Genomic DNA, 283,113 nt, shown 5'->3' with positions numbered 1-283,113 from the left:
ATTAAACTGCCGGGCTGAGACCCGCATCCGCTATTTAACTCCGCCCGCCGGCGAGGCAACGTGACTGCAGTGACGACACACACAGCGGCGAAAAGGTGCCTCCCTGTGGTAAACTATTTACGAGCAGCTCTTCCGCAGAAGCCATTCAGTTACTAATACAGGCATTTAGTGCGGTTCTATGGAAACGTGGCCGTAAAAATGTTAATGGGGTTACCTTCTACACCAGCAGTAACTAACCTATATGCTCATTTTAATGAGTCCTTTCAGCATCCCATCCGACATTAGTTACTATTTCATAAAGAGTTACATGCATTCACTTAATTTAAGATTATAACGGAAAGAGCTTTTGGACGTTTTGAAGTAGTAATTCTATAAATTGAACATTTCTCAGTTCAGTTACCGTCTGATCGGACACAGCGGTTGTTTTTAGTATGACTGTTTGTTCGTTTAACTTGTTTCTGGGATAATGGTGGTTACGGTGGGAAGTTCACTACAGTTTTATTTTGTTACAGATGTTTGGCAGATTAAAAAAAAAACTGTGAGAAAACGGTGAAAACCAGATTTTTTTTGTCTCCGTTCAGATGAAGTGTAAGCGTACGTGCAGCTGCAGCAGTCGCCCTGCTGCGCTCCGACGATGGCCTCGGTCCCATTGAGTCATAATGGATCAAAATGACTTGTCTTCAACTTTAGAAAGTCCACACTGAACAAAGAGCTTCTGATTTGAGTGTGACAAAGATTTTTAGGGTCATAATAAGCGGAAGCAGACTCATTGGATAAATAATGAATAAATGTCAATAAACAATCAGTTTTGAATTCTAAAAGTATATTCTAGTGTTTGACTGACAGATCAGGGGTCTGACTTCCTGTGAGCCTCAGTGAAAGTATATATACATTACTTTTTAAAAAAAGGATTTCAATGGTGTGGATCTTAAAAATGATAAGTACGGTCCCACCTTTGTCATTCATAGGATTGCTGCTAATCTGGAATACAGCGTCTGGACAGACACTAAATATAACTGCGCACTGTTATTCTGCTGGTTTGCAGTTTCAGTCTGAACCATATGACTGCAAGGGCTGTAAATGGAGTTTTCAGATGAGAGGAAAACCCAGACTCTCTCTCTCACACACACACACAAATCTCAACACAACCAATGGATTTGCAATATATTTCCGAAGCAATATAAAATATCAAAATCTTACAAACTGATTTATTTCATATAAATGGATTCAAAGTGCATCTATGATCCTCATTACTTACTTTACTGACACCACCCTTTCTGTGTTGATTTGATGTGACTTTTAAGGAGATGATTTTACGTGTTACACTTTGAGTGACCTGGCTTTGTTGAAAAATCCTTTTGTCAAAAACCTAAATCCTGTTTACTGGAAGAGTTTAATCAGAGTCAAGTTGGTTCCTGTGAGCCATCTGAACAATGAACGGCAGTGAGGGAGCAGGAAAATTCTTTCTGTTTTCTTCACATTTCTACTCAGAAGAAATTTGTGCTTGGACATTTCCAGAAGGAACATATCTCAGTTTGAAATGAAAGTGTGGTTATTGGGTTTGCTCTGCTAATGAAACAATAGAAAGTTTAGGGAAATGGATGCATAGACCATTACAGTAAGCAAGTTCAGACTGTTTATAACTTTTATGCTTTCTCTGACAGAAACTTGTGACTGCTTTGTTTCATTTCCATTGCATGTTATATTACATGCTATCCATGTGATATAGCTGCAGCTCCACATTCATTTTTGAATCTCACTGCCTGTCCTGTACCTAGATTTCCACGTTTGACTCAAAACCACCCGAAACACCGAAATGCTGCTTACACATTCATGTTAAAGTATATATCTGTATATAAATGAATGCCATATTTGATGTAAGACTTATAATACTTTTGCACCCTAACCACTCCAGGTATCTACCACAGATACTCTCTCTTCAGCGTGGAAATACTGAACGCAGGTTCACTATAAACCAATTAATTTGTGTTAAAATATATTAAATGAGTTCATTCTCACTTTTCATGTCTTTGGCGTTGTCATCAGAAGTCTGGAATAGCACATCCAGGTCAGTGCCTTTCCTTACAAACACACACACACACCAACACGTGCACGGTGACCCCCACCCACCCACTTTAAGCCACACGCATCCGAGAACCTTTGACCTCATCTCGTGTCACATCCACGGGTATTTAGGTCGGGGTTTAATGGGCCACCGACAGCCAATCACCTCACTCCACTCTGGACTGCACGTTCACAGCACGCTTTCATCATTCGTCTCACCATAGCACCTACATACACATGCTGTGACCAAAACAACCTGCTGCTGACCCCGAAACCCAGAATAACACTGGTTTGTTTCATTTTTTTTTATTTGTACTTTATTCAAAATTCACATCAAGGAATTCAGGAATTAAGCTTCCTGTATTGGGACTTTAATTCTGGATTCTCATTTTTTAGATTTTTTTTTATTTTTTTTATTCAAATTAGAATTTAAAAGTACATCTGCGTTTCTGAATTACTGCAGTAAATATGTTTTATTTTAATGCACTTTAAGCTGCACTGTAACACTTCGAATTCTTATGAGGAAATTATTTTGCTTTTAGATAATTCAGTAGTACTTAAGCATGAGAAACACATAAAAGACAGTTTCAAAGTGAGCATGATTGTTTTAGTTTTTGAACACCAGGTTAAATGTTTTGTTGTTTTTTTTTAAACACATCCCTTTGACTTTTGACTCTTGTGATATAGTTTATAGGAGAAAATTGTTCAAATAGGTCTGTTCTAATCTCTGTGTCTTAGCTGAACTAAACCTGGTCCACTGAGACGCCTCCTCCAGGGTCTTTTCAGCGCTGTTACATAAGTTCTGAATGAGGCTGGGGCTGCACTCACCGTCCCAGTCCCCTTCCCATAATCTATGAGGGCTATGTTAAGACAATCTGGCCCTGGGGGTTTGTTAGCACTACTGTGAAACCTGTGTTATGTCAGACAAAATTTTGAGTTATATATATAGGCTTCTTGCCTATTGCAAGCTGAGTTTGATTGATGATTTTGCTCGTTTGTTATACTGAATTCCAAGTAAAAAGCAGTCACTCTATGACTATGATTTATAATTCATAAATCATACAGATTGCAACAGTAACTTTGACCGAATTTAGATTGTTTATTTCGTCTTGACATTAGGGTATGTTTCGCCAGAGGAAAAAAACAAAAACAAGCAATAATCTACAAGATGGACTTGTCATTGCTACATCCAGACACTTCGATGATGATCAGGAAATATAAAAAAGAAAATGGTTTATGTACAAGTCAGAGAGGCTGTGTGTCCAGAGTGTCCATTTGACTTGGTGCAGCTTATCAGACATCAGACCTGTTCACCAAGATCCAAAACCCGAAACTTGTCTAGATTATAGAAACAGGCCTTGACGACACGCCCACCGAAATAACGTCCGTTCAGATCCACCACAGCTGCAGGGAAGAGAGAGAACAGTTCAGGTCAGACTGTACCAAGGACTTAGATAAACCTTTCAACAACAGGTTTAGTACAGAAAGCCACACCATCACTATTCCACAGATACTCCTCAGTATCACAGAATTTCTTAAAAAAAACAAAAAAAACAAAAAAAAAAAACTCCTGTGTAAAAGCTTTGACATGGTTGAGCTTGTAAGGTAACCAAGGATAGTGTGGTTGCCACATCCTGCAATCACCCACTTTGTATGTATATTGATTTGCTCCTTGTAGCTAATTTGTGCCAAACTATTTTGCAAAAGGAAAGCTCAACAAAGAAGCTCCTGCTAATGACCCCGCAGAAATGCTGCATCTGACGTGTCCTGTTCTGTTGATCTTTTTCACTAGTATGAGCTGAAAACCTAGAAACACTAAAAAACAGCATTGTTTTACCCGTTTGATTGTTTCATGGTGGACGTTTATCTTGAGCTTTCAAAACGTGCGCATATCGTGTCCTTCTGGGAAGTGATTTGATATGTGTTGTGATTGACAGCTGAGTGATGTTGCAACAGTACATCCAAGGTGATGGTGAGTTCACAGAGAAAGCAGCTTTGAGTCAGCCTTTCTTAGAAATAGCAAGAATATGACATCAACATGACAGCAGCATTATACAGCAGTGACAACCCTAATTCTTTCTAAGGAAAGAGTGTGATGTACAGTGCACAGTCTGTCCTGCCTGACAACGTAAATTTTATCATGTTGTTTGTGTGTGTCCAAAACCAGCGACAAAGCTATCCTCCTGGAAGGACATTAGTGACTGCGTCCTCACTTGGCCATGCAGTTCCTTCATTTGTGTGTGCACACATCAACCCCAGTGTGCTGATACTGGACACACAATACCAAGTTGGTACTGTAATTAGACAAGAGCCCCCCCCCCAGGAAGTCTTGAGGCCCACTGGACCAATGTGGACCACACATTGGGCCAAATCCTCTGTTGGTGAAAATGGGAACATGGTACATGAAAAGAGCAGGTCGACAATCAGTCTCATTTACTGCCACTGTGTGTGACAGTGAACTAACCCAAGCTAATGTTACCAAGCAACCATAGCTAGTTAGCCTTCCTTTGTGGTGTTGGGGGATAATGCACAGCTGCAGTACAAATCAGTTTACCAATCAACGAATGCCCAATTGTGTGGTCGTGTTTTGGATTTTAAAACTGTGAAAACAACAAAAAGCTGGATAAAGGCCAAAGGGCATACCAAGGAGAATCAATCGGTGCATACCTGTTCATACCTGCTCGCCAGGGAGCAACACATGTTACTTAGCAACCTATTAGCACCTCCACCTAAACAACCAGAGTCTATTGCAAGGCAAAAACTGTCTTATTTTAACAGTGAATACAGCAACCCTGTGTCAGAATTTAACTAATTTGGAAAGATCTGTCACAAAACGCAGTCCTACCTCTGACCTCCATATAGAGAAACGCCACGCCATGGCCATTATAGAACGAAACTGTATTCCTCCTCTCTGGGAGGGATAAAACGTTTCATCACCATTGTGTTCTCAAGAAACAGTGAGACACTTCAATATAAAGCCTTCTGACTGTGACCCTCAGGAATGTTCCTTGAGTGTCTGTCCCGCTTTCTTGGGGCTGTGATGTAAGCGCATTTCTGCTGGTCCCACAGGGAGGCGGCTGGGTTGCTGGGCCACTTATGATGTAACACCTCAGGGACATGAGGCTCACCTTGTTTCTGATTTGGGCCAACCCATTTAGAATGGGACACACTTTCACCCACATTATTGGAGCAGTTACACAATGATGTGAAGAAAGTGATACAGAAGTTGATCCTTAAACCATGAAACTACACATCCATATTCAGAATGACCGTCAGTTCAATGAAAACACTGGATATTTCCATCCTGAGACCGTGTGCCGATTACAAAATCTGTACAGCAGGGACAAGTTACAGTGCTGACAAAGGTCCAGCTGTGCCTCGGTGTCCTTCCTGGACCTGGTGCAGGTGCACTTCTAAAGTCAAATCTGCTGCCTACAACCGTTTACTCTGATGTTTTCAGGTTTGACAGAAGCCAGCTAACTCTGTGTTGTGCAATGAGACAATACTAACCTTTGATGGCTGACTCCACCCTCTCAAACTCCAGAAATATCCTCACAGCTTCATCATCTGGAACATCTGCAATCTGAGAAAGCATGGAGTGTGTTGGTGATTGTGCGATCTGATTATGTTGACTCATTCGCAATAAATTGCTGTGGTTAATTTCTCTCACCTCAAAAATGACACATTTCACTACTTTGCCGTATTTCTCGCACTCCTCTTTCGTCTCTCCCTCCAGGTCTTCATCCACCTCTCCTCGGCCCACCATGTTCTGTAAGACAAGCTCATATGCATAAGGCATTGGATGTTGGAAGATAATGAGATGTTGTTATTTTATGTGGTTTTGGTTAGTTTGATATTATATCAAACAAAAATTTCTGTACTCTTTTACAAGATCTTAAACAGACATCCAGAATTGCTTCTCACGAATGACTTTCAGAATTTCACTTTTTTCTTTTTCTGGTGTAAAAATGTCAATAAGCAAAATGGGCGGACGGCCAGTCAGCCACTCACTCATTTGTACTTTCATACACAGACAGACATACCCTCAGCAGTACCACTTTGGTTGGGTTTTTGAGGATCTCTGTGAGCGGGTTTGTCTCTGTCTTTTTGGAGGAGTCGGCTATTTGGATGGAAACAGACAAAAGGTTAATGTTTCTTCTTCCTCACAGACTGCTGGTTAGCCTGATGGTCAAACTGAAGCTGTGAAATGTCACAATTCCTAATCTTTTGTTCAAGTTTGGTTGAAAAATACTATTCCGTTTTTAATGTTAGTGTTTTTATTGTGTTACACACAATGCTGAGAAACTACTGTAAATGGGTCACAACTGCAAGTCTATTAGTCAATATTCCTGCAAAAAGCGATGATGCGGCGTAAGAGGAGATAGTGACATATACAGGTTTGCAGATATTTTTTGTATTTGGTCACACGCACACATTAAGAAAGAGATACTGCTTGTCCTTGTAATCAGGGGCACAAAATGTCATTGGGTGTCTGATGTGAGAACAGGAAGACCACATCTGTATTCTGTTAATAGCTGGATAACAGAGCTCGTACAACAGTGAGCAGCCTGACTTTCACTCATGGCAACAATAGAGCAAAGCCTGTATTATTAGCCATTTTATCGCAAGTTTATATGAATTTCCAAACTCTTAGGTCACTGATAAACAGCCAATAGGCGTAAAAACATGACAGTGGTCATGCATAGAAACCACTAGTTATGTGTGGATTGTCTTTAAAAAATGTTTTACACTTTTACAAAAATATATACACTTACTGTCTGAGCTAAGTGATAAGGAAACGGGGAATGCTGTTTGCCTGGATTAGTCTAAAAGTGAAAAAAATCCAGGAACCAACACATCAAAAACTTTTCAACCGGCCACTTGTTTCCAGTTAAATGGCTGTCTGTACTCTCAGGCCCTGTTCAGAGCTGGTGTTAACTTTTCTTTGGGTGGATAGCTCTAAGTAAGGGCATGAACACACCCAAGACATCTTGAGGATGAATTTTGAGTTCAGATCACATTCGGAGGTGGCCTGGACCACAAGTAGCCACACACTGGATGTCCAGGGCCCCACTGAAGGGCCACCTCCTCTGGACTGAGGTCCTCTACCGAAGTCTGATTACTTTTACAGAGTTTCAGATGTATTAGAAAATAAAATTAGGCAGATTGACACACTTTTTTTATGGGGCAAACAAAGACAGTCAAAGTATAGGAATGAAAACAAAGCTACAACATGAGTGCAGACTGCAGAGTTAGAGAGTGAGGACAGTACTAACATAAATTCAGCAGAAAAACATGGAAAATTATTCTATGGCAGCTGTTAATGCACAATGCCTCAGATAAACACCATCACTGTTATCAATCTGGATAAAACACATGCAAACACAAACAGACACACACTTCTAGTGTTAAAGTGGGACAGCACATTCTGCGTATGGGAGAGAGAAAAATGGAGTGGAGGCCAACCTGCAAAGCCTCCGCCTGAAGTCTCAGCAACACCTGACAGGCTGGACCCTGCTGCTCAGTCACACACAGACACACAAAACGCCAATGCGCGCACACCCGCACACACACACACACACACACACACACACACACATGTAAAATGAAAAATGAAAGTAAAACATAAATAATAAATAAAAATGTGCACACAGGATCACAGTAAAAATCCGCTGAGTGGTATTAAAATGACACTAATGAGTGGACAGCATAAACACAGAAGTAAAAACCAAATGCATCCGTCAGAACTGAAAGCCAGAACACATCAGATATAATGTGACAAAACACAGCACGACATCAGAGCTGACACCTGCCATTCTGTTGACAGGTGACCAAGGCTTGAAAACCAGCACGTTAAGAAGGTGTCAAAATGGAACAAGAAAAACTGAATGTGGTGATGTTGCATGAAAGATAGGGCAGGAGAACATTCATGGATATAATATTGCATTCATACGTTTTTCTGCAGCGTCGCCTATGATGATCTTTCCACCCCTCTTGCTGGTCTTCTCCACAGACAACGCTGTGCTGAGACCCTGCTCATGTTTCCCCAGGCCCTGGCCTTCTTTGAACCCATACTTCTGCATGATCTTATGGGCCACCGTACCTCTGCAGCAAAAAACAGAAAGAGAAACATTGTGTTCTTAAAAAAGCATTGAAGGTGTTTGTTTATACTGTCATTGTCAGATTTCACCACATTTTAGGATTTAGGTTAATGACAAGCAGCCTGAACACATTCAAGTGAGCAGTAAAACAACCCTGAAATTAAACTTATCCTCAACTAAATATTATTATTATTATTATAAGTTGCAGTGTTTTGTTTTTTTTTTAATAATCAATTTGCATATTTGCATACGTTCAGTTAAAAACCCAAAGATTTTCCTACTGACATAATAAAGAAGAGATTCAAATCCTAACAAATAAAAGGACACAATTTGTTTGCTTGCCATTGGTGTCAATAATTCAAATACAAGCAACATTCAAAGCCATAATCAAAATTCTTTCTGTTTGTTTTAATCATTGTTATTATTGCTTTATAGAACTGACTAATCAGTTTACTTCCACCAGCCAAATTAAAACTGGACTGGTAATAAATACACATCTTTTCCATTTCAGTTGAAGACATTCCATGAGGTGTGTTGGATGACCGAGTGTTTCACCCACCCCATGTTAGCCAAGAAGGAGCTGGTAGGTCCGGGTGGCGAACGTGGCCGGTCTGAGTCTTCATACATTGGTGGAGGGATGGCAGCTTTCGAGCCTCTGGCAGGACGACTTTCATCCTCGTAGGTGTATGAAGAGGAGCCTTAACACAGAATAACACAACCACTGGCTGTTTATTACATGTTGAAAGCTTACACAAAACTTCAAAGAGAAAATACTTTACAAACAAGTTAAAAAAGTAGCATCAGTAACTATTAGCATTATTCTTTTTATGATATTTATATATTATTTTAATTATTACAAATGACCTAATTGACATCTAATTTATGTCTCAGCTGATTCTGGCAGATTTAGCTTTTTTCTTCCGTGAGTCTGAGTTAGCTGAGTTAACTGTACTGACAGGTCTTGCTCTAATATTTAAAACTGAGAAAACAGTCTCACCTGATGGATCATCAGACCTACCATCTCTGTCCACAAGCGATGACGGAGGTGCAATGGCTGCTCCACCCATACCTGAGAGAGAGAGAGAGAGAGAGAGAGAGACACCCTGGCTCTGAGTCTGTGATATGTAAATGGGAGTTGGAAAAATCTATTTTACGTCACCATAGTTTGTTTCCTCATTCAATCAGTTGAGAAAAATAATTCATTGTAAATGGAATGAGCCTGTATTATTGTGTTGATTCAAATCTATTTTTATCTATTTGGTTTTTCCGCTTAAAAAATGTTTATTCAGTAATTAGTATTTATTACTAATAACTTTAATCCAATCATCAGGAAATACTGACTTCTTTTCCTCCGTTCTTTCTCATACTCCTCCTCTTCATCCGAATCACCCTCTGCGGCTGGGAATCGAGAGAAACCACTTGGAGCTCCGCTTTCGTGTCTGTCTTTTCTCTTTCTGCAACAAAAGTTTCCAGTTCAGTCAAAAGTTCTCTATTTCTTTAGTTCCAGGTGCATGAAGATGCACAAGAATCGTGAAGAATAGAATTCAATTACAATACATCTTGGGTTTAATCATTGCAGTTTTTTTATCTGTCTGAACAAATTCCATTAGTAAGGCAGTACTTTTCTCTCTCCTCAATTTCCTTCTGGCGCTCCTGTTCTCTCTGCCGCTGGCGTTCTTCCCGGTGTCGCTTCTGCACCTTCTCATAGTCGTTGGGAAACATTGGATCATACTCATCTGCCAACGGGATTAGTACATCTCCAGAGGAGAAACCACTAGGCACAGCCTCCTGAGGACAGCGCAAACACACAGAATGCTCTTGATTACTCATATTAAAGTTATTCCCATGTGGATGTTTACATCTGTGCAGCTACGACATTTATTTTATCACAAACGCAATGCTAGTATTTTCTTCTTCATCTTTGGATAAAATCTGATAGACTGAAAATAAAAATATAAAGCCACATGATACAATCTAGAGATTGTATAAACTTACGACAAGGAAGTGCTTTGACAACCTGGTTCACGGGTTAACACTGACCTTGAGTCCAGCTGCGGCATGTGGAGGTGTGTCTGTGATCTGCCGCTCATCACTGGAGCCTCCTCTTTTGAGATCGATGACAGGAGCCAAGACGGTTGTCTGCTTCATCCGCTGGGTCTAAGAGCGCACACAGACACAAATCAATCACGTACATGTGGCATGGTCTTCATGTTCGGCAGTGTTCCGAACAGTTTTCAGTGTCAGGGCACCGATGCACCAGCATCAGTGGAGTGGGCTCACCTTGGCCTGGGTCAGAGCCGCCTTCTTCACCTTCAGCTGGGACTGCAGCAGCTTGAAGTTCTTGGACCATCCTTCCGTCTTGGTGTCACTGGCTGCCACACCGAGGTCATCATACAGCGACATGGCTGTTCGTGAGTGCCTGCTACCTTCATATACACACACACACACACACACACACACACACACACACACACATACATACATACATACATACATACATACATATACATACACACACACACACACACACACACACACACACACACACACATACATACATACATACATACACACACACAGGTAGTACATTTAACCAATGCCGGCTTCATGAGCATCATTTCGACCATCAGGACAAAAATGGAGCCTGTGACTCAGCAGCAGCTTATGATCACTTCACTTTGTTTAACACAACGTCTTAAGGGAACTTCATATTAACTGACTAAATGCCTGCAGGCCAATGATACCTCTTCCTGACTGTTCACCCTCTTGCTAACGACAGCTAATGCTAACAGCTCCTTCGCGCTAACTACCTGCTCTACACGCGTGTTATCTAAAAAAGAAAAGATCACAGTCAAGCTTTTGCTCAACTTACCGGTGTTAGAAATCCCCAGACAGCGAAGGAACACCGATGAGAGTCATAGAAAAAAGGGTTAACTGTGCATCTGATTTCGCTCCTCGATCAATGTGGCAGCAGCACAACAAACTACTAACTACACAAAAAAACTAAGCGCGGCAGTCAACGACGATTGGCGACATATTCGGGAGCAGCGACGCCTAGCGACCGGATGACTCTGACCCCCTAACCGCTTTACGGCATTGTGTTCTCAGATGGGCCACATAAACAGGGAGGGAAGCCTTTAAATTACAGCCTGCACTGCCATACAGCATGTCATGTAAATACAGTTCAAATATTTCCCAGAGCGAGCTTGGCTCATGGCTCACACAGACATAACACGCTTTTACAAATAAAGATGAGCGGCACATGTGACAGTGAAATTGAGACCAATTTTTAATCCAGTGAGTTTGTAGCTCCAAGGTTGGTGCTTTTAGAGAGTAGGGAGAGAGACAGCTGAGGAGGAGAAGAAACTGAAGCACGAAGGTAACAAATGTATAATCAACACTATTGACAGTGATGGATCTGTGTTTTGTTTCCTCTTCTTTCTTTTTTTTTTTTTTTCATGTATAAACTGAAACATGCAACAAAATAGCCGGGAGCTGATCATCTGCTGGGAGATTTGGCCCGAGATAAGAGGCATTGAAGGAAACTTAATCTGATAAATACACTGACACCTAAAACCTTGGCAAAGGGGAAGAGAGTTGTTGTTGCCAATAACAACAGTAGTTTACAACAAGATAATATTTTTTTTTCTCCAATACATTTTTGATGCCTTCTAGATAGTGAATGGAACTCCACATGTTTACAGCCCTATTAGTTTTAATACAGTGGTTTAAAAAAAAAAAGAAAAGAAAAAGGCGCATCTAAGCTGGTTTAAAGTTTGCTGCAGAAAATGAGACATACTGGCACATACTGGGCTTCCTCATATCACAGAACAGTTAGACTTCATATAAGATTCTTGAATCTGCTGCCATTCAACGGGATGAATGGGACAAGACGTGGGTGGACCTTCCAGCAGGACAGTGATCCAATACACATACAAAGGAAACTCCCAGAGAAAGAAAATCAAGGTGATAAAACGAATCAGAATAATCATGAACATTTGTGGAAGTTAGAGATCAAGTATCACTGGTGTCAAAGCCATGTAAATATCCTCACTGAAAAAAAGTATCTACTGAAGGTGTTCAGTAGTGTTTACGGGAGAGTCAGGGTGCTGACTTTGTGGGTGCCAGATGGGGCATCGGGACGTTAACGCCGCCAGAGAGAGGCAGCATTTCATCCAACCGCAGTCTCTCCGCCGGAAAGAAGAAGAAGACCGAAAGTGAAATTCGAAGAAGAGCAAAGAAGAGCAGCGACGTCGGGACCGCCAGAGAGGATGGTCCACACCAGACCAGGTCTACCCTGTGAACATGTAGGATGTTTCCACAGGCTCGTCAGATGGATCCGGCTTCGCTCCTAATCTCCGTTTGCGCCATGATGCTGTGCCTGCGCTGCGCCAACAGCGGTGAGCTCAAGTGCCTCTAACAAACGCTGTCCTCACTGCAGGAGCGCGATCTGCTGATTTCATCTCACTCAGGACACAGCAAATGAAATGCAGACGAGGAAATGTAGTTTTATCGTTTTAAACCTTTACTTTTTTACATTTCCATATTTTCGCTACTTAAAAAAAAAAAGTTTGTATGATTGTTTCTTGATGTTATTGGACATTTGCTTTACTTTTAAATTAGTCCCAACTCTAGTAAACAAACTATATTAAAATATGATCACAAAACAAATGCCTGAACATGGACAAATTGTAAATGAGAAAGAATGAAGGCAGCGTAGCTTGGGGGAAGAATAGTTGAAACGAGTCAGGACATACATTTGCGGTGGATGCTACATTTTGACAGGAAACAACATAATGTATACAGTTTTTCTTTCAGATTCTATTTTGCTTCATAATTGTTCAATATGAATTGAGTTCATATTGGCTCAAATGTTTTTTTACGACGTGAAGCACTAAGACATTGCTGCAGCATACAAAATCTTAAGGGTTATGTGTACAGGTAGTGTTTGTGGTAACAAGTTTAATCATTCAAAGAATCTCAGCCTCAGAACTACAGGTCTTGTAGCTTTTCTAACCACAAATTAGCTCACACACAAAAAAAAAAAAAAATCAACCATTTGACTTGTTTCCCATCTTGATGTTTTTTTCCGTGCAGATGAGACATGTCCCTGTCACCGCATTCCTCCCTTACCTAGAACTAACCCTCCACCAGACGGATGTTACAAGAGCACCTTCCGCTATTCGTGTGTGGATGGTTTTGTGAGAAAAGTGGGAACGTCAAACCTCATCAAATGCAAGCAAAAGGACGGATCTCCACAGTGGAGCAACCCCTCTCTCGTCTGTATTCGTAAGATTTACATGTACATTTCCTGACGTGGCAGATGCTGATATCCAAAGCACACAAGTGGTGGTCATCTCTAATGCTTCAGTGCAGCAGAGCGGTTAACTGTGCACACATGGAGGCCCACCAGAAGACGAGTGTAGTTGCTGAGACGGGAGAGATTTATTTCATGGTACGCTGTCACACAGTACTGTTTAGGGGATGTGACACAGGCCTCTGATAACCGGGCAGAGGATCAACATAACCAGCCAGTAACTTAAAACTGGACCATTTGAATGCAAAACAAAGAGGAAAGTGCTGCTGTCCAACAGTGTGAGCTAACACAACACATTGTCCCTCATGAACCAGTTAAACCAGTGTTAATTTCCAAAATAACACAAATATGTAGGTCAGTTCATGGATCACTTGTTATGTATGATAAGCAATCTAGGTTGTTTTAAATCAGTTACATATTTTTTTTTTATCACCGAATCCCGTCTCAAATCCATGTAGGCAGCTGTTGTAATCCAGAGAAATTTCATGCTGGTCTCAGTAGCATCAGCACAGAGGATGTCAGAGGGTTAGGGTCTGGATAGACTCAGGGATAATCAGAAAAACTCCCTGATAAACGCCCAAATATCAGTCTGCTTATGACCACTGTAGGGGAATGATTAACTGTCCACTGCTGTGGTTTCCCTGCTCCATTAGGGTGTTATGAAGTGGAGTGGTTGAGTAGTAGAAGAAGTGGTGCAGCTGCAGTGTCAAACCTGTTGAAGAACTGGTTGACTTCATTAGCCCATCCGTATCACCCATCACTGGGTGATGGGTGATACGTCCATGAGGTGACTCCTCGCCTCACCTCATGGATGTCGCTCTGTTGTAAATTCCTCCTTAAATGATAATATAAAGCGTCTGGAAGCTCAAGGGCAGTTTTTATGTCGGGGTAATGGGCAAAGATCTGACTGTGTTCTATAAATGAAATTATAATAAATTACAATAACTTGATGTAAGTTAGTAAGGGATCTCAGTCAGGTCGTTGCACGTTGTCCCAGCAGAGTTAATTATGAAGAGATGCAGCGCTCGGCCTTGTGTACAGTCAGATGGTCATGGGATGTGTTTGTTGAACAGCCTGTGGTACAAACTGGTGCGGTGAGTGTTCACCACGAAGGACAGGATGCAGAACTTACATGTATATTTTAGTTCCGAATTCCTGGTCGCAGTTGATAAAGAAATCTGCCTAATGCCTCTTTTTATTTTGTCCCAGCTGATCCATTGAGGCCCACAACAAAACCACCACCAACTACAACAACAAGTAAGTCTGTCTGGAGTCATGAGTCAAATTGTGTTAGTCTTAATACATACTGTGTCAAATGAGGGCAGTCATCTCGTAGAATTGAAATAAGAGCTGCTTATCACAATAGGTTTCAGTGAACCCTGCAGAGCATGTCTGTATTTGTTTGTGTGTGTTTGTGTGTAATGAGCAGCTGATAGACAGACTTTTAGATTTCTCAAACAAAAAGCTAAATAATAATATATATGTAATATATAAATAAAAAATAATTCATTTGTGCACATTACAAATGATTAATGCTGGTCTAATCTTGCAGCGGGTGACATTTTCCAGGAATTCAACGCGACCTCCACCTTCAGTGAGTTGTGTTTACTTGACTTTTGGAAAAAAATATCAAACAGAACTAAAAATGGAAGTACAAAGTGCCACAGCTTTAGATTATTTTAGTGGTGCTACAATAACTAGAACCAGCATTGCTACTGGTGCTACTCCTTCCAGGGCTTGTCGTGAAAAGAGAGAGAGAGAAAAAAAAAAAAGGCTATCTAAAAACAAAATGAAATTTGGCTGCATATCTGCCTGGAAAAGCACAAGTTCAACTAACAACACCAGCGATTTTAACATTTAAAAATGTAAATAGCAGGGCCACGGGTACAACATTGATCATCACTAACCTGACTTTATCAGAATTGATTGGTATAGCCTGTGACCGAGGGTAAATAATAATAGACATTCAGACTCTGAGCTCTTTCATGATGGCATGCGACTCATGTTCATAACCCCAAAAATAGAGGGCTTAACCAAACAGAAACATCAAGTTGACCACGCAGGATACGAAGAAAAAAAAATTGCCACTCCAGGACTGCGCTGTGCTCACTGAAGACATAAAAGGACATAGAGTCTCCAAGCACACACTGCAATACAAACCGGGTGATCAGAAATGTCCACGACCAGGCAGACCCTCCAAGCCAGAGGGACAAGGAAGGGAACACACACACATAAAGAGGATTAAAAACATGGATATCCAAACTGAGCCTTCATCAAGTCAGTCGAGAGAGAGAGAAAAGGACCACAGTAAACTTGTGTGGAACAGGCTGAACAGGCAGGATTGTTGAAGAAAGAGAAAATCTTCTCCAAACACAATATCCCAACGTGCTTTAGACCCAAACACAACATGCTATGCAATGTGTTATGTAAAGCGCCCTGATGTATGATTTGGCACTAAATCCAAATAAATCCCACCAACACATTTTGGAGAGAGGAGCACAGGAGCCTTACGACACTAAGCAAACACTTAGAACTCAGTCTTGAGATTCTTGAGATGCAGCCAGGCTCCCAGCCGTTTCAGTAAACAAGTGCTTTTTTGCTCTTTTGGCAGCAGCATCAGCTTCCACTGGCCGGCATCAAACGCAGAGCGGCGGCACCTCAGCTCCAGTGACTCCAGGAGCAACTAGCACAGAGCTCAGTTCGCTCGATGAGCGGTCACATTACTCACAGGGTAAACAGCTTAACGTCTCGCAGAGTTTTCTGATTTTCCTCGATTGTTCCCATAGTTCTCCCTGCTATGACCAAGCTGAGGTCAGATGTTTATATTGGCTACTAAAACATAGAAAGGATGCTGAATATCTTAAGAGAACAGAAAAAGACACTGGGGATATACTTGTTACTTTCTTTTTATTTAATTTTTTTTCTCTAAAGCTGTTTTGTTTCACCTCTTCTAAAGCAGATCTTGTGACAGAGACTGAAACAATGGCCTGGAGAACACAAAGGCTGACCACAGCGAAGCACTCTAAGAACACCACAGATAATTCAACAAATGTCCGCCACATTAATAACAGTAAGTTTGCTGTTGCTGGACACAAATCTCCCACCAAAGGAAATCTCAGTGGACTTCGCTTTGGCGCACGTACCAAAAACATAAACACAACTTTTTACATCTCAAGTACATTCAGAGCCTTCACCATTGATCTTTCCCCTCATAATCTGGAAAACACAACACCCACAACTTCCAGGGAACACACTAACTCACAGTTAACAAGTCAATCCAAATATTAATTAATAACCAGAATGCTTTGAGACAAAGGGGCCTTTATGTCTCCAAACCTGCTGCACCACTCCCTGCTTCTGGGGCCACCTATTCCTCACTTCACTCTGCTGACTGCACACCATTAGCGAAGCACAACTGTTGCATCATTCAGAGACGTAGAGTTTGAGTTATTACCCTTCAACGTAAGTAATATAAAGTAGAATATTAAGCCCGTTGATACCTTGAAAATGAAAGTACACAGGATGTAGACAAACCCCTGTGAGTTTCCTTTCCCTCCCATACTTATGGTATCTAGCCAAGGAATATAAAGAGAAATAGATTTGGCTTTGTGGATCGGGTGATGGGAAGTTTGATGATGAGTTTCTCTTGCAGTCCTTGACAAGCCAACAACAGCTGGAGTGACCGTCTTTGGTTTGTTGCTCATCTGTGCGGCAGCTGGACTCATCTTCATGTTTTACCGAAGGTGCGCTAGTGAAACACGATGGTTCAAAACATCAAAATAATTGATTGTGAATTTTCCTTTTTTTTTTTTTTTTTTTTTAATTATTATTATTTTTATTTTCTTTTTACCATAGAAAAATTGGAAACAACCACCGTCAGGGAACAGAGGAAGAAAAGATGTCCATGAATGAGTTGCCATCTGCAGTGGTGTTGCAGAATCTGTGCCACCACGGAGAGCAAATTTGAAAAGCTCATATGAGCCACACAGGACTGAAGTGATGTGTCTGTGTATCATTCATTATCTACTCTTTGGTGAACATTTGCCCAGGTGACTGTAAAAAAAAAATAATTGTGGTGTCAAAGATCAGGACCCAACTCGACGCCAAGACTTCGACACGTGCTGGTTTGTGTCCAGCGTCGCTCACCGATCTGCAACTATAAGGAGCAGGGGTTAAATAATCAACATGTCAGGCAAATGTTTGGAAATAAGGTTTTATCTCATCTCAGTCACACATGTGGCATCCTTCAAAAAAAAAAAAAAAAAAAAAAAGCTCTGGTACTTAAATACTAGATTCACAGTTTCACAGAGACACAACTTCCTTTAAGTTTCCACATCCTGATTACGACAGATAGAAAAGGGAAGTCTGTCTGTCAGTGTCAGCCTTTTGGTGCATGGGCTTTACCCCCCTTTCCACTGCAGAGCAGTAACTGAAGCAGCAGACTTAAAACAGCCTGATTTTTATTTATTATTTTTTATTTTTATTTTTAGGAGCGTGCCACAGATACAAGCAGTCTCAGAAGCCTATTAAAAAAAATGTCATCAGTAAGATCCATGTAGTTTAGCAGTTACTCCTTGTCACCATAGCATCTTGGGCCCAGTTCCAACGTTAACACCTTTGATTTTAGCATTTTGGCATTTTGAGTTTTGTGTTTAGATTTTACCTCAGGGAATAACCCAAGTTTCCTTGTATTATCATGTTAACAAAGAGAGGACACTGGCATGAAGAGACTGAATCCAAATGTTAACATCGGGAGAAACAAAGTAAGTTGACGTGAATGGAAACGAATCTCGGGTGGCCTACAATCACAGCTGTCTAGTTATTTGCATCACGATGGTAACACAATGTCTTCGAAATCTGCGTTGATCGGATCCAATTCAGCCTCTCACGATTCAACACGTGAACCACGTGACGTTAACAAGTCTGCAGGGTGTGCAACTTGGGGGTTTAGGTGGTGGTGTCTGTGTTATAGGAAAATAAAAGGCTGGCCAGTATTAATGGCAACTAAGCTAATTAGCAAACAAGCCTCCTGTGAGTGTAATGCACTTTCAACTAAAGGAAATTAAGTCATCCCACTGTTCTCAGAGGTAGCTTCTGATTGTAGTCAGAAGATCCAAAGTCAGACAACAGCCAGAGGTCTGCTATCCATCCACCAAGTGTTTGTAAAGTATGTTAATCACAGTATTGAATGTTATTTAATTTTTTTATGATTTCACCTGACATGGTATAAATGGAAAACTTAATGTATAAAGACATTGCAAATTGTACATAATTATTTTATATTTCCTGCTCTTACTAAGAACTTTTTTTATAGGTTTCTCCCCAGATTATTGTCCGAGGCGTTTTACTGACCTCATCGTTTATTAAAAAGTAGACTTGCCCCACTTGTTGACATGAAGCTTGTTGTTCTCATCTCATTTCCTGTTACTTTCAGCTCTTTATTTGTGTAAATAAAAAAGCAGTTACGCAAAAGTTTTTTTTTCCCTCAACACTAAAGCTCAAAGTGGCAAATGAAAAAAAAAAAAAAATTAAAATCTATAGCTGCACGCAGTCTTTTAAATATTTGGGTAAGAGATATTTTCTGTGTATTATCATCCCATTTGGGGCAACTTCTTCAGTTTCTAAAGTCAACTTGATAAAAGCCCAGCATTCAGACAAAGGGTTTTCCATCAGTCATGTCCAGCGATCAGACACAATCAACTCCTGAATAACACCAGAATTACAATGTGTTGGGAGGTGTTGGGTGCCCGAGTCCTGTACTTAGACCTACTGTTTTATTTTAACGATTTGCATCAACAATAGATTTTTGAAGTGCTGAAGAGATTTGCGCTGACTTACCCTGAGTGGGAGAGCTGAGCTAGGTCTGATTGATAGCGGCTGTTTGGCAGTGAGAACATGGAAGAAAATGTTTATCATGCGCAAAGCTGTAGAGACTACAGTCTGTGATGTCTATTAAATTCACACAGCACACTGTTTTATTTACTCAGTGAAAACTAAGTTTTATATTCTTAACACATACACATAAATACGGGTAAAAGTCACAGTTTCAAAGAAAGTGAGCAGTGACAACTCTTAAAAGGCAAAAATTCTTGTTGGCAGTTTTAATGTGGGTTCAGGAAAATACATTTCAGAAAGCATGGTGGTCCGGTGGGGCAAATCCTTCTCGTATTTCAGCCATTGAGAGAACGTCCTCAGTCATGAGGAAGGCAGTTGGTCCAATGCGTGTCCACACACACCTCTCACACAGGGGGCCACCACTTGATACACCATCGGTCTGGACAAAAACATAAAGGAGGCTTAAACAGAGTTAGCAAACAAATACATTATGGGAATGTAGGGCTTTTTTTTTTTTTTGGTACAACCTTCACAGGGCCAACAATGAATGTTGTATTTTTCTATACACCACTGAAAGGCAGAGTATTTCGAAAAAAGGAAATTATGCATTTCCTTACGTATTCCATCTTCTGCCTGCACATGATGAATGCCGAGCCTGGCGTGATGCAGTTTGGACAGTTTGTGATGGAGCATGGGAGCAGCTCGCCTGCTTTCATCAAGGAGTCGGGCATCGCTGACTTCAGGTGGTATTCCTGAGTATGACAGGAAGTTGATGGTGTGCAGATAAGACAGATAGCATTATTGTGCAAAACGTTTAACAGATGTGAACGGTGGTTCTCATTATAAGCAACCTCATCCCACCTGCACATTTTTAACACAATGTTACTCTGTAAATCAGTTTTAGTTCATGTCGATACTCAGTAGACAAAAGATTCATAATGTGAATCTTTTTCCATAGCTATTAGACTAAACTAAAAGAAAAACCAACTTCCAATGACTGAAATGTTCTTATTGTATTTATTAATAAATTATAAAGGAAAATGGAAATCACCTCCCTGGCCTCTGTTCAAACAAGGGATTTGAAATACTAATGGATTTTTCTTTAGCACAGCAGCTTCAGAGGGAGATAGGTCAACAATGTGGGTGAAGAAAGTGAACTAACTGCCAAGTCTTTGTTCCCCCCAACAAGAGGAAGGTGGGTGTGAGAAAATATTCAAATCCTCTGACTCTACCATGATTTACCAATTAATCTGGAACTATTTTGACAATCGCTCTGGTTTAAGCTTTTCAGATGTCTGTAGTTGATGGTGTTCTTGTCTGTCTTATGAATAAACTGCATATATGTTTTGACCATCCAACAGTTCAAAAGCTATTTGAAAACAGTGTCTGCTCCATTTAACAATAAGAAAAATAGCGATTGATCAGTTCCATGAAATCCAGCTTTCCTTCATTTGGTTATCAAACTGTTTTCCTCTTACAGTGACACATCGCTCTGGTTTTTATTCCACCCAACATGTAAAAATGTCAGTGACCTAGATGAGAGATTTTTTCTATTAGGAAAGTGAAGTGCTCATTTAACTAAAATGTCTTTAATGGCTGGTGGTGAACTACTTCCACACAACATCAGCAACAGCCAGCTATTCATATGTATGTTCATCAGAAGCAGGAACAAGAAAAGAAAAAGCAACAGAAGTCCTGCTAGTATTTGTGACAACCAGCAGGCAGATGTTCCTCGTCAGCCTACACAAGCAGATAAGTGACATAAGTTGGAGGCTGCAGAGTTTATTTTCTGTGCAAATCCCACTATCCACCAAGTACTGAATCAACACTGGTCTTAAAAGTGTCCGAAATAGAAAAGCCGCTACAGTCTGAAGGAGGTTCCGATTTTGTTCTAGCTGTAAATATGTGCACGCCTGCTTTTCAATGCTTTCTAGCAACATCAGATGTGAATGTGTATGTCCATGTAGAGACATGAAGAAAAGTGCAGGAGCATTTTGGGCAAGAAGTGAGAAGGTTCTTACTCCAGCCATTGTGAGGATGCGGTGAATGCTCTTTGGGATGATCAGTGAGGTTCTGGCACGAGTCACCGCAACATACAGCAGGTTCCACTCATCGTCAGGAATATTGTCTGAACAGCCAGGAGAAGGAAGCATATATAACAGGAAGTATAAAGAGTATGTATAGGATTTTGAATTCTTTAGACTGAGTACAACCATTATTGTCTCAGCTACTGTCTGACTGAAACACAATATTTTATTTATTTGATATTTTTTTTATTTTACATTTATTTTATTTATTTTGGTTGATAGTGAAATACATACAAGCTATAAATACAGGGGACTTTATTTATTTCTTATTTCATTGGAATCAAGATAAAACAAGAGCAGCACATGCGTCATGCTAACACCTTCTTTATTTTGTCTCTCAGAAATATCTTTGTGGCCAGATATGTGGCAATGAGCCTGGAAAGTGTGTAGTTGAGGGCTTGCATTGCTCATCCTGTGTCTACTGAGAAACTTTGATATAAAGCCTGCGTAGAAGAGAAAACACTCACCAAAGCTGAAGGTGGGGTGGTGGTGCACATTGTGCCGGGAACAGGGAACCTCAGTAAAGTCATCAGAGACCATCACTGCGTCGAACTCCAGGCCTTTGGACTTGTGGACTGTTCCGACTATGAAATCTAAAACATGGGGGGGTGGATTAAATAAATAAATCACCAAACAAACAAACAACAACAACAAAACAAAACATTAATGCCAAGTACAGTCATTAATTCTTCTGACCAATAAAATTGAATTTAACTACATGTTAATCCACAACATCCACAACCAATGCAAAATTTACTCTTTATTATAGTCCCAGCTGTTTGAGTGAATTCTTGAATCCTCTTAGAAAAACATTTATATTTCAGACTTATTTTAGTGACTTGGATTTTCAGTAGAAACAAAAAGAACTATGGCTAAGAAGCCGGTGTAGAGAGAAAAGCTGGACCTGTACCAACCTGCTTTGCGTAAGTCATTTTCAGCTGAGTCTTTCAACCGTGTTACCAGTTCAGGGATCCGATTTCCATATTTTTCAACAATGCTGAGCTTGGCCAACAGCTCGAGGTCCTCAGTCTGTGTGACATATGTCTTCAGAGCCAAGAAACCATTCAGTTCTGAGTTCCAAGATCTTCTTGCAAAACAGCGAATCAGGGGATCGCTGATGTCTGATATCGTTTCCTGCCCTGTGTTCTGCTTCAGCAGCCAGATGTCCTGGATCCTATTGAGACCGATGTTTTGGACACTCTGGAGGAAAATTGAAAATTCTAAGAACTTCAACATCATGGAATTGGGATCCGAGTTGTATTAATTATAAACTACTCTAAAAATCAGGAACCATTCAGCTATTTAAAGGAAGTAATCTTGTTAAAAAGTACTTAATTTATGAATAATAATTTAGGAAACCAAGTGAAAACATTGATGAAAAGACAGACACCACTGTTATTTATCTATTAAATACGAAGCGAGGGACAGTAGTTTAACATTAACCACTGGAAATAGAGAGAACATAAGTGATGAAGTGACTGTTAAATGTTAAATGTGAATGTTAAACCTGTCACTATCTGTCACTCTGCCTGTCATTACATCAAGTATCATTTTTCAGGTGTCCACCAGGAGAGACCTGAGGCTGCATCCACCAATTCACACACCTGCCCCTGATTTTTTCAATAGTTTTTGTTATGGAATCTATTCCACTAACAAATCACTGAAGTACTACAATGTGGCGATCATTGTTGGTTTATGTTTTTTTTCTTGTCTAATCAGATTTAGCATCCAAGTCTGAATTGATTCTGTCCAACCTTGCCTGTATTTGACTCGTCCCTCCGGTTACATTAATACTGGTGACAATTATCGTGGCTTCAGCCTGTGAATCAGTCGCCAAACTTGCTAAGATTCTCAGACTTCATTACATCAGAGCATTTTTCTGTCTCACTTCACACAACGGTAGCACAATGAATGAGTTTCTCATGAGATAAAATATTATTGAAACTATTTCTTTGTGAGTGTCTTAGCATATTGACGCACTCCTATGAAGTGGATGTGGCATTGCGGGTTGGCATCTATCAGCTTGACAGCAGTGCTGAAGACATTGATATTGCATCTCGACAGTATGGCCATCTTCCCCTGACAAGGACTAACACCCGTCCTGACAGCCTCTAAAATCTTGGCTGCCTCCTGGTCACACACACTGCCTGGAGGATCGACATGGAGCAGACACAGATGTGCTAATGTGAATTTTCATATAACTTATATGAAATATAACTCAACTTTTTGAAGAATCCAACATTCTAAGCAGATGAAACATAAACAAGACCCATGTGCAGTATTTACCCTTCTGTTTTCCTCCAACAAGAATCTTCTGGACTCTCTTGCAAACACTAAGGATGCTGGCGGCCACATAGGCGATCTCAGCACCAAACCGAAAGCTCTGGACAAACACATTCGTGGACAAAGGTTAGTTTTACATGAGGGCCTACAGGAAACAGGGAAAGAGAAAGGGGAATGACCTGCAAGTTCTGGGCTGGAGTCGAACGTGGGACACAGCAATATCATGGCATACCCATTACACACTCAACCACCCATGCTGCTGTGCCACTGATTCTTAGTGTCTAAATGATGCTCCTGTTGGATGCAACTTAATCCCCACTGTTCCTGTAAAAAACATATTGATGTTTCTAAGTAAATCACATTCTCACAACATCCAGGTGAAACTGAGACGGCAGCACAATATTTGCTGTGACCATCTCTTCTGCATTTCGAAGCTGTATTCGATTTTCACTGCCTTTACCTTTGAGCATGAAAGACTACTGAGAAATGTCATTCTTTTTTTTTTCCTTTACTCTATCCACTTAATATAAAAATCACATTTTTGTTTGTTTTGTGTAAATGTCTCCAGGATGCACACTTATGGGACCCATAAGTGTGTATTGCTGGTGTTATTCTCACCAAAACTTTCACAACGGGCCAGAAGAAGTACACAGGAAGCTGTGGGCTACACCTGACACCTACCTGCCTGCCTGTTTCTTCTGAGCCTGCTATTTAAAGTTGAGCTGCTTTACTTATCGGCACGATGCAGTTCTTATTTATTCAACTTAACACGGCAGAAGTCTGATCTGGTAATTAAATGAGACTGAGTTCTCGAAACTCTGTGTTCTTCGGCCTTTTTAATTTTTTATTTTAAGTCAAGGAACACAGAGAGGGAGAGAGGAGTGCAAAAAGCTGAAACTCAACTAGTACAGCGGATGTATGTGATCTGCATTTTGACCATTAACCCACCAGGATACCACACGAGCAGAGTTTAATATGGATTCCTAATTGATTCATGAGGCATTATGAATTCATGGGTACGAGGGATAACGCTTTCACTGGACACACCCACCCTGTATCCGACACACTAATTCCAGCCATGTATGTAAGTTAACTGTCGGTGTTTTGTAAGTTAACAATTAAGAATCTCCATAAGGGTTTGGCTCTTTTTTTATTGCCTAAATTAATTCTGTTTGGCATCTACACACATAAAAAGAAAAATGGATGATGATGATGTCATGCAACAGTTCAACAATAAGAAATTCATTGACCATAGCCGTATTTTCTGTGTATTTTTGAGTACCTGAGTCAGGTAGTAGATGTGTGTGTGGTCCACAACTTGCAGGGCATTGACAGCTCCTTTGAAGGTGTAGATCTGCTGATGAGGATCTCCCACCAGGATTTTCCCACATTGCTGAGACAGCAGCACGTCCATGATGGCTGGGATGGAGCAGATGAAGAAGATGTCTTTGTCAAGACTTTTTGTCACAGCCACGCAGGATTGTGGGACAGTTAGCAAGTCATTACCTGGAGTGCAGTCCTGAGCCTCATCGATGAAAATGACATCGTATTGGTCAGACAAGCGGGGTTTGGGATTTTGGAGTTGCCATAACTTCAGGTAACCTGGGAATGAAGATCTCCACTTAGCTCCTGTGCTGCATTCCTGATAATAACAGGAATAACAGCTAATTTTCTGACTTACCATCATGAGTCATGAAGTAGCCATTTGTTTTTCGCCCATTAAGGCTCTTCATCTTTTCCCAGATCGTCTTGGCATCATTGACAAACAACTAGGATTTCACAATGACAGAAAGTTTCAAGACATCTTTGCTTATTTTTCATTATGTCTTCAAACTAAAAGCACACTGCCAGTCTTGTGTTCATACCAGTTTTTCACTCGCATCTATTTCCTTCTTATGGCCAGTTTTAGTAACATGGGTGCTGGGGACGTGTCTGGTGGTGATGGTCTCATCTACTGAAGCCAAGAAGGCGTTAAGAGTTCTGCTCACAATTTTGGCCCTGACAAAGCCACCTCGGCCTTCAGGCAAAACTGAGTTGATTGTGAATGGGTTCAGGTTTGGAGTAATCTTCCTATGTAAACAATACCTAAAGGAGAACAGAGGCAAACAAGACAAAGAGGAACAGTTTGCATTTAATTTCTGAAAATTCCACTGCAATATCAGTTAAACAGACTGTGTGTATTCCGTCTGACAAGCCTGATCTAGAGACAACAAATGAAAATCAAAACATGTCTCAACTTCTTAACACAGACTCACTGCCAATCACAGTGTTCCAGATGCAAAGTGAGTGAATGTGTGTGATGGCCATCCTACTTTTAACATAGAAGGCCCACAAACTCTTCTGGTGCACAGTTTACACTTTACCTGCATGTGTGTGAGGATGCAGTGCATAGATATGAATGCGGGTGTGTTGCCACTGGTCAGACTATCAATGTCAAAACATATAATAGATCAAGAAAAAAATGGCGGAGTTGCCTCTTTTTACCGCACTTCAATATTTTACTTTTAAATGAGATATTCCTGTGTAGTGAAATCATTTGTATTTTGTGGCTGTAGGAAATGAAAATCACATTATTTCTCCTCCAGCTGCCGTGTTTGTGACTTAGAACTTAATGTTTCAGTTTCATAAAGCATGTAAATTCTCTATCCAGGTGCAGACGGGCCCTTCCTCAGCCACCATTTTTATGTGTTGATAATGCCCATTGCCTTGTGAGCTGTTTGTTTTGTAATTTTGCAGTCACCAGAAGACGTCTTATTTAGACGCTAATGTCCTTTAAATGAGACCATCATTAAAAAAGGGGGTGGGAGGGGCTACTACTAACTTTTACTTTTACTACTGGTGGAGTCGCCACCTGATGGTCATTAGATGGAAGTAGGTTTAAGGCTCTTCAGCACTTTTATATACAGTCCGTGGTTCTCACCTCTTCCCAATGTCTTTAAAGGCCAATGAGTGGGCAGTCTTGCAGTCCACGTTCCTGGGGAAGCAGCGTGCTGCCTCAGAGGCCACTGATTTATTAAAGGCCACATAGAGAAAGCGGAGGTCAGGGCGCTGCTCAGCATACTTCACCAATGTGGTGGTCTTTCCTGTACCTGGGAAGGACAGCATGAATTCTATGAGATTGGCTAACATTGGTTAAAAAGTGGTTAACATTTTATGTTAACCACAAAAAGTGGTTAACATTTTATGTTAAATGAGACCATCATTAAAAAAGGGGGTGGGAGGGGCTACTACTAACTAACTAACCACTAAAAAGTGGTTAACATTTTATGTTAACCACTTTTTAATCTAATTGCAGTTTACAACTGCCAAAAAAACCACCTCCTTTGGTCAGTGATGTCCTATTTAAGTCAAGTCAGTGTGGTAATAATTAGATAATGCCAGAAGCAGTGGACATCATTCATCTAGTTTACAATACCTGCAAATGCTATGATCTTAACCACATGGTCTCTTCGGATGTTGTGACTAAGGATTTGTTGCTGTTCACCGGTGAGCTGAATCTGTGGCCCCCTAGCAGAACACAAATAAAACCATCACTTCAGTTATGTATACTAAATGCATACCCAGCTGGCAAAGCCAAATTCATCTTGGGGTCACACTTTACTTTTGATATCGTCAGAAACCCCAAACAAGGCAGAAACACAACTGCATTTGGTAAGTTCAGCTTTTTAAGGACTGTTCTCCAACTAGTTGTCCAAAATATTTGACTATTACAGAGAAAGTATATTGTTTTTAATTATAGGAAGGAAATTATGTGCTTTTCAGGATTTTAAAAAGACTTGCAAATCCCCTGAATAAACAGACTTGCTTTTTTCATCTATCTGAACCTTTGGTGAATCAATCATTATGATGAAATTGGGAAACTCAACATATACCAATAAATAATTTTTGGACCTCACCTGCCCTGGTAGGAGCTGAGAGAAAATGGGCCATTCTCCATCAGATGAAGAACGTAATAGATGTTATAATGTAACCTGAGGGGGAGGAAAAGAAAAGAAAACATGCAGAGAGTGGCAAGAAGTGGTGCACCGTGTAGGAATAGAAATGCTAAAATTTGGGGGCTTTACTTGCTGCTGATCTGGATGTTACTCCTCTTTAAGGCAACCAACAACATGGCAATGTGGCAGAGGTACTCTGTGATGGCAGTGTGCGACATACACTTAGTCAGCAGGGACACCAAGGCCTGCACATCACCAACACTCTCACTAAGGATCAGTATAACAGCCATGACTGCATATGGGTTGGTACCCTGTAGATCAGACAAGAATGCAGTGAACACCTCAAATATTTCAATTCTACTGTAGCCAGTCTCACATTTTCAATTCAGTGTTTTGTCTTTGTAAACTATACCTCAGTGCCAGGGTTAAGGTGCTTTGGAATATCAGGAATACGCAATCTGATGGAGGCCTCAGCCTGAGGGAAGAGACGGTGCTTCTCTACACACTTGAGTACATTTTCCGGCCACACCCTCTCTGCAACCTTGTGCTGAGCCATTAAACTGGCAGAATACACATAAATACACATTAACACTTGTGCCATCCATTGCGTGGCACTCATCACATAATGAAACCAAAATAAAAAAATAAAATTAAATAAAAAATAGATTTTTTTAAGAAAAATAAATGTAAGGCCATCACAACTTTACACATATTTCTACAATGATAACTTTTCTAGGAGTTGGATGTAAATCTTGCCAGAGCTATTATGTCTTCATTAATATAAAAACATTAGCTATATGTTCTGACTTCTCTTTGCGTTTTGGAAATGTTAATCCCATTCACGAGGAAACACAGACTTACACAACAAGCTGACGAATGCTATACTGTGACAACAGCGTAGCATTCGGATGTAGGATGATGCTGCTCATAAGGACAGAGAAGATCTCCTGAACTGCATCCTTCTCTCTCATCATGTAACGGTAATATTGTTTCTTGAAGGGCAAAAACTGCAAAAGGAAACAACCAAAAAGTTATTGTGGAGTGTTGTACTCCGTCTCTGAGTTTGAGGTGGACTGGCTGTAACAAAAACTTACAATATTACTAGTTACTAGATTAAACAAGTGGATAATCTCTTAAAAGTGTTCCTTTTCAAGTGACAATCCCCTAAAGCTTATTTTTGCTCTACATATATACAGTGCCATGTTTCTTTCAGCTCACTTTTACCAGAATGGTATTACTGAACTTGTGCTGCTAAAATTCACTTCAGTGTAACTCTGTTGTGTCTGTAACCTTGCTGTCTTCGACAATGTTCCTCCAGCGGTGACAGACGCGACTGACGCTGCGGTAGAGATCCTGAGCAGGAAGGAGGCTCAGTATCTGTAGTAGCACCTCATCTGGAAGGTCCTCCATGCATCCCTGGGGCTGCAGCAGGGTTTTGCTGCTCCCTAGGAGCCCGTAATGGGCATCTGGGAGAGCCTCCACCAACTCGTCTTCCTTGTCAAAACTGTCCTCAAAACACTCAAATTCCTGACCAAACATTTCTGCAGTCATGCCCTCTAAGTGATCCACTTCACCTGCCACAGGCCATGACAATGTTTCAGCCGCCAAGAGGGTGGCATCATCTATCTCATCCTCCTCCTCCCCAGGATGAGGAAACTGAAGCTCTGGTTCCACAACGTCCTCCTCCTCCGGCTGACTCCCTGAGGCCCTTGGGGCAGCTAAGGAAAAGGGAAATGGGAAAGGGGAAATTAATGTCTTCTGTATGTGTTAACTCTCTATACAATCACATTTTTTAAAAAACACAAAATGCACCAGTCCAAAGAAGACTACCTCGCTTCTGTCGCTTCGTTGGGTAGAGCCATCTGTTAGGATCCATGCTTCCCCGGCCCTGGTGAAGGGTGTGAGGCTGTGTCAGGGCACTAATACCCCCTGTTCCCAGCTCACCACACTCCTCAGAGTTTAAATGCCTCCTCTTGGCCTTCCCTTTAAAAATACACAAGATTTAGTCATGTCAGCACATTACACATTAAGTGCATTAAGTTCTGTCAGCTTTCCACTCTACCACCCTGAACAATTCACTGCTACGCCCTCCTCAGCAGGAAGAAGGATGCCTTCAGGCAAAGGGACAAGGAAAAGATGAGGAGAGCACAGTGCTACCTAAAGGAGAGGCTGAGGCAGTGTAAAGACACCTACAGGAGGAAGCTTGAGCCCAAGCTTCGGCAGAACAATGTGAGGGAAGTGTGGAATGGTATGAAGGTGATCACTGGTCTGAATGTGAGGGAGAACCAGAACAGTGGAGAGGGTGAACAAGCTGAACAAGTTCTTCAGTTCAGGTTAGTTTACAGGCTGCATTACTTCCCCCACCTAATTCCACTATGTGCAACACATCCCCCCATGATAGCACCTTACCCCCTCTTGGCACCTATATGGAGAGACTGACATCACCTAAGTGCGTTGCTCTGACTTCCCATGTGATGAATGTGTTGGAGCGAGCAGTCACACCTGGATGATGCTGGTAGCACTGTGAGAATCACTTTTTTTTTTTTATTTCTCCAGTGCTTTGTTGTTGCAGATGATGTGAGTGGACGTGCCTACAATCTTGTGGGTCGTCGACTACCTGACAGGCAGGCCTTAGTTCGTTTGATTTGGCAGTGGCTGCCACCCTTCAACATCTGCAGCAAGATGTTGGAGATCTTTTGATCAGTCTGCTGTGGGCAGTGCGCTATTCTTTGCTGGGGGAACAGCATTGGAGCCAACGATAGAAACAGACTCAATAAACCAGGCCGGCTTCATCATTGGCTGTGAGCGGGATACATTTGACACTGTGGTGGAGAGGAGGACATAGACAAAACTCTTATCCATCATGGATTACCCCAACCACCCGCTCCACCATCTCCTGCAAAGACAGTGGAGCAGCTCCAGCGTCATAAGGACAGATCAAGACTTTCCCTCTATCCGCCATCAACAAGACAACAACTCTCTGGTAAACCACATTTGATGTTCACTGCATTGCAAGAACTGTATATAGCGCATGTATAACATCTGTATATATTTAGTGCTCTTAGGATATTGTTTATTTGTTAAAGCGGCTTTAAAACTGATCTATCTAAAGACAGACACAGCTCTTGATCGTGTATTTACTCACCTTTAACAGACACTTCCATTGTCCCAGATCAGTCGACCTGAAAGCGGTTGCATTCAAGAACAGTACGAACTTTTGTCCAAATCGACCTACAAACGTGAATCGGGGATGAAGCACGCCGTGTTATTATTTAGTAGCAGTTTCTACCGATGATAACAACAAGCCAGCGAGCTGCGTAGCTTGGCTACACAGATAAAGTCGATAACTAGCATAAACCCGATAGACGTTACCATTTCCTCTCTCCACCAAAGTGTGGAATAAAAGTGAAACTCCTACTTCAGGTAACTTGCTCCGTCCGGGAGGAAGTTTGTTTGTGTTGGTGAAGGAGTTACGTCGTCGACCCCGCGGTTCCTCTCTTCAATTTGATTGGTCCAGATAACACGACACAACGCAATCGTGACCATAGATAATTAAGTAATTTGATTGGCCAACGAGTTTAAGGGCGCATTACCGCCACCTGCCGGAGCGGAGTGGGAACAGCCAGACCACTTTATGTGGAAGATATTCAATCAAAATATTTTATTTGTGCATTCAAGAAGCAAAAAGGTAGGATTAAATATATACTAGCCTAGCCACTAGCCACTGGCCTAGTTGGATATTATCTGTAGGGAAAATAGAGCAGGGTGAAAGTTTGTTGCTAGGAAGGTGATCACTGAGTCTGGTCCATTTTTTGTCGCACAAGTTTCTTGTGTTTTCTCTAAATAAATAAATATAACGGTAGAAGCCAGCCACAACAACTAATTTTGTGTATTTGTATGCTGACCATTGTAACTTTAATATAACCATAATAAAATTAATGCCCCTTTACATATGCATTCAAGTTTTGTGCTTCAGAACATATAATTATTTCCTTTTTTCTCCTGCATTATTACAAAATAGATTTGGCATTTAAAAGCAACTTTATCTCCAGGAGCTTGGGTCTTCTTAATGTACAGGCTTACATACTATGAAAATTATTGTGTGTCAACAGCAGCTCAGGCACAAACACAACTTAAAGATAGAAGCCCGGATTTTGGTAAGAGCAAAGGTAACATTGCATTTATTCAATGGTCATTAATGTCTAGTAGCTAAGTTCAGTACAACATCAGTATCAATTAGTATATTAATTGCACCATCATGAGGCAGGAGGAACAACATTTAATATTTCCTGTTCATCAGTTACTACTTCTATCAACACAGTACCTCTGTTGTACATTACAGAGGAATAAGAGGAAAAACACAGTTAATAGACCAAAACATTACTGATATCACATGGAAGAAGTAATTTTGGGAGTAATGGATCATCCAATTTCCCTAATTGGTGAATTCGTTCAGCTCCAACGCTGCTTTGACACAAAGTTTTTTGAGGGATTAATCTGTCTGGTTTTTTTCATATTTTCCTTTGGTTAATTTACTTCCTATACGACAGCATTGATGTTTTGATGCGTTTTCTTAATTTAATTCAGAAACAAACATTTTGTTAGCACATGGCAGGAATGTTTAACAAATCATTCAATAAAATTCACATTAAATTTCATTCCATTATACTATTCCTATCTCATAAAACCTGGAAATGAGAGTTAGTCACTTAAGGCATTCAAGACTAAAGCCTGGAACATATTCCACTTTAAGTGTGCAACTGACAATTGGCCACGATGTTCCCATCTGTGAGATGGATTGCTGCACCTCCTTACTGAGAGCAAAATGTGGCTCAGTACACGCAGTGTGGGGCTCTTTAATAGGTTCAAGGCTTTCAAGATTTTGATTTCCTAATTCAACTTAAGATTTTTGTTTAGTACAATCTAGATACTCAGTTGCAATTTGCTTTCTCATAGTTATATTGCTCTATTGATGGTCATTACACTTCACAGATTTTAAATGAGTACACTGGGTACCACAGTACAAGAGTCGAGTAAATCTTCATTGTCTAATTGGAATTTGGAAATCGTCTGTTTCAATACATTTCCAGATGTTTCAGTTCTTTGTAAGAGCCCTTTGTAACAGAAAAGATAATTTCTTCCTCTCAGTGTCACCCTCAACATCTTTGCTTCACTGCTTCAGGATGGGAAGTTCCCTCGGTTTGAAGAAGGCCTGAACCATCCCCATGGCAAAGATGTAAACTTTAGTATCCACCACGATTTTTTCTTTCTTCAGTAGATCTGTAGAGTCAAACAAGTCAAGTATTGTGTTAGCATGTTAGGAGCTGGTCTTATGGTCTCCTACTGAATTCATTGTGGGGGGAAAAAAAAAAAAAGCTGATCTCTCACCATCAATTTTAATTTGGAATTCATCCAGAGGTAAAAGAATGACTTCAACAAACTCTGCAGAGAAAGTAAATGGCTCCTGTGAAGATCTGCTTCAAGATTAAGATTATTTCTGAAGAAACATAAGTAAGAAACATAGCTCACCTCCATCACCTGTGGAAAAACACAACAGATGAATGATTATCTGACCATTTTTTTCCATACATAACATTGATAATGATCAACTTTCACAACAGTGAAAGTTGATCATTATCTTAAAAAACACCCCAAAATTATATCCTGCGTGTTTCCTTACCAAGCTGTTGTGTTGGGTTAATATTCTCCATGTCATCTCCATTGATGTTGACCAGGACAATTTGGGTGGTGCAGTTGGACAGACCAGGGTCCAGACAGGTCACTACAACCAGAGGAATAACATTACATAAGACTACACACTCATACACCTCCCACAGTCTCAAAATCTATTGCTTTGTCGTTTCCTAAAATAAAAAAAAGAAAAAACAAACAAAACCAGCAGAGGACTCCTGAACCTATCTGACACATACAAGAGATAAGATACAGGGTGGAGAAGCAGCTAATGCAATCAAGTGTCCAGTGTGTGATACCTGGAGTGACTCCTACTACTTCTCCTTTGTAGCCGGTCTCTTCCTTTAGCTCCCTCAGTGCAGCAGCTTCTGCAGTTTCCCCTTCATCAATCAATCCTGGGCACAACCAAGACAAAAAACAAAAATAAAATGGCATCAGTAAGTAACACAGTGCCAGTTCTGTTTTGATTCAATTTACATTCACATTTTTGTACTTTGAAGAGTTTCTGACCTGCAGGAAACTCCAGAGTGCAGCATCCCATAGGAGGACGAAACTGTTTCACCATCACTACACAGTCTTTGTGCAGCGTCCGTTTCAGGAGAGCAATGATTCCTACACCTGCAAGAAAATTGTGTTACACTTAGCGCCTCTATTGCGCATGAAAAAAACCAGAGACAAAAATGATGGATAGGCTTACCATCTGCTTCTGTGTTGGTTTGCCTTGTTGTCCTCTTCACAGTCTCCCAGGTTCTTTTGGATGGAAATTATGTAATGAAATGAGCACAAATGGAAAATGTTTGGTTTCTAAACCAAGTTAGTAAGTAACAGTAACAGAACTGTACCTGGTGTTTCCAGCTGGGTCCACGTATGTCGTCTTCTCCAGTTTCACCCATTTCCCTGCTGCCAGCAGCTGGAACACAGAGAGCAACAGAGGCACAATTAGCCAACAAGCTTGTTACATCAGGAACTGTGTGGCAATTAAAGTCTTTGCTGCCTTTTATTGAAAATTTTTTGATTTAATCTTTTTATTCACTGAGAGATCAAAGTGACTGTTGGATTTGGTTAAGAATATATTGCTTGTAATGCTGTACACACGGTTTACCATTGATGATGGTATGACTTTCATTTCTGTAAATTATCTGTTGATGATTTTAATGCATTTAATTGGGACCTTTGTGTAAATAATGTTCTTATTAAGGGACTATATGTCGTCGTTCTTTTTGTAAACATTCTGATAACGGAGTCATTAAAAATATAATAGGAGATATTAAATATAACTTGTGTCTATGGTGATGTGTTCAACTGAAATCATTCAGCAGCATCTGATTTTATACGATTGAGGACAAACAACACCAAGTCTGACTTTTATGGTAATGCTGTGCTGAATCTATGAATAGAAGTAAAAGGTGACTTGATTTGGACAAACTGAAGTAATCCCACTGAAAGCCATGGGACATATGTGTAGAAGCCTCTGGATGACATCCGGAGAGCTGCTGATGAAGCCCTGCGGTGATGTTGCGTCCACCATCAATGGAGGTATAATGAAGAAATGTGGCTGTACCAAATTAGCATTGCTAGCCTCGTGTTACAGGTGACACGGCAGGTTTCTAACAGACCTACCTCCTCTTTCTCTATGTGTGGAGCTGTGGTCACTTTGGGGTCCTCGGTGTTGCTCATTGTCAATATTTGAACAACTGGAAGCGGACGAGAAGGAGAGTTAGAAAGATCAAAACGGAAAACAAGCCGACTCACTGCCAGATCGGCTGGACAAAACGCAGAGACAGAGCAGCTGTGGTGAGGCGGAGAAGAGGCATTTTCTGGTCATGAGCTGCTCTGTTAGCTGCTACAACAGGAGACCAGGTTCAACGCCGACCGTTACACTCCTCCGGCTGCTTCACCTTTAATTCACCGTTTGCTCACTGCGTCACACTTTACTGCTCTTCGGCTGTCCAGCCCTGGTTTATTTCAAACTTTTAACAAACAAGTAAAATGGGAACAACTAAACTTCACTCACGTGAAATCTCGATCGTGTGTTAGAAGTCGAGATGGTGATAAATCAACGAGGTGTCACTCTGCTACTACATCCGGATACCGCGAGCGTCGCCACAGGCCAAGTTGCATGAAGGCAATCCTTAAAAATGCATACGAAGTAATTAACGTAACAAATGAATTCAGCAGATCCAAAAACTATTCTTATAAATATAGTTTTATTTTAATCCAAAATTAAAAATGTATAATACAAATTATTCAAAACGAACGTACTTAACCAAGTCTATGCTTCAATAAAATTGATACTGGTTAATAAAATGTTACCTGTGTTAACTTTTAATGTGTACTTCATTGTCTACTTTGAATATAGACAAAAGAAATTGAAGTAATGTCTGTCATGTTTAAAGCGCGAAGTGATATCTTTCTATAATAAACGATCTTTTTTCACAAGGCAGCGGGTTTTACTTCAACGACGCCCACGTGTGCAGCCCAAAAAGGCTTCCCCCTCCGAAAACAGAAAGTGCTCATATTATTCCCGTAATAAAATTAAAATATTCTTGGCATCATTAGAGTATATATTTAGAGGGATTCTTGGTGATATAATTATTTTGTCAGAAATTGAAGAGCATTTAACGAAACTACTGCTGAGAACCTAAAAAAAAATTAAAATAAAATAAAATAAAAAAATCAGGGGTACGGAGGATATTTACTGATGGACACGTTTCCATTGCAGGATATTGCAGCATGAAGAAGGAGCAAGTTGTCAACTGTCAGTTTTCGGTTTGGTATCCGATATTCAAGAAACATACGATTAAAAGGTAAATAGCTGCCGTTTGCTCAGAAACCCAGGAGGAGATGCTCATGCTGCGGTGACACGCAGGCTAATTAGCCGACAGCAAACGTTAGCTAGCAGTCAGAAAAAGATAGCTACCATCTACCTCTGTCTGTCTGCCTGTTCCTTATCATGTAAATCGTTCTGTTTAAACCCTGTTTAGGGCAGTTTCCCACAGCTTTCTTCCTTCCACCTTTCTCTCTCCCTGTTGTCCGTGATTTATTTGCGATTTTACATGTATTTATATTTTCTTGCTTTGCAGCCTAATTCTGCCACTGCCTCAGAATGTAATAGACTATTTACTGGACGATGGGACACTGGTAGTCTCTGGAAGGTATGAGTCCACACACAAACACCTATTCTGTTCTTATGACAAAGCCAAATATAAGGATTTGTGTTAATGGAAACATAGTGTAGTTTACACATGGTTAACAGTTCTGCATTGGGTGGGGAAATCCTACTGGTTAGTAGATTTGTTGTATGGAAGTAGCATCAAACTAAAGGGTAGTTTTGGGTTATTTGTAAACGGCCTGTGATTTTTACAGGTTGACCTTTTGTAGGATCGCTGCAGTTTCTGTCAGTTCAACCAGATTTTGTGATCCGGTGCCTGTACACTACGTTTCCTAGAGCTAATTTGTGCCTAGTTTTTAAATGCAGCTGCTAAATTGATCTGTCTTTCTCTGTCTCTCCAGTGACCATAACACACAGCAGACACACAGCAATAACAGTGACTTGGATGCAGAGGAGGACATTCAGGTACAGGAACAGAAACAAAGGTTGTGCGTCAATCTAGAACTTCTTTCAGTGTTTATCCTGTGTCACCCATCTCCCATTTCTGGAAGTATATCAGACATTTTATCTCCAGTTGGCAATTAAAAATAACATATTTTAGTCTTTAAAGAAACAGCATGGCTTCTCCAACATCATTTAAGATGTTCCATGGGCTATTTGTCTTTTCTCAATAATAATAATAATAACAATAACAACAATAATAGTAAATTTATAATCAAGCATCAATCAAGTCTATCTCATTTTTTTTCTTTTTTCTATATGCTTATTTCCATTTATTGAAACTGATTTTCAAGATGTTTTTGTCAAGAATGATATATACTAATTTGGGTGATGGACATGCTGTTAAGACAAAACTACATTAATGTCCTATGTCTGCCTCTCTACGTCCCTCTAGTGGTCAGATGATGAGACAACCGCCACAGTCACAGTAAGAATGGTTATAATTTCTTGATAAAATTCTCCTATTCTTTCAGACATGTTTCCACCAGTACTCTGTCATTTAGATCAAATCTGTATCATGCAACTTTCATGCTCGTGGCATGAATGCATTATTTAATACTACTATAATGATTGTATCTTCTAGGCTCCTGAGTTCCCAGAATTCTCTTCTAAAGTGCTGGAGGCCATAAATGCCCTGGGTGGGCGTGTCTTTCCCAAACTTAACTGGAGTGCTCCTCGGGTGAGTTGTTTGTCGGTTTTTATAATCATGTGTGCTTTCACCTCTGCCAAAACCAAGGATGGAGGCAGGTCTTAATATGTGTGTGTGTGTGTGTGTCCTCCAGGATGCTAACTGGATTGCACTGAACAGTTCCCTGCAGTGTCACAGCCTCAGTGATATATTCCTGCTTTTCAAAAGTTCAGACTTCATCACCCACGACCTCACACAGCCGTAAGCTTTACTTTCCAACATCAACACACACATAAACACCTGAGGTTATTTTTCCTTTCCAGCTGAGTTAGACTCAAGTATTCAGATCAATTCACTTTTGAAATGTTGTCAATTTTCAGCAACTCAGCAAAAGTCCAAAATGTCGAAATGAGCTGAAGTGCTTTCTGTTTGCTTGAAGTATACTTTAAAAGGTTCACACCAGAGGATATAAGGTCCTGTAACTCACACAGCATGTCAGGACAAAAAATGAAGTCATGAAGGCTGAGGAATTCTCTGTAGACCTCTGCAATGAAATTGTGGCAAGGCATAGATCAGGTCAAGGGTATAAAACAATTTCTAAAGCTTTGAGTGTTCTCAGGAGAACAGTGGCCTAAATAGCTGAAATGAAAGAGGTTTAGAACCACCAGGACTCTTCATGGAGTTGGGTGAGTAAGTCAGCAATAAAGGTTTTGGTCAGGGTGATGAGCAAGAACCCAACAGCCACAAAAACATTATCAAAGGTCCTCTGTTCAGAAGGAGAACCTCTTGGACGCTCAGGGAGAAACTACACAGAAGACACTGTGCGTAAAATTTGAATTCATGTTACACATGAGTTTGGCTAACAACGTTAAATTACCCTTTTGAGTCATTGATATGATGAGGAAGATTATATTATTTTGTGAATCACTCTGTTAGCCAAAAACATAGAGGTCCTTGAATAAAATGTAATACACATAATGGACCCAGACCCCACAGAACATCTGTGAATAGACCTGAAGGTGTTAGATTGCATCCAAGAAGAATCAGACAAGTTTCCCAAATCCTGGTGCGTAATCTTAAACAAGAACCTCCATATTGGCTTCTACAGTAGCATGTGCAGTTTTATCCATTTAAAAGTTATGTTTGCAAAATCCAAAGGGTGTGAATACTTAAGGAAGAGTCTGTAAATGAACACCCCAAAACAATTTTTCACCTTGTGAGCAGGATGAATAGCACCTGCAGAGATGCTGCAGGGATGTATATTTATGTCTCACACTTCTCTGCTCTGCATTACAAAGATTTAATGCAGCCAGTGATTTACTTTGCACTCGCTTTAACTCTGTACTTTGTTTGCATGCAGAGAAAAACCATGTGATGTATGTTTTATAGGATTTTTTTTTAAAAACGTCTTTCTCAAACAACATAGCAGCCAGGCTGCCTGTAGTGTGAATATCCAGACTGTGCTTTTGTAATCGAACAAAGCACACACTTAATTATTTATTTATCCCTGTGTGCATTTGTTATCTAAATTAATTTCTGTTTGCAGATTCCTTCAATGTAGTGACCAGGACTCCCCAGATCCAGTCATCAACTATGAGGTATTTTTATTCTTCATGGTTAAAGCAAAGCATAACTATACATGTCATATTACATCAGCAGACATTGTCTAAAAAAACAAAAACATTGTTTTCCTATTTACTTTTTTAATGTGTTAATGTCATCAAAGAGGCTATATGTTAGTTTTCTATTGCTTCATAGCTAACATTTACATTATCAGCTTTTTAACCTTCAACGTAAAAGAAACTTTACTCAGAAACCTCATTCCCTCATTAGCATGCTAACCTACTTGCCCCAGCCCGATAACACCTCACCTTAGAGGAGAGGGCAGACAACTGTGTGGTTGTCTACACCTTAATGTATGCCCTGCAGTATGGTTTGATTTCTTTAAATATTAGCATCATGTAAAAATTATTATCTTGTATTGAAGAAGCACAGGTTATTCTTATATGGACTTTAATGCAATCTGACTTCTGTTTACAACCAGGGGAGGCGCCCCCTGATGGCACCATGTTCAGCAGCATAGGAAACTCACAAATCATCCTTTGTCTCACTTGTTTTATGGTCTGTCCTCAGCTGGTCCTGAGAAAGTGGAGTGAGCTGATTCCTGGTGGAGAGTTTCGCTGCTTCGTCAAAGAAAACAAACTGATCGGTAAAAACCCCCCTCTGACCTTCCAACCATCAGTCTGCACTTGACCGCCAGTACATTCATTTGAAGAGATTAGTAATTGCTGTTCAAGAATAACGCTATTACAGCTTGAGTATGAGCCGCCAAGTTGAATCAGGAGAGAGCTACAGAGCAAACAGAGCTGAATTTGTCTGTACTAAAACAGTCACTTAAAACAGTGATAATAACACACTCACCGGCCACTTTACTAGGTACACCTGTCCAACTGCTCGTTAACACTTAATTTCTAATCAGCCAATCACATGGCAGCAACTCAGTGCATTTAGGCATGTAGACATGGTCAAGACAATCTCCTGCAGTTCAAACCGAGCATCAGTATGGGGAAGAAAGGTGATTTGAGTGACTTTGAACGTGGCATGGTTGTTGGTGCCAGAAGGGCTGGTCTGAGTATTTCAGAAACTGCTGATCTACTGGGATTTTCACGCACAACCATCTCAAGGGTTTACAGAGAATGGTCCGAAAAAGAAAAAATATCCAGTGAGCGGCAGCCATTTAATTTAGAAACAATTCTAAAATTCAATCTGAGCCGGTCTGATGGTCTATCTGTGTGACCTCCCAGCTATCTCCCAGAGAGACTACACTCAGTATTACCAGCACATCCTGAAGCAGGAGGAGCAGATTAGTCAGGTCATACAAGACTTCTTCAACGAACACATCCAATACAACTTCCTGGACGAAGACTGTAAGTGCCGCCATCCTTTTTTTCTGTAAACTCCACTTTGCTTATAAAAGTCATGAAATATTTACTGGTACTGAGGCATGGAAATGCTGATCAAATGTGTCATGTTTTTTTCCCCCCACTTAATTGGAATTTAAAATTTTAATCTCAGGTCCTACCAACAGTTTTACTTTGCCTGTGGAATGAGCTGAGTTGTCAAAGTGTTAAATTACTACAGACTGCGATCAATTGACCTCTTTCTGTTTTGCAGTTGTGTTTGACGTCTACAGAGACAGTCAGGTGAGCATTGTAATGATTCCTGATGCAGCACTTTTTCAAACATGCCTCTTGCTGTTGTGCTTATTCTTTTGTGTGCTTTTGTATGTTGCAGGGCAGAGTGTGGCTGATTGACCTGAACCCGTTTGGAGAGGTGACAGATTCACTGCTGTTCAGCTGGGAGGAACTGACATCTGGGGGGGGGACTGCCCAGCAGCAGGTCAGCCATGTTTTACTACAGCTGTTTCATTTATTTGATGATCTATGTGGACACAGATGAGCAGGAATATATCTGTGCTTAATGTACATGTAAACGCCAAACATCCGGACTTGGATTCTGCATGTGTGCAGGAGGGGCCGGCTTTCCGCTACACCACCAGCGAGGTGACTGTGCAGCCCAGTCCCTGTCTGAGCTACAGGATTCCACGAGACTTTGTGGACCTTTCAACTGGAGAAGACGCTTACAAACTCATCGACTTCCTCAAACTGGTAGGACATACAAACTGCTTCACAAACTGACTCTCAGGCTTTGGAGTGATGCAATAGTCACGTTATCCTTTTGACTTAACATTTTTTTCAGATGCTGCTCACCAATATTTTGAGGAAGAAATGTGTGACCATGCAAACATAACCACATGATTTATGAAGAACAAAACGTGTTTTTGTTGTTGCATTTGTTGTTTCAGCCTTTTTGGGGACTTTAACATACCCCAAAACTCATTCAGACAGCATGTCAGGACTGTGAAATTTCGAAACTAGCTCTTTTTCAACAAACAGCTTGAACCTTAAGTATGTTGCCTTCCCACAGTGACTGATAAATATGTTGTTCGATTCCAGCATCAGTCTAGTTCATGCCCAAACATGGGTGGAATTACTTCGGTGAAAAACTGACACACAGTTTTCTCTCCTGTCTTCTTTGAACAGAAGAAGAGCCAGCAGGAAGAGTCTGAGGAAGAGGAGGAAGAGGAGCAGAACGTTCCACAGTGACACACTTACCCTCATACCTGAAGAATAGCTGCTGATCCCTGCTAACAGTCCTCCATATAATGTTTTCTGCATGAAGTGGCTCTTCACCCGTCGTTCTGTCTAAAATTTTTATTTTATTTTTTTTGTCTCTCTCTCTCTCTCTCTCTCTCTCTCTCTCTCTCTCTCTCTCTCTCTCTCTCTCTCTCTCTCTCTCTCTCTCTCTCTCTTCTTCTCTGAGCTTGGTTTCTGTCTGGCTCACCTGGTAACGATACGTTGTGTTCCTAGGGCTTCTGAAACGGCCCCCTCACGCTATTTTAATGGAACACGTTAAATTATCGGATGGCATTAACGGCTCTTTGAGGATTCATTTTTCATTTGACTTCTTGTCTGCCACGCTGCCAGCTGTAATGGCTCTATGAGAGGTGGGGGAGGCAGGCCTTTGCAGTGTCGGAAGAGCTGTCAATTCAGATTCTGTTAATTTTTTCTTTTTCCTTGAAGGGGGATCATTGTCACTTAGGGAGAGGGTGTATTAACCATGATAGTAAAGAAACCCCGCCTGCTTTTATAATTTAATATCAGTGTGTATATTAGTTTATGTAACTAAATTGTGTCTTGATTTAAAATGAAATAGTCCACACTCCTATTTCATTGCCCTATGTTTGTTTGGTATGAGGTTGTGACAGACATCTTAATTTAACACTAAAGTCATTCATCACTGAGTCAACTTTAATTTTTCTTCCCAGCCATGCCTGCCCCTCCATCCCCCCCCTGCCAATTTCCTCTGAGCAGTTTTGACTCATTCATTGCTCTGAGACACGCCAGGCACTCTTTCAAGTCCTGTTTTTTCCATCAAGTATCGCTGTAGACTGTCGTTCCAAAAAAAACACCATTAAATTTGTTGTCGTGTATCGACTCGGCTGTCAGTCTTGTGGGTGTTGTAAAGTAGCACATTAGAAATTGATTGTGTTTTTACGTAAGCTCTCATTATGCTGGGAGCTAAATGAGCTGTACATGCACAGTGCAGAGCAGTTCATTTGGTTTTGTTCTCGGGAGGGGGGGGTTGTGGTTTCCTTCTGAGGACTGAGAGCAATTACAGAGAGATGGAAAGAGCTGGTGATAAGAGTTACAGTTCCCTGGGTAAAACACTTTGGATGGGAAACTGTGTACAAGGCACGAATTGTGGTGAATGCATCACAATCATCAACCTTGTGAAAGCCTTCGACTGTTTAGTAGGAAGCAACTGGACTTCTTTATCTTGATTGAAGATGTTTTGCCTCTCATCAAAAAGGCTTCTTCAGTTCTGAGGGTCAGAGTGGGAAACCCAGGTATTTAGCCAAAAGCGGTGGGGGCAATCACCAAAAATGAAGAAATGATTGCACGATTGTCACATGAGCCCAGGTGTGAATCACCTGAGAGTGTTTGCCCCGCCCCAGGTCTGTGTGAGGCTTAAACCGCCTGAGGAGGGTTCCCAAGACAGCACTGTAGGTTGCAGACAAATGGTATCTTAGTCCACCCCCTCTGTTTAGAGGTTTCTATAAGTGGACACAGATGGCCTCATTTACTCCTCTTTTAAACCATCTGTCTTCACTGTCCAGAACACGAACATTGGAGTCCTCAAAAGAGTGACCTTTCTCCCAAAGATGCAGATGTGCTGTGCCATGCGTTGGTGGGGGGAGGAAGGGGGGGGCTGTTTGGTTTCCCTTATATTCCCTTAGGATCCCCATAGATCCTAACCCTAACCCTGTGCTGCTCAATAACGCTCAATAACGTTGGGTCCTGCATACCCAACATTATTGACTTTCTGTCTTGGAGTTATGTCCTTGGGGTGGACCAGTCTCTGTCTTAAGGTCTGGTCCGGTTTGAAGTAAACTCGAAGATGACCCGGATGACTTAGAACCTTCAGGACACATTGTGAAGATGAAGTTTTGCTGTAAACACACCATCCAGACTTGGAAATGGTGTCCTGAATCTGCAGTACCACTGGTGGAGAACTGCCTTTGCTCTCTATGGGGGTGAATACATAGCAGAGCCGATGGTGAACTCCAGCCTAAAACCAACAAAATAATAATGAAAACTATTATTAGTAGTAGCTCATTTAGTCTGCTTAAAAATATAGAATATATGAAACATCTCATGTTAAATCACTGGAAATTGGATTATTAAGGTAATAAAGTTCAGTTTTTGTGAAATTTGACAACTAAACTTTCAACCAAATGTATTTCAGTTTAACTTAAAGCTGCTATAATCAATATTTTTATGTGAACTTTAGATCAAATAACTTCCATTTTTGAATAAATGGTGTTTGTAAAGGGGCATCAGTAACAAGGGAAGGGGAATGATGATTCTCACTCTTCTCTCTGTTTCCTCACAACTCCGCTAAGAGTTTTAGCACCTCATTCCTTTGGCTTTCTGATACTCAGCTGTTCTGTCTTGGTTGAGTCTTACAGCTCCCATCAGCTCCCACATCTTCACTCGGTGCCTGCAAATGGTGGACACCATGTAACGTATACTGCCGAGGAGCAGCCGAGGCTTAGTGGCTGATAGAGACACAACTTGGAAGAAAAGAGCAAATATTGGACTTAAAGTAAGTGGAAACCATATTGGAGGAGAGGGTGGAACTTGGGGGGGGGGGGGTGCTAACTGCACCTCTCATCCATCTCCTGCTTGATGATCTGTTTTCCTCTAAATGGGACCAAAAGACTGAGGAAAGTATTGAAAGTATTATGAGTTAATAAATCAAGGGAGAAGTAGGAGCATAGCTTCAATACCATCTGACTTTGCCCCCCTTACGGTCATCAGATAGAAGCAGGTTGAAGCTCCAGCATTGCCTTGAGTCTGTAGAGTCTCTGTCCACTTGATTCACAGTCTATAACTTAAAGATGACATCAAATGAATGGCCACGTTGCTCTGTCTCTGCTGTAAAGAGAGTCTGCAAATATGTTTGCCACAGAAGAAATAGTTTTAGATTTGACTTAAAGCCTTAAAGCTCTGATGAAAACTCACATTAGTTCATAGTGTCTTCATTAGCGAAAGGAAACTGTTGAGCTTCTTCTCCAGCTTCCAGTGAGGTTTCCCCCCCAAACACAAACACACACACACACACACAAACACACAGGTATAGCTAATAACATTCACGGTGATCCTCAGCTGTTCAGGTATCACAGTCAAACAAATCGGCTTTCAGGGGGGAAAAAAAGCAGTGAAAAGGTTGCAACTTAATGTGAGAGGAAAATGTGTATCACTCTCTCAGCCTGACTGGAAGGTCCTTTATTGAATCTTTGGCTCCAGCCAGTGAAATAATTTTGTGTGTGCACATCTTTGATTGATGGCAGTGGGCAAACTGCAAGCAAGAAGCCTTCTTTCCCTCATCTTCCTCCTGCCTCATCCTCTTTTTCTCCATCTCTATAAAGCCCTACTCTCTTTTCAAATGGGATAACCATTGGGGGCCAGATTTGCTGACTCAGAGTAAAGGATGATGAGGAGGGGGAGGAAGGGAGAGGACGGGAGGTAGGAGAGGAGTTTTCCTCAGTTTGCTGCTGAGGAAGAGCTGCAGTAGTTTGCAACCGGAATACTAAATGAGCAGCCGAAGCTGCAACACAGTGTCTCACTCCCCTCCCTCCCCCGGCCTGTGTCTCCGTACAGTATCACACCAGGGTGATACTGGGAAAGCCAGGGTGTGTGTGTGTGTGTGTGTGTTGTGGCAAGTCATTGGCCTGATCTGACCTCAGGCCCTGCAGCTGTCAGTCCCCGGGATCAGCTCTGTAATCCAGGTGTAATGCCCCATTCAGAGGTGCAGCTGCAGCTGAGGTGGAGGGGTCACTGTTGATTCCCCCTGGGCCGCGCTAATCCACGCAACCTATGATCCCCCAAATCGTGGTGGATGCATGACGGCGGTTGGCAGCATGTTGGCGCATTGCGAATTTACTGGTGCCAGACCTGACTACGCTCACAAACACACACCTCAGTCTGCCGGACAGGAAGGAGGAGCAGCTGCCCATCGCTGCAACAACAGGCACTACCACATTAAGGCTCGAGTTGGGGGTAATTATACAACACATCGAAAAGAAGCGGGGGGGGGTTAACAGGTGATGCTGTCAGGGGGAGCCACTGAGACCTCCCTACACCATCGGACTGAAGCAGGTGGCAGCGGCTCTGTGGTCAAGCTGCACGGACGTAACCAGCGTAACACAGGAAGTAGTGGGACGCTGGCTTCAAAATGAGAACACAAGACAAACTAACTTTTTTTTTTTTCTAATTAATAACATTCGCAGAGATGAGTTTGATTAAGCAATAAAAGAGGTCCGGGAACCGAACCCATGACCTTCTTCTTGTGAGGGCACCAACGCTAACGACTATGCCTGAGCAGCACAATCACTGAGAACAAGACTACTATTACAAGTAAATATTCTGTAAATCTATTTCTTTGAAACCACTGCCTAATCAAACATACTATGTTCTTTTATTTATTTAATTTTCCTTAAGTGTATTGCTTTATTGTGTGCGTGTATTATATGTACTTTTTTAACGGGTCTGTAGTGTGTGATTTTTCTGTTTAAGTTTCTGATAAGTTGCAAAGACGTGTGTGCATTTTTCACACACAGCCCGAAGTTTGCTAACAATGACTGAAATGCCTATTGGTCATCACTGCAGCATGTCAACGACAAAGAGAACAGCGCACTGCTTCCATCTCCGCAGGAGGCTTTTATTTTGAAAGCGGCGACCGGAAATGCGGTTGCGTCGTAGGCATGGTGACGGCTGCTGTCCAGACGGCCGGAGAGGAGGAGGGAGGCAGCAGGGACTCGGGAACCGACAGGAGGACTCACATGGTCCTGCAGCAGCACAGCGAAGACCACCGGGATTCTCCAGACCTTTTATCCACAACTCGGCTCCGGTCTTCCTTCCACTTCCTTTTTTTGTATTCATTAAAAAAAACACTCTCCCGTTTCTGCTGTGCGTGATTTTCCCCCGCTTTCCTCCGCATCCTCCTCCCGCAGCCCAGCGTCGGTCGGACTCGGGCCGGTGAAGCAGCGCCATGGCTCGGGAGAACGGAGACACCGGCAGGGGGGAGACGTGGAAGAAACAAGTCGACGACATCAAGAAGATTTTCGACTTGAAGGAAATCCTCGGAACGTGAGTACACCCAACTTCACTCGCCAAGCACCCATAGTTGCCATACTTCCAGCACTTCGGAGTCACAGTCCAGCTGGCAGCGACGTTAGCTCAGGTATGACCTCACACCTGTCTCTGCTCCTGGCCGAGCGGCTCCATCACACCACCGGCCTTTGGTAGGATTTCTGCCCGTACACTCATGTTTCTCCGTGGCTGGCTTTAGGATGGGTGGAAACCGGCAGATTCTTAATCAGCTCTCAAAGACTTCGTTACAGCATCACTGTTTGCCATTAGTTTGTCAGAATAACATTTTGAGCCGTCTTTTTCTTTATTTATTTTTTTTATCTCACAACTTTAATTGTCCATTATTTTATCCCATCCGCCTTTACCATCACTCTTAGTCAGTTTCCGCATTTATTGTTTATCTTGGCTGTGAACTCGTTAGACGCTACTTTTACGATTAGCTCACCATAATCTTTCTATTTTTTCCATTTTTGCATTCAAATTTACAACCATTTTTTATTTTCTGTTGATAGTAGTTTGCATATTTTTTGCTTAATCCCTCTGAGTTACCTGTTTCCACATAATATTTTCTATTATCTATAACTTTTAGCTAACAATGCGTGTATGCTCCTTGAGTTTAAACATGTATCCATCACTTTTAGAAAATCATATCAACTTTCTCCATAGTGAACTATTTCAGCTATTTATCCAGGAATTAGAATTATTTCAAATGTATTCGTTTGACTTTTTCCAAATTTTTCAAGAGGTTGCCTTCAGATAACAAATTGAATTGCAGCTCACCTTAACTGTATTCTTTGTATCACATTTCAACTTCAATCATCTTTGCAAACTAATTTTTCATACATTCTCAAACTAGGTGTTTTCCGATGATACAGATGACTCAATGTGTGGGTATATTTTTTTTAAATCAAATTTTTTATTCAGATTAGTTTAGCTGCTCCACCCATGACTACAGGAGTTCCTCGTGTGATAGAGGTGCCCCTGGTTTATGGAACCATATCATAAGATGTAGCTACAATTGAACCCCTTCTGCAGAGAGTGTACAAAAGGACTCCACTGTGCATGCAAACTGTGAGCAGCAGTAATACTGATGGGTGTTAACATGTCCAGTGTGTCTGAAGGAATACAGCCATTTCGTAGCAACCCATAATTTGTTTCTTCTGATTATGCCATGATTCATTTTTGACATGCCATAAACCTCTGACAGTCTTCCATGTCAGCGTCTATCAGTTTTCCTTGCTTTGAGGAATGAGCTGCATCTGGTTGGACGGCAGCCTGGAGGGGGACACGCGTGGCGGATGTAGATTTGGATTAACTGTGCAGGGATTAGGAAAACTTCCCCAAATAGCAGGAAGTTCAGTGACGTTGTGTAATGATGAAGGATTGGACATCAGCTTGGCTCAGATGGATAGATACAAACTTCAGACAAACACTGCAACAGGACTCAATGATCCGAGTCGGCCATGTTGCAGCCACACATTAACCAGGGCTGCTGACAGATCATTGAACTTGATGTATCAGCAGAAACAGGGATGGTGGGGTGGGGACGATTAGCATGAAAAGGCGAGATGAGGGGGAGGAGCAAGAGGAGAGATGTTTGTAGGGCTTGAATTAGACACAGATGAGAGTTTTAAAGCTGCAAACAGAAATAAAAGCAGCAACTGTGACCAATAAAAAAATGTGATGTCTGACATTTTCTGCCTGACTGGATGATCAGCAAATGAGAAGCTGTCAGTTACATGGACTGAGATGTAGAGTTCAGTGTCTGCAGGGTGGAAGTCACCTTCACTTTCAGCAGCATTCTGCTTGGGTGCAGCAGTACATGTGGGAAAACCAAAGCTTAATTTAGTATGATGATGCGATTCTGACCAAAAAAAAAAAAAAAAAAATTATAATGCCTCCTGAAATCAGACCACAGCTGGGAAAGCCTGAAATATGAATTGTTGATGCAAATTAGCAAATTACCTACTAAAAATGAATCACAACAAATGATGCTTTGCAAATACATTTTTTGCGACTTGGTAATAGGTTATAACTGTCTGTCCATGTACCGTTATCTAGGTTAGTTAGAAAGTTATTAATTAGCAGAACTTAGCAGAAAAGAATAAGTAACATGAATACAGGAAACAGCATCCATATCAAGAAACATACAGTACATCTTCTTGGTTGAGTCTATATTGTTTCTGATTTAAAAGCACATGAAGACACCAAAGTCAGAAGACAGAACGACCTCCTGACTCAGGAAATGGGACTTGAACGCAGCATCACTGCAGTTTGGATATTTCTGCATCAGCGTTTTTGTGCTGATGCAGAAACATGCTGTGCAGTCTGTGCTGACAGGATGTGATGCCGCAGAGATGACACTGGCCCGTCAGCTTTTGTCTCCTCACATTGGGTCACTCATGCCTTGACTGGCCAGCGTGGGCCTTTGTGGGCACTTTAATACTCCTCCTGTCAGGTTTTTAATCCCAACCAGTGTATGTCGGGCCATTTCCTGTCCCCAAACACTGGATTAATCTCACTAGTCTGAGCACATGCTGTCAGGTCTGTTCATGTGTATGCGTGCATGCACGTGTGTGTGTGTGTGTTTGCAGACATATGCATGAGGCTGTAGTCGGTGTCTTATTACCCTCTCCTGGTGTGTATTCAGTGTGTGTCCCTGTTGCGCACTCTTAAATAATTCAGTACCAACAGGAATGTGTATGTGTGTGTGGTTGTGAGTCTCAGTTAGACAGTTCTCAACAGGAGAGATCACAGTGAGAACAAGAGCAAAACACAGAACTTGTCCTAGTGTGCGACTGTTCTTAGACATGTTAAGCTTTGGATCACTTTCAGGTCTTGGACTCTCGGTTCAGGTTTGATGTCTGGATGTGGTGAGATGGTAGTCTTTGTGGGGATGCCAACAGAAAGTCAAAGTGTCTGTTTGGAGACAGAGACAAAGAGTAAAGTGGTGGCGATGATGGTGATGCATTGTGGGAATGTCACTGTGCCATCTAGGGCACGCTGCCCTTAATTGATGTTCTACTTCCCTGCTGCGAGCACTGTTCTCTCCACGGTTTCTGGGACTGCAGCTTCCCAACTCTGTCTTCATCCCTGTCCATATCTCCCTCTTTATGTCTTTTATCTCGCTGTGTGACCCCCTGTTCAACTCCAGCAAACTTTCTATTCTGACTATGGATGATTGTCAACATCCCTGTCTTTGATCCCTGTTATAAATAACATCTTATAAATAGAACAAAAGACTATTGTGTGCTATGTGACAAAACCAACTTCATGCACTGGAACCCACTGTGTGTGTGCTAGTGTATGTATTTGTGCGTTTATCATGTCCTCTGTTTTATGTTGTTATGAAATTCTGATCTATTACAGTTGGGCATTTGTCTACGAAACAGTCCTGACTTTCTAGAGCAGGGTTAAAAATTTCTATTTTGGTTGGTAGGTGAAAATATCAACTGGACGAGCATATTTTCATTCATCATTTCACATATCCATTAGGGTCCGATGAGGTGCTGCAGCCAATCCAAGCTGGCATCTCAGGCACTGGACAGGTCACCATGCTACCGCAGGGCCAACACATAGAGAGACAAACAACAATTCACAATCAGACCTAAAGGCAATTTAGAGTCATCAGTTCACCTAAACCGGAGGGTGAGGAAACCAGAGAACCCAGTGAAAGCCCACGCAGTCATGGGGAGCCACACAGGAAAGTCCCAGGCCTGGGAACAGAGCCTGTGACCTTATTGTGGGGCAACAGCTCTAACCACAATGCCAAATTTGAAGCAAAGTTTGTTTTAATGATTAATTAATGGCCAAAATTTACAGAATGCTTATTAATTTTTTATCAATGTGAACCTCCTGATTAGACCTCTCACTCACTACTCGTGCTCCATGAAGTCTGGCCTCCTGCTCTTGACCAATATCAGAAACTTTAGCTAATCTCTGGGTGTGCTAATGGTGCTAATCCTACCAAGTGGTAGATGCGTCGTAGCCAATGTCCTGTCTGGTAGTAAACAGTGGCACGTGGTGACCTGATTATGTGTGTGTGTGTGCGTGTGCGTGCGCACATCGGTATGTTTGTATCACTTAACCCCCACGAAGCTGCATAGGATCAGGAGAAATAAACTGCAACTAAACCAAATTAAACATGTAATTTTTAACATATAATTATTTCGGCATAAACGTTTACTTGCCAACCCCCTCTGAGATTTACTCCACAAATGGAAGTAACTACCCACCTTTGGCATGTGGTGAGTGTTAATTTTGAACCCTGCTCTTGAGCTTGCATCCGCCTCATTGTCTGATGACGTTTTCCCAAGTTGTCATGGAGACCACTTACATATGGAAAGATGACCCATGTCCATGACAAGTGAGCAAACTCCATCCATGGATGAAAACCACAGGATAATTTGAAAGCTTTGGAGTAAAAGGACCTGAGTTTAGAGTTTGTCAATCCACTGTTTCCATGGTCAAGGATGAACTTCCATACTCCACATGGGCAGGTTTCATAGTTTGACAAACTCAGAAAAATTGCTATATTGTCATCTTATGCTGAAGGAAATGTGACCAGATAGGGTCTTTCTACAGAGGTCAAACTGAAAGTCAACAGCAAGGATTCGTGTGATCCCTATCCACATGCATAAATCATTCACTCCTCTCCCACCGACATTATCTATTTTCCAAACATTACCATTATTTCTCTGTGGGATATTACAAGTGATGCGGTGGTTTCATGTTGTACTGGACTGAAGCAGACTCTTTTTAAATTAGTAAACATTTATTGCTTTTTTTTTTTTGGTCCAATGCAAATAGGTGAATCTTCTGCATGGACATGGACTGTTTTGAATACCACAATGAGATCAACGCCTCATGAGGCTTTCATGATAAAAACCTGATTTTAAACATGGCAAAAACACAGCATATTGTTCTTGACCCAAGGCAAGTGACCACACATGAGCCAGTGGTAATTTAAGACCAGACTATCAATCAAATACCATAGTGATAACCTTCTCTGCTGACAACTCTACAGCGGTGACTGTATTTTTTGAGACAACTGGTGCTGGATGGTGTTAGCAACCAGATCATGCAAATTTTCTATAAATCTATTTTAGGGAGCTTCATCAGATGCTCACACCACAGCCTGGTTAGGTAACCTAACAGTACGACTGAAAAACAGATTGGCTAACATGCACAAAACAGCAATAAAGATAATTGGTATGAAACAATATGTGTCCTTTGAGAATTTGTACAACCAGTCAGTCATGCAACAAGCAGCAAAAATCTTTTAAGACTCCACTCATGCACTGTTGTCTTAATATGAACTTCTACCATCAGAGAGAAGATTCCGAATGCCAAAGTGCAACACTATCCACTTCAAATTATCATTTGTTCTCCACTCTAAAACATAAAACAGCAGCTGATGCGGTCTCAATCAAACATGGTGAAATGAATATGTTCACATTTTATAAATGGATATTAATATCGTCTTCATTCCATCCACCCAACCTCATCTGCTTATCTGGGGTCGGGATGCAGGTTGTCTTCATTCATTATATATTATTTTACCCTCTGGACGCCATCCCCCATGAATCAGAATATTAAGTTTTATGACTCACCCTGCCTGTCTTTTGCATATCACTGGAAACCATGCATTGCTAGGGCACATAAAAAATTGCTCTTTGGACAGGAAATACCATGCACCCAACAGCAGTAAACATTGCAGGTCAAAACTAAACTAAGGAACAGTGGCTGATATTTACAGCGGACATTTTAGGCATGAATGATGAGGCTCATGTTGTTTCTGGCCGCTTTCCTGTAGTCTAAGTTTGCGAGGGTAATGTTATCACCACCAGTGGGAATATCAGTCCACCACAATGTTACGTGAGTTTGCGAGCTGCTGCTTTGAAGCCTCAAGTTTTTAACTTGCCCATGGCTTAGCTTGGTTTTCTGAAACCAGAAGAAAACCTATTTGGGAGAGAAAGTAGAGCTCTGGAGGAGTGAGGGGATCTGACTTGCTTTGTACTCGATCCTGATTGTCTGGTACAGTCCATTTAAATCAGTGAAGCCGCACCGCTTCATGTACTTTTTTTTCCTCTAGATAGGAGCAACATTTAAAAAATGAACATCATGTTGTATTGAAGACTTGAAACGGAAGACTCAGGCAATAATTTATGAGGAAATTTTTTAATGAGTTAATAAATGAAGTGAGAAGGAGAGCCATTTTCACATGGACTTCGATACAATCTGACTTGTTGTTACAACCAGTGGAGCCGCCCACCTTTATAAGGGTCTTCAGGACTGACTTTACTCTACAGATCCAGAGCGCACAACTACTTTTCTAGACAGAATATGATTATAGCCAAAACTAAAAATAATGAGGTGACGTTGCGTTTAAGTAAGCCCTCAGTAGAGCTGGTGTTTTATTTTTGCTTGGACCATGACACTGTTGGTGATGCTGTTGTTATTGATATCATTGTTGACCTCGGATTGTCTGGTTACAGATGAGCTGGGGATTCGACACAGATTAACACTGAATATGCTGATCTCAGTTTGCCATTTTCGAATGACACTCATGTCACACACGCACACCTGCACATTCTCTTAAACACACACATACTGTACAGGACATTTAAAAGCAGCAGAAGGGAAAAACCCCTTTCTCTTCTTTCTACACTGAACAAATAAAACACTTGCATTAACCAGTTGAGGATTTTCCTCATCACTAAAAGCATTTATTTGGAAATAGCGTGTGTGTGTGTGTGTGTGGAGGGGGAGGGGTACCTTCCATGTCTGGATTGACACGTGTGTCCAGACCTCTGAGTATTAATGATCATAAACTTTAGTCCATTATCGGATCAACGCTCTATTTTAAGCCTCTCAGCGACCACATCCAGCTTATAATGGCCCAGGGCTGAAAGCCTGTTGTCTCTGTTGTTGCACACATGTCGACAGCTGTGCGCACAAGGATGTCTCGCCACATGTTCAAAAAAGGGTTTACAGAAACATTTTAGTCATTGATACAAATGTATATTAAAAAACTGCAAATTTGATTAAATTCATGTTCTAACACTTGGATTTAGGATTAACTAAGTTTGACATTTAAATTTAGTTTTTCTTCTACCCTTTCACTTGTTCAGATTATTACAGTCACATTTACTTCAAGCTGTGCCATTTGATGAACATAATAAAGTCAAGCAGTGGGGAAGTTCAATATTGTGCATCAAAGACATGATCGCCTGCTGTGACTCCATATTTGTCAGGTATAAAGACAAGACAAAATGCTACCTCCCTCTGACCTGTTGAGAAATCTTTCAAAGAATAGCTCAGGATGGAGATGTTACTCAGCGCACATGGACCCCCATGTGCAGACAGAGGGATGAACGTGAATTTTTGGAGGAGGACAAAGACGAACTCAGTGATAATGGTTCACTTTGTTTCTGATGGGAGATTTGGTTTGAGTCCTGTTGCGCAATCCTGAAGGGTCTTGAAAACAACATCTGCCGCTCGAGAGGGGATTCAGGGAAACAGCCTGCTGGGACAGAAACGCTTGTTATGATGAATTTTAGCAGGTGGTTGGGTGAGCATGTTTTTGCGATCAAGGACAGCAGGGCGTTGTGGGTCAGTAGCGTTGTTGTGATATGAGCAGAGCTGGTACCAGTTCTCCTGCAGGTGGCTGACCTCTCAGAACATCATTAGACGTCAACAGAGGACACAGTGTGATAATGTGAGCATAAATAGATGTATTACAGCTCTGCCCTCAGCAGAGAAGAGCAATTAGACGAAAATATATCTGACAAATTTGGACTTTCATTTGTCAGGTGGTTTCAAAAAGCTGCTAATGTTGTGTTTGCATATTAACATAATGGCCCCAGGTACCTTCAACAATCAGTGAAAATGTTTCTCACAGACATTAATATTTAAAGCTAAGTCGTGAAACATGTGGGTTAAGGCTCAGAGGGAAACTTCCTTAACTAATTATTTAAAGACAGTTTGTAAGATTCTGCTTTAAAGGTTGCTTAATCCTGATTGGAGAAAGGGTTAGGAATTAGGAATTCATTGCTGTCCAACTTAGCTCTGCCCCTTCAGAACAGTTATTTTTAACCATTACTGTAACTATTGTGTCTTAAAATGTCTCAAAACAACTACACTATGATATTTGTGTTATTATTTCAAACCAGAGGAATTTCTTTTATTTATTTACATCAATGACATTGACATCCTCTATATGCATGCATCTGTGTGTGTTGGTGCTCAACCAAGTATTTAAAATGCATATAAGATGTCTGAGCCTAGCATTGTCGGAGGAATAAGCCAAACAAATTATGTGCAGACCAGCAAAAAGTCTGCTTTTTGTCTAGTGTTTTGCTGGTTAGAGTTAACAGGTTTGTTTGTTGACCTCTGTGGTATTCAGCTGCTGGTAAACACTTAAGGAAGCTGATGGCAGTAGTGACAAACTCCCATGATTACACTGATAAGATCATGAGAGACCATTAGTGACAGATGTTAATTATTATGCATGTGACTGTAGAGGTTTGTTTTTGTAAGAGCCAGTCAGGGAGAGTCGTAAGAAGACGGAGAAAATATGCTGTAAAGCCTGTTATTTTGGTTAAGTATGTTTCTTCTCAGTAATAATATTATCAAAGAATGTGAGGACTCACACTGAGGTCATCTTGTCGGGATTGTGTCTGGGTGCTGGGTGGATAGAGTGACCTGGGACCTGTGTGATGAAGGAGTGAAATTGACTGGAAATATAATGGGCAAAGTGAAAGAAAATTGGATGCGTTTAACTAAAATAGAATTTGCCAGTATTCTCGGTTGTTAAGTGAAAATGTCTATGGTGTATTTGAGGGAAACAAAACCAAACAAGCAAACAGCAAGATATGAGCATGTTGGTCCAAGTCGGGACATTTGAAAGTGAAAGCAAAGCAGTGAAATGATCACTGCTCAGCTTGTGGTCAGATGTGAATGTGAGGTATAGTATTGCTGAGACAAAGCAGACCTGTTTCCTGGGTAGGTGAAGGCTGTGTCAGCTGGCGTTGCAGTTGCACTCTGGGAAATGCTCTTGCTGTGTGTGTACTGTATGTGTTTTGGAATTACTGTTTTCTGTTTCCATATGACTATACATAAAACAATATATCTATAAAAACTAAAACATGGAAACCTTAACAATGATTAGAATAAGTGTCATGCTTCATAGCACATTGGCTCTTGAGGACAATTCTGAAAGGTCCCATAAAGTCAAAAGGTAGACGTTATATTTTATCATAAATTAGGTCTAGTTTCTATTTTGATCAAAAGATTTCTAAGGTCTTAGGCCACAGAGAGATGTTCACAGACGGCATTCAGAAACTGAGCCTTAAAACAAGCTGTAAGGACTTTGTGATGTCACAACATCACAGGGGTCGCTGCCCACAGCCACGCCCCCCTGGACCCAACATCATAATTTACAGGATTAGATATCTCCCAGTCTTTACCTGAAATCTGGTCCTTTTTTCCCAAACACTCAGAAAACAGTCACAGCCAGTCGGAAGTGAGACTCAGATCCTTTCTACTGATTGGCTGACTGAGCTGAGCTCTGGTTTGAAGCCTGAGAGAGCAGTGCTGCTTGGAGCAGTAGACAGAAAAGCTATTGTGAAATAGATCACGTTAAGGGAAGACATTTATTTCTATGAAAAAGTCATGGCCAACGAATTGTTTATTTTGAATAGAACCTCCACAGTAAACCCTGATGGGTGTGATGACACCTGACTGCTGAGTAATTTTCTACTGACTGCCAGAAAGCAGCTTAGCATATTTTCCTTTGAGGCTTTGCTGCTTCTGACAGAGGCACTGCAAAATATAACAAAATACCAGACCAGAGGAGAAGGAAGAAGAGATAATGGAGAGTTGAGAAATGAGAAATTGTAATGAAAGGCAATCAGGGTGGGGAATGGAAGTAGATTTACGCTCAGTGGGGATAGGCCACAGGAAACCCTAGCAATGTCCAAGTTTTTTTTTTTTTTTTTTAATGGCAGCCTTTCAGTCCCTCCACAATCTGTCACTTCCACACTTTTGACAGTTTTTGCTCTTCCTGTTTTTGTACCGTAAAGCATTTCAGGTCTGCCTCCCCACGAACTAGAGAGTAGAAACTGATCGATTAGTGTTCCACACCAGGGTTAAAGGCTGCCTTTTGAGGGGATGTGGGACACGAATCGACAATGAATCATCTCTGAGGCCGTCTGACTGTCCATCTCACCACCGCAGGAACACAGATCTGAGCTCTCCTTTCTTTCCTCTCATCCCCTGTTGCAACAACAGAGAGCGACGCTAAGATTGCTCTTCAGACGTGAAACAAACATTCACACGGCGCAATCCAGCGATGCAGCGGTGAATCAAAATGTGGGTTACATTTCGCCTCGCGTGACTATTGTTGAAACATTTTTTGTCAGTAGAGCTCAGCCACCCTCCCAGGAACCAGTTTGACTTAATTTATTGGGATGTACGTGAGACATTCCAGGTAGATGAGCATGTCAGGTAACAAGCATGTATGTACGTGTTTGGTTGTATTTGTGTGACTGTGCCATAAGATTAAAAAGCAGTAGTGTAAATATGTGTAAGAACTTATCTCCTGAACTAGTCCTTTGTGTGGTTTTATCTTTTTTGGGATTACCCAGAAGTCTTGCTGTCCAGAGTAGTTTCTCCAGCGAATTGAAAAGAGTCTTCAGTGGCCATCAAACATCTTACATCAATTTTCCTCAAACTTCCGTATTCTGTACAGGTATCTGAAGCCACCGTCACACCTTTTGTCCAGTTATAACCAGCTGGGGCTGTTTACTTTCTCATTTCTTGATTTTAAAATCCCGTGTACAGAGGCATTTAAAACCTGAATTCCTTCCCTTCACACACACACACACACACACACACACACATGCACATTACGCAGATTTACAGGCGAGATTCTATTGCAGTCAAATATTTGTTTGCTTCCACCTACAACCTGCATTTCTTTGTGGCTGAGGCTACAAAAGCAGGATTGATTTACAGTAAATGGGCATACTTTGAATTTCTCTGCTTTTGAGCCCCACAGTTAAATTTTCTCCCCCTTCATTATCTTTTATTGCTTCTTATTTGGCATTTACTTCACCATGACAACCTTTTTCTGTCTTTATCTTATGGCAAACGAGCAGCTGTGATTAATTGTCGTATAACAGCAAATATCAAAATAATATTTAGCAGGCATGCAGCAGGTTTCCGTGGTAACAGCTAGTTCTTGCCCATCAGATTGTGAATGATTGCTGCTGTTAATGGAAACAGTCCCGCAGCATCTCCACTGCCAGCCTGCACACAGTCTGTCTTCTGGACAGGTAATTTAGGGCAGAATGCGCACACACACACACACACACACACACGATGAAACTGTAAAATGACACAAACGCACATGTCCACGTGCACACTTTCTGCTCTGGTAAGCATTACATTTCACAAGAGTGACACATACACAGACACACACTCATCTGCACCTTGGAGGCATTTCTGTATAATAGCAGACCTACTTTCACAGAGTTCCACTACAGTACTTGATAAGTGTGTGTTTGGGGGCAGGGGGCTGTTTATTCAGGCTTAGGTTGGCCCAGTTACACTCAAGGCGTGCTTGAGCGTAACACAAAATAACACATGCACATCAGACACACACAAATCTTTTAAGTGCCCAAGTTTTAGAATATCCTTCAGTGTGCTGCTGTGTGTTGTTGTGCAGTCTGTCAGTCAGAGGATGGGGCTGGCCCCGCTGTTGTGGTGAAGACAAAAACCAAAGTGTTTCATCATTTTATGTCTGTTCTGTTATGGCCGTTTCTTGGCTTGACACCTTCACAGTAACCACAACAATACACTTCTTGATTGTGAACAGGCAAAGCCCCCTGTCATGAAGTTTAGGGCATGTGAACCTGCTGAATCCTCTGAGTAGAATCCGACAAAATTTTCAACATGTTTTAGCATTTTGACTGAATGAAGCTGATGCTTCTATCACAGTTGCTCTTCTACTGGATGGTCCCATTCATGTTCTGTAACCAGCCGCACCTTGAGCAACTCTCTGCTCCTGTTGTCACGATTCCTTTTTTATGTGTGTGCATATATTAACTGGTGTTTCTTTGACAAAGCAGTGATTAAATTAATTTGTAATCTGCCAGACAGTACTAATATAAAGCTGACTGAATAACTGTTATGCAGTTGTGCAGTGTGAACGTGATGCTGATGTATTTGACTAGGCTTATGTCAGTTAGAGATACAGAAGAGCTCCTGGGAAAACCTCTGCACAGTTTCATCAGAAGGATGAATACATAAAAGCTTGTATGAGTGTTATTAAGGGAAGTTGTAGAGAGTTTCCAACACCTCAGGAAGAAATCAATTTTAAATATTTGTTTTGACTTGATTACATTAGTCAGACAAACACAAGAGAAGGAGTTTTCTCAGGAATCCCTCTAATTCCATTTAAATACTCATTTACACATCTAACAACCAGACTGGAAACAAAGTACATGATAGAGCTTGTTGTGGTAGAGCCATTCAGTAACACTTTCTTTTTTGTTCTCACAGAACGGTCTGTGAAGGCCTTTTTCCCCCTAAGTAAAGCTGATTGTTACGCTTAATTATTACATGACGTCAAGACAACAACATTGTTTTTTTTGTTGTTTTTTTTTTCCAAAGACATGCTGTGCCAGCATGGCTGTGTCAGCTGTTTTTATGTAGTTAATTGCATTCAGTCAGATACACATCAAGGAATTGATCTGTAACCAATGGTTACGTGGTTCATCTAAAAAATGGTGCAAGAGTGATTTCAGTTTCACCTAGGAGGGCCAGCATCTAGATTCTTCTGCACTGTGGATTTTCAGGTCTAGATGGCTGACTGTTTGTGCTGGCGCACTGTGAGGAGTTGGTATGTTGGCTTACTGCCCCTGAAAAAGACTCACAAGTAAGATTAGAAGAGTGGAAACATAATGAAAGGGCTTTATCATAGGCAAATACAGTCATGTTTACTGACACTGTGTGACCCAAAGTCCTCTGCCAGCCAAAAGGTGACATAGAGCAGGATAGGAAGACACGGTTTTTCTGTAGGTTTTCTTTCAAATATAAGATCAAAATGTAAAGGTGTTGAAGTGGGATAGGACACACACCAAATATCAGTGGTTTACTGTTCAAAGTTCCAAAATGTTGGAATGAATATATTTAATTTGTTTGCTGAAATTTGACTGTCAAACCCTTCATTTCTCATTAAACTAGCTCTGTACATGTGAGTACTCCTCACTACTACATCCAAACCAGACCAGGCTCCAGAGCTGAGCTTCATCACGTCTTTTTACCTCTGTCTAAAAAAGAGTAGAGTGAGAAAATGTTGTATGTCTCTTCGTCTGCCTGTCTCTCTCTGCTGCTCCCCCCACCGTCATGTCTCTCGGTATGTCTCTCTCTCAGCACGAGTCTTGGAACCGCCTGGAAGTCTCTGCTGCTGTGCTGCCAGTGTTTGTGTTACTGTCACTGCAGTCAGGCTTGCACCCTTTTACCACATTCAATGCAATACAGGCGTTTGTGTGTGTGTCTGTGTGTGTGGGGAATCTCCAAGGTCAGTGGAGACAAGCTGCTGAGTCACCTACGGCTATCTGTGAAAGAGAAGCTCCACTGTTCACATTGTGAATTTAAGTTAGCTTTGCTTCCTAGTGCTTATATCCAATATTCACTTTGATATGAACTCGTTTTTGGTCTTGACCTCCTCCAGCTCTGAAGCTGCTGATTACGGGACTTTTTTTACTCATGAATTGCCTGCGCAGGCTGGGAACATCTTGGTTTTCTGTTTGATGACCATGTTCAGAGACATCCTGTCTAAGTCTCTGAACTCACATGATCAAGAGACTTGGCATCTTGCTCATTGTTCTAGTATGACTGTCCCAGCAAAGGCAGAGAAAACACCCGTTGATAGTTATATGTCACATAACACTGACATCTTTCACTATAGATTGTCTAGACTAGATCCTAGATTAAAAATATATATTAAACTGTCATTACCTGTGCCGTGTACTGATGCAAGGTTTTGGGGGGCTTTAGCCAATCCCAGCTAACATCGGGTGATGACTCTATGTCAATGGGCAGCTGGCAGCAGTCATTCAGCATTTCAGCCATGTAGCTGTGCAGCATTTTTCAGTGGCTCGTTCTGGAAAGACAGTTGCATGTTGATGGAAAGCAGGTTGGTGGGACATGCTGAAATGCGTTGTGGACCTGAGAGGAACTAAGAATTACTTTTTGATTACACCTACAAGTAATTCCTTTAACATTAAAGTATAATCCAAAACGTTGATCGTGTCAAGACTGGACATCACAAAGTGAGTCAAAGTACTTAACGCCACAAAGATGAATTAAATAATTTATTTGATACATACATCTGATGGGAGACTGAATTAAAGAGCAGAATCCTCCATGGATTCATCTTGATTCATTCATTCAGTCTACATTACATCAGTGTTTTGTGCTGCTGCTCATTCGCTATCAGGATGCTTGTCATCATTTATCAGTTTTCTTCTCTTTTGTTTTTCTCATTTTAGTCTTTAAACATTTACTGTGCTCTCCCAAGCTGCTCTACATTTACCAGTGTCATACAGAGGCACAAAAGCATTCCCTAATGCAGAAATGACTGCGATCACACACAGTGGATTACCCAGTGCAGAGTCCGTGAGCTTCCACACGCAGACTGAGGCTGTTTCCATGGTAATTAAAGTAAACAAAAGACATCCCAGATGTGGTCAGGGCTGTTGCCATGGCAAAGACATACCTCAGCGGCTGCATTTGTGTGCTCATATGTGTCTATATCTGTGTGACATGATGTGAGCACAGAACAGACAGGAATCATCATCTTCATTTATTGCCTATGCAGCCACCCCCTTGAAAACGGAGTTACAAACACACATACGCACACACACCAAATGCTAACTCAGCTTAACCAGAAACATTCCAATAGCTAATACTGAATATTGATGAAATGGAAAAATACTGCCAAAGAACGGTAAAAAACGTGATGGAACATTAACACGCATCATTGTGTTGATGCTGGATGATCTCAATAGTCGACGAGCATCAGATCGATTGGCATTTACCAATGTGAATAAGGCTATGGCTTTGTCAATAGTTGGACGAAAGTCTTTGTCCATTAATATCATTACTTATTCTCATGAGTTGTAGTATTAAGCTAAGATAAAACTAGTTTAGTCACAGTTGTTTAGTGGCAAGAACAGGTGTAGTTCAATTTTGGTTGAGGGTCAGCTTTGTGTTTTTCAGCCATGCTTGAAGCGTGCAGCGCATTATTATCACCAGAGTATAAACTCTGATTACTTTAGGTTTACATCCAAATATCTGCAAAACCAATAGCACCCTCATCAGTCTATGTTCCCAGCAAGTGTAAAAATGGTAGCATGTTAACACAATGGTAAAGATTTCATCTGCTGGTGATAAGCATGATAGCATTGCATTGCATTGCCATTCTGCTAAATGAAACGTAGCACTGAGCTCAAGTCTCAGTCTAAGTAGAGCCTCACCAGAGCTGGGAGTCTCGTATTCTGATCCCATCATTAGCAGATTGAGTGAGTCAGAAAATTCACAGTTTGGAAAACAGAAAACAGGTTGTTAGAGCATCTGTTTTTGTTGGCTGTCTATTGTGTGTTATCTGATGTTGTGTTGGGTTTACACACCTGAGATTGACGCACATCTAGTGATAGTGACTTGGGGCAATCTGGGCCTCCATGCACTGATTCATGTTTCTGTTAATGTTTAATTGTGTCCTGCGGAGCTCTGCATGCATGTCCCATCTGTCATGGTGGTGGAGTGGAGACCCGATTCACCTCCATATGGACAACAGCTTGATCCCACTGTCATCTGGAGCTTTTAGAGCACATTCTGGTTGACGTGTCTGTTGAGTAGATTTTTGTCTTAATTGCAGAGACGCCTGCACAGTCATTCTCTCCCTCACTTTTTCTTTCTCTCTCTCGCTCCTCATCTTTCTGCTGTTGGAGTCACAGTGAGAATACAGACTATAATTGGCACTTAATTGCTGCCGTGGCAACGGTGCTATTTAAACCTACACACTCTGCAACAAAAACCTATGGCACACACACTATTACAAAAAAAGAGGAAGGAAGATACACAAGGAAAAGGGATTTTAACGTTCTTTTCCTCATTGAAGTCTCTAACTCTTTTGCATGGTGACTATTTAAGAGTGTGTATGTGTGTGCAAGCGTGTGCTAGGGCTCACTCGGCGAGAGCAACGAGTTCATGTTCCTTCTGGGGCTTCATGTTCAGATTGGTATCTGATCTTTGGACCTTTGTTTTACATCTCTCCATTACTTCCTGATTTTCGCTGGCTTAATATAGGCATAAAATGCCTAAGAGATAAGGAGATACGAGTGGCTATATTTCTACCATAGTTATTGGTGTTAAATTGCTCTTTCTGTGTCTTTTGGGAGATTCCCATTTGATACATCTTCAGACTCAGGAAGATCTTATTTTCCCAGATTAATGTTGTTTGAGCCAGAGAAACAACTTGGTTAAACAGAAAGAAGGCCACAATTAATGTTGAATTAAATATTTTATCATCATTATTATTAAACCTCTATATTTCCCTAAAAGGAAAGTAAGACTTTTTGTGTACATGGAGCTCACATTACCACACATGGAAATGCATTGGGTCTGTATTGATATGGTAACATCAGGAAAGAAAAGGGTGAATTGCAATAATTTCTTACTGCACTCAGTTTCACACCGTCATGTCACTGAGGCTCCTATAGGACTTAATTCTAGTGAATGGTTTTTAACCCCAAACAGGGTTGAAAACAGGAAGTGAGGTGAACTGCTTTGAAACAGAATGTGAGTATCAAAATAAAACAGGAAGTGGCACACAAAGACACACAGAAGACAGGGCAGGTCAAGATGTACAGCACATAACTCCAAATGCAAGGGATTATGGATGAAGGGTGGCAGCGTACTTGAACTTTTATTCTGTAGAACTTAATCATTATATAAAAAAATATTGTGTATATATGAGCAGGATGAATTGACCCAATTCTATACAGTTACTTTGGCAAAGGTGTGATCACACCAAGGGCTGCACAATGAATTGAAAAGTAGTCAAAATTATATGGCAGATTATTATATCCAAATCTCAGGAGCTGTATGTTTTTTCATAAATGTAAAATGTGTCAAAACATTGTTGTACATTGTCAGCACCATAGACATTGTGTTGCTACAGAGACGACCTGACCTATGAATCTTATTCTTCAGATATGAAGGAACATGTTGATGCAAGACCAAACAAAATGGCATCGAACTGTGAAAATTGCATGCTAAAACGTTTATTCTGACTAAAATTCTATCAGTTATCACAATAGCAAGCAAAATAATCACAATATGATTTCTTTTATGCATACTGTGCAGCCCTCATTGCATCCTCTGCTCACACCTTCCTCTTTCTCCTGACTGAGCTGAGGTCATCTATTGAATTCCCAGTGCACCAAGGCCACTTGGCATGCTGGGCAGTGGAATACGCCTCGGAAGACATTTTTCTGTCTGGGAGCCAAGTGGCACAAACTCAGAACTGAACCAGGAGCATTCCAGACCTTTTTCCACCAAAGCAGCCCTCCTATCTGCGCTTCAGACCTCCCATCTCTCTCTCTCTATCTGTTCTTTTCGTCAGTGTCATTTTCACGTTTCTTCTGTCATTTTGGGTGCTTCTGTCCTATGTTTCAACTGGCAGTGACACTCAGTTCAAGCAGATCACTTTGTATTCAAAGCACATGAAAATAATGATGCGTGTAATATGTGTGTATGCGGTCTACCCAGTGATGACGTCAGCTTGGAGCTGTATATTTTGTCCTTGTCCATGCTCTCTCATTATCAGGCATACTGCTGTGTGTGTGTGTGTGTGTGTGTGTGTGTGCGTCCATTCAGGTTTCCCTTCCTGGTTTGATTAAACTGCAAATTATTGATCAGGCAGAAACAAATCTCCAGAGCTGACATTATCTGTCTCTGCATATGTGTATGTATGTGTGTTTGAAATCAGAAAGCTTTGCACTTCCTTTCCAGATGTCTTTTTTATTATCCAGATGCTTTTTCATCCATTTAATCTGTATTTGAGGCTCCATTTCATTTTGTGCTGCTCAGGCCCAGTTGCATTTGAGAAAATTATATTATTGCAGGAAAATAACCCCTATAAAATGTAAATTCAGCAGATAAAAGCCCTTCAAGATGATAGGAGCAGGGAAGAAAACCGTTGGAAAGATTAGGACTTTGTTAAGAACCTGATGAAACTGGTGCCAACACTGAATAAGAGGAGTCAACAACAGGCTTCAGATTAGATTGTGCTCTTGATCTTGTGAGAGGTGTGTTAACATTTCTCAGTAAATGAATTCAGGCAATTACTGAGAGCCTTTAGTGGCATGTCAGAGCCTCAATTTATGTCAGTTCCACTGTTCTTGGCCATTTTCTGAGTCAACAGAAAGGCACTGATGGATGTAGAAAAAAAAAAAAACGTTTGCATCAGAGTCCTGTTTGTTTAGCTTTGTTAATACCAGAGTGAAATCATATCATTTTAAGTAATTTCCACTCCATCAATAAATAGTTTTGTTTATAAAACAGAGATTTACGTTTTTGACAGAAAATAAATTATGTTTAGCCACCGCTCCTGTCTTCAGGATACACAGTCCAGTTGGGCCTTTTCTTTTCAGATTCTGGTTTATGAAACATGCATATGTCAAGTTCTATAGAGCTTTGTAATCCAAACGTAACATGTTCTTTAGACTTTCCTAAGACCTTCTATAGATCATTGTCATCCTAACCTTTTGGTCTCTGTAGATCACTGCCAGATCTTTATCATCCTTGCACATCAACCTCCTCACACTTTCAATAGACTGTCATGCTAGCACATCAGTCTCTGTAGATCGTTGTGTAATAAAGAGGTGACTGATATGTTGAGATGACCGATAAATCAGGAGGTTGGACAAGAGTAAAGTAAGTATAAGGCTGATTCTTTGAAGAACAAAAGATAAATGGAGAAAATAAGTGGCAGGAAGAAGCATAAAAAATAAACAGGGGTGTAGTCAAATGTGTCGGTCAGCAGTTGGGAACAGGCAGACAATTAAAACTGTTTAATGAAAGAAGCAAACACAAGGAAAAAATAAAATACAAAATTAACAGAAACAGGGAAGGAAAGCTGTAAAGTACATGTCTGTCAGGGAATGAGTGGATATGCGTCAGTATATATACTGAGAACTGATTAGGCAATTGGGATCAGGGGAGTAGGAAGGTAGGGAAGCTGGGTTTACTGCAGGGCAAGAGGGTGTGGCAAGGTCTGGGAAAAAGAAAACACGGTTCACAGGGAAAGGGTAGGTAGAGGATGAATGGAAGCAACAATGAATAGTGATTGAACAATTTTCAAAAGCGCTTGAGGTTTCATGTGGACAGTGGGAGGTGTTGGACAAGCCTGCCAGTTTGGCCATCATTCATTTTTCTCCCGCCTCCTATATGGATCCCAGAGAGCAGATTCTCATTTTGTTTGTGAAGGTGTTGGAAAAAAAAAAAAAATCACCCACAACATCCACACCTTGTTTTTTAGTCATCCGAGGAAGATCGGATATTGAGTGATTGCAATTATATTTCACAAAAACATTTAAAACAGTCATGGTTCCCAGAGGAAGAGAACTTATGACAAGCATCAATGTTCAATAGTTTTTTTTTCTTTCTCTGAGTATTACAGAGTAATTCAAACACAATTGGATTAGCAGCCAGATAACCTGCTTCATACATTCATTCCCCTCAGGACAAATTGTCACTTTGGTCTTTTCCTATTATCAGGCCAAATGTTCAGATTTTCCAGGCTTGTTGAGTCTTGCCGCTGCATTGCATCTTAGTTTTCCCACTATGACCTTTTAGCCTCTCCTGCAATCATTTTAACTTAGTATGACTTTTTTCAGAAACTGTGTGGATCGTTGTTACTTAAAATTTGAAATATTTTCTGAAGTGTTTGTTCCCTTACACAGAACATTCACCAAATCCAAGTTTGGGATAGTTACCTTGCTCCTGGATATTTTTTTTGTTTAGAGTGGAATATGATCATTGAATGTTTTCAGATGGAAGTATTTTCAGCCTGACATTGAAAGGCACTGAGGGCTGCTGCCAGTCTCCATGTTAAATGTGTCACTGTCACCTTGTCAGCCTATTTCTATCTCTGTCTTAAACAGTGTGTGTGTGTGTGTGTATGTATTGCGGATTTTTTGATGTATGTTTGATATTGCACACACCATTTCAGCCAGTAAATTTCTTGCTTTGCGCACAGTGGAGGTTGACTGACACAGCTGCACAGGTTCATGCTGGAGAAAATGCAATCATTGTTGCCGTGGGTAACAGCAAGCGGGGACCGCTAGATAGTCAAACCCTGACATGTGCACACACACACTCATACACGGTACAGTGTGTGAACCCAGCTGCCAGATGTCATACAGGCTCCCTTCCTCCAATCAAATGAATCACACAGGCCCTTTAACGTGTTTCGGGGTGTGTAAATGTGTGTGTCTCAGTAATTGTGTGTGTGTTTCAAGCCAATGTGAAAAAGTGAAGCAGACTGTGCTGTGTACCTGCTGCTGTGGTAGATGTGGTGTGTATGTGTGTGTGTTTGTAGCTTATTTAGTGAATCTGTTCCTCATTCTCTCTCTTTCTCTCTCACCAGACATTTCTTTCTGTGTGCTTCAGCTTCATTTTTCCCACCATTCAGACATGGTATTTAACTTCTAACAGCTAACCCTATAATCTGTAATGCATTATTGTTGTAGTTCACATCCTAGATAAAACCCAGGTACAAAGCAACTGGATTGTGTACAGGACACATACACACAAAGGGATGTCAGGCATCTGCTGAGAAAACAGCAACACATATGCAAGTACGTTCTCTCACACGGCCTTCTGCCTGTGTGTGTGTGTGTGTGTGTGTGTGTGTGTGTGTGTGTGTGAGTGAAGCATCACAACAAACAACACAACCGACTTGTTAAGTCTGGCTTTGACGTCATCAGAACCCACAACAACTATTATCAGTGCAAACAGGTGTGTGTGCCTATGCTGTCTGTGCATCTGTCTGTCTGCGTATGCATGCATGTGTGGGTGTGATTGCGAGAGATTGGGGCAACTGAATTGATCCAATTTGTTGTTGGACTGTCCACTTTGATCTCTAAGGGAAACCAGCAGCGTGATCACTTGTCACTATGAAAGATGTGCAGCACGTGAGGTGAGAGGCAAAGAGAGAAAGATGAGGGAAGGGTGAGAGAGGAAGAGGAGAAGGAAGTGAAGGTGAGAAAATTACCTGAAAATTCTTGCACTTCGCACACATTTTGAAGTGATAGAGAGGTCACACACAACAGCTGCTTTCCTCTTAAATCAGGAGCATAAAACACACTTGAATGAAAACCTCAACAAAAAGGAGGAGGGGAACGAAGTGATAAAGGTTTGGTGTGGCAGTTGTTTGTATGAAAGGCAACGTGGTATGAAATTCATTTTCCAAACAGTCAGGCGTGTAAGATGGAGACATGGAAAGGGCCTCATCTGAAGCCCTTGAATGAGTTTAGACTGATAAAATCTATGTGGTCTTAACCGATACATTGAATCAACAGAAAAAGGTTAGTGGAGTTATTATAACACATAAATGATCCAATCCAAATGCTCTTTCTTTCTTTATATTTTTGATTACCCATGCTTAAGTGATTTTAAATATGAGCCTCGTTGCACTTGCTCACTTTATTTCTATTTTGCCAATGGTGCAACAATATTTTTCAGTAAAGCCCAAGGTTATGTCAACACACACAAGGCTAATGCTGCGCCTCACTGTGTGCACAGTCCATTCAGTGGCATAGTGTGTGAATTTCAACAGCATGAACTCAACCGCTACACTGCCTGTGCAATCTCTGGAAATTACAATTGTGCCACATGCCCGCGATTGTCGCCCTCCTGCCGGCCACTGTGCTCCTTCAACTTGGAAATTAGCGTTTTATTACCCTCCCGTTAGTCTTATCTCTGTCATGTGATATTGGAATTAGGCCACTATTGTTATCTCATTATTTTTCAGTTGCATTTTTCACAAGGTTGAAAATATGTATGCCATAGGTTCTCCATTATTTACAAGTGTTTTGAGTGCTTTCAACTAAAATGCTATCATTAGCTTGCTAACATTGGCTGATTTGCATGAGGTGTAGCCCACAGCTGAGCAGATCCCATGGTGTGCCTCTGACAACATATTGGACAAATTTGACCAAATTCTGTGACATGCTGACATAAACTTTTAGCTCAAAGCTCTGCTGTTGCAAAGTACAGTTGCTAACATCGTCAGATAATTGAGGAAGGCTAAAGGAGTGGCTCACAGCACATATTGGACTGCAAAGCAATTTATCCCTTGCCCTAAGTCCCACATATTGAGACATTTTCATTGACTCTAGTTTTCAAAAATCTACACTGCAGGAGAGACACTTCCAAAACCTAGCAAGCAAAATTGTGAATCAGTACAATGTGACGAGCTTTGTAGGCTGCAGCAGAATATGACAGAGACCACCTCAAAGAAAAAGCAGCGCTCCCTCTAACAAAGACTGGGTAACTGCTCAAAACTGGGTGAAGCCGACAGAAGGGGCTACTCTGAGAGTTTTTTAGTTTAATTTTGCACGCTCTTGAAACATGGCTGAAAACGAGATATATTCCAACTGAAACCCAAAGATGTTTTCAAGACAGAAAGGTTGGCAGCTTCTGAAATACAGTAACTATCATCTACCTCCAAGTGCACCACGATATTATTTGTTTATTTGATTGGCTACACTGAGAGAGAGGCTGGAAAGGTGAGAGAGAGAGAGAAGGGATGACATACTGCAAAGGGCTACTGGCGGGTCTTGAACGCGTGCTGCTACAGGCTTTATTGGTACACAATCCACCAGGTGAGCCATCAAGGCATCCCACAGCTCCATATTGTCCCACACAAACAGATGGTGACTACACTCTTACACACAAAACCGGCACAGAATTCTAATCTGACTCTGCTGTCTACGAAGAGCTTTAGTATCTATCAACTGGTTGTATGGATGGTACGAGGCAGAACAAGGCAGAAAATTTGGAGACCTGGTGGACATCAATTGGTGACCATTAAGGAGAATTTACAAACCAGGATATCTGTTTACACTGGACACTTTTGGACATCCAAACAGAGCCAAAAGAATAGTGAGAAATGGGTCAGTTGGCCGGAATTACAATTCAGGAAAAATCTTATACTCTTTGTAAAAAGCGGTCAGATTATCTTGAAGTCTATGTGAATATGTCCCCACTTCTCACTTAATTTATTACCTCATTAAATACTTTCCTATGAATTTCCTGCTCCTGTTTCAAGTTACCAATCGGTGAGGTAACTTTGGGTTTCCACTTGGTGTTCAAATTTCATTCTTCAGTGCTGAAGTTGAAATCTTGAAGAAAGTGAGCTCCGGGATAAAACAAAAGACCTCTGGCTAAGGATTTCACAACATAGCACAATGCATGCTCATACTGAAAGGTCAGAAATACAGAAACAAGCGGAGAGCCCTAGATTTCATAGCATTCGGCTGTTAGCGTGTATTTGAATGTAATAAATCTGGCTTTATGTGAGCTGCAGGCAGCCTGAATGTTGAACAGGAAGAGTTAAGAGGGAAAACGAGGAGACAAGAGATAAGGCCACAGAGATGTTTACTCTAATGTAACGTTGGTGAGGCTGGAGGCAGAGCGACACAGGAGTCAACGCTCGGTTCAGGCAGATTAACTAGCAATGGGCTCATCTTCATTCATCACCCTGCTCGTCGTCGTTGTCATGACGCATGCACATACACAAACATACACACTCATCCAAGAACTGAAAGACTTGACTGAATTTAAATTTCATATTATTTTGCATAATATTGGCCCAGTATTGTTATTGACGATCGTCAGGTTTTATGACGCAAGAGGGGAAAATTTTAAATTAATATGAACCTCAGCAGCCGTTCTCAGTGAATAAGTAAAAAACATGCAAATGTTCTAATGTTACACTTGGCAGATCCAATCACATTACTGTTGCTGTGCAATTTTCTGCATATTAAGATCATCAGATACAGGTTGCGCCTGTGGTTAATGGGATCTAAATGGTGGAATGACTGAGTTTACGGAGTTTTAAACCTGGGGTTAAATTGACTCTGTTTTTCTTTTTTCTTTTTTTAAATTTAATTTAGCAAATATCCAACTCTGCATTGTGTTGTAAAGGCAGATTGGATTGACCAGCTGCAGGAAATGACCAAAAATAAAAAGGTTTAAGGACCAAGTGAGGCCTATCCTGATCCTCCTTTTGGGAAGTCTGGACTAAAATTAGCTATCAAATACCAGCAGTATGTTTGTATTTGATACAGCCACCCCAACTTCAGTGTAAATTACAGTTCACACTGTGTTTTCAGAAACTTCAACTTCATCAACATCAACTTTTAACCTTGACAGAATGCACATAGTTCTCTCAGCTGAAATAACCAAAAAGTCTTTTCATGGTCATAATGACCAGAGGTAGAATCAGAGCAAGTACAGATGTTCCTGGTCAGATGTTTCTTAGATTTTGTTCAGTCAGATCAGATATTTGACTTACTGGAGCCCTTGATTTTAATAATGCTGAAGTATCCAGAACCTTTTAGCCCTTTGGTTACACTGAGAGTTTCCATAGCCTGGTGACTCTGAAACAAACAAGCTGCTCTTTTGAAGAATCATTTGCATCATCTTTATCAAATGTAACCATCATTAGGCCTCTGCCAGATTCAAACTTATCTAAACAACATAGCTGACACTGATACTGTAAGTCCTTTATATTACTTCATAGTTTTTAAGATATTGGCAATAAAACCAATATGTTGTTTAATTTTAGTGGCGTGAAAGCCCACTAAAGTTGAAGTCAAGTTTCTATAAAAATAAGACTCAAGTTAAGTATAGATACTCCAAAAAATTATAAAAATCCAGAGGAAGGACATTCCCGTGACCTCACATACAAGCTGCTGGTAGTTTACGTGACCTTTGGTTTGTGTTCACAGAGGAGCGTTTTCAGAGGTGGTCCTGGCCCAGGAGAAGCTGACCGGCCGGGTTTTTGCGGTGAAGTGCATCCCTAAAAAGGCCCTGAAGGGGAAGGAGAGCAGCATCGAGAATGAGATTGCTGTGCTGAGGAGGTGAGGGTTGTGGAACTGGCACACACACACATAAAAACACAAGCCTCATAATTCTTGGTTACCGGGGAAACTGTGCGTCTGCTCTCTCTTGCAAACATCACGACCCCCACCCCACCAACCCGCCTGCTCATCCCCCAACCTAGGTCACGATCCACAGCCCGCCTACCACACGTATGAACGCACATCACGACTGAAACTTCTGTCTGTCTGCAGAATAGAGAACATAGAGCTGTACAGTGAGAAAAGAATCAGGTCTGGATACTGAGTTCTGTGTCCGTGTTTAAAGATGCTGTGAGCAAAAAAGTAAAGGCATCTAATGGATGAAGAGACCATTTATCTTAATTTGTAAGAAAACACCATATGAGTTTGTAGGATAATCAGATGATCTACAGTCGACAGAGAGATTGCTGACAGCTCCTTCTTTTTTATGTTCCATTAACTCATTATTATCACAACTCAGTATTATTCCATTAATGAGATTATTATGAATGTTATGTCTTTCATAATTGTGGGCGTGGTCTCTTTAAGTGACAGGAGGGTAAGCTTATGCTGGTGAGTCGTAGCTCTGACCAGCCCTCACTTCTTTGCTAATTTCGGGATCATCCAGGAGTTGACCAGAGTCAAGTACTGCCAAGAAGGCAACAGCAGACCAACCCACTCTGAGCCTCACAACTGCTCCTCAGGAGTTTGTTGTCACCAGCAGAGGTTTTATCCATCATCATTTTCAGTCTATGTTCTTGATGCCGCAACAAACATCAACCACAATGTTACTCCTGATGCCACCAGTGTGGGACACATTGGGCATTTAACACATCATACACTGTCTGTGAAGTGTGTTTCTGTTAGTGTTTGTTACCACAAAAAAAATATTTTATTTTGAATACTTAAAGTATCATTTTTTTGATGGAAGTCAATGCAGAGCAGGTTTTAATTGGACTGAATGAGCCGCCAGGTTTGGATCCATGGCAATCATTGATCACCACACAAATCTAGTTAACAACTGAGATTTTCTCTGTTTCCCCAAGCCTGTTGTCCCACAGTTGCACAGAAATGATATTGTTTTGCTTTCGTGTGCTATGACCATACAAATGTATTATACAATACATTTTCTAATTTGGCTCTTCTGTGTAACATTAGAGAAAATGGGAATTGCCTCCAGTAATGAGGGAGACATGCAGACATTCATGTAGACAAATGAGTTTCATTATTGTTAACAAATGAGAGCATCACCGAGCAGACGGGCAGTGTGAGATGCTGAGGTTTGGAGGGAAATCTGCTGGATTACTTTATGGCACAAAAGAGGAAAATGGTGTTGTCACTCAATTCAACTCTCAATTACTCAGTTACATAAGAAAAATATGAATAAATACCTTGAAACATATCCTGTTACAGTGTCTAACCTCTGCCACAACACAATAATAAAAGACAGTTTGGTTATATTGTGATGTAGTGTGTGAGCCATAAACTGGCTATAAAAAAAGGGGATATAAAAACTGAGACTGAAAAGTTATGATATGTCTTAAACAGTCTCATGAACATCAGCAGCGACTCCACTGAAAATAGTCCTACCTCTCACTTCATTTAGTAGCTTAGAAAATGTTCTCCTAATGAGTTTATGCAAACTGTTTTTTCAAACTGTCAACAAATCAACACATATTGAGATTACTCAGAAACTTCACTGACTTAATGGGTTGATGATTAATTATTTACCAAAATTGTCAATTTTCAAATAATCTCTGTTCGTCAACTAATAGATTTATCACTTGTATTTAGCCTAGGCCTGAGGCAGTGTCACTTTGAAAAGAAAAAAACATACAAACATTTAACATATCACATCACATCTGTGTGATGGACACATGCAGGAAAAATCCATGAATGATAACAAACTGCAGCATGAAGCCGTTATCGTCTGAGGGCTGCCTGACAACTCTGCCATTACACTCAAACTGTTTGCTGGCAGCCCTTCATTACCCCAGGCAGGTCTTAAATGCACACACGTTATTCCTTTTCAACCTGTGTGACTATGAGCGTTTCTCAGAATGTGTGTGTCTTTCAATGGTTCATTGCCTGCGGTCACCGAGATCATGCACTCTGTAATAAGTGTTAGATGCTCACCTGTGTGCCTGTTGTGTCTTTGTGTGTGTGTGTGTGTGTGTGTATGTTTGTGGATAAGGGGGGAGGGGATTACCTCTCTATTCAATGCTGCAGCTGATTAACCCACACTCACACACAAAGTCAGCTCTGTTTCTACAATGTATAAGGTATTAGGTTGTGAATCCTCCACTACATACACACAAACACGCGCACACAGACATAGAACATGTGGCACTCAAATCACAGTGCTGTAACCGTGGAGACATCAGATGAGAGCTGACTGGGCCTTTGAGAACAAGTTGCTGGTTCAATTCCCCGAAAAAAGCTGTGTGCTGAGAGAGAAAAACACATGGGATTGAAAGTCCACAAAAACACCAGAACTCAACATACACTTACTCTTTTCCTTTAGTGGCTCTCATTGTCTATATCAGATGTCAGGGAGCCTTCATCTGCTAATGCAGGCAGTTACATCGACAGAGCAGAGCACCGCCAGGTCCAGAGCCTTTAATTTTATTACAGAACCCTCATCAAAGTATTACATTTGTTGAAAAAATAAATAAATAAATAAAATTTTAACTTTACCATTTCTACAACAGCTGGGGCCATCTCAGTTTTCTGATGAAGATCATGTGAAGCAATAGAAAGCAGAGCACATACTAAGTGATGCCTCAAAAGTAAAGAATGAACTTTGAAGCTAAATTTCTAGAGGCATCACAACCAGTGGAGTTTCACCAGATGCTTATCGAGTCACATTGGGTAGAACTCAGAACTCAGTTTAGTATTATATTATAAATCCTGTTAATTTATGTGTCAGAAAATTTAATGGGAAACTTTCTGCAGCCCAAAAGCAATCATTGGGATTAAAGTCATTAAGTTGTGGTAATGGGTTATTGCTGCTGCAGCTTTGTAATAAAAAGCTTCACTAATGTTTGTTTCTTTTCAGAATCAAGCATGAGAACATTGTGGCACTGGAGGATATCTACGAGAGCCCTGACCACCTATACCTGATCATGCAGCTGTGAGTGGAGTTTCTTCTTTTCTCTTTTTTTTTTTCATTTCTGTCTACGTGGGTCTCTGACAGATGATTATGCTGTTCAATGCAGCAGTGTAATTATGCCGTGCTGCTCAATGGCTGGGTCGTGGGAAGGTGCAGTGAGCTAATCGGTGCCACGAGCTCGAGCTTTTGACTAATTTCTTGTATCCTGTTTTATTAATTTATAAATGAAACCAGACATGCAACAGCAAATCTTAGGAGGATACATCCAAGACAGTGTGACTCATGGCCAGCAACAAAGTCAGTTATAAACTGAAGCTATGTGGTTTCCATGAAGTGGTCGTTGAGGAGGCCAGGATTGGCCTAATGCAGGTTTCAAACTTACTTACTGTGTTGTTGTGTTTTGTTTTTTTTTTTCAGTGATTTTTACTTTCCCCCAGTATTTTCATTTATTTTCAATGTAATTATCTCAAGAGCAGGAACAAAAGTACATAAAACAGATCCTTAATAGCCTGTCAACATGTTGAATGGAGGCAGATGGCTGCCCTCCCTGAGTCTGGTTCTGTCTGAGGTTTCTGCTTCATAAAGCAAGTCTTTCCTGCCACTGGCTCTAACCCAGAATCTTCTTGCTATGAGGTACTCACCACTATGAGTTTTTGTCCACAACACAACACAATTTAACTCAAATATCAATCTGAAGTGAATGAAACCTCTCTGGCCTTTATTCAACACTAGTGAGGGCAGATTGGGGAAATGACAGTCATTAGGCTGTAATTTCTAGTTTTTATGGAATTCCAACACCTCTGAAGTACAACTGTGTGGTCACTTGATCAATCTGAACATTATGATGATTAAGGGGCAGCCAGCAGCCCCTCAAGAGGTCAAAAAGGCAGTTTGGAGGTTAGGGATCACCAGGGAAAAGACAAAGTGGAAGAAAATGTAAGAAATTATGTTTCTTTTTTTTTTTGACGAACAGTTGGTCATGTATAGAGATTCATTAAAATATAATGACTGACTCCAACAACACTATAGATGCGCCAAAAATTCACAATACCTCATCTCTGTCTTTTTCACACTTTTAATCCTATCTGCTGCCTACCCATCGGCACACACACACACACACACACACACACACACTGCTCAGTTTAATGACAGCTACACTGAGATGACAACAGCATTTCACACGCTAACACAAACACATACACACACACAAAAAGCCCACCCGTCCTCCCACACGCACAACAAAACCACGCAGCTCCAAGCCCTATGTTACATCAGTGCCGTATCTGCTTTGATGGTCAGCAGTACACGGAAGCAGCATTGCCCATGGTTCACCCTTGGGTGCCCCACTAACCTCCTCTGCAAGGTTACTGCTTGTTACATAAGAGAAGTTAGTCTGAAGTCTGACGCTGGTACTAGAAGCATTTCAGTCAAGTTCGAGTGCAAGTCACTGCTGTGGATTATACAACAGTGGCTGTTCACAACCCACTGTCAGTGGATTATATGTTCACCCACAGCACGTGTACAGTTTTCTCCATTTCTGAACCAACTGTGGTCAAAATACAAAACGCTAGAAGCTTCGTCATGTGATACTGTAACGAATGAACTCTTAAGTAGAGGCTGATGTTGCTTTTAAATGGCATTAAGCTACTAATCCACAGGGCTTCACAGATACGTAAACATTGAGGACACGTAGTGGAGGTTGCAGCTTTAAATGATTCCTGTAGAATCTTTTGTTTGTTCCAAACAAACTTTGTTGTTTAAACTTTGTTTAAATAGTGACGGAAGACTCACAACAATGGGTTGTGGCCACACACTGAGAATCTCAAAGTCTTCATGAACCACAAGCTGAATCTATGTTACATGAATTCAGTTATTTAGACAGAATATGTTAAAATTAAGGTGCAGCTATTAATCATCCAATCCAAATTTTATCAACCTAATCTAACCAGGTCAATTTATTGTTCTGTGATCTATTCTGGAAGGAAGGAAGGACGAAAGTATATGCCCAGATGAATTTAAAAAAGCACACAGTACCCTTCACCTATACCCCCATCATCCATGAGGTTAAAAGACAGCTTTGTTCAGACGTTTCAACAGAAACACAGACTTCAGGGCGAGGGAACTCAGAGGGCTATTGACCAAAGGCATAGTTAATTCTTCCGTAACTGAACTTTCAACTTTCAAGAGACATTGTGATATAAATAGTTCAAAATGACATGCTGAAGTTAAGACTTCACTTTTGTGATAAATAAATTACTCAGGATACCATCATAACAAGTAGAGGACTTAATCAGCAGATTAAGAAAGATATTCCACCCCTCACAGAGCTGAAGTTCCTCGGATCAGCCTACTGAGAAGTTACGGAGAAGTCATCAGCTGGCCAGACTCCAGTCAGAGGTCTTACTCTGATTAATGCTGTGTTCCCACAGTGTTAACCTTTCCTTTGGATTTCCTGTTTTCATGACTAAAGCAGTTCACAGTATTTCTTTTTTCCTGGCTGGCTGTCAACTCCAGCTTGTTACAACAGAGTAAGATAATAATAGACCCCACCCTGTTTATGTGTATCTATGCTTTCATATTTTCTCCCAAGATTTCAGGGTCAATATTTGAATATATTGTACAAGCGGATGTTTCATTTGGTTCTTCAGCAGTATTTTTTGCTTTCAGCGAGTTTTCTTTAGAGAAAATGATCTTTCCCATAAAGGTGTCAGAGACCTCCTGCCGTGCTTCTTCCTTCCTCCATTTCTGACTCTGACTCTTTTGTCTCTCCTTTTACACTATCTGGCCTCCGCTTTGTTCACATCATTTCTCTCACCCCCCGCTTCCCTCCAGCTCACTTAGATTTGTCCTCTCTTACCACCTGCTCATTGAATATGGGTTCGTTTCCATAGTGACAGAGTTGAAGGTTATGCCTGGATTATAACATTTTATCACAACCTTGAAAATTGTTGTAGTTGACATGAGGAGCATATGAGAGACGTGATGAAATTCTGTAATGCCTCAAATGTCAGTAAAGGCATTTTTCTTTCCACATGGATGATTTTCATAATTATGTCAACAACTCACATGAAACCATGATAAAAATGGTCTTGATCGTTTTTTAATTTTGGACCTGTCCTTAGGAAAGGTAAACTATACAGATGAAATCAGTGTGAAAAATAAGTTTCGCACTTACTATGCACTAGTTATTATTGCTGTCATTACTGTGAAGGTAATTCAGCTCTGTTCATTTTTAGACCGTACAGAGCTCATGTAATTAAAATATGACATTAACATTAAACCTTTTCTTTTTAAACCAATTTTTTTCCTTCCCTAACTCACTGTAAATCATTGTGTGTTTGATTGAAATTATATTTTGATACATTTTTTACATAAATTGTCTGTTGGGCCTCACCTCTTGGAACAACCTTCCACAGACACATTTTTTGGTGTGCTCTGCAAGGCATTGCGGTTTGAATTTACTTTTGAACCACAATAATTTTTTTTTTTTTTTTTTTACTTCTTTATTCATTTCTAATATTTATTTTATTATTCATCTCAACTTGCATTTGTTTTTCTTATCCTATATATCCTTTATCCTCTATCCTCTCTATCCTTTCCTGTCTTTGTCAAATACAGACGTATAATGCCACAAAAATTACTGTCTGTTTTGAAATGAACAGACAGAATGAAATGAAAGGTATGTTTTCCTTTAGAGAAGAAACCCGAAGTACATACAACTCAGACTCAGTTCATCCTCTGTTTTATCTGGCCTCAGAGCTGCAGGCTCTTCTTCCTTAAGCTGCACAAAGCAGCTTCATCACCATACGACTCATCTGTTTTAACTTACCGTCTTGTCTTCCAAAATGGCTCCAGCAAAACTTTATTGAAGAAAGTTTAAAGAAAGTGGAGCTCTCCGCTCCACAAAGTTTTTCAAACCACCACTGTAACAAATTGTCATTAGTTATAATTATGTGCATTCATTAAAATGTCAGTCCTCTCTTTTTTTCTCCAACCAGCAGAAATCTAATTCTAGGGAAAGGATTTTGAATATTTTCTGTGTAATTGCAGTGTGCTAGATCAATGCTGTCTGACAGCGTGTCTTTCGTTCATCACAGCTTGTCTTACATAATCGCAACTGCAGGGAGGCAATCAGACCGTGCTGCTATGAAAATCAATGCAACTGAGTGCAATGTGGGCTTTATATTGATGTTTTTGCTGTGAATTGTACATTAATGAAATCTAAAACACATAAAGGAAAGACAAACTGAGTTTGAACAACGAGGAAGTAGTTGGGCAGCATGTGTCACAAACCGGGCTCTCCCGTGATTTCTTTTTTACTGGTACACAGCACCAGTTTTTATTTGTGACATCGTCCCTCAACCTGACCTGAGGTCCGATCAGATGTAGACTGTGAAAAAAAAACCTGATGCAATTCTGCTGAGCTTTTGACATCCTGTTGTTTAAATGAACTTGTGAAAAATAGTTTATTGCATTAAACATGAGCTTTATTGTTTTATATCTAAAGTCCTTAAATTCAATGAATCATTTACATATTTTGTACAGCCATATTACCCATTTTTATGCAAATTTTGTCTGTCCTGAATGAACAGCCCTTTTGCTAACAGTATTACAAAGTATATTATATTTATAATACAATGCTGCTCTTTGCTGATTGGGTGACCATTTTATGAGTGACCCAATAAAAATACAGCAGAATCCATGTAAATCCAAAGTGACATGGTGGGTCCAGGTTGTCTGAACTTTGGCATAGCTGAGGGCGTTGACTGCTTTGTTGTGACATCACGAAGGTCCAGAAATCCTGACAGCTGGTTTTAAGGCTCAGCTCAGATTATGAAATATGAAAGTCTGTGCACATCTCTCTGCAGACTAAGACCGTTCGCAATATGATTATAGAATCTAGACGAGATTTATCACTACATAACTTTGTTATAGACTACATTCAATAAGGTATTTACATGTTTTATTATATTTGTAATTTTAGAGTTTGTTTGACTTGATTGATGTCTGGGAGGTGTGCCTCTGTGCACGTACCAACAAGTTAGCTACTCTTCCAGCTATTCAAAGAAAACACTTCAACAGATGAGACAAAAATGATGTGCGGGCAAATCCTACATAATAAGAATCATATAACAGAAACAAATTATTGTTCTACATTTAATTTGGCACATACAAGATTCAAATGAAGACCTATTTGACCAAATCAAATAAATATCATTTTATTTCTAATATTATTTAATTATTATTTGATTACTGTTCAGCTACATGAATCAGATTAAGTCTACACAGATTTAGGGTTTAATACAATTAATGTAATAATAGCATTTACATGATAGTTTTCACCATAATCTGATGAAAATGGTTATGTGAAGAAAACAGACTGTATGGCAGGAAGCAAGCCAGAGCCTTAGCACAGCCTCAGAAACAGCGACGATGGAGCACTGCAGCAGCTCAGTAGCTCCAGTCAGATCTGTGATGCTCTTCTGTTAGTTAGCATGACCCAGCAAAGATTGACGTGGCTCTTCATCTCTGTCACTGTGAACAGCATCACTTACACACACACACACATAAGAAATGAATACTCAGACTTTCAGCAATGATGCACAACCTTCGCCACAAGTCAGCAACACAATTGCCTGCCTCCGATGGAGGAGAGCCAGCAGAATGGGAAGAAGGAGGAGGAATCAGTTTACTCCAGAAGAACGTTGGTACCTGAAGTAATCTATCGATAGTTTCAAGTCTTTAAAGAATTCTCTGCTGAATTAAAACATTTGTTTTATTTTGCTCTTATACTGACAAATCTAATAAGATTGGTTGAATCTCTGTGAGCAGGTTGTGAAGGTGTTTTTCAGTGTCAACACTTCAGTTCAACTTCCATGTGCTTCCAACTCAGCCCCTTTTCTTCAGTTTGTCAATGATGCTGCTGGTATGTGTGGGTTTTTGTGTGTGTGCCTCACAGGGCTGTATATTGAAATTTGCATGAACAGAATATTGTGAGTCTGCTTGAAAACACGCCTGACTAGTTGTACGGGGCGGGTTATGAAGCCCACCCACTGGGAACAGTCTGTACTCAGCGACACGTTCCTGAGATTGGCCTGAAGCAGTAGCCTGTGTAGATGGTATATGGAGTGTGTGGAAAAAGAGCAGCTTCTTGGTACATGTGCTTCTGAAGTGAAGGGATGGCAGTTCCCTGTATCCGAGTTCAGGCGTCATCACTAACAGCTTTACAGTAATGACGGGATGAGGGATCGTCAGCAGAACTCACTCATAAATCAAATGATGGAGGGTGAATATAGTGGGTCGTACAGTTACGATATCAAACACATCCAGAGACTTAATCAAAATGATGAGGCTGCCATGACCTTTTAGAAACACAGAATAGAGGTGATCTGACAACCTTCAGGGTGATTTTACTGCCTGTGTGCATCAGTGTCCGACTGTTAATTGTGGGAACAGTATGTTTATCTTTGATGTGTGTGTGTGTGTGTGTGTGTGTGTGTGTGTGTGTGTGTGTGTGTGTGTGTGTGTGTGTGCGCGCGTGTGTGTGTGTGTGTGTGTGTGCATGATCCTGGCTTTACATCTTAGTGTATATTGGCGTGGGTGCTGTCTGATGCCATGGTCTCCTTACGCAAAACACTTATGCAACCATGCAGCCTGGTGGCTGATCTCCCTTTTGCAGAGTGTGTGTGTGTGTTTGTGTGTGTCTTCAGCTTTTCTTGCCATTCCCAGACACGACTGCCTCTGAAACCAAACAAGCCGCTGGCCTCTTTGAAGAGTTAGAGAGAGGATTAGCAATTAATTCTGATCTCTTTTTTTCAGAAACTTCATTAGAGTTTAACTTCCACAGGCTCTAATCTGATCTGTCGCACAGATCAGTCGCATGCAACTGCATGTGTGCAAGTGTTTCTTTGCCCTTGTGCCTTCTTGGGTGTTGTATCTTCTCCTATTGCAATTTTGCAATTGTCTGTCAAAGCTAATATGTGTTTTTGCCTGTCCTTTAATGTTCTTGACAGCACATGATTCTGACTCTCACTACTATTATTACGACTACACTACCATTCAAAAGTTTGGAGACATCATTTGAATGAGAAAGACTGTCCAAACCTTTGACTGGTAGTGTATGTTAGTACTGATCCTGCTACTAGTGCCTCTCTGGAGATGCAGTGAGGCAACTGCACTAAGATCATGTGTTGTATGAAATGAAAGAGGAAACAGTCCTCCGGCAGGGGGCGCTGTGAGTCTGTTCAGCAGATCCTGAGCCTGCTCTCATCTGTGCACACTGTGAAGCACTAAACACTTGAACAAGTAAGTTCATGTGCAGTCGTAAAACATACATTTATCTCCTGAAAGAATCTGCCAGCGGGAGAAACCTCAGATCAACTTCAGTGTTTTCTGGCATCAAATGTGCTCTAACTTTTCTCAACGACCTTGAAAACTCCAGGTTAGGATGTCTTTATATTTCTGCCAGTATGGTTCATGATTTCTCTCACACAAAAGCTGCAAAAAGTAACTTTGATCTAAAATTTGACTCGGAGAATATCACTTCTCTCAGCTCTTATAATAACAAGCTTTATCTCCAAATCCAGTCGACATGTAGCATAACAACGTAAAGGAAGTGGATTTCGAAACTACTGAAAGTCATCCCCATCTCCTGCTTCCTATTGGTCCACTGTGATCTTTTAAGCCTTTTCTGCTGCTGTTGAAAAGAACATAGGGGGAAAAAGAATCCAGATTTCTTAATGTTCAAAGATTAATTGTGAAATATTATTGAATTTTTGAGAGCTGGATTGAAGTCAGACCATTTGTAAAAACCCAATTGGAAAACAGTGTGAAAAGGATGGATGGACAAGAGACATGGCACAAATGTGTGTATGTGTTTTTTGTGCATGTGTGTGTGTTGCTCACATGGCTCACAGCTTCCACACACCGTTTGCTGGAAAACACTACAGCTCATAAATTACCAGAAATCTCAACCCAGCAGCAACCCCCTCCCTGGTTATTGCCAATTTCTGCCGTGTGTGCCTGTGTGTGTATGATAATGTTTTTTACACACATACACTGACACACACACTTGCTTTTCTGAAGGGTGTCTGGCGGTGAGCTGTTTGACCGTATTGTAGAAAAAGGCTTCTACACAGAAAAGGACGCCAGCACGCTGATCCGACAAGTCCTGGATGCTGTTAACTACCTGCATAGGATGGGCATTGTACACCGAGACCTGAAGGTACACACAAGCACGGACACACACACACCTACATACTGCTTCACTGAGGCCTTAACGCACATACACAAACTCTCTCTCTTTTCAGATTAGAAATGCAGTGGATTGTTCCCATTTGGTAGCAAGTGATTTACTGCAGCAATAAGTGCAAATGCAATGCATTGTGGGTAATCATGGTGCACATTTGCTGTTGAATAGGAGATTGGATTGATTAGAGCAAGCGCCTTAAATCAGCTGAGACTAAAATGTGGAAGAAAAGAAGGTGTCTGTTATATTGGCGTCTAGGGAGAGTCGGGTGCTGACAAATCATTAAAAGTAGCCGTCCTGAAATTAAAACCATTGAAAGTTACGGACACAAAATCTTTCTCTCTGTCTTTCTCCTCTCTCCAGCCCGAGAACTTGTTGTATTTTAACCCTCAAGATGAGTCAAAAATCATGATCAGTGACTTTGGTCTTTCCAAGATGGAGGGCAACGGGGACGTCATGTCCACTGCATGTGGTACTCCAGGATATGTGGGTAAGTAAATGCACCTTCACTCATCTGACAGTCTGTAGACTCATTCAGCTGCTTCTTTTAAGGCTCCCTTTAAAATGCATAGTCATTAATCAGGTGGATGCAGATGCAGATGCCGAAGACCCTTAAACCTGTTTCTATCTGATGACCATCAGGGCAACTAAAGTGGTTGTAAAAATATATCAGATTGTATTGAAGTCTATGTGAAAATAGTGGCTACTTCTCACTTGATTGCTAGCTCAGGGAACCTTTTTCCAAACGAGTTTATGGACTCAGTTTCTACTGTACAGTCAAGACCTGCCTGACAATCAGGAAAGAGTCAGATCCAGCCCTCGCAAATCCTCACCTCCACCTCCTCCAAATATGATTTATGCTTCTCGGTGACATCCTGTTGAGTTCACTCTTGTCACTCAGTCTGTTTGGATGCATATATGTCTGTCCATCCAATTCCAAACAGGATATCTCAGTTGCTCACCTTCACTGAACCTCTTCAAATTTGGCAAAAGCATTTATCAGTTTTCAAAGATGAACAAATCTTGTGAATGTAATATTTAAGTCATGCTCTGAGAGAAATTCATCATCATCATTCATGTGTTCTCAAGGCCACTTTGAGAGAGTTTCATAATTTCTAGAACAAACATTTATTTGGACTCAACGATCATAACTCACCAGTTGTAATTACGTCACAAACCCTGAAACGTGTATTCAGAGGAAGTGATGACATTTTATATATCAAAGGTAAAAGGTCAATTTCACTGTGACATGATAAAGTTCTGCAAAACATGAGGAAACAGCCATTTGACAGTGATTCCAGTATAATCAGCTGAAATAACAACTGCCACTGGGAATAACTGTCAGCTTGCTACTTCACCTAACATTTCCTTAATGAGCTGGTTAAAAGCAACATCTTTTTGTCACGTTTCCAGCTGACTGCAAAGCTGAGCGTCTTAGCTACACACTTGATGTCTGTTGAAATTATATTGTGCTAAAGTACTGAGGTTATTACTGCACATCACGCAAAAATAACATCCTCATCAGACCATGATTCAAGAAAAAACTTGTATTGCCCTTCTATTATCCTGTAGCTCTAATATACCTTCCTTCAAAATATGTTATAATGTTTGTTCAAACCGCCTCCGATACAAACCTGAACCTAGCTTGTAATGTTCACATTCAAATCACGTGCCATTTGAATAGTTTCAGTGTGATTTGGACCCCAGCATTTATGTGTGTGTGTGTGTGTGTGTGTGTGTGTGTGTGTGTGTGTGTGTGGGTATGTTTGTATGTGTGTGTTGTCCAAATACTCTATGTACACTTTACAAAGACCCACAGTTATTAGGCTTATCACTACCTTACAGAAAATCCCTTCTCTACAGTAAACAAAGAGCGCTGGTGTGTTTGTGTATGTTGTGCATGGATGTGTTAAACTGTACACGTGGACACGCATATGCATGAAGTTTATATTTTGTATGAATTTGCGTGGAACTGTGTGCACGTGTGAGTGCAGGGGGCTGTTCGTGTGTATGCAAACATTTCATTGTTTGCGTGCGTTGCTGTAAGAGACAGATGTTCTGTGCTGACAGTACACAAACTTCCAGACGAAGGACAAACAGACTGGTTGCTCTGATCATGTTTCTGACAAACAATGTCCGAACTCTCATGGACATAATCATAAATAACTGCTTTCGTTTGAATGTTTTGCATTTGAACTTGATTGTGTAGCTCCCCCATCAGGCCAGCTGTACCTCATTTCAGTCTGACGTTATTATAGTTTAATTGGCTGCCTCCAAACTCCTGGCATTTTTTTTTACTTTTCTTTAGTGAAAAACCTCAGAAATTACACTTTTAGATCACTGTAAGTACTAATAACTCAAATGTAGACATCTGTGCACACACGCACACATCCAATTACATCACTCAGGGCTTGATTGCAAATGGTCATATCCTGGCATCATTCACTCTCCTCGTGTCTCTCTTTCCCGCTCTCATCCATCTATCCTCCATCATTTTGGGCGTCATACTTGACTCCCACTCCCCGACTCTCCTGCTACAGGGCATTTCCATTCCAGACAATATATGTCTGAATATTTATCAGGTATAAATAACCCTGAAATTCACTAAATCAAAACCAGATCTGGACAATTCGGCTTAGTGTGTGTGTGTAGTTTTACTGTACTGTTACGTCTTCAGAATGGAATCACAACAGCTCAGCAAACCAAATTAGTCCTAATAACACACCTACAGACAGATTCAGAGCTATGATGCACAGTCATGTCAGGTAACAATGAGTTGGATGATATGCCTTGAAGTGCCATGTTTTAAAAATCTAATGAATTGGGACTTAGGACAGTGGTGACCTCATTCTCATCTTGTTGATATTAGTAAAACGTTTAGTCAGCTCAGTCGACAACACAGTCTGTGAATAGTCAAACATTTTATCATCCTGATGAAACACAATGTCATAACATATTGATCAATTGACTTGATTACTCAGTGTCGTCTGTCCTATTCCAACAACCTCATTCGATGGGAATTATGTTAAAAATAAGGATGTCATTATAACAACATGTTTATTATTGTCACCAAGACAGAAATGAATAACAAAGTGAATGACTAACAATGATTATGATGAAAATTAAACTTCAGCAACCTTAAAGCTGCCATATGTGAATATTTTAGCTGCAGACATTCAAAATCTGAATAAGATTATCAACTGTATGTAAGAAAATGACAGTTTGGATATAAAGGCAGCATGGTTAGCAGCTGGTCCAAAGACTGTACCTCATGAGGTGATAGTAGCTGTGTCCCAGCTTCCATAGACCACAAAGGCCAAATTGAAGGGAGACAGCCTTGCCTACAGAGGATTTCTGCTTTGGCCCTTGCCAGTGCCTAATAAAGTAACACTACTCTCGACCTTGACAACACAGAAAATCTTGAATTTTAGTGATTGTACCTTTTGCTGTTGAACTGGATGTGAAATTGTAATCAGTCTGACATTAGATGAAGAAAACTACATACTTTAAAGGTAAAACTGTATGAGTAGTGTCTATGGATGATTGACAGTTGATGAGTTACTGCCTTCTACTGAGATTTATTCAAGATCAGTGGGATTGTAGGCACTGTAACGTGGGCATCATTGCCCACTCATTCCTATCCTGGACAGCCATCTTTCTACCTCCTATATGTTTGGTCTATGAATTTGCCAGACAATGCATATAGCAGTGTTTATCATTGGCATGACAAAGTCATGTACGCCTGCCAGTAGTAAGCTCATACAGGTCATATTCTGACATTTGGCTGGATGGCTCATTGTTTTCCTTCCCAAAAAGATAAGTCAAGCATATGCAAGCCTGTGATAGCAAGACACAACACAATCAAGAAGGGCAGTCTGTTTGGGCAGAGGAAGATCTGATTCATTTCATTAACCACAACAGATACTCCAACTTCATTAACCGGAAAACCTGTGTGTGTGAAGTCCCAGCTAGTATATAGGGTTCTGGATAAAAACAACAACAACAACAACAACAACAACAACAACAACAGCAACAAAAAAGACTCATCCTTTACTGGAAGTGAAAATGGAAAAAATATATCATGTTACTTACTATAGTCAGTAGTTAGCACCAGACAGAATGACCTCAGTTTGTAAAAATGTCGTAATTCTGAATCCAGTGCAGCAAGGACACACACACACTCTCGCCCTCACAATGAGTCAGGGTAGACCTATAAACTAATATCAGCACTCTGATTCAGCACACGTGCAAAGTTTATGTTTTGCCCCAGTTATACATGGTATTTCCTTATATGTTTCTGTGTGCGTTTTTGTCTGTGTGTGTCAACTCTATTTTGAGCCAACCTTATGTGTGTATGTGTGAGGTGATGTGATAGTGAGTTCATTTACTCTGTCTGGGGCCTTGGCAATGAGCTGCAGAGCAAGGTCAGACCAGTCATCCTCACCAAAACCAAGAGACTTGACTCTGATGGTCACAGGTCTCTCTGACTTTAGTTACAGAACGTGAACACGTACGTCCTGCAGAAAATTTCCCACCGTTAACTAAACTGGCATATGATTTTAATTTGGATGGAGACTGCATTAACGTTTTTATGTAAAAGGCCCCCGCTGCTTTTATTGGACTCTAAGCAGACAAGACAGGGAAATGCTACTGAAAACATAATCCAGGTTTAAAATTCATCAAACAATAACCAGGCGTCTGCAAGATTGAGGGCTTATAGTCCTAAGAGAGAAGAATAACTTCCCACGTGTTTGTCTGACTCTCAGCTCCAGAGGTGCTTGCTCAGAAGCCGTACAGTAAGGCCGTGGACTGCTGGTCCATCGGAGTGATCGCCTACATCCTGTAAGTACCCACATGTCTTCTTTGTCTCAGGTGATTCAGTTGAATCAGATTCATCACTGAGAAGGTTTCCACCCATTAGGGAATAAATGAAATCTGGGCATTCACCAAAGAATCATTATCATTATTAATGTACCATAATTACTGTGTAATTATTATCTCTAACATGACAAAAATGTGCAGATTAGACACTGGTTACGATGCTCTCTCTGATCGGTTCATTGCACATTTTCACTTGATCTATTGTTAACATAAAATTTTCATCAGAACAGCTTTAATCTGATTGAAAGTGCTTTTTTAAAATTCCACTGGACGTTGATCAGAATTCATAGCTGTCATATTTTATGTGTTCAGGCAGCTCTTTCTGGTACTGTGAAATGTTCATCGTGCAGTTATTTAACTGCATGTGTGAGTTCGTATATATACTGGATATACACAAATTGACAATATGTGTATATCCAGTAATATGTATTAACAAGTGAATGACTTACCTCCATTTAATCGAAGGCATATACACTAAACCACCTTTTGGACTCTGATCAAAGCACTTTCACGTTCCTTCCATTCAACTCTTTAGCAGCGACATTCACTGCTAACTGCACAGCTAGCAATGCTAATGAATGCTAAAGTGGCTAACACGTGCTAACAGCCTGATGCCATCAAAGGTCATCTAGCTCTACTCAACACTGTTACTGAACATGAAACCATGTTTGTTCATTTTGTTCTGCTTGTTTTTGCTGTGTGATGTGGTTGGTCATCTCTGTGTGCTGTTGTTGCTCCTGTGTGTATCTGTGTGTGTGTGTGTGTGTGTGTGTGTGTGAGAGTCTCGTTGTGTGTGGTGCTGTTGCTGATGTGTGCCATCATCAGAGCCAGATGGAGCTCTGCTGAACTTCCTTGTATGGACATGGAGCTGCAGGCTCCTTTTCTTTTTCACTTGTGTTTTTTTGTTTTCTTAGTTTTTTCTCTGCTGTGTAACTCCAACCTCCTGCACATCCCCAAAGACACACTGGTGGTGTGTGTGTGCAAAGGGTGGAAAACTACAATGTTGCTGTGATGTGTGCAAGGTGTGTGCAGAATGTGTACAAAGCTACACGCCAGTCTGCGTGTGTGTATGTGTGCGCGCGCGCAGAGCACAACCACTAAAGTGTGTATCACACTGTTGACACCTGAAGCCACAACTTGAATTATTATAACGTGTGTGTGTTTTTTCATCTGTGTCCATTTATGTGGGCGCGCGTGTGTGTGAGGTCAGTTGAGGGGTCAGAGGTCAGCAGCAGGTTAATGGGGTACAGAGTGTGGGTTTGTGTGTCTGCAATTTATATTTCATATGTCATTTGAATGTCTCTCGCCCTCTTTCACCATTTTTCCCTCCTTCCCATCATAGTAAAATATAATACAGTATATGTGTGTGTCTTTGTATATCTATAAACCATCATGTGAAATGACTTAAGCTTTTCCAATGAATATGAGAGCCGTTCTGTGTGTGTGTGAGCAGAGAGAGAGAGAAAGAGTAGCTCCCTGCTGGCAATTAGCACAATTAGCGTTGGGACTCAGACCTTGTTAGCTTTTAGCTGTTGCTCAGGTGGAAAGATCACATCAGGTAATCAGCCATGATAATCACTTGGTACTCTGTGTGTGTGTGTGTGTTTGTGTGTGTGTGCACACACGTGTACATTTGTGCATGTTCACTGGGATGGATGGTATGGGTGACATCTGAGTCTCCAACCATACGTTAGGATAGAAAGTAGAAGTATCTCTTCACACCAGGTGGGATCTTCCGTCTTCCTTCTTTCCTGGTGTGTGTGTGTGTGTGTGTGTGTGTGTGTGTGTGTGTGTATTGATGGAGAACGGCATTTTAATGAGTTTTTATGAAAATCTCTTGGTGCTCCCAGCGTTTGAGTAATGAGGGGCAGATGATGTTTTTGATGAGCAACAGCTCTGCTGTTGGTTCAGTTGGCTGTGGTGTACCACTACAGCTAGTACTCTCATGTCAATTTGATCAAGTTACTACTGCTGCTGGCAACACCAGTAAACTAGAGTTTACAAGCAAATAGTTTTCAGTCCCTTAAACTATCAATACAGAACCAAACCATCTTTCCTTTAAGCAGGAAACTATTAATTAGGAATATAAATTCTTTGTGGGGCAGTGATTAGTGATTAGCACTGTTGCCCCACAACAAGAGGGTTGCGGGTTTGGTTCCTGGCCTGGGGCCTTTCTGTGCAGAGTTTGCATGTTCTCCCTGTGCCTGTGTAGGTTACCTCCATGTACTCCAGTTTCCTCCCACCAACCAAAGACTTCATGTTTGGGTTAACTGGCGACTCTCAACTGTCTGTAGGTCTGAGTGTGAGTGTGAGTGGTTGTTGGTCTCTGTCTGTCTCTGTGTGTTTGCCCTGTGATGGACTGGTGACCTGTCCAGGGTGACCCCGCCCCCGCCCAGTGTGAGCTGGGATTGGCTCTAGCACCCCCTGCAACCTGAAAATGGATAAGCAGTAGAAGATGAATGAATGAATAAAGCTGTTCTTTCAACTGGTTTACTGGTTCCTAATTTCAGCCTAGTTTGAAAGACTGAGTGACTGACTGATAGATCAATAAAAAGAAAATTGATTTGTACAATATCAAGTGTATAAATGAGTTAATAAATGCATCAGAAACGGAATTAGTCTTAGAATCAGTGACTCAGTCAGTGGCTCCTCGTCTCCAGGCTCTGTGGTTATCCTCCATTCTACGATGAAAACGACTCCAAGCTCTTTGAGCAGATCCTGAAAGCCGACTATGAGTTTGACGCTCCATACTGGGACGACATATCAGACTCAGGTGAGTGTCCCTCTGTCTGTGCCTTCTTCTTTCACCAGTCGTCCTTCCTGTTTTCTTCATGCAGCTCTTATATATGAAACAAATGCCACCTCTCTCTGACATTGCTTGCTTGGAATTAATGTTCTTGTAAATGTGTGTCTTTGTGCATGCATATTGTGCATAACCTGCCAGTAAAAGAGACTATGTGTTTAAAGTCCAGGACCTCCAGCTCTTGTTGTCAGACTAATAAGAATGTTAGTGTGTTACTGCCACAGCTGTATGTGTCCATCTCTTTGGGCCAAACTAAAAAAGCCCACTGATTCTCAGCTCGATTTCCATGAAAGTGATTCATGGAACCAAGATGATAATGTCTCAGCTTTTCATTTGTTTAATATTTTGTTTCTAGCAATGTTTCCATCAAGGGGACTAGAGACCCCCAGGAGTCCTTGAGGGGCCTCCTGGGGCCCTTAAGTGTTTCAAGCGCTTAATGTAATAAAGCAACACATGGGAGTCAGCAGTCTCAGTTCAGGGGACTTTTATGTGAAAAAGCGTGAGAGCCATTAGTTTAGGGAAAACCTGGAAAACCAGCATAAAAGTCAGTAAAAATCAGTTTCATGGTGCTGTGTGTGTGTGTGTGTGTCTCAACTTATCGACACTTTATAACCTTTTAAATGTTTTTTTCTTCTCTCAGCCAAGGATTTCATCAGCAGTCTGATGGAAAAAGATCCAACCAAGCGTTTCACCTGCGAGCAGGCACTCAGGCACCCCTGGTGAGAAACACAGCACCCACACACATACACACACAAACACTGTTGAACAAAGAGTAACAAAAAGCCATAAAATCAATACAGGAATTGCTGCTCTTTCAGAGGTGTTAAAAAGGAATTTGCGTGTGTGTGTGTGTTTTAGGATTGCTGGCGATACAGCTCTCTGTAAGAACATCCATGAGTCAGTCAGCCGACAGATCCGAAAGAACTTCGCCAAAAGCAAATGGAGGGTAAGTTGTGTTTCCTCCTGTTTACATGGCCTGTCATATGATCAGGAGTCACCAACGTTCAACGTTCCTTCCTTCAACCTGCAGATGTAAAAAAAAAAAAAAAAAAAAGCACTTTGCTCCTCACTGTACATTCAGCCTGTGTAATATTTGAACCTCAGATGTTTCTGATGGAAGATAAAACCATACCATGGCCCTTTAGCACTAGAGTCAGTTAATTTAAAGCAGATTCTAGTCTGCAACTTCAAAGTCATGGTGAAATGAAAAATCACCAAAAATAATCCTCCATCCTACATCAGAGACAGTTTGTTGATCTGATGCCAGACAACAGGTTGAAATAAAAACTTCAGCTAATTAACCCATGACAGCCATGACTGCCTCACTTGAACTGATAGCCCCCTTAGTGATGTGTTAACACAAGGCACGTCACATCAAATTTGAAAAATCTAATTAGTGCTGTTTCAGTGGCATTGTTGTATTAATTCAGTTTTCTGTTTTTTTTCTGTCTTCCCATTTCCATCCTGTCTCCAGCAAGCATTCAATGCCACCGCCGTGGTTCGACACATGAGACGGCTGCAGCTTGGCAGCAGCATGGGGAGCAGCATGGACGCCTCCAATTCGCCGAACAGGCTGAGCCAGACGCAGAAGCCGGCCCCAAGCCAGAGTCAGACGGGCCAGAACCAGTTAGCTCAGAGCCAAAACACCGGCCAGGCGGCTCCGAGCCAGAGCAGCAACATAGCCGCCAGCAAAACCTCTTGCACTGACAACAACATAGCAGCTCCGCGCAAGGAATGTGAGTATGAGTCAGTCGTATCAGTGGCAATGGAGAGGCAAGAAGTACATATGTCCGTGACCAAAAGTTAAAGACTTATTCACTAAAGCTCTTCTCTAAATAGCATCCTTCCAATTCCAATTCAGCAACTATAACTGGGCATAGGAGGCCTGGATCTCCTCTCAAACTGAAGTGATGTGACGGGCTGAATAACACTCAATACGAGGAGTTCACAGAGTGCAGTCTGTCTTTCTTTAGGTTTTACAATAACCAAGAGCAAAATTGCAGGGTTTAAATGAAACAGGGTGTCTACTTTCATCTAAACTGCAAACTCTAGGGTGTCCAACTACATTATAGCCAAAGAAATACTCTGTCATTTTGTGGTTACAGGTATGAGAAAATCACAGTGTTTACAGCTCCAGTGTCTAGTATTTCCCCCCTGTTTAGGAACCTGGGCTAATGTTAGCAGCTATATCACATTCTGCAACTCCAGACAAACTTTCATTACAACCAATCAAGTAAAAAAGAATCCAAAAATGTAAGCTAATCAGGTTCCAATTGAATAACAGACCTACAGTTTTCCTTGCTGTACCTGTCATAACCTTCTGGGAGTACATGGCTCTTGACAGCAATAGAGGTTTGCTGCAAGTGCTGTTAAAATCCTGCTATGCTGCTAACTATGCCGTTGTGCTGCCCCTCGTGAAATTAATGTAATTACCTAGTTAGCTATAGCTAATGCTAAAGTTGTTATCTTTCTATCTTATCAAAGACCAACTGTTCAAAAGATTACAAAGAATTTAGAGTGATAATCTGTCGCAGTGATTGCAGACAATCTAAAAATAGAAAGCCTTACAGGCGAATGATCGGTAACTAAGTGCAGCAGAACTCAGCAAACAGTAGTTTGCAAAAAAATTGGAATATGTTGCTATTTTAAAAAACGAAGTGCTCCCTCTCAGGTGTCACCACGCCAGTCACACCCTGCAGCCTGGCATCTGCAGCCACTTCTCCCGCCGCAGGAGCAGAGCTGAACCGGCCACATCCCTCAGCCGTGCCCGCCCCGGTGCTCACGGAGACCAAGTGACGCCAGGTGCCGCGGGGAACTAGCTGGGAGGCCACAGCGCTGTGAGGCAGTGGGAACAACAGGAGAGGAGGAGGATCAGCCTCTTCTTCATCCCTCTCTCTCTTCACCGTACCTCCACTTGGTCGCCCCCCCCCCCCCAGCTGGTTCCCCGCCCTGCTCCCAGGAGAGCAGAGGACTTTACCTCCACCCCAGTGATTTAAGCCACACAGGGCCATACTGCACACCTACCACCTGCTCACCCCCCAGAACAACAGCAACATGATCACGACTCTCACTGAGGATGAGCCAGCTGCGATCTGTTGCTATTTAATGATACATGGGTGTTGACTGCTCCAAGCTTGAGCAGTAATTAATGGCCCAGGAGGGGCTGCTGGCATCATATTATTCACTGTCAGTCAACTTCAACTTCCCTCTTGAATCTGGTCTTTCCTGCAACACTTTATTTAGATTTTTTCCAACTTAGGTTTGACTGTTGGCAACTGAGTGTATTATTTTCTATTATTACTGACTGTTTTAAAGGTGCTATGTGTAACTTCAGAGAAACATTTCATCATCAGATGTATCATGATACTTTGGTATTGTGACTGTAAATAAATGAGATCATAGCCATGTTACTGTGCAAGGGTTTCTCCAGATTAAGACCCCTTTTCCCAGAACCCATTTGTTCAGCCCGTTTCCTCCATCACTATCTTTTCCTGAAATAAGTATCCTTCTCCACACAGTATTCAAGATTTCTCTGACCTGACCAAGTAGATATCTGATTGAAATGTAGAACAGAGGTCTGCTATGGCCGAACTCGTTTTAAAAAGATTCTACTAATCTACTAAAACTAATGGGACATTTTTTTTAAATTGCATCCAAAAATGCTACACATAGCACCTTTAAGAAAAGCTTTTTTTCAACGTCCTTATGGGACCGTTATGTCTGCTGTAAGTGCTTTAAAAGTACCATACAACTGTTGAGATGTGAAAACGTGTAAGCGCTTTATCTATTTTGCACAGAGAGGGTTAGATATGTTCTCAGACACAGATCTGCTGCCATTCATTTTTGTTTTTCAGACAGAGTTGAGATTGTAAACCTTTATTTAAAAAATCCCAGAGTAGAATTCAGAGCATGGTACAACTTGTTTATTGTCTGAAATATTCTGATTTGTGAATTATTTTCTTTCTTTATAAGACTTTTATAACAATTGCCTTTTAAGCGGCACATGTACAGGTTACTATGAAGCACGCAGCAGGTTTAGGGTAGTGTAGGAGAAGATTGAGATGTGTATTGACTGGGGAACTGCCTCCAGCTAAAGATAGCTTACCATTTGACTTCCCAAACTTAAGAGCCACAAGCAGTGCAATGCAGTTTCAAGGTAGCTAAAATATTCAAGCGTTGAGCAAGCGTCTCAGAGATATTTAACTGCCTCCAAGTCAAAATCCAAGTTGGAGAAGCTGCCGTTGTTCGTCCATTATCGAATGAAGCCATGATCTTACCCTTTTCTCGCATCGTCAGGCTGCGACCAGTGCTCAGGGAAAACTGCAGCTGCACTGTGTGCTGGCAAACGCTGGTGTATCCCGGGTTAGGTGTGTCTGTCATGGTTACGGCGCCATGGCATCACAGTTCCAGGACGATAGAAGTTAGCAGTGGGGTTGCAGTGAATATTGAATATTGAGGACCTGGTTTCAGACCGAACCACCAAGGACTGAATTTTAAACTTCATCACCTTAGATTCTGCTACCTGATCAGCTGGTTGCCACCATTGGCCAAATCATGGAAAGTTGAACACTAAAAACATCATTTTATGTGTGTTATTTGGAGACTGTAAAGTGTTTAAGTCCACATTTTAATATCTAATTTAAGTGATACACTAGATGTAATCTAAGTTTTGCTATTATATTGCTCTGAATTAACTTGAACTTGGCCTACTCTTGTCTTGACAGTAGTTTGAATTGCGGTAATGGCCTTCATAATTCAGAATGCAGAAGTGAACAGCACTGGGTGCTCAATCGTATCAGATTGTCACGTCTTTATTAGATGCAATTCTACTGATCCCTTTACTGTGAATTGTAGCCAAAGACTGGTCCAAGGTACGAAAATGATTTATTTCATTCTGCAGCATTTGATGAAATAGAACAGATCTAGTCAGAGCGGTTCAAGACAGTGAGCTAAATATAAAGGGCTGAACTCCAGCTGTAAGACTTCTGACCTTCTCTTCTTGATCTGTTGCCATTAATCTTTTTTTTTTTTTTTTTAAACTATCTCGACAGAGTGCTGCTGAAAAGTATCTGCACATTAATCATAATGCTAGATTTAATCAGTTTGGCTTGCACAGTCAGCGACAAGTCAAATTAAAACAAGAGCGACAAAACAAAAAAAGTGAATCAACACTTACACAAGCTTAGCGGAATTCACTTTTGGCTCGCTGCGTTGCCTTGTGTGGGAAGCCCAGCCTATTTGGTACAGAATTTGATTAAAACTAACCATAACAAGACATTTGTGAATGTTATCCAACTAAAGCCTGTGTCCCTCCCCCCTCTGCTCTGTAAGGATGAGTCCAGTGTGGTTAGTTTTTCTGCTCTTTCGGTGGTTGTATCATCATCTTTTTCCTACAGATGGCCACCAACATCGGCCTTGTGCAGCCTTCCTTCCCTGCCAGTGGCTCTCAGGCCTCGGGTTCCAACTGAACATAAAAGTGTTCAAAATGTGACAACATGCGCTATTTAATTATTTTAGTAGCTTTGACATTTCAGACTAACATTAATAAAGGCACTGCTTTGGAACTACAATATTTCAGCAGTGCATTAAATCAGCAAATAACCCTGATGATGTCATCAGGGTTGTCTTTGCAGCTTCTCAAGGTGGGTCTATGAAAGACGCTTTCAGTTGCATTATGGGACCCTAACCCAGCACTTTCGGGCGTTGATTTAAAGGGTAGGAGAGTGATGATCCAGGGTTCCTTCCACAAATCTGAATAACTGAGTCAACCAGCAGACGCTCAATGCAAATATCAAGTGATTATGTAATTAATATGCTAATTAACAAATTAGCAACATTTAGCCCTGCCCATTGTCCGCAGCGGATTGTTTTGGCCTGGTCTTTTTTGGTCTGCTTGGTGTGACTCTTGAATGCCACTAAATCACTCGAATCCCCCTTTAAAGGATGGAAAACTTTAAATCACACTGGAATTGTCCTCACTGCATCTGGCTCATTCACAAACTGTACGCTCAGACTGAAATGTGAGGCGGAAAACGTTGTAGTCCAGGCACCTTTAAGCTCATGAGTTATAACAAACACTGTTCAGGAGAAGACAACCATGTTACCGTTCATTCTCATTAAACATTCACTCCCAGACAAAAAAAAAAAAAAAGAGACAGGTTAAAATAGGAGGTAATTGCATGCTAAATAATGCTGTGGCTTTTAATACAGTGTTCTCGACATCTTGTTAGGAATCAGTAGGTAACTCCAGCTGCTTTGATCTGAACGCACAGCGATACACACGGCAGGTCAGCTGCGTTGATATTTAACATAGTTCATTCACTTTATGGTGACAGCTTCGTCCTGGAGCAAACATTTCTTGTTGTCACGGACAGATTCTTTATGGGTGTGATCCCAGCGGTTAGTCTGTCACAGTAGAGGTCAGTGTGCGTAAAGGCCAGTTCACCTGTTTATTATGGGGTGTTTTTTTTTTTTTTTTTTTTTTTTTTTTATGTGCACATCTCTGAGTAGTTTCAAAGTAAGTTCACTTCCAGCGCCCATGTGTCCTGTCCCTCTACATGTTGAAACAGCTCGGCTTCAGAAACCTGTATTTATTCTGACTTTTTTACAGTTTGGGTCTTGTGTTACATTTTCCTCCACTAAGCACACTTTACAGTGAACCCATGGAATTACCCACGTGTCTCTGAGGGAAACTTTCAACCACGGAAGGGCTTTTTTCCAACAATCACCTTACTCTGATTATCCACTCTGACCATGTACACTTACCCATTTACTGCTATGCATTTTTTTAGACATTTTAAAGTGTCAGTGCTATTTGATGGAAATTGAATAAGGAATCAGCAGCTATAGATAAAAAAAAAAAGAAAGTGTGAGACACCGAACTCCTGCCAGATCGTGTAGGATTTCAGTCACTTTACTACTAATCACTTAAATGTCATTATTCCAACTGAATGAGCTATATGGTTAAAATGGTACCAGGTTCTTCTCTGGCATGGATGCAAATGAAATGTCAGCCAAGTCTGCTTTCATTAGATGTGATGTCATTGGATTTATGAATGTGCTGCGAGGCGGGCAGAGGGTTCAGGTTCATGCTCCTCTGTGGTTTTATGTCTGCAGTTTTTGTTTGCTAAAGAGACAGCGATGTTTTCTGAGTGAATATTTTCATGTTGAAGATGCTCCTGTAAATAGATTGTGAATATGAATGATCATTTTCAAGACAATATATACGAATGTTTTGCTCTTCAGGCATGTGTGAGACGGAGTGAATGAGTGAGTGAGTGTCGGGTGAAGTCGATTGTATTCTCTATGGAATGTTTCATGTAAAAAAAAAAAAAAGCTTTCCCTTTACTCCCCACAGCAGTTTGCTTTGAAACTGTCCAACACTGTGTGACTGCCATCAGAGCTGCTCAGCACAGTCTAACGCCATCAGTGTTCCACCGCCACTTCAGCGTCACTCCCACTGAAAGTGAAAGCATTGTCCACTGAACTCAGGCTTACTCTTTTTTTCTTTTTTTTTTCTTTTTTTTTTGCCATTCTAACGGAAGAAATCCAAAGCTGTGACCGACTCAGAAACACACTGTTCTGGGCGCCAGGGCTCTCGTCCCCGCTCATTTAACCTCGTGAGCTCACACTCCTTGGAGACTTTTTTTTTTTTAAAGGAAGATGCTGCTGAAGTGCAGATGAAAAAGACGAAAACACAAGCATGTCAAAAAAAAAAGAAAAAAAAAAAAAGAAAAGTACTTCAAGAGTTCAATTCCATCATGAGTGTTTGCATAATCGTGTATGCCCTTGTATGATGTTTGTATTTCTGTATTATGTAAAGACGAACACAGGCTGAGCTGCCTGGGTCCATGAGAAGCTGAGGTCACTCAGTGGACACTAGTTTCACTTCTACACATAGTTTTCAGAGGCAGAAAAACTTTTTTAACAGTACAAATTGGTAGCTGTATCATAAGATACTGTGACTGAGTGGAAATTTCTGGAATGCTGCGAACCAAAATGACAGGATTGTTGTCTGCACACAGGAATAATGTCACAGTAATATTTATTGGTATTCAAGACTTTGTCAAAGCGAAAAGCACAAATTGTGGGAACCAGATGTAATTTATCATTAGTTGAATAGATATTTGGAACTGTTAGCCATCTGTGAATCCTACAGCGAAATAGCCTTACAAATCAAATTCAAAATAGAAATATCAAGGACTTTTGCTTTTTCAATCATTCGTGTTCTTCGAAGTTGCTAAATTTGGTCAGCCTGTGAGGAATATCATGTTAGGGCTTGTAAAAAAAAAAAAGTGAACTAGGCTAACTTAAATACTTCATAATTCACAATTAGCTTCATCAAGGTTTAATCAGAGCCAAAGATGACAATGTGTTTTCAGCAGAATGTGGGGCGTTCACAGCATGTTAGCATATCTTTGTATGTCCATGTCAGGTGCTGCACTGAGGTGTACACCAGCGTCTTTAGAAGAACTGCCACATGCAGGAAAATGGTCACAGAGCAACGGCCTGCTTTGCCTGTGCAGTTAGCCTGTTACCAACTTCTGCTTCCAAAGAAGTATGTAAAATAACAAGTGACCATGCATTTCACACATACTTTGAACTAAGGAAGTGTGTTTCCCTACATGCAAGTGTCTCATTAATTGTCACCAGCTGCTCTGGAGGTCAAAGCATCAGCAATCAGATGAGCGTCAGCTTCGGTGACATCCGTGTGTCTGCCTCTGAAAACTGTCTGTAGCGCTACGACTCTGCGGGACCTGGCAGCCTCCCTGTGCATGTCCTAGTCCAGAGCCTGCTGAGTTAGCCGGCTGTATTTACTCTCTGCATGTGACCACAACAAATTCCCATCTTGTGCACCGTCGTCACGTTGACGACACCCTCATGTGTCGGGGCGGCTGCTGCCTGCCACACTTGTTGTGCTGTGGTGATGATGATGATGACGACTTTCTGTTAACGGGGCTTGTATATCAGATGCCTTTGACAATCATGTGCACATATCAGCGTTTCCATGACGACACAGGCCTGAGCGACTGATTGTTTTTGTTTGTTCTTTCTCCTGGAATAAATCCTGAATGAACGTAATGTGACTTACCCTTCTCTTTTTCTTTGTCTAAGTGTGTCTGTCCAAAAATTAAACAGCTTCTTAATATTATTTATCCAGAGAATGGGGACTACGTGCCTGCTAGTATAAACTTGTACAAATATGGCTACACAGCAGACAACAGACATTCACTTTGACTGACATATAGTCTATATATGTGTGTGTGTTCACTGTAGAGCAGATGGTTAACAGACATGGGACAAATGTTGCAAATAATTGAGGCACATGTTGGGATATATCATTGGGGTTAAACCATTCAAGACACATTGTCTACAGATGTTTCTTCCAGACGTTAAAGTATGTTCAGACTTAATAGTTCCTCCTTCAAGTTACGCTCCTCTGACATTACCTGCTGATGTGCTGATGCTGCTCGACCCCGATATGAATGTTCATTTGAAGGAGTTGATTTTCTATTGGTTGATCTAAGTTATCATCGGTACTTTGATTTTAAGAATAAAGAAAAATTTGGTATTGGGGGAAATGAAAGGGTTGTTTAACTGAGCTGTGACGTGTTTTTGGAATAGGTGGGACTATGAAGTGTCCATTCAGTGGAGCCTTTATTTCCCGAAAGCCATGAGGTCTGAATATTTCCACCTTTAACTGAAAACACAATGGCAATCTCACAAAACGCATTTGGACAGTTGCAGAGTCATGCGTCACAAATGTGAGGAACTAAACAACAGCGGTGGGCGAAGTCTTGTCGAGAGTTTGTCAATGTAAACGTACACTTTAGGTTCCCTTGTTCATTTTTATTACTCATCATGGAGTCTTTTCACATTTTTAGCGTAAAACTCAAGAATAATCAATCTGAGGACTTAAGTCAACAGAAGACAGAAAAGCTGCAGGCTGCCTCCTGCTCACACGCTTTGAACACTCATGCTAATAAGATAACACTTCTCGTGTTCAAACGGTCTCAGTTTCTTTTGAATTATCGTTAGTAAAAAAAAAAAAAAAAAAAAAAAAAACTGCTCTAGATAATGTGGAGTTTTCCCCGCTGTGCAAACACCAAAGCACTGAAAATTGCAAAATGAAAGAATTTCACATCCCTTTGACACTCAGCCTCATTACACACATCCAGCATCATGCTTATACATCCAATACACACACACACACGCACACCAGGGCGGCAAAATTGAGTTTCTGTTGAAGTAAATTACCCCTCACATTCACACACATACACGTGCAGATATTAGCTGTTTGTTTCATTGGCTGTCAAGCTGTGTGTTTGTGCCTGAGTCACTGAGTCGCAGCCTCATAAACAGACTTTTCATCTTAAATTCAGACCTTCACCCCTTCCCCTGGGTCCTGTCCTCTCTCCCTCTCCAACACATACTCCACTAAGGAGCACATATATTCACCAGCCCTACTTACAAGCAGACCATCTGAAGCTGTGAGATAACGCTGTGGCTGGCAGTTGTGGAGTGCCGTGCAATCTGAAATGAGCGAAGAGAGCATCCGTGTCATTTAGACAGACAGTTCTGAACGCAAACACCAGGGGGTGATGTGATGTTTCCCTGCGCTGCCCCTGAAACCTAAACCAAACTGTCAACTGTGCTGAAAGTAATACAACGGCACTGTGGTTAATATGTGAAGACGCCTTTTCTGAAACGTCTGCGGTGAAGTGATGGCGTTTTCAGGGAAGTAGCAGATTTTGACTTAAGTCTCTTCACAACAAGGGAGAGTATATCTACGAGCCATGACGTGGAATACACAGTCAAGAGTGAGCTGTACGTATTTGACCGTGTCTTTCTCCCTTCTTGTGTTCTCTGGCTGTGGCGAGCAGCTTCTGAAGCTCAGAGTGAGCTGCTGAGCTGTCCACATCTTGGCAGCCGGGTGTGAAGCTGAGACTTTGGCACGGAAAACCCTCAATAAGGCAGAACTTTAGGCCTTAAAAACGTTTAGTAAAGTGCGTTATAAAAATGTATGTTGTTATTATTCTTATGTGATTTATGTTTCCAGGATATAAAAGAGCAGCTCAGGCTGTGCAGCCTCTGTCATGCCTTCTTTTCGCTGCACTGACTGAGGTCTAGTGATGTGACAGACGCTCGCCTCCCTCCTCAGCTTTCAACTTTTCAGACTGCAGTGGAGGAACATTTCAGCCACGTCCTGCTGTTCAGAACACTGCTGCCCACACAAACACATTCCAGTCACTTGATGGACCAGACACACACACAATTTTTTCCAAATTGTGCACATTTACATATGCAGTGTCTTCTATGACCTATGACCTCTCTTAGCACTCTCTGCGTGATGCTTTGGAGCTCAACTGAACCACAAGTGTGAGTACACATGCATGTGGCTGTTTGTTTTTTGGTGCTCCAGCGACCCAGATGTTAATTCCTTTTCGAAACACTGTCAACTTCACACTTTTGTTTGTCCAACTTAGTTTTTATAAGCAGAAAAAAATTCATACAAAAAGTGTTCACAAACAGAGTGTTGTTACAGACTTGAATTAATAATGAATGAACCGTCTCAAGCATCCCACAATTCTCACTCATGGATACATACAAGCACTTTCTGCTCAAAACTGCCATTTGAAGCGAAAGGTGATGAATCACTTAATGTTTACACATTAAAGCAATGTCTCTTATCAGTGCTCCGTTAGACCGTCACATAAACAGCAATACTAAATGGAGAGACGGCATGCATGAAAAAGCTCTAAAATAATAATAAAAAAAAAACAAAAACAAACATTGAGGCTTTCACTCATGTAAAGTTGCTAAAAGCAATATTTTTCTGAACAAGTTTTGTTGAAGTAGTGATGAATCCACAGAGAACAATCACCTGACTCTGCGGGTTCACCCAAAATGTTGAAGTGTCTTTGAATTTGTTGCTCTCCTTCCGCAGCCCTGCTCTCATCTCTCGTAAAAAACCGAACAAAAATTCCCAGTAGAGCAACAAACAGCAGATTTGCAGACAGATTCGGTAAGGATGGATGTAAGGCTGGAAGTGGGCGGGGACTGGGAGCGTGGCTCAGGGTGGTGATGGCTTCGTTGTGTCATCACAGGCTGGTTTCAAGTCAGCTCGTGTCCGTTTCTGAACGCAGACTGTGATCATTTTGGTACTTTCACTGTATTACTTCAGAACATAGACCTGATTTATACATTAAAATTTGAATCAGGAAATTCTTTTATATTTGGGAATGTGCTTAAACTATGAAAAAAAGAGCAATGCAATTTTCTAAATTTAAATGTTGGTACAGCTGATATATTTTAGCCATATTTTAAAAGGTGACACGTATCACATCACTGGGTCATTTTCACACGACTTTAACTTTATTCTTGGTGATAGTCCTTTTGATTTCGCATTAAGACATTCATACTGTATATTTTTCGCTTGTTTTGAGAGACAGACAGCTGTGTGAGTGCCACGCAGAATAATGTGTCACTGTCTGCACTTTGATAAACACCTGCTGATTATTATTGAGTACAGTTGTGCTCAGTCTTGAAGCACAATTCCCTCTGATGGAATCGGCCGTGGCCTGATAAGAGCCCTGATGAAGCTCCACCTGCAAGATGAATTATGCTGAACATGGATGTTTGAATCTCTTTCAGGACATTTTTTTGCTCTTTTGTCAGATGACCAGGAATCATTCTGACCCTCACTGTTGTGTTATTGCAATCATGGACCCAGAGGACAAAAAGACTACTTTACTTAGATTGAAACTATGTAGATTATGACTTAAGGAGTGTTTATACTCATATATGAAAATTTCTCTTGACTTGTCCTTTACTCATAGACCGCCCAGCAGTCTCGCAGTCTCCACAGCCAATTTTCAGTCGAAGCGGGGGGCAGGTTGGGGCAGCTGGTATTAGTTACAGTTGTGTTTGCTGATGCATTTCTGGCGCATTGCTGTGCTTGTGTAATGCCCAGGTGGAGGTTCCTCCTGTGTGATGGCATTCAGGTGATGCCTCTCTCTCCGCTCGGCAGTCTTCATCCTTTCTTGCAGACCCTGCAGCGCCTGCTCGGCCTTGCGTGCGGCCTTGCGGGCGTTCCTCAGGGAGCGCTTGACCTTGCGAACACGCTCCTTCAGCTGCCGGTTCCGCCTCTCCGCCACTGCCAGGCGCTCCTGCAGCTTACGGCCTCGCTCCTCCTCCTCAAACAGCACCGCCTGCACCGAGGCGCACAGCAGCTGCAGGGGAGAGCACAGGGAAAGTGTGCGGTGCGTCAACATACGGGAGGCGTTGTTTTTTTAAGACGCTAACCAAAACTGTTGTAAACAGCCAGCTGCCAGCTTGTCAGCTGGTTGCATAGTGTGGGAGCATTGTTAATGTCGTTTTCCCAGCAGCCTCTCGGACAAAATGGAGAACAACATTTTGATTTCCTCAGTGCTGTTGTTTCTTGCTATCACACTTGGAAGGAGGGAGGACAGAGAGATGAGGTGGAGGTCCTGACCCTCGTCATTAACCTACACAGGCACCCTACTCCCTGTTCAACAACACATGTGGTGTGTACACGTTGTTTATATATGCCTGTGTAACCTCCCTCACAAGCCCTCTTTAACAATTCAAGGGTCACCAACTTTGATGTTTCAGGGGCCCAAATTCTCCAACTCATTACTGGACCAGAGCTGACCTGAGCCAGCTGGGTGAACAGGGGTGAGCGCTTTCACAGCGGGGAATGTGTGTGTGTTCACGTGCGGCCGCATTTTACCAGAGGAGCGAACAAACCCGGCTAATTTAACTCACACCATGTAGCGTACAGACAGGATTACTGTCCTGAGGGAGGCTAATCTGCTCTCGTCTTCCTGCCAAACACATGATGACACACAGAATATTACCACAACAGTCCTTCCTTACTGCATCTGCCCCACGTGGCACTGAGGTCATACACACACATTATTAATGTCAAAACTTTGCCTAGGTTTGGCCTGCTCACTGAGAGTTCTTATTTCATCAATATTTCAAGAAATACACTTGTTCTCTTCTTACAGTGTTAGAGCAAAAGGCAGCCTGGTCCTGAAGTTTAGGTTATATTCCCTTTAGCGCCTTTAAATCTGTAAAGCTCCCCAGCTACAGTAACACATTGTATCGTCATTAGTTCAGCCAGCATCTAACTGATTCCTGTTTTCTCCGCTGAGCTGGTCCACCTGGAGTTCATGTGCAGGTATTAAACTGATATCAGTCTACTCTACCGGGGAGAAATGAACTTCAGGCGGTTGTTTGCTTGATTATTAAATGTCTTCAGTTTTATATATCGGTCTCCCTACTGAATTATGTAATGTGTTCAGTTAAAAGGAATTACTTTTTTGAGCGCTTCTTTGAGATCACGCAGCTGTGAGATGCTCTTTAAACATTGCTGCACTGGGTTGAACTGGGCTACTGACAATAAATGTACAGTTTTATTTTGAAAATTGACATTTCAATCTGTGACTTGTTTTACAGATTGGTGTTTTCGGATCAGGTTGTTGATCACTGAAATCATTCCGCCTTCTGCTCAGTTGTTAACCCAACACAAGGCAATGGCAGCAGATCAACGACGAACCAAGGAATCTCAGGATTTTGGCATGGCATGTGAGTGTGTGTGTGTCTCTTTGGTGTTCATAGAAAAGCCTTAACGCCGGAGAAAATGGGTATAAATCAAAGTATTGCATTTCTATAGTTTTGTTGAGTGCATTTTATTTTTGCCGTGTCAGGAGACCAGAAATAAAACTTTTTTAATTGTTGCTTGAGGCAGAGAAGAGGTCTGGCATGCAACAAAGTCCACGGCTTTAAGTTAAGGGCCATTAAATTGCATGGTGTGGCCTAATCCTTTTCCTTCCAGTCACTTAGACTGGTCAAATCCAGATTACATAATACTTTTTTTTACACTTTGAAACCTTTGTCATGCCAGCGGCATTGACACTCGCAGTAGGAAAATCCCCAACTCACACACACACACACGCATGAAAATGCACACCACCTGTCAAAATATCTGGGTGTTACCTGCCTGCTGTTTAGCATCATCTGTATAAACAGTATTTAGAGGACATGTGAGGACGCACGTGCATGTGCACAAAGGCCCCACTTTCAAGGATGATATGTTTTGAGGGCAGTGACATGGAAACAGTGTCGCTTTGTCCAAGACTCTATCAACGCTGCAGGAAGTCGAAAATGAAGAGGATGTTACTGTCCTACATTCAATATCCAATTAATTGCCTTTAAAGATGCGCTGAAAACATGTTTACATCGACAATGAAATGACAGATTGTGTAAAATGAAAGGAGTTGCTTCAGCCCACAGGTGATTATTACCTGAATTTTAGCATCATTTTGCTCATTGTTCTGGTTTGATATGCAGTTCTGGTGGAGTCTCAGCGTTCTCATCTTGGTTTCTACGCATAGCAGACAACACAACTTAGCTATAAGCTGACTTGTTTGCTTTTTCTGGATGTTTTTGCATCGACATTGCTTCTGTACTTGCAGCGCTTTCAGCCATTACAGTATGTTTGCCTCAGTGGGCCACCATAGTGACATCATTGGCAGGGCACTGAGGATTCATGTGAGCAAACTGGAGGTTGCACAATGTCCCTTACTATATTTCACCCAGGAGCAGATGGCAGCACCACCTGCATCTTATTTCATCAGAGAGCTGTGACTCAGAGTGAAAGAAGGCGGAGACTTGAAACAAAAGAGAGTAAATAGTTGATGAGATGGAGAGGAGCAAGTTTGTGTGTCTGTGTGTGGATTTTTGTGTGAGTACCCATCCTGACCTGACTCCTCATTCATTTATCCAGGCTTGTGAGTTCTTTTTCTAATTTTATTTAGACCCTCAGCATGAGTTTAACTGCTCTAACTCTCTCTCTTTCCCACAAACACACACACACAGTTAGTGTCTTTAGAACTTCACTATTGACGTCAAAGAGACAAGCCAGGGTTTTCCTCTTCTCCCGGAGCTTTCATTTTGCTGTGTGTGTGTTTGTGCGTGGGAGGTGAAAAGAGAGAAGAGAAAGTGAGAGAGCAGATTAAAAAAAAGAGAGAAAAACACAGAGAAAGGAAGAGGAAAGAGTGTTATTCATCTTGAGCTTAAAGCTTAAAGTGGCACACTGACCATTCACATAAAATGCTAATGGGAGTCAGAAAACCTGTAAAAGGTGTTTACATGACGGTTACAGCTGGAGTATTCCCTCAGCGGAAGTCTCATCAAATCATTGGGGAGCATGTAAACATGGCAAAGTGCTGATTATGAGGTATTTAGGGTGTGTGTCTCTATCTTATTGTGACCTCTCAAATGAAAGCATTCCAAGAGAACATCTGAAAAAAAGATGCACGGTATCTTTTTTTTTTTTTTCAGTGTAAGGGAAGTCTGTATTAACCAAACGAAGAGCTTACAGGATTCTCTACCTCTGGCTCAGGGTAAAAGCAGCTCAGCAGGCCGCTGATAGGAGGAGGCTTTGAACAAAAGCTAATTGAGGGTTTTGGCAGAAAAGTGGAGGAAGTCTCTTGTCTGTCCTTCTGGAGAGGAGTCTGGTTCCCACGAGACTGCGACCAGAAGCAAACCACATCCCAGCCCCAGTTTTAAGGAATGATTAGTGTTTCTGACTCGAGCTGACGGATGTCTCCGATCCTCAAAGCACTGGGAGAGCGATGTACCAGTGTGCAAGCTTTCAACATCTTCCAAGGTAGTGGAATTAGAGATAAGAGCTGACTCTTCTCGTTTCATTTACAGCACAAGCAAAACAGGCAGAAGCAAAGAGAGGAGGCTTTTTGGGTTGTTGGCAGAGACAGGGCGCTGAGGAAGAAGCTCCTTCCTTCTCATACTGCTCCATAAATTCCCAGAGTGAAACACCTGTTTGGCATGCCGCCTTCCCCGAAGGTCGCGGCTCTGCAAGCAAGTGCTTGTCCTCTACATGAGCAGTGCATTCAGCCTATGCCTGACTGACCTCTGACCTCATGGCTCAGATCCCTGCAGGTCTAACCAGTATGTAAAGGGAGAGGAGGCCTTCATACCACCACATCCCCCGCACCTCAACTGGTTACTGGTTGGACTCCATGATGATTGAGATGATCTTTACTAGATCATTTGGGAAATAGTTTGCTTTTCAAAATCCATAAATGCTGCCATTCAGGTCAGCGCAACAATCTGTAGCATCACAATTTTGGCTTCGGTTCCCAGGCTGGGAGCCTTTCTGTGTGGAGTTTGCATGTTCTCCCCGTGCTTGTGTGAGTCCCCTACAGCGCCCCCTGCTGGGAACAATCCCAGCTCACATTGGCTGAGGGCAAGGTACACCCTGGACAGGTCCACAGTCCAATAGAGACTCATATATCACTATAACAAGTATCATGGCCATCAGGTCTTCAGACTTTGAGCATTTTGGTTCTGATTAAAATCAAGTTTTTAGCTGTTTTATTGTGTTTTTATATTAAACAATTCGTATTATAATCAGCCCTCACCATGACTGAGAGTTTCCATCTTAAACTGCAGTCACCCAGTGACTATGGTAACATTGTCTTACTCTTTGGTTCTGGTTTCAACAGAAGCCTGATCTGAGTCTGGGCCTGACTGAGGCTCATACATGTGACTGACTCTCTTTGATGTTGCCTCCTCTAATCATATTCCACCTAATGTGCTGGTCCAGGGCCGGATCCAGAATTTCTCAGTGAAGTCAGATTATCTGATTTTCCAGCCCCAGATTGAAATTTCATAGGCGTGATGTGGAATAATAAATTCAAAAATCAGTCGAATTTAAAGTTGTATATCTCCTTTCCGAGTCGTCTCTCTGGAGTATTAGTCACAACAACTAACCAGTCACAATAGCGCCTCCATTTTCGGAGGGTTAGCATAAAAAGGTTGCAATCCTGGTGGGTCCAGGTGGTCTGGTCTGGATTTGGGAGCTGGGGGCAGTGACTGTTTTGTTGTGACATCACAAAGACCCAGAAGTCCTGACAGCTGATTTTAAAGTTCAGTTTGTGAATACACACTGTGAGCATTTCTCTGTGGACTGAGATCTTTGATACTTTCGCTGTATTCAAACAAAGCCTGGACCTGGTTTCTAATCAAAGGAGACATATACATTTAGCTCTACCTTCTGTGGTGATTCCTTACCACCATCACCACAGGTTTGTTCTGCTGACCTATTAAAACCTACCGAGCAGTTGCTTGTATCTTATATCTGCTCAAGATGAAGGCAAGCCCCTATGTCGATCTCTCTCCAGCCACCTTTTTGTGTCTTGCCGAAGGTGAAACCTGCTCGTATCTGTCAGAGGAGGTGATAATAAACAGCATCTAATTTGACAGGGCGCAGCTCATCTCTGGTCCCGGGTCAGCAAGTTTCTTCCTTCAGGATGACATGGATTGAAGTGGAAGACTGACACACTTTCAAAATGCTGCATGTCAAAGATTTGGATCTGTGCTATTTCACCTTTGACCTCTGGACGGCCAGCACCCTGTCTGCCTGAGGGGCCAGACCACTGGACCTCAACCACTCAGAAACTGCTTTGATCTTCAAAACACCAGGACCTAATGATATGGGCCCAAAAACCCAATCGTCATCTTCACTACATATGTGGTGTATGTGTGTGTGTGTTCGTGTGTGGCTCTGCAGTGTGCTAGAGGGTAGTCAGGCTGTGACTCTACTGATCCTCACCACATTCCTGTCAGCAAAGTCACAACTTAACTAAGGATTAGGTGTCCACACACACACACACACACTCTCAATTTTTTTCCAAAACACTCTGAACTGATTTCTGCCCCACTGAGTAGCCTGCGCCCTGCTGTTTGAGGGCTGTTAATCTTCTATCTCCATGGCAGCCCGATGGTGTTGGCTGCGTTTGCATCCTATGCAAACACAAAAAAACAAACAAAAAACAGGCAAGACCTTCCACAAGGCGTTATTCTTCTCTGAACGCAACGAGGTTGTACAAGAACATGGGAATCAGGCCAAGCTGTCAGTCATTATTTTGTTCAGGTAGCACAAAGTGTCACCATGGTAACCTGCTCTCGTCTAAATGACACTTTTGCTCAGTGGAAAGCAAGGGATGCCCTACCCTGCTGTCCTCCTGGGTGTCCCACTCGGGGCTGAAGGTGTGGAATGGCTGGCTCCCTTGGGTGCAATTGGAGAACTGGAAGAGGCTGGAGAATGTGCGCCTGTTCTCTGTCGTGTCGGGGAAGATGGCGTCCTGGAAGTTGACGCCATGGGGGAGGATGTTGTAGTTCTCATCCATCCTGCAAGTAGCAAGCAGAAGGAGAAGGTAAAATCCTCTTTTGCAGAAATAACAAGCAGTATCAAAGAAACTTACAGGAAACACCCATACAGCCTCAAGTAGCAGAGTCCTAGTTAAGTGTAAGTGTCTTTGTTTTCTGACTGCATCGTCTGGTCCCAGACAAGCAGGAGAGAGGCTGCAGTGTCAGTTTCCAGCTGCCATGAGGATGAATGCACGTTGTCAGTCGTTCTATAAGGTTCCTTTAGTATGCGTGCGTTGTGTGTTCAGGCCTTGCAGCTCACCTGAGGAAGAAGAAGTAGGAGTAGTTCTCCATCACGGTGTGGGACTGACAGGACAGGTAACCAAGTCCTGTCAGGTTCAGTCTGGATCCGGATGGCACCTCCAGCATGCTACCCCAGGCCTGGTCGCACAGCAGCTCCACCTCCGCCGAGTAAAGCAGCCCTTCCTCCGCGCCCTCGTACCCGTAGCCGAACCCGAAGGGCAGCGCGTTGTACAGGCTGCCCGCCCCTCCGCCCGGCGGCTCTCGGTGGATCGCCAGGACTCGGGCATACACGATGATCTCCGCCAGCTCCGCCCGGCAGCCATCGCTCAGCGGCCGCCACTCGGAGGGGAGCTGGCACCCGCGCGTAAAAACGCCCGGATGCGCAAAAACGCAAAGTGCAGTGAGGAAGAAAGTCGTGGAAAACATCACAAAAAGCTTTAGTCCACTGATGGCGCCTTAACTTCAACCTGTCCTGATGCTTCACTGCAGAAAAGTTTAGTCCAACTTTTGCTTGCCTGTTTGATTGTTTGTGCACTTAGGCCTATTGTTATGTGGGCGATCAGTCAGTCCCCTTTGGTCCATCAAAGATGGTCAGTAATTCACTTTCAAAGGCTGCATTTATGAATAACTTCACACTTGTGATGCTTCCCAACCTCCTCAGGATGCTCTACAGGACCAAAAGACCAGCAGGGCAAATATCCATTCACAGTCCATCTAATGATCTTCCACAGGCGAAAAGCAAAGAGAATGAAATGTGTGTGCAGAAAGTTGAAGCACTCCGGCCTGTGGCTGTGCTCCTGGTGTTTCCCTCTCCTCCGTCTGCTGGAGGAGAGACCAGCCTGTGCACGGCTCACCGGTGCTGCGTTCAGGGACTGCTGTGACCCTCGGACATTTAAGATTTCCATTTGGGCCATCCCATTGCACCCGGGAGATATTTTTGCGGAGAGTTTTTTTTTTTTTTTTTATGAACTTGTTGGTCTCAGCCGTGTCCCTTTTTAAATGTATATGCGGAAAACATATATATTATATATATATATATCACTGAATCTGGCACCTCGCCTGGGAGAGCACATTCAGGCGGAGCCCATGAGAAGTTTCAGAGCTACATGGAGCTCGTTTTTTTGTGCCCCTGAGGGTTTCATGGGTATACACCAAGATATTTGAGAGCGCTCAAATGGCCACAATGGGTTGCTGAGCTCTCTAAAATCTGGATCCAGAGGTGCTTTAGGCGGATGAGAGGTGTTTGAAAAGCATTGCAGGGATCTTTAGAGATTTGGATGTATTCTGGTGGAGGATCTATGGGGATCCTGTGTTGTCAAGCGGCATTAGGTCCTTGTGTGTGGCGGTGATGAGTGACATTTAAATAACATCTCTCATCTGGACATATGGTCCTTCCACCACGGTAATATTGTTTCATCCGAATGATTCCTTCTGACTAAAACAAGTCCGCAGCTGCCTGTGTCTAAGGTTCCGGGATGTTATTGCTCCGACAACACCGCCATCTACTGGAAATTAGCATCAACAGCTATTTAGATTTTTTTTGTTTGTTTTTACGTGACACAGTCAAACACCTGCTGTGTTGTTTCATATTCATCGAAAAGCTCGCTGTTACAGTAAAGAAATACTTCGAACCTGAAACCTTAAATATGGATTACTGTGCATTGTGTGTGTGTGTGTGTGTGTGTGTGTGTGTGTGTGTGTGTGTGTGTGTGTGTCTTTCGACAGATATGACATCAGGATTATTGTTATATTCTTATTTTTTCCCCGTACAGTCACCCAAATAGAAACGTGTGGGCGGTTTAGGAAACTCCGGTGATTCCTCTCTCGTCTCTAAACGCAAAGTGTCACCAGAAGGGAATTCCCGCTGACAGCTGTCATCTGGCCCCGCCCCCCTCCCCGGCTGTCAGGCTCCTGTTGATGTGTAAAGCATGCGGATGGATCTTCCTCCAGCAGCTGCTCCGGCGCACGCGGCTGAGCGTCACGATCAAATCTGTTCCGGCTCTGTGACGTCACTTCGAGGAAATAAAAGCCTCAGTATGGGCCACAGCAGTTCGGTAATCAGGCCGCAGGAGACAGGAAAAGAGGCGGGTGGACGTTTCAAAGTAAAACCCCAAAGCAGGCTAAAAAATAAGACTAAAAACAAACGATAGAGCCGTAAACAACAGTTTAAGGACAGTGACCTTTTTTTTTTTTTTTTTTTAACCAACTCATGTGATAGCCATATTGATTATATTGATTTTCACATGTAGTCAGGATGTCATTTTGCATTGTTTTTAGATTTTACTGTTTTTATTATGATAATAACAAATACGCCAGATGAATGTTACTAAAGCTAAGTCAATACAAGCATTAGCAACTTTGATATTAAACATTCGACCTTTTCTTTCTCTTTGCCTGATATTGTGTGGAATCAATAACTAATATATATGCTCATCTTATCACTCAAGTCAATACGACAGAATGAAGTCAAAAAGAAGTTTCACATAGTTGGCCAAACAATTATTTTTCATCTCATTATTGCTTTTATGTGCTGTTTGTAATGTCAGTAAAGCGGTTTTTTCGTTTCAGTCAGCCAATGATATCACGTCAATAGCGACAAACTAAAGCTTGGGAAAGGAACAGTAAATCCTTTATATAAAAAATCCTTTTAAATATATGTAAATATACGAAATTGTTTTATTTATTAAGTTTAACGAGGTTTTTTGTTGTTGTTTCAGGGCTTTGACGGTGTTTTATTTTTGAAAGCAGACGCCGGAAGTGCGCCGTTTCCGCACATGACTTGACGTCGCTGCACTACAGAAACAACAGCACAAGGTTGTCGGGGCCACTTTGTCGTGTGTCCGTGTGTTCCCATGTGTTAGCCAGGCGGACGTCCAGGCTGCGTGGAGCTCCGGCAGGTTACGGCAGGTGAGTCAAAGCCTTCAGACTTGTTGGGCGTCCGCTGTGACGCACTTCGGTTTGGGGCATCGAGCGGATCCGCGTTGTGTAAGTTGCTGGTAACTTTTCGTATCTGTAACTAAGAGTGAACTCAGGGGATGGGCCCATCTGAGGAAAGCGAAAGTAACGCAGAAACAGCCGAATCCCACCACGTTACTGTTGGCTTTACTACAGAAAGACTGAGCCTGCGTTGGTGAGGAAGGTTTTATTCCTTTAATCTTCACTGTTGAGCACAGTTGCAGTTTAACCGCCCTATCTCCATGAGAACAACGCTGAAACAGAAATAAACACCAGATCTCTCTGTTACCGAGCTGTAATGAATTATCATGTGACCTGGGAACATTTCCTTTCCTGCGCTGTCTGTCATGCTACGTGCTGAATCACCGAGTCAGCTGGTGATGTCAACATTGAGCCGTTTGTTTTGTGCTCTGATTGGATAATAGTTGTTTGCCGAAGTCTAGAAGAACCAAAACGGTTTGAGTCAGTCCACGTTGTCCTCAGACTACAAGAATACCCCAGTTTGTAATAATTATAATAATAAAAAAAAAAGTCAAAGGAAAACAAATTATATTATTTAAATCAAATGCTAAAAAAGCCTTTGTAGTTGGTGAAAAGTAGTTTAATGTGTATGGCCTATGTATATCAATCTATCTTATCTATCAAAATGCTCTTTCCAAATGATATGAAATAAACTGGGAGAACTTAGTTCTGCTCCTGTAGTCTTTTCCCTGGTAGTTTCTGGGTCAACAACGCCATTATGTTAATACTCAAAGCACCAACAAGCTCCAAACTCTCTGACTGTCTTCCCGTCTTGCTCCATAGCATCATGGCATCTGGAGGCCCTGTGATGAACGGTGACATCTCTCGCTCTCCTGGTCAGTATGGTACGCTGGAGGAAACCCTGCAGCAGATGAACATCCTCATCCAGGAGAACCGAGACCTGAAGGGTGAGTAGCTGTCTGGTCTGGGGACTGGCTTCAGGGTTGACAGGCTTATCAGGAATAGTCATGCTTTAATGGGTCGAAGGTCTGGGAATGTTTTGCTGACAGCGGTGATAAGGGTGATGTTTCAGCACGGGACGGCTACAGACTAATTGTATGGGGACATAAAAAGCCAAGAGAAGAAGAGGAAGCAGAGAAAACGTGACAGTTTGGCAAATGACTTGTAATGACTATTACAATTTGCATTCATTCAAATCCTCTCTTGGTCTCAGAGGCCCTGCGGCAAACCAACCTCACAATGAAGGACCGTTTGAGGGTCTGTCTGCATGGCGTGAGAACCAGCGAAAGGAGCGGGACTTCCTTGAGAACAAGTTGGAGGAGGCTCGTGTCCGCATGGATGTGCTGGCCCAGCAAAACCTGGAACTCAGTAGGAAACTGGAGGAGGAGGGAAAGGCAGGAGGAGCCAAGGTAAGCCAGTTCTATATTCCTATTTGTTGTGAATTGTCGTTACTAAACTGTGTCCCACTTTGTAATTGATTCTGTAACTCTTTCAAATTGCATTATAACCAAATGAACACAAAGACAACGTAATGTTCTGCTCTGGTGACGTGTGATGTCACATCCAGGCAACAGCATCCAGTCAGGCTGCAGAGTTGGATGCCCTGCGAGCCCAGGTTGCTCGCCTGCAGGCAGAAAAGAACGACCTGGTGGCCATGAACTCTGAGCTGCAGCTGAAGGCAGACCAGAACTCTCTAGACGATGACTTCATTGAGGTCATCAGGGTCTCGGTGAGGAGCAACACCCACAGACAAACACACGTGTTGAGAGAAATTAGAACAGCACAATCATTGTTGCCCTTAGAATTTTTCTTTTATTCATTCAACACCAAAGGATCTCTACTGAAATAATGCTGTTTCAAGCAACTAAAGTAGTATCACAAAAATCAAGATCCGATTTTTAGTGAACAGTTTCATTCTCTGAACATTAGCGTCCAACTAGGTGTTTTTTCTTCCCAGGACGGAGGCGTTGATGGGGTGAACGAAGTGTGCGGCACAGAGCGCAGCAGACGTCTGGACCTGAGCATGACAGCGTCCCGGCAGGACAGCAAGGAGGGGACGGTGAGCCAGTTGCTTCAGTCGCTGAGAAACGAGACTCAGCGGGCTGATCAGCTGCAGATGGAGCTGCAAGATGCTGCTGCCAGGTAGACGAAAGGGAATGGTTCCCCATATGTGTGTTTATTGTTTGTTTGTATTTTCAGTAATGCCACTTCATCTTTAGAACTCTTTTCTGTGTAGTTATTTTTTTACACCTTTTATACAACAGAATTAGAGAGTTGGAGCAAATAAAGAGTGATGTTGAAGAATCAACACAGACTGAGCCAGAGGCAAAGAGCAAGGAGGATGCTGAGAAAGAGGATAAGGTAGAAGTGAAATGTGGAAATTGAACTCGTTGCTGCAGTTTTTGAGGTTGAACTGAAGCTGGATATGCTCTCACTGATAGGAAGTGTCTATTATTATCCAAATATTCAGGCAGCATCTGAGGTGGAGAATCTGAAGTCTCAGATGATTACACTGTTTAAAGAGCTGCAGCAAGCCCAGAGCAAGCTGGATGAAGCAGAAGGAATGAAGAGAAACCTGCAGGACAGGTTATGTCCATACATGCACACCAGATATCTAAAGCTCAAGACTCCCTTTTAACATGTTAACTATGCAATAATGAAGACAACGAAACAATACAGGGAATGCAGAAAGGGAATTACTCAACTTTGATCCATCTTTTGTTGTATCTAGATGCCGAGATGTGGAGCAGGACGTGGCGACCCTGAAGGCTCAGCTAGTGGAGAAACAGGCTGTTCAGTCAGAGAACGACCGGCTGAAGCTCCAACTGGACAGCATGCAGGCCCAGAGCCAGATGGAGCAGAAAAAGGCCGGGGAGGAGAGGTCAGAGGGCGCACACTCTTAGTACACACAGACATTAGCAGGTTGTGTGGTGATTTGAATCACATCTCATTTGGCTCAAAACAAAAAGGGAAGCGCTGAGTCATTGTAAATATTTCAGCGACTTCCATGTATTGCACACAGGAAATATGACATCCACTCATTGGAAATCCCACTAGCCCCCAAGTCAATGTTTGTCTTTTTCCAAGTGATGCCTATATTTAGACACACACACACACACTGTGTCACTGATTATTCCCTTCCATCTTCCCCCACAGAAACACCCTGGCCCAACTCAAGGATGCCTATACCAAACTGTTTGAAGACTACAATGAGCTCAAAGAGGAGAACAAGAAGAGAGAGGTAACTCTATGTAGTAGAAGTACAACATTTTCTGATTCCATCCAAATAAAAAATAAACATCATTGGGTATTCAGGTCTGACTGAAATGTCTCTTCACTTCAAGGTGAATTTAATAAGGAAAAAAATCAACATAATTAGAAAGTGACGACAATTGAGTGAAACGTCTTTTAGGGGTGATTGTGAAGTCACTGTTCACAGGAAGCCCTCTTCGGGGGGGCTTTGGCTATTGTCTGGCTTTTGGTGGAAATAATGTCTCAAGCCCCTGGCAAAGCCTAGGTTTTAGACTATTACACATGAGCTGCAGCCTTTCTTTATGTTTGCTCCCTGGTGCTGCAGGCTGAGCTGGTGCAGAAAGACGTGGTGGACGACCTGCAGGATCGGCTGACAGCCGCTGAAGAAGCACTGGCTGTAAAACAGACCAAGATTGATGACATGAAGGTGGAGATTTTCCAGAAAGAGAAGGAGCTGGAGACCATCTCTGTGTTCCAGGCTCAGGTCTGTGTGCAAATGCTAAGATGCGATGTTGAGCACTCACAGCTTATATGGCTCCTTTCAGTTTCCTGGTGGTCATTGTGCTCCTTTGTTGTGCAGGCGGAGGTTTATTCCTCAGATTTCTATGCTGAACGGGCAGCAAGGGAGAAACTCCATGAGGAGAAGGAGCGTTTGGTTGCTCAGCTGAACTTTGTAAAGAGGCAAAACACCCAACTACAAGAGGAGATGGACTCACTGGGCCGGTATGGAAAAAGATAGAAGACTGAACGTGTGTAGGTCGGGGAAAGTCACATACCGTGACCTTACCTATCAGTGAGGCTCCACTTTAATGCAGCTCCTTCCCTTGTCTCTCTCTGCAGGCGATCACTGAACGAGATGCAGAGAAGACATATGTCACGGGAAGGGAACCAACTTGGAGCTGGAGCAACTCTGGTTGGAAGAGGTACAATAGTTTTTTTTGCCCTAAGCTTAGCCTGACAGAGAACCGTCACCTGTCCAGGCTTATTAAGCCATAACACATATCAGCATTTTCGATTGACATTTGGAACTCAGTCTAGGTGGAACAACAGATTCTTAGTTCAGTATAAATTAACTACCTAAGGAGTGAGTTCAGGTTGTGATCAGTGTCTCTTACTTGCAGGAACTGATTGGCAGCACCAGGGCAACATTCCCGAACATGCCTGTCCCAAGTGCAACGAGATACTGCCAGACCTGGACTCCCTGCAGATCCACATCATGGACTGCATCAATTAAACCTCCATCATCATAAGTCCCATATGACAACAGCAGCAGCATTAGCACCTTAATCTGAGTCTTCCTTTGCTTTGACCTGTAAACCCACTCTGATCCACAACACTTAGCAGAATTCCTCCAACATCACTAATATCCAATATACAATGGGCACACATATCTGCACAGGAAGAAGACACCACTGAAAACCACTCTGAAACATTCGGAGTACAAGTAAAATACTGCTATGTCTTCTTGTAGGTTTGAGTCTGGGCCCGCTGGCACACTTTTGCTGTGATGAATGAAAACAAAGCTGCTGATAAAATTCCTCAAACTGAAACTGAAATGCATGAACCTTTTTAAAAGATTTCAATTTCGTGCTGTCTGCCCAACACCAAGTAAATAATCAACCAAAGTTGAGCCTTTGCAAGTTGTTGTACATTTGTTTAGCAAGTTGTTTGCTGAAGGCTTTTTGTTTGATTTTTTCAAATTAAAATAAATTAAATTTTTTTCTTGGAAAAGGATATTTTAGCTCATAAATGGGGTTTTGGTGTTGATATGGAAACAACATGCACAAAGTGGACACTTTAATATGAATATATATATTATTTTCACTCTGCAGATGATGAAAATTATATTATGACCTGAAAATTATAACTCACATTATTTAACCTGATAGCCTTTATATGTAATGTTTATGTTCAGGGTTCGTCAACAAGTTTATTTGGCATTCAAGTGGTTTATGATGGCCTCCTCTGTAATTCTATCAATAAAAAGACATTTACAAATTCCTGTCTACGTTTTTTCACGTGGTATATGCCGGCATATGCCCCCCTGGGTTACTAAGTCATGAATTGATTGTTAAAGGCTATAGTTTTAATATTAAGCTGAGATCCAGCTGAGATCTGTCCAAACCTCTACTGGTAGTTAAGACCAGGGAGGCAACCTTTTTCAGTCCAAGTTCTACCTATTGAATTATTAAGTAAAAAAGTCAGCTAGCATTGTACTTCCAAATGTAGGCCTTTTATTTGCCCGTATTTGAATTACACACACTATGGTCCAACAATCAAATAGATGCAGCCAAGATATGACTGTAATTAATTGACATGAAAAATAAAAAGTTTATACATACATTGAAGATACAGAAAATAAAAACAGTAACGAGGTTTCACTGTTACAGTGCCATCTAGTGGACAGATGGTATTTATGCATATAGACATCTGCAGTGAACGAGTTTCAGAAACTGGCAATAGAACACAGCCGTTTTGAAAACATTTTTAAATAAATACTGAATGTATGTATGCCACACACACACACACACACACATACACACACGTGTCTTTCACTGAGGTAAATAAAAACTCCTCTCCTCATTCTGCATAGAAAATATCGGTTTTTGCCTTCTTACGCGAACCCTCCGCCATGCTAGCTAGCAAGCTCCTTCGCTTATCTGGATGAAGAGAGAGGCGGCTGAACATTAATTTGGCAGACCAAACGTCCTCTTTTCCCCGGACATGTCCACTTTTTATGTCCTGCCCGGGACTCTCCTGGGAGGCAAAACTCAGGGCAAAAACATTTCGCGGCCCAGAAGCCCAAGTCTCGTAAACAAACCCTTTAGACCCCTGAGTTTGCCTTGGACAAAATGTATAGCATATTAGCGCGCAAAAGATTTTTTTTATTGAATAAAATATTTTACTTCTCAAGAATATTTACTTAAGGTATTTATACTTAAGGCTTTGGATAAAAAGCGACGTTGCGACATAAGTAACTCTTAGTTTCAATTAGGCAAATCCTTGGATAGCTAACAAATCTTTGACAACAGAGCGGGTCCTCCGTTTAGCGCCAGTTCAGATTTCCCTCGCTCTGAGGTAAGACTGACAATAATGTGTCTTTCTCCTCAAATATACCTGAAAATATGATATAAAACTACCCGTAATGTTTGTTACTGGAAGTTAAGACTGCCGAGAGGACGAGCTTAGAAATTCAATTGAGGTTACATTCGAGTCAGAAAAAGGACCCAAAACTCAACAACTTATTTCTGCGGTAAGTGTGGCGTTTCATCATCTGTGAGGAATAAGGTTAGCTTCAAATAAATAAATATATATATATATACACACACACACACAAAAGAAACTATATTAATGTGACCACGTTAGCAACAATGATTTCCAATTTTAAATGTTTGCTAGTTTGAATGGAGCTGATCATGGTTGGTTACAACAACAGTTTGTAACACTGATGGCTGGCTGGTCAGTTCAATGTGCATGTCATTTCTCTAAGAAAACACACCAATCAATGTTGACTGGGCGTAAAGTAGTTTAAAGAAATTATGACTTTCATTGGTCGGTGTATTATGAGTTTGTCTTACTTCATCCAGCACAAAGTTTGTGTGAAACACTAGAAAACAGGAAGGCGCTAACTTCTTCTCCTACTAGTGCGAACTATTCACTGTTGCGCATGAAATGGCATCACTTACCACCAAACCTTTTCATTCAATTTGTCTCAGTTTAGTCCGTCCAGGGAAACGTGTTTTTTCTAAAGATGAAATAATTTCAAACAAAAGAGCTGTTGGATTAATCTTTCCTCAACTCCAACTGTCATACTGCTTCTCTCCAGATCACCAGATTATCTGAAACCTGCCTCACCTCTGACATCATAAAAGATGGATAGTAAGTATCAGAAGATTTCAAACATAATCTTTAATATTGAACAGGAACACAGCTTTAAACTAATAATCTTCACAGGTGAGGATGATCTGGAGATTTTGACAGCACTGCTAGCAGAGAGTGAAGGCGCTGGAGAAGAGCAGGTGGATGATTTAGACGGCCTGTTTGATGATGACAACAATGAGGAGGAGTATACCGAGGGCACTGATGAGGAAGGGCAAGATGTGGCAGAGGACACAGTGTCAGATCTCTTTGGAGATGTGGATGACATTGAAAAAGAAGAGAAAGACACTAGAGGAGAAGCCAGCGAGAGCCTGAACCGGTCCAAGGAGGATTTACAAGGTTTGCGTTTTTTGTGTGTTTGTGTGTTTGTGTCATCTTCTACTGCTTATCTGTTTCTGGGTCGCCAATCGCAGCTCACACTGAGCAAAGGCAGAGTACACCCTGTACAGGTTACCAGTCCATCACAGGGCCAACACACAGATACAGACAGAGACCGACAACCACTCACACTCAGACCTACGGACAATTTAGAGTCACTAATTAACCCAAACATGATGTCTTTGGACAGTGAGAGGACAGAGTCGGAGTACCCAGAGGAAACCCATGCAGCCACAGGGAAAACTTTCAAACTCTCTTCTCTTCTCTTCTTGTTGTGGGGCAACAACGCTAACCACTATGCCACTGTGCTGCTCAGTTCTGATCCATGTACAGTGTAATTTATTTCTGTTCAGTGTTGCCTGCTCCTCTGTGTTCAACAATGGTTCATCTCTTATCTCCTCAGAGGAGCTCAGGCAGATGCAGAAACAGATGCAGAGGTTGCAGCAGCAACTGCAGGCAAGTCAGAAGGTTTCCACTCCACCATCCACTCCAGTCAGGACTGCAGGAAGATCAGCTGGTCCTAAACCAGTGAACCCCAAACCAACACCTCCCAGACAGCCGACCTCGAACGTGACCCAGGCCATACCAGCAGCTGCCTCACAGAGGACCAAGACACAAGCAGGTGAACATTTTGTTGTTCAACTTTACACATGGAATACAAAATAAACATGACAGCGTAAGGGTAGCCGAAGCTGATTGTGCTGTTTTTCTCATCTTCTGGTAGCTGCGGCATCTTCATCCACTCCAGTCAGAGGAGGTGGGAAGCTCCAGGAGTCCTCAGACTTTCTTGACCAGCTGAATAACGCCGATACCTTCAAACACAAACCCAGAGTAGCTCACCAACCCAAACCCAGCACATCACTAGGTAAAACACATCTTCACACAGTATGTTCACAAACACGTGTGATGGTGTGTAAAGACTTAACTTAGAGGGCTTTCTTCACTTAGAAAACAGAGGACCACTGGTGGAGATAAAGATAGGAAGCTCATTCCAGCCAGAAGAAAGCAGCAGTTGTGTTTCCAATCCTCTGCGTTCACCTCCAGCCTCCCACACCAGACCTGCACCAGCAGGACAGCCTAAACCTTCCTCCCTTCCTCCAGCTCCTAAAGATGTAGCTGTTGAGAAGTACTCAGGCCTACGGCTCAGGTCAGGACACAGACATGATGTGATTGACCTGTGCACACACAAATCTAGTCTCTTCCAATTGAATCCATGCTTATCAGAGTCAGAATCACTTTATTCGCCAGATTTACAACATACACAGGAATTTGTCTGAATGTATGAAAGGAAATTTAAAAATGATATATACACAATGATACGTACAATACAAAATCAAGTGTCATTAGGGGGGATGGGGGACTAAGAGGATTTGTTGAGGAGGGAGATGGCCGGTTCAAATGTCAGCAGACAGGCAGCTGGTTGTGATGGGTCCCCCACTACCCTTCTAGCCCGCTGCCTGGATCTGCCCACGCGCAGAATACTCACAGGCTCTTGTTTTTCTTATGCTCAAATTTCAGAAAACCACGAGTTTCGTCCAGTGAGATGGACCGCAAGATGGCTGACCGCCGTCTCATCTGCCTGTCACAGGTGCCAGAGTGTTTGGCTCGGGAGAAACTGGAGGACAGCGACTGGGTGACGTTCGCAGTGTTGGTCAAGAAGACCACACCACAAAGCAGCAGCAGTGTATGTCTATGATCAAACCTCCCAGTATGGACTGTAACTGTCAACACGTATAAATCACATTATTCTAACGTTGAATTTTTTTACTTTTTTTTTTTTTTTTTGCATATGCTATGCTTATGCTTTTTATATCTTTAAATTAAAATTTGCAATATTCACACGTTATTTCATCACATACAAGATGAAACCAGGTCCCAGAAATAGCAGCTTTAGCTTTTAATTAAAACAATTTCTGTCACCGTCCTGACTGAGCACTTCTTCTCCACAGGGGAAAACCTTCAGCATCTGGAAGCTGAATGACCTTCATAACCTAGAAGTTTTTGTGTCTCTGTTGCTGTTTGGTGAAGTCCACAAAGAGCACTGGAAGACCGATCCAGGCACTGTTATTGGGCTCCTCAACCCCAACCCCATGAAGCAGAAGGACGGATATGACGGGGTGAGTGGACAGTCTGGACTGGAGTGTCATGGTTTCAGTCTCTCATCAGCTCAGTGTTACAGGATTTCCACTCTTTATTCAGTTTTAAAACCCATCAGGCAAATGATATTTTGATACCAAGATTATCTCTTTGTTCGTTCATTCATTCATTCATCTTCTACCGTTTCTGGGCTGTGCTGGAGCCAATCCCAACTCACATTGGGTGAGGGTGGGGTCACCCTGGACAGGTCACCAGTCCATCACAGGGACAACACACAGAGACGGACAGAGACCAACAACCACTCACACTCACAGACCTATGGACTATTTAGAGTGACCAATTAACCTAAAGACACATGCCTTTGGACGGTGGGGGGTAAGCTGCCCGGGAACCAAACCCGCAACCTTCCTGTTGTGGGGCAACAGCATTAACAGCTGTGCTGCCAATTAGCTCTTGTGTGATAAGCTTTAAAATGTACGTAGACCTGACAACCTTTACTGAGACACAACATCTGGACAGCTGTGGTGTTAGGCTGTCTGGTAACTATAAGACTTGATTCTAAAACTACACTCGAACCAAATTACAGTTTAGTTGAACTATAATCAAAGACAGCAGTTTTGAGCACCAGTAAAGTCGCTGCCTGTCTTCATTCATTATTTTCTAAGTGATGCTAAAAACAGCTAAACTTCACCACTTTGTGTATTTCCAGTCCAGATTGGTGTTTTTTGCTGTCGCTGTTGTTAGAATTAAGTTTTCGGTTGAAGCGACACTGGTGATTTATTTAAATTTTACTGAATGTGTTTTAAGGTTTTTTTTTTTTTTCTTTCTGGATACTGAAGCCACATTACTGAAAGCTGCAGACAGAGTGGTGGTTTGAGTGAAAACAGCCAGCCAAGTCACTGGTGTCAGGGTTGCATGACTGACTGTTAAAGAGGAGAAAGTGTCGAGAAAGGGTTCCTAGTTTTACACCACATACACACCCACACACTTGCCACCCACAGAGGGCGGGTACAGAAGCGGTCACAGTGTGGTCTCTGTTTATTTCAGTAGGAACTTTGTGTTTCCCACCAACAAATTAAATCCAGCTTTATTGGTATCTTCAACTCTTGTCTGGGAAGCCATTTTTTTAAAATTTGAACTATTCTGTCAACTGGCCCAGACGGGCTGGAAGTGAACCCAGACACACTTTTCTGACTGTTGTTGTTAAGCCTTGTCATCTTTTTTAAGAATTTAAATCACTGAAATTCTCTGATTTAGTTTTAATCAGGACTGCAACAAGTGATTGTAGCCTGCAATTTAGATTTTTGTTTGTCCTCAAAACCTCTGAGAACTGTGAAAAAAATGACCATGTTTCTGAAACCTACAACAAAAAATTTGAGTACACAGATAACAGACGCAAAACACAAAAACATTACATGTCTGACAATTTTATACTTGGGTAATAAATTTAATGGAGCTACTGAAGTTGTTAAAGTCAGTCTCAGAGACCTGGGAATAAAAGAACCAATAAACAGGAATTTTTTTTTTTTTTGTTGTTGTTGTTCCATCTTTACTTTCAGCTTCGGTTGATATTTGCTTGTTCTCGAGTCCCCTCTGAAAATAAAAATTTGTGTTTGTGTTGAATGTGTGAAGGTCAGCTTGACGGTGGATCACCCACAGAAAGTGCTCCTGATGGGTGAAGCTCAGGACTACAGCACCTGCAAAGCCATGAAGAAGAATGGAGACCCCTGCTCTCAAATTGTCAACTTGGTGGGCTCGCCCTCTATAAATGTGTCATCCATATTTGCAGCATCTGTTTAGTCATCCTTCTCCTGAATTAACAACACATTGGTCTTCCTTGTATGTGCTTGTTTACAGTACGAGTGCCAGTTCTGCCAGTATCATGTTAAGGCCCAGTATAAGAAGATGAGCTCAAAGAGGGCAGAGCTGCAGTCCTCATTCTCTGGAAAGGCTCCCAACAGGGTGAAAGGGAAGGGCAGCAGTGGCGGCTTGAGAGAACGTCTATGTCAGGACGGCTTCTACTACGGCGGCGTTTCCTCAGCTGCCTGTGCTGCGTCGCTGTGAGTGATGTTAATCAGCTTTTTTTAAAGGCACCTGTGTAGAAAGTGCAGCACCTCACAAATCACAGCTAGTCTGGATTCTGGCTTGAGCTCTGTTTGCATTTCCACAGTGTGCGTTGGTGTAGAGCTCTAAGTGTGACTTAGCCGATGGACATTAGCAATAACAGCTCTTTGTTTTACAGAACAGCTACCAAACCCAACAAACCTACCCAGAAAACCCTGGATAATCTGTTTGTGAAAGGCTCAGCTCAGCTGGCCAACCAGGCCAAGAGGCTCGGTAAGAAATGTATGCAAAGAGCAAAACACATACAAACATGTCCGCGGTTACTGGTCAGGTTTGCAAAGTCCCTCCTTTGTCTTTGTGTTCACCAGATGTGTGTGCATGGTTGTTTTTGTGCAAAGCATATCAGCATATCAAGAAAAATTTGACATACATATAGTATGTATGTCAAAACTTTGGACACACTTTCTTATTCATTTGAATGAGAAGGTGTGTGTGGCCTGTACTGTATATTTAACATTCTGTGTAATGTGAGTATCTGTGTGTGTTTGTGATTTTTTTTTTTTTTGTTGCACAGCCTTGCAGTCTGGTGAAGTTTCAGGTTGCTCAAATGAATTCAAGAGCCTGATGTTGATTCCAACGCCGGGAGCTCTGCAGCTGAAGAGGCATTTAGCTCAGGGCAGCCAATCAGGTACAGAACCTGGAAAGATCTCTCAACTTCTCTTAGTTCCGACTGTCTGTGGTAAATTCATTAAAAAAAAAAAAAAAAAAAAAAGGATTGGAATTACAAATGCAATCTCTGCAGCCGTGAATGGCTCCAGATTGGGAACCTTGTGTTAACTGGTAAATATTCCTCTGATGAACCTATTGTCCATCCTCAGTCTCCAAAGATGTGACTGGAGCTCCAGTTCAATCCATCTCAGCATCAGATCTGCTGAAACAGCAGAAAAAGAAGCAGCAGGAGCTCCTGGAGAACCGTCGACGGAGGATGGACGAGATCCAGAAAAGGGTGCTGCAGAACTCCACCGGGCCTAAACCCGGGCTGTCATCCTTACAGGGCCAAGAGGGTCTCACATCCCCAAGAGCAGCTTCTGAGGTACCCAAATCCACCCAAAGCCCCCCAGCGCCGACCCTTGGCCGAGGGTTCTCTGAGGGTGACGACATCATCTTCTTTGAGAACAGCCCTCGTGCAACTCCTTCACCCAGCGCCCTCGGCCTGTCCGCTGCCAAGATGGCTGCCCTGAAGAAGCTGAGAGCCAAAGGGAAAGGCCTGGAAAAAGAAGACCCCAACGCTGTGAAGAGGAAGAGGAATGACAGCAGTGAGATCAGCAACCGGGTGGAGAAGAATCTAACCTCACCCGAGGGTACATGTTTTCTTTTTTGTATTACCCTAAGTAACATTTTTAAAAATATAAAATGATAATATTTGTAGCAACTACAACATATTGTGGGTATAGTATTATTATCAGTTAGAATAGAGGTATTTTGATTGGTTGCATGTCTTTGAGAAAGTAGTTCCTGAGGAGCCTGACAGCTGGATGGTTAGGGTACATAACACATGGGCTGTAATGCACCAAGCAGTGAGTCCTGAGTTTGACTCTCAGTTAGCTGGGAGTCAAACTAAGGAACATTTCCTACTTGTCTGTCTCTACTGCTACATGGCATAAGATGGCCAAAAAATATCCTCAGTCGCTTTCAATTCTACATGTACTGAATCACTTCCTACCTTTTATCCTGTGCAGGTGAGGCATTGGGTAACGATGATGAGGAGCCAGCTCAGAAGAAGAAGCGAGATCTGCTGAACTACATTCAGTCTGAGGACTTCCAGAAGATCCTCAACGCCAAATCTCGCCATGGAGCAGTGCTACAGGCGGTACGACCAGCCACATTACGCTTCTGCTCATGTTTTTTCTGGCCCACCTTTTCTCCAGCTAATTTGTACATCCAAACTTTATGAAGTATGTGTGAATTAAAGGAAGTTGTGTGTGTGTCTGTGTGTCTGTGTGCGTGTCTGTGTGCGTGTCTGTGTGTCTGTCTCCCTCGCAGGCAGAGTACCAGCTGCAAGAACGATACTTTGAGGCTCTGGTGAAGAAGGAGCAGATGGAAGAGAAGATGAAGGGAATCAGAGAGATGAAGTGTCGCGCCGTCACCTGTAAAAAGGTACTGAGCAACTTCAGGAAACAACTGTATGTGATGATAATTAAAGAAATCATCAAATAATTTATCTTAAGCTAATGTTGATCTAAAAAGAGCATGGGAGGGATGATCAACAGCTGGGCTTTGGGCAAGAGTCTCCTTTGCTCAGGAGGGTTTGTCATGAGTCACAAGTGTCACCCATCATCAGAGCAGTTCCAATTGAAGAACTAGTTGTACCAAAAGGTTGTTGAACAAGGAACACATTGAGTTCCTAGTTAACAATATAGTTCCAGCTATTTACTATATTCATGGAGGCTTGTTGAATCCTCCACCTATTGTGTCAAGCTCTAGAAATAAAATTTCTTGACTTAACAAATGTACAAAATTGCCAATGTCTCCATATCAGGAAACTGCGTATATTTATATCTAAATATAATTTATTCTTATCTACATTGTCATTAGTCTGTTGTCTGTTGTCAAAGTCATCATTGGTAGTCTTTAAGCCTTTTAAACTCTACTTCACCATTTTCTGTCAATGTCAAGAAAAAATAGGTAAGTAAAGGAAATCTTATTTTGGCAGCAGTCACTGAAAATGTTTCTATGTCACGTTTCCCTGCCTGCAGTGTAGCTACACCTACTTTAAGCCTGCGGATCGCTGTGTGGCAGAGAATCACAATTTGCGGTGGCATGACGCTGTCAAACGCTTCTTCAAATGTCAATGTGGACAGAGAGCCATTGCTCTGGACAGGCTACCACACAAACACTGCAGGTAAGACGTCTTATCTGCTCCTCTCCAGATGTCATGGAAACTTTGACCTAATGTGTGAGGTGTATTCCAAACAGGAGGATAATAAATATTTGCTCTCTCCAATAATTACCAATGTTTTACCATTTCAGTAACTGTGGGCTGTTCAAATGGGAGCGTGACGGGATGCTAAAGGTAAAATGGAAAATGTCCTCATATTTAAAAAAGAAAATCCACATTTCATTTCTGTGGAAGACAGCTGATGTCGTACCTGATGCTTTATTGCAGGAGAAAATGGGACCAAAGATTGGTGGAGAGCTTCTTCTGCCTCGAGGAGAGGAACACGGCAAGTTCCTCAACAGCATGAAATGATGCCACCTTCATCTTCTTCACTGCTTATTTAGGTTTTATCTTGTGTGTTTCTACATGTACACAAATAATGTTTTTAAGCTCCGATGTAACGTTGATCAGGGATATTTAAATGTCTTAGAGATGAGTTGATTAAAGTAATGTTTTTTTTTTTTTTTTTTTTTTTTTTAAGATTTTATGTGAAATGGTTTATATTCAGTTTGCAGCAGAAAAACACAAGAGAAAAGAGCTGATCACTGATTCTGGATGAGGGGCCATAAGGCCAAAATGAAATAGTTCCACCGCATATTCTGTAGGAAAATTGAGCTTAATCAGCAGAAAACTTTAAGTGGTGCCACAGTATAGCTATGAACAACGTAAGGTGTAGAAACATTATATTATACAGTATGCAATTATTTCATTTTTTGTTTTTTAACAGACACACATTTGCACTTCAGCGTTCAGGGACTTTAGAGAGAAATGCATCAATTAAGGGACAAAAACACAATATGAAGCAAGTAGGAGACTGAGTCTAAAAGGAAATATTCAGAAAGACTGAAAACCCACATTTGTGTGATTACACAGTAATCCTGGCAGGTTTTACACTAGTAAAGGTACTTTGTGTAATTAGTGAGAAATTAGTGAGAGTTTGATATAAAGAGAACGTTTACGATAATGGCTGAATCAGTTTCCTGTGTTGAGTTATGAAAAGCCTCGAACATGCCACCACAACTGCTAAGGCCAGGTGGCGTTCGCTCAAATCCACCCTGCCACCACACCAGTCCACATGGCCTTGTGTCTAATATTTCCACTCTGGAATGTGGGCTTCATTTCAGCCTGACGACTTCTGCAGGTCGCCTCGTCTTCTGTTTTATTCCACTCCCCCTCCTGCCTGTTAAATACTCCAAATACCAGGCAGGGCTAGCTCAAGTTAAAACACACGAGTCAGATAAACTCATCTTTATTTGTAATTTTGAAGTAAAGAAAGGAAGTCAACCTCTTCGCAAACATAAAAGTTACAGCCCCCCTCTGACAAAATAAGTCAACTCTTTATATAAGACCTTGATTTATTTTGTAGCGTGTATGTACAAGGAACAGGAAGTGAAAACAGACATGCAAAAGATGAAGCCTCGGTTTTATATGATAACATTTAGCTTACAATATAAACTTTGACACCAATATACATCGCACAGTTGTATTAGAAGGAAGCAAGAGAAAATACTATCATGGATTAAAGTATGACATGGTGATCAATTCTTCTGGAGGTATCACCTTTCTTTAAGTTGCTGGCAGCATCACTTCTGCTCCAATGAGAGGCGTAGCCTTCTGGTGGCCCGCCACGCAACAGAGCGCGCTCAGTGGGACCAGTAGTAGCGAGGATAGAGGCCATCGTAGTGATACTCCCGCACCTGCTCATTTGTCTCCCTTGATCTCTCATGTATCTCTGGATTAAAAAGGAAAAAAAAAAAAAGCTCAGGTGAAACTTCTGAAGTGACTCACTATTGGAAAGTGGCGGGAAAGGCCAAAGACATTTGATGCCAATCATACATTTCCTCTAGATTGGTATGTAAACACCTTTTAATGCTAACATTAGCTATGTATCCTTCATGCTGAAAACAATTGAGTTTGTTGGATTAGTGCAGTAATGTAATTTGGATAAATGCAACAGTAAGAGTAATTAAGAGTAAAGGCTTTGACACTCTCCCATTATGTGAAATGACGTGTCTGGACTGGTTGTGCTTCTTTACAATAAGTCATACAACCAAATCACCCAAAACACTATCTGATATATAGAACCCGGTCGCATCTTTATGTTTAGCACTTCTCAGTTTAGAAAATGTCACTGCCACTATATCAGAGCAGACGTAGAACCGCAGGGAAGATTGTCAGCTTGGGGCCAACCACTAAAGAACACTTTGGATTGGTGTGGAGACTCAGGCATTCTGCTGCGGTTCACAGAGAAGTTCATTCAAGACACAAACGAAAACTCTCTTTCCTCCATGTGTAGCCCTCTCATGCCGAATGATTTTTAAGTACACCGTGAGGTTTTTTACAAGGAGCACCTAAGGCCAAGACTAATTTGCGTTAGAGCTTGATGCAGGATCTTGTTTGTTGTGAAAGCATCCAGGTCTTACCATTCCGATCCTCCTCGGCGTAGTTCTCGTACTCGTTCCTCTGCTCCTCGTTGTACTCCCTCCTCTGCTCATTTGCTTTGATCTTTAACCTCTGCTCAACTGTGGAGAGCGAGAGACAGATCTGTACACACCCACTCATGATACTGATGGACGAAGCAGAAGCGGCCGCTGCTGTTTCCTCCTTTAACAACCTGATATTAGTGTCATGGCTCACAACCAGCTCAAGGCAATGCTGCATCTAAGTACGTCCTCACAGAGCTTCTAACATGACTGCATGAACATGAAAGTCCTCTTAAGGACTTTGCAATTCTTCCAATTGGCTCAATGTACTCCATGCGTATTAAATTGTTATTACTATGTTATTAAGCAAATAGCTCATGAGCATTTGTTGGTTGGATCTACAACCGCTCCCAAAGATCTGACCTGCTCTTTATTCTATCCGGCATCAGGCAGGTCAACGTGTGCAGTACAGTCTGTCAATCACACCTTAGCCCCGCCCTGATACATCCCCTGCTCCACTTCCTCTTCATTTTAAAATCTAACATCCTGTTTTAAAGAAAACTTGAAACTAGAGATTGAGATCATAAACCCTTAAAGGAAATATTTACTCAGCCAATATAGAAGTCAGGGAAGAAGTAGGGCCATTTTCAGTTAGACTTCAATACAATCTGATTTCTTTTTGCCAATGGATGGTCATCAGATAGAAGGCATGTTTAAGTCTATGGCTGTGATGCAATCGCAGTGACACAGGGGAAAACAATACCAACCTCACCGTCATTGAGGGAATAATTTATAGCTGATAATAACTGTGTTGTCTGAGAATACTCAGGTTAATTACATGATTACATGAGTGTATACTGGGTCTGGTTGCTAACTCGACTACTTAGTGTAACTTGTTAGATATTTGTGTAAACAACTAACCCTCCCTGCTACAGGTGCAGGATAGAGCAGCCACTGTATGAGACATTACTACCGTGTCTGTGTTTTTCCCTCCCTTTCACCGGAGTTACACCTGGCTCGTACGGGTAGGGATTGCGTTACCCCGTTTCATGCGATCATACAGACCTGCTTCTACTCTGCAAACTTGTTTTCCCCTCTAAACAGACCAATGAGTTGTTTCCTTGCTGCGCTGTAGGAATCATGGCGCCTTCACCATCCTCATGTGGGAAATGACTTGTCAGATAGCAAGTATTCTCATTGGCCCTTTCTCTGTGTCAGTCCATTGTTGCACTACTTTCCTGTACATCACATCATCTGCTGGATGGCTTGTCATATTTTTGATAGATAGATAGATAGATACTTTATTTATCCCAGACTGGGAAATTGCAGTGTCACAGCAGCATTACACATAGGGAATAAAATATACAACATGAATGCATCTGGGTGTTCAGTCGGTAGTTTGGCAGCGGTGGAGCTGATGACTTCACAGGCTACCGCTGCATCAGCTGATGGGGGGATGTAAACAGTGATAACAATGGTGTATGTGAACTCCCTTGGTAGATAATACGGGCGCATTCCTACAGCCAGCAGTTCGATGTCTGGGTTATAGAGATGTTCCTTCATGACATTTGGAAAAGTCTCTGTCTCCCTGTACCTAACTGTAACCTGGGAATTCAGCGCTGCTGATGATCCTCTCCTCTTTACAAAGCAATAAAATATATAACCAATGTTGCAGGATTGTATATATTGGATTTGTTTGTTGTCTTAATATAATACTATAATAATGGTGGCCAATGGGATCTTTTCTCTTGGAATAATCTTAATAATGGTTTTTCTATCTTATGCTCAGACTCAATTGCTCCTTGTGTTTCTGTCTTAGCTCATCACCATCAGTTTTCCTGTAAAAAAGAAATATTCACAGTCCTTTGCACACACTCAGAGCTGCCCTTTCAGGTTTGAATGAATTGGATTAGCAAAGGACATAATCAACTTTTTTTCCAGGAATGTGAGTCTGTTTTTTCAAAGCCAAGATCCTGTTTGGTGTTCTGAGGATGGATTGTTTTACTCTGGAGGACTGATCGGGTGCTTCTGGTGGGTTTTCCAATAAAAGGAGTGAAATTTACAAAAATGTTTTTCAGTGACATTACAGAAATTGTTGGCGGTTTTTCCATTTCCATGCTTTCATCTAAGTTATATTAGTGCATGAATCTGTTTTACTTCATGAAAATAGCGCCGGAAAATATTCTGATGATAAGTTTTGTTTGTTCTTTTGGTTAAATGTGTGATGACAGTTACTGTGCTAATGGCTGGGAGTGGAAGAATGAACTTATTGTGCAGAGACTGAGAGAGGGAGAGACTGCTCCATACTGCCCTGTGACTCCTTCTGCAGCCTGTGTGTGTGTGTGTGTGTGTGTGTGTGTGTGTGTGTGGGTCCGGGTCCGTCCGTGTCCATGAGCTGCTGCTACGGTATAGAACAGCACCTGCCTGATTTTCCACTACTCTGTCCCTGTTTTTCTCTTGAGCTTTCCCAGCTTGCATGGAAATCCTCAGACTTTATCTTCTTCAGAATTTAAGCGTAAACCAATCAGCCAACATTCCCCCACAGGTTGACATACACAGTTTAGGCCGGAGGCAAAACAGGCCACATTTAAGACGCAACCACATCAGCCACTCAGGCAAACCAAGCACACGTACCTCTGATCTTAAATAAATACAGCTGTCTGCCCCCAGTCCTCTAACCACAGACCCAACATTTTACCACAGCTCCTTCTGGAGAGATGACACATGGACTCTCAGATTTAAAAAAAAAAAACCGTCTGAGTAGACATGCTGCTTGAATTAATCTTGGGAGTCAGGTGTGAATTCACCATTTTAAAGAAATCACATCCATACTCCATGTTAAATATCTGTATGAAAACGCATGCATTTAGGAGACCTTCTCTGTAGAATTTGCTCAAAGGGGAACAGTTATCTAAAGCTCAAAACAGCTAAGAGAAAGAGTCTTCCAATGGAAAAGCACTTAGTGAACCTTACCTACAAGCTCATAGTATCGGGTTGAACGGCGATTGCGGCGTTTGAAGAAGTTGGAGGCATCTGATGCAGGCATGAAGACCTGCTGGGCTGCACCTGAGGGTCAGAGGTCACAAGTTCAAGGTCACATAAGTAGGACATGTGCAGCAAAAGTTATACGAGGTAGTTAACTGTGTCGAATAGGTGTCACCTTTTGGATTAGCTGGTTTTGAATCGTCCTGTACGGCTGCGTTTTCCACCACACTGGTAACTGAGGATGAACGGACAACATTAAATCACAGATCTTACACAAAAATCCTGAATATCTAATGGGTTGATCTCAAAATCTGCACAGGCACCAGATGACAGTCTGAAGTAGAAATCAAGATATGGGTAATTATTATTATTATGTAATGCTACAAACATGACTATAGACAAAAATACATGACAATTTCACTCAAAATTGAAATAGGATTAGAATTAAAGCAGAATTTAAGTTTCCACCAGTGTATGCAACATTACCTGAGCCTCAATTGTTCCTTTATAAATTATTAATGTAGCAGAAAGGACCAGAATCAAAATAGCCTCAAACATAATTATCCATAATTATCGAAAATCACACCCTTGCAAAATTACCTTTGTAAACTTTATGCACTGTGGTAGATGTGCTCAGTACAAATCTATTAACATTGACTCTGAAGTGACACCAGGTCAAACTCAATAAATCAGTAGCTCTTCCCTTTTAGTGTCAAGTCTATCTCTCGTTACTTAAAAAGTTACTGAAAGTAAGTGGAAAGCAGAGAAACAAACATGTATTAACTGTTAACCTAATAAACAGCTTTTACAGAACTGAGCCAACAACCCCACTAAGTCCAAACTTTCAACTAAACAGAACTAAACGCTACTTTGCTTAGAAAGTAAAAAAAAAAAAAAACTTTAGGAAATGGGTGTCCAAACCAAATTTGCTTTCATTACATTCCTGTTACATTACGTTCCTTATCTTTGGAAACTTTATTTAAAACTTTGATGCTGAAAAAAATTAAATCTATCATGGCCCAATGATAATTTATTTTGAGACAAATTTACCCCCATGTGAAAATCATTTATCACAACATCTCAAGGTTAAATAATTGCAATAACAATTACAAATCTTAACAATCTTAACAAATAAACTGACAGTTGTAAGAAAAGGCCAGAGGACAAATTGAAGTCCAGCAGTAAAATCAGAATCATAATAAATATTACTTGTCATTTTAAAAAGATGACAGCTCATATGAGAGCTTCATAAAACTCTGCTGTTTATCTCCCCTGAGGTTGGAAAACCCTGACATACCCCCATCCTTTCCCCACCCACCCACACATGATACTCACAGGTGAGGATGAGGAGGGTGGTAAGCAAAGAAAGGACAAAGCCTTGAGTCCAGGACATCTCGGAAGACCAAGGTATGAACTCTACTGGAGTTAACAGCACACCTAACCCAACTGAGAAGAGAGATGAGGGGAGAGAAGGGAGGACGAGAGTGGGAGGAGAAAGAGGGGGAGGGACGCTGCTGGAATTTCAATTCCCCAAGAGTTGAGAAGAGGCAGAAAAACCATAAGGAATAATGGGGTGAAGTGAATTAAAAGAAGAGGGCGGGCGAATGGAAATCGGGCTTTTGGTAACCGATGCAAGTGAAGTCTGTGCATCAGAAAGTTGCGAGGCCCAAAGTCAAAACCTGGGAATGGCTTTCAAACAGATATACCTTCGCAGGCCCAGTAATTAAAAAAAACAATGAGCTGAAAGACAATAAGATCATTCACTAAAGGTCCCACACAGTCTAAACAGTTATGTATTAACACAGTGAAAGTATCAAAGGTCTCAGTCTGTATTCAGAAAGCAGCTGTCAGGACTGGTTACTTTGTGATGTCACAACAATGCTGTCATTACCCTCAACCACACATTAAGCCCTGCACCTGTTTCACTATTGTCTGAAAAACTTGCCTTTTGATTATGTAAAACTATGCTGAGGTAGTTTTTAGTTCCTAAAATCGCAAATACATCTTATAAATATTTTCATTTCAGATAAAAACAGGGAATGTTTGTCTTTCCCATTCTAACTATGAAAGTGTTGAATATGAAGAAATTGAAATGCATTAGTCAACCAACTGTTTTTCTAGGTCCAAGACAAATGTGAAGCGGCCTGTCTCAGGAAAGAAAAGTATCATCAGTACAACCTTCTGCTTCTGTTTCTAATTCTGAAAGAGACAAAGGGGGGAGTCAACATGGAACAAACCCTGAGGAAACAGAGGCCGTCTGCTGCTGCAAATCACTAAGCAGTCACACTAGCGGACACAGCCACAAGCTACAGTTTCCTGCAAGTTGTTTTGAAGGAGAGAGGGGCAGAGAACCGTTCTTCTGGTCTGGTGTCCGTGGAGGAAATCTGTATCTGTGGTCAGCCAATCAGTTAGCCAAAACTGTGTCAGTGCCGCCTTTGTTTCTCTCTGTTTGTTTGGTGGCCAAAGTTTATTTAAACTGGAATGAGGTGAGATCTGTTTGCAAATCCCTCAAGAGGAAACTATAATAATATGCTGTACAGGTACAATAAAATAAGAAAAGGAAGAAAACAACCCCTATTATTATACTACTTCATGACAGTCTTGACCGGTTTTTATACCTTTTGTTGGCTTTTCTGACACAACTGACACTGTGGTATATTGTTACGTGTCTACATGAATGATATGTGTATCCCCCTCAGGCAGAGCGTGTGCAGGTGATAAAATCATGTTGCTGGACTGGACCTATTCATTATTGCTCCAGATAAGACGGATCCCAGGGTTCAGCATACATACCTCGCCGCACTAACCCGTGTTTAATGCTGCATTATGCTGCAAGCTGCTGAACGTGCAGAATACCAACAATACCTTCAACTGTGTGTGATGTAGTTAAATCAGTTTCCTTTCATGGAAACTAGATAGGTATGAATTATTTTTTATGCCTGGGTGGGTTTGTTGAAGTAATGTACCGGTGCTCCTCTGTGCAATGTGTTTGTGTGTCAACATACGCTGAGTGTTTGTCCCCAATGTGTGTATTTGTGTGTGTGAGGCACTTTAGCGCTGTTCTCTTCTGTACTGCTGACTGTGACACAGCTTCCACATTTCAGCTGTTCCTGCATGGGAATTAATTTCCCTGCATTTCTGAATTACACTCAGCTCTTCACTTTGAGTTTTGAACAAAGGTGCTGTTTTATTGCAGCCAGGCATGCACGCACAGACACATGCGTACACTTAGCTGCGTGCCCATGTGTTTTTTGTGGGATACCAGGAAACAGTCCTCTGCCTGACAGAAGCTCCATTCTTTTATACCAACATTGGGTTCTACTGTTCAAATTTTGTTTTGTTTTGAGCAAATTTCCCTGATTTATATGTGAAAGGAAGAAAAATTCATGAAGTGAAAATGATGCACGTTCGTATTTTTAAATTTGGTTTATTGAGACTGTTGCAAGCAGTCACAGGAGTACACATGCATTGTTACAATCTCCCCCCTGAAGAACCGCGTCAACAGCTTCAACTGAGTGTCATTATCTCTGACTACAGATAGACCCAACATACTACCATATGAACTGCAAAAAGCACAATGCAAATCCCACTGAATTTCCCAAAAGTAAGAATCACAATGGCAGTCATTAGAGTTTAGACCTATATCAAAGCCAAATAGTTCTACTCCATCATTAACAAAGAAGTGATTTTTAGAAAATTAGTCTGACTTAAACAAGCAGTAACGTTGTAGATTTTGGGGAATCAATCACCTACGTATGTCCTACAAAAATGCCATATGTGGCTTACCAAAACAACCCATTACACCACACAAGCACATTACTTGTAAGAAGCAGCTGACAGATTTTGTCTTTTATGTTCAACTGTATTATATTATTGGCAGTTAATTGTAGATGTCCCTCTTTTTAAGAGGGAACCGATCACACTACATCACACTACCCCAAAAAATGCCAGAACATTCCTCCTAAGCTAAAGGAAATTAGTGATTGTGCCGTAAGAGGAAATAGCTAAAAGGAAGCCGTTAGCACTGTCACTGCCTGTAGCAATGTTCGTCTGTTCTCCTTTCAGCTCAGTGACTGTTCACCCTACAGTTGTATGGTGACTTCGCAGGTAAGCCTGGTGTCCTCAGAGTGTAAGCCTCTCTCCCTGAACCAGACGCCCTCGGAAAGCCCAGGTATCCTATAGGGGACAGTTAAAGGTTCAGTTCATCAGTAGGGAATAGTTAGAGTTGAAATAGTGGAGGCATACAGTGTTTCAGTCACTTCTGACAAATAAAGTGAACATCATTTACGATGGGTGGCCCCTTAAATCTTTAATATTCTTTTTCCTTCTTAGTAATGCTCACAAGTGGCAATGCTGATCTACCTTTAATATACAAGTTAATAATTAATTGTAGTGTCAATGAAACAGTTGTCTGCAAAATCCAGTTGCAGACAAACAGTATCAAATACTTTATATGTCACACTCTCTCACCTCCTGCCTTACCACCCCTCATCAGTCATAACCTCCTTCACCCAGTCTCACCAGCTGAAGCTCCTCTCCACTCATCAGCCAGCCAGTATTTTAACAGCCCAGATTGCGGTTGTGTCATGCACTACTCTCCAGCACTCTTTTCCGGCCTGCTCTGGTATTGACTGCGCCTCCTTGTCTCTGTGTCAGAAATCTGACCTGGCTTCTGCCCCTGACTGTGCGGTCTGGTCGGTAAGGCTGTCCTGAGTAAATTGCCTGCTACCTATTTTGAGAGTCCGTTCCTGCTGCCCCCTCAGCCAGCCTGCTCTGTGGTTGAGTGGTATTTTCGCTGTCTGTCACTGGGTTCACATCCCGGCAGAGACATTAATTGAACTCTGAACAGTGAGGACATTATTGTGGATTGTTGCTCAATTATTGTGAGGATTTGAATAACGACTGCTGTTGTGCCGCTCTTGGGTCCTGCCTAAACCCATGACATCAAAGCCTTTTCCCAGGTTATACCGAGTTGCTGTTATGGGGAATGTTCTGTGTGAATGTAAAAATCTGACCTTGAAAGGAATGTCCACACCATACTTTCTGGTTGCGATGTCGTTCACTTCTTTCTCTATGTTTTCCTGTGAGGTTCCCTTCACATCAATGTAATAGCAGTCAGCGGCGGCGTAGTGGCAGGAGATGGCCTTGAAACACACGTTGTCACACATTTTATTTGACACTTTTAACTGATTCAGCTTGTTTGGACTAATGAATGCTACAACCCCAGGAGCACTGTGGGTAATGTGGTACCTTTCGGAAGCCCTGTGTCTGATTCATGCCGGAGCCATGGATGAGCAGAGGATGGAAGAAGACGGTGTCACCTTTCTCCATCTCCAGGTGCACCCTGGAATGCTCTGGGTTGTAGTCTCGGATACCATGGTACATTTTGTTGACCCCACCCTGAGACAAAAACGATGCTTATATGGTAAATGTTTTTGCACCTTCTGGTGCCTGGTGCCTGGCAGAAGTTCTGGGTTTGTGTACCTCCCAGTCTGGGTAGTCGTGTTCCTGCAGTGTGCCAGTGTGTGTCCCCGGCAAGACGACCAGGCACCCGTTCTGCCTGTTCACCTTCTCCATCGCTGTCCATGCGCACACGATCCTGTCAGCTGGTCGGAATGGGAAGTAATGCAGATCTTGATGCATTGGATGACGAGATGTCTTCTTACCTGAAACACAGGGTATGCAAGACATTTCCTAACAGCTGAATCTGTTTTAAGAGGAAAATGTTTCTTTTTGTTTTTTGGTAATCTTTATTTTGGCGCTATTTCTGTTCTCCTTGCGACTTGATTAAATATTATGATATGAATGATTGGACTAGTTTTTATTCTCCCTCCAGAGTTTCTACAAATGTTTGTCACTTTCTCTCCTGCTTTTGGTTTAGGGAGAGTTGGTGGTAGTAACATGCAAAGAAACAGTATGGGCAGTGATCACGTTGTTTACAACAGAACTTCACTTTGGACTATTAAAGTGAGGATAGATGATATTTACATGAGGCTGGATAGGCTTTAATTTAAAATAGATATAATAGAGCAGTATAAGAAGCAGGGATTTCTTAGGAAGACGCTTTTAAGAGTGGCAAATCTCACAATGACTTTTTTTTTCTGTATCAATTAGCTGTAACTAATCTTGCTCTTTGCTATGTAGACAGGGTTGGCATGATTGGCTCCATCTTTGGCCTTTTTAGTCAATATTAGTGTTTTGGTTTTTTTTCTTTTTTCAAAAATGTACGTCCAGTGAAATAAATGGAAGCAACTCATGTCTGGCATTGAGGTTGCCTCACCCCATACCTGCATCAGGTGGTTTGTTGATCAGCATGGTGTGCATGGCCATGATGTTTGGACCAGTGAAACACGCCACATAATCCAGGATCTGAAAGAAATAGGCACACGTCAATCTTTAAAGTACTTCAAAAACTACTTTAACATTTATTTATTTATTTTTTAAATCGTGTTCGCGCGCACGTGTGTGAAAGAGTTGTACCTGCGGTAACTTGCAGTATCGGAAGAGTTCAGTGTCTTCCTGGAAGTCCTGGAGTTTGGTGACAGCTTTCTGATCTGGCACAAACTCTGACTTGGCGATCGCCACATCTCTCATCACCAGCAGACCAGGAATTTTAACTTGTTGTCGACAAACCCGTTCAAACTCCTGCCTGATGGAGGCACATGGATCATGTTCAACACCCAACAGGTGAATTCGGCTAAAATATTATTTCACTGACAGTATGGGTGTACTGTAGTATTTAATACAGATTTACAATTGTGCCATGTTATAATTAAACCTGTGGTTCGTAATCATAGGAAACAGCATTACAGGCGTCGCGCACTCATTGTGCTGAGATTTTTTTTTTCTCGTTTTTTTTGTTTTTTGTACTTTTATAAAAACACCGTGTGTGTGTGTGTGTGTGTGTGTGTGTGTGTGTGTGTGTGTGTGTGTGTATATTTATATATAAATAAATAATATGTGCAGTACCTGTTCAACATTTGGACCTCACTTTACTATTCATTTTAAGGAGAAAGTGTGTCCAAATGTTTGACTGGTTCTGTGTATATATAATACGTAATTTTCTTTGTAGTTGCTGAGATTGTGCTGGTCACCTGAACCTGCTGATGTCTTCCTCAGAGACCAAGTTCTTGATGAGGATGAAGCCATTTTCCTCATAGAACAGTCGCTGCTCTGGAGTCAGTAGGCCAGTATCGAAACTGTATCTACCAAAAAACAAAAAGGGTGACAATGCACTGTAGTTCAATATGGTGATTTAGTTGGAATGAAATACTGCTGCAAACTCTGTAAATGTTTGACAGACACTGGCTCATGTTGCATCACATTTTAGTAAATATCTTATCTTTTTTTTTTGCAGGGTGTGTCCTCACTTCAGAAGACAAAGTTTACCCAGCGCAAATAACTGTTTTATATCACGACACTACCACTTAATCACCTGGGAAAAAAAAGAAAGATCCTTTTTGTTGTCTCTTGAATAAACAAATTTATTTAATACATACCTGACAAAACTGGTTCCGAGGTGAATGGTGGAGTTTATAATTGTGTACACCAATACACTTACCCAAAGACAACTGACTCACAATATGGAATTACTTTGGAGATAAAGGTGGCTCCTTACCTCAGTCTCTGGGGATAACCTCTGTCGGTGACCGTTGCAGCTGAGGTTGGTGCAGCTTTCTGATGAAAACCAGTTAAGGGGGGGAGGGGGGGTTAGCCAATAGCAACAATAACTTCACTGTTAGGTTTAACCGTGGTATCTGCCCCTTCACAATGCTGGCTGCCTGACTAAATGGTTTGGTGTTCTTAGCCTTTGGTTTTTAAATTTCTACTACAACTTGCTGCTGGAGAATTGTTAGCCTGCGCAGGAGTTGCGGACCACAGAGAGAACTCGGTCTGTGCTACCGGCTGCTCGGTGTGCCGGTCCAGCGATACAGCCGATTATAGGCCAATGAAAGGATACGATCGAAGCTGGTGGTTGATCGAGATGATTGATCAGCTGTTTGAGTCTTTCTGCAGCCCGAGCCATCGTCAGTCCTCTTGTTGGAGTACCGTTGTGACTCACGGAGATCCAAGGAAAGCCTGACTAAGTGGGACAAAGTGCACTGTGTTAACTGCACAAGCAAACTCAACCAGCGTTTTTATATGCGATCACGTGTGGGAGACGAACATCTGACGTGGATCCTTTGGTGTTATGACACCTACTAATCAGCCGTGTGGAAAAACATCGCTTACATCTGACCTACATTACGGCAGGGGTTGTAGCCCGGTCTGTCCCTGGACAATGGTCTCTGGCACGGACCAGCTGTCCCTACCACTAGGAGCACTAAAGATACTGAGTGGTCAGACCCACTGACAAGCTGCTCAAAGGGCACTACAATTCCTGGTCCTGACCACCTCCTCTGGGTATCTGTTATATGGACCAGTTGAATGATCTGTTTGTTTGTATTTATTTTTAATAGAGAACCTTTACCTTTTCTCACTGCAACACTGTCAGATGAATACATGTGAGAAGCCATAATCACAGTCTATCCAATGTTATTGATCGCTATTATTAATAAATCATAATGAAACTGTTGAAATTATTATTATTAGTGTTGTTTAAACTTTACCAATGTGTTGCATTTTAAAAGCAACCTGATCGCTCAGTGGCAATTACAGGGATTTTCATAAAAAATATAGAATCTGGAAAACCCCTCAAACAAGCAAACAAAACAGTCAGGTAACTCTCCTCTGCGGGTGGGAGAGTGGGAGGGACCCCGTTCTCCGTTTATCTGCACCTTGCTTGCTTGTATAATTCTAGTTGTAGTGTAGTTAAAAAAGTAAAAAATAAAGAAAGACATACGCTAACCTCGTCTTTCGTACTTAAAACTAACCAATCTGAAGATCGAAGGGAACGACCATCGGCCAATCAGAGCCCGAGGGAGGCGGGTCATATCAGCTCCACGGTAGGATTCGTCAATTAGCACTATGCTGCTAGCAGATGCGGGAATTTTGTGGAGAATAAAATAAGATAGCTCACAAAGTAAATTTATTAGATTGATTAGATTTTTTTGTCAAATCAGCACCTTAAAAAGTCTAATTGAAATACAGTCTAGTCTACTGCTATCTCTTCCCTGTAGTTTTCTCTGCAGCCCCAGGTGTCCAGCCAGCACTGCAGGAGCTGCAATCAAAGGCTTCATCGCTGGACAGCGTTTTTTCAGGCTCGGTTTCGCATGTTTACACTGATATGTGAAGTCAATACACATCCATTGGACTTCATACTCCTGGGTGCGAGGCTGCATTTGGATTGTTGAAACTCCTGGAGCACCTTGCCTGCAGCCCAAGGTAGGAGACTCCTTATTACCTCTGCTACTGATCTGTTCAGCACTCAGTAACTTTACACATATATATTTTCTGTGTGAAAATGCACATTTGTATATTTGTGCTGCAGGCCATGGGTTTGTTTGCCACCGTTAAGTCCTAAATTTGGTGGAGCTGCTTAATAGTAAATAACCTCTGATATGACAGTGATATAACTTCAAAATTGTGCCTGTTTCAATATGTTGTGTGTTCTTGTGGCCCTCTGGATATTTTAATATTGTGGGGTTATTCTGCATCCATCTACACTGGTGCTCCTGTGTTTTACACTGGAGGTCACTGGAGGTCACTACCTCTTACTTTTTAGGTGTTGTTGTAGCACAGCTGTCAATGTTGGTGTGTCATTGTGAGTTTTTTCGGAACAAATACATTGAGAAATGCTCCTCCAATGGCAACACCTCCAACATATTCTGAAATGGATTCAGAGTCCACAGTGCCAGCCATTGCACCATACAACCAGCAGATACCTATCTCACAGTGGCGCAAGTTTGAATCCCGCTGACACCACAACTGTGCTGTCCCAGTTCTTCCATGTCAAGAGTTGTCTGAAGTGGGTTTCAAACTCGTGGCATGCTGGCAGTGTGGTTTGGTGAACCACTGGTTCCATGGTGTAATGGTTAGCACTCTGGACTCTGAATCCAGCGATCCGAGTTCAAATCTCGGTGGGACCTGATTTTATTTATTTGAGAGGTTGCTCAGTGAACTTTAGTTGGTGATTTAAAAGTTTCACCTTCTCAGATGGGGTTCATTCCGAAATGTGGCTGTACTATAGACCTACCACCAAGACTCTCTACTGAAAGGAAACAGGAACTACATCTTTACGGAGCCCGAGCATAACATGCGCACAAAATACTATTACGTTTCCTCAAAATATTCATTTGTTCCCACAAAATATAAATTTTTGGTCACAAAATAAATATAACGTTCCATGAGGAGCCTTTCTAACAATTTAGTGTGACTCTATTGCTGTCACATATTTTATGCTGACTTTATGGGCTCATCAGACAAAATTTAAACAAACAACAGGGCCATTTTCCAACAAGCAAAGCACTTTCAAACTTTACATGTAAAGCAAGCTTTAACTAACTCAGTGACTGGCTTATACTTTGTACATCAGTTATTCTGGCTTTATATATATATATATGGCTTTTTTTGGTTTCCAGGTTGTGACAAATCACTGATTTCTTACATGCATTGATATCTATCTCAGTTTCCTTCCTTTTTTTTTATGCCATGTCATGTCTGGGGCTTACATCTTAGCTGACAAATGTCTCTGAAATATCACAGTTCAGGCCAAAAGTATGATGTCAGAAGTGGGATTCGAACCCACGCCTCCAGGGGAGACTGCGACCTGAACGCAGCGCCTTAGACCGCTCGGCCATCCTGACTGCGAGGTAGCTTTTTATAATAGCTACTTTGGACTCTGAATCCAGTGATTCCCTCCTGAAATCTTGGTGGGACATGATTTTGAGAGGGTGTTCAGTCGAACTTATTTGGTGACAGAAAACCCTGGATTAAGCCTTATATCCTTTCAGAAGAGGCTCATGTCAATATGAAAGCTCTATTAATATGACGAAATGAGGCATGGGCAGTGGGATTCCAATTTGTAATAGGACTTGTCGAACTTGCAAGACAGTCAAAGAGCTTTCCACAGGTTCCATGGTGTAATGGTTAGCACTCTGGACTTTGAATCCAGCGATCCGAGTTCAAATCTCGGTGGAACCTTCTTTAGATTAGGCTTTATGGTATAGCACTCAATATGATTCTGGGCTCAAGATTCAAGATCTTTATTTGTCATATGTGGTGCGCCCACGGTGAAATTTAAATCCGTACAGCAACCCTGTGCATGTTGTGCTCGTTCAAGATAAGCAGTCATCAGCCACCCAGTTATGACCACCTACTTAGTGTTGTAAAGCTTTGTAAAATAGGGTTTGATTAAATGTTCCATCGGACCATGCCAACCTGACATTCCTCAGCCACTGACAGATACTATTATTACGAAATAATCAATGTTATTCACTTTATCTGTCAGTGTTTATCTGTACCATTTGTTTCGTAACCAAGGTTTTATGGGACTGTTGAATGAATAAGGAACACTAAGGAACACTTCATCTATTCATTCAGCAGTTCAGTGCAAAAGGGTCGTCAACTTTTACCCACTCAGGTTGCAGAGGACGTGCAGAAAGCAGTTAATAATTTTTCTTGCCTAAATAGGCACCAGCTGTTTGTGTGCTGCATGTCCAACAGGCACATGCAGCAAAAAAACTAATGGTTGGATGTCTTCACAGAGTAAAACACATACACATGGCAGCATTTGTAGTTCATATTTTAGGAGTTATAACTCCCACAGTCGCACAATTTGACATTGTGCAAAAATGTGAATTGCACATCTGTATCAAAATCAGGTCCCACCGAGATTTGAACTCGGATCGCTGGATTCAGAGTCCAGAGTGCTAACCATTACACCATGGAACCAGTGGGCTGCCTGCAAAAAGTGCAGTCGTGTGGTGAGCTCAAATTCCACTTCAGGCGATAAAACAAAGACGAATTATTAAGTTCCTGTAGTCCCGTTTGATAGCTCAGCCTTTACCTTATTAATTGTGCTTTTCAAGCGTTCACTTCTTGTCAGCAGGAAGTGGTGATTTACAGGTCTGCCATCACGTGTATCAAAATCAGGTCCCACCGAGATTTGAACTCGGATCGCTGGATTCAGAGTCCAGAGTGCTAACCATTACACCATGGAACCGCTACAAACCGTCCGAGTGACGTCATTCACATTCATTCAGGGCTTTATATTTTCAAAATAAAAGGCATAGAGGAATATATGTGTATATAATGTGATGACAGAATAATAATATCAATATGGACAGCTGCCCCTATGTCAGGATGGCCGAGCGGTCTAAGGCGCTGCGTTCAGGTCGCAGTCTCCCCTGGAGGCGTGGGTTCGAATCCCACTTCTGACAGCAGCATTTTTGCAACAGAGTACAAACATGCACACCTTACCGTTTTAATGGAGTCATGGCGCTCCCCCTTTTTGCGGTCTACATTTGTAGCGACTTGTGTGGTCTTTATAGGACACTTTGGTGTTACGTTCAGTCATGTCATTTGCGTCCAACGGTCATTTTGAATAGAGATTTACTCTGGGCATCCACAGTTTATCGTCCAGTACTGTCTGTTTTCAGCAGGAGGTAGTCAATGTATGGTAAAGGTCTTTCAACCTTAAAAACAAACTGTCCAAATTGTCATTCAACACTTGACATCTCTTCTTATTAACATTGGGCTTGTTCAGGGTATTTTGTCCTATTTACTGATCATCTGTATTTCAAATGTGCAAATGTAAAATTTCATACCGGCAATTGTAGTAGCTGTGGCTATTTTACAGCAGGGGGCGACATGCAACTACTCAATTTTGACTCAACGCCATCTGTTCCATTTAAGACGCATATCAGCCTGTTATATTGCGATTACATCTTCTAGTTTGGACTTTACTCCTTCAGCATCTAATTACGGATGTAAGAATGACACATCTTTTATTTTCAGCAATAATATAATATAAAATAAAATAAAATCTAATAAATCAAATGTAAAGATTTGTCAATGTAAAGGTAATTGTAATTTGGCTATGTTTTAATTAATTTAATTAAAGTCGTGGTGACAAACAAACCACAAGTCATATTTAACACTACATAATGTTGACTATTGTCTCCTTTAAATTAATTCAATTAATTTTCTTTTATACTCGCTCCCGTTTTAAAAGACCAAACAATGTTCCACGCTTTTAATATGTCAGAAGTAAATTAACAACGGAATATAAAATGTTGAAATAAAGATACTATTGTCTCTTTTATCTGCGTCCAGTTGAGTCAAACAGTACAGTTTCACAGCACCAGAACTAAGCTGACTTCTTCACTGAAATATACACTTATATATAAAAAAACTTTCATCTCAAATGATTGAATATGTCCAAACATAACATTAAGAATTTGTGTCCCGTGCACGTAGATGTTGGAGAAATATTTCCTTTATTGTTTTATTTGAATGCTCAGCCCGACTCGTGAAAAACGTTATTGTTGCCTTTATTTTGAAAGCTGTCAAAAGTAACAGCGTTCCCGGTGAGCGGTTTTAATTTGAAACGTGACGGGAAGTTCCGTTAGACGGTGTTGCAGCACTGATGGTGTTCAGCCCTCCGGTCTCCAGACGACAGCAGATCCTCCTCCAGCCTCTTTAAACTGCCACACCGCCATTCCGGCGACATTTCGGAGGCTCGCTCCGCACACGCCCTCGTATCCGCCGGTACGTTTTGGAGGATATTTAATTCCCCCCCAGCGGAGCGTTTGCAGCCAGAAGCGAGCCGAGCCGGAGCTGTGTTTCAGGCTCTTTCAGAGGGCGGATAAAGCGGAGGAGGGCATCCGGGCCTGGCCGCTCCGGAGAGTCGGCTCGAAAACGACGGAATTCTCCATTGTCAGGTAAAACTGCTCCGATGTCCCCGCAGGGTGAGCCACGGTCTGTCCGATAATGGGCACCCCGGCTTTAGGTTAGGTCTGGCAGCTAAGGTCGAGGTCCTGACCGGGCGGTGCGTGGAAGTGACAACACGGAGGAAACGGCAGCTGAAGAATAAATTCAGCCAGGCTCAAGCTGCTTTTCATATTTCACTGCTGCCTTCCGTTTTACCCCTCCTGTCATTGCTTCTGTCGTACCCGCAGCCCGCACACAAACCTCCATCACAAAACCTTATTTTGTCCATTCATCACAAGTATTTGGGTTTGTTTACATAACGTGGTGACAGCCAGGCGACCCCCCCAAGCGACAGAAACACTGGGGTACAGGGAGATAAATGACCAACTGTGGGAGTCAGGGGTGAGAAGAACATTGGTTTGGTTTTCTGAATAAAGCACCAACAATCACCGACAATCCATGACTGCCTTAAGGATGCCCCCTAAGTATTATTCAAAGAAGATCAGTTTTTAACATAGCAAAAAGAGCTTTAGAGCATCACATCTCTATCCTAGCAGCATTATATATTTGCAAAAACTGACTGATGCCCACACATAGGTGCCACTCTAATGTTTTTCTACAAACACACCAAGATCTTTAACAATTCACTTTTTAGTACCAATGTGTATTACCGTACAGGAACATCACTTAACACATTTTAATGTAAATCTATGAACACTCACTTTTCTGTCCATGCAATGGCCTTAAGTACTGCTTGAGCTGCATCCAAGCTACAAGGGGAAAACTGTCCCTAGAAAGTGTCTTTGGACTTGATGAAATCCCAGTGTCTGACAGCCATGAAATCACTCTGGACTTTTGCCAGTTGTTTTTTTTTTTTTTTTTTTAAGATGTTTGTGTGATTTGTGGCATGAGGCTAGAGACAGACATGACTGTGTTTCATTGCCAAATCGTGTACATAGAAACTGTGACAATATCAGTGCACCATCCTGTTGTTACCAGGGAAACTGAGGTAATAAGGGAATACGAGTTCTAAAAACATCTGACAATAACCTGTAAAATAGACCACTTTGGATCATTCTCTAATGTGAGCCATCTGTGAAGCCCAAAGGCTTGTTTCTTCTTCCACCGTTTGTCCGGGATCTACTTCCAGAGTCCTTCATCTGGGACAACTGGCCACTCAATTATGTCTGTGTGTGTTACTGCATGCGTATACGTGTGTATTGACCCACATTCAGACCCAGACTGTTGGCTGTGAGAGTGATACACCCCCAAAGGACAAAGTAATTATCCTAACATCCCCTACCACTATCTGTGGGCCATATAGCAGCGCTTGTATTGACCTGTCCCCAAGTTATATATACATTAGATATAGAGAGAAGTGGAAAGCTGAGACCACGTACTGTGAATATGTTCACTGTCTTGCATCTTCTTCTGGGACTGATGGATTAGGATGTTAAGTCCATTGAGTTTTCTCACGGCAGAGTTGCAATCTTTTTTGAGTCTGATTTTAGTTGGAGAAGTTAAAGCAATGTGATGGTTCTCCTTGCAAGAATTGATGAAACCAAGAATTTCTCTTGGTTAACATGTTTTTTTTATTTATTTATTTATTTATTGTTGTTGCACATTGACAGAATTCAGATTTTGTGAAAAATTTAATGCTGGGGCTGAAAGCCATCTACTGTTCTTCACTGAGATATTCTGGGTCCTTATGTGTCTTTAGGTTTGCAAAGTTTGAATCTGTTGTTGCTTCAGTGCAGTTCAAGGAGGAAAAAAATTACTGTGGTAATGGCTTATTTTCATCACAGGGGCTAGGGTTTAGGCTTTAACTATTCATTAATCAGCTGTCAAAGGAGCACTCATCATTAAGAGAACTACTCAGTAAAAACTTTTGAGTAATGTCTTTTATGGCTCTAGAGGAGTTTTCCAAAGTAACCCCAATGATGTCATCAAAGATTATCTTGACTTTGGCTTTGAGTCTGAAGATTTATGGCAGAAACCCTCAGCTTTGATTTTCACCATGTTAGCTGCTTCTCATGAGTCCTCTACTGTATGTAAGATCAGCACTAAATCACTGAAGTTGCCCTTTAAAAATAGATAAAGACAAAATAACCCTTAGTTGATCCCTCAAAGAGGAAAAAATGTTCAATACAGCAGCTCAATATACATAGACAATAAAAAAAGAAGATAGATAAAAGAAAAAGGGAACCAAGCAATTGATAAATGGAGGAAACAGAAAGTGAAATTATATTTGTAAGACAAAAGTTGCCTCAATGCAGTTGAGGCTGGCGCACTGGATAAGAAACAATGTAAATAATGTTATGTACACTGCTGCTCCACATTATTGATGCGGTTTGGGTTTGAAGCCCAGTCAGAATGTAGTAGACCTGTAGCACCGTTGTAGGTGCATCAGGCGGGGACGCTACCTGTGCTTACATCTAGATGACCCAGAGTTTGGCACTTACTGAAACTTCATGTTACTATCATATTTAACTGCATTTAATGTAAACACTTCATAAAACATATGTAAAGTGTGTTTAATTGTAAAGTTTACCTTATGAGATGCCATCATCTGTGGATGCCAGAATATATCCCACCGTGCTTTTAAGCAGGGCTGACTGCACTTACTGATGATCTGTCTCCAAAACACTGTTGCTATTGACAACCAGGCGAGCAGCTTGCACTTTTTCTCTGTCTTGCTCTCTCTCAATTATACAATACTAATATGTGTCCAGTACTTTATTGATCAGAGCTGGGTGGGCACACATATATGTGTGTGTGATCAGAGCCATTGATTTGGTCAATGATTTGTTGTGATTCTGTCTTGTGTGCTGCTTTGTGTGAATCTGTATGTGTGAGTTAGAGAGTACATGGATGTGTGGTTGAATGTGTGTGTTTCAGTGTGTCTGTCAGTGCACACCCAGAGGGTGGACATCAGGGAGGTGAAGTAGTAATTATTGGGCTTTTTTGGGGTCTGGCTAATTCTAGGGCTTCAGAATAAATACAATCAGTGTGGGCTGGGTACAGCCTGAACACACAGTTACGCATTTGTAGCCATAAAACCTAACACACACACACAAAGAGGAAAAAGATGAGGAAAGTTATGTGAGCAATGTAAGGAATGTGGAGTGATGTGAGTTTATTCTCTTTCGGGCACAGCATCAAACACCTTGTCAGCTGGTGTGTGTTATTTTTCACTAAAGCAAAATAACCTATATTTGTGTGTATTTCAATGTTTATATTAGTATTTGGGTGTGGTTGTCAGAGGGAGTGTTAAATCTTGTAAGATGGTGGTGTGTGTCTGTCAGAGAGAGAGTGCACGTGTATAAAGTAAATGCAACTTGTCTTTGTTCTGTTTAACTCACACAAACAGACACACATTGTGTCTGTCTGTCATTATCGCTGTATGTCTTGGCATCATGTCCTGCTTCCCATGATGCTTTGCCAGGTGTTTATTGAGGTTCGAATTGGATGAGCGAGACTGGCTCATAATCTGAAGATTAACCACTGGTATTGTTAGAGCAGCAGAAGACAGGAATTACTTACACACACACACTGTCGATTAAAACTAATTGAAGTTTGTGAAATATTTACACAGACTAGTGAGAGTCTAAATGCCTTGGAGTGAAGCTTAAACTAGTAGGGTTGAACAATTAAGATATGCAATTGAGATATTATCAATATCAGTTTGGCCGATCATAGAATCCTTTCTTTTCAAATGAAGGTAATTTGTTTTAACTTAAGCCATAAAGTTTTCTTAATGAACCCTAACCACCTTGAATTTTACATAATGCAATTTTTGCTGGTTGGGGACTCTTGATCCAAAACAATAGCAGAAGACAGTTGGTGACATTAAGTTATGTGGGATCATGGGAGTTGTCCAGGTGTATTAGTATCACATTAGAGGCATCAGTTATACTTAAAATGGCTTGTTGCATATCAGTAATAGCTACACAATGACACATTGCTGATTGTCAGGTCTAAAATCTTTCTAATATCTGACTGGATCCTGGTGCTTGCATTAGCTTTGCAGACTGAGAGAACAAGCTTGTCCAGGGCCACAAATCCCCAACCTCTAATTCAGTCCTTTCAAGGTGAGGAGCTTAAAACAAGCATGAGGCATCCTCAGAAGGTGAAGCAGGGGATTTCCTTTTGCTGCTCACTATCTGCTCACTGTCAACAACAGCTGCTAAGGCATGTAAAATTAAGCATTTCATGTAAAAACTAACTGTTCAGATCTGTCCTAAGAAATGAGTTCAAAATGGTTTAATGGCAACACAACAGAAGATAGTACATCAACAGAAACTCAAATACATGGTACAGTGTCTGTGCCAAGTTTAGTCAGCTGTAGCTGACATTCTGCTGTTCAGTACATCCCGTTCTACACAACTTTCACCATCTGCCTGATGCTCTAGATCAGTTCTATCTCACAGAATCAAAACAATGAAATTATTTCGCGTGCAACTTAATGTCACCCAGTCAAGTTTGACTGTCTAACTTTGTTAGACTTGCCTTCTCTCACCATGCTGGCTCCTCTGACTTTAAATTTCAGTCTCTCTTTAAAAGTTCCTCTTTAATCTCAAGTAGAAACTTTAATTATCCTTCTTTCTTTCCTGTGAGTTGATCATTGCCTGCACCCAGACATTAACTGTAATTAGTGCCAACAAAGTGCATCAAAAGCTCACAGAAAACATTGACGGAGATTGGACCATAGGCACTTGTTAAGCCCAGAAAGTAGTCAAGTCTTACTAATTTTCTTTATTTATATTTTATATTTCTATTGAATTCTATATGCAAAATCTTTATGTGTTTCCAGTAGCTTTCTTATTTTTCAAGCTTGTCATTGTAGTTGCATCGCTGAGCAACTCATTCATTCAGAAAGGTCAGATAAATTTCAGGTGAGTAACACACTTGCATATACACACGCGCCCACACATACACAGATTATCTGGCCCAGTCAAATTAATATGAGCATCCTACAGGAGCACTGAAAGATGCCATGAGTAAATCCCTCAGGCAGATGAGAGCCGAGCCTGATGAGCTCATGGCATTAAAGACAGAAACCAGTTAAAATCAGTAACAACCATCAGTCAGTTAATGAACAGTCATAAATGCCACAGATGTGCAGTGAGGTGGGAAAAGAACATTTGTGTCATCACATCACTGGATTCTCAGCTAGTGGCTGGTCATTGTTTCAAAATGGTTTGAGGTGAAGGCTGTTGTGCATTAAAATTCAGATGTGAGATCAGTCAAATATAAACTAACTGAAACAAATAACTCCCTGAGTTATGTTCGAGTCAGAGATTATACTCTAAAAACATTTTGGGAAACACAGTCACTCACCTCTCTGGCTAAGTGTCTGTATGTTATGTCTAAAACTAGCACCAGCAGCTGGTTAGCTCAGGCTTGTGTAAAGACGGACAGAAACATCTACTAAAGGATCTTTGCCAGACAATTTCTTGGCTAGGCACAGTAACTTCCTGTCGTTGTGTTATCTGGCCACAGGCTGACAGTGTGGCACAAAAACCCTTTGTACAATCACAATGTGTCATTTTAACACTGTGTTTTTGTACAAATTAAATAAACAAGCTATAATATGTTAAAACAGTGAGTTATAGAGCAGTTGGAGGGCAGATTTTATAACCTTTGCACACAGCCAGGAAAGCTCTCTCTAGCCTTAATGCTAAACTGATTTGTAGCTTCATATTTAGTATACAGTTATGAAAAATTGTGTTAATCTCCTCCTGGCAAGAAAGTGAATCAGTGCATTTCCCAAATATTGAAATATTCTTTTAATAAGAAGGCAGAGAATAGTGCCCATTGTTCTTTGCTTTCAGTTTTGGTGCTGATGTATTTGTAGTTCCTGGTAAAGAAAACTACCAATTCTAAAGTTCACATAGCATGTCTGATCTAATGTTTTTTTTTTCTCAGTGAATAATCAGTAAAGTAGGAAAAAAAAAAAAGCAGCAAAGTTCCTGCACTGCAAAAACATTAAAGATTATTTAGTTATATTCATACATTTGAAGAAAAGCATGTTTATATTAAGTAGGGTATAAAATAATTGTCTTTGTGTCCCTGTGGAAACTCTGGTATCAAATAGACACTAGCTTATAAAAATTTCAAACTATATTCAGCAACGGTGCAATTGTGAGGCCTGAAAGCAGAATCTGAGATCCCTGGTTCGACAGCAGATGCTTCAAAAACTTAAGAGGGGAGGCTGTTTGATGAATCTGGGCCACAGAAGTCTTTGACTGCACCTCTCTGCATTCAGATATATTTTGAAGCAGGTTTCAGTTACACGCTTGGTGTATTTCTGTCTTTTGCTCAAAAAAAACTTGTTCTATGAGAATTGTTAAAAGTAGGAAAAGTGTAAAATTAGCAGTGAAAGTATGAAAGCCTTTTTACTTGTCTTGCCTAAAAATCGTTTGATCATGTTCAGACCGTACATAATTGTGCTGCCAGGTTTTGAATCAGAACCAAGAGATACAATGTGTTCCATCAATTTTAGCCCGACTAAACGGATTCACTGTACATTTTAAAATAGATTTTAAGATTTATTGATTTCTTTTAAAGCTCTCAGATGCACCTCTCACATGTATTTTAGACCTCCTAGTTCTGTACTCACTAGTACCTTGAGGTCCTCAGGCAAGGGTCCTTTGGTTGTTCTAGAGTCTTGACGGGAGAATAAGAGACAGAGCATTTGCAGTGAAGGCTCAGAGGCTCTGGAACAATGTGCCCGAAGAAATCAGGTTTATAGAATCAGATTAGCTTTCAGTCCCTTCTTCAAACATTGGCGAGCACATTTCACTTTAAATTACTTTGTTTTTATGCCAGCTTTTTATTTTGAAAGTTATCAATTTCACTGATTCATTTATTTTATTGTTTAGCAGTTTGCAACATAGATTTTGAAAAGAACTCTTTAAATAATGAAGATTAAAACCTAACTTTTATCCTCTAGCTTTAAGATGATGTGCAAGTGTATGATGGACCAGGTGCTGGAAATGTTTGTTTAATATTTCATTGTGCATCACAGCACCTGTAAGAGCAGCAAAAATGATTTATCTCATGAATTTATGGCACACACTGCACCCTTGTCTCAGGCTGGGGTGTTCCAACTGCCTCAGCACACAGACAAGAAAAAGACGGGACCCGCTTTGTTTGATTGTGCGAGCAGACAACACCCACAGATTCACACAAAATGAGCCACCTTAGGGAGGCAACACCTGTTCCCAAAGGCCTTGGGGAGAATGGAGTTGGATTTGAAGCCTGTGCTCTGGGGAGTGTTGGGGTGTGAGAATAGAAAGCCATAAATCGACAGAAAGGGAGGAGTTGAGGTGATAACAGGAGGAGGGCATTCACAGTCTTCTTCCGTTGTGTGAGATGACCTGACATCCCTGAAAAATCTCTGTGGTGAAGTGCTGCTTTTGTCTTTATGTTCTCGGTGTGCGTGCCTGTAGCTGTGACTGCAGGGGCAAGAAATAACTGTTTGGTCTTCTCTGCCCAGGAATCTAAACAAAAACATAATTTAGTTTTGTCATTTCACAGTTTTTTGGGTTTGTTTTTTTTTTTTGTTTTTTTGTTTTTTCCAAATCAAAAGCAGTGAATGGTGCCAACACGTGGCTCAGTCTACCACATTGAGTTTCTTCAGGGAAACAATGAAAGCTGAACACATACTGTCTAAAGAGTATCATTTGTCAGACAGAATGTTGCCATGTCAGTATTTATCCAAAAATAGATTGTGAAGAACAAACTGAGTGAGTTTTTTGTGTTTTGTTGTGTGTGTGTGTGTGTTAGCTCATACATCTCTCTCAACTGGAATGTCGTTTTTCTCCAGCTGTGTTTTTCTCTATTCAATTATAACAATATAACACACATCTTTCATATATTTAATGTATATAATGCATATATAATTCTAATTCCATATCACTGTTTTTAACTCCTTAAAATCATATTCTGTTATAATTTTTTCTTCTGAAATTCTTTCCTAACAGTAAATGCAATTTCACAAATGAGAGCTGCAGCACTGTATGCAAACTTTATTTAAACAGTCAGAGGCTACAGTGAGACAAACAGGGCCCCATGAACAGCATTCATGTGCAATAACAGTGCTGTTGTTATGTAGCAGACAGATACAGAACAGCCACTTTCACAGCATAAACAACACAGTGACTATATTTAAACTGAAGCATTATTATTATTACCCCTTATCAACATGATGGCAACCTGGAAAGCTGATCTTATTACTGTTAATCAGCTAAGAGGTAAACTATTTTCATATAGAAGCTTTGTATTTTAAAACAAAACAGCCATTTAAAAAAACAAATGTAACTGAAATTAAAATAAAATCATCTTTATTACTTACCATCAGGTAATACACTAACTTGGCTCTCTCCACCGTTTCATTTTACATTTTTGGCAAACCTTTCATTTGTATTTGGATTATTTGTATATGGCAGTAGAATGACAAGCTTTTTATACATTACCTTGTAGAACTGAGCTAGAGATCATGATCACAATGTGTCATTATGTCACTGATTCAGACAACTGAATAATAGCAGTTGTACAGCTGAATGTTCCTTGGTTGAGCTGAGGTGGGCAGCAGTGCTTGGTGATAATTCCCTGTGGGTTTGTCAATGTTATCCAACTCATTCTCACACACACACACACACACACAATAATTTCATTCTTACGTTCATGTGTAAATATTGATGAGTGCGGCTTTAAATAAATCCGAGCTGCTCAGGAAATGTATGTCAGACTTCCTGCTTGTTTGCTTACAGTCAGCATTTGCACATGGACTTTAGTAGTCCACCTGCTGCAGACTTCCTTCTAGGTGTGTGTGTGTGTGTTTGCCTGTGTGTGCATGCTTGCATTCTAGTATGTGGATTGATGACAAAGGCAGTGTGAACCACTGATAAGGGGATCATCTGTAACGCAAACGGCCTCTGTTTTGTAACTGGAGGATGGGTGAAGTGTGTTACTGTTGGCTAGACCTTAAGCCAACACATTTACACACCAACACACATATACAGTGTATGCCCCTGTAAGCCTGTTTGTTTGTGTCAAACCTCACCCTATACTTGCTGTAAACAGATGACAGTAGACCATCAAACCTTGGTGTGTGTGTGTGTCAGCTGAGTTGTGAGTTGTGTGTTTTGTGGCCTGTGGGCTTTGTGTTTGTGTTTGTCATACAGCAAGATAGCGATGGGTAATGTTGTGCCATGTACAGTGTTTACATTTGTGTGTGTGTGTGTATTCAACTGTAAGACACTGGAGCCTTCATACCTAAAAATAACGTCCTCCCTCCAGCTTGCCCTTCCTCTCCTCCAATTTTGTCTTCATTCTTTCCTCCCCCACCAGTAAACCTATACTGTAGCAGTCTTCTCCTTCTCCGAATCATGACTCTCCTGGTTGATTAGGTATTTCCTTTGTATTTAATTGTGAAGGTCTTTCAATATCATATAGTCGCAGCTGTCCTTGTTCTGCTCTGCAGGCTGAGTAAGTGGCACATGACCGGCTGCCCAAGATATTGAGGTTACGGTTTGCCTATGCCACAGGTGAACTGCGTACACACTGTTGTGCAAAAAATGCTCTGATCTAAGCTAAAAACACTGAGGTAAACTAAGAATACCCTGACCTAAGATAAAAATAATTCCAAACTAAGCTAAGAACACAAATAAATTAATAAAACCCTACCAACAGAGCTAAACTAAAAACACAAAACTTATTAAAACATACTCTGAACTAAGCTAACAACAGAGCTAAACAGAGCTAAAGCTAAGCTCAAAACACTGAACTAAACTAAAAATACATCTGGAGGAAGTTAGCATGCTTAATGCTGTGCTAAGGTGGTGAATAATGTTAACACTTATAAACAATAAACCCCAGCATTTCTATCGTGGCCCTGATTTTAGCATTTTCCACAACACTGTGCATGTAGATTAGTCTGATTTTTTTTTTTTTTTTTTTTTTTTTTTTAATTAAAGGTTAGTCTTATTAAAGCAGAATCGCGTCCTTTTTCCTGCACTCTACTGGGAGACTGTTTGGATTTAGCGTTTCCAGTGACACTGGAAGGCTCTTATCAGTGGTGTATCTAAGTCACCAATGTTGATCTTAAAGATTATTCCAGTGTCAGTGATTCAATGACGATCAATTATACCCATAAGCTTTCTCACTTCAGCCTCTCTATATCTGTGCTGTGGAAGCTCATAAACTACCCTCACTTGTTCTTCCTCTCTTCCTACATCTCTTTGCCCTAAGGCATTTTTTCCACTCTTGCTCCTTGGTAATTTCTTATTAATATTAACATTGCAACCTTTTGTGTGCTCTCAAACACACACACAGGGTTATTTCAGCTCACCCCTCCTGGTCAGTCATGCTGAAGCTTCTTTTGAGTTTTTCTCACCACGGAAACAAAGGGTCTTTCAGAGGAAAGCGCCCACTGCACAGGGTAGCAGCACTGATGCTCTGTTTGTGTGTGCTCTCATATTCACACAAACACATGCTTGTGACCGTACTTAGGAGGGTTCAGCTGAGACGGGTGCTTCAAGGCTGATGACAGCAGCATTCATTTTTGCAGTGAGGCTCCAGATATCCTAACTTTTGTGTGTCAAAGAATGTATCCAAATATCTAACATGGAATATTCAGGACACGGATTTAGAGATTACACGATTGCATGTTGTGTAGAGAGTTCAGATTTCAGAGAAACTAGATTCACTGTGAAATGGTCGATAGATTGTTTGCTGAAGCGGGCTTGCCAAGTTGTGCTTTTAAGAGGTATCAGATGCAGGGGTTCATTCACCCTGTTTGCTGCAGGGAGATGACCTGGGTTAGAGGTGTTGGTCTTTGAAGCCTTTGTAGTTGTACATCATGTGGGAGAGACAGCGGTGTAATGTACACCAGCAATATGAGGGGAAACTCCCTGTATTTTGTGTGTGTGTGTGTGTGTGTGTGCTGTGATCTCTATATGAGCACGGTGATGTAAGTGGGCCTGAGGCTGTGCAAACATCATATTCACTTCTTATCCTCAAACCAGACGTGAGCACCTGTGTGTGCTCAGGTTTTACCTCCTAGCTTTTTTGACTTAGCTTGAGTTTTTCATCTATGCTGCTTTGATTAGCAGGTTACCATTATGTGGTAGGGAGGCAGGTTAAGAGGTTGTGAATGTGGGAGAAATGAACCAGTGAGAGAGACGTGTACAGATAAAGCATAATGCAAAGCATAAACATAATGCAATTAATACAGAGTTAAGAAAACATGCTGATAACATTTTGCTGCTACTTTGATGAGTCTAGAATTTTTTCCCAAGTAGATTGTCACTCTGCAGTTGGCTAAATGCAGAAAATAATACGATGAACAGTGGAGACAGCTGTAGCATCATAAGAATTTAACTGCTCAACAGCTGCAAGCAAAAACAAGGTCTGTGAGGCTGCTAATTCATTATCCATTTTGTTTTCACCATTCACAGTGGATGCTGGCAACACTGGGGCTGCACATAATTTCTTTGGCTTATAAGGTACTACATATAAGTCTTTTCATTGGTAGCCATTACAAGTATTTGACCAGGGGAAACTTTTTCCCTATGTAGGCAGATCAGCTCATTTCTGGTTTCATTCTTAAACGCACTTTAGAATTTTGTCTTTTAGGCTTCTACAGCACAGTTTTAGATATGTACACTTTGTTGGGTGCAATACCTTACAACACAACATAAAAACGCTATGCCTGAACTTAGACTCTAGTATCCCCCTCAACCTCTGTGTTTTCTCTACTGAATAATGTCAGCCACAAGATCATCTCAGTCCTGACTGCTCTGGTCTGTGATTGCCTGAACAAGCTACTGAATCCTGTCAGAGCAGGGATGTCCCGCCGTCTTCTCGACCCATCTCCTGAGAGCAGCTCCTCTCCTGACACATCTGACATGTCAAACACTTCATGTGCACTTCTCTACCTGATCTCACTGTGCCTGTTGAAGAGATGTACTTACACTAAGGTCTCTACTGCTCTGAAGCATCATTGATGTCTTTTCATCCCCTTGGTTAAAACTGCTGCCAAATGTTAAAATGTAAATATGCATTTATTTTTTACTTGTAGAGTCAATCATAGAACAGAGTAGGTGCCTCACTCTTTTCTGAATATGGCTGAATAGATGTGATGTTATTCATGACTAAAGACGCTAATGGCTTTTACAGGAGTTTACGGAGAGTTATCAAGTGTCCTACCTATTATATTTCAAGGTAGTTGATGTGAACGTAATTTATCATTGAGCAAAATGCTTGTATACACAGTATATTACAGCATTCCAGCTCACTAAGATTATTGTGTTGTTGCTAAATTGTACATTGGAATGTGTTTACCCTGTACCTGTTGTTTACCCCAGAGTCCCAGAGAGTTGCCACTTTGCACACGATCAGCAATCTGCAGTGATCTAAAATATAAGGACAGGAACTAAAAATGCCCCATGTTATCCTCTAACTGAGCAGTATTATACACCATGAAGGGCCTGAATCTGCCTGAACAAGCTTATGACTCTTTGACCCTTTGACAAGAGAGCTCATTTTTCCTGTGGGCTTTGTCCTAAACAGAAATTTATGACTTGTAAAAGTGTTTTTGACTCTCATATGAGTGGGTCAATGGTTTTAACAACAGTAACTGTTGTTTTCCATCTGAGAAGACTCTTGCTCCGATTGTGTCAGCTTTATAAACACCAGTGGATATTTTTTTAAACTAAGGTGCATGTGTTGCTTATTTATAGTGACATCAGTGTTCGATCCTGGCATTAGAGATATCTGAATGTCTGATTTACCAAAAGTAAACCAAAGCGAAATTTTTCTTCTATAAATGGAGTTGATTTAAGGAACAAATATTGCTTCATTCATGTTTGAAGTGTTTGAATGCCTCTTAAAGCATTCAAAGCTGATTATTTTTAAGTTGTTCATTATCTCCAGTCGTCTATTCCTGGTCCTTGCTGGCACTCACCTGTTAATGACACTTATAGGAATGTTAAATACTGTGAAACCTTTGATAGACTGATTTAAAAAAAAAAAAAAAAAACACTTGACAGGGAACCTTTACACTGTTAAAATGTTGTTGCCAAATGAATTGCAACTTAATTCTTTTGGTTGCATCACTGATGATGAACGTCATTTAAAGGTGCACACAGTGGATAACCATTGGACTGCCACGTCTGTGTTTTGTTGTAGACATAACACATACGTCATCAGGCTGGATTTTATCATTTGAATATGTACATGGTGACCCAAGACGGAGGTGCAGGCGTGAATCGGAGACATGGCAATTCGTGGGCATTGCCTCCAGCCTCCCAGATATAGTCTCCCTAACACACACTTACATATAAGATTCAGGAGACTTGCGGTGACTAAACTTAATTGGATGAATTAGCGGTGTACTTGCTTTACAATGTTTTTAATCTGGTGGTCAATAATTATATTGACCAGCTGCAGAATTTAATCTTCTAATCCCCAAATCTGTCATAAACACTAGATCTAGCTGCTGATATTGGAGGGAGTGTTTGGCAGGACCACCACCTCTGTCTCAGCATTACTGTATGTGCCCACAGTCACTCGGGTGATTTCATGGCTTTCAACCTAACACAAAGACTCCATTATGGCTCAGCTCACAGAAATAAACTCATTTTCTATCCCTTTTTCCCTCTCTTCCTCCTTGTTTCGTCTTCCTCTTCTTCTTCCTCCTCCCACTATTCTTCATCCTCCTCACATTCACATTCACAACCTCACCCACATCTCAGAGATTTACACAAAGCCACATTTTCCTTCTCATTACCTCACTCTGATATTGGAGTTTGGAATGAAGGGGGTAGAAGAAGAGGGCATGTGAAAGAAAGGAAGGCAAATAAAAAAGAGGTGTGTGTGTGTGTGTCTTTCTGTCTATGTGTAAAAAATCATTAGCCTTTTAATTAGGCCCTGTTGCCTGTTGTCCCCCCCCCCTTTGGTCACCCTTTGAAGTTCCCTCCTCCAAAATACCCACAATTCATTTGGGAGGCATCCAGGAGGGCACCCAGAGGAGTGATGGAGTAAGGAGGTTTGAGGAATCTGGGTCAAAATGTGTGTAATAGAAGTTGTGTATATGCTGATGATGAAGGAGAGTGAGAAAGGGAGTGTGACACTATGTGTCACTGTTATTGGTGATGCCTTTTATGTTGAATTCCCCCCTCACACGCACACGCACACACACACACACACACACACACACACACACACACACACACACACATTGGCGCACATTCATGTGTGCCAGATGCTGCATTCCCAACACATACACACACACACACACACACACACACACTCTGATTCATGCATGCACACATCACATGAGCCTCTTTGTTTTGGTTTGCTGCAGAGATAAAACCCTGCTCTGTTACACTCCTCTGTAAAGGAGACAAAGAGCATTTATCTCATACAGTGCGTGCGTGTTTGTGTGTCTATGTGTGTGAGAGAGACCGTTTCCAATGAAGTCATTTTATATTTGTTTTGAGACTTTTACAAGCAGGATTTTTAGCCTCATTAAGTACATTTTTATGTCTTATTTTTTTCCATCAGTGGACTGTCTGATAGCGCTTTGTGTGTACGCATGTATGTGTATGTGTCTGCGTGTGTGTATGTCGGGTCATCAGATCCTCATACAGACAGGGCCACCAGGGCCGGCATGACACATTTCCCCTCCAAAAGTGGGCTAACTACACAGAGGTTATCGTGCAGCTTAGCACATACACCATGCCACTTGCAGACTGAGAGAGTGGAAAATAGTTAGAAAAAAGCCAAGCCATTTTGAAATCATAAACGAAAGGAAAAGTCATCATTGAGTCTCTCACAGGTAGTCACAGTCAGAGCTTCTGTTCAGCTGGGTGGCTTTGAGATTTGCCGTGTTTTTGAGCAGATACCTGTGATTCTGTGACTTATTGTGACTTACCTGATACAACAATAGATATGGGCGAGAGATATAGTCTTTATTTTTTCACCAGGGGAGATTTAAACAGTCCAACACCTTGCGCAAATGTGTAGTTTAGATGTTTAAACACAGAAATATGTCAACCTTCCAATATTTAACGTTTATAATTGCACAGAGGTTCTTCTATTAAAAATCAACAAGGCTCATGACATATGATACTATGGTGTGAGGCAGTGTGCTGATAGTAACATAATGTTATTATATTTTACATTTCATTTTATTCTATATTTCAGGTATGAGTGATTTTCAAGCTCTAAGGCAGAATATATTCTGAATTTGCCTTGAATGTTCAATATTTTTGATGTTTCACTCATGTATTGTTGTACTCGAATGGAAGTTTATTTCTAATACCACCTTTTTTTAATATAGTCTTCAGAACCAGCTGGCCAGATTTTGTGCAGGAGTTTCACATATGCAGCAGCTCGGTTTCATAGCAGTGAGCAAAGCACGTAATTAAAGAAGCTCCACCTTTATTAAATCGATATATTATCCACAAAAAAGTTTAATATAATGTTATTAGCCAGTAGTGTATGTTCTTGTCTGAACACTTATTCTCAGTTTCTGTTGCACTGCAGCGTCAAAACAGTTAAAGGATTTATTCATCACCATAAATAACCAGAGGTCTCGCTAGCCTAAATGTTTTTTTAATAAATCTTTTCAGTAATTAGACATATCTTAGTTATAAAATCAAGCTAAGGTATAATCAGTAACATCTAATATTATTGTTATCAGTTAACTTTAAAATTAACCTGCAGTAGTTCCTTTTTATAATTGAGGCAAGGAGCCTTATTACACTTTGAAGCATTTCTTAAACTGCGGAGCATTAAAAACAAGCTCTACTGTTCCAACTTCATTTACATGCAACTCCAGCCGACCAAATACCTACAATTTATTTTTTTTTTGTCTAATTTATGTTGGTATTTTTTCTTAATTTCTCCATTGGCTGTGTGAAGTTTTGACCCTGTCTGAGAGGAGTCACCTACAGACCTATTTAAACTTGTGAAATATTTTAATAAAAAAAATTCCTCCCCTGACAGCCCATTGGGCTTTAATTAGAGCAACTGCAGTCACCCGAGTGCAAACAAAGGTCTTGTCGACACACACACACAAACTTGCAAATATTGTTTGCTTTAATGTGTGTGCTGTCTTGTACAGAATTAGCCAGGTTGTGGTTGTGTGGGTCTATGCGGGTGTAAAATTGTGGTCATACACCTCGATACTGATTGATGAAGTGCTGTAAATGATAAATTGCTAAAGGTGTGTGTATGTGCATGCAGCCAGGCAGATGGTGTCTCATTGGTATAATGGAAGCTAACAACCTTGAGAGAAAGAGAGAAAGATGAAAAGTGAGAGGGAGATATGGCGACGACACGTCATCTTATTTTGCAATGAGGGTCAGTAGAGACAGGCGGGGCCTTTCGGCTGCAGCTTCCTCACTGCATTTCCTCCACACATTCACATAGCATTTATGCACACACACTGACATGGGGCGTTAACACAGCAACACAATGAGCAGGGACTGGCCTAGGCATTCTGAACAAGGTGTTTCCTGTGACCTGGAGGACTGCTTTGTCCACACAAACGCACTCGTCTGGAACGCCTGTGGTCGTTTGTGTTTTCTGTTGATTTCTCTTCATTAGTCTCCCCCGTATAAATGTGTGAACGTGGGTGTAAGTGAAAACAGCTGTATTTAAGTCGGTAGTGTTCATCCATTATTCATGCTCCATTCATGGTTTATTCATTTACTGTTTGCAGAGTCAATGAATATTGGATTAAAAGCAGCTTTATGTTATTCATGAGTTGAGACAGTTTTGGCTGTGCAGAGGCCTCAGGAATCCCCCACCACCCTGGGTGCGCATACACACACACATACACTGTCTTACCTCTGCAATAACGACTTCCTGCTCAAACATAACTTTGAAAACATGCGTTCCCCTCAAAGTTTAATGACTGAAGTCAAAACATGATTATGTAAACAGTCTGAGCTTCACAACTCCAGTCAGGTCCGAAAAAACAAACAAACAAAAAAAAAAAAACAAAACAGGGAAACAAAACAATCCTGGGCATTTTTCGTTTTGTGGATCTTTCTTCGTGACTATAATAGTGCTGACTGTGCATGTCTCTGTGTCCCACAGGTAGTGCACCACCCTGCTATGGAGAAGATGAAGAGGATTAAGAAGCGTCTGTCATTAACTCTCCGCCCCAGTCAGACCATCGATGAATCCCTGTCTGAACTGGCCGAACAGATGACCATGGAGGATGGTGGCACCAAGGACAATGGTCAGTGTTTGTATTTGTTGAGCTGTATGAGTTTAGTTAAAAGCTGAATTGTTGGTGTTTTGTTGTGACTTGTTCAAAGAAATCTGGGAATCAGGTGGAAGTCTAACTTTAAAAAGACCATCTCTTATTCAGGGGCACTGGTTGATTATCAACTGCTTCCAATTTCTCTTTTAATTAACTGTAACTACAAGAGGTTTGTTTTGCATGAGAAATACCCGCCTTACCACAGCACTACACATTTTTTCTCCCACTGAAGCAGCAAAAAAAGTAGTAAAAAGTTTTCTAGACAATCTGAAACACAGTGGACCTGGGGAAGGAAACTTCCTCCTCAATATCTTCCTGAACATGTCTGTCACCAGGAAGCTGAATTACACACAGACACACACACACAACTCTCGGGGGTAGTTTAAATTATGAATTGCTCAGGCTGATGAAGAGAGAGACGATTCAGCTTGTGTGTCAGCAGCAGCTGTAATGGACTTCCAGTGAGTAGCTCTCTATCAAGTTGTGTAACAGAAGAAAGAGAGATACTCGATCTCGCATGCACACACACGCACACGCACTCTCTCTCTCTCAGACAGCAGAAGAGACAGGGTTGAATAGAGGGGGAAGAATTCACACTTTTCTTAACTTGTCTGTTGTGTAGTGTTGTGTCAGTTGGCACCAAATTTCAGTGTGACTCCAATGAGCAGCTGTTGTGACAGACACAAGGAAGTGATTGATCATCACATGTGATTGACAGCTGCCAGAATGAACTGCCACACGCATCCATCTTTTACAGTATGTTTCCCAATCTCAGACTCAACAAAGACCACAGTCAGGCAGCAGGTCACGAGAAAATAACCACAAAGCTACACAGTGAGGCCACACAGGCAGAGAGACCAGAAGAAGATTACTCCTTTTAAAGGAACGGTTCTGGATTTGTGTAGAATTCTTACTTACTTTGTTCCTGAGTTTGATGTAAAGATTGTTATTACAGTCATATGTGTCCACTAGATGTGTAGCTACAGGCTGCACATACTTCAACATGTTAGTGAGCTGTGGAGCTGTTGGCAAACTATTTTGCTTGAGATTGAGCCATGCTCCAGCTAGTATCCTCATCTACAACTGCACCATTGATTATTCCTTTTTATTAGTCATTATTATTTGTCAGTATTTTCACGCATACTATCAGTCAGCAGTACATACAACTATTTACAGGCACCCCCCTCCTCTCCTCTCTGAAGTTTCTTCCTATTAACAGATAGGCATAACTTTCATTGCTAGTGTTTACCGCTGTTTCCCAGAGGCTCATACCTCAGCTCAGGCTCAGCTTTGAGTCTGATTCTGCTGTAATGTAGTAAAGGCATAAATGCCCAAAATACTGATAAAAGAGGGAGTTCTGCTATTTCACTGTCTCCATGTGCTGCTGTTTATAGGAAACAGTTTGGTTTTTAATACAGTAAGGTATTTGCCTGATCCTGCACAATGGCTTGAGATACAGTATGTTATAAAATTTGAATTTGGTTGAATGGTTCAATCAGACTCCACACTGAAAGAGTTTGATAAGAGATGTTCAAATGAAGTAGTGTTTTTATAGATCTATAATTGAAATCTAAGAAACAACTTTGTAATTTTTTCACTACCCAAACCGGCTGTTGAAAAGCTCACCACAGGAAAACTACACCTAGCCATGTGTCCTCTGTGGTATGTGTGCTACCGGGTGAGCTGCCAGCATACTGCAGCCCTGACATTTTTACCTTCTTGTTAAGATCATTCAACATGCAATTCTGATATGTCTGACAAGCACCTGAAGGCAGCATAGTATCGATTGGTGCAGCTGACATGTGGAAACAGAGCACAGTCTGTCAGAGCCAAGTTTATAAGGTCAGATCAACAAAATACAGGCAGTGAGCAGAAAGATGAAGCAGCAAAGTCGAACAGACTTGGGGCATGTGTCCGTATTGAGTTTTACTCTTGTGCACTGCACATTGGCTTTTTTCTATGACAATATCTTATCACAACATTTCCCCTTTGTTGTGCGATGGACAAATATTGTCCCTTTGCTTTTTATCAACATTTGTTTTTGCCCCTCTGACAGCAGGAAGATTGGATGTGTGTTACACAATCTGTATAAGACACCACTGTCATCATCCAGTCCCTCACAAAAGCAGAGCCACTAACCACTAACCATCTGCTCTGCTCCCACCAATGTCCCTGTTGTGATAGCTTCTGTCCGATATGTCCAACAGCTCCTGGTAGACAGCCATGGCCAGAACGAGCTTCTCTATTTTTTTAATTGCCAAGGTGGTGGCATGTGACTATATACACTCTGTCCTCACTGGGAATAATTGGAAAAAAAGATGCTGGCACTCAGCATAAAACACCATATGGACACACCCTCATGGCCTGTTGAATGACAAATAGGTTAGGATTGGAATCGTGATTGTTAAGGGATGGTCTCCAATTCAGACAGTTCCTTGGATTTCAAACTTTCTGGACTTTGACTTAAATATCAGATAAAGTTCTGTGTGATAGGTGAGATGAGAGCTGATATTTGCCGCTGTGCTTGGTTTTGACCTCAATTGGTTTTTGAAAATCTTTACAAAAAAATTGAAATCACAAAAGTTTTTGTTTTGTGTTTCAGAGCCCTTCATGAGGAATGGCCGCCCCCCCACCTCCCACAGCATGCACTCCTTCCTGCACCAGTACACCGGCTCCTTCAAGAAGCCCCCCCTCCGCCGCCCACACAGCGTCATTGGAGGCACCCTGGGCTCCTTCATGGCAATGCCACGCAATGGCAGTCGCCTGGGTGAGACACGTACACATTTTCACTTGCACAACATTTACACAAGTGGCAGGAAGCGAGTGGAGGGAGAACAGATGGCATCTGGAAACAAACAGGAAACGTGTCATGGTCCTGAGATTTCTGTCCTCCTCCTTATTACATGCTCTCGGTCAGGGTGACAGGGTGTCTTTCCCGTGAGGCAGTCGGTCTCTCTCCACCCTCAGCAGGGCTGCTTTCACCCAAGAGAAATCTGGATGGGGGATGCAGTCAAACATGACACAGGTTCCTGTGTGACGTGACTCACTGCATTCTATCCATAACAGCAAGACTCCTCCTCTGGGCTGGGAGGAAGACGATGCTGATGATTCAAAGCAGCAACAGATTGAAGCTGAGGGTCAGGACAGCCCAGAGGGTGTGGGATGATACATGGGAACATCTTGTGGGTATCAAGATCTACCAGCCTACAGGCGGCCAGGTGAATATTTAGTCAAGAGATGTTCTTGAGAAGAATTGTTCTTCAACATTTTGGCCAAAGAAATAAAACATTAATATACTATTTTGCCAATAAAGTCCCAATTTTGCACATTTACATCAAGAAAGGTTCATAGAAATTAGTAATCAAGTTGTCATGTGATTCTTCCAGCACTGATTGGAGCTGAATAATTTGTGAAATAATTTGTGAAACTGTTGAACATGGTAGGCATTAGCATGTTACCGTTTCCGTTGTAGCAATGTTGGCATGTTTCGATTAAAGTGTCGCTGTAGTGTCTTTGCTGATGGGCACTGACATGAAGGGATGGATATCTATATTTATTGCTGATTCTTTAATAATTCCACTGCCAGCATGATCAGTCACACCTGACTGTAGCATACAGATGTTCTGTCATCGTTCAGCATTGTTTGACTGATATTTCTCCATGTGGCGGTCAGCAACCGGCAGCATCTGTTCAAACCATCCAGTTTTGCGGTGTAGAGTATCTGCTAACAATTGATACCATATTGATCAATCACTATATATGTGGGCCCTGATGGGTGCCCCTCTCAGCTATGGATTGTAAATGGGTGAGTCACCAGAGGACTTGTGTAGGCATGGGACCCTGACCTAGTTTTAGGGATGTGTATCTAAAAACAGGACATTTAATTGGGACATGGATGTAGCACATATTGCTGCTTCACCGTGTGTGCTGATTAGCAAAGCTGCTAAACACAGCAAAAAATGGAAGCACAAATTGATGAGTAGAGAGGGATGTGTGGAAATGATAAGAAAAGAGGGAGATTAATTTGTCTTTGTAGGAAGAAAGAGGAGGTGCATTAACAGGGTTTAAAGAAAAAGATGTAGCAAGAACAAACATCAGCTTTTGGGGATTTAAAGAGGACACAGGCTGTTAGAAAGTGAAGGAATGATATGAATAGATGTACAAATAAGAGAAAAAGAATTCTTTTGGTTGACTATAATGAAGCTATAAAACAGCAGGAGATAACAGAGGTATGAGAAAGAAAAAGGTTGTTGAAAGGAGAAGAAAGTGGGACAGATGAGATCATATATCAGCTTTGGAGAAGTTAGAAGATGCAGGTAGTGAAGGAATGTGTTGAAGAGAGGGAGTCAGACACTCCCTGCAAAAACTTCACAAGAGAGAAAAACAAGAACAGAGGAAAAGAAATGAGTTAAAAAGAGGGAAGTGGGAAGAAAGGCTGGAAGTTTTGAAATGAGTCAAAAAATGAGAGAAGTGACAGAAAAGGGGAAGAGAGTTTTCAAAGTGGAGATAAGATGGCAAGTGAGCCGTGAAGTTCATGTTTGTTGTGTTTGTACACTGGGTTAGGAGGAAGAAAGTAAGACAGTGAAATTGAGGAATTTTCTGAAAAAAGTTATATAATATCCTGAGGACTTGGGCTTACAGCATGCATGTATTATAAACTCTATTTTTATACAGGCAAACAACATGATACAGTTAATAGGCTAAATCACCTGTTTACATTTATTAGGCAGTATGTACATGTTTCACTGGACTAAAGTTGTGTTCAGTGGCAGCTTTGTGAAGATGATTTGGGGCTGTTATTTTCTGCCTCTTGGGGTACTGGTGTCATTGCTATTAAGTCAGGCAGTTAATCCATATTGTCAGGAAAGGTAAATATAAATGTTATTGTCTTATCTTTCAAGTAAATTAGCTATAATTCTCTCTCTAACATTATGTATGTATTTAATTGATATTCCTGTTGCTTGGGCAACATTCGGATATATATTGTGAAGTCTTGTGTGAAGGTTAGATGTTCGTGCATTCAAGCTACATAGTGTGAATGAGAAATTAACATGTAACATGAGTGACAAACCTTATATTATAAATTGAGCCAGTTTTCTGTATACCGCATAAACTCGCCCAACAGTAATGGAAGTTATGCCAATCAACACACCACATGTTGTGTGTTCCACAGTCAGGATCCTGCTCTTGTCTCTCACTGTCATGGCTCAGTGGGACACTTGACATTGTTGTGTGTTTCATACTGTGACAGGTCAACATGTCTGCTGTTCAGAGGACAGGGCTGGGTCACACAAGCCACTTCACTGGGGTTGATGGATTCTAATGAGGTCTGCGTCAAACTGCTGATATTGACCCAGTTCAGACCTGTTCTCAGGGCAGTGGACTGCTCCAACTACAGATACAAACCCACCCAAGATGCTTTAGAAAGCATTTGAGATCTGATCTTTGGTTACATTCAGTAGTGGTCTGGAATACATTCTTAGCATTGTGAATTCTTATGTGTCTTGGGCCGAGTTAGAAGTCCCCCTCCTCTACTGATGTCTTCTGTTGCGGTCTGATTAGTACAACACAGCATCATTAAGAACTGAAAATATCTGACTATTTAACATGGATAAGACCTGATTTCTGCAGATTGATTTGGTGAACCTTTACGTATGCACACTTACCTTTTGATTGGCTGAAAACAACACCACATGCCTGTCTAGTGATGCTTAGTGATGCTTAAAAAGACTAAACTCACTTTGTAAATGTTAGCATTTAACTCAAAACAGTGCTCCTCTTTAGCACAGCCTGAAATAGCTGCTAACATGGCATGTGTTATTAATTGTCACCTTTCGTAGCTTAACACAACTTTAACATGGTTAAAGTTACAATATACGATCTATCAGCTTGCATGATTTATTTAAAACTGAAAAATCCTGACTCTAAATCAATTATGGAATCATATATGGAAAACAGAGCACATCATGATAAATGCAAGAGGATTACATTTGACGTGTCTATTCAATTGATGTGTATTCAGTGATGTGTCTATTCAGAATACAGTTCAAAAGCCTCCTAACCTACAAAGCTCTAAGTGATCAAGCTCAGTGGTATCTCAGAGAAGTCATCATTCCTTATTGTCCCAGGAGGTCTCTTCGCTCTCTAGATGGATGTTTACTTGTGGTTCCCAGAGTCCCCAAGAGTAAATCAGGAGGCAGATCTTTCAGCTATCAAGCTCCTCTTCTATGGAACCAAAGTTTTTTTTTGTGCTGCTATAGCCTCTCACTGTGTCTTTCTCACTGCCTCTGCCTCTCTTTCTTTGTTTTATGTGTGCTGTTGAGTATGTGCATTAACAACACTTTGTTTGCACAGCCTATATATGTAGCCTCTTGGAAGAGTATTCAGGAGATGAATGACAGTAGATGATTGTCAAAGCAAAAGTAAAAAAAAAAAAAAAACAGATGAAGAAATGAGGAAGATCTTCCAGTAAGGGAGGAATGTGGACCAGTGAGAGGATAGGAAGGGGGAGATCTCATCTCCCTCCATCTCCTTCTGGAAACCTTGCCACAATCTCATGTTCCTGCCTTTGTCCTACGTCTTCTTTTCGTTAATTTTCTTTCCTTCTTAACTTAATTACCCTAAAAATTCTACTGCAGTTTGTTAAGCTCTTCCACTGACGTAAAGTCAGTCAGAGGAGGAGCAGAGAAGTTTCACACCAATCGTCTGGAGTGAAAGAGAGAGTGATATGCAATAGTGCAACAGACGGGACCGACTCCAGAGGAAAACCCTGAAAACAACATGCTTTGTTTCTAAAACTGGATCAGCAGTTCCTATAATCTTGACAGGCTCTGCTGCAGAATGTTGGCGTGTCTGCGGCCATCTGTTGCAAAAACCATAGTGTGTGTTTTGGTTGCGGCTGCACCACAGAGTAATGAGGGAGCGCCTTATGAAGGGAACGGAATAGATTGAGAGAGCAAAACTTCATACTTGTTTTCTAGTAACTAATCATCTTTGATATGAAGATCAGAGGATGATCAAGTTTGAAATTACTGCACAGATAGTCTGCATCTACACAGATTTCTCTGCTCTGTGCCTCTGCATCTGATGACAGACTGCACGGAGGCGCTGACACACTGATGACAGAGAGCTGCTGAGCCAGAGCTACTCATTAACACTGCATGTGCATGTGTGTGTGTGTGTATTTGGAGGAGAAGGTTATGTTCTCTCCTGCTGTGCTGTGGAGGAAGTGGTGTATGTTGGAGGGGTAAATTTGTGCCCAGGGGTTACAAGGCTCCAAAGGGGAGGGAGAGAGGAGGTAGGAGAGTGTAATGGGGCAATACAAATAAAAATGCAGTGGTTTCAAATCATTGTCCCATGTTGATGTGCAGTTTGAAGATATTCTATTGCTCTTCACTGTTGATGATTAAGCATTTCCCAAATTTCAACTCAAATTGATAGTTATAAAGTTCCAAATATTTTGTGATTGTGTGAAATGTCACGTTCAAAATTTAAAGGTGTTCAAGGTGACAGACCATTGTGGTTATGGTGTTGTGGTGCCAAAGAGATAATGCAAACTACCAATTAACATGTTTGTTTGGTACACAGTCAACAAAAATTACATAATCGTAATTTTGCTACTTTTTTCAGTGAAAATAAAATCAGTGTTTGTTCTTGTCTGGGTTTTCATGGGGTACAAGCTAGTGACCTCATAATCTGAAGAAAATGTTGGAAAACATGTCTAAAAAAACAAAAAAAAAACAAACTCCAACATTGTCCTAACTCCAGGGAATATTTGTTTCATTTGCTGATAACAGCTGTAAGAAAACCATTGAGAGGAACTGATTGAAATAGTTTATGCAATGCGAAATATAACCTTTATATTTTACCTACAGATGAATCCATTATTTAAGGTATAGTCAGAGCTGTTTCCTTTGTGCCATGATGTAGCTCTGTTAGGAATTAGTGCTATATAAATAAATTTGATTTGATTGGATTTCAAGGTAACATAACAGTGTAATAAATAACATTTCAGTGTAAATACAAGCAGATATAGGTCTGAAGAACAACCTAAACAGAATACAAACAACAGCATGATAAACGTCCATCCATCCTTTTCCCTTATAGGGTGGGTGGGGGGGTAATTACTACAAGCCTGTAGTAATTGCCTGATGTAAGCCACTACCCTCATGCAATAGTAATTGCCCTAAACCCTACTTGAGGGAGGAAGCTCCTGTACCTGGAGGGAACTAACACAGCCATTTTATTTTGTGTTGTACTAAGCTGAAGAAAAAGATACAATTATTGTTTGTCCTCATCTCTTCTCACAGCTGCACTGTAGTGTGTTTTCACATCTGAAGAATTGTTAATATAATAGTTTTAAATGATAAATCATAGACTTCAACGTTACAGTATGACATCCTTCCCTCAGACATCGTGCATGAAAACTTGAAGATGGGATCAGACGGGGAGAGCGATCAGGCTTCAGGGACGTCGTCAGACGAGGTTCAGTCTCCAACTGGTGTCTGCCTAAGAAACCGAGTCCACCGGCGGATCTCCATGGAGGTGAGATGCTTGCACACACATGTTGCAAAAATCACTGATGTGGCGTGTCTGCATTCCATCCTTCAACCTCCCCCAATCTTCCTCCTCCTCTTCACCTCATGGGAGATGTAAGTCAGGAGTGAGGCGGAGGAGGGGGTCATTCGTGTCCTAATGGGCTCTCAGTGTTTGGGCATCATGATACTGATAGCAGGTCCCTTAGGACCACAGCAGAGTCTGCTAAAGAGATGCAGTCTGATCGTCTGTGACCTCAGTGACTCTCTATATGTTGACTCTCTCAGCAGAGCATGTTGGGATATGAGCTTCCTTTGTCCCTCTTTTATGGGGCTGATCCAAAAGTGCTTGATTTCCTTTAAAATCTTGCTTTTCAGAAGCTTTTTAAATCCATGATTGTGAATAAGCTGTTATGGCCCACAGCATAAACTAGACACAGTCACTAATAAAAGACCAACAGGATGAAATGGAAAAATACTGCGTGATTATCATGGGACCTTCTACTTTTACTTGTTTTTAAGCTAGACATTTTTTGGTCTGAGCCTCAGTTAACGTCTTAGATATAAGAGACACTGTTCCACACTTGTGATTATATTAATAGAATGTTGTTACGCAATAAAGCGATGCTAAATAAGGATGTTACTGAATGAAGTAATGTATGATGCTAAATATGTGAGTTTACTCAATTAACCATCTTCATCCTCATGAATGTATCTGAAAGGGTTTAGCATCCCAAACTGGAGGCCTCCTGCCCTCTGCTGGCCAAGGAATGTACATCATAAAATCACCTGACAACATATGATATGACACAAGCACACACAAACACGCACACATATGTGCTCTATTACATGAGCACAGGTTCCTGTTGATGCTGCAGGTTTTATTTAATCTGTATTAAATGAGGAGGTGATGAAGCAGTCTCTCACTGTTTCAGTTGGTACCTTGACCCTGTAGCTTTATTATCATCACACTTTAAGGACCCATGCAAAAGACACTCTCAATCAACCTTAAACTCAATCAACAAAATAGGATTTAATATTAATAAAAAAAAAAACAGAACAAAACAAAACTTTAGAGTGACACATACTTTTCTTAACGTTACTTTCTAATTATAATGCAGGTATAAGCACCTGAGAGGCAAAAGGTTAGGACCACATACAATGTTTACACAAAATCCTCTAAATTTATAGACGTAACGGTCAGTTCCCCAAAATATTCATTTTACAGCTTTATGATCACAAAATATACAATATAGGACCTTTAATTATATGAAATAAAAAATGTTCAAGTACCTTGATCCAAAGAAGAAATGTAAAGGATTCTTTTATTTCTAATCAATTCGCACTCATTCAGTGTCACACATCTGCTACTGCTTATCCATTTCTGGGTCACACTAGGTGCTGGAGCCAATCTCAGCAAATGTTCCAGGCAAGGGTGGTGTGCACTCTGAACAGGTCACCAGTCTATTGTAGAGCCCACACATAGAGACAAACAGAACAAAAACAAGCACTCATACCTCCCGGCAATCTAGAGTCACCAATCAACCTAGACATGCAACTTAGACATTTGGACTGTGTGAGGAAACCGGAGTACCTGAAGGAAACCCACTCAGGCACGGGGAGACATTCAAACTCAGAATGTCACAGAAAGGCAGAAGATGTGACCAACAGCCACAGAGCCATTGTGCTGCCTTCTTAATTGACTTGAAAATTTATTTTCTGACTTTACATGAATTGATTCATGAACTGAGGAATTAATATGAATGAAACTTAGTTTAAAAAAAAAAAAAAAAAAACAACTCTGGACAGACAAAACATGTGGCGACTTAATTAGCTGGGAGGACAAGCATAAGTCACATTATTTAAGACTTTATCCAGACTGATAAATTTAACCTTATTCAGGGTTTGAAGCTGGCAGCTTCTCTGAGCAGTATCATCACTAGGAGTTGACAACAGAGGATAAGTTGATGGTATTTATATGACAACAAATGTGACATCTGTATTTTTACTCCACTGTCTTCTGTTTCACAAGTTCAACTTTATGAGATTTAGTCTTGTTTTGATCCCAGAATAGCACTGATGAGTCGTCCAAAACGATGACACGCTGAGATTAATAAAAATATTAATGGTTTGTTTTTATCTTTGCTGCCTGATTGCACATCTGTTTTTGGAATTGATTGATGTTGATCAAGGCTTCTGCTGCTGAGGTGTTTCTTAATCTTATTTTTATCCTTCAGAAGATGGTGATAGACCCGATCTGTGTCTTCTCTCTGTCAGAGCAAGTTATTTTAGACACGGTGCATGTGGGTGGGCTATGTAGGCTACTCTGTCTTATGCTGCAACACGAGGGATGTATCAGTGAATTTTCTCACGACGAAGCTTGCAGAGAATCATCTTTGTAGCTCGGATACATGAGATCATGCTGTTGGCTGTGTATGTCATCGTTATAATGAGTGGGAAGGGCATGTATTTGATCTGGCTTTAAACAATTTTTTACGCAGACACAAAACTGTCAAATTAAAAGCTAATCTAAATCCTAAACTGTGTGTGTGTGTGTGTGTGTTGTAGGACCTCAACAAGCGTCTGTCGCTACCTGCTGACATCCGAATTCCTGATGGTTACCTGGAGAAGCTGCAGCTTAGCAGCCCACCCTTCGACCAGCCGCTAAGTCGACGCTCCCGTCGAGCTTCATTGGTCAGTTTCTGTGTGTGCATGCATGTGCACCACCTTTTTATTGCTTTGCTGTGCTTGCAGTCCTGCTTCCAGGCTCTTTTCTGTGTTGGTTACCATGGCAACTGGCCCAGTGTGAGCCTTGGAAGGTTTAATAGGGAGTCAGTGTCAACACCCACCTCCCACCTTTAGTCCATGAAATGGGATGATAAGCCTCAACTGTGCTGTGAATCCGCTGCCTCTGTTGTAAACTGTCGGTGAAGAGCAGGGTTGTATACATTACTGTACTGAAAAAGCTGTACAGTGGATGTGGTTTCTATTAGTTTCTACAGAATCAGATGAAACTTAATTATTTCAAGTAGCTACTATTTCAGCAGCTGCTCTGGAGAGTGCAAGGGCCCTTCAGACAAAGCTCATAAAAACATGATGATTTGAGTATCTGAGTTTTCATTACTCAAATAGGATTTGTGTGTGTGTGTGTGTTTTTTTTTTTTGTTTTTTTTTTTTTGGATTTTATGGGTTCCTTTGAAGGAAGCTCTTTTTCTTTAGTTTTTTTTTTCTCTTTCCATTATAGCATATCAGCACCATGAAATTATAATGAATTATCTAAAAGCACCTGCTGTCTACAGTGTTAACAAGATGATGATTATCAGGCAGCTCTGGAGGGCTCTTCCCCACTATTCCTTTCATTATGATGGACATCAGAGGTAGTAATATCCTCAGGAGGTGGAAGTCACACTGAATCTGAAAGTGTGTCTATATTGTCTCCCTCTCATGTTTGACTTTACAGATCAAACCCCATACCCCTACATTATAGCTGTGTGTTATTAGTGACTGGTTGTGTAATATATGATATATTAATTAATTTTTCTGCCTTTCCCACAGTCTGAGATTGGTTTTGGGAAGTTGGAGACGTACATTAAGCTGGACAAACTGGGAGAGGTGAAGAGGGCCGGGCACACTAATTACATGATATGCATCATAACTCTGCTGTCAGTGATACTGAGCTAGTGTTATGTGTTACTCTTAGGGAACCTATGCCACAGTGTTCAAAGGACGCAGCAAGCTCACAGACAACCTGGTAGCATTGAAGGAGATCAGGTTGGAGCACGAAGAGGGGGCACCATGCACTGCTATCAGAGAAGGTAATCAGCTTTATATCATCAGGTTGTTTAATTTTCTTTGTATTGATTTTGTTTGTCTTTGTGCTATTTACTCTTTTATTCATCTGCACTTGTGGTCAGCATGCCATGGATGTAAACGCATAAGATCAGCTCCTGCTCTTTTTCGATGTCCAGTAAAAAGAAAAAGTGACTCTCCTCAGATTTATCAGGTCCATTATGGAAAATCAAATGCTGGTTGAACTTCTTTAAATGGTCACAGTTTGAAAAACCGCTAACGCTAACCAAAGCGGGTTGTACATGTCTGCCTTTGTTTTTGCAGTGTCGTTACTGAAGGACCTCAAACACGCCAACATTGTGACACTACATGACATTGTTCACACAGACAAGAGCCTCACGCTTGTCTTCGAGTACCTGGTGAGGTCCAGAGTTTGTCAGACAAGATGATTTAAGACAAAGGAGAGAGCTGGAAATACTGTTTTAAACTATTTTTACATTCATTTATCATACAGTTTTTCCCAGCCTTCTCAGATTAATATATAAAAATTAACAATAATCAGTAAGATGTTTCATGATGTAGACCGACAAGGTGAAATGTTTGTGAGAAATGGAGAAAATACCTTTTGCAGATTTTCTTTGGCTGTTTTTGCCTCCATCATCAGTGTGACAGCGTGTCCTCTTTTAGGATAAGGATCTGAAGCAGTACATGGATGACTGTGGGAACATAATGAGCATGCACAATGTGAAGGTGAGAACGAGCATAGAGTTGTTGAATGATAACACGCTGTCCGGTTTGCAAATTTATGCAAAATTCTGAGCTATAAGTATTCACACCAATGAGGGATTTTGAAAAGATGCAGATTTAATGTGTAGAGCAGGCAGGTAAAAAACATCTGGTCTTTTTCTCATGTCTCTGCAGATCTTCCTGTTCCAGATATTACGAGGTCTTTCATATTGTCATAAGAGGAAAGTTCTCCACAGGGACCTGAAGCCCCAGAACCTCCTGATCAATGAGAGAGGAGAACTCAAACTGGCTGATTTTGGTGAGATGTTTTTGAAGGAACAACTGTTAACTGAATGAAAATTTGACTACCTCCTGTTCCCTCAATGTGTATTACTTTCTATTTCTATTGTCCTGTGTAATGATCCTAATGCGTGTTTTCATCTGTGGTGGGCTGGCAGGTCTGGCAAGAGCAAAGTCTGTTCCAACTAAAACCTACTCCAATGAGGTTGTGACTCTTTGGTACCGGCCTCCTGATGTTCTCCTAGGGTCGTCAGAGTATTCAACGCAGATCGACATGTGGTAAGAGCCTAACAGCAACACTGCAACTGTTGACATACTTACATTAACAGCGCTTTGAACAGGTTGCCTTTGTGTGATTTTAATTGTGTGACCCTCTGCTCTAAAGAGGTTTAGTGTCTTTGAAAACAGTGCTTTGGTTTTACAGCCTGTACATCAGCTGAGAAACTCACCATTGTGGAACAGTTAACTGAAATGACTTATTTCCCCTCGTAGCTGTTGGCTGTTAACACAGGAAAAAAGAAAAGATTAAAAGATTCAAAGTCATCCGAGCAGCTGATTAAGTTGTAATAATATGTCACTGTTATCTTGACAGCTTGTTATGGTTCCTATTTGTGGCCAAAATATACATAATGGAGCTTTAATTGACATTATCTTTCAGTTCATGGATGACCGGCCCATTGGGGCATTGATTCATAAGTGGATAAAATAAGTAGATTTGTTACAGCCTCTAAAATGGAACAAACTGTTGTGTTTTATGGAACATTGTCTGCTAAGTACTGAATAACGAGTGCATTTGTTTTTCTTCTCTTTAAATAAGAGAAAATGGGTAGCGGAAACGTGTGAAAGAATTCCTGTTGTTTTTGGATATTTTATAGACAAAGGAATGAATGCAACAGTGATGAAATCTACTGTGTCTGTGTCTGCAGGGGTGTGGGTTGTATTTTCTATGAGATGGCTGCAGGTCGGCCTCTGTTCCCCGGCTCCACCGTGGAGGACGAGCTCCACCTCATCTTCAGATTACTGGGTAAGTGGCTCCTAGCCCAGGTGTTTCACCACATGTTATTGCCTTTTCAGCTGAACATAGAAACACATTGTGTGTCTGGTTTGTTACTTCAGGGACACCCACAGAGGAAAACTGGCTGGGCATCTCCTCCATCGAGGAGTTCAAATCCTACAACTTCCCTAAATATAAACCACAGCCACTCATCAACCACGCTCCCAGGTATGTGTGTATGTTTTTTTGTGTGGGTGTGTGTGTGTGTGGTTGGGGAGGGCTCACATTTTGGAGTACAAGTATGTTTATTTTTTACACGTCCAAGTAAGGAGTAGTGGTGTGTGTGTGCGTGTGTGCGTGTGTGTGCACATGTGCACATGCCAAAGGCAGGAAATCCTGTGGAATATTTCAAAGACGACTGTCCACTTCCTTCCTCCCATGAGCCTTTACATTCCCATGAGCCTCTGCTGCAGGCAGACAGTAAACTGTTTCTCTTCTCTTTTCTCCTATAGGCTGGATGGTGAAGGCATTGAGCTGCTGCTGGCTTTCCTCAAAGTGAGTGTTTGCTTCCTCTATATTACCCGGAATGCACTTCGCTCTAAACAGATATATCTAGCTGGTAACTATGTATCCCTTTTTTGTTTTTAATTTCGTTCTAACTAATTGAAATTAAATTCATAATAAAAATCCCTTGTGTCAAAAATCTGGAAAGTGAGATGGTGACATTGCATCATAGAGACAGCAGTTAATCATCATTTTGAGCTGAACCCAGCTCAATTCAAATAAACTTAACTCGCATGAATATTAAGTAGAGTTGTTATGTTTCAACAAGAAAAGGAGGTGACACAAAAGGATAGTCCAATATAATCCATCACATAATCCACTGTGAACTGGCAGAAACACAATACAATATAAAATAAAATGTAAAAACCAGTCCAGCAACAAACTAGCTGTTTCCAACTATAATTAGTTATCAAATACACTCAACTGCAACTACACCTCTACTGGCAGACGAGTTTCTTTTTTTGTCTGTCATAACAAATCATTGGTCAATATTTCCTCTTCCTGTCTCCACAGTACGAGTCCAAAAAGAGGATTTCAGCAGATGAGGCGATGAAACATTCCTACTTCAGACAGCTGGGAATGAGGGTCCACACACTGCACGAGAGTAAGATGAAGACGCGTCTGTCTGTCTCTCTGTCTTACTACTTTCCTGCTATTAACCGAATCTCTGTTCTGTTCCAGGTGTCTCATTATTCACATTAAAAGAAGTGCAGCTGCAGAAGGACCCTGGCTACAGGAACTCTTCATACCCAGAGTCAGGTGGGTGGGGAACGTCACCGTGTTTTCTTACTGTGTAGCAGGCAAACTGAGTGCTCATGATCATTTAGTATTGGACTTCCGTAACATTTGGAAAGTCATGAGAGGCAGAATTAATGAGTGGCCACAACCTTTCACCTCCAGATTGTAATGTGGATTCTTTTGTGAGATGTGGTGTGAGAGCTTTTAATGTTAATTGACCCATTTAGCTTCATTATCTGCTAATATGAAAGAATATATGAAAGTGTATTTATTATTTCTTTCATTCAACCCTCGCAACTTCAGAGCCTGGAGTTCGCTGTGGAGGTGTTCATATGAAACAGTGGCATTATGGGTGTTGTATTTCTTTCAGGTAACAGCAAGATCAGCAGGAGGCAGAGCATGCTCTTCTAACACAGTGAGGAAGATGGTCGTCTGCCCAACTTCATCATCCTTTCCCACCAACCTCTCGCATGAGCCCACCTCCTCTCAGAGTGACCCCCCTCCTACACACACACACACACACTTAAACATGCACACACATACATCCCTCTGAGTGAGTGACTCTGGGTTGGATCTATTTGGAGATTGTGTTTATTTATTGGGTGGGGGGACGGAATGAGGTTGAATTTTTTGCTGCTAAACTACTACTGTCTGTATTTAACACACCGTGTGTGTGCATGTGTGCGTGTGTGTACATGATGTGAACTCCAGAAGATGCCGTGCACAGTTGAGCAGTCAGTGAGGTTTACTCAGTTTTGTGTTTTGTTTTTTTGATGATAATTCCACTGATGTTGATGTCGACGCTGTGATCCAAGTTGTTGTTCTCTTTTTTTCATGCTTGGAGACCGAACGCTTCAGTTTCTTCAGGTTTTCTCTTTTTTTATATATATATATATAAATATGTATATCTATATATATATATATTGATATATATATATATATCGATATATATATTTGGAGTTTATGGTTTGTTGCTCTCTGAGCTTCCGTGACTGGACTTCACAGCATTTCCAGTTGCAGAAGGACCAGGGGGTTTGTTTGGGAAACGTTTGGGATTACCTATTGTCAACATTTCAAATGGTATCATATATGAGAGCTGCTGCTGCCCTCTGGGTGTCACAGTGAGGGTTAGCAGGCAGGACTATCCTAACAGCTTGAAGCTGAGGGTTAAAAAGCACAGAGTCACTGCAGTGGCTCTGCAACTGGACCAAAACCGAGGAGAGGAGGAATACTGGAGCTGAGCAAGAAGTCATGTGACATCCCACAGGAAGCCAGAAAGCCTTCCTTAAAACCCCTCACTAAACTGCCAGGACTTCAGTGCTTTTTTTAAAAAAGAAAATGCAAGCTACACGCTCTGATCTCACTGCAGTAACGCTTTGTTTTTAACTTGCACTGCGGTGTGTTTTTTTTTTTTTGAATCAGGGACCCGGGCCTCAACATGGCTGAGTTTACCCAACAGTATTAAGATGTGTACTCTGTATCTGTGACCTTTGACCTCTCCTTGTGAAACAACAGTGTCATTGTGGCATGTTTTTCGGAAGAGGGTGGGGTGGGACAGTGGGGATCGGGGTGGGGATGTTGAAAAGAAAATGGTTGTTTTCCACTTGGCTGTCGGACCAATGCTTTCTCCAGCATTTGTACACAAGAAAATCAAAAAAAAAAAAAAAAAAAAAAAAGGATTTCAAATTGAAATTGAAGATTTAACTGCCCGCTATGTTGTTTGCAACTGACAGTGATGCTCCAGATGCAGCCAGTTGAGAAGTCTCACTTTTCACTGCATGTTCACTGCAGTGCTGTTACAGTGCTGGGCCCTGCTTTCCTCATTTTTCACATTGTTATTGTTCGACACGTGTAGTCACATGTTGTCATGACATGTCATAAAGATACAGTCAGCAGTAAGCACTGCTCCTCTATAGCCCATACAGCACAGGCCAAAAGTTTGGACACACCTTCTCATTCAAATGAATAGGAAAGTGTGTCCAAACTTTTGGCCTGTTCTGTATATGACATTTTAAATCTCCCAGTGTAAAAGTGTTTGGTGTGGTTTCACAGAGGGTTACGCATGTCAACCTTTTGTAAAACCACATCTTTTTTGCACCTTGGTTTTTATATAAATTAACAAACAAGATGTTGCTTGGACTTGAATCTGTTGTAGGAATTCATTCTGGAAACGGTAAAGACCAGTTTCTACTCTCACTGTATCAAGAAAATCAGACCTGAGTGAAGTGCTTAAGAGATGCACTGATCATTGCAGGCTCAACAGAAGCATTTTATTGTTAGTTCAACATAATAACTTATCACCTGTTGAGATTTGAGGAGCGCCATCACAGTTCTCCGACTGGGTTGAACGGTGCTTGAGTCAGCACTAATGCTTGATAAGCCTGTTAATAACTGAACAGTTTGCAGCAGCAGTGGAATAATCCTGTGAAGGCTCTTAGTTTTTCATTTCAGTCATGCCTTTGACACATTTTTCCTTTCAATTTGGAGCAAATTATTATTTTCATAAGCTCAATAAATGAGCCGATTTAACCTGTCCCAACTGACCAAATACAGACTGCGAAAATTTGCAAGATTTGCTTTTCAAATTATGGAAAAGTGATCATATTCACAGGAAAAACTCATCTCTTGTAAACTGAGCCACAATTTCTCCCCACATAGCTTTAAAAAGAAGAACCTCAATGTCGATCACACCTACTGTCTATCTGTTTAGAGACCGAAGGAAACAGGATTTTTCCTCCATGAACTACAAACTGATTCTGCCAGCAGGACATTTTATACACAACAGCAGTAACATGCAGGAAAGGAGATTTCTACAGTGGCTGATTATTTATCATTGTAAAACTGTACTTTTTCAAAGGTGTGAATGACCAGAGTTTATGTGAACATGTCTGAACGCGCGAGTGTTTGTGTGTGTGCGCGTGCCTGATGCATGGAAGGCCTGCTGTGTTGTGAACACGACCTCTCTGAAACACTGAGCTGCAGATGAACAGTTGATGTGTGACCCTTTTTACTGGAACTATTTATTTCTCATAACCATCAGAAGTAAATTTAATCTGTTTCATAAACAGTCTGTGCAGCTGTTGTTCTTTCCGTGTATTGCTAACTAAACTGATAATAATAATTCTTGACGCGTAATTAATTCTATGCACCACAAAAAAAAAACATGTCTGTGATCAAAACAGCAAAAAACAAACAAATCACTGAGGATACACTTCTATTATGTTCTTTATAAAAATAATCAGGAGGCATCTTCCAACAACAACAAAAAAAAAAAAAGTTTGTGCAACTCTGACCTGGAATGTCTATTACAACTTTGTTTAAAGCTTAATACATTTACATAAATCTTACAATATCGAAGGCACAGCTGGTACAAGGCATGAGAGTACAGTGCATTTAAAATAAAAGCCTGAAACTGCGAGAGAAAAGTTCACAGCATCACATACAATTGTGTCAAAGCAATACAAGAGTTAAGATTAGGAGTTCCAGCGCTCCAGTGAGCAGGTGCTCTGCTGGGGGTCAGTGAGGGTTTCCTCTAGCGGTCAAATCCAGATCCAGATCCGCGAAAAATACTTGATATGACAAACCTGCAGCAATTCTTATTCTGAAAGAGACACAGTCTAAATGTGCATATTTGGTCTAGTAAAAGAAAGGCAGAGAATATCGTCTGCTCTCTGTCAGTCATGGCAAAGTCTTTATCGGCCAGTGCAGCCTATAGCGTCTAATCATCCAGTTCCATTGTAATATCAAAAATAGAGGAGATTTTGAGAATTACTTGCTCTGTTGCTGAGAAGAGCTCACTCTGTGCAGTGACTTAAAAGCAGTTGAGCGAGCTGCAAAGATCCTGGTTGTGATAAAAGGTAATATAACCAGATTTATGACATGTTATGTCGTGTCTCCTTAATTCCCACAAAAGCCACAAAAGAGTGAATATGACAGGTGATTGCTCTGAGCTGAACTACTCCTTAGCAACGGGCCAGGACTTCCTGAAGTTTCACCAAAAATCTAACAAAACAACATTCAGTCTTGGAACTTTTTTTTAAGGTGTGTTGAATAATTTTTTTGTGATTGGATCGATTGTATTATCTCTGGAGGGAGCTCTATCAGCTGTTTTCCTCTTTCTTTGTGCTAACATAAGCTAACAGTCTCCTGGCTGTAGCGTATATTAATCATACAGACATGAAGGTGCTTTCTATCTTCTCAGGTAATAATAACGTCTGTTCACGTCTCCCATAAGCATCAAGACGGGCTGAGTTTGACTTTCTGGTTTCTACCTCCACTCGTAAAGCCTTCAGTCTCTTTGGTAATTTTATCTGTTCAAACGTGGACGTCCTCAGAGATCCACGGTTTCAGTTGTGGGCACTGAGGTCAGTCGGCACATGAGTTCAAAAGAAATCACAATAACATTCATGAAAGTGCCACCAGTCCATATCACTGAAGTCACTGAGATGAGAGACTTGGATCTTGAAAAGAGGAAAGCACCAGCAGAATACAGACGAGCAGTTAAACTGAAGTAAACATACAAAGAAACGTCAAATACTCTTCTCAGAGAGCAATGCTTCAGAGTGAAGCTCCTGTTTCTTTATATCATACATGTAAAAAAACAGGTTTCACACTCAGGGGAGGCTTGACTCCACTGTGGTCCATCATCAGAGATTAAGGCTGACTGGCCGGACCAGCTCCGTCTGGTTTGGCCCAGGTCTTTCTCATGGGGCTCAGGCTGGCATCAGGACTTGTGGGAGCTTGGGGACAACAGCAAGGGCATTGGAGCGTCCACATTGGGCAAAGGCACAGGGAGGGCTCCGTTCAGCAGAGTGGGGAACTGCAGGGAGACAGTTACAATTAAAGACAGAGATGCAACGCAACAAAAATCTGCAATTTTTGCCTATCATGGTCCTGAGGCCAGCGGAGTGAAGGGATCAATCAAAAAACGTATTTCTTTCAGTCCTGGGAAATATGAGTCAAGGTTTTAATTCTTACAGAAAGAGCATGCACAGCTCAGCGATTCCTTTGAAATGTGTTTGTTTTCATGATGGCTTTAAAGCCCCTGTGGTGAATTAGATATTTGAAGCATTTACAAACAGTCATTTGTAGAAAGATTAGACGATGAAAATGAGTCAACTTTTGATCCAACCAGAAGGGGTCAACGTTTAAATCAAACACAGGCAATTATGATTTCTTTGTTTGTTTGTTTGTTTGAGACTTTATTCTGCGAGGACCTGAAACCTGCTAGCACACAAACATTGTGGGGACCTTAAATGCATTCACTGTCTGTGTCTGCAATTGCAAGTGTGCAAGAGAGTTGACACGGGAGGGGCTCCTGACCACCCCCCACCCCCCGCGCCAACAGGAAGTTACCCCCTCTTCTTGTCCACACCAGAACGGAAACATCTGCAGCTTATTTTGAAACCCTGGCACACGGTGAATCACATACACAAAAACACACAACTATGAAAACAACTGTGGAGGTAAATCTGCAGTGTGAAATGAGTGCAAAGAGCCTGCAGCTATGAGACGGGGATTCGCTATTTGTAGAAAGAGTTTGCAGGCGCACAGTGGAAACCAGAGCCGTCTCTGAGAAGCTGATCACCTTTATAATGACTGAGGCCAACAGAGCTTTTTTACTGCAAAGTTGTCTATAAAATGTTTTCCAGCGTGGAAACCAAGGTGGACTGTGTGTGTGTGCGTGTGTGTGTGTGTGTTATATAGGTTTTCTTGCATTCCTTTGCTTTAGACAACCAAGTCAGTTCACATAGGAAGGAAAGATCCACTAAAAGATCCCTGTCTTTTCTACTCTTCATGTTGGAGCCAGGTTCAAGGTTTAAAATAAAGATAAAGAGTGTTTTGAATTGTGCGAGGTGGAAAAACGTGTTGTCTAATCTCACCAACATTTCCTGAACACATTAAATTACATGAGATTAAATGCTGTGGTCTCGGCTGTGGACGTGTTCGGTTTAGGTGAGGCGAGCATTCAACAATGTTTCTTTTCTCCAAACAGTCAGTGTCTGCAGGTGACAAACGATTTATCCTTCTCCTTTAAACTCTGCAGGCCTTTTCTCCTCTTTTAAAAACCCTTCCAGTCCACTTCGGTTTCAGTAGGCAGGGGAGGGGCCAGGAGCACGAATGGTCTCGTATTTGCTTGTGTATGTGTATGGGTCGTACCTGGAAGAGGGGGGAGTGGCTCTGAAGTTGGGCGGGGCTGAGCGGTCCCACTGGACTCATGCTGGACCAGAAGTGGATATTGGAGAGCAGAGTGCTGGGAGTGAGCAGCAGACCAGACGGAGTCTACGTTGACAAAACCCCAAATTAAATATCAGAGGATAAATTCACCAAGATTCAGCGAGTGTTTACTCTGGAAATAATTCCAGAGAGCTGTACGTAGTCTGTGGCGAAGCTCAAAGCCATGTCTGCCCTCCACTGAACTCACATCTACCAGACAGGCTGACTTGGCAGGCTGACTCCACGTAGGTCAGGAAGCTCCATTCATACAGTATTCATGATGTCTATTTTCCTCGGTCTCTCTGTTCAGACTAAACATCTGATGGTATCGCTTTCTCAAACTGTTTGTGTTCTCTGATATTGTTAGATTTTATTCCTCTTTGGATTTCACTTTTAGAAATGCACAACAGCATGCAATACACCTCACTAGGCTTAAAGTTAAGGAAACCTCTACAACTGGTTTTCATGGCTCTGACCATGAACCACAATGTCGCCGGTTTGCTTTTGACTGAGGATTCAAGTGTTACAACCCCCCCCCTGTCAAATCTCTACTACTGGTTGCCTCATAAAGGAATAAAACCCACTAGAAAATACTTCAGAATGAGTTTTTCCAAGGCAGGAAGCTGCCTGAAACCTTTCCTGTGTAAGATACAAAACTGAGCTTCACCTATCTCCCCGCGAGTCATTTCCTTTGTTTGACCACTTACTCTGTCTTATCTGAAACTTGTTTATCAGCATAGATTTCCACTCAGCTACTTGCTGAGGAGCAGTTTACACCATGTCTTGATACATTCTCCTGATCAAGCCTGATCTTGGCAAGACACCAATTTTGATAAACAAAGACTGACAGCCACCATAAACTGGTTTAGACCTGGTTCTTAACCACATTGTTCCGGGGACTTTTCTTTGAGGGCCTGTAGATGCTAAAACAAGAGCACATGTCTACATGTTGAGTTTTGAGTGCACAGTTTTACATGTGTGTTTGTTGTCTGGCAGCGATGTACACATACCAGAGTGTGATTACTCAGATGTAGTCACTCTGTCCTGGTTTGGTCAGTGTGTTGTTGCCAGTGAGTCAGGAGCTTCAGGAACAGATGGCTTCACTTAAGAACCTCCTCCCTCCCTCGCCTCCTCTTTCTTTCCGCTCACCTCTGTCTATCTCCTCCCTGTCTGACTTTCTTCATCCAAACTCCTCCTCATCCATCTCTTTTTCTTGCTACTAATGTGTAACAGTGTTTCTGGCGTGTCCTGCCTTACCTGTGTGGTGAGGAAGGCAGGGGTCAGGGACCCTGAAGGCAGTGCTGGGCTGTTAAGGGCGATAGAGACTAAGTCACTTCCTGTCAGGAGGAGGGAAGGGGCGGAGATTTCCAAGCCTTCGGGTTTCCTGCTCTTTGAAGGCGCGCTGTTGGCCAATCCCCTCCTTTCTGGTGTGGTGGTGGCGTTTGACCTCTCTCTCTCTCTCTGTCCTGATGACAGGTTTAGTGGTTGAGCGAACTGTTCCAAATCATCGGTACCTGTGCTTTGGCTCCGCCCCCGCCCCCGTGGATGGGTGGGGCTTTGTGGTGGGGAGGAGGAGCAGGAGGAGGAACGTGCCTTCTGAGGAGACAGCCTGGAGGAATGTGATGGGTCAGTGGATGGTGGAGGTGGGGTCGAGGGAAGGGAGGTGTGGCCACGGTTGGTGATGAATCGGATGACAGAGGAGCTGTCATCATGGCGATCTGATCTGGGCTCCATCTTGATAGGCTGGTGTTGTTCCAATGAGTGCTGCAGAGAGCTGACGGTGAAGGAGGAGTACAGGCCAGAGTGTAGGTATTCGTTTCTCCCCCCCACATCCTCGTCCTCAGCATCAGGCTCTGATGTCGCCCCCGCACTTTCCTCACTGCTACGGCCTGATTCCACCACCGCAGGGTCCATCTTCAGAATCTCAGGGAATGACACAAACTTATAGACGAACTTCTGACCAATCACCTTCTTGATGATGTTCTGTAAAGGAAATAAGAACTGAGATTTAGATGGGTCCTTCTTCCAAAGCGTTCAAAAACGTTCATGTCAAAGAAGAAACTTATCAGGTCAGTAGGTGTATGTGTTGCATACTTTGTCATAGTAGTAGCGCAGAGCTCTGCTCAGCTTGTCGTAGTTCATGTTGGTCTTGTTCTTGCGCAGCCCCCACAGCTTGGCCACTTCCTCCGACTTGAGCAGCTTGAACTCGCCGTCGTTGGACGTCCAACAGATCAAATGTTTGTGGCTGTGGTCAAGCAGAAGCTGCAGCAGGAACTGCCAGAGTGTGATAGAGCTCTCCATGATGGGACACCGCCAGAAACACAGGCGATCTGCCAAGGTCACAGGGAATTAAGACTTGATTAGATCACTCAGGAGAAGATCAGTGAGCGGCATGCAGCAGATTGTAAGGGAAGGCTGCAGGATCACTTCAGGGGACAACGCAGGACAAAGACACCGAGTGAACAGCTCAAGTTCAGTCCTGTTACTTATGACAAAAAATAAATAAATAAATAAATCACAGGAAATCAGGAGGCGGCATGGCTGATGGGAAATGTGGTTCTCATGTGGAGGGTTGTGGGAGAGATATACAAGCTCCGAACACTGACACATTATCACCTCACCAAGTTGTTATGACCGACATGCTCACCAAAAAGTAACGTAAGCAGCAGACACAGTATGAGCAACATTAGCTTTTTTTTTTTTTTTTCCCGAGATTTCTGTTCTGATCTGTTTTCTTCGTTGTCCTTTTTGTCCCAATTTGGCCACCATCAGATTTTTTTTTTTTTTTTTAAGTTCTGCTACATTTACCAGCTGGTTGTAAACTTTATCTGATTGCTGCTTATTGTTGGCCAGGCATCACAGTGTGGCCTTATCTGCTTAAATACGTTGTAGGGAAACAATGACTGCAGTCAAACTATGGGTTGTAAAAGTCAGTCTAGGAAACAGTTCCGCATTTAAATGGACATGCAGTTAAAAGAAAAGAATTGGAATGTACACCACAATAAGTAATGATGATCATGTGATATCTTTAAAAGATCTTAAATATAAGCATTTTCAGGTTGTTTAAGACTTAATAACCACATCAGAGATTTGAAAATGGAAGGAAGGAAGGACTGGGGGTAGGTGGGTGGAGAGCAGGAGGGTTGCTAACGTCATCAGAGATGTGTACAATGATCCTTCCTCTAATGCAAAGTCCTTTTAGCACCATGAGCATAACGTTGCTGCCCATGTCCAACACCACCCCTCAGTCACACTGGGTGTTTCCTGTCCCTAACCTTAATCACACAAACAGCAACAACACAAACAGGTCAACAGCTCAAGGCTGCATGGGACAATCAGCCTCACTGTACAACCCTCATATGAAATCTATAATCTATATCTCACTGACCTAAACAGAACACGGTTAGGACTAAACACACATTAAGTGAAATTGAGACTGACACACAGGGATAAATATGTGCTGACACCTCTTTTACCGATTTAAGCCTAAGTGGACCATTTGTACAAAAAGGTGATAGTTTAAACCTTAGATTGATGAAAAGATGAAGTGTAAATATTCAATCTGCTCTGATTATTCAGAGTTCCTTTCAGCTGTTTTTGCTGTAATTCGTTCATCTTTAAATATATGACATGAAATGTTTTCATGATGCTTTGAAAATTAAACGCAGATGAACTCGTTGCTGACTCAAAAATGCGATTCCTCACAAAAGGACTAGTGTTATTATATTATAATTATAGATTATAATATTTTGACTTTTCTGATACTGCCACAGGAGATGATTGTGCCAATTTAGAACGATCACTAACCAGTGCCATGTCAGCATATAAACAACCTCTGGAGAATAAGAATAAGAACTGGAGTGAGATGCACCAAGCTATATCACTATAACCATGTCCCATTTGTTTAAAAACTATCGAAATGAAGGGGTGTGTGTGTGTGTATGAGCATGTGATGAAGATGGCCAGACGTTTGCTGGCTTCCAAATGTTTCTATGGTGATAAAGCAGGATGTGGTCATTGACCTGCTAAAACAAGCCCATGTCTAACCACAGTGTTCACCTAGAAACCTGACTGTGAGCATCCGTCCGCCAGTCTGTCTGTTTCCCTCTCTCTAATCAATTCATTTACAAGGTGCCTAATAGGCAGGAAGTGTAAAACCACTTACTGCCAAAACAAAAAAACAAATAACTCATTATAACCTTATTTAATTTGCAGCTATGACAATATGGCAGTTGAGAATTTGCAGTTGCATCAGAAATCCCCATGGCAACAGCATCAGTAGACAAACATCAGAGCCGAGGACCTCACTACCAGAAGGGATGGCCACTCTTCTGCATTCATAGCAGTGCAAAGACAACAGGACTAAAGAACTGATTCGAGTCAAAAGCCCAGGAGCTGCCTTCATCTCATTGTCTTTCTAAGAGGAACTAAACAGTACAGAGCGGAATGTACATGTGGTGCAAACAATGACCCACCACAGAAATGACACACAACCATATCCTTGCTCTCTTTTTCCTGCGTGTGTGTGTGTGTGTGTGAAATGATGGAGGAACTGCCGTCTGTCTAAATGAGGACTTCCTGTCATTCAGCATCAGGAGTGTGTTTCCCGGAGAAAGGCCTTCCCTCTCTGGGAGGTAGGACTTCCTGTCACCGGGAAGCACCAGGAACATGCATGCTCATACACACACATCTTTTTTGTGTAAAGATCTATTCTTATACTTAATAGATGAAAAAAAGTCATTTAAGGTCCATGATGCTTCACTTTCCACCATTCTGAGCTGAAAAGAAACAAAAAAACAGAAATAGTTTTGATTTTGATTTAAGAATAAGACTACTCCAGTTCACTGCTCCTCAGTCACTACAACGTAGACTTTGAATCCTCTCCAAACACAATATATGAACCACATTTAATGATTTTTATCTCCTCCATCTACCACACGCACACTGTCACGTCTTGGGGTCCAGTAGGAACAAACCAAACCAAAAAGTTGCACGTGACATGATCCATATTCACTAGACTGCTTTTTTGTTTTTTTTTTTTTGCATGCACGTGTGTTTGTGTGGATATGTGTGTGTTTGTGTGCGTGTGTGTGTGTGTGAGAGAGAGACGGGTAGGACTGGGAGGGGTTGGGGGTTGCTGGAACTCAAACGGTTCTTTGTTTTGCACCAGTGACTCATTTTCAAGATGTTGTCTGCTGCCAGCTTCAATCCGGAAGCGCATGGCAATTAGTCTGCGAGGTCCAGACAAACCAGAAAGTCTACTACTAGATTTTAAAGGAGCCACGGCAGATTTTCCCTCAGCCCTTAGTACAATAACCTTCCTTCTTTCATTTATTTATTAAATCTGACCAAAGTGGAACCACTTTACGCATCAAGTCTGTGCCAAAGCGGAGACGACTTAACCTTGAACGTGATTTACGCACGGGCTTAACGCTTTTACGCGCAGTTCCGATCCTTTACGCGCGCGTTTAATTTGCTTTTCAACTTAACAATGAATATCTGGACCTTTCAGCAAGCACAATTACAACTAATATAAATCGGCCTCTTTCTCCGTTACGCACAAGCGCGCACACATAGCTTCAGAAAGTTGTAGATAGAAGCAACATGCACCTACCCAGCAGTGGACGGCCGCTGTACCTCAGTCCGTGTACCCGTGCGCGAAGTGTGTTTTCTTGTTTTAAAGCGGGCAGTGTGTGTAGTGTGTGTTGTGTTGGGGCTCCATGCTGCTGCTGCCGCTGACTGAAAGCGGATCCGCAGCTTCTCTCTCTCTCCTCAGAGCAGGAAGTCGGGACGCGCAGACGGAGAACCGGCGCACTTCCTCTGGCGCAGTATTCCCGTCTGTCTAAACACACACACACACACACACACAGAAAGAGAGAGAGAGAGAGAGAAAGAGAGAGAGAAACACACCCCTTCGTTTCAATCACTCGCTCTCACGCACTGTAAGACTTGCACACATACTTAAAGTCATGCATTTGACCCCCCCCCACCCCCCACCCCCCCAACACACACACACACACACACACATACATAGAAAATATTGTAATGTACAGAGTGAAGCCAACTGACAACTGACGTCACCTTCCTGTTCACCGGGAGGGTTTCCTGTTCCTGCACACATAAACACACGCACACAGACACACACTACAGTATACACACACGCACAGGCTCTAGTTGGTTTTTCAGTAGTTTAAATGTTGCCCAATGTTTGTTTTCACTTCAATAAAATGCATCTTACAAAACGAGTCAGTCTGTGCAGAGAGAGGCTACATACAACTGAAAATAGATTCACTGAACAGAATAATATTGGTTATATTTTAAGCCATGGAATTTAATTAATTTAGGTACTTAATTCTTGTTATCTGGGCACTTTTTCCTCTTTTTACTTCACAATTTTCTCTTGTAGCCGTTTGCCTCCATCACACTGGATACAGCTGCTTTGTTGTCAGCATTTATAACATGTTAGATGGCTGTGATGTATAAACACGAGGCATCACATAGAAATACAGTGTGTAATTTGAGCATGTATTCATCACCGCAGTGAAAAACAATAGAAGTACTGATTTAGAGGGCAAAATTCAGTCTACTTCATGCTGCTGGTAGACGACACCTTGAGTTTCAGATGGACCATGGACATCTGCGCTGTAGATGTGTCTGTTTATGAGTGCATCAGTGTGGGCTCAAAGGTCTCATTAACAGCTGATGGACCCTTGCTATCTTGTTGCAGAATGATAAACATTGCATCCTGGACTGGGGGCATAAAAAATGTAGTATTGTAAATGCATAAAGTTGGATGACTTATTAGAGACGAGCAGCAGAGGCTGGGATCCCCAAAAGTCCCCAAAACTACTTCTGCATTTCCCATAATGCAACGCAACTTCCCTATGAGATATCTCTCTGTAAAACTTTGTTTGTTAAATGTCCTACATACATAGGTAGAATTATCAGTCAGATCAATGCCTCCCCCTCCGCTGTTTATCATTTAGGAAGCAAGTTTGAATTCGAATAAATGCTTGGTCCCCGATAAAGCCGTGAGAGTGAGACGTCGTTTTATTTCAGCCTCTCTGGTTGTATTTCCTGATGCCCCCTTGGCCCCGCCCACCTCTTTGAAACGTCAACAGCGCCAAAAGCCAGGCTCCCAGACGGGAAAATGACCGCAGATGGAGAGGAGCCGCAATGGAGGAAAGTCCACTCTGTCACCGGAGTGGTGCCGCGGTCCAGACACGGACACCGCGCTGCAGCGATCCGCGAGCTCATAGTTGTGTTTGGTGGAGGAAACGAAGGGATAGCCGAGGAGCTCCACGTTTACAACACGGGTAAGCTAACGTTAGCCGGAAGCTAACTAGCTGATTAGCGGGGGGTGTTTTTAGCATCAATGGATGAAAGACCCGCCGCTAACAAACTGTACCCTGCACGCTTTTGCAACTTTTGTATCGGGTTTTAGCTCGTTCTTGTAAGCTATCCATTAACCTGAGCTTGTTAGCGGCACTGGCTAACTTCAGGATCTGACTTTTTCCCAGGGAGCCGGCTGTAGCGCTAATTGTTATGCTAGGCTATGCTATGCTAAGCTAACAATAGCACAACCGGTGAATATACTTTCAAACATCGTCATTGTGTATTGTAGGTCAAGATTGTTCTCTGTATTCAGGTATTGACTGATCGAGCACCAAGTGAAATTGTCCCTTTTTCCTTGATAAGGGTTATAAGAGCTATAAATTTAGATAAATGTGTGTTAAACGGCATTAAAGTTTAATGTTGTTTATTGAAAGTCTCGATGAGAGATGTCCAAAGTGAGATCACTCTACTGCACAGTCATCTCTGTCTGAGTGCTCTAAAAGGCAGGATCTCATGTCTCGTTCTTCCAGTCTCCAAACAGTGGTTCCTGCCTGCGGTGCGGGGTGACATCCCGCCTGGCTGTGCTGCCCATGGCTTTGTCTGCGAAGGCACTCGGATACTGGTCTTTGGTGGCATGGTAGAATTTGGCAAATACACTAACAACCTCTATGAACTGCAGGTAACATTTAGTCCATGTTAATCCAGAACCTGTAGTGGTGTTCTATGAAACATTTCTCCATCTCCATCTTTGGTCCTTTGTGGCTCAGGCCAGTCGCTGGCTGTGGAAGAAGCTGAAGCCCAGAGTACCCAGAAACGGCTTGCCCCCATGCCCTCGGATTGGGCACAGCTTCACTCTTGTGGGTAGTAAGTGTTACCTGTTTGGAGGGCTGGCCAACGTTAGTGAAGACCCCAATGGCAACACACCAAGGTAATGACTGTGAATCGTAACTGTTGACTGTACTACAGGCCTTTAATGATTTGACTGCACTAATCTCAATGAACATACACAGTTATAATCTGATAAATCTAACAGTTTAACATGGATTTGCTGAATGTAGTAGTTTAACCTTTTCACATATCAGATACCTGGGTGACCTTTATGAGCTGGAGCTGCAGTCAGTATCGGGGGCCAGAGGCTGGAGCATCCCGGACACAAAAGGTGGTGGTCCTTCAGCACGGGAGTCTCACAGCTCAGTTGTTTACGAAGGCCTCAGCTCACCGAAGCTCTACATCTATGGAGGAATGCAAGGACGCCGGTTAGATGACATCTGGCAGCTTGACCTTGGTACAATTTTGTATTTGTTCCTTCGTGTTAATCTATAATAAGTTTATTCCAAAGCTGTGGTTGGTTTATTTGCATGTTTACACCATAAAGATATTTAAATTGCCTTATCTGTCACTCTTATCACTTATCACTTATCACTCTTCAGACACAATGGTGTGGTCAGTGCCTCAAACAACAGGTTCGGTGCCGCTCCCCAGAAGCCTTCACTCTGCCAATGTCATTGGAAACAAGTAAGAGCTTTTATTCACGATTGCTATCATATGTGTTCTAAAGATGTATAGATGTTTGTGATACCCAAGCAAATCAGCCTGAAATAAACTACAATGTGTCTGTCTTCCCTCTGACTGCAGGATGTATGTATTTGGAGGCTGGATTCCTTTTTCGGCATCGGATGAACACAATCCTATAGGAACCAAGTGGATATGCTCTAACTCCTTAAATGTTCTCAATTTAGGTCAGTGCAACCCCCCCCCCCCCTCCAAAAAAAAAAAAAAAGGAATCAATTAAAAACTTGTATATTGTGAGCGATTCTGCAGAAGCTAAAACTTAAGGTATTTTTAAAGCCAGTCAGCAATTTCACTGTTGCCTTTAATTCTTACCACAGACACTATGACCTGGAAGAACCTGGGCCCAGAGGAACAGGATGACATTGAGTCACAGCTGCAGAGCCAGGGACCCCAGAGTGATGATCCATATGCATGTAGACCCAGAGCGAGGGCTGGCCACTGTGCCACCACTGTTGGGTCCAGGCTCTACATTTGGAGTGGCCGCGATGGATTCCGTAAGAGCTGGAATTATCAGGTCTGCTGCAAGGATCTCTGGTATTTGGAGACAGGTGAGGACTTGTATTCAAACGTGTGACAGGGCCACTCAAACCGGTGGTGAAAACCATTCAATATAATATTTTGTTTCCTCTCAGATCGACCGGCCACTCCAGAGGCAGTGCTACTTATCAAATCCACAGTCAGCATGCTCCATGTGGCATGGCGCCCCCTGGCTGCAGCAGACTTCTACATCCTTCAGACTCAGCCTGTGTATCCTCCCAAAACCACATTCAGCAATACATCTGGCAAACCAGGTGACCCAACACAAACAGATGGACAAGATGGAAAGAATAAAGATGGTGAGGAGAGCTTTCCTCCACTAGGTTGATCTTTCTGCAATAACTTCCAGTCATTCCAGTAAAACTTGTCTCTCTCGCTCTCCTTTTTTTTTTTTTTTTTTTAGGTGTTCACTTTCTTCAAATTCAAAATGAAGGAACCACCAATAGACAAGAGAAAACATTCAGCCAGATAAATGTGGCTGACCCAACAAATATTACATGCACATACATCCCTGCTGTGGGATCAGGAACGGTGAGAAGATCAGTGTGTTCTATCACAGACCAAACAGTAGCCTATGGAAGTAAATTGAATGATATATTCACCCTGGACATATTTAAACCAGCTTTCTTAGACACTGTTGTGTTGTCTCTTGTTGTTATGTTCATTTGTTCTGGTTACAGTAAAACCAGAAACTATTATCCAGACACCAAAATTAGGTTTAGGGATTTAACAGATGCTTTTATCTCAAATGACTAAAGAAAGAAAAACATGTAAAAAAAAAAAATATATATATATAGATACACTAAAAAAAAAAGAATGAAAACCTGTGTGGCAGGTTTTAGTTTAGTTATAATATTGATACTGCAAAGTGAAAAAATGATGGCAGTTAGCAGAATTAAAGAAAGTGTAGTTTGCAATGGATAATGAAATGTAAAACAGGACCATATTGTGAAGAACCAATGATGTCCCATTTAGGTTGTTGCTTACACCAGCAGAGTTTGTTGTTTAGAACCAATAAGTGTGCTTCAATTTCCTGCTCTGATTTTAGGATGCTTCACTACAGCAAGAAGCTTCAGTGAGATCATCCAGTGGTGTAGCAGAGACACAGGCATCAGCGGGGAGGATTGGTGGGAGGGAATCAGAGCTCTCTGACCCCAAGAGCTGCTGTAAGTTCTACTTTGCTGCATGCACTTTAATACAGATTTAAACGTTTCTTACGCTGCCACTAGTGTGGCTGTTAGTTTGAAATGAATGCTGTTGTTGATGTGTTTGTTTGTAGCTGCCAGCCAGGAGACATTAACAACAGAGATCAGCAGCTTAGCTCAGCACCAGTCAGGTGATGATGATACTCAAACTTAGTGATATTCGCAGGTCCATAAATTTCATTTGGATTTTCTATTTTTAATTTTTTCAATCTTCCACAGACAATCTTGGCTCCAGTGACAAGACACAAAATTTCTTCACGCACACGGATCAGGTGAGGTTCATGTGTTGTCATTGACTCCAAGTGCTTTCACTTGGCTTGGTCTAAACTAAGAACTGTCACCTCCAGGTTCAGCAGGCTCCAGTTGAAGCAGTTTGGTTTGACGTTGGGGTGTTCAAAACCCTCTTCTCTGAGGTCACTCACTACTTTCTCCCTGCTGACAGTGACCAGGTGACAGCTGTCAGCAGCCGGCCCACCAACACTAAAGAGGTAAAAACCACACAAGGTGGATCAAGATGTTAGAACTTTAAATAGTACAAGACTACAAGTTCTTGTTTAGTTTTTTTTATAAATAAATTTTTTAGCTTTGATAAATCCACTCATCTCTTTTCCTATTGACCCCTCCCTCAGAGGAAGCTGCCAGGACCGCAGGACTACCAGGACAGGGAGAAGCAGGAGCTGATTCCAGGTCAGACTTACAGGTTCAGAGTAGCAGGCATCAACTGCTTCGGTCAGGGAGACTTCAGTCCAGTCAGTGAGTTCAAGACCTGCCAGCCTGGTTTCCCTGGCGCGCCCTCTGCTGTCAAGATCACCAAGGTGACATATTGAGGATACTCAGTCAGATGTACACATTTGTCTGCTGAACGTGGAACCTTTCTGTTGAATATAGAAAGAGCTGCTTCATCCCCCTAGTGCTCCCTTTTCTGTGTAGGCCACTGATTCAGTCCACATCACGTGGGAGCCTCCGTCCTCCCCATCAGGCCGGATCCTGGAATACTCCATGTACATGGCAGTAAGGAAAAGCCGCTCCACCACGTCAGAGCGTCTGGGACAGATGGCCTTCATCAGGATCTACCGTGGCACCAAGACGTCCTGCTCAGTCAGCTCCTCCCACTTGGACAATGCTCACATTGATTGCTCCGCCTCCAACCGTCCCGCTGTTGTCTTCCGCATCGCCGCCAAGAACGAGCAGGGCTACGGCCCAGCAACACAGATCCGCTGGATTCAAGGTGGGTGAGCTCTCTGCACAATCTTAACCTTTGTTTTTATGGACAGATGCCAACTTTCTCTTTTATTTTTAGATCCCATTAAGATGCGTTCATCTGCGTCTAAAGTGGACAGCAGTGTTGATGCTGATCAGGATGCTGCTGACAGGTGACCACACACAACTCTTGTTTCCTGTTAAATTTCATTTTGGAACGTGAACTTTAAAAGGATATTGATTTGTCTCTTTTCATTGTTTTTACTTTTCTTGCAGCTCCAGCTGAAAACATTTGGTACAATTAAATGTTTGAGAGAAAGACTCAGGAAGTTGGCAATGTATTCCACTCAGATGTTGTATGATATAAGCATAGAAAGTTTTGTTAATTTATTTTTGTATGTATTTAATTACACCTTTGTAAATATATATATATATATATATATATACATTTTCACAGGATGTTTAACCACTTGCCTATTTTTGTTAACAAGTCCTCCATTAAATAATGCTATATGATATGCTGTATAAAAACTACAACTAACACCACTGTTATTTAAAAGTCGTTAACGGTCAGAGGTGCCTTAGCTCATACTTGACTTACCATTAATGTTTTCTGTGTCATGTTTGAGGATGAAACAGGTGGTAATGTTTTCAGCTTCAAGAAAATTGTTTTTGTTAGTGTGGACCACTTTTACAATCCTAATCCAAACCAGTCAGTTTCTAAAACATGAATTTATATAATGAAATACGGTTTTGTCAAATTAATCCCAGTTATTAGTTTAAGAAATGTTTATCTGTTTTTCCTTTTTTCACTAATACATGTTACTGCAGATGATCTGTCCATTACATATCTGCATCACATGTCTTGATTTATGATTTCCTCACATTTTATTTTCATTATTGTCATTGGATCATTTATCTACTGATCATTATCATTGTCAGTATCATCAATCCAACTTCTGAGTTCAACAAAAGAAGAGCACAACATCACTTTAGTTTCTTGATACATGTGCATTTTTCTGAAACAAGAAAAATGCTGAATTTATACTAGTTACAGTTGAAGTGCCACTGATTTTCAGGAAGTATTTGTGTCAATGCAACTGACCATTTATCTCACTAAAAAATTGATAGCAGGGCTTCATTCCTTCATTTTGTCTTATGAAAGGATTCCTACTTGTACTCTTAAAGCATTTGTGTACATTCTGTTCATTGATATACAAATGTGGTTGCATTCAAACTAAATTTTACATGTAACTGTAGCAGTGGCTAATCTGGGGGAAAAAATGTAGTGTAAATCAGCTGTTGGAGTTTCTACAAGGTAATCTTAGAGTCTACACTTGCTCAGGCTGCAGACTCACTCTTTGGTTATATAAAAATCATTGTAAATGTAGAACAACACCAGTGGACACCTAAGTCGCTGCAGCAGTAAGCACATTCATTATTGTGATTATGTGTGATTGAGTGTAAACTATACGTCTTTATTATTCCAAAGAGGAAATTCTGTGTTTGGCCATAGAGCATCTGCATCACTCACATAAAGGCCATCTCAGATGCAGAGTGGGGGTAAGTGAAAGTTCCCTTTGGGGACATGTGGACTAGTACAGCAACATGGTTTGCATGCTGCTTTAGGTAGTAACCAACATGCTTTGAAAATGTGTTAAGCTTGTATATGACAATCATCGTTGGAAGTATTTGTGGTTGTTAGTGGATAAGTTGAAGCTGTTGATCAAGGGCAGTGTTTCTTTCTCGATGACAATCAAATACAGGTAGTTGATTTGTAAAGTTGAGGATGGGTATTTGGTTTTTGTTGCTTAATTGTGACTAATTAAAGCAGTCATGTAAGGCACTGAGGGAAATGGACCTCAGTATCCTGTGTAGCTACATACTTCTGTGCAACAGCAATAAAGGAAATAAACTGATTTGGTCGTTTCACTCTTTGGAAACCAGAGTTTAATTATGCAGAGAAAGAATAAGACTTCATGTTGAATATAATCTATGAATATGTAGGAAGCTGTAAGTGTTTGCTCATGTGTATACTTACACACACCAAATTATACATAACATACGAAAATAACACTTCATGCAGTTTGGGGAAAGATACCTTTCATCGTGAGAAATGCATGTCGGGAAAACATTCCCATGAATCCACTGTTGACAAATTAGCTAACTAGCGTTGGCTAGCAAAGCAAATGGTAAACAGCACAGCGAGGAGTCTTATTTCAACAAGAGGTAACTTTCTTTGGTTAACCAACCGCTGGGATCATCAGCCTAAGCCGTACTATTGTCTGGCAGCACTTTGACGGCTCGTCTTTGCTTGATACGGAGAGAATAAGAGTAACACATTAGCGCGTTTAACAGCTGAATTCAGTTACGCTAACGTTCGCGACTTGAGTCGCTATGGTGTTAGTTTGTTAAGTTGGCCGCATCGGGTCGCCCGGTTTTTCGCCTGAATTATGTTTGTCTGTATCTGCAGTGAAAAATCGTATCCGAGCTGACCACCAGTTTCAAACCTACTGCTCCGACACAACGTAGAAAACGTGGGAGCCAGACGATAACGGACGCACTAAAACAGCTAACGGGGAGTTAGCATACGGAGCCGCGGGATACAGGGCGCGGTATTTAAAATCAGCACGAGGATCCTGACAAAAGTGCCAATCGTTAAAGTGCGAAGAGCTCGTAAACATGCTGAGTTTATTTAACAATGATTCACAGACTGCACTTTTCCATTGAGGGTTAATGTTTGGGAGAAAAAAGCCGACAAATCACAAATCACCGTGTATCTCAGGCTTCTGACTCTGCTTTGAGTGTGATCTTACATATGAAAGTTAAGTTTGTGGTGTTGTGATCACATGGTGAAGTTCAGTGTTGGGTTCATTTATTCCGATCAGCAGGTACTGGTGTGAACACAGCTCTGGAGACGGTGTGGATGGTTGATTTGTGAAACATTGTGTTCCAGAGGCTAAGTGTGGTATGGCAGGCAGAGATAAGAGCTAACTAATCACTTGAGACTGATTTGGAGCTTAACGCTGACTGTGAAGAGGCCAGTTCATAACAAGCAGCTGGGGGACTCATCTCAAGAGCCACCATGGTTACTAACTGACAACAAAAGCAGTCCCGATGTTTGCCATGCCATAGACAGGAGGCAGTCTTTGTCTCTGTTGAAATACAAGGAGTCGTATTGGAAACCTTCACCTGCTTTCTGGATACAGTCACAGCAAGACGCTCACCTGGTAAAACCAGCTTTTAAAAAAATCTTGTCTCTGACCCTTTTCTGCAGAGGTGAAATGACATCGTCCACCCTCGGCCAATCTGGGGCTCTTGTCTCAAGCCTGGACCCCGGGACGGGGAAGTCTGCAGCCATGCTGGGCTTGTCAGCTGGGCTTGGGGGAGCAGAGATGGAGCTGCAGAAAAGGCTTATTGATGAGAGGATGAAATGTGAGAACCACAGGACTAACTATGAGACTCTAAAGGCTGAACACACCAGGTAAGGCTAATCAGTTCACCAATGATCCAGGGGGACTGCACCTAGAGATTGAGCAGTCTCAAATCAATTTTAAGATGAAATCAATTCAGTGTTTTGCCACAGGCTGGTGGCATTTCATGATCCAGCTCAGCTATGGCATCTTTTTTATAGCCTGCAGGATGAGTTCACACGGGCACAGGGCGAACTGAGGCGTCTGCTGAGCGACAGGCAGGCTCAGCAGGAGAAGCTGCAGCTGCTGTTGGCTGAGCTGCGAGGAGAGCTGCTGGACAAAACCAGGGAGCTGGAGGAGCTCCGACTGCAGGTAGAGAGGAGAGCTTAACTTCCTTTTCCTATTCCTCTGGCCCTGTTTCCTTAAAAACTGCTCGTCAGATCAAATGACCAATTCCTGATGTGGCTTTCTGGATGAATTTGAATCACCTTTTTGTGTTCTCAAACTTACTCTGATTCTGTGTGTGTCTTTTTGGATTGAACAGGTGATGACCCCACAGCGGCTAGAGTTGCTCAGAGCTCAGGTGCAGCAGGAGATGGAAGCTCCAGTCAGAGAGAGGTTCAACAAACTGGAGGAGGTCTGCTTCTATCTGTCTTTCATTTCTTTACTATAGAATATTAGAACAGGATCGTTTTGTTTTGTTTTGTTTTTTTTCCACCTTTATTTTCAGCATGTGCCATTAAGCAGCTGAAGAGGGAAATTGCTGCCATTATTCTTTCATACCAGCTCAAGGCACTAGCAGCTGGGAATGTCAAGTCCATAGCAACGGGCAGCAGATTAGCATTGATTGCCTTTTGAAATTCTGCTTTGATGGGGGCAGCAAGTCATTCCCATTTCATATTTGTCTAGCTGATTGCTCTCTCTTTCCTCTCACTGATTTATAGCTCATGTGTGACACTCTTCTTCACAGGAGACAGAGAAATACAGGTCTGAGTACAACAAGCTGCGGTATGAGTTCACCCTCCTCAAGTCCCAGTTTGACCATCAGAGAGAAGAGCATGTTCGTGTGCTGGAGGAGAGGAGGATTTGCTATGAGGCAGAGGTGGGTGTGTTTGGAGCTCTTGTGCTACACCAGTGTGATATACTCATTTGGAGTTTGAGGTCTAAAATGTTCAGTATCTTGTTGTCAGCTCTCTCGTCTGGAGAAGGACAGGGAGGACCTGGTGGCTCAGTACCAGGGTTCAGACTTGATGCGTGATGGAAAACGGGTTGAGGCTCTGCTTAGGGAGAAGGCCCAACTCCATTTGCGGCTCAAGGGGCTGGAGGCAGAGGTGGCTGAGCTCCGAGCCCAGAAAGAGAACTCTGGTCAGCAGGCTGAAAACATTCAGCGTATCCAGATAAGACAGCTGTCGGAGTGTCAGGCTGCTGTGAAGTCCCTGGAGGTGAGACAACAGCTGTTTGCATGGCGCTGTACCTGGGTTTAAAATGCCCCCATCACGTGTTTCTGGCTAATGTCGTAGCAGTTTTTAAAGTTTCCCTCAAGCTGATCACATTCAGATTTTTCTACAATTTAAATAGAGAAAGTGTTTTCCTAAGTAATGGCTGGGCCTGATTGCTTGTTACTTTGACAGGCAGAGCGTCAGTCATTGCGCCTGCAGCTGGAACGGATGGAGAGCGAGCTTCACCAGAGCCACGAGCACAACAGCCAGCTCACTGGACGACTGCACAAAGCTGAGAGAGAGGTCAACTCCCTCACCTGTGAGGTGCGCACATCTGTGGCCTCAAACACGGCCTTTAATGTCAGATTTAATGTTTAAGGTTCAAGGTCAGTTTGTTGTCGTCTGCATATTTGGACATGAAACAAAAATCAAATCATCAAGTTAATTCGAGTTTTATTATGATTGTCAGTAATGCGTGAAACTCTCTGGGTTTAGTCCTCATTGGTTTTTACCTAATTCACATCTGGTTTTTTTTGTTTATATCAGAGGCTTGTAATTAGATTTTTTTTTTTTTTACATTAGTGATTTAATTTCCTTAAGAAACTAAAAACCACAGCAAATACACTTAGATCAGTAGTAAAACATGCATCACTAAGGTTGTCACCAGTACACACTGTGTAGTGTAGAATCGCTAGCTGTTCTAATGCGCATCCAGCAGATGTCTTCCGTCTGTTTCTGTAGCCTCATGCTGACTGGTTTTTCTTCTCCTGTTTTTAGATTGAAAGTCTGAGACATTCACATAAGCTGGAGGTGGCCAGCATCAAACTAGAGTGTGCTCGCTCTAAAGGGGAGGTGGAGAGGGAGAGGGACACACTGCAGGGACAGATTGATGGTATAGCGCGCACCCACACACAAACAACACTCTGCACTGATCTGACACCAACTTCCTTTGACAAATTTTAGACGTGTTAACTCACAGCATAGGTCACATGGTCTGTGGTTTCGCTGTCATGTCTCTCATTTTTCCCAAACTTACACTTGGGGGTAGACTTGTCAAAATTAGTGTGGTCCTTATTTAAACTGACTATATTCCGTGTTCAACTCCTCCTGCAATTGGGTTTTTCAGTCATGTTCATGTTTACATCTTGATCTTGTGCCTCGTTTTCACTTCCCTCTGTCAAATTACTGCAGACTAAAAGTTTGTTTACTGCACAGATGTAACTTGCTGTGCATTATGGTCTGACTTATGATCACTCAGATTAATATGAAAATATTGTGTTCATGAGAAAATAAACATCACATCAAGGAGGAAACACAAAAGGCAAATATACACAACCAAAGTTTTTCAGTAATTCAGGATTTTGTGCCATACAAAGGATTTTAAAAATAAATCATCTTTGCATACTGATTGTATCAGAGAATACCTTGCTTGCAAACTCTCACAGTAACTTGTGCATCTCAGGCCTGCAAGCAGATGTAGAGATGTTGAAAGCTGCAGTGGACCGACACAAAGAGGTGGTGGTGGAGAAAGAGAGAGAGGTGGTTAGGAAAGTGCAGTCTGCCCGAGAAGAGGAGTTCTGCAAAACTGCAGCTTTGCATGAGGAAAAGTGAGAATCACCTTTATATCAATAACGATTGCTGATTGAAAAGCTTTGAATCCTTATAGTTTTTTATTTTTTCATGTGCATTGTCCTGTGCATGACTTTGGCAGGTTGGAGTTGGAGAACCGTCTTGCAGCTTTGGAACAGCAGAGGGCACTGCAGGATGCCACAGGACAGTCTCAGAGGGAAGAGTGGGAGGAACGTGTCCGCTGTGCCCATCAAAGTGAAGAGGCAGCCCGCAAAGAGGTGCAGAACCTGAGGTCAGTTAGGGACTCTATGCAGCTGCATGAGTCAGAGAATCTGCTGTGTGAGGGCGAGAAACCGTTAAAAGCAACAATGGCAGAGTACTACATACATGTACAAACTAGAGGCTGAGACGGTGCTCTGTGTCACATCAGGATAAAGCATTTCATCCTAGTTTCTGTTCCTGTACAAACATGCTGAGGAACAGAAACAGACGAAACAGGCCACAAAATAAGTGTCAGGGTTCAGCTTGTCCACAGCATGATGAGGATTTTTATTTCTTTTATGCCAGCATAGGAGCTTTTAAAAGGAGCTTTTCTGCATTTTGACATTATAGTAAATGTTTATTTCATGCTTTACTCAGAACCAAACTTCAGCAGCAAAACTCACAGCTTGAGGAACTGGAGAGACAAAAAGCAGAGATAGCTGAACTGCAGCAGGTAAATCAACACGATACACAAACAGAAATCAAATAGTGTTAATGTATCCCTTACATAACTGCATTAACGGTGATCATATGACCCAACAGAAGAACCACGAACTTGGCGTTCAGCTGGGGACACTGTCACATTCAGAAAGTGACTTGATGGAGACCAACCAGCGCCTCAGAGAAAACCTGGACAGAGTCAGGGAGGAGCTGAGGATGGCGCGAGGCCAGGCTGAGAAGAACCAACACGAGACAGAGAGGTGGAGCCGCTGCTCCGTCTAATGTTGCATAAACAAACTGATATCCACATGAGGCTCAACCGTCTCATCTGTCTTCTTTCACCAGGATGTTGGAAGACCGCCAGATGGAGTGGTTGGGGGAGAAACACAAGCTGCAAGACAGAGTCTCAGAGCTGCAGCAGAAATACTCTCAGGTCAAAGAAAGACTGCAGAGGGCGGCAGCTGCTCAGAAGAAGGTATAGCTTCTCCCTACAATGTTTCCCATGGATACATTTTCTTTAATTTATTCCATCTAGTATCAGCTGGTAGTTAAATGTCCAAACAGGTCTCACTTTTGGACCCTGCTGCTTGTAGACACGAGATTACAAATCAGTCATTGAGTCGCCTTCATGCACAGCCAATTTCTAACACTGTAACACTGACTAGTTTTTCTTAAAAGGGATTGTGTGTTTGTCTCTTTGTGTAGAGAAAAACCCAGACAGAGAACAAAGAGAAGAAGCTGCAGGATAAGATCCAGTTGCTGGAGGCAAAGCTAGAAGAATTGGAACTTGAAGCTGCTGCAGCCAAGAAGTAATTATCGATTCTCATTTTCTTAATGAAATTATCTTTTTGCTGTAATATCACGTTAAACAGACTAGTTTCTCATCCCGGTTGCTTTGTATGGTATTTCTTGTTCTGCTGCAATTTCCCATTTTAAGAAGTGAAACAAGTTGAAATATTTACAGCTACAGGAAATGTGACTTAAGTGCCTGTAGTGTGTTTTGCAGCAGCAGAATTCTATCCATCAGCTTTGACCACCAGAAACTGCAGGTTTGGCTAAATTAGTCAAAGTGAAATCTTTTTCCTCTGAAACCAGACGTTCTTCATTCTCAGAGGAACAAGCTCAACTCAGCAGACGTTTGAAAGAGCTGCAGCGGCGACACAATGAGTTTCGTCGCCTCCTCCTCGGAGGTCAGGGTCTGTTCAGTGGAGGCCCTGCATTTCTAACCTCCTCACCCACTCACTTCCTCCTCACGTCTGAAGGGCCACTATCAAACATCCCAGTAAGTACAACAGCAAAAAGATGTTTCTGCAGCATGAGAGATCCTCCAGAAAAGGGGCCCAGATTCTCATTTCTACACCTACAGCAGCAGGAAGTAGTGTGGAATCCAATGCAGCAAGAGCACGTTGAGTTTTGAGGAACTTAACCACTATACTTAGACCCTTAGGTCACAGAACCCACAGAAAATCCAACAAACTTGCACTTCTTTCTGTGGGTTGAAAAGAGGCAGTCCTTAAATGCCACATCAACTGGTAAATCATGATTCAAGTAGGAGATGCTGAGCTGCTTCAAAAAAACAACCACGCAGATGTACATTCACTCAAGTCTGAATAAACTTACAGGAAACAGGCGGTATATGTAAATGCCACGGCAACACAATGAGACAAAATACTGAAAATGAGAGTGGTTGTATTCATGTTTCATGTCCTGCAGGAGGAGCAGCAGCAGAAGGAGCTCTCTCTGCTACGGAGGAGGCTGGAGGATCTGGAAAGTGCCCAGCAGCAGCAGCTGGAAGAACTGGGATCTATGGTGCAGAGAGAGCAGGACCCCAAGTTCCAGCCTGACCTCTGACCCCTACACTACTTCTCATTGGAGTTGCAGTAGAGTTACAGACTGAGATGGAGCCACGTTTTAAAATCAAGGGTGCAACCAGTTTTTTGTTTTTTTTTTTAAACACAAGACAAACATTTATTGTGTTAAAAAAAAATGGAGTGGTGCATTTTGTCAGTACTGACATGTCTCGCTCTGTGATGGAGAGTGAAAAGCTGCAGCACCTTTTATAAAAAAAAAAACAAAAAAACATGATGTCCTCAGGGCTGGATTTTCTATGGAGTTGATACAGAGCTTTAAGACACCACAGACAGTTGATGTCCAACATGTTTTTACTTGAACTGTACTGAAAAAAATAATGATTTATCTGTGAATTTAGGGCATGTATGTGGATTTGACTTTGTAATTCTGTGAATCTGGGACCTTGAGTAACAAGTCTGCTACTTACTGAACACTGTGAGAGCTAAACATGCATCAGACATGAGAGCAGCCAGCAGATGTAGCCTACAGTTGAGAAAATTGGTGTCTTTGCCCTTTTCTATGCATGTTACTGATAGAATCTCTGCTATTTTAATGCCAAAACCAGTTTCAGTTCAGTTCAGACAAAAAGTCACACTCTTCCTCACTGACTGGTCTAATTGCGGACAGTTAGCTGCTCCTTTCTCCTTTCAAATAGTTTACTCAGTACCTCATCTCTGGGATGGGAAATGCCAAAGTCTCTGTTGTCTCCTGGCGGTTTCATCAGAGCTGTCCTGTCAGTGTCAGCGCTCCTCTGAGCTGATTCATGTGAGTGACAGACAGGCAGTTCAGTTCCAAGAGCAGCTCTTGAGTCCATCAAACAGTTTTTTAACGTGGTGGAGCTGCTCCACCAGCTCAGTGGGAGCTCCATTCTGGTTCAGCTTCTCTTTTATCTGTGGAAACATCAACCCAGTATCATTTTGCAAGTCCTGTGGGGGGGGGTGGCTTATCTTGATATGTGCTTATGGACACAAACCTTAACAAGTTGCGAAATGTTTATAAAAATAAAAAAATCGTTTGTTTAGGTCACTCTCTTGTTTTCATGAAATGTCTGATTTCTAATCTAGTCAGATTGATGGTTGTATTTGTATTTATATCAAGTTGTACTGTTTAGATGTGATGGGTTTTGAAGCGTGACAAGTACAGGAAGTGAGTTACTGCCTGGTAAAGGAAACTAAGACAAAAATCATAATGTTTTACACCTCATTTCCTACAGCCCACAACCACGCTTGTCACTGTTTGTGTCGCAGGTTTGTTTGGTTGTTTTGGGTCTAAAAACATTCTAGATAAAAAGAAACAACTATTATTAGAACCACTAATATAGACATATGGGGCATATTGTGATCTCATATTTCTTTGACGGCACTAATTTCTGTGCTGTGTTTGCACACGACTGATGATCCATCAGTTCGGCCCCATGTTTTCTAATTCTAGTCTGGGTTTGCTTTTTTTGGGATGACAAAATCTGAACCAGATTCATAAACCTTTTCTGTTTTTCAGATTCTGGTAGCTTTACTGAGAAAGTGACCATGTACCAGCTACCAACACCACTGACATTTACCCCAAAATACACAGCGATTGTGAATTATTATTGAGAAGTGTGGGGGAAAAAAAAAGTGAGTTGCTTATCACATGAAAAGCACTGACCTCAGTGAAGTACCGTTGAATGAATCTGTAGAGCTCCCTTAAGGCTGCAGCTTCGTTGAATTCATTTACATGTTTCTAAAATAAGAGCACAATCTTTTTCACTGCTGCTCTTCCCTGAACTAATTTCTTTAGAAATTGTGGAAGGACATGGGGTAGATGTTACCTTTGACTCCTCCTGCAGGAAGTCCTTGAATTCTGAGTCTGCGATTGGTGACTGCTCCCTGATCTGCTTGTAGTAAGCCTTCACTTCCTGTTTGAACTTGGGAATGTCTTTGGCATACAGGAGCTTGTTGGTTGGTGCATGCTGTAACACAAAAACATTGAAGAATTCAGTTTTTTGTGCACTTTGTGTCAAAATCAAAAATGAGGCACATGTTGTACTTTTGGGCAGCACAGCATCGTGGTTAGCGCTCTTGCCCCACAGTAAGAAGGTCACGGGTTTGGTTCCCGGCCTGGGGCCTTTCTGTGCGGAGTTTGCATGTTCTCCCCGTGTCTGCGTGGGTTTTCTCCTCCCACCGTACAAAGACATGCATGTCTAGGTTCACTGGTCTGAGTGTGAGGGTGAGTGGTTGTTTGTTTCTCTCTGTATCTGTGTGTTGGCCCTGTGATGGACTGCCAACCTGTCCAAGGTGTACCCCCCCCTCTCACAGAGTTAGCTGGGATTGGCACTTTACCTTCCCCATCTGGGTTTCACTGAGGGAGAAGGAGTCCATGAAGGCCTGAGCAATGACAGACAGGCAACCGTCCAAATGTGGGGTTTTCTCCATGTCGAACACAAACTGGGGGTTTTTCAGGATGTTGACCCAGAAGCGCAGAGGCAAACTGTGAAGTAAAGACTAATCACACAAATGCTCGAAAATACATGCATTGATCCTTTATTTGTCCTCTGGAAGGACCCAGCTATACCTGTTGGTCTTCCAAATGTGCAGCACTTCTGGGTCAGTAATCTTCATGTTGTCTGCTTGAGTGTCCAGGAAGTCAAAGAAATATTTGACAGCATATAGAGCTCTGCTGTGTGGCGTGCCCCAGATGGTCTTGAACAGGTTCTCCACAAACGAGTGCACTGCCACCTTAAAGACAGAATGAGGTGACGTCATTCTGCTGCTCAGAAGAAGCCTAAATCACTAACTGCAACAGCAGCTGACATTTCCTTTATGTTCATTTGAAGCAACTTAGTGTCTCCACTCTCAGTAGAAGTTGCTGTTAATTTTCTGTTTTCTTAATAAAGGGAGACTCAAAGTGACACATGCTATTTTTCTCTTCCAGATTCATCAAAGCTATGCTGAGGCTGCAAGAGGCAAGAATGACAGCTCCTCCCTGGTGGTTAAAAAAAATCCCCACTATTGTCAGTTCTGCTTGTGTGGGAATGAGTCTATTTAAGTAAAACAAGGTTCCTCTTGCCTTGGTGGAGAGCAGCTTGGTGAGGTGCACTTCCTTCAGTTTTAACTTCTTCCTCTCTGGGTTCTTTCTCTGGTCCTCAGCTACATCTGGATCAATCTGGCAGTAGAGGAAACAGTGGACACCGGTTCATTCCAGTGCAAACTCACCTTCAGTAAGTGAAGTTACACCGAACCTGATGAGTCTCTTAAACATGAAACACAAAATGTCTCTTACCAGGTGGAAATATTTTCCAGAGAAGTTTGCATCATCTGTGAATACAGAAGAGGTCATTAGTTAGCTCTGCTAATAATCATCTATACCACTTATCTATATTATCTATACAATTTATTGCCATGGCTGCTGCGGGACTGGAGCCAATTTCAGCTGACATTGATGAGGGTGGGAATCAACCTAAGACAGTTTGCCAGTGCAAACAGACAAACAACTATTCACACACACTCAGGCAAACTTCAGACTGTGGGAGGAAGCCACAGTACCCAGAGGGAAGCCACAAGTGACAATGTTTATCAGGGCAACACCGCGCCCCCCTCTCCCTTCAATCACTAACAATTATTTACAGTACAAGCAAAACGTGTGGACACACCTTCTCATTCAAATGAATACGAAAGTGTGTCCAAACCTTTTGTCTGTACTGTACATGACTCAAAAAATGATTTAGATGTCAGTGTGGGTGTTTTGATATGTGAATTACAGTGTCCAGTAATATAAGGCATGAGACCTTAGTTCCTTTTATTTTGTCTCTTGTTTCACTATCAATTAATCTACTCTTCATTAATCAAAATGAAGAGTAGATTAATTGATATTGAGGGCAGCACAGCGGCATAGTGGTTAGCACTGTTGCCTCACAGCGAGAAGAAGGGGCCTTTCTGTGCGGAGTGTGCATGTTCTCCCTGTGCCTCAAGGTACTCCAGTTTCCTCCCACCAACCAAAGACATCATGTTTGGGTTAATTAGTGACTCTAAATTGCCCGTAGGTCTGAGTCTGTGTGTTGGCCCAGTGATGGACTGGCCACCTGTCCAGGGTGACCCCGCCCTCGCCCAATGAGAGGTGGGATTGGCTCCACCAACCCCCGCAACCTGGAAATGGATAAGCAGTAGAAGATGGATGGATGTATTATGTCCGTTAACAATCTACCCATCAAACTCTAATGAAGGAAAAATTGCAGAGTTATTCTTGTGTTAAGTCCACAGTGTTTTTTCTCTCTGCTCTCACCCTTCAGACTTCCCTGTGGACTTAGAGGAGGACGGATTTTCTTCGAGAGCACTTTGATTGTGGCTCCATCAGGAACCTACCGGAGAGCGAACACCAACATCAAAGTTTATCATCATGGTTTTTTGTTCATTTTATGCCCTTTGCTCCAAAATGTTAATATGCAGTTGGATTAAACATAACAAAAACAGAAACTAACAACTGAATCTTTGAAAATTAAAGCATGACTGCTTCAGTTTCAAGTTATGATTTTCATTTCTATTATGTAGTCTTCCCTAAGTCAGATATATTTTCAGTTTAATAACGCTGAAAAACCATTTATAGTGTGTGTGTGGGCGTTTTAAAAAGAAACCAAAATCATTCACCGAAAAACACCCATACATCTGGGTTTGTACTGTTGGGGTTGTTTGTTTCTTGTTGCATTATGAGATGTTAATGTGTTAAGAGTTGTATCACTCCACAGCCCTGATGACACTCTGATAGAGTACAGTATACTGATCCCATTATAAAGCCATTAGAAACCACTCTCCTCCTGGTATGTCTTTTTTTTCTTGTATATAAAAGCTCTCTGTTCAGCTGTGATGACAAAGTGATACTGAGGCGCTGTCAACTAACTGGGTTAATTTTATTCTCTTGTTGGAGACAGGAAATGGTGAGGCTAAAATCAACAGCACGTTTTGAAGTGAAGGAAGTGAAAGACTGAACAACATGCCAACATTGAGTCCAATGAGGTCAGATTCTTTGCCTTTAGTTAATGATGTTTGTGTCTGTGTTAATTAAAAAAAAAACCTACTTCTCTCTCTGACCTGATTAGAAAAACTTTACTGAATGAATAAATCAAGTGACAAATAGTTTAATTTTCACATAGACTTCAATACAATCTGACCTCTTTTTTCAGTAGAGTTAACCATTGATGGTCATTAGATGGAAGCAGGTTTAAGGCGCTTCAGCATTTGCTTCACTTTTGATACTTAAATTCCATGACTACTTTTTCTACAGTATGGTTAGAAAGTGAACTGAAATAAAGGGTTCCAACAAGATAATTTGGTCTTGAGGTGAAACTCTATGGCTCTTTCCTGTGAGATTAAATGTGTCAGTGCTAAATCAAGTTGTCATGCGCAAACCACATCTGAACAAAACAGAACACTTAAGGTTACTGTATTTCTACCTACACAAAGGGCCCACACAATGGCAGACAAAAGCTTCTGTATGAAATACTCCCACCTCGCACCTTGTAGTGATTAAGTGTATTGAGCATCGTCACTTCACCAATAACCTCAGAGCTTCCATCGACTTCTTCAAGGGGGGAAAAACAGCCGTTCTTTTCATACTCTGGTGGGAAAAAGTGAAACGGTTAGAAAAAACTTGGAAGGTCATAGATGGCTTGATGGCCATTAAAATATCACTCATTTGTTATGTTTTAATGCAGACATAGAACATGGTATGAAGTTAAATGAGCAAATACATGCAGTAATATTCCTGTTTGTGACACTGGCCTGGACTACTACCAAATCTGATAATTCATGTCTACACTTTCATTGAACAACAGACATTTCCAGAAACAGCTGGGCTTTTTATGCTTCGGTAAAATGTTACTTTCAAGTGGTACACATTGCTTTGCTGCTATCAAATACTGCACACATTTGATGCACCACAATGATTGTTTGGTGGAACTTAGCTATAGAAAATTACAATGTTGATGCTCATACTAATTAAGGATAAATGTTTAATGATGTGTTCTCATATGTGTTGGACAGTGAAGTTCTGTGGCACAAGGAAATAAGAAATATGAGCCTTTAGTTATTTGTTGAGAATAAGACATATCTACAATCTCATACTTGGAGACAAAACCTGTGTTCTGTTACTGACCAACACAAACGTCTCTCAGGGGGATATTGTAGGGGAACCCAAACTTTGCTTTGAAGGTGGAAAGGATTTTCTCTTTGAGCTGCTCTACACTGTCACAGCTGAGGGCGCTGACCTCCAGAGGCTCACTGACCTCCCCATCACTGCCCACTGCAAACAGCACCTTCAGCTTCTGCAGGTAAACAAACATGGACAATGAATTGCATGTAATCATAGGATAATTCTCCTATTTTAAACGTTTTACTGTCACAGTTTCCAGTGTCATCACACATTTTACCACTACAGGGACAAAAGATGTCACACAATGAAATGCTGTTTGCATGCTTTGCAGCAGGGCCATGTGTATGAACCATGTACATTGTGCTGATTTAATGAGCACGGAAGTAACATCATAAGAAGGCATATGTTGAAGGTGATGTAGAACAACATGTGACTGAAGTGATGAAGACAGTCACCACCAGCTCTGCAGCTCTGTCAGTCTTAGTGCGCTTAGCTGTGTAGTTTAACCACAGTTGGCATAGACTTCAGTGTTTCACCCTGCCCACCAACAAACTGCAGACAAATAAGCCTTATGTGACACAGATGCCACAGGTTAATATCTGGTTGTTGTATTTATACACTGCGGTGACTTTTTACTCCATTTATGCAATTTTCTTTATTTGATAATGCAGTATTTAATAAAGTTAGAATTGAACTGACCAAAAAAAAAAAAAAACCCAAAAAAAAAAAAACGTGTATCTAGAATCATGAATAGTATCATGAATGAAATCTGTTTTCATTTACTTCAAAGAAGTTCAAAGAAGATCTCCAAAGAGGGTAAAAAAATGTGATTTGCTGATTTGTTGAAACAGATTTTCTGAGGGGTCCTATGTTCTTGATTTATATGCAACCCAAATGTTACTTAGAGTAGAGCCAATAGAGATCAGAATAAAACTGTGTGTGTGGAAAAATCCCACAGTTTGCTGACTAGACATTATTGCATGAATTGATGACACAACCAGACCAAAATCAGTACAAAAATGCCAGAAAGTTTTTATGATGACTTGCCGGTTAAAACAAAGCAGCTGTTTAAAATTAACATGTAAAAGCTCCACGCACATTTTAGTGGTTATTTTAGTAACTGAGTAAACCCCCACATAGGAAAAAGGCTCTTGGTTGGCTCCACTAATCTGCTCAGGGGTATGAATGGGTATGTGTGCATGTGTGTATACCAGGGAGCTGAAGTTTGGAGCCTGCCAAAGCAGCCAGTCCTCACTGAGTGTGTACAGGGCCTTCTCTGTCACACAGTCCACAGGTCCTTTGGCAATCTGCTGCGTGAGAGCACTAACCATCAGGAACAGGTTCTGGCCAACACTTTCCTGTACAGGATCAGAGACAGGAACTCACTAGATCACATCTCTAAACCACTATCACATGAACTCAGACTCACGTGGCGTAATGAAATAGAGCTGATTAAAACTGACTGTGAACTAATGACATGAATAACAGCCCTGACTTCAGGATAGCTGTACGGAAGTCATTTCCATTCCACAATACGTCTGTTGACAGTTGATGTAGTGATCAAATGACTAAAGTGATACCTTAGGTTCCTAGATTGACCTAAAATACTCTGCTGGGGCCTCATGGTGTAATAATTAATATTATTGAATCAGAACCTGTCCCCGTTTACTCCACCCATTGTATGCTGACAATGATTTAACTAATATATTAATTAATATGAGCCGAGTCCCAAGTCATGACAAGACTAAGAACACGACACTACTGCTTTAAGCATGCTGTTGACTCACAATAATTGTGACATGCAAGTATTATGTCTCCCAACATGAACACTTGAACATGTTGAACTCGCAATGGAGACAGTGCAGTGCTGATACTGTCACTTATAATTTCTGTAACTTCCTTATAATTTGGCCTTATAAACAAATGTTATGGTGATTTCCCTAAACTCTTTCAGTCTGAACAAGAATAACAGCAGCTTATAGTCTCTTGTGCATTTTAATTGAGTGGCCCATGTAGTGTTTAATAGGATGGAACAGTAATCCATTGGTGGATCTGTGAGGTCTCGTTTTATTGTGGTCTTCTATCATGACTGGATAGCCATCAAACCGACGTCTGTGCTGTGCTCATGGATCAGTATCTCAGTGACATCATTCTTGGAAAAATGCTCTTATCTGAGACAAACTGCAGTCTCATCAACTTTATTACTCAGTGATCTGACATGTGACAGAGTAAAAATTGGGAACCACATCAGAGGAAAAACAAACCACCAACACTTACATTAATTTTGTTGAATAATGTTTTTTCCCAAATGTAATACATCCTGCACACGTCATGTAAGGAATGACCCAAATACAACAAACCAGCACTTGAAAAAGGACAAAAATAAATCGCAACTCAAATTGCAATATCTGTAAGAAAAATCACAAGGTGATATTTTTTCCCCAAATTGACCAGCTGTCTCTTGGCCACCAGTCAAGTGACCAACAGACACCCATACAGCCATTGTATTAGGCCGATTCAAAGGAGTTACTCTGTGATAACAACACAGATTATAAGAAACACAAGAGCAACTTACCCGGAGGAAGCCGTAAAGGCATATGGACATCCAGTTGGTTAACAGTTTCTCTACTGTGGACTCAGTGCGCCGTAGCAAGAGCTTGGGCTGTGTGTTGCTGTGTTGGTGCATCAGAGCCTTCAGCAGGACCTCCATCACCTCTGTCAGGTACAACAGGTTGCCGTGAAGTGCTACTGTTAGCAGAGATGCCAACATACACCTGAAACAGAACAGAATTAAATAAGGACAATGTCTATGTTAACTGCATAGTCGTGCCTGCAGAGAGAATACTTGACACCATGTTTGCAGGGAAAAAACTACATCTTCATAAAGTAGATAAGGTCTAGTTGTAGCAATTCAGCCAAAAGACACAAGGATACAAAGGGTGAATTGCTGCACTGAATTGCTACAAAACAGAAATATTTTGTATAACGATGTGTAGAAATAGTCACATAAACAGGCTTTCATTAAGTAAATTATGAAAAAAAAAACTGGCTTGTCTTTGATGGTGAAGCTCTTCTGCTCCTCCAGAGTGTGAACCATAGAGGTGAGGAAGAACTGATCCTGAATCAGCCCAGACAAGCCCTGGCAGCTTTCATCAAGCTGAACCGTCACTGCATCCTGTCACCAGGTGAGATACAAGAATGTAAACATCACTGAAAACAAAACGGCATATCTACACAGCTGATGTCAAACCTTACCTGACCAATGTCTCTGATGCACAATGCCATCAAAGCCTCATTCTGAGAAACAGAAACAAAATGGTTACTCTGACTTTGTAAGATAAAGCAGCACCATATTAAGAGTTAGTCTGATGTGATTTTTTTTTTTTTAAATTCTTTAAACCTCCACTGTACCTCTGGAAAAAAGATTCTGGTGGCAAAGTGCTTGTAGTCCAGGAAAGGAATTGCTCCAACATTTTCCATCAGATCAGCTTTCTCCGTCTGCAGATCCACAAAACCTGCAGCATACATTTAAGTGAGACTGCTTTTGTGGATAATCGACATGGAAGAGGGGTGAAAGCCATTAAAAGACCTATATTTTCTCCAGGGAAACAGAACAATGGACAAAGCAGATGATAAATATTTCCCTGCTGTGTCAATAAAATTTAAATGAAAAACAATACAAAGTAAAGTGGAGAGAAACTAACAGAGATATGTGACAAGCTTGACACCCGAAAAACAAAGTGGTTCAAGTGGTTAAACATTGAGGAGGGTGTTATAGAGCCAAGTTCCTTATCAAAAATAATCTGATTCATCTAGAAAAGAAGCATGCTGCAGAGACTGTGAAACAGAGCTATAAGGCATTCTAATTTAGCAGACAGTCTTCAAGGTCGGAAACATCTGTAAACACAGAGCGAAAATGAAAAATGCAAAGACTGGCATAAAATGCTACTTGTATCAATGTGTGAAATTAAGATTGAAATAACAAAATGCTGCAGCTATGTGGTGGACTAATATAGTTACATGTTCCAACTCAACCCTCATGACTATTTAAGAATGAATGTATAATTTTTTGTAACCTAGACATATATTTATAACCTAGATAACGTAGATTTTATAAATCTAGGCTATAACATAGCCAAGATTCATAACTGTTGTAAATGCACCAGAGTTTGTTCAGAGGCTTTTTTTTCCCCATCTGTAATTCTTGAGCAGATGTTTCAAAATCTTTGCTGAGTTATAAGTGTCACTGTTGTTTGTGTTGTAAACTATATGCTGGAAAAAATGTGAGCATCTGGAAAATGCTGAAGATGTCGATGTACAACAGGGGTATGATGCTAAAGAACAGTAGTTTCTATTTAGCATTTGATACCAAAATTTGTCCTGTTAAACTGGCCAGTATTTGAGTTCATTGTAAATGTCTACAGGGGAGAAGTGCTCAATACTTTGATGTTACAGCACATATACATTGTGAGAATTTAAAAAAAAAAAAAAAAAAAAAAACCTTGTCTGATGTCATTCCTGATGTCCAGCTCCAGGTCTTCCACAAACCTGTTCATCTCCGCAGTAAGCTTCTTCTGTTTGCTACGGTAGAGAATTATGACAGCTGAAAGACAAAAAGAAACATAAAGACTTTTGCACATGAAAAATAGCCAGTCTTTATCTTTTACAGAGGCCCACAAGGCAGCAACAGCTGTAGCTCACTCCTGGGTTCTTAATGTGCTACACCTATCAGGTGCTAGTTAAGGTTTTTTCTATACATCTCCAAGTTTGGTAGTTATAAAAAATGGTTCAAATCACTCAACCAGAATTTGTATACTCACTGATAATGATGAAGGGTATCAAGAGAAGTATAAGCAGCATCCAAATGTATAGCGGTGGTGAACCGAGGTTCAGTGGTATCGTCTTGTCTCCATACCTTATCTACAGAAAAGGAATTAAGATACTATAAGATAATGCTCAGTTGTCAGTTTGCAGAAAAATTTCTTTGGACACAAACTCAGCAATTACATGCAATATTAAAAACACATTCAAAATAAAACCTATTCATTAAAGCATTAATAACCACATATGTAGTTGTGGCCTGTACAGTATAGGTCATATTCTCAAACAAATGAGAGAGTTGGAGGAACACAGTAAGTCCAAAGTAGGGCTAAGTGGCCGGTCTGTGTATGTGAGAGAAGAGAGAGAATGTATTTATTCCTCTTGCAGCGTGGCGCCCTAATTATCACATTTATTTTAAAAGAATTTCACAGCAAACACATCTACTACTATTATACATAACACAAAACTATTGTGCTTGGTCACCAATCCTGGTTTGCTTTATTGACTGAAAGTTTTACCATTATCTGCTGAAATTTAGTGATGGTTGTGCTCTTAATGTCACAGGTGAAATAATCTGTCTTGTTTTTTGTTTCTTTGAGCAGCCATGTGCAGCTATGTTCTTTTCCTTTATGAATGCCAAACACTGATAGTTCTGCTGTTGTCAACTCCAGCTTGTCTGCCTTTTTCTGAAATGAGAAACAGAAACAAGTGCTGATCATTAATGTGTTCATATCATATCGTTTGTGCATGCATGACAAAAATATTAATTACCTCTATGACAATGCGCACGTGGTCTCCTTTATGTGTGGATGTGAAGTGGGTAAACTCAGGGTCTGGATAGTAGATGATGTTGGCTGAGCAAGGCAAGGTTTCATTGGCTACTTTCAGAAACACAGTGCTGTTAAAAGTCCCCCGAGTGCTTGCAGCTCCAGATGTGTAATAGGTGAGATCCTGCAGAAAATGACCTGGATCATTTAATCTTATACAGAATGTGATGTAATCTATGTATGGCATTGTGTGAAATGATGGTATAATGTGACAGGACTCTATGTGATATGTTGAAATTCCATGAAATAACTGGTATGAAATTGACTATTATAAAAAAGCTCCAATGAAAGTGGACTCTTAGCATGTGACAACTATAATACAAAACCTTGGTGCAATATGACATGTTATTATAAGATAGCTGGGGATGATGTGACAGGACTTGTATGTATGTGTGCTTATATAAATATGCACATGCATACAATTGTGCATGATATTATTAAAAATGACATGGTATGTGACGGTGCATAGTGGTTGTTTCCAAACAGACCTCATAGCTGCTGTTTTCAGGATGTATGGTCTCCTGGAGGGCATGGCTGTGTGTGATCCCTTCCACCAAGTCCAGATTAGTGCCAATCGTTGTGACTTTCCTCTTCCCACTACAGGACACGAAGCAGCACACAATGACATGGAGAGGACATTAACATGCATGCTATGTTCTTACATTTTGTTATGACTCCTTCAATTAGCATCAGAAAAAAAAAATCCCGTCTCTTTCTTTTCTTAAACAGATAAAAAAAAAAAAACTAAACAAAAAACTACAGATAACTGTATTTTAATGGTATTGTGTTATGGGTGCATGATGTGTTATAATTTAAGTATTTTTGGATGTCTGTGCTAATTTACGAAGTGCAAACACAAAATGAGAAGTATCAGTTTCAGTTACTTAAACTAAAAGGGAAGTGGCATACGACACTGCCTTTCCCCATCAGATGACCCTCATAACTTTAACAGTTACTGACATTGTTTCCAAGAATATGTGTCAGAAAAGAGTACTCCACTAGTGAGAAGGCACTGTTGGTAAACTCAAAAATAGCTCATTTAAAATTTCAGTGACTGTTTATAAAAAGTACAAGGTTTAAGGTAAGGTCAGATCAGATTTGATTAGATCTTTATTATCATTGCACAACAAAATGGAGAAACTAAGCTGTGCAACTGCATTACAAAACATAAGATAAAAAAAAAATAAAACACCTCTCACATACAACATGTCCTTTAAATTGCACAGTCCCTCCAAAAGCACACTGCTTGTCATACTCAAACTTGGAAGAGAGCCTGTGATGTCCCAGTAGAGAAGTTAGACCACCATGTAGACATTTTTGACCTCATGTTCCTCTACATTAAAATTAATTTCAGTAACTTATCCCAGTGTTGGTTCATTTTGCAAATAATACCTCTCTCATTCATTTTCTACTTTCTGTCCGTTTCAAGTGCAAGTGTGGGGTACAACTTGGGCATGTTGCCAGTCTACTGCAGGGCTATGAACAACAATGGCACTCACACTCATAACTACAAATTTGAATCACCAATGAACATGCATGTTCATTGGTGATTGCATGGACAACCACGCAAGCACGAGGAGAACATGCAAACTCCACAGAGAAACCCCTCAGGCCCAGGAATTGAACCAACAGTCCTAACCCCTAAGCCGTCGTGCTGCCCCCTCATGAACCCTGCAACATTCAATTAGCTTTTTTCATACTTGTCTTGTTCCTCCCCTACTGGGTTAGAAGCAGCGTTAATTTTCACAGGCAATTTCATTTATTTTTGTTTTAGTTGATGAAATACCATTATCTATTAGATATGACAGCTTGAAGAGTGAGAGGAAAGCAGGGGAGGGGGGCAGGGAGAGAAAGAGTGGGGAATGACACGTGGCACCGATTGGAACCAAACTAGCATCATAGATCAGTACCTTGTAGTTTCCTGTTTATCGGGTGCACAAGTCATATCCACAAGTCATATCCACAAGTCCCATTATGTTATGGCATGAAACAAGCCTTCATTCAGGCAAATTTAAAGTCAATGAGTATATTTATACTAAAAAGCAGGCATCTGCTTCTTTCTTTCAACCAAGTTTCGGTATCAAAAGCTGCAAACATTTTGGCAGGAAATTATTGCCATTGACTTCCCCATTTGCAAAGTGTTTGAAGCCACTCCCTGCCCACCTCAGAAAAATATTTAATTTATAGTACAGGCCAAAAGTTTGGACACACTTTCCTATTCATTTGAATGAGAAGGTGTCTCCAAACTTTTGGCCTGTTCTGTATATGGATTAAATAAGTCTACATATGATTTCCATAAAATTCCAAAATATATTTTATTATTATCTGATTATATCGAAACATACCTGGCCCAGGTGCTGTTTGGCACAATTTTGATGCAGGAAGGTGATGACTTGTAGGTGATTTTCATGTTGCCATGGCAACTATCATCTGGGAGGAGAGCACATACTTTGACCACAGCTTTAATGTTTGTTTTGAGGATGTGAAATGTCAGATTCACATCTGTTTTGTTCCACACAAGAGACCTGAGCACACAGGAAGAGAAAGAGGGGCCAGGTCATCTCACAATGCTCTTTTCACAAGTGTAACTTGTTAAAAACATTTTAAATACAAATTAGCAGTCCTCTCTCATAAACAAGACACAAGCACTTGAACCCTTTCTCTTGGGGCAGTAGCTCACAGCCCACCCAGAGGGAACAGTTCTACGTGTGGAAACCATGGCCTCAGACTTGGAGGTTCATACCCTCATCCCAGTTGCTTCACGTTGAGCTACAAATTGCTCAAATGAGCATTAGAACTCACACATAGAATCAAATCATCTGTGAAGAGCAGTGATGAAATCTTGAGGTTCCTAAAGTGAACACATTCCTGAACTCAGCTGCACCTTTAAACCCTTTTCATAAATAATAAGAACAGGGTCAAAGTCAAGGGAATAGGCTATACGAGGCCATTTGCCTGCAATGGTTATGCTATGAATGACTGATCAAACTCACACGATCACCCCCAGCACTTTCACAAAGGTAAAGAGCTAGTCCATTATTGCATGGCCTGAGCGGAATCTACATGAATCCTCCCCTATCTAGAATTTAATAATTGGTTGAAGTTCCAGCACCAGAAAAGATTCTGCCAGGTAGGCTAAGCAGTGAGCCACAGATAATTTGGTGCACATTCTCCAGTCCCCATGTTAAAAATGGAGACTACCCAGGTCTGCTGCTCCACTCGTACTGTCACTGGTTTTTATGGGATGTGGTGCGTCAGTCATGCCACACCAACACTATCTGAAGCGTTCAGCATGTCAGGGTGTACATCATCCTCATCTGACACCTTGCTGGTGAGAAGCAGGGCTCTGAATGAGACCAACCCACATCCAACTCCAACACAGAGGACACAGTCAGGTTCAGGAGTTCCTAATAAATATGGTTTCCACTGACAAATTAGATGGGGTCAGCAGTTGAGCCCTACTGCTTCCTCAGTGAAACTTCTCAACTCAGTACAAAAAATTTGCACAAAATCTCACTGACGTTTGTCACAGTGTCTGTGGCAAAATCATATTTTACATTAGAAATCCAGTTTCTAGTTTCAGGAAATGTAAACACGCACTGTCTGGGTCACTGATCAGTAATGTCAGTGCCATCAAACACTAGAATATATCAACTCATAATGAGTGACAATTCTTTATAATACTAGATATGTTTTAAATATGGTAAGCACACTTTTGGTACAATGTAAACTGACTCACTCTAGTGGAGTGCAGTCCTCGGTCTGTATCCTCACTCTGGTCACATTACTGAGGTTATGACCTGATAACACTGCATGGTTTCTACCGTAGAAAGACACAACATTGGGAGTGATGGAAGAAATCTCAGGCTTCTGACAATAAAACACACACAAAATTAATAATTTTAATGTGTCGTCTTCTACTTAACGTGAAGAAGGTGAACTTAGGAGAAAGAATTTATGTGGGAGTTGAGATTCACTCACAGAGTAGTTTGTCCTTGGCTCCACGTTTTGGCAAACAGTGTCCTGCAGGACAAAGTAGGGCAAAGAAACATCAGGCATGAAATTCATTGTAAAGGTACTTTTGGAGTTATGATCTGTTTAACATAAAACTAGCAAAGCTAAAAACCTGGAGAGCCGTAGAAACAGAAAACTGAGGTATATGTCAACGTACAATGACTATCTTATTAAATGCTGTATTTATATGCAGAAATTTAGCATTTTTGTTAAACTAGCATTTCACTTGTGTTAAGCAGTAATCAGCAAAGTTTCTGAGGAACCTTGACTGTCTTCACAGTAAATGTGGTATCACCGTAAAGAGCCTAAACAGATAAGATGAGCAGACAGCTGGGTGCTGGGCCAGTTGGAATTGGCAACCAAAATAATCCATTAAAAAAAAAATTTATTTATTTTATTTATTTTTTTAAATCGAAGGCATTTGTTTTTTCTGCCAGCTGTTTTGTCTCCTTTCCAATTTTTCCATGAATACATGTTAGACAGACACATGAAAATTTGCATAATTACATTTCTGACTCCTCGGTTTGCCCAGGAACAGTGGTTTTTGCTCCAACCACATCCAGCCCTCATACACTGCCGACACCTGATGAGAAAACAAATCAAGACCAGCATCTTCAGAAAAATGTTAATAATGTGGATGATAATGATTTGGTAGATCATACCATTACAACATATGTAATGCATAGGAAAAGTTATTTTAGTTTTTTGTTGGAAAATTAAACCTGATCGGACATTGTTTCAGGTTTTTCAGCTCTACTTTATTGTGATATTAAACATTACTCTTTTTGTGTTTTGATGTTAGTTATGGACTTACAAGGCAGAAGTTGGCGGCCCCCTGATGTTAGAGCAGTTAGTTAACATCAGTCTTTCATTTAACTCCATTGTCCCTAATCTTATCCTTACAGTGACTGTTAGGCCTGTGGAACATTACAAAAAAGTTAGTGTTGTAGTTTTCAGTGATGCACATGTTAACATGCAATATACCTATTAGGCATCACACATTTGAAAGCTGAAGAACAGAAGTTCACAGATGTTCTGTAAAAGTGTCATCTGCAGCATGCACCGGTGATGAGGAAACAACAGCAAATACCAGGCTGATGATGAAGGTCTGTGTGTTTGATATTGACTGTAACTGACCTTCAGAGAGAAAACTGCTATCAGAGAGGATGCAAGTGCATTGTGGGAATTTTGGAGGTCCTGCATTCGTCAAATTACATAGCTGTCTGGATGACACAGAGAAATGACAGGCGAAGTTGGAAAATGCCTTCTGGCCAACTGTCAGGTGTGTCTGGATGTTCAGTCTGATCTGAGAAAAGTCACATTGTCAGTCTTTAAAGGACAAATAAGTGACATAAAATTGATCAGAGTTAAAAAAAAATATATATATATATATATATTCTCTCTCTCTCTACCTTGCCAGTTGAGTCCTTTTCAAAAAGGTGAGAAACCATTTTCTGTTGGTAGTCATCAGGAATGGACAACCAATCTGAATCTTTGCAGGCATTGTCAAATGTGCAACGTCTTCAAATGTGGAAGGGAAAAGTGTGTTATAACCAAGTGGACAAATGTTTAAAGATATTTATGGACAGATGCAGTTATTTCCTTGACCTTTCAGAGCCACACCAGACACAGTATGGATCCTGTGCAGACCAACACGCCTGCAGATCTGTGTAGGTTGTGCATTTTGACACAGGTACACGCTCAATCTAGAACAAAACATTGACACTGATCTAGACACTGTATATAAATGTGACATGAGGGTAAAAATAAGATTGTTTGTCAAATTCAAGGAGTATTTAAATTCCAGCAGTCCTCATCAACACCAAACACGTAATAGCTGTACATCGCACCTACCTTTGTCTGAAATGGGACATACACATGTTTATGATCCACTTGATCCAGATGTAGTTTGGGAAACACTCTGCGGTCGTCACTGGCTTTGTAGAGCACTGTGGGACAGCTGGTGTGAAAGTTCTTATCCACATTAAGCTGACAAAAACAAAGAATATTTTTGAGAGGCTGAGCATCTCCTCCTTAATGTTTAAAGGCTTAATTTAATAAAAATCGTCAAGTTAAAAAAAAAAAAGTATCCATACATAGCCAAAATGTGAATGCTAATAAATTTGGTTATGTCTTTTAAGCCTTATCATAGAGGCCGTTGTTGTAGAGGACACATTGCTGTAGAGTTCTGAACACAGCAAAAGTAGACATATCATACATTAACTCACTCTATGATACTGCTGAGTAACACTTAAAAACAAGTGAAGGAGACACTAATGCTGAAATGAACACACTATAGAATAAGGTTTAATCTGTGTGACTGACAAAGGCAAGTTTGTCAAAAACATCTGTATGCCTTTTTTTATTTTGAGCATGTCAGTTATGCATTGAATTGAAGGTTTGTTTGGAACCATTTTACAACTACGGATTAATACACATTAGATGTGTTAGCAAGCATTAATGGCAGCAGGATGGGCCAGGAGGGGTGGACCTAAATATCAACTGCATGTTTACCACACACCTCCACACCACATAATGTGAAACAGACTTTGGTTAGGGGGATTATTTCTGACTTGGTTTTATCCTACTATTGTCCCTGTCTTACCTCCTGCCCTTTCAAAGCAAGCTCTACTTTCACAAAAGCTATCAAACATCATTATTGCTGCTTCTCACAAATGATTAACTGAAGTCCAGGCCAGTTTGTCCAAAAACATCGGCACGAGGTCCAAACAACCTATATCCAGCACTGATGGTGACCCTGTCCTTTGACACCATTAGAAACTCAAACCATAGTAGAAATATGTTAACATCCTGCTGGTGCTTCTGTTGAAATGTCCACATCATGTGACTTCCACTCTGTTGCATCACTTTACCATCTACTCATACCCAGGATATAATGCAACTGTTTTCTCAGCAGCCCCGCTCTCTCTTTAACTGTGTGCTTTACAAATTTCCCTTATACTAAACTTGCCAGACTTGCGCACCAGTACAGCAGCCCGGTACCCAATTTCTTCATTCAGCTCTCATTTATAGATGCCTCCTATTAGCCAACTTACATTGCCATGCTGCCTTAGCAAAAACAACGGCAATTAGAAAGATGCAACTGTTTCAAATTGAGTTGTTTTTGATCATCTCTGTTTCCCATTGAATGAGTACAGTTGGGTATAATTATAATAACATAGAAAATATGAAAATATTTACTATAAAAAACAATATGAGATTTCAGAATTTGAAATTGGCAGTGCATCAGTTGTCTTATGTGTTACATTTACAAATCAGAACAAAATCAATTCTCTTCTGTTAGGCCTCAGCTGCATAGCTCTAAGAAACACACTTAATGAGTTTATGAATAATTGGGAAGGTAAACTCAGCATAACAGGGCAGAGGGTCATTGAACCGCTCCCAAACTTCTGTTTAATTCTTTAATCAAGTGAATGAGCATATATAAAGAATACTGGTTGAATATTATTGATGTTTTTGTTTTTTTAGAAAGATTTAAATGTGACAGATAGTGAAATATAGAAGACATAGAGGAAATGTCCATCTGCCAGAATCCTCTGCGCTAACTCAGATCAAATAAAACTGTACTTCAATAGCCTTATGGCTCTGATGTAAAGTTAGGGAGGAGGAATTGGAATAGAAGCACCTACATTAAATTTATATTTTTGTTCAGTAATTCAACTTTACAACAATTGTCACTGTCAATTAACTGGTGAAAACTACTACAACACATCTTTATGGGTTTAAGTTCATACATAGATGCTGCATAAATCCTTAGTGAATGCTATCAGTGTTGTATGATGAAATGATTCTAGGTCAATTTTTCTTTTTCCAATAGCATACATAACAACTACTTATTCACACCTTAATAAGCTGACCATCTTCTGTGCCGATGAAGAAAACCGTCCAACCCTTCTTCTTCACTGCTAGAACACTGGTCATTTTGTTCCACCTTAAGATCACTGCCTTCTGTGTCTGTGCCTGAGAAACATAGACATTGATCACCTGGATCCTACAGGTATCCAAAGCTTTAAGAGTCAACCTATTGAGAACACAAGGTCCCTTCAACAGGGATTCTAATTTACTTTGGCTTTGAATATGACACAAGATTCATGAGTCTGAAAATAAGAATTCATTACACATATAGTGAATTGACACACTGATCATAAATAATAGATGATTATACAGTTACATTCTTGACAAGAATATTACATAATTTTCCAGTTAAGCCTATAACTCACTATCCTCCTGCAGAAACAGCAGCATGTCATACCGTATAGGCATAGGCTACTAAAAGAATAAATTAATGCAACTGTATTGTTACAGTGGTCACCAACCATGGAAACTGGGAGGACTGACACGTTACCTTTTGAACATTAGGTTTTTTCTCATCACTGTAGAAGTCCTCGTCTGCATTGGGCACCGTCGTGAGATCAGGGCTGATGTCAAACACCAGCAGCTCGGTGTCGGTCTGTCCTCCATCTACACTGAACACTCCGCTCCAAAGCACAGGCGGCCCACCCGGGACCACCGAGGAGGCCAGGAGTCTGCTCCCGTGACCGGCATCCGAGTGTTTGAGAGTAACAACCCGCAGCGACTTGAGAGTCTTGGCCTTGCTGTCTTTTTTCTCAAACCAAATTAGACGGACTCTGCTGGCCTCATCGGTGCCTGAGCGCACGGTGGAGAGTAGGTAGATGGTTGAATTGATCTGAAATCCGTCTACAAAGTCCACTAGGGCTTTGCTTTTGAAGGTCGGTGTCTCATTCAAATCAGTAAGAGAAAATATTCCTCCGTACTGTTTTTCGTCCGTATTCTGGAGTTCGACTATATCGAGTGCTGTATTGGAATCGGATGTCTTATTCTGCTGTTTGGCGCTCAGAATATAAAAGGGATTCTGGGATATCTGCAAGGTCACCAGGAATGAGACGGAAGCGCTTCTTGTGCGCTGGTTTAGTCCCACGTTGATGCCCTCCTTGTGCACAAACTTAGAGATGTTCATCAAGTCCAGCACCTCGCAGTATCCATCAGCCTCCTCGATCACCCCACAGCTGATCAGAGTCTTGTTTTCTACAAAGGGCAGCAACACGTTGACACTGAAAGTTGTGTTCCATCGAGCCGTCTCAGAAACCCGGTAAAACGCGGAGCTGTCGCTCTTCGTTCCTCTCTGGGACAGACTCTGGACCAGAGTCAGGCCGTGGCTCAGATGGTACAGCTTTTGATCTGTAGCAATGTAAACCGAATTGGTGGCCACAGCAAAGTGACGGATAGCTCCATTAAAAGCAAAACCTCCTCCCCCCTCCCCCCGACACCGACCCGGTTCTCCCAACAAAATAAACAGCAAACCCGGCAGCAGGATCATGGTCCGGCAGCGGTGGCAGCTTAAAGTGAGACAACCCCGAGACACTGCCGGCCTGCACGGCATCAAACACCAATGTCCCCACAGTCATGCGTAAATGCGCAGAGCTACACAGATGAAATGGGAGTGCAAAAAGCAGAAGGGAGCGCCCATCGAAAGTGAAAAGGCACTCAGATTTGCAGCAATTTCCACGCAGCTCCATTCATCACACGTGTAATGTTTTCAACAAAGTCAACAGATTTTTACTCAGAGCACAACAAGGCTTCTAGATGACTGGAAAGTGCATTTTAAAATCAAATTTGGTTGGAAATTTCCACCTAGATAAAAGTGTGAGCATTTATGCGATGCACCAAGGAAGCTGTTATTGGCCTGTCATTGGGCCACTTCACGTTAGTTTGGTACCGGCCCCTCATGCAGAAAAATATGAAATAACAATTCAAACTGCTGATGAACCGTTAGTCCAGCACATATCGAAGTCACGAAGAGATTTCTCAACTGAATATGTTAATCTTTAGTCGATAAATCAAGGTTCAGATATTAAGGCTATGTCATCTGGTGAGGAAACACTGATCACCACCAAGCCAAACCGCAAGACCAACTACAAAACAACGATACACAAATTTTGCCACTTCCAACCAATGAAGGATGGAAACGATCGACTTGAGGTCGGGGTGCCATCTAGCGTCAGCTTTGGGTAGCTTTCATTGAGTTGCTGTCACGTACTGGGCGTCACTGAGTAAGGTCAGATATTTACTGGTTTGCATTTACGGATCATCAAGTCTTTTAATATGCTGGTGTAATCTAATTTCAGTGTACTGATGAAATGTGAATCAAAATATATCCGACCAACTTCTTGTTTTTCTACTTGCCAGTCTTGTCTCATTCGGACTATACAAAAATATCCCCGAGAATATCAAAGGACCTTTAAGATGATACATCCATACTGATGATTTGAGATATCAATTTTTCCACATGGAAGAAAGTAATTTCTTGACAAACAATTGCTCTGAAATGTTTCTGTCTGTATGAATATTTTATTCACATAATAATATCTAAATTAGTCTAAAAGTAAGTGGGAGAGCTATGACTGCTTCTGGGTGTTTGTAGGCTACTTTTAATTGTGTAGAGAAGAAAAAAGAAGAAAAACTGTTCGTATGAAAACAAAGAAGTACAGAGTGGAGAGAAAATGTATAAAAGGGGGAATAAATGAAAACAACCTGACAACATGGGGGCCCCAGGAGAATCATAGGTGGGACACCATCATGATCACTGTGTCTACAGTCCAATTCCCGGCCAAGGCTGGGTTGGCATGTCACAGGAAAACAATCTGACAGAAGCCATCATTTACTGTTAGTGAGGTCACAAGGCCCAGCTACTAACAGTGTTGGGTGTAACAAGTAGCATTATTACTTTTAGGCAGTAATAGCATAATACAGTGCATTACTGACCAGACTGGGTAACTGTAATAATATTATAAAAAAATTTAGTAACTCACCCATTCATTCATTCATCCATCTTCGACCACTTACCCATTTCCGGGTCATGGGGGGTGCTGGATCCAATCCCAGCTCTCATTGGGCGAGGGCGGGGCACACCCTGGACAGGCCGCCAGTCCACCACAGAGCCAGACAGAGACAAACAACCATGGTTAAAATCCATCCATCTTCTCTTATCCGAGGTCGGGTCGCTGCGCCATTGTTAACGTTTTTATGAAAAAGAAAACATTAGGCCGCCCTCCTGTGGTTGAACTGGGACAGTGTTTGAATCCATGATTCCCGGAGGTGATCCAACATGTAAAACCGCTGTTTGTCTTCATCAGTGTTCGGCAAGTCACTTTCAAAACGCAATATAGTGTATAATAGATGGTTGCTTGCCTTTCAAAGTAATAAGCTATGATACAATATTAATTTCTGTGTAGCGTAATTACTTCTTATACCTTCACAAAAACTTCAGTTTGCTTTTAACATGTTGTTTAGCCGTTAGCTTAATGTCACGTATATGTGCAGGTGTTTCTGGATCTTACTAAGACGTAGACGGTTCACTCGGCTTCCCAACGCTAACACATGAAAATGCAGCTTACAGTGAGTTTTTATCCTTTTCTGTGAGAAATTCCAAAAATAGTCCTCAGCTGCTGCCATGTCCATTAACAAACCTCTTTTTTAAAACGGCTGTGAAGTCCTCCAATCAGCCCATTATGGATCGTAACGCGTTACCGGACTCATTAAGTGTAAAAATAATTGAAAAATAGTGAGTAACGTGTTGTACTCCTCCGTTACTTTCAAAAAAAGTAATGTATTACTATAATGCTGTAAACTGTTCAGATTCACAGCATATTAATCCTCACTCCGTCCGTCCTCTCACAACGAGTCAAATTCGTCAGTCGCGTGAATCCTGAAATCTCCCGCGGCAACTCGTTCGGAGTCAAACTCGTGATTCATGACTCGATCGTGGGTAACCCGTTCAGAGTCGAATTCACGAAACTTTATTTATAGAGTATTTTCCAAATAAAGAATGATGATGCACAAAGTGCTTTACAGACAGATTAAAACAGGACATTGTGTTTTAACATACTGACTCAATCGGTCAGTCAGTGACTCAAATGACGATTCACTTTGGTGAGTGAGTCATACAAACTGGAGTCAGTGAACGGAACGCTCTTCTGTGATCAGCTAGTTAGAGACAGGTGTTGGCGTTCTTCTTCTTCTTGTTTAAAGGCGGTTGGCATCCGGCTTAATGGCGCATTATCGCCACCTTCTGATTCCGCACTCTAACCCAACCTACAAAAATGTAATTAATTATGTGCAAAAAAAAATAAAAAAATAAACAAAACCCTACAGTAAAATACCTACTTTTGGTAGCCACCTTTTTTTTATTATCTATGTGTAAATCCATTTCAGCCAATTCATTCATCTCCTCATTTAACCTCGCCACCACATTTTCTGCACCAATAGAATTTTTTCTTGGCCTCCCAGTTTTAAAGTTGTTGTGAGTGACCATAAGATTTCATATAGCAGTTTTTATTTGCTCACTGGCTGTTTGTTTCCAGGCTTATGTTTTAGTCCTTAGGTTTCATGAAATGTATGCATTGTTCTTATTTACATTTGACAGTGTGGAAGATCTGTATCTATTAGTTTTTTGTTTTAGTTTTTTACCTTTTCAGAGTTCACTCAGACTTCACTTTCAACAGCTATCTGTCTTTTTATGGAACCATCTCTGTTTGAAGCATATTATGTTCATATCAATTGCAGCATCTAACTCACTGCAGGAAGGAAGTGCAGGGTGAAGGTCTTTCCTCTAGTCAGGGTCCATGTAGCTCTAAAAGTATGATGTGCTGAGCAGAGCTGGAGACTTCATTCTTGACTCTAATTCTTGCCTCACAGTTTCCTCCAACAGCTGACCACAACTCAAAAATAGTCACAATCTCCCTTCAGGATTTACTGGATTGAATAATGACTGACAGTTTCTGCATTGAAGATTGTGATACACATAATATTGGCGACCTTTGATGTTTTGGATATCTTCATGTCTGACTCTGGGCTGTGGACTGTGTGTTTATTGTAGAAGCAGATGGTGCCATGTTGAAATGATCCTCCTCGCTCTCGGTGATCCCAGACCTGATGTGATCGCCTCCTGGCGCTAGAGGTCGCCGCCGGCTTTGGTTGGTCCGTGCAGCGGTATGCAGCAGCGGCAACAGTCCAGTCAGAGGCAGCAGAGCGCCGGACACTCGAGCAACTCCGCTCCGCATATTTCCACTGACCCTCCGTCTCGGGGATTCATTCATCCCAAGCAGAGCTGCGGAACGGTCTCTCCTCTCAGGACCGGATCCGTCCTCTCACCCACGCGTCTGTCCATCCAGCTGCACCCGATCGCTCCGTCCGTCCAGCCGCGCTTGTGCATCCACATCTGGGAAGCGCACGAACGTCTTGTCTCGGTCCACGGACCTGCCAACTTTTGCAAAAAAAAAAAAAAATCAGCTCATCCCGATCAGCGCTTCATCCCCGGGAGGTTGCCACTGTGCGGAGCGGTCTCTGGTGAGTCTCTCTGCCGGTGTTTTCACGCGGGGCTCTTCCCTTCAGGAGACAGCTCTGCGACACGGAGGTGTGGTGATGATCCGACCTGTGGTCAGGCCCCGGGCTGTCACGGTGTCCTCACAGGGGGGGGGGGCACCTTTCATCGAAGGTCATGACACCCTGATCGCTCTGAGCTGGAGGTCACGACCACTGTCATCGCTAATATTTAGGCTTGTCTTGGGATGTCCACTGTTTAAATTGACCTTATCTATGTTAATGCTCACTGATCTTACATAGGTCGAAGTGATATTTTCGTTTTTGTAAGATTAGCTGCACTGTCCCATTTTAAAAGTTGTATACATATTTCCCGTCAGTCATTTGGGATATATAACGGAACCAAAGTGAGGAAAGGCAAAATAACATTTCTATTCCTCTATAACACAACCACAGTCATGTTTCTATAATTCCACCTCCATTAATATGCAGCTTCCTCAGCTGCTTGATCTCCCTCCACTTTCCCCTATTGGGTTGGAGGACATAATCAGCATTCATGAGCAGCTCAGAGTGTTGCATAATAGCTCACATCTGAATGGGATTTAAGATCGGTCAGCACATCCTACACGGGTGCTTGCCAAACTTGGGACCGGGGGACACTGCGGGGTCCTGACAAAGGTTGTGGGTGGGGAGCCAACAAAAATGAAAATTGGGTTGATGCAATGTGATTGAAATCAGATGATTGAATGTACAGCAGCGCTTAGCTGATAAAGAGCCTCTAGCATAATGAATCCTGATAACAGTAATGACTCACAGTTGTGTGTGCTCTTCAGGTATTTGTTGCTGAGTATTTCTATTATATGGTAGTTAAAATAAGTTTTGGAGCCAATGCCTCTGTGCAGAGAGTACACTTGGAGTTAGTGTTTAACTCTGATACTGCTACACATACTCAAGTAAAGAGTCTTACTTTACGTCAAACGACTCATAACTCCTCTTATCTGAATTTTTTTTTTTTTTTATGTGTTTATAAGAAGTGAAGACAAAAACCTCTTCAGTGGAGAATTTGTGATAAAACCATGTGATGAAACACAGCCAAACTGGTCCAGTCTGCCAGTATGAGGGCTGTCTAAGAGAGACTTGTCACCACTGGAAGCTGTAGACACAGGAAAGTATCTGTGCAGCGAAGACTCAACTTTCTCTTAGCTTTTTCGTATGATTTGGTATCTGCAAAACATTTGTGTAGGACAATTGGGGCGTTCTTTCCCTCACTGGTTTCACTGGTTTTCCTCCAAAGGCAGGGCACCAGTTTGCTGTATGTATTTTGATGACAGGCCTGTGGTTTGCAGTCTTTCTATAGCCTGTGGTACTGCAGGTCTCCTCCCATGGTTTTGAGCCTAGAGGTCTGTAATCTCCCTCAACCACAGCACCACCACCCAGGCTCAGTTCTCATGGTAAAAATTACACAGAAGGGCATGCAGAGGGAAAAAAAACAACACGTGCCCAGTTTGACAGCTTGAATCCCTGTGCAGCAGAGGTTTATGAATAGAAAATAAAGATAAATGAAAGAAGGTTTTTTTCTTTCTGTCTGATCATGGAACATTTTTTTTGCTAAAGAATTTATTTATTTATTTATTTTATTTGGGGTTTTTTTTTTTAATATGAGAGGAATTGTGGGATTAATGTTAAGCACATCAGATAGAAACTGAGTCAGAGGACGACTAGTCCTCTCAGATTTATGGCGGCCGTCACTGAAGGCTGATAGTGAACATCTTGTCTGACAATACAAAGGTGGCAAAGAAGAGTGCAAGAGTCTTCCAAACGCTGGACTGATCCCGTTGTCTTGGACTTCTTTTTGTGTTTGGCCTGCACTGTACTGTGTTGTCTTTGTTTTAGATCCAAACCTGCACAACCCGTATATTCTTTTCTTTGTGTTGTGTGCTGTGTTTGCACTTTTCATGATAGTTAGTAAAACTGAGCTCTGTCCTCAAGCAGAGTAGCAGATGTTTGTCCTGTGACTTCACTGGATGATCATTTTTGTGTGCGTGTGTGTGTGTAAGAGAGGGTGAGAGAGTTAGGATGATGGGTGGAGTGGGCGGAGGCCATAAATGGCAAAATGCGAAGAAGTATGGCCGTGTCGTTGGGAGACACTGCTGTGTTGCTCTTCCTCTTCTCACTGGTGATTCCCTGCTGCTGCGTAGGAGACTGAGAGATCACTGCAGTGATGTGTGTGTGTGTGTGTGTATGTCTGCTTACAGTAATATGTGCAAGATGTATAACAGATAATCAGAGGAAGCTAATACGTAACAGACTGAATGAATAAGAAAAAAAATCAAAAGTCTGCTGCAGGAAAAAAGAGACATACAAGCTGTTTCTGTGGTCTATCCCTGTTATATTCCCTTTCCTACAATAATTTAGAGCTACAACCAGGGGTTTGTTATTTTTTCTTACCATAAAGACTGGACACAGGGCTTCCAAAGCTGACAGTTTAACACGTATATCTGATTTGTTGAATATAAAACATGAAGTGCTCCAACAGCTACCTGTGTCTTTTTACTTTACAGTCTTGTTAAATTTCCTCTCCGGGCAATTTTTAAACTCCAAAATGGCTTTCCCACATAAAGTCAAAGCTGGGGGTGGATGCTCATCTACTCTGACTTCCTCATTGAGGATGTTTAATTCTGGATCAGATCTTATGTCCCACCCATTACAAATGTTTTATCCAGGTTAACAGGGGAAAGTGGGATGGAGAGACCCAACATTGTGGGGGAGACTAGCACACTTCTCATAAAAGTTAGCATCTTGTATTTATTTGTGTTAGCCTGTGTCTGACACAGTCTTAATGGTTATGCTAATACAAACCTTCTCTGTGCGGACAAGGCGTTGGGTTTGTTTTGCTCCACTCACCACACCCTCATGTTGGCAGAATTGGTTCTTCAGATTTGTGATATATAAATCTCGGACTGTATAAATTCGTTTTTATGAGACTGTCATTCGTTCAGTGCAATTCAAAGTGGAAATAGTCAGTCTTAGAATTGACTTTTGTTTCATTAATGATGTGTTTTTGTATTGTATAAAGAGCATATGGACATGTTAAACACTTGATTTTATCAGGTCTGTAAGAGGTGTTAATAAGGACAATGTCGAATCAGATTAACTGTTTTAACTATAAATATAAAGACATAAGATTTATGTGGTGGAATGTAAAAAGTTAATCACTTCATAAATGAATGGGCTTCAGTAACACATTCATTCCATTGACTGTTCATACAATATTAAAAAATAGTTTCCTTTTAGCATTTAATGAATTGAGGCCATCTCAAATTAGAGAGAGAACAAAATGTAACAGCAGTTTTATAATATCCTTCAGTGTTTTGACTGTGCACTGTGGTTGTTGGAAACATGTCCACATCAATAATGAGAAAAACTAAATATGTAAAGATGCCCATGGCTGCCATCATATCCCATACTGAGTGAGAGAGATGGATGATTGACCAAGTACTCGAGCCAACACACAGACACACCATATATGGAGAAGTGTTTGTGTGTGCATGTTGGTAGAAAAGAAAGAGGGTTAACTTAGACCCTGAGTGCAACCGTGTGTGTGTGTGTGTGTGTTTCCATTGAGGTTGAAGAAGGAGAAAGCTGGAAGCTGGCCACCTCATAACTTCAACCAGTGTGAAGTTGGCGAACATGTTTCCGGCTCATACACACAACCAGACACATTTTGGACAGAGCGCCCTGAACCCAGGACTCTTTTCAGTTCCCTTGCTGTAGCTCATGTTATCCAAAGTAGACTGATACAGAGATGAGTGCAATTTACACACCAGAGACAGATAATAGATCTTTTCATAAACATGGCAGACACTCTGCAGAAGGCTATAAAATTGTTCTCCCGAATTCCAATTTTCAATCATCTATAATCACTCATTTGGAGTTTTATTATAGTTGGCAACATATTACAAACAACTGGCGAAGAATCACTGTTGTCTTTTAATAGCCATGTGTTGCTATTATTTGTGTATTTTTTGCTGCTGTTTTGAGTTTCACATGTGAAAAAAATACTTAATCATGGAATCACATATTGTGTTTCAGGATTAATAGTTCCTCTGATCAGTCCAATGGGAACTCTAAAGCCCATGTGTTTATATCACAAGTGAGTCAATAAGTTACCTCCCCTGGTGAAGAAGAACATGAGCTATGGGCTGTGATTGACTAGTTGCATCATCGCAATGCAATGCAGAGGGGAAAAATTAACTGCAGTGCAGGTGGGACCAAAAAAACAAAAAACAAAAAAACAACCCAAAACAAAACAAAAAACTGCTTCACTGAGGAAAATGTGAATTTATCGGCAGCTGCAGCTGCTCTGGCTCAAACTGGAGTGGTTGAAAATAGTGCCCACCTCAGTTAAAGAACCTGGCCTCTGCCACCACATGGATTTAATGAAATACAACACACAGCCTTGGCTTTGTGCGGTTGCTGTAGCATTAATATCTAATATCTGTCAGCATTCCTGCTAATTGGAAGCTCTCAAGTCACCGTGACCCTGGATTCCTCTGGAGTCATCAAGATATGGATTTCAATTAGATTATCATCACCACTGTTTGCTTGTGTGTTTTGGGGAGACGTTTTGAATCAATCAGCTTGTGAAATAACTTCACAGAAGGCTGTTTTCTTATCAAACACGCTTTATGCTCGGCCACAGTTCTCTTTTCTTTTTCAACAAGGGTTAGGGCCTTGGGCTCAATGTGTTTTACTGGATGCTTCTCTGCTCTGTCTGCTGAACCGTTTATCAGCCGTTTGCATCTTACACACCTGCATGAAACATCCCATTTTGGAGGTCACCAACTCTGAAACACGGCCTGACATTGTCTCTGTGCCACATACTGCTCACTTTGATGTGTGGAGCCGAAACCTTATTGATTGGTGATCTCTGTGTGTTCTGTGCTGCGGTGGGACAGTCAGAGGTGTGTGAGGACTGTCTCCTTCAGCTAATTAAATCTCTAGGGTACAGTTGCTGTTTCCTCTGCTGTGTTTTATATCAGGAATGTGCTGCTCAGCGTGCTGCACAATAGTATTTGACTGACACAGTGTGGGAGCCTTTATTAAAAAATTATAAAAGGGCCTTTTCTCTGGCTTTCTACACACCAGACCGACACTTATTTCTTTTCCATGTACAAGTGTAGTGTGGTGGCATGAAGGAGGCTGATCATACTACACATGATGGTACTTTCTGTATCAGCATCAAGTACCTGTGTACGAATACAAGATACACCATATAGTGTAGCACATTATAACAAATGTTTGCAAGTGTTCTTAATTTTTTTGGATCCATTATTCCATTTAACAGCATGTGAATATATACAGAAACACTCTTCAGTTCTTGATCACAAGAAAATCATACCTTACACAACAGTTTAGGAATGTTTCAGTTTTGTTTAATATCGAATACCTTCTCAACTTTATAGATGCCATTATTTTCCTAACTAAAATAAATCTCTTATTTTCTGAGGATCAAACTTTCATTGTGAATGTATTCTCAGATCTACATAGATAGTAGATGATGTATATTCTTATTACTGGTGCCCGCCTCAGTGCCCTGACTGATACCGTCTTCTACACTAAGAACAAAGCAACCCCTGTGCTCCATCCTCTTTAGATTGAGTCAAGTTGTGCCAGGATGTTGTGTCTCTCATTAGCAGAACTGCATAAACTCAGCTTGACTAAAATAGAACAATCCCATCACCTCTCTGCCCTGAACACAACCCTCTCGCACACCCTCTCCAACACTGTCTCCTGGAAATCACATTAGTATACTTTACAACCGCTAAGGCGCCAAGTTAGAAAACACTACATCAATTTCATGAGGAGAGTGACCCTGCCTGCAAAAAATCACTAAGAATTTATTTTATTTGTTTCCCGTCAATACAAGACACTGTTTCCTGAAGTTATAAATGCCCTCATATGGTTAGAGGAAGAAACACCAGAGAGACTCATATTTGAGCCTCAGTCAGATCCATTCTCAGATGAAGTGGTTGTTTTAATACTAACTCTTTTCCTCAGGTTTGTGATGTATGAATCTCCAACTGCCTGAATCTGTTTTTCTGAGACTGTCATTGATTAACTACAGTTATTTTGCCCATTCAGTGTCTTGTGTTATATAAAAAGCACCAGATGGATATTTTTACAAGGTTAATCACTTGAGGGTAGGGCTTAAAAAGCTTTTAGGGGAAGGTGTTGCCCTGTTCCAAAGTACCTGGCTGTGCCTTTTTTAGTCCAATCAATCTGAGCCTTCTAGAGGACATGAAGCAATGGCTGGCTCACAAATTCACACAAAAACACACTCTTTACTGTGCTAAAATTAGAAACACCTTCATAAAGTATATTTGTAATTAGTGAAATCCAAGACTCAAAATCACATGCAGACAAAACATTGATGCTGTAGAATCAAAAAATAAAATTGCATTGTCCTACATTATTCCTCAGATGCTGCTGGATGGATGGCTGACCACGGACTTTACTGATTGACTTGGCGAGCTTTGTTGGTTGCAGCTGCTGCCATGGCCAAAAGCCCGGAGGTGAAGCTGGCCGTGTTCGGCAGAGCGGGGGTGGGCAAGTCAGGTAATTCGCTGTGTCTGTGTTTATTAGTTCTTACAAAGCCCTCTGGCCTGTTTATTTATGAGTTTGGTTTGATTGTAAACACACTCAATGTAAATGCAAATGTCTCCGGAGTTTAGGCTATGTGTTTTCATTTCTTTCCGGGCCTCTGCATCTCACCATGAGCTCTGCTTTCCACAATGTTTTCCTCCATCCTCCTGTTGGTATTTTTATACTTGCAATAATTTCTCCTCGTCCTCAAATTGTTTGCATTGTCAGTGTGACAGTAGGAGGGTGTTTTTGGTCTGCTTTCACTCCTGCATATAAGTCTGCTGAGTCATTAACATTAGGTTTGATGATTCCTCGGTGGCTTGGCCTCAGCTGGTGCTGTATATGCTTTCTCCAGTAGCTGAGACAATAACAAACAGCACATGTTTCCTGTTGGCCGCAAATCAAGACGTATTGCCTCTATGTCACAATCAGCTGTTTAAAACCACGCTTCAGGGTTATTTCCATTTTGAGGGAAACCATTACAATGCCTGAAGGAGGTCAGCTCAAGTACCGAAAAGAAAAGCAGAATGATTGAAGAGTTCATAACCTTCAGCTGAGAGGACCAGTACTGTGGGAGATTTTGCGGTGAGGCTCACAGTGTGTGACATCCAGAGGTGACAAGTAATGAAGTACAAATACTTTGTTATTGTACTTAAGTTGATTCTTCAGGTATTTTTACTTGAGTATTTCTTTTTCTGACGACTTTTTATTTTTACTCCCTACATTTATACACGAAAAAATTTGTACTTTCTACTACGTACATTGTAAAAACGGGCTCGTTACTTAAAAGAAAAAACCTCCACAAACGAACTAGAGAGGGAAAGGGGGGGCGGTTGAAAGAGAACAGAGAACTTGTACTTGTACGGCGCCAGAAATTCTTAATTGGGGGAGCTAGGGGGCTTGTACTGTAGCAGAAATTATCAAAGGATGTATTGTGTTTTATTAACGGCAAAAATTCTTTTTACTTTTTACTTTTACTTTGAAAGTGCATTTCAGAGCCTGTACATTCTTACTTTTACTTGAGTAAAGGAGTTGAATCAGTACTTCTACTTTTACCAGAGTATTTTTTTTACACATGTATCTACTTCTGCTTAAGTACAGAATATGAGTACTTTTGCCACCTCTGTTGAAATCAAAATCTGAAACCTTGGTCACCTCCATTTAAGGAGTGTCATTTGGACAGCCCCCCACCACGGAAGGTCTGTTTGTGATCTGATACCACAGCAGGAGAAGCATCTCTGAAAACAACCACAGCTTTAACCAAGGATACATGCAGATAACAGTTGTGAGTGAACGAATTCACACTGCAGGGTGAAAGCTAGGGAATGATATGGCCTCACCTATAATATCAGCCTGCTTTACTTTACTTTGTGATCTTATTATATAGCCTCCCTTAAGCACATAAACTTGAAGGGGAACCGTCAATATGTAAATTTTTTACATGTTGTCTTGTCAGTGGGTGAAGTGTTTCAGGGGTTTTATGGTCTCAAATAGCTACATCTGGGAATATCTCCAATCTTTAAATCTGGCTTTGCCTATTGACTGTGCCTAAATCTTTGAGTTTGATGACAGGTTTTTCACCCTTGGGTAACATTTCATTATCAGTGGACACAAGCAGTAACCACTAGACAACCTCTCTGTCTCCTTGAGTTAATGTAAACTTGAACACAAATTTAAGCAATGTTTGGCTTGATGATGATGATGATAATGATAATGCTATAAACTGGCAGATTACCAGATTTTCACAATTCATTCCGAAAGCTCAGTGGCAAGCCTCTTGGCGGTGCCAAAGCTGCCAAAACTGCAGTTTCTCTAATGGCAACTTGTGTCTTGCCATTTTAAAATGTCAGACTTTACAGCAGAAATGACAACTGTACAGGGGAAAAGTTTATTAGGGCTTAAGAATGTGTTATTTATAATTGAGCATGTGGCTGCTTTAAAAGAGACGTAGATGAGTGCGTGCGATTGTTACAGGGATGAACCAGGTTCTGTGCCTTACAGATACCCAGAAACTAGGCCAAGATGGCAACTTCTCAGCAGCCATCTCTGAGGTAAAAAACTGCTCTTCAGTGACCCTTGCCTGACTTCATAGAGGCTACGCCCATTTTTGTATACAGTTTATACATCACCAATAACTGTCGGAATGACTTCTAGGGACCATGAATATCTGGGCAAAATTTCAAGGCAACTTCTTCATTGTTTTTAGATATTTTACTCTGGAGTAACCAATAGACTGATCGACTGTCATTTTAGTTTTAATCGGTATGAATAGAGCTTAGGCTGACAGAAAGAATTTTATTTAAACTGCCCGAGGGTTAAGTTATGTCTTCACCTCTTGATTTGATGCCTGGGCTGAAGGCAGCAGTGAAGTGAAAACTGTGAACTGGCAAGTTCAATGAGAGTTTCAACGTGCCTATTGAAATTTGCTTGCTGCAAAACATTTCAACACCAACTGCCCCTGTTTTCTCATGGACATTTGAGTTTCACGTGTACAAGTGATTCATGCAGCTCCACAGTTGCCCGATTCGCTCTCATTCAGCTGCCTGGGATTTTTTTTAAATGCGCAAAAATAGACAATGAAGAGAATAGTATTCATTGTTGTAATATCTGAAGCTACATGTAGCCTCAGTGATCACTTCAACAATGAACAGCTCTCATCTGAACATAGCTCTTTCAGCTTCTCCACAGTCAATAAACATTTGGACTGTTAGTTACATATGGCATGTAGGAAAAAATAAACACTGACGTTAAACAAATTTTAGATGTTTTGAACTGTTTAGTCTGTTAGAATGAACTCTCCCATTCACTGAATAAATCTCTATGAACGATTCTTCCATATTTATTAGTTTAAGCTGTCAAATAAGCTCCTGCAATGTACACTAGTGAAGCTGAACGCTGACCTCTGACCTCTCAGGTGTTCACAAGAGTTCAGGTATTTCCAGGTAACATTTCATCTCTGACAGGAAGTTAGATTTTGATAGCAGTTCTTTGAGTTCATTAGGAAGAAATGTCAGATTTTTTTCCGATTCCACTTGAGGATTATCTGTTGTTTTCTACTACTCTTTGAACAATTGGTTGAACAAGCGACGAACATGTTCAAAATATCTTCATCACTTATTTTGCGATTAATTTGAGAGTTATGATGCAAACATACTTTTATCTAGCATCCATAGTTTTTACCATGCTCACCATTTTAGCGTTTGTAGTTAGCGATAAATACATACAAGGTGGACTGATACAGTTTGTCTTTTAACTCATTAGTTCTTAAACTTAATCACATCAAGGTATCTGGAAACCCCCACTTTGAGAAGTATAGCTTTAAATGGTTATCAGCAGCTATCACACTCATACAGCTAATTACGGCTATTTATGTGTACAGGGTAGTTTTATCTATTTACTGTCTGATAAATGACATTTTCATCCATTATACATGATCCAGATGCTGTTTCAGTGATGAATCCAGACAGCTAGAAAAGAGAAATGCAGAGCACCTAACAAAGAGAATTGTTGCCAGATCCTTGACTGTTAGGTAGCTGCAGTATTACACGTTCCTTATAATGGAGCCCATCAGTGATGCTGACGTTTACATCTTTCCTTTGGTTGGCAGTACTAATGGCTGTTATTTTTGACGTAAATGCACTTCACACCCAGAAGCTGTTTGTTGCCCTGCCCGCTGGAGAAAAAGTGTATTTAATGAGAGACAGCAGCCTACATGGTGTCTTGGCACTGTTGAGGGTTACCCCCCTCTCTACATGATGGTCTGACCAGGACTCCTGCAGAGTGGTACAGCACTAAAAAGAGTCTCTAGGGAGAATAAGGTTGAGGGTGACTGTTCTGGCACTTGAAGACTTTTTATTTTATTGACTCAGCAGAGGAAAACTGGGATTTGGAAATAAGATGACTATGTCCAGTTACTGTACCTCCACCTTGGTCTACACACACACACACACTGAGTTAACACAAAATAAAGCACTCACAACCATAATTTCTCTGTAATTTGGTCAGTGAAGGGTTTAAGTATTAAACAGCAGAGCAAAAGCTAAATAAAAGAAAAAAATCCTGATGTAATAATTAATGAATTCTGATGAGGTCATCGATGTTGCTCTTGCAGAGTTGAGGCCAACATGGGCCAGAAAGAACCAGATATTTAGTTGAAGTTCAAATCTGCAATAATCAACATATTCTTTTCATTTAAGGATGAAAATGATTATTGGGAATGTAAGAGGTGACAGAGAAATGTATTTCCCTTCACCCTTGGGACACTTGAGCAACTTCAAGCTCACTGTTCTGCTTGCAGCCTCAGCTGCTCAACAAATCAGCAGTCAGGCAGCTGGAGGGCATAGTGCAGCATTTATCTGAGACAAAAGCAGAAGACTGGGGACAAAGTCACAAACAAATGGAGAGTGTTTACAACAAAGTTACATTTGACATGGATGACACAAATAAAGCTAAAGTCATTGTCAGCTGGGTGTGTTAAGAAGCCTAATTCCAACGTGTTTAACTTCAGACTGTTCATTTGTCAGTGTTTACTGAAATAAAAATTTGGAACCAGGTGGAACAAGGTGTTTTTCAGAAACAGAGGAAAAAGTCAGTTTATCCACCACTACAGGTGTAAATAATAACAACAACAACAACAAAAAACTCTCATGATATAATTACCACCAAATTGCAAAGAGAGACCATTTTGTCAAAAATTATATTGAAGCTATATAATTTGTTTTATGTGCAGTCATGGAGGCTATGAAATAAAGGCATAATTTAACTATAAAACAAATGTCTCATTTTGACAGTGTTATGAATGACCTAATTTTTCAAACTCTTAAATTTGGTATAATATTTTTCTTAGTTATGATTAAACTGAAATACAATAAAATGAACGAAAATGTTTTGAAATAAGAGTAAAATCTAGCTTTTTGTTGCTGGGAAAGCACTGCACACGAACATGCTCTTGTTCAATGAGAAATGTTCTTCGGGCGACAGCTTGTAAAACATCTCGTCTCGTCGATCCTCAAACATCTTGCCTCCCCTCAGCCTGTGCGAGAGCCAAGAAGCAGAACAATAACAAAGGAGCAGGCCAATGTGTCAGCCTTAGAAATACTACTGTTCTCCACTGCCAACACCAGGAAGGGACCATGAATCAGCCTCGTGCACATGGTGGTCTGAAGCATGATGTAAACAGTCATTCAGAGGGCAGGCAGGCAAGAAGAAGCCTGAAAAACAAACACAATGCTCCACAAACACACACAGCTACTGTGTTGAACTGACAAGTGAGGCTAAAAATCCTGTCGGTGGATGAAAAATGAACATCATGTTCCTCCACCATGAAAGCACTAAATGACAGTTGCACCACTTGGGTCTGTGTTTTTCCCTGTCCATCACACTAAAAGGCTCCAGTCATGTCTCCTCTGGTGTTCAGCTGTAGGGGAAACACATTACTGTCACTTATTTGCATTTTTCCTGTTGATGAATCACTCCTGTGTCATGGCAACAAGAAAGAAACAAGGCATTTATTTAAATGGAAGCAGTTTATACACTGAATACTTTCTGTCCACAACTTGTGAGGTAACAGTATTCTCTCTTTTATGTACATGCTTTATTTATAACCAGCAACACAGGTCTCTGCCCTACAACCTCCACCTACCACCAAACCACATCTACACAAACCCCTGAGGCGCTTTACCACAGTGTATAATAAGGGATAAATAAATAAAGCTACAAGTAGAAAAGAATTGTGTTTTGAAGTGATTAGGGAAGATTATCCTATTGTAAAAAAAACTGTCAGTCTCATAGACTTCCATTTATCATAGTTTATTTACTCTGCACTGTGTATATTCAATTGTATAAATATTGCTTTATGGATTCCTATTCATATACAGTGATAGATTCCATGCAGAGGAAATATCTCGCAATGATTTTAACTGTTTAACACTGAGCTCACGAAAATGGCTTTTAAATCGGTTTCCTTTTGAAAGGTGGCACAGCCAACCTTTCACACTGATCACTCTCACAGTGATCCTGCTGCTCCCAAAATCAACCCTCTGTGATGTGTGCCTGCTGGAGGAAATGAAAGTCCTGGAACGTAATCAAATAATTGATGGGCTTTAACATCCATCAGGCTTTCCTGTGGCCAGCCACTCGCTCTGTATCGTCCACTAATTAACAGGATGTAGAGGGAGATCGGCAGTTGCTCATCCTGCCGCTCGGCTTTCCAGGCACATCACTGGCCTTTGACAGCTCAGAAAAGCCCACAGCTGTGAAGCTGGCTTGCTGTTTGACTTTTGATTACTCTGTGCATGCCAAACCTGGTGAGCAGCCATGAGCTATTGACTCAGTGACTGTTGCCAAATACTGTAATCCATGTGTCAAAGGGAGATTTTACTCTTTTTAGATAAGTGATGTGAAAAGGTTCACAAGTGGCTTTCAACAGGACTGAGTGATGTAAATGTTCAGACGAGGGGTGTGTCTGCCGTGTACAACATTTGTGCTTGAGCAGTGTTACATAAGACTCCACCAAACATAAAGGCTACAGAGGTCATGACATCTCGTTGCTGTGTGGGTGAAAAGTCAAGAAAGTTTCACACAACAGCGTAATAACAGAACAGCATGAGAACAGGACTTCACTGGGGCATGAGTGATGCTGCTGCATCAGGATGTGAGGCTAAAATGAAGGAGCTTTTTATTATTTTACGTGGTGGGGAAGGGTTGCATGTGTGTTATCTTTGGGATGGATTATATGAATGTGATGTGATGAGGAAAGACGGCAATTTATGGATGCAAGAGAACGTTACCACAAGAAAAAGTCAGTCTTTGCAGAGTTTTACTAGCTGTGAGATATAAACGAAGTGAACTGGATATTTTTTTTTTTTTTTTTGTGCACAACCCGAATATCACCCTTGATTTTATATTGGGCGCACAGATTTTAGAACACTATGTATAATATATAAAATTTTCGGTCTAATAACTGATAAAAATCCAAGCAGTGAAAAAACTTTTAAGCTCCACAGATTTACTTATTGGTTTTCTTAATTATTAAGCATGAGCATCTGGTCTGTTAGATTGCTTAAGAGACAAATGAATGATTACAAAGAGCCCTTCCCTTTGATCAATTTAATGAAATTAATCACAGAGAACAGTGACTTTGTTCCACCAGGGGAGAGATAAAATTCTGACATGGTTCAAATGAATGAGAAGTGAAAACAATGCTTTGTCCAGTAACTGATGTGTGTAAGATAATTAGCTGGCTCACCTCTTTTTCTTCTGACAGTAACTGACTCAGCTCTCCCCAGAGAGTGAACCCTCATGACTCTAGGTCCAGAGTGAAATCTCTGCCTGTCTGAACTACTTTCGTAACCACGTTCATATCCTGCCAGAAAAGAAGACCTTGGACATTTCATGTTTCAGCGTATGATACCCGCACCCAAATATACCCAAAGCAGCCTTTAGCTGTTTAGCAATTGCACTGGCATGTTAACATACTTTACAGAGACCATGGCATTTTAGCTCCGTCACAGCTCAAACTCAATGTCTTAAGATTTATGCTCTTCCACTCCAGTTAATTTTATTGTCTTGAATTGTTAAATTATAATTTTTTCTCCAGTTAAAATTTTCTGTACAGTTCTTAGTGATGCTGGCTAGAAGACTATTTAAAGATTTAAAGATAAATAATGAAGTTAAAGTGTCAGTGGACAGACACTGTGTTGTTTTGACATTTAAGTCATCTCAGCGTTGTGTCAGCTCTCAAGCAACTGTCATAATGTTGCAACTGCAAAGACACAGCAATGCGCTTTTGCTTGAATTTGCATCTCCCTGGGGTAATTGTATCCATATATATTTCATTAGATTTTCTATGCTGCGTCTAAAATTCAACTTGCATTTTGCCTGAAAACACAGTCATGTTATTCTATGTATTGTTTTTGAGAGACCAAAGCAAGTACGGCCTCATCTCTGCAGTCATATTTAAATTTCACAGTTCATTTCACATTGTTTTCATTGAGGACAAACAGCTTCTTGGATCCAGTTGGCTCCTGTGTTCCTGTAACCTATCAGCTCTGCGGCTTCATTAAACTGGAGTCTCCATCCTCCTCCACTTCCTCCCACATGGAATGCATCATCTGCCGCCTAGCCCTCCCTTTATCCCCAGACAGTAACACAGTGTCCCTGCTCACCTTATCTTTCTGAAGGCCATCTTCCTACTCCACTGTCAATGTCAGACCTCCCCTGTGTCTCCATTCTCCTTTGCGCCACACACTCCCACAATTTGTAGTAAAGTCGTTTTTAGCCAGAAATGTTATTGTTATTTCTGGAGTAGGATCTCCTGTCCCTCTGGTCAGCATAAATATCAGCGAACCAATTAGACAGCCTTCTGTTGTCCTACACACAGATGAAGTGGACCCATAGAGGGAAATGACTGTGTCACACGAAGGTGGGATTCTTGCCATGCTTTGTCTGTTGTATTATTTTTAGACCATACAGCTCCACAGCCTCCACATATTGTCCGTTCTCCGTGCATGTACCCTGAGCACCGCTGCTGTCCTTGACTGGCGTGAGTCATTGGCAGTTATTTCCCTTTTTGCTTTTTTCAACCTGACTCTCTTGAGAGTAGCAGTACTTTTAAAATTTTATGATTGATCTATTACGGGTTCCCTTTTTTTTTCTTGTGAAAGCTGCTTTATCAGCTAAGGTTCAGTAAATGTTTAATTTTCAGGGCCACATTCAGTAACATTTGATTTATTCAACACGGTTCCCTCTACTTTAAATTATCTTTTAGAGGATAGGGTTAAATAACACCTTCTGTTTTCCTGTTTCCTCTTTCATTTTCAACATTTATTTAGAGCTTTTTTCTTCAAACATTGTTTGTTCTTCAACGATTGTTGAAGAAAGAAAGTAAATCAAAAAGAAAGTAAAAGAAAATTCAGCTCCTTCCAAAACACATATGCAGGATGCTGCTATTATACTGTGTAGCTTTGACGCCACCATACACAGATGTCACAGACCATACACTATAGGGGATGTTTGTGTTTGTGCCCCCAAACACCTACTATCAGTCACCTTGGAATGACTGATAGTAAAGACGCAAACAACAAATGAGAACAGCAAGTTAAAAGCAAATGAATCATGTCAAAGGAATCCTACTGAAAGAGGAATTGTTTAGCAACAGTGCAGCTGGTTTTTGCTCTGCAGTTTTAGTTTGATCAAAACAAGCAACTTTTAAGCCATTGTTAAGTTACAGACAACTTCTAAACAACCTTTAGATTAGTAAGGTTTAGAGCTGCTCTCATTCTTGGGAGCAGTGTGTGTAAGTGAAGTTAAAGCAACAGGCTTTAGTTGCAGCCCTAAATTTACCAACTGCTGATTTTCTCATCTCACTCGTAAATAAAGGAAAATGAAGCATATCCCAAAATTTCAATCCAACTCTTAAATAAAGGCTCAAGAACAAGCTGCTTTTCAGTAACATACAATTGGCCAAACCACTTCCACTTCAAACAGTCACTCAACATATAGTCAACATGGTCAATGCAGGGCAGCAGCCTCATATCACGTAATGAGACAGGAACAAATAGAGGTCTGGATTTAACTCCAGCTCTAACTGTTGTATATCACATAGCTCATCCAAGTACGTGCCTCCATCGGTGCTGTAAATGGGTAAAATCTGACGCTATGACCCAAAACTTACACTGCAGATTCACAGCAGGACTGCCACTAATGCGTCACTTAAAAAAAAAAAAAAAAAAGCATTATGCCAACACTGTTCATCTCTATTTTACCGTTACTAAAGTGGCGAAAGGTGATAAAACAGTGTGAGCTACAGTGTGAACAAGGCCACCGTATAAAAGCAGAGCATACTTTCAATCAGATGCTTTTGTATATACTGTATTTTTATCTTTCTGAAAGTAATCAATGGAATCAGTGAAGCTTGTTCTTTAAGGTGTGGTTGTCACATTATCTCAGCCCTTGTTGGCTTCACACATGGGTCTTGGTGAATAGTGTTTTGGTGCAAATGTAGACACCAGATTAAAGGGATGAATGCGGTATCACAATCCTCACGCCCTTCCTGTTCAGACCTTCAACTGCAAGCTTTTTGTCCTTTTTGAATCTTCAGAAGTTTGAAATCAAAGCCTCTATGGTGTCCCATTTTACAGAGCCCTGAGGAGAATGACTGCCTCTCTCTCCCTCTGCCCTGTGTGTACCTGGAGCTCGTCCAAAGTGGAGCGGAGGGGAGTGTGTCTGACCTTTACCGTCATTCAAGGCGAACTTGATATACGCTGTGACTTGTTGTGTTCAAACAATGGGACATCTATTTTCATAGTGCAAAGGCGAAGTACATTCGGCTATGGTGGCGTTGGAAAGTTGAAGCTTTGTACCGTATGAGGCAAAGTGGAGCCTCTGACGGGGAGGAAAAACAACCAGCAAAAACTGGTTTCATTACAATGTAAACATCTCTTCTACACATGGTGTTTATATTAACGTGCCTATTCTCCGTTGCCAAACTCTTATCTCCAAGATAATAAAAAATAACTTCATCAGTTGAGTCAATGCTCAGGAGACTGAAGTAAAACCTCCAATGTTGAAACTAACGCTGAAAATCATAATACTTTCCCCCTGACTGCATCGCCAAGTAACAATGTGTTGTACTTCTTAAAGGGATAATTGTTTTCACTTAACCTGCAATTAGTGATTCTTTAAGCAGAATACAGACGTTATCAGCTAATGGTTGTGTGAGCAGACAATTGGCCATTTACACAACCAACAGATATGCTAAAAGGTTAGAGTTCATTTGTAGGTTATTCTAGACACCCGATCATACATTCATTCATTTTCTATACCGCTTATCCATCAGGGGTTGCTATAGCCAATCACTCCGGGCCAAATGTATGTTCCAGGTAAGCGCAAGGTTCACCCTGGACAGGTCCTGACGTAGAGAGACAGAGTGAGTGGTGTATCTGGAAATACACATAATTATACATCATCCTGATTGTGTGGTAGAGTCTGTCAGTCACTGTATTTAATTTATTTTTCACGAAATGGGGCCATTATTTCAAAAATTACCATGTTGTTGCATTGAAGAAGACATTATACTGCAAAAAGCGGAGTCATGCCCTGATGGTTAGATATAATGCGGGTTTAAGGCTCTTCAGCATTGTCTGGACAGTCTTTAGTCTTTTCCTATTCATGAGGGAAATGTGGAGCTTATAAATATTTCACTAACTAAACGTTTCGTGCTAGACTGGCAGTGCACACTGGATTAATCAAATCTGTCTGCCGCATTTGGCTATAACTTTCATGACGGCAGAACAGTAAAGCTTTTTTATATATAGTTAGTTTTTCCTCTGGTGATGGAAACTAGGTTGATTTAAGTGGTGAGAATGGACCAATAAACAATTGCACAACAGCAAAAAAAAACAAAAACAGTGGCCTAAAAGAGGCCAAAATGCTCAGTGGAGCTGAGGGGGGCTCTCCTTTTCCACAGGGTGACAGCTGATGTGCTGCTAATTGTTTACCAATCTGTCAACCCACTGCAAAGATTATCTGTTACTGTCATAACAACCTCACCAGTGAGTCTAATTTCACAGCTCATGATTGGAGTAAATCCCCCGGCATTAGAGATGGAAAACAATTTAATAGCTCTTGAGGGTCCAACGCTGCAACGGCTGTTGGTTTAATTGCAGTTTGATTCATTACGATAACTCATCTTAAAGCAAAAAAGCCAATGTAGTTGCCAGATTACCATCTTTTGACGTTGAGGGAAAAATAGTTTTTAAATAATTTAAAATTTAAATAATGGTTTTTGTCAGGCTCAGACTGGAAGCGGTACAGACTGGTATTAAAATATGTATGTATTAATTTTCGCTGTGTATGTTCTCCAGGGCAACATTGTGAGTATTTGATGCTTTAAAAAGCAACATCGTCTTTATTGGTGAAGTCATACCACATTGCAAATGGTGATTCACTGTATTTTTGGTTGTTAGGGATACCAGATAGACATTTATAGAGTCAATGGAGGACATAGGCAGACATACAAACTCCTCAGTGCTCAAGGGGTTTTCATTTAAAAGCAGGCATTTACCTGTTGTTTATGAAAGTAGGTTTGATTATTAACTATCCCATTGCTCACAACTAATTACACATAGCAGGAAATGGAGTGCTGGTCCCTTATTCTCAGAGGACCACTGGTGCTAAGTATGTCCCACTTGTCATTAATTAAATGGTGTATGATAACTAGTGTCACTGATGAGTTCGCAGGCACAAAGAAGGAAAAAGACAAGTTGTATGTTAATTTAAACGCTGAAATCTGATCTGGCGAACAAAGGAGATGGCGAAGGTTTCATTTGGTACAACTGGTTTCCTATTTTGGGAGGTGATACGCCTTCATAAAGATGAATATAACTCACATCTGTTATTTTCTGATCAAGTTATATATATTTTTTTTTAATTTCAGTTCCCATTTGGATCCCATTGCTAATGAGATTTCTGAGATGTAGCTAAGCAACATGGAGAGCAATGGCTCAGAAAAAAGGAGCAAAGCGGAGAGCTCAGATGAACATTTGCTAACCCTCTTCCCCTTAATTTACCATCAGGCCTTCTATTCTCGGGCAGCTCGTTGGCACTACACTGGTCGCAGTGGCAGGCTTAACACGGATGGAGTAGACAAAGGCTTTCATTGATTTTGTAGCTGAAGTTGGCAAACTAAATGAGATGATAGTAAGCAAGTTTGCAACCTCTTACATATGAACTTAACAGCTACTTATGTGGTTTAATACTCAGGGTTAAATCTGCCAGCGGGAGAGCTCATAACTGTAATAACTGTAGAAGACATTGTTCATTTTGTTCTTGTACTTAATTACTAATTACTTTAGTGCTTATTGTAACCTGAGGCTCAGTATTTATGCATGCCTTCCATATTACAACATTTTGTAAGAACTCATAGTAAAGACTACAAGGCCAGTAACACAATCTGTTACTCATGTTGCCTACATTAATGGTGCTCGAGGCTGATAAGAACCAATCAGGGAATGATTGGGGCTCTCCTTGTCCAGAAAGGTCTGTTTTTGCTGATCCAGACCGGAATGCAACCCCAAACTTAAAGCTTCAAACAGAATCAGAAACTTTTTCAAAGTTCAATTTTCAGTTTTCTCGCCTACATAGAGGCGAAAGATGTGAAGATGTGTTTTAAAACAGAAATGCAGTGTGGACATAGCCTAAATTAATCTACATGAGCATATGCTGCAATCTCATCTCTCAATTCTTCTTTTCCTGATTAGCCCAAAAAGGTGTTAAACAGTTTGTTCCTTTCTTGTTACCTTGATTGGTAGTTAGTCCAGCAAATCCCATTCATAACCACTCTTTCGGTGAAAAATGCTGAACTGCTCTGAAACGCAGCCAACACAATGTGAAATATTTGTTCCTGATTGACCCAAACTCTAACACAATCCATTGAGGCATATGACATGTTTACTGTTGGCTTAGTGTGTTATCGTTACTTTGCTCATTTTAGACTTCCCACAACTCTTCCAACGGAGCACTGGTTAAATCCTAGAATAAATATCGATGGAGCCTGATTGGCGAGTTGCAATCTGATCTGGAAAGGAACCCAGAAGATAAGATGTCTGACTTGATCTCATTTATATTTGGCAGGAGACAGAGATTGACTATTTCCCGTGGCACAGCGTGAACTCCCAATAGTCCCTGCTTTGCAGACATACATATATTTACTTATTAGAAATCTCATTTCTGCCCATGTAGCATTTCCAAAGAGACTTCATGTTGGTAGTCTGAGATGCAGACATACCCCAGGGAGAGACCAGTGGTGAAAGGAACTATGGGAAAGTACTGAGAGTGGGAACAGAGGTCTGACCGCCAGTACAGGAAGTGGTTTGTCTTCTTTTGAAGCTAATCTGTTAACCTGTTTCCAGAATCAGCACTGGCACTTCATGTGAAGAGCATGGTCCCATACTATTGGAGATAAATGTGCACTGAAGGAAAAGTAGAAACTGTTATCTATTAACAACAACAACAAAAAAAAAAAAACACCAAAAAGAGATATTGTGCTCTATCTACTTCATCATTCAAGAAGCAATTTGTGAAAAAAATCGCCGACAAAAAAAAGTAAAAGTGCAGAAAAAAAGAGACTACTGCAGTGTTTTTTACAGTGCCATGACACTTTGTAGCTGTCATATTCATAAAAAGTTGTATATATTCGTGTGGCTCGGCCTTAACGTTATGTAAGCTACTGTGTTGACTCATCATGTTCATTATTTAGCTTTTCTTTAGTGGAAGTGTTTAAGTCTTGTGTGTGCTGAAGCTCTGTGAAGCTGCCAGTCTGAAAAGTCTCTAGATTTTCTCTATTTCCCAACAACTGCTGAGTGATTTTGCAGGCAATCATAAATCAATGGTCACTGCACAAAGTGGTGCAATCTATAATATTCTCAATAATAAGCAGTGATAAGGCGTGAAGATATTGATAAGAAATAAGAACGCTGGCGCAAAAACAGATTTTATGGTTATTTAAGATAGTATTGAGTCCTATAATCTCCACACTTAAAGGAAAACCTCATTGTCCTGCAGTCAGAACACACTTGTGGGATATATTTAATGGTGGAGGATTTTTCTCAACATTGCAGTGCTTTAATCCTTTACAAGCATTTGGGGTCACATCATTTGAGAACTGTAGTTTCTTGTCCAACAACAGAGCAGCAGGGCAGCAATCGTCTGACAGAAATGCAATAAAACCCCCCAAAACTGCTCATCTGGTCAATGATTCATCTCTCTCCTATTCACGTAAAACATGAGAAAAACAGCAGAAGAGCAAATTTACAGCAGCAGGCAGCACTACTGAGGATCATAATCAGTCACATACAAGTTTGAATTCTATGCACAACCAAGCACTGGGGGGGGGTGAGGGGTTACAGTGATGCCAGAGAGCTTATGTTGTGTTTCTGGTGAATTAATTAAACATCCGTATATTCCTGAAAACCCGTGTGATAAACAGAGATGTTATTTATGAAGTTATATGGCCTTAACTGGAGTGTTATTTTGCATCATGAGTGGATTTATCCATTGTTTTATTTGATTGGAATGATTAACTGAATTACCGAGATGGCGATTTGTCAATGTTATCAGTTTTTAGATAATAGGGGAGAATCAATATGCAAATGGAGGATTACCTAAGGCTGTCCAACAGGAGTGCTGTTAGATAGATAGATAGAAGATAGAAGATAGATTCTTGTAATACTTGTTTCCCTGTTCTCATAAACATAATAGTTTAGCACTAGTTATTTAATAAATAAAATTTGCCTGTGATCTGATTCAAGCCTTGATTTGGACCAAATATTCAGCCACTGCATTCTATTTATTTTTCCCCCCTCATGAATAAATAGGAGTACTTCTCTTTTCAGTCTAGCCATTTCTTACCAGCACAACTGGCTTGTATGACATGACCTGTTGTGGCATGAGCACAATAGGTGAAGAACCTGACCGCAGCTGCACAGCACTGGGAGAGCTCCACTTCAGTCAGTAAAGAGGTGTTATTGTAGCCAAAGTGACCACCGAGCCATGGGTGTCCGTCTGATGACCATGGGGAATCAATAGAGACTGTTCAATGAGTAACGCAGTGCGGGCTCAGAACAAGGCCATGGGCGCCGCTAATTGCTCTTGCTTTGTTTGCAATTAGTCCAACATTCTGCCGCTGATGTGATTAGGTCACTTTGGACAAAAGCAGCTTTGGCCAAACACCTCCTGTGGATGATTTGTTTGATATAAATTTGAGAACTTGGCACTGCTCTGTCCCTTCACAGAGCCGCCCTGTGAATTCTGGACCTTTGAGTACATTTGATTAGTTTTCCTATTCTTTTTCTAAGTAGTGGAAAACCGTGAGAATGGCAGAAACACAATATCCCACCTCTGAAAGGCAACAGGGTATTGATTCCCTTAGCTTTCCATGTAAAAGATATAACGTGGACAAATAAACACAACAGCGTGTGCGTTATGGTGTGTGTGTGTGTGTGTGTGTGTGTGTGTGTGGAAGAAGACACTTGCATGTTGAAAGATCCAGCCTGATCTTCTCTCGTTGTACAAAATGTATTACGTTTTACGTGCTTGTGTAGGTTGTCAGATAATGAAATAACTACCTTACACATGGTGTCATGGCTACAGGGGACCTGTCAGTACAACTTGCCCTCAGCTACTCCCTTCAGCTCTCTTGCTGATCCTGTATTTGCCCCCTGCTGCCTCAAGCTGTTGGGAACTAGATGTTCAAGACACAAAAGGGTTAAAGCACATTATTTTTTATTACAGTTGAGGATCTGAGTTCTTACGCAGCAAATACATTCTCCCTCTGTCCAATGCACTTAATGTTTTTACTGCTGCAGCCTTACATTGTCTAGTACAACACAGGACTAATACGAGCAAAAGCAGGCAAGCTCATATTGATCTGTGTAACCATGACTTTACAACTCTTCTCTGTGTGTTGCTACTTCTTTGCAGTACACCATTACCCACAACAGTCAGTAGTCAGTCAAGTGACATTAACTGACTTTAAAGCTGCATCCATTGTGTTGGTCATTTATATCTGTTGTACTAAACGTGCCAGCAAACAGTTACCTCCTGAATATGTAACCCAGGGCAGTTGTGTTCCTGTTTACCGGGACAGAGTGAGTCCAAAAACAAAGCAGTTTTTTTTTTTGTTTTTTTTTTTTTGTTTTGTTTTGTTTTTTTCCCGCGAACTCCAGTGGAAAATCTGGCTCTTGCTCCTCTACTGTCATGGACAATTTTCTAACATTGTCTGCTTTTTAGTGCTTGGCAGTTTCTCTGGGTAGTTTTGGCCCAGACGGACTCTTTTTACTTTACTTTTACTTTTACGTTTGTTTTTTTCATATGCACATGTAGCTTCTCAGTCAGGACACCAACACTGTTCTATTTTCATTTCGGCTTGTACCGTGTTAACATCTTTTATCACCTGTCTGATGACATTATTTGCCCCAACAGCAGCAGGATGCAGAGCAGTGCAACAGGTGCACAGAGGCTTCTTTTTTTGTTGTTGTTGTCAGCCTGCATCTCACTGCTCTCTGTCAGTGAATCACCTGCCTTTGTGATCTGGTCAGCTTACTGATACAGTACGCATTATTTCTTCTGCCAACTTTTAGTGAATCTGGGCCACCGTGTCCATACTGCCGCACGTCAACAAAGGCTCCTTTCTTCTATGTGTACATTTCTGTCCAGTGGCAGTGAAAAGCAGGAGATATGGTTACCTCTAATGAGGAGAGGACTTCACACCCCATTGGTTATTCTGTCTACCTGGAATTCAGGCCACTGTTGCAGAAACGACACCAAATGACCTTGGTGGGAAATTCAGCAGCGACTCAGAGAAGTAGATATGTGTGTGTCTGCCTGACCAACAGCATGACAAATGATAAGCTGCTGTTCTGCTTTGAGCACATTCAGAGGAGAATTTTGGAGAAATTTTCTTTGCCTGAAAACACACCAAGTGCGTTAACTGCTTTTGTTCTATAAATTAAGTTTATCGACGGCTAACATGCCACAACGTAGGAAGTATACCATGTTTCTTTTTACTTAAATTAGTGTAGTTGCCAAATAATAGGTAATAGTAATAAACACTTTTTTATAAGAAGTTTTGAATAAGGGTAACTTTTAAAAATAAGTTAGAAGTGTCCTAGGTTAACCAAAAACTAATCAAAAACAAGACCACAAAATTGGACTCTGCATTCATACCCCAGTCATCTTCGGTCGGAGAGATACCATTCACCGCCAACCACCTCACTGTGAACCTTTAGCTTCGTTCAATAGAGAAAAAGGAGACTTTGCTATTTAATGTACTGCCTGGGAAATAAAGGAGACTGGGTTTAAGTTGTCAACAGCTACTGCAAATGTGTGGGTGACATACTGAAATCTCAGTCATCAAACACTCTCTAAGCTCAAAAGCTGGACTGCAGTTCTTTACAAGTGCAATCAAACGTGACAGGGACATTTGGGCTGACATAATTGGTTTTCTTCCCGTTATTTGTTGTGGCTAATTATGAGCAGAAAACAGGCCTGGCCAAGATTCTACAGTTCAATGGCAAAGTTCTTTCCCCATTGTCTCCATTCGATAAGTAGAAGCCTAATAGGATGTGAGGACACAGATACCCGTCTACACTCAAGTGGACCACTCAGGCCCATTGGGAATCACTCAGGCACATGACGGCTCCTGTGGATAAGTGTATTGAAAGTGTGAACACTTGTTGCTTGTTGGTGTGGCAACATGTTTCCTACATGAGATCCAGATGAGGACTCGACTGCGTGTTTCTAGTTTGCCATTTAAAAGTAAGAAACTCAAAACAGGAAATTCTTCCTCTTAGGGTTTAAAAGTTGAATTCATGAGCAAGATTGTGTACCTGATGCATTCAGGGTTTATGCTGCCTTACTTAGTGTGGAGTATTATTAACAGGCCAGTCTGTTCTTCAAGACATCATCTGTTAAAAATCAAGTGTTCAACCTTGATAACATGCCCATATAATGTTTTCCTACAATACAAGGATGAAATGAACAGTCAACACCATGACTGAATGTTTTTTAAGGAAACGACAGACAGAAAAGGTTACATACATCACAAACTCAATGAACTTATTCAGTCAACTTGTGGGAACCGGAAGCCGAATAAAATAAACCAGAAACAGAACAGAGTCCTCATCTTTAACCATCTCATGTAGAAATGACAATAGAGTTATGGCTGCGCTATATACCAAAAATAAAATGAAAGAAAATCCTAGTGGGATTTAACATGAGTCCCAAGTGGATCTTTGGCATTTCCCATTTCTCTGGAACAAAAAAAAAAAAGAGATGTGATTTATTTATTTATTTTCTGGGTTCCTCAATCAAACAAGCATGTTCCTTAATATCCGGATGATCTGGATTGGCTGGAGCAGCTCCAACACCTGACTGATAACAATCAATGATACAGTTGTTTTTAATTCTCCTGTAAAAAAGCAGCAATTTCATGATTTCTAAAAAAAAAAAAAAACTTTATTTCACGTCACAAGATGATCCTTCTTTCTTATTGTAGTGAGCAGCAGAGACAACATGTAGGTGTGTCCCTCCTGACAAGACTGATGAGACAGCTCGGTGGATTTCTGCTCCTAGATTAGAAGACCAATTTAATTTAAGAAGATTGCTGTCACATTTTCTGCATTGAATTCTGCAGTTTTCAGTCTTCTCTTGATACTATGTGCATCGCAGTCCTTGAATCCGAGCTTCACAATGGTCTGTAAAGGTGACAAGCAGTACTCAGGCTCTGTGATGCTCTGTAAAGCCTCCTAATTCTGTCTAAATGAAGGACATCAACATTTCCGTGCCACAGATTAGTTGTTGACGGTAAACCATTAAGGCGGTGAGTCACTGCCCTTCTGGGGATGTTATCTGTTTGTTTTTTTGGGATGTGTACAGAGCTGATGCTCAGACTAACTAGCCTGTATGAGAGCAGCAACTGATGATGAGAGGCGGTGTTTTATCCTTAAGGCTCTTTGAACTCTACCTTAATGATGTGGACCTGTTCAAATAGGTATTAGCATTTAAATGAAAAGTAAATTAAAGTGTTTTGTATCTTATGGCCACTTGGTGAGCAATCCAGAGCTGATTAGCTGTTAAAGCAAACAGCCATATCAGTTTCTCAGCCTGATATAATCAGTGCTATTATTAACTGAAGGCTGAATTTATTTTCCATGATGGGAAATACACTCTAAAGCTATAATATGTAAAATAACAAAATCCTACTTTTCATATATGCTGTTCAATGGAAATGATTAAAAAAAAAATGGTTTTAAACAGTTTGTGCTGTTTTTGTTTTATGTTCTGAACATCTATTGTTGTCATCTGCAGCTTTGGTGGTGAGATTTCTGACCAGACGCTTCATCTGGGAGTACGACCCAACACTTGGTAAGATAAACACATCTCACCATTGCTGTCTTTTATTTCTATAACTACACTGAGGCGAACTAAAGTACTTCTGCTGTTACCATCATTAATATGTTCTACATGCATGGTGGGTTGCTGTTATTGTGACAGGACTGGGTTACAGTATAACCTCACTTAACCATATCATAGGCTATTAGAATTGTAGAGTTGCCGTTATGACTTCTCCTCTGTGCTATATTTTTGTCCCCAGGACTGGGTTTATAGAAAGTTAAGCGTCTTTAAGGTTGTAGGCCCAGATAAAGTGAAGAACTGAAAACTCCTTTCCATGCTTGAGCAATGCCAGCTGCTTCTTGCACATATTTAGCATCATAGCAGTATTTGTGCTCATCTAGACAAGAAAACTGACAAAGTTAGAAAAGCTGAACTATTCTTTTAAGAGCTCACATCGTAACAAAAACACAAGGAACGCTGTAATTACATAATTATATGGAACATGGACATGGACGTGTTGAATGAAGAAATTCAGTGTCAATCATTGGTGACTATGCGTACAATGAGATAGTTTTATTTTTTCCTTCTATCTGTGTCTAATATAGAATGCCATGTTATATACTGCTGCTGAAAGAGCCAATTCCCTCCACAGTAATTACAGAGCACAAAGACGCCATGCCTCCTCTTTGAGGACCTTTTCATTTCCTGGCCGTACGCAGTCTGTCAGATCCTGCAGGCCTGCTCACATGTTGCTCTCCTCAGCAGCTCTTCTGCTTCCAGCAACACATTAGGTACAACACCTGAGCACAGTGCAATTACCAGCACGAACAGGCTGCACTCAGCAACACATTCTCTTTTTTAACCTTCCAGCGCCTCACGCAGCTACGTGATGATCCCAGTCTTGTGGCCATTATGTCCTGTCAGGTCTCAGCATAAGACTGGGGGATTGTTGGGATATTTTAGATTAGAAGAAACAGAAACAAAAGGTTGGTATTTTAGGATGGAACATTTCTCACTTTCTACTAAATGAAAATACAATAAAGCAGAAGACAAACCTTGTAGGTCCCTTTTTGTAATATTTTATGTCCAACAGAACCAGGGCCATACATGTGTATTTTATAAACCCGAGTATTGTGCATGGAATGAAAGCAAGAAAAGAGTAATAACTGCTTCCTTAGTTACCACAAGAGTTGGCGTCACAATCAAGGCAGCACAGCTCACAAGGCATAATGGACATAACAGCTATGTTGGAGGTTGTCTGTGACCAATCACACTGGCTGTCTGAGATTACACATCAAGTAGTCAACACACTGCTAAACATGGAAATTAAAAATTCAAAGTGCGTGTCGAGCGTTGGTCATATAAATGCGGAATTACACAACTTCTCTATGCACTTCATGGGTCTCACTTGGCCTTCCAGAGTCTACAGCTCACACAAGCACGGCTGTTCTTCTCTAAAATGAAGAATTCTTACGCACTGCTTTCCAGATCATATTTAATACACAATTTGGAAAATCAGGTTGCCAGAGCAAACAGTAAGATTACTGCAATAGCTGGAGGGTTTGTATTAGTTTGTGTTAGAACTGCAGCCATATGGAACATATGGAAGCAAATCATTGCAACTTTCATAGTGCCAGGAAATGATTGCTTCATTTAAAAATGTAATCACAACTGAACATTAACGCAGTGTGAACTGGAATTTAAGTTTATATTGCAATTGGTCTGACAAACGTTACAATTGCAATTTTAGTTGGAATGATAATTTTTGCATCATATTTTGAATTATGTGCATCACGGGACCCATATTGTTTAGCGCTGTTGAACCTACAACAAGAATGTCATGAGTTTGGTTCCTGGCCTGGGGCCTTTCTGTGCAGCGTTTGCATGTTCTCCCTGTGCCTGTGTGGGTTTCCTCCCACCATCCAAAGACTTCATGTTTGGGTTAATTGGTGACTCTAAATTGTCCGTAGGTCTGAGTGTGAGCTGTTGTTGGTCTCTGTATGTCTATGTGTGTTGGCGCTGTGGTGGTCTGGTGAGTGTACCCTGCCCTCATCCTGTGTCAGCTGGGATTGGCTCTAGCACCCCCTGTGCCCTGGAAACGGATAAGTGGTAGAAGATAAATGAATGAATAATAATGATCATATACAGAAGGAGAAGTAAGGAAAATACACAGCTGTTGTTGTTGTTGTTGATGATGATTTATTTATTTATTTATTTATTTGCATGACAGAAATTAAATTCTTCCGATCTTCGCATTCACATGCACTCAGAGGTTGTCTTTGTTGTGTGTTTGTTGCGGGCTAAGTGCTGCAAGTGTACAAAAATTCCCCAGATATTACAAGATGACCAGTTGGATCGCATTCCCTGTAGCATTATGGGAAACAGTAGCTATGCAGATGGCTGCAATATTGCAGAAGTTATTTCTGTCCTACCACACCAGCCAAAGTGCAGAATTTCATCTCCTTTGGCCCAGAAAATTAACTCTGTGCTGCTTCTACTGTAGTTTGGCATCACAACAGCAGCTCTGATTAATATTGTCAATATTGCACCAGTTTAGAGCAGCAGACTGTCTGTCAGGCTGTCCTATTTCTAGTTTTGAGGTTTGAACTCTGGCATGAAACTTTCTTTTTCTGTCCTTTGCCAAAACAGCTTGAGGCACTGGGGGTTTTGAATTATGAGGGGTGAATTACTTGCTGCCAGGAAAATTACTGCTTTTGTTTCCCTCCAAGTCCAAAAGAAAGAGTAGTGGGGCTGGTTAAATCATGGTGGGCCTGCCCCCTGTCAGTGCATTTGGAAACAAATAGACAGAGGAGTGGATGAGGACAGATCGGGTGCTGTTTGCAACTGACAGTGATTGATCCTGAAATAGGCTGTCCCATGAGTCGCAGTGTGAGACTCTGGCTCTCGCTCCTCTGAGATGCTCCTCACGCCTCCAGCCAAGCAGCTATTAATCGCCATGCTACTTCCGCCTCTGGCGATCTGTGACATTTCATTTTAAGTCACAAGACGCAGTTTGTCCTCGGGAGAATTGGACGCACCTGGGACATAGACGGGGTGGACGTGTATGCAGCAGCGAAGCGTCAGACCTGCCATTTTAAACCCTCTTTTCACTGAGGAGCTGAACATTTGTCTGACAGGTGTTCTGTATCATCAGCTTTGTTTGTTTCAACTTAGCTCAAAACTACTGCAGCAGTGCTGATGACATATCATGAGTCCAGGGAGAGAGAAGTCTAGCATATGTATGAGTTGAACTACTTACTGCCACATTCAAACAAAAATTTGAATTGAATTCTGTCTTTATTTGTAGTTACTTTTTTACTTTTTCATTACAGCACTGTATTTCCTCCTGGAAACAGCCGTATGCTCACACTGCTAAATCTCCTCCTCCTGCTAAAAACAATGACCAAAGCTCCTGCTATCTGCTCTTGGCTTCTACATTTCACCAAACAAGCTGTCGGACATTACAGCTAACTTTCCTCTGCTGTTCGCTTGACATTGCTTTTATATTGTAGTTTCAGAGGCACCATCATGTCGCACATAGTATCGTACTTTCACAGCAGATTGATCAATCCAGTCTTTAAAAAGAATTAGATGAACGGTATTTCTGTCTTCACCTCTTGGTGGTCACTGTATACTCAGTGCTTATTAGCCTGTGAATATTAGTCATGATTCCTGCTGCCTGCAGACTTTGGCAACAGACACTGCTGCACTTTGTTTAAAAACTTCAGTAAATAAAATTTTTGGTTTCTTAGGTTATGGGATTTAAAAAATTTTTTTGCTTAATCTTTTGAGGAAATAATGGAGCATGTAGGGAACATTTAGAGAAAACTGCAGCGATGGACTACAAACAACCAGAGTTGGGCTGACAATGTCCACCGCATTTTATGGCATTAGGAAGCATAAACAAGAAATCTAAATATAAAACCCCTATGACCAAAGAGTTGTTGTAGTTACCATGTTAGTCTGACTCGCCAGATGTAGACTGTGGGCATAAACGTGCCATTGGACACCCAGTCCTGACCATTACTGCGTTCAGAATCCATTCAGTGCAGGAAAAACAGCTGCAACCTGCACGCTGAAGAAGATTTGACTTTCACAACCAAGGATCTCTACTGCTTTTTGAGGCATCTCCTTGTTGAAAATCAAGGCTTGTTTCCACGTGTGCACAAGTTCCCCCAAAACCAAGTCTCCTCCACTGCTGTCCTGAAGGCGGCACCGTCTTTGCACGCTGGGCTCAGTGCCGTCTAAGACGATTTTAGACGCAAGCGAGCAAGCCCGAGCATCTTTTCTCCTTCAGCAGAATGATCTTGGTTCAGCCGACCGTGGCGTCGTGCTAGCACATCTGGTTATGTCCTAAGACACATGATGACTGGCAGGTTGGAGCAAGCCGATAACCATCAGTACAAAATGAACAAGATTATGCAAGACTTTGTCCATGGAAAGGTATGGTGGGAAAGTATTTACAAGGTGCATGTGAGGGGAAACAGCAGAAGGTCAAGATCGCACACATTCAGTCATGCTTCTATAGAATTTTCATAGTGATTGTAAAACAGCTACCACTGAAAGAGGACAGGGAGTTTAGAGTGGGGAAACATTTTGATATGAATGTTGGACCTACAGCTTCAGTGAAGGGAAGGGAACAGGTAGAGAAATATTCTGGTGATTTTTCTTGTTATTGATTTCTTGACTCTCTTCTTGAGAATGCCGGTAAATACAGCAAAGCTTTAAAACGCTTTCCATTCAAAATAAACTGTGCATTAAGAGATGACGGGATCACTGGCAGGGCATAACTCACAGGCTGAAAGGAACTGTAAGCCCTTGAGAAAGTGCTGGCTTAAACCCTCTAGTAGTGAAGACAGTAAAATCTTGGCGAATCAATGCCTTTCTAAGAAGGATTCCTGGGGCTTTAGTGATCTCTGTGAGGTGTTTACACAGATGGGATTTTTACAAGGGGGCAATTCAGGCAGATAACGCCTGCTGATGTCCAAGGTGGAATGAAAGGTCACAGTCACAACTCACAACTGTGTTCCTGGGACGCTCTAATCCTGCTTTTCGAGGCAGCTAGAGGTGAGGCTCAGGTCATCTCAGGTCATTGCGGGAGTTGGCCATCTCCCAGCAACCAGCGAGGTCCAACAACCTGCTGAAGGGCTGAAGGGCTTGGCTGCAAAAAGCAAAAGGTACTGAAAATATTGAGGTCAGTGATGTCCACGTAAGACAGAGCCCGTGTGGATGCGATCTGGGTGTGTCGGTGTGAAACAATTGCAGGTGAAAAAGCTCAGGCAGGTTTTCGTGATCAATCAATGCAAACACTGGACGTCCACCTGGAATTTAATATAAAGGGACAGGAAGTCAAAAGAAGTATGGATGCATCATCTGGTGCAACAGCATCAAAACAGACAGCCTTTGTATTCAAGGTCTCTCAGTCAGTTAAGGCATTGTGCATTATATAGCCTCATCTGACACAAGTCACTTTCATGAAACTGTCCTTGAATGTATTTTGTCCTATTGTGTCGTATTTACTGAAGTATATTTAATATTGCATTTCGTTTCTCAATGTGTTTTCATTCTAAAAGCTTGTTACTTGTTACATAATGCATTTCCTGTCCATTGATCACCATGAAACTGGGCGCAAAATATAGACTTCAGGACAAACTGCAACAATGCTGATCAAAACCAAGCAGCAGTATACAAATAAGACAACAGCTTGAGTTTCAGTTCAGATATTAAAATCCTTTCTGGACATTTCAGATTCTTTACTTAACAAATTGGCAGCATCACAACTGAAAAATAACAACAAAACTTACCATTACAATATACTGCAAATTACTACATAGTGCTAATTCTGAAAAATGTCCATTGTCTAGTGGCAAAGCAATGTTGTTATCCAAGTGGAGGCCGACAACACAACCTGGGAGCTAACATAGCTCATGTCCATTTTTATCTGTGAAAAGTGAAAATAATTAAGGCCTTAGCTGAGCTATTAATTACAGTTTCCAAATATAAGGATTACAAATGAAAGCAATTACATCTCACTCTCTTCAAATCATAGGTCACAGATGAATCACCGAACAAAGGCGCCACACATCCATCCAGAGGCTCAGCATGTTAGAAGTGATACTTATGAATAAACTTTCCCATTGAGTGTTTGTTTTGTTTGGTCCTGTTTTACGTGTGATGAAAAGGCTGCTCCATGCAAACCCTGTGCAAAAAACACTCTGTGAATCATAGAAGAAAACAGTGGGTGGAATTCTGCTCCCCACTTTAATAACGATGTGCTGTTCGCACACTTCCAATCTCTGCCTACCTGTTGTCTATTTCATGCATCATGAGTTTTACTCCTCTGTTGGGAGTCAGGTACTATTATCAAATGATGACTCACACTGGGCTGGATCTCTAAACATTGCATAAACGCTGTCTTTTTTGTGTCTTACAGAATCCACGTATCGGCACCAAGCCAACATCGATGACGAGGTTGTTACCATGGAGATTCTGGACACTGCGGGGCAGGTGGGAGAAATCATCCCACCATTTTATCAAACATTTGCATTTAAAGAGTTGGAACTAAAGCTTGTGGACAACCTGCATTGTACCTTTCTTTTTTCTTTTTTTTTTTATATCTAATAGGACATGACAAATCTCATCTGGACGCTGATTTAATTGAGGAAGGAATATTGAGTGACAAACCTATAAGATATATACTTAACAATGAGCTATAATAATGGGAAGTATATCCTGATGATATACCTTTAACGTAGTGTTGCTTAGATGGTGACATCAGAGAGAAACAGGGAAAGAGTCAGGGTTGTTGCTCCATTCAGCCTTTAGATGTTGTACACACACTAACAGGTTAGCTACCAGCGCACCAACAACTGCATTTAACTAGCCAACGCAGTCTTTTTTTAATCTCTGCATTTACCGCCCCCCCCCAAAAAAAAAAAAAAAATCACTTATAAAACATTGAACTGTATTTGTGAAAAGGACAATGAAAATACAAAATCTACTTCCTTTTCTATTATTGGATGCCAGGTGATTTTAAAAAAAAAAAGAAAATGAATTGAAACAAATGGAATTTTCACAGGGCTCGCTGGACAAAGAAAGAGCAAACACAGACTCAGTGGTGACACATAAAGGCTGTGACGGCTGCTCTTGTTTCTAACTCAGTCCAGCTTCAGATATCAGGTATCTTATTGCCTGAAGCGAAGCTATATATGTGACGCTTCCTTTTGACAAAGTCTTACGATTAGGAGTGTAGGAGTGGATGAGAAACTGAATGGCACCCGTTTCCCTCATAAACATGGCCATGAGGAAGAGCTTTTGCAAGAGCTCCGAGGATAAATATGCTGCACTGGTGAGTAGGTGTTCTGCTGGCAGGTGATTTCCCCTGTGACACTTCAGCCAAGTCATCTCTCGCTCATTAGATTGTCTATTTTCAGGGCATTTGGATGAAGTCTGAATGTTTCCAGACATGTCTGTGGTGGATGTCAGGCCCCTCCTGATTATGATTATAAGAAAGAGTGGCGCAAACTTAATCATGATTTGTGGAGGTGGAGTCTTCTTGGTAGCTCATAAATTCTAGGTTCAAAAGTCGGTCAGGAACACAAATGTCAAAACTGTCTTCCTCTGGAGGAATGTAGCTTTTTTTTTTTTTTTAAGCTTCCTCTACCAATAACTTTGAGACAAGAGTATGAGAGTCCTGTTCCAGCTGGAGGGACAGTTTGTGCTTTGGGGTGATCAAATTAAGTGCAAATGGCTGAACGTTCATGTTGCTGAATGGCTGAAAAGTCCTTAGTTTGCTTAGTTTGCAAATCAAGTCCTCATGATTTGATATAATTTGATTAAAATTAAAAGGCATTAGTTTATATCTTGTGAAGTTCTTTTTCTTGCTGTGATTCAGAAGGGATGGGGTAAAAACACCAACTTAGAGTCCCTCTTTAATTTCATAGTTTTGCTATTGCTACATGGCTTTAGGATTGAAAGTGTTTGGTTATCCTTAGATTTACTGTGTGGTACAGACCACGACACATTCATTTCATCTTACTCTTGGCAAGGAAACCAATACAAGCATCCACAAAATATGGAGGTTTGACAGCAAGTTTTTTGTTTTTTGTTTTTTTTTTTTCACTGGCTTTCAGGAGGACATCCAGCAGAAGGAGAGCCACATGCGTTGGGGTGATGGATTCTTCATTGTATATGACATCACGGACAGAGGAAGCTTTGAGGAGGTGGCGCCGCTTCGAAGTCTCCTCGAGGAGGTGAAGAAGCCAAAGAATGTCCCACTGGTCCTGGTGGGCAACAAGTCGGACCTGGACCACGTCAGGCAGGTTGGCACCGAGGAGGGTGAGCGGCTGGCAGCTGAAATGGCATGCGCCTTCTATGAATGCTCAGCGTGTGCTGATGAAGGTGGTGCGGTAGCGGAGGCTTTTCATGAGCTCTGTCGCGAGGTGAGGCGCCGCAAGGCCGTGCAAGGCAAGGCCAGGCGCCGCAGCTCGACCACACATGTTAAACAGGCCATCAACAAGATGCTGACCAAAATCAGCAGCTAGGGACGAGCACAACTCTTTGGCATTTAATGTTTCAAACAACTATTGGCTCCGAAATGGACAAAATGAGACTGATTTGATGTGGAGTGTGTTTACTTGTTCCCTGTGCAATGTCTCCTTATTCTGGCAAAGGTAACCGATGCTGTCGCTGGAGCCTTAACAGTTTATTTCTTGTCCAAACATTTGAGGTCATTTAGCTCAAAGTAGTCCGGGATGCTGCTGAGATACAAGCTGTTTTAATGATGAATCGTTCATATGGTGAGGTTCTCAACTTCTTTTCTTTCATCCTCTCATCTAACTCTCTTTAAATCAATAAATACACCAGAGGGCAGAGAGAAAATTATGCATGCACGCTGCCTCATTTAGCATGCAGAGAATCAAAATATTTTCTTATGAGAAGATTTGTAGCCTCCTCTCTATATCTTTTTGTGTAGGGGAATATTGTAATGTGCTTCGGGCCATGTGTTCTGTGAGCAAAGAAAAATAAGATCAGGGTCTATTAGATAAAAGTAGATCCACTGCCCTTCACCCAATGACAAGTTCAGAGTTGTTGATGCGTGTTCTTCAAACAAATCTTGTAAAAACTTCAACTGTGTTGTGTTGACATTAACTGGTCTGTTGTGGACTGTGGCGCCGTTTTGTTTTTTTGCTTTTCTTTTTTGTCAATGACGGGCGAACTCAAGATCTTTTCCTCATGGAACCAAAGCCAGGGTTCAGAACACTTCTCGGCCTACAGAACAATGAAGAAATGCAATCATCAACCAATCCCAGCATGCCCCATTTCAGGGATGCTGTCATTTAAATACTGTAAACTACAGTATGCATAATATAGTACGGTGCCTTAAGCACAGCTGTGCATGAGGTGTCTACAGTAGGTGATACTGTAATTGTTGAAATGTAATATTTGTTTCTTTCTCATGTAAGTGACTCGTCTCTGATCAACACAACCTGCTGTGTACCTGCAATTAAAAGCTGAGATGGAGTAGATCTAAGACTTCACTTATGTTCGCTTGACACCAAGTGAATGTGATCCGACTGATGCGGACACCTTCAGTCGGACCATTAAATGTCATTAACACAGTGGCACAGTGTCTGCAGGGCAAATTTAAATCCAAGCTGTGGTGAACAAATTCTCCGTAGATTTATGCTGTGATCACAGAGGGGGCAGAGAAGACCAGCACGGAGTTAAAATTAGCGAGAGGCTCATTATTGTTGGACATGTCAATGTTGGGTTTTTTTTTTTTTTTTTTTTTTTCAGATTTGGTTTGGTTGTACTTTCCTTGTAATTTCCAGCCTAATTAGAACAAAAAAAAGATCCTTATTAATTCCAAGGTGACATATTAAGAATCACTGATTTGTATCTTATTAAAGTCAGTAAATGGGTGACTGGAGGGGTCAACCACACACAGAGTCAGGAGCTCCAGGGGCTTTTTTTTTCTTCTTCTGGTCTTTTAATGTTGAACCCATTGAGTAAGTCATGAGCCCAAAACTGACCATGGGTTGACAGGCCCCTTGTTTTAATGAATCCAACAACATAAAAACATGTAAGTTAAATTAGGTTAAATGATCAAGAGTTGGAATATGAAATTATATGATGAGAACTAAAAAGTCGACACTGATGCTGTTGGTGAGTTGAATCAGAATTCTCAACAAGCACCAGCACAAAACGTAACAGTCAATCATTTCTGCTCAGACTGAAGTCTCCATGTTTCAGAGAACTCCTTGATCTTTTTTTTTTCTAATGCACAGATGTCATAGGACAAGTTCTCTCATCATGAGACAGTCACTGAAAGCACCGATGGCTGCAGCTCAGTGTACTGTCACCAGTTTCAGCCGCAAACCATCTGAATTGCCTCGGTAATGCTGAAAGAAAAAGAAAAAAAAACAAAAACACCTTTGACACAGCTCTGATTGCAGTGCAACTGATCAATTTTTTCACTGCCAACTTGCCTACGACCATTAGCCTCCGAGCTCAGCGAACCTATGTGTCCGAACAGCCTTTGTGTCAGTCACCGCTCCGCCCGATTAATATTTCACCATCACCTGCAGCTTTTCACTGACTCATGATGTGATGGGATAATACTCTTGCTGGCAGATCCTCAAGCATTCGGCTCAGACAGTTCCAACGTATTTTTTATTCACACCAGCACTCCAAAATACATTTTAAATTTAGAACGTGCCTATTTTCAGTCTCAGATATGAGTGCTCATACTAAAGACCCTCGTTATAAATTAAAACTGTTTTCACTTCCTCCTGCATATAGTAGCCTAGAATATCCAAGTTAAGGCTTCACTTCTGATTACTGTATAAAAAAAATAGTAATAAAAAAAAAAAACTCCCGCTACATAAATCCCGTCATCTCACAGAGATCACAGATCACAGATCTTTCAGTTTGGGGGAAGCAGGCAGGAATGACCAATATATTTGGCAGATAATGAATGGCAGCAGAAATGCCATAATAACCCTACCCTCCACCCCACAGTCCCACAGTCAGGGCTTCTGTATGAACACTCTTGAGGGGGTGAGGGAAGTTTCTCTCCGTGGAACAGGGGGGACTTATTTTATCGTGTTACATACAAGAAAAAGGTGGAAGGATTTAGAGACTTTGCTGTGCTGACTGGCACTCAGAGAGCTGTTGTTGGTTCGATCACCTCCAACCATGCTCAAGTAATCATTAACACTGCTGGAGGTTTAACCATCTGCTGTGCCAGCTGCAGGTTCAGTCTCAAGATCTGATGCCCCAGGTGGCCAATAGTCTCTTTATCCTTTAGTGTGAAATGTGCTGCCACACAACACACACACACACCACAAACACAAACACAACATGCATGACAAACACATGGACCAGTTTGTCAGTGAAACCACACAGAGCTACTTATTCCATGCAAAAATAATGAGATATCTACAGAACTAACCATGTATATGGAAACGAAATTGGTCTAAAATGCTAAATGTATTAGGAGATAAGGGAGGGGATCTCTTTCCTGTCTTCATAATAGGACAATGGTCCTGTTGTTGTGATTGAGAGCAAAGGCAGTAATGATCTCATTGCTGTTCAGGGTCCTTGTCCTCAGTCGGGCCGGGTCACTGCTATTCCACGGGTAGTTTTTCAAACGATGCAGACAAGGAAAACTGTGCTTACAGCTCACCGATGTGACGGGGGGATCAAAGATATGGCTATTGTCTTTTACAAGTCTAGAAAGTAATTCTGTTAGGCTAACCCAAAGGGACAGAAACTCCCAAGTGCTGGTAATAGTATGTCCCTGGTCTTTTCCTTGGAGTAGCTGGCGAACCTGGTGGAGCTCTGCAGCCAAGTCCACACTGACTAATGACGGGTCATGGGGAGTCTTTGCTGTTTCTGGCAAACCTCTCAGTACATCATTTACTTCTGATGAAAAGTGCTGTTGTAGCTCCATTAACAGTCCGTCTATGAGCGAATCTAATGATTGTGTTCTCAGGTAATCCATGCTGTCTATGCCTGACCTTTCTACTGGGGCCTCCACAATTAAGTCCTGCAGATGTTTGGCTGTCTGGATCTGCCTTTCTCTCGCTATGCAGTGTGTGTTCCTGTTCCCGTCTTCATGCACAGGTCTTCTGATTGCTTTAGAATTTTTCTGATATAGCGGTGATTACAGATTGCGCCAGGTCATCTGCTGCCATAAGATCAAAATGGGGAGACCGAGCAGATGGGATATGAATTTGGTTGTTCTAAAAAAAACGTCCTCAAAAAGAATAAGATGCAGAACAAACTTCTCATCCTTAAGTGCACCGGGAGCCTTCACCTCTGTCCTCCATGTCACATTTTTCTGGTGGACAGTGTATCACAGGAGTTGGCGGTAAATGCTTTCCAGGCTTTCCAGAGAAAAGCCGTGCACTCCCTTTAGAAAATGCCGGCAGTCAAAGCAAAACACTGTGCCTGTACGGACACTGTATTCCACTGTGTACACTGCTGGATCCAGCTTTTACTAAAACTTCTCTGCTGAGCTCTTCTTGGCCATTCTTGCAGGGGAAGGCGGGGTTGATCTCCTCTATCCACGTCCATTAGCTTTTGTCGATTTCCTACTTCACATTCATCACTCTTGTTTTTTTTTTTTTTTCTGACTCTACTTGTGGACAATTTGGCAGTAAAACACTGATCCATTTTCTGTTACTAATAAGAACAATGGCTCTAGTATCATGAGTTCATCACCCCTTTGGCTGACTGATCACTGCTCTGTTTTTCTCTATATAATAATCTGTTCTGTTCACTAATGATTATTTCCTTTTGTGATTGAAGTATTATAATCACACATTAAAGAAAACAAAATTCAATGAAATTTAAATAAACAATCCATTATTTTATTTAGATATGGCTATGGTGCCCACTAGGAATGCACATCTCTCTGTGACGATTCAATACGCATCTGGATACATGGGTTATGATACGATTAAAAAATGCTATATTTTTAATACAGAATGATTCCATATAATTTGGTACAGTGTAAGAACGATAACGATTCAATGTGATTCGATTCTACTGTTAACATTTGTTGATGCAGATGTAGGCATTAATCTTACATTGTAAAATAAAGAAGTCAATTCTATAAAAGTATTTTCAAATATGTAAAAGACCACATATACCCACGTATTGTTGCTGTGTAGCACTGGCAAAAATAAAATTACAAACAAAATCACGTCAATATATTTACATGGACCAAAAAAACATTTGTTGAATGGACATCATTTTGTTGGAGGTGGGCAAAAATAATAACAGTGCAACATTTCAGCCTGGGCATAGTGTTTGGAACACTTGAGGAAGGTAACAAAGGTGCAACATTTCAATGGAAACATGTTAGAAACTGAAAACTGTCAGCAGCATTTATTAATGTTACCGCTCTTTGTTTTCCGTCACGGTAATGCCAGCTACTGAGCATGCGCGGGAGTCGTTGTGCGGGCAGCCACGGCTTTCGACGCGAACTCTAAAGCCCGATTGCTAGTCTCGCGATAGTTGATCCACGACTCTACAATCGATTCATCTCTGGACTCGTGGCTGATTATCGATTCAGGAGGCTGCTACCGACGCAGCCCTATCTCTCACTTGTCAAACCGGATATCCGGTCGTATCGGTTTATCGTGAACAACCCTATTACTGATGGGTACGTACTTTAAAGCTGCATCTACCGTACTTTGCCCACTTGGAGCCAATGGAAAAAGCTGAAAACAGTCACAATAGAGTTATTTTTATCTAAGTGAGCACGGAAAACGTGTTTGTTTATACGACATCAGACACAGAGCAGCATATGGAGTTATATAATGTGCTCAAATGCTGGCAGTCACTCTGATAAGTGCTCCATTGTGCTCATCAGCAAACCTCTGAGTGCTCAACATAAAGAGCATCCATCACAGAGGATGAATGAAGAAGTAAAAACAAGGCACTCAGCTGAAAGATGCGAAAACCGCATCAAGGAGAGACGACCAGAGGATTATAAACATTCTTTGTCACATTTGTCCAGTTGTTTGTGTAAAAAATGGATTCGTGAAAGTCCATCCCCACCGTGTATAAATGAGATATTCATATATGCACAAATGGACATGAGGTGGATTCTGCACTAGCTGAGTCAGTGCTTGGCCTGCAGTGGTCATGCTCTGCCACTACCACTACAGAGGAAAGTGTTTCAGACCCCCCACAGGGGGAGTCGAGGGTTGAGTGAGAGCGTGTCTTCTCTCCAATTTCCTGTCATGCTATGTTCCTCTCTAAATTGTTGGAAAGCAGTCTCAGGCTCTGTGGGGCCACTCGTCAATTTCAATCACACTGAAGACGGGCAGGCAGACACACACACACATTAAAGGAATTAAAGGGAGAAGCACCTTGGTCCGTTCAAGCTGCATTTAAGCCTTTGGGTGGATGTGACGCAGGCAACACAGCGGCACCAGGATGTGTCACTATAGACTATCTGGGGATTGAGCTCACATCAGTGTAAAGTGGTGGGGGCAGTCACACAATAAATAAGGATGCTAACAGGGAAGAAGAATGGAACTTCGACCAAAGAGAGAGCCTTCATTGTTGAAACTTCCATGGCATGCGGAGACAGAAATATCTCCATCTTTCTCCACAAATCAAAACATTTTAAGCAGATTTAATCACACAATCAAAATTAAAAATAAAGTTTAAATTTGCCACAGGTTTCTCTAACTCAAACAGCAGAAAACAAATGGATGTAAGTTTGAATGGCCCACATTTACTATCGCTCTCACAGTTCACTGTATCAGTGTCACATGAGTTTAAACTTCAAGTCTGGGTCTGCTCACTCAAACAGGAGAAGTGAACCTGAAAACGATAATGCACATTTTAACAGCTACAATCAGCTGTGCAGTTGCCTGATGCAGCCTTAAATAGCTGACCGACCTTGAACTGAGCACACAGTAGTTGGTGTTGTGTGTGGCATTGTGCTCCACTGGAGGAAACTATCTACCAAAGAGTTTGGAAAGCTTGAAACTATCTCTTCTGTTACTGTCACTATCTTTGAAGGGAAATAAACATCTGCAGAGTGGAAATAATTCCCATATCCTCGCAGAGACTGATATCCCCATACATCCTGTTTAGAAATGCAGTCAAGGGGAAAATTAGCTCTGCAGTGTTTTCAGGACACTCACATAAATAACCATGAGAGGACATTTTGACTGACAGATGGGATGACTGAGATGAAAAAACAGCAGGAGACGATCTACTGTCGACAAATGGCGGTAAACCAATCCTCGGGTGAATACAGGAAACTTTTGACGGTCACATGAAGAGCGCTGTCACTTCATATGAACTCTCTTGGTAGAAAACATTTATTTGCTCGAGACGCTCTATATGAAATTTTCCATTATAAGGCAGAGAGGTGCAAAGAAACTCTGGGAAGGAAAAGGAAAATATTGCAGCTTCATAGCAGAGGAAATGAAAGGCCTGCAGTGAGGGGCAATGTTCCCTCTGTAAACAGGCTGACTCTCCAGAGCACTTCTCTACTCTTCAGCCCAATATTGCACAAATAACACATACCTCTTCCCTGGGAGGGCTGGTGATATGCTGACAAGCTGTTTAAGTTGGACTTGAAGAGTTTATTTCCAAAGAGCTATACAGAACATCCACCGAGGAAGAGGAAAACATCATCGCCTCAAGTTTATCTTTCAGTGTCTTTAACGTGATGAAACATTTATTCTGAATTCATCAACTTCAGGTTGCATCTCAATGACAACCGTTTCCACATGGATGGATCTGCAACTAGTTAGAAGTGTGACAATTACTTGAAACAGCATATAAAATTCAAACATAGTTAATTATGGAGAAAAACGAAAAGCCCATATTTATCTCAAGTAATTTGGCCCCTTATTTTAATCACTTATTCATAACTGAACATGTTGCTGAACAGTTTTTCCCAAGGAAACCTAAAAATAAATGAACAAATAAAATGGTCGACTCAAGAGATAAAGTTTTGCTGGTGATTCTGACTGTGACCCTGAAGTTCTATTGTGTGTTTTTATACATTGCCTTGCATGCAAATATGAAAATGAATCTTCTGTTTACTGGGAACATTCATGCTCGTGTCTCATGCAGAGCATGTTCTGCACGAGACACAAAATCAACTGAAATGAAATATAATGAACACATTCCTGTGGATACAATCTTTTTAGCTAAGGTAACATTTGTTGATATATATTTATCAGCTCACGGTTCATCTATAAGAGTTCAGTTTAATGTGAATGATGGTGATAAAAGTGTTTCTCCGTGTGAACATAAAGCCATATGACTAACTGTGAAAGAAAGTGGATTTCCATCTCTGTGTTTCTCTCTCTTTCCCTCTATTGCAATGACAACCAAGGCCCACATTTACTGTGGTGACCAGGACGTTGTTGTACAGTAGGCAAGTCTAAAAAAAAAAAAAAAAAATCCAACACACACACACACAGTGGTAACACCGTGGATGGAGGCAGACCCACCCACCCTGGTTAAATAGGGATGTAACCTGAAGCGGTGATGCATCCTGACACTTTTGGGGGGTTTCCTCGCTGAGCTGAATAAACTGGAGGAAGGGAGAACGATGGATGTGCCACTCCGGCCTTCAGATCAAGGGTCCTGGACAGTTCCACCTGAAAGCTGCAGGAGAGAAGAGAAGCATCCACATCTGAGAGATGAGTCTGATATCAACTTTCTTCCTCTGAATGGCACAAAATGCACACAAAGTAGGTATTTCCTGTGAGCTGTTTCAGTGACAGATAACCTCAGACCCTCAGGCGCAGATGTTACCACAGTGCCAGGGTTTCGCACATAAGTCTTTGTGTTTCAACAGCATTTAATACATTTCACGATTATTGTGCTGCTTTCTTTATTTTTTTATTTTTTTGGTGCGCTCCAAGTTGCTAAGCAACATATTCTTGTATCCTTCCTTTTCAAATGTACTTGGTCGAGTTAGCACACATCTAACTTAGGTGCCAGCAGGTTAAAGCTGCACTTATCCATTTTGGGTCAGTGTAGAGCAGAAGAGTACCTTCACATCCTGCCATGATTTCTGATTCTGGTAATGCATCAGAGCACAACTGCTGTTTTCTTAACAAGGCAGATGCTGTCACATTTGCATCGCCCCCCTAATCACCTAATTATATCCATCTTCCATCAGCCTTTGGCTTTTGGTTTCTAAGTCTTGTGTGTGTACAGGAAGTGGAGCTGTTTTTGCTGAACAGCAGCTGCTTTTGACTGAAAGGTTAATTAGAGCACTGACATTAAAAGAAACAGGTAAAGCATTGGTGGATGATGATCCTCTCACGTTATACATAGACATATATTCCTTTGCTAACATTCCAATGTACAGCATTAATATTCCTCCAGGATTCATATTTTGTTAGTGCTTTATCATGTCTGCTCTTCACTAAATACCCAGAAAAACTATACTGTGTACTCACAAAACATCACATAAAAGCCTAGTAAAGGGGGATAATGTGATTATACTGATATAAAGAAGGGAGTATGATGTATTTGTTGAATCCACTGATGTGTGTCCAAGGTCCAATTGGGAACAGACTTCTGTTTCATCTAAACACGTGAAATCATTATTTAGACAACAGGTTTAAGATCAAGCTGGGAGTGGCTCCAGCACCCGCTGCATCCGGGAAATGGAAGAAGCAGTAGAAGACGGATGGATGGAGGGATTAAAGATCATGTCCAAAGTTAAAAAGTTGAACATGCTGTATGTGGAAGAATCTGCTTTTTTTCTTTCTTTTTTTTTTTTTTTTTTGGGGGGGGGGATAACTCCCCCTACTGGTTGGATGTATTGATTATTAGTGTGTAGAGCAACTTGTTTCATCCTTACCCAGGACACAACTTCAAAATGTGAAGAATAAAACATAAACCTTATGACTTACCTTCTCAAAAAAACTGATTTGTAAAATCTGTGTTATGGATCTGGACGATCACGGAACTGCTTCTGATTGGCATTGAGGCTGCAGTCAGTCAGTCAGTCAGTCAGGAAGGCAGGCAGGCAGGCAGGCAGGGACCTGCGGCAGATGAGAGATTTGACATTCCACCTTAAGAATGCAAGAAATCACACTGGCAGCAGATTAGCATCAGACTGCCAGTGGTCTGGTATGCAGCACATGTCTGAGACTGGGAAACAAATGCTAAGAGCAGCACAGCACAAACCTGCGAGGAGGCGCCAAGGTCGACCGATGGGGTTGGGTTTTACACAACACTGAACTTGGATGCTCGCTGGACAGCTTAATTAGCATTTTAGAGACAAGCATGATGATGATGATGAATTGCATTGAGGTGATCATTTCCTTGAAAAGATTAATAACAAAGTTATGTAAGACTGTAGTTTATCTCTCAGCTGCTGTTGAATGATTTCAGGGTTCCAGGGTCAGAGTTCAAAAACTTTACTTCTGATTAACTAACAAGAGCATACCAGTTCTGTTGGATGGAAACCCCTTCCTTCCTGTAGACTATTGCGATGACTGCATTATTATATTAGACCCACAACTGTGCTAAGTGTGACTAATACATTTAACATGTTGCCTGGATTAATGGTAAATGGAATGCACATATAGTGCTTTTCTAGTCTTATTGAGCGCTGAGCTCTAAAATGGAAGCTGCTCTTCTAACACATTTCTAACATACACACTGTGGTCACACATCAGGGATACTTTGGGATACAGACTCTTGGTTATGTGGCTTGAGCAGATGTGGACGATAGCTCTTTTGATGGAGCCCAAACGTGGAGCTGCAGCATTTCAGGTCCACGCTCACGTTTTTCGACATAGTTAGCAACAAGCTGGGGGACGTTAAGCTGCGAAAGAGCCAGACGTTTCCCTAAAAAGAGTTCATAGAGGGGAAAACTGAGCAACAACTCCAGATAAATGCACAGAAAGGACCCAGGCCGGGAACCAAAACTGCATCCTGCAGCTTTCCCCATATCATTGATGTGACAATATCACTATTGTGTTTGCGGATTCTATGATGGTTAATAATAATGACATCAAAAGACAAATAAATAAAATAAAAATAAATCATATGTATCAATTTGACAAACTCCATCAGCTCCAAATAGTTTTCTGTGAAAAAAAAGAAAAAAAGAAAAAAGAATGCCCAAAAACTGAGATGAAATATCCTTAGAAATATGTGATGGATGATGCCATTGTTTGAAGAACTAATGGAAGTGAGAGTGTGTGTGCAGTGACACGCTCATGGCTGAATGTGTTTCATATTACCTCTGCAACATTATATTGCTTGACACAATTAATTTGAAGGCTTGACGCGGAGTGGGCAGCAGATGAAAGGCAGCGCTGCAGTCCAGCAGGTTTCCCTCTCTGTGGCTATGTGCTGACTATTGGCTTTTAACACCCACAGCTTCATGCCAAGAGGAATAAAATAAGGTAGTAATCCAAGATGAAGGGATTTTGGGATTATCACTATATTTTCTGAAAGTTGTGTGTGTCAAAGATGACTGTTTAAAAAGCAGACCAAGGGCCAGGACTTCTCTAGCAGTGACCATAAATGGAGAAGACCATTCATACCCTCCAGTGTGCAGCTCCGTGACTGATAGACAGAGGAATGCACTGAAACAGGTGTAATAAAAGTTGGTACTTTTAATAACATAAATCTTGGAGTTTCCGACAAAAGAACAAAAGTACAGAATACAACAACAAAAATAAATAAATAAATAAATAAAATAAATCTTAATACTAATAAATTACAGAGACACATGAGATGCATTACACTTCTCACAAATAAGCAGCCAGATATTGAGATCACGTGACGACCAAAATTTACACACCTGAGGCACACGAGAGGGGTTTTCATGCCACATTTACACCAATATACAGAACGTCAATACACTTAAGGTACCACAAAATATCACCCACCATTCAGCGGAGGGGGGGGGGGGGCACAGTGGACGGAGAGATCAGCAAATAAACCCGTGCGATGACTTTATTTCTCACATTTACAAACACCACATTTGAAGTGGACTTGGTTTTGCTTGCAGTGTTGGCTGTATTCATGGCTGCATATTCAATTCAGTTTTAGGCTGTGTGTCACTTCAATGCACCCAAAGTTGAGCTGCTTCACTCAACCACGTCAAAACCAGAAAAAAAAGAAAAAAAAAAAAAAAAGAAGACTGAAGCGCTGCAAACTATTTCAGTTTCCTCAAAGGAAAGGTCGTCTTGAACTGAAATTTTGAACCAAAGAAAAGACGGGCTGATGCGCTGAAACCTTGTGAGATGAGCACGGACTGTTAGGGGGCGTTGCCGGAGGGTCTGTGACACCAACTGCATCTTTTAAGACTTCAGAGAAATCACAGACTTCGGTGAGGAAGACTGTGGGGAAGAGCCTGTGATAGGCTGAGAGAGCTCTCAATCCAAGCAAACAACATTGAAAGGTACTTCTCTCTTAGCCGTGTTATCTTTATAATCGAGGAACGACCTCAGAACGGTTCCTCCGGCGCTTCCAGATGAACAGTACAAGAAAAATAGGGCTGCATTATTATGCTGCAGGCGCAGTTTACCCCAACAGGCTTTTTTTTTTTTTTTTTCTGATTCTGCCTAATGGCCAGCTGATCCAAAATTGAGTAAAGAGAAGCCTCAAGTGGCCATTTGAGGATTTACAGTTGATGGCACTTCAGCTTTGGCTTTATTGTTGTGTTGTTGTTGTTACATGATTAGATCATCCTCAGGTTAATGTCACACACACACACACACACTACACTGTTGTTTTCCTATTGTCCGTGTATCATGTATGATATGCTCTTGATTTCCATTTTGCTCATTTCACAAAAACACTTTTCCAGTACTACCACTCTACAATCAGTTTCTGTAGGGAACTGCTAAACTTGAGGTAGTTACTAGCATTGCTTGCAGCCCAGTTAAAAAAAAATAAATAAATAAATAAACAGGAGAAATGTGCTCATAAATAAGAATAAACAACAATCACATGTTGATTTTAGAATTGAATAGAATAGAATTTGGCATCTGATTATAATCTGACCAATGAGCATTAACTAGATGTGAACTGCATTTTAAAGCCAAAGTGAGAAAAGTGACATCAAAGTTTATATTTCCTCCTGTGGGATTTCTCTCAGTTACTGCTGTGTGCCTCTGAGGGGCAGGACAGGCATCTATAACGAGTTAGCACACACAGTGATATGAATTCATGTGTCAGTTGATCGGTGACGTCACAGCCATTATTGCGCGGCACATAAGGGACAGGAAATCCTCATGGTTTCATTATGGCTTATTACACTGCAGCGTTCCAACGCCGAGTGTTCTGTGATCTTTACAACGAAGATAAAACAACGAGACGTAAACTGTCAGGGGGGGTCTCGCAACAAAATGCTAATTTGGTCCATTTTGACACAGTAAGTGCGGAGTAACACTGCATTAACCCAGAGTTTTACTTTTCCCAACAGTCCTTTAAAGGTTCATTTATTTATTACAACCTGTGACAAACACAGGTTCAGCAAACGGAAATGGCCACAAAGGACAAAATCACCTGCTCAGACCTGCTCAGCTGACAGACCGTTCTCTGCACTTGATACTGCTCCGGTCTAAACTACAGTGCAAGGCCTGCTCCAACACGAGCTGCACATGTCGGCATGTGTGGTTAACTGCCTCACAGTTTACAGCCTACAATATTTTACATTTTTACATTATTGAATGCACACAACATAGCGGCCCTCATTTTGACCAGCCACATTAGTTTTGCTCCAGAGCAGCAGTTCGGAGTGTGCTGCTTTGTCAAGCCAACACACCAACAGAGCTGATTTAGTGCAATGAACAATGTTGGTGTTTTTCATGTTCCTGCCAGCGAGACTGGAAGGCAATGCCACAAAAAAATAAGGATAAAACAAATCAAATAAAATAAAATAAAAAAAAAAAGCTTTTCCAGCAATGTTGCGCTTACATGTGAAATCAAACAAGTTCAAAATTATTAGCAACATAATTATTGCACAACTGGACGGTTCTTCTTTTGTGGTCATATTGTTAATAATTATACTGAAAAATGTACAACTTTACGCACACACACATACACACCCACATACACACTACTATAAGTTTACAGCTTCATGCATTTCAATACATTTTACTTAAAATAAGGGCCATTCTTTTTGACTATTATTAGTATCATAGTTATTGTTATATTTGTTATTATTAGTAAAAGAACAGTAAAAATTTTGGAACAAAGACAGGTCCATTAAACTACAACATACTGCTCACAGATGTTCTCAGCCGTTTGAAAACATATCCGAGACATCGTGATCATTTCTTGCCAAATGAGCAATTTATAGATGATTAGATTGTGCTCTGCATGAAAAGCAACATGTACAGACAATCTCGCTCTGGAAAAAAAAAAAAAAAAAAACGCTGACAATGAACTTCTAATTTCACATCATAACCTGTTCTGAAAGATTGATTATAAGGAGACTGACTCAGCGTACAGTTGGAACACTCTAATATGGAGAATTAGTATTAAATGAATTATTTCTTATGTAAGTCTGTTTCTTTTTTCTTTAGTTGAAAAGAAAATGTTTAATTGAAGGCTACAATAAAGTGTTAGCACATTTCATCTTCAAAACGTTTCTCCTCAGCCAGCCACTGCTTTCTAATTCTGGGTACCTCCAGTATGCCGTTCAATATTTTCTCCATAATTTTTCCTTTCACTACAATCTGCATCAAATGTAATCATCCCTTCATGGAGACTGATGAAATCACAGCTCCAGTTCTTTCTGCTGTCAACTGTGTCGGTTGGTTTCTGATAGAAAATACTGGTTTGTCAGTATGCATATTCATCTACACTGAGTAAAGGTTGGACGAGCAGCAGCTAAGACTGCCAGCACTGAAGATATAACATATACACCAGTTGACCACAAGCTAAAAAGAGTATGACAAAAAATGATCTGCAATCCCATCTGACACTAACTGTACAGAATAAAGGTGACCAAAGAAATCAGATGTGGTGTGATGATTAACTAAGTAGCTTTTGTGAAACACCTCGAATCCTCACCGTTTTATTCGTATTTTACAAATCCCCCCCCATAAACACACCACAGTGTCACTCACAAAGCACGAAAACGTCAAGAACCAGAACGACAGCAGGGGAAGATCCGAACTGTGATGGAAGACGACAGCTGTAAGCCAGTACAGCTGGGTTGGTTCTCTGTGTGATTGTTTTCTTTGACCAGTGCAGAGGGGGCTTTTCTCTTTTCTCTCTCTCTCTCTCCCTTTCTTTTTATTTATTTATTTATTTTTTAAGAAAAAGCACTTTGGTAATGTCAGGCCAAGGTAGAGAAGTCACTACATGAGCCAATATGGGTCTACAGCACACGGATGTCTGAGAACTGCGGCTGCTGGCAAAGATGCTCGAAGGATCGCTGGTGAACTGGGTGGATTCAGAACATTTCTCATGAGTTCACTGGAACCGCTTCATATCGGAATATTGCTGTAGAGATTTAGCAAGCAATTTGGAAGCTGTATGTGGATTAAAATGCTAAAAAATATAACTAAATACATATATAAATAAATCAAACATGGAGAGAGAAACCGTTTGACTGGCTGTACAAACAGATGCAGAGGAAGCAGTAACAGATACATTTACCACTGGAAAAGTCAAACTGATCTGACCTCATCTGATTTCTGGGGCCTTGAATTAGCTCAAAATCAAATTACAGCATCAGCTAAGGCCTCAGACCTTAGATGAATCCTGTTCAATAAAACATGAGGGATTATGGGTATAAGGAACCATCTGTAGGAGAGCATTAAAGGTGCCATATGTAAGTTTTCTCTGCCACTGCACATGTATTTTCTGCTGGGTGGTGATAATGGATGCTTGCTATGAGGTTAGTTTCCACCCTCGTCACTACGGTGCAGCGCTACTTTGTCACCTCACGATGAACGAAGGGCAAAGTCGACGGTACAATGATTGATTATTGCAAAATGGTGATGGGGCAGGATAGTTAGCAAAAAATAAGATTTCAAGTTGCTGTTGCTTTCCACTGCTGGAGACTTCTGAGCACCTAAAATCTTTCTCCCAGTCTTAATACTTTGTAAACTGCTGCTTAGGCTGATATT

At 41.3% G+C, this 283,113-nt stretch overlaps 17 protein-coding genes and 6 non-coding genes across 39 annotated transcripts; 12 read left to right on the top strand and 11 right to left on the bottom strand.

Moving 5' to 3' along the window:
• Positions 1–3,148: 3,148 nt before the first annotated feature.
• Positions 3,149–11,152, bottom strand: rbm17 (RNA binding motif protein 17). 3 transcript variants are annotated; one of them, XM_029495009.1, is made up of 13 exons: positions 11,038–11,152; positions 10,446–10,591; positions 10,206–10,322; positions 9,787–9,953; positions 9,507–9,619; positions 9,163–9,234; positions 8,725–8,863; positions 8,018–8,169; positions 7,531–7,581; positions 6,108–6,184; positions 5,735–5,833; positions 5,575–5,647; positions 3,149–3,468 (listed from the first exon to the last, which is right to left on the bottom strand). In XM_029495009.1, exons 2-13 carry the CDS (start codon positions 10,566–10,568, stop codon positions 3,365–3,367), a joined length of 1,287 nt encoding a protein of 428 aa, XP_029350869.1. In that variant the 5' UTR covers positions 10,569–10,591; positions 11,038–11,152; the 3' UTR covers positions 3,149–3,364. The 3 variants fall into 3 exon arrangements, with proteins under 3 accessions (XP_029350869.1, XP_029350871.1, XP_029350870.1); XM_029495011.1 differs by having other exon boundaries at positions 9,184–9,234; XM_029495010.1 differs by having other exon boundaries at positions 10,446–10,587; positions 11,038–11,149.
• A 1,236-nt stretch (positions 11,153–12,388) lies between these two features.
• il15ra (interleukin 15 receptor subunit alpha) lies at positions 12,389–17,771 on the top strand. 4 transcript variants are annotated; one of them, XM_029495173.1, is made up of 8 exons: positions 12,389–12,565; positions 13,263–13,454; positions 14,692–14,739; positions 15,035–15,076; positions 16,097–16,213; positions 16,442–16,552; positions 17,135–17,225; positions 17,338–17,771. In XM_029495173.1, the coding sequence occupies exons 1-8, from the start codon at positions 12,478–12,480 to the stop codon at positions 17,447–17,449; spliced, it is 801 nt and encodes a 266-aa protein (XP_029351033.1). In that variant the 5' UTR covers positions 12,389–12,477; the 3' UTR covers positions 17,450–17,771. The 4 variants fall into 4 exon arrangements, with proteins under 4 accessions (XP_029351033.1, XP_029351032.1, XP_029351031.1 ...); XM_029495172.1 differs by having other exon boundaries at positions 16,439–16,552; XM_029495171.1 differs by having other exon boundaries at positions 16,094–16,213.
• A 1,673-nt stretch (positions 17,772–19,444) lies between these two features.
• fbxo18 (F-box DNA helicase 1) lies at positions 19,445–31,153 on the bottom strand. 3 transcript variants are annotated; one of them, XM_029495041.1, is made up of 22 exons: positions 31,041–31,153; positions 30,768–30,853; positions 30,068–30,444; positions 29,453–29,605; positions 28,913–29,340; positions 28,484–28,629; positions 28,035–28,182; positions 27,752–27,933; positions 27,584–27,658; positions 27,103–27,194; positions 26,608–26,776; positions 25,553–25,772; positions 25,369–25,456; positions 25,194–25,289; positions 24,970–25,106; positions 23,691–23,787; positions 23,385–23,551; positions 22,319–22,604; positions 21,872–21,997; positions 21,339–21,445; positions 19,935–20,069; positions 19,445–19,756 (listed from the first exon to the last, which is right to left on the bottom strand). In XM_029495041.1, exons 4-22 carry the CDS (start codon positions 29,496–29,498, stop codon positions 19,610–19,612), a joined length of 2,892 nt encoding a protein of 963 aa, XP_029350901.1. In that variant the 5' UTR covers positions 29,499–29,605; positions 30,068–30,444; positions 30,768–30,853; positions 31,041–31,153; the 3' UTR covers positions 19,445–19,609. The 3 variants fall into 3 exon arrangements, with proteins under 3 accessions (XP_029350901.1, XP_029350900.1, XP_029350899.1); XM_029495040.1 differs by lacking the exon at positions 30,068–30,444; XM_029495039.1 differs by lacking the exons at positions 30,068–30,444; positions 31,041–31,153 and having other exon boundaries at positions 30,768–31,034.
• A 627-nt stretch (positions 31,154–31,780) lies between these two features.
• On the bottom strand, positions 31,781–35,378 carry nudt5 (nudix (nucleoside diphosphate linked moiety X)-type motif 5). Of its 2 annotated transcripts, none has more exons than XM_029495284.1 (10): positions 35,328–35,378; positions 34,934–35,007; positions 34,156–34,223; positions 34,011–34,063; positions 33,824–33,931; positions 33,613–33,708; positions 33,303–33,404; positions 33,152–33,160; positions 33,011–33,064; positions 31,781–32,902 (listed from the first exon to the last, which is right to left on the bottom strand). In XM_029495284.1, the coding sequence occupies exons 2-10, from the start codon at positions 34,988–34,990 to the stop codon at positions 32,793–32,795; spliced, it is 657 nt and encodes a 218-aa protein (XP_029351144.1). In that variant the 5' UTR covers positions 34,991–35,007; positions 35,328–35,378; the 3' UTR covers positions 31,781–32,792. The 2 variants fall into 2 exon arrangements, with proteins under 2 accessions (XP_029351144.1, XP_029351145.1); XM_029495285.1 differs by lacking the exon at positions 35,328–35,378 and adding an exon at positions 35,212–35,230.
• A 644-nt stretch (positions 35,379–36,022) lies between these two features.
• Positions 36,023–42,611, top strand: cdc123 (cell division cycle 123 homolog (S. cerevisiae)). Its single transcript, XM_029495305.1, has 13 exons — positions 36,023–36,120; positions 36,397–36,468; positions 36,827–36,890; positions 37,321–37,353; positions 37,510–37,605; positions 37,709–37,815; positions 39,101–39,152; positions 39,688–39,763; positions 40,359–40,481; positions 40,729–40,757; positions 40,849–40,953; positions 41,085–41,222; positions 41,658–42,611. The coding sequence occupies exons 1-13, from the start codon at positions 36,047–36,049 to the stop codon at positions 41,718–41,720; spliced, it is 1,032 nt and encodes a 343-aa protein (XP_029351165.1). The 5' UTR covers positions 36,023–36,046; the 3' UTR covers positions 41,721–42,611.
• Positions 42,612–46,485: 3,874 nt separating this feature from the next.
• Positions 46,486–97,246, top strand: camk1da (calcium/calmodulin-dependent protein kinase 1Da). Its single transcript, XM_029494910.1, has 11 exons — positions 46,486–46,829; positions 71,927–72,058; positions 75,096–75,170; positions 83,235–83,373; positions 83,761–83,887; positions 88,164–88,239; positions 90,939–91,051; positions 91,722–91,800; positions 91,940–92,027; positions 92,556–92,817; positions 93,753–97,246. Exons 1-11 carry the CDS (start codon positions 46,732–46,734, stop codon positions 93,875–93,877), a joined length of 1,314 nt encoding a protein of 437 aa, XP_029350770.1. The 5' UTR covers positions 46,486–46,731; the 3' UTR covers positions 93,878–97,246.
• A 5,387-nt stretch (positions 97,247–102,633) lies between these two features.
• On the bottom strand, positions 102,634–111,387 carry ccdc3a (coiled-coil domain containing 3a). Its single transcript, XM_029495464.1, has 3 exons — positions 110,604–111,387; positions 110,146–110,323; positions 102,634–104,313 (listed from the first exon to the last, which is right to left on the bottom strand). Exons 1-3 carry the CDS (start codon positions 111,008–111,010, stop codon positions 103,993–103,995), a joined length of 906 nt encoding a protein of 301 aa, XP_029351324.1. The 5' UTR covers positions 111,011–111,387; the 3' UTR covers positions 102,634–103,992.
• Positions 111,388–113,359: 1,972 nt separating this feature from the next.
• On the top strand, positions 113,360–118,765 carry optn (optineurin). The gene is given in 14 exon segments (XM_029495258.1): positions 113,360–113,491; positions 114,344–114,468; positions 114,735–114,767; positions 114,770–114,930; positions 115,089–115,250; positions 115,479–115,663; positions 115,786–115,882; positions 115,992–116,107; positions 116,253–116,402; positions 116,678–116,762; positions 117,099–117,257; positions 117,354–117,496; positions 117,614–117,696; positions 117,895–118,765. Coding segments are annotated over 13 exon segments (1,608 nt in total). The 5' UTR covers positions 113,360–113,491; positions 114,344–114,347; the 3' UTR covers positions 118,008–118,765.
• A 1,093-nt stretch (positions 118,766–119,858) lies between these two features.
• mcm10 (minichromosome maintenance 10 replication initiation factor) lies at positions 119,859–128,536 on the top strand. The gene is made up of 18 exons (XM_029495451.1): positions 119,859–120,026; positions 120,600–120,652; positions 120,728–120,991; positions 121,434–121,652; positions 121,755–121,895; positions 121,979–122,177; positions 122,549–122,714; positions 122,980–123,147; positions 124,760–124,876; positions 124,985–125,187; positions 125,370–125,464; positions 125,766–125,879; positions 126,070–126,552; positions 126,931–127,061; positions 127,235–127,348; positions 127,948–128,093; positions 128,222–128,264; positions 128,358–128,536. Exons 2-18 carry the CDS (start codon positions 120,646–120,648, stop codon positions 128,439–128,441), a joined length of 2,694 nt encoding a protein of 897 aa, XP_029351311.1. The 5' UTR covers positions 119,859–120,026; positions 120,600–120,645; the 3' UTR covers positions 128,442–128,536.
• An 835-nt stretch (positions 128,537–129,371) lies between these two features.
• On the bottom strand, positions 129,372–134,991 carry ucmaa (upper zone of growth plate and cartilage matrix associated a). The gene is made up of 5 exons (XM_029495259.1): positions 134,873–134,991; positions 133,713–133,772; positions 133,526–133,618; positions 130,553–130,651; positions 129,372–129,861 (listed from the first exon to the last, which is right to left on the bottom strand). Exons 1-5 carry the CDS (start codon positions 134,928–134,930, stop codon positions 129,773–129,775), a joined length of 399 nt encoding a protein of 132 aa, XP_029351119.1. The 5' UTR covers positions 134,931–134,991; the 3' UTR covers positions 129,372–129,772.
• Positions 134,992–136,977: 1,986 nt separating this feature from the next.
• Positions 136,978–141,850, bottom strand: phyh (phytanoyl-CoA 2-hydroxylase). 4 transcript variants are annotated; one of them, XM_029495261.1, is made up of 10 exons: positions 141,705–141,850; positions 141,498–141,620; positions 141,156–141,214; positions 140,632–140,742; positions 140,018–140,186; positions 139,825–139,906; positions 139,022–139,203; positions 138,788–138,937; positions 138,553–138,681; positions 136,978–137,713 (listed from the first exon to the last, which is right to left on the bottom strand). In XM_029495261.1, the coding sequence occupies exons 2-10, from the start codon at positions 141,561–141,563 to the stop codon at positions 137,660–137,662; spliced, it is 1,002 nt and encodes a 333-aa protein (XP_029351121.1). In that variant the 5' UTR covers positions 141,564–141,620; positions 141,705–141,850; the 3' UTR covers positions 136,978–137,659. The 4 variants fall into 4 exon arrangements, with proteins under 4 accessions (XP_029351121.1, XP_029351123.1, XP_029351122.1 ...); XM_029495263.1 differs by having other exon boundaries at positions 141,498–141,616; positions 141,705–141,837; XM_029495262.1 differs by having other exon boundaries at positions 141,770–141,804.
• Positions 141,851–143,493: 1,643 nt separating this feature from the next.
• On the top strand, positions 143,494–143,565 carry trnaq-cug (transfer RNA glutamine (anticodon CUG)). The gene has a single exon. It is a non-coding gene; the product is annotated as a tRNA-Gln (tRNA).
• Positions 143,566–144,199: 634 nt separating this feature from the next.
• trnal-cag (transfer RNA leucine (anticodon CAG)) lies at positions 144,200–144,282 on the bottom strand. The gene has a single exon. It is a non-coding gene; the product is annotated as a tRNA-Leu (tRNA).
• Positions 144,283–144,547: 265 nt separating this feature from the next.
• trnaq-uug (transfer RNA glutamine (anticodon UUG)) lies at positions 144,548–144,619 on the top strand. The gene has a single exon. It is a non-coding gene; the product is annotated as a tRNA-Gln (tRNA).
• A 678-nt stretch (positions 144,620–145,297) lies between these two features.
• On the bottom strand, positions 145,298–145,369 carry trnaq-cug (transfer RNA glutamine (anticodon CUG)). Its single transcript has one exon. It is a non-coding gene; the product is annotated as a tRNA-Gln (tRNA).
• Positions 145,370–145,568: 199 nt separating this feature from the next.
• Positions 145,569–145,640, bottom strand: trnaq-cug (transfer RNA glutamine (anticodon CUG)). Its single transcript has one exon. It is a non-coding gene; the product is annotated as a tRNA-Gln (tRNA).
• Positions 145,641–145,774: 134 nt separating this feature from the next.
• trnal-cag (transfer RNA leucine (anticodon CAG)) lies at positions 145,775–145,857 on the top strand. Its single transcript has one exon. It is a non-coding gene; the product is annotated as a tRNA-Leu (tRNA).
• A 1,206-nt stretch (positions 145,858–147,063) lies between these two features.
• cdk17 (cyclin dependent kinase 17) lies at positions 147,064–181,785 on the top strand. Its single transcript, XM_029495024.1, has 17 exons — positions 147,064–147,360; positions 164,468–164,612; positions 167,239–167,403; positions 173,047–173,180; positions 175,739–175,864; positions 176,726–176,782; positions 176,871–176,985; positions 177,284–177,378; positions 177,647–177,709; positions 177,881–178,004; positions 178,144–178,264; positions 178,912–179,009; positions 179,102–179,207; positions 179,492–179,534; positions 180,057–180,147; positions 180,225–180,302; positions 180,652–181,785. The coding sequence occupies exons 2-17, from the start codon at positions 164,486–164,488 to the stop codon at positions 180,690–180,692; spliced, it is 1,584 nt and encodes a 527-aa protein (XP_029350884.1). The 5' UTR covers positions 147,064–147,360; positions 164,468–164,485; the 3' UTR covers positions 180,693–181,785.
• Positions 181,786–182,558: 773 nt separating this feature from the next.
• Positions 182,559–192,390, bottom strand: elk3 (ETS transcription factor ELK3). Its single transcript, XM_029495235.1, has 5 exons — positions 192,112–192,390; positions 188,592–188,827; positions 187,755–188,480; positions 186,441–186,563; positions 182,559–185,100 (listed from the first exon to the last, which is right to left on the bottom strand). The coding sequence occupies exons 2-5, from the start codon at positions 188,796–188,798 to the stop codon at positions 185,005–185,007; spliced, it is 1,152 nt and encodes a 383-aa protein (XP_029351095.1). The 5' UTR covers positions 188,799–188,827; positions 192,112–192,390; the 3' UTR covers positions 182,559–185,004.
• Positions 192,391–193,615: 1,225 nt separating this feature from the next.
• Positions 193,616–200,265, top strand: hcfc2 (host cell factor C2). Its single transcript, XM_029495296.1, has 17 exons — positions 193,616–193,813; positions 194,363–194,511; positions 194,600–194,760; positions 194,915–195,117; positions 195,263–195,347; positions 195,468–195,571; positions 195,722–195,952; positions 196,037–196,240; positions 196,345–196,472; positions 196,990–197,107; positions 197,221–197,277; positions 197,366–197,418; positions 197,494–197,634; positions 197,776–197,961; positions 198,077–198,374; positions 198,447–198,519; positions 198,623–200,265. The coding sequence occupies exons 1-17, from the start codon at positions 193,648–193,650 to the stop codon at positions 198,630–198,632; spliced, it is 2,367 nt and encodes a 788-aa protein (XP_029351156.1). The 5' UTR covers positions 193,616–193,647; the 3' UTR covers positions 198,633–200,265.
• A 241-nt stretch (positions 200,266–200,506) lies between these two features.
• Positions 200,507–212,303, top strand: cep83 (centrosomal protein 83). Of its 3 annotated transcripts, XR_003840422.1 has the most exons (18): positions 200,507–200,575; positions 201,624–201,830; positions 201,981–202,131; positions 202,304–202,396; positions 202,730–202,861; positions 202,950–203,201; positions 203,391–203,522; positions 203,976–204,090; positions 204,661–204,805; positions 204,910–205,059; positions 205,407–205,482; positions 205,572–205,729; positions 205,815–205,944; positions 206,175–206,278; positions 206,565–206,751; positions 207,183–207,392; positions 210,231–210,516; positions 211,585–212,303. XR_003840422.1 is itself a non-coding variant. In XM_029494896.1 (16 exons), the coding sequence occupies exons 2-16, from the start codon at positions 201,631–201,633 to the stop codon at positions 207,318–207,320; spliced, it is 2,163 nt and encodes a 720-aa protein (XP_029350756.1). In that variant the 5' UTR covers positions 200,507–200,575; positions 201,624–201,630; the 3' UTR covers positions 207,321–208,304. The 3 variants fall into 3 exon arrangements, 2 of the variants coding, with proteins under 2 accessions (XP_029350756.1, XP_029350757.1); XM_029494896.1 differs by lacking the exons at positions 210,231–210,516; positions 211,585–212,303 and having other exon boundaries at positions 207,183–208,304; XM_029494897.1 differs by lacking the exons at positions 205,815–205,944; positions 206,175–206,278; positions 206,565–206,751; ... (1 more) ...; positions 210,231–210,516; positions 211,585–212,303 and having other exon boundaries at positions 204,910–205,045; positions 205,572–205,712.
• Positions 204,582–228,523, bottom strand: plxnc1 (plexin C1). Of its 3 annotated transcripts, none has more exons than XR_003840420.1 (32): positions 227,469–228,523; positions 226,967–227,083; positions 224,957–225,091; positions 224,711–224,808; positions 224,515–224,623; positions 224,240–224,408; positions 223,917–224,019; positions 223,610–223,685; positions 223,070–223,111; positions 222,828–222,958; positions 221,434–221,613; positions 219,577–219,685; positions 219,033–219,212; positions 218,780–218,947; positions 218,261–218,360; positions 217,942–218,043; positions 216,852–216,955; positions 216,696–216,737; positions 216,491–216,615; positions 216,016–216,214; positions 214,652–214,798; positions 213,444–213,612; positions 212,806–212,906; positions 211,578–211,653; positions 210,579–210,613; positions 210,366–210,461; positions 209,871–210,034; positions 209,639–209,786; positions 209,128–209,268; positions 208,965–209,039; positions 204,817–208,210; positions 204,582–204,690 (listed from the first exon to the last, which is right to left on the bottom strand). XR_003840420.1 is itself a non-coding variant. In XM_029494895.1 (31 exons), the coding sequence occupies exons 1-31, from the start codon at positions 228,459–228,461 to the stop codon at positions 208,106–208,108; spliced, it is 4,539 nt and encodes a 1,512-aa protein (XP_029350755.1). In that variant the 5' UTR covers positions 228,462–228,523; the 3' UTR covers positions 204,711–208,105. The 3 variants fall into 3 exon arrangements, 1 of the variants encoding a protein (XP_029350755.1); XR_003840421.1 differs by having other exon boundaries at positions 224,240–224,403; positions 224,957–225,051; XM_029494895.1 differs by lacking the exon at positions 204,582–204,690 and having other exon boundaries at positions 204,711–208,210.
• A 3,656-nt stretch (positions 228,524–232,179) lies between these two features.
• On the top strand, positions 232,180–268,522 carry rerg (RAS-like, estrogen-regulated, growth inhibitor). 2 transcript variants are annotated; one of them, XM_029495303.1, is made up of 5 exons: positions 232,180–232,489; positions 238,946–239,080; positions 258,974–259,030; positions 265,434–265,507; positions 267,133–268,522. In XM_029495303.1, the coding sequence occupies exons 2-5, from the start codon at positions 239,020–239,022 to the stop codon at positions 267,541–267,543; spliced, it is 603 nt and encodes a 200-aa protein (XP_029351163.1). In that variant the 5' UTR covers positions 232,180–232,489; positions 238,946–239,019; the 3' UTR covers positions 267,544–268,522. The 2 variants fall into 2 exon arrangements, with proteins under 2 accessions (XP_029351163.1, XP_029351164.1); XM_029495304.1 differs by lacking the exons at positions 232,180–232,489; positions 238,946–239,080; positions 258,974–259,030; positions 265,434–265,507 and adding an exon at positions 265,672–266,348.
• The last annotated feature ends 14,591 nt before the right edge of the window (positions 268,523–283,113 follow it).

This window comes from Echeneis naucrates, chromosome 23 (genome assembly GCF_900963305.1).
Source record: "Echeneis naucrates chromosome 23, fEcheNa1.1, whole genome shotgun sequence".
Classification (NCBI taxonomy): Eukaryota; Metazoa; Chordata; class Actinopteri; order Carangiformes; family Echeneidae; genus Echeneis; species Echeneis naucrates.
This window is presented reverse-complemented; position numbering and strand designations above follow the sequence as displayed.

Bases quoted from the DNA above. Each gene is read 5' to 3' on its own strand.
- nudt5 (XM_029495284.1), bottom strand. From the start codon at position 34,990: ATGAGCAACACCGAGGACCCCAAAGTGACCACAGCTCCACACATAGAG. The intron at 33,932-34,010 runs GTAAGCCTATCC...ATTTTCTTGCAG, and splicing joins AACCAACACAGAAGCAGATG to GTGTAGGAATCATTGCTCTC. The intron at 33,405-33,612 runs GTATCACACACT...CTCTGGTTGTAG, and splicing joins AGTAGTAGGAGTCACTCCAG to TGACCTGTCTGGACCCTGGT.
- cdc123 (XM_029495305.1), top strand. From the start codon at position 36,047: ATGAAGAAGGAGCAAGTTGTCAACTGTCAGTTTTCGGTTTGGTATCCG. The intron at 37,606-37,708 runs GTGAGTTGTTTG...TGTGTCCTCCAG, and splicing joins TTAACTGGAGTGCTCCTCGG to GATGCTAACTGGATTGCACT. The intron at 40,482-40,728 runs GTAAGTGCCGCC...TCTGTTTTGCAG, and splicing joins CAACTTCCTGGACGAAGACT to TTGTGTTTGACGTCTACAGA.
- cep83 (XM_029494896.1), top strand. From the start codon at position 201,631: ATGACATCGTCCACCCTCGGCCAATCTGGGGCTCTTGTCTCAAGCCTG. The intron at 204,091-204,660 runs GTATAGCGCGCA...TGTGCATCTCAG, and splicing joins ACTGCAGGGACAGATTGATG to GCCTGCAAGCAGATGTAGAG. The intron at 205,945-206,174 runs GTATAGCTTCTC...CTCTTTGTGTAG, and splicing joins CGGCAGCTGCTCAGAAGAAG to AGAAAAACCCAGACAGAGAA.
- cdk17 (XM_029495024.1), top strand. From the start codon at position 164,486: ATGGAGAAGATGAAGAGGATTAAGAAGCGTCTGTCATTAACTCTCCGC. The intron at 167,404-173,046 runs GTGAGACACGTA...TCCTTCCCTCAG, and splicing joins ACGCAATGGCAGTCGCCTGG to ACATCGTGCATGAAAACTTG. The intron at 173,181-175,738 runs GTGAGATGCTTG...TGTGTGTTGTAG, and splicing joins ACCGGCGGATCTCCATGGAG to GACCTCAACAAGCGTCTGTC.
- rbm17 (XM_029495009.1), bottom strand. From the start codon at position 10,568: ATGTCGCTGTATGATGACCTCGGTGTGGCAGCCAGTGACACCAAGACG. The intron at 10,323-10,445 runs GTGAGCCCACTC...GTGCGCTCTTAG, and splicing joins CGGCTCTGACCCAGGCCAAG to ACCCAGCGGATGAAGCAGAC. The intron at 9,620-9,786 runs GTACTGCCTTAC...CTTTTGTTGCAG, and splicing joins GAAATTGAGGAGAGAGAAAA to AAAGAGAAAAGACAGACACG.
- mcm10 (XM_029495451.1), top strand. The intron at 121,896-121,978 runs GTAAAACACATC...TTCTTCACTTAG, and splicing joins CAAACCCAGCACATCACTAG to AAAACAGAGGACCACTGGTG. The intron at 125,880-126,069 runs GTACAGAACCTG...GTCCATCCTCAG, and splicing joins AGCTCAGGGCAGCCAATCAG to TCTCCAAAGATGTGACTGGA.
- phyh (XM_029495261.1), bottom strand. From the start codon at position 141,563: ATGGCTCGGGCTGCAGAAAGACTCAAACAGCTGATCAATCATCTCGAT. The intron at 141,215-141,497 runs GTATCCTTTCAT...GGTTTTCATCAG, and splicing joins ATCAACCACCAGCTTCGATC to AAAGCTGCACCAACCTCAGC. The intron at 137,714-138,552 runs GTCAGATTTTTA...TGTCCCCTATAG, and splicing joins GTGTGGACATTCCTTTCAAG to GATACCTGGGCTTTCCGAGG.
- rerg (XM_029495303.1), top strand. From the start codon at position 239,020: ATGGCCAAAAGCCCGGAGGTGAAGCTGGCCGTGTTCGGCAGAGCGGGG. The intron at 239,081-258,973 runs GTAATTCGCTGT...TGTCATCTGCAG, and splicing joins AGCGGGGGTGGGCAAGTCAG to CTTTGGTGGTGAGATTTCTG. The intron at 265,508-267,132 runs GTGGGAGAAATC...ACTGGCTTTCAG, and splicing joins TTCTGGACACTGCGGGGCAG to GAGGACATCCAGCAGAAGGA.
- elk3 (XM_029495235.1), bottom strand. From the start codon at position 188,798: ATGGAGAGCTCTATCACACTCTGGCAGTTCCTGCTGCAGCTTCTGCTT. The intron at 186,564-187,754 runs GTAAGGCAGGAC...TTGTCAACGTAG, and splicing joins CTGCCTTCCTCACCACACAG to ACTCCGTCTGGTCTGCTGCT. The intron at 185,101-186,440 runs GTACGACCCATA...GTCTCCCTGCAG, and splicing joins GCCACTCCCCCCTCTTCCAG to TTCCCCACTCTGCTGAACGG.
- plxnc1 (XM_029494895.1), bottom strand. From the start codon at position 228,461: ATGATCCTGCTGCCGGGTTTGCTGTTTATTTTGTTGGGAGAACCGGGT. The intron at 222,959-223,069 runs GTGAGTGAATCT...TTTTATTGTCAG, and splicing joins AGCCAAGGACAAACTACTCT to AAGCCTGAGATTTCTTCCAT. The intron at 216,738-216,851 runs GTACAGTGGAGG...TCTGTTTCTCAG, and splicing joins CCAGAATCTTTTTTCCAGAG to AATGAGGCTTTGATGGCATT.
- camk1da (XM_029494910.1), top strand. From the start codon at position 46,732: ATGGCTCGGGAGAACGGAGACACCGGCAGGGGGGAGACGTGGAAGAAA. The intron at 46,830-71,926 runs GTGAGTACACCC...TTGTGTTCACAG, and splicing joins TTGAAGGAAATCCTCGGAAC to AGGAGCGTTTTCAGAGGTGG. The intron at 72,059-75,095 runs GTGAGGGTTGTG...GTTTCTTTTCAG, and splicing joins GAGATTGCTGTGCTGAGGAG to AATCAAGCATGAGAACATTG.
- ucmaa (XM_029495259.1), bottom strand. From the start codon at position 134,930: ATGTCCTGGACTCAAGGCTTTGTCCTTTCTTTGCTTACCACCCTCCTC. The intron at 133,773-134,872 runs GTGAGTATCATG...GTTCATCCTCAG, and splicing joins CACCCTCCTCATCCTCACCT to TTACCAGTGTGGTGGAAAAC. The intron at 133,619-133,712 runs GTGACACCTATT...TCTGACCCTCAG, and splicing joins AAAACCAGCTAATCCAAAAG to GTGCAGCCCAGCAGGTCTTC.
- hcfc2 (XM_029495296.1), top strand. From the start codon at position 193,648: ATGACCGCAGATGGAGAGGAGCCGCAATGGAGGAAAGTCCACTCTGTC. The intron at 193,814-194,362 runs GTAAGCTAACGT...TCGTTCTTCCAG, and splicing joins GCTCCACGTTTACAACACGG to TCTCCAAACAGTGGTTCCTG. The intron at 197,108-197,220 runs GTAAGTTCTACT...GTTTGTTTGTAG, and splicing joins CTCTGACCCCAAGAGCTGCT to CTGCCAGCCAGGAGACATTA.
- fbxo18 (XM_029495040.1), bottom strand. The intron at 26,777-27,102 runs GTATTGTAAACT...TGTCCTTCCCAG, and splicing joins TAAGATCATAGCATTTGCAG to GTACAGGAAAGACCACCACA. The intron at 23,552-23,690 runs GTAAATACTGCA...TCGATCCTCCAG, and splicing joins TGTTGGAGGAAAACAGAAGG to GCAGTGTGTGTGACCAGGAG.
- ccdc3a (XM_029495464.1), bottom strand. From the start codon at position 111,010: ATGTTTTCCACGACTTTCTTCCTCACTGCACTTTGCGTTTTTGCGCAT. The intron at 110,324-110,603 runs GTGAGCTGCAAG...TGCTACTTGCAG, and splicing joins TCCTACTTCTTCTTCCTCAG to GATGGATGAGAACTACAACA. The intron at 104,314-110,145 runs GTAGGGCATCCC...TCTCCCCTGCAG, and splicing joins ACACCCAGGAGGACAGCAGG to CTGCTGTGCGCCTCGGTGCA.
- il15ra (XM_029495170.1), top strand. From the start codon at position 12,478: ATGTTTCCACAGGCTCGTCAGATGGATCCGGCTTCGCTCCTAATCTCC. The intron at 15,077-16,093 runs GTGAGTTGTGTT...CTCTTTTGGCAG, and splicing joins CAACGCGACCTCCACCTTCA to CAGCATCAGCTTCCACTGGC. The intron at 16,553-17,134 runs GTAAGTTTGCTG...TTTCTCTTGCAG, and splicing joins TGTCCGCCACATTAATAACA to TCCTTGACAAGCCAACAACA.